The sequence below is a fragment of the Balaenoptera musculus genome, chromosome 7 (assembly GCF_009873245.2).
Source record: "Balaenoptera musculus isolate JJ_BM4_2016_0621 chromosome 7, mBalMus1.pri.v3, whole genome shotgun sequence".
Taxonomy (NCBI): Eukaryota; Metazoa; Chordata; class Mammalia; order Artiodactyla; family Balaenopteridae; genus Balaenoptera; species Balaenoptera musculus.
This window is the reverse complement of record NC_045791.1, coordinates 110,422,324-110,703,794: the sequence shown is the minus strand read 5'-3', so window position 1 is coordinate 110,703,794 and position 281,471 is coordinate 110,422,324. Positions and strand designations below refer to the sequence as shown.

At 52.3% G+C, this 281,471-nt stretch overlaps 7 protein-coding genes and 2 pseudogenes across 52 annotated transcripts; 1 reads left to right on the top strand and 8 right to left on the bottom strand.

The window, feature by feature from the left end:
• Nucleotides 1–9,684: 9,684 nt before the first annotated feature.
• Nucleotides 9,685–36,087, top strand: LOC118897935 (ILK associated serine/threonine phosphatase). 9 transcript variants are annotated; one of them, XM_036857619.1, is made up of 14 exons: nt 9,820–9,897; nt 17,084–17,172; nt 17,623–17,679; nt 18,486–18,590; nt 19,320–19,367; nt 20,372–20,491; nt 21,932–22,058; nt 23,451–23,557; nt 24,026–24,119; nt 24,405–24,492; nt 25,873–25,994; nt 32,452–32,571; nt 35,475–35,556; nt 35,815–36,087. In XM_036857619.1, exons 4-14 carry the CDS (start codon nt 18,563–18,565, stop codon nt 35,953–35,955), a joined length of 1,077 nt encoding a protein of 358 aa, XP_036713514.1. In that variant the 5' UTR covers nt 9,820–9,897; nt 17,084–17,172; nt 17,623–17,679; nt 18,486–18,562; the 3' UTR covers nt 35,956–36,087. The 9 variants fall into 9 exon arrangements, with proteins under 9 accessions (XP_036713508.1, XP_036713510.1, XP_036713507.1 ...); XM_036857612.1 differs by lacking the exon at nt 18,486–18,590 and having other exon boundaries at nt 9,720–9,897; nt 17,084–17,149; XM_036857620.1 differs by lacking the exon at nt 9,820–9,897 and having other exon boundaries at nt 17,084–17,149.
• A 3,000-nt stretch (nt 36,088–39,087) lies between these two features.
• ERFE (erythroferrone) lies at nt 39,088–49,112 on the bottom strand. The gene is made up of 9 exons (XM_036858092.1): nt 48,961–49,112; nt 46,517–46,565; nt 46,346–46,468; nt 43,327–43,429; nt 41,844–42,094; nt 41,663–41,771; nt 41,478–41,568; nt 40,646–40,724; nt 39,088–39,318 (listed from the first exon to the last, which is right to left on the bottom strand). The coding sequence occupies exons 1-9, from the start codon at nt 49,110–49,112 to the stop codon at nt 39,220–39,222; spliced, it is 1,056 nt and encodes a 351-aa protein (XP_036713987.1). The 3' UTR covers nt 39,088–39,219.
• A 7,517-nt stretch (nt 49,113–56,629) lies between these two features.
• Nucleotides 56,630–67,335, bottom strand: KLHL30 (kelch like family member 30). Its single transcript, XM_036858091.1, is given in 9 exon segments — nt 56,630–56,966; nt 58,387–58,532; nt 59,056–59,244; nt 60,403–60,558; nt 61,127–61,213; nt 63,135–63,276; nt 64,586–65,211; nt 65,214–65,398; nt 67,251–67,335. Coding segments are annotated over 8 exon segments (1,743 nt in total). The 5' UTR covers nt 65,359–65,398; nt 67,251–67,335; the 3' UTR covers nt 56,630–56,714.
• A 4,421-nt stretch (nt 67,336–71,756) lies between these two features.
• Nucleotides 71,757–97,108, bottom strand: ESPNL (espin like). Its single transcript, XM_036859103.1, has 9 exons — nt 96,728–97,108; nt 95,220–95,410; nt 93,405–93,591; nt 90,427–90,609; nt 84,286–84,417; nt 77,734–77,851; nt 76,577–76,692; nt 75,476–75,670; nt 71,757–74,613 (listed from the first exon to the last, which is right to left on the bottom strand). The coding sequence occupies exons 1-9, from the start codon at nt 97,019–97,021 to the stop codon at nt 73,006–73,008; spliced, it is 3,024 nt and encodes a 1,007-aa protein (XP_036714998.1). The 5' UTR covers nt 97,022–97,108; the 3' UTR covers nt 71,757–73,005.
• Nucleotides 97,109–98,037: 929 nt separating this feature from the next.
• On the bottom strand, nt 98,038–130,257 carry SCLY (selenocysteine lyase). Of its 32 annotated transcripts, none has more exons than XM_036857954.1 (15): nt 130,100–130,234; nt 127,730–127,915; nt 127,137–127,297; nt 125,489–125,609; nt 121,486–121,583; nt 121,091–121,191; nt 116,061–116,241; nt 112,758–112,885; nt 112,412–112,576; nt 111,283–111,389; nt 104,860–104,896; nt 102,106–102,189; nt 101,519–101,618; nt 99,956–100,031; nt 98,038–99,115 (listed from the first exon to the last, which is right to left on the bottom strand). In XM_036857954.1, exons 3-15 carry the CDS (start codon nt 127,282–127,284, stop codon nt 98,962–98,964), a joined length of 1,500 nt encoding a protein of 499 aa, XP_036713849.1. In that variant the 5' UTR covers nt 127,285–127,297; nt 127,730–127,915; nt 130,100–130,234; the 3' UTR covers nt 98,038–98,961. The 32 variants fall into 32 exon arrangements, 24 of the variants coding, with proteins under 24 accessions (XP_036713849.1, XP_036713848.1, XP_036713851.1 ...); XM_036857953.1 differs by having other exon boundaries at nt 127,137–127,294; XM_036857956.1 differs by having other exon boundaries at nt 127,182–127,294.
• An 11,884-nt stretch (nt 130,258–142,141) lies between these two features.
• UBE2F (ubiquitin conjugating enzyme E2 F (putative)) lies at nt 142,142–193,119 on the bottom strand. Of its 6 annotated transcripts, none has more exons than XM_036857431.1 (10): nt 192,363–193,103; nt 186,632–186,765; nt 177,281–177,310; nt 173,578–173,643; nt 160,228–160,295; nt 153,622–153,692; nt 149,881–149,938; nt 148,510–148,542; nt 146,205–146,267; nt 142,142–142,898 (listed from the first exon to the last, which is right to left on the bottom strand). In XM_036857431.1, exons 2-10 carry the CDS (start codon nt 186,747–186,749, stop codon nt 142,848–142,850), a joined length of 558 nt encoding a protein of 185 aa, XP_036713326.1. In that variant the 5' UTR covers nt 186,750–186,765; nt 192,363–193,103; the 3' UTR covers nt 142,142–142,847. The 6 variants fall into 6 exon arrangements, with proteins under 6 accessions (XP_036713326.1, XP_036713327.1, XP_036713328.1 ...); XM_036857432.1 differs by lacking the exon at nt 192,363–193,103 and adding an exon at nt 191,619–192,352 and having other exon boundaries at nt 142,234–142,898; XM_036857433.1 differs by lacking the exon at nt 192,363–193,103 and adding an exon at nt 191,772–192,352 and having other exon boundaries at nt 142,234–142,898.
• On the bottom strand, nt 188,171–188,732 carry LOC118897772 (annotated as a pseudogene).
• Nucleotides 193,120–210,516: 17,397 nt separating the features above from the next.
• LOC118898095 lies at nt 210,517–211,333 on the bottom strand (annotated as a pseudogene).
• A 16,638-nt stretch (nt 211,334–227,971) lies between these two features.
• On the bottom strand, nt 227,972–279,528 carry RAMP1 (receptor activity modifying protein 1). 2 transcript variants are annotated; one of them, XM_036859062.1, is made up of 3 exons: nt 279,455–279,528; nt 262,958–263,096; nt 227,972–228,406 (listed from the first exon to the last, which is right to left on the bottom strand). In XM_036859062.1, the coding sequence occupies exons 1-3, from the start codon at nt 279,504–279,506 to the stop codon at nt 228,151–228,153; spliced, it is 447 nt and encodes a 148-aa protein (XP_036714957.1). In that variant the 5' UTR covers nt 279,507–279,528; the 3' UTR covers nt 227,972–228,150. The 2 variants fall into 2 exon arrangements, with proteins under 2 accessions (XP_036714957.1, XP_036714958.1); XM_036859063.1 differs by lacking the exon at nt 279,455–279,528 and adding an exon at nt 265,128–265,252.
• Nucleotides 279,529–281,471: the final 1,943 nt, after the last annotated feature.

Sequence of the window (281,471 nt, the reverse complement as noted above, 5' to 3'; positions counted from 1 at the left end):
TGCTTAAAGTGATGAAAGAGAAAAACCTACAACCAAGATTACTCTACCCAGCAAGGATCTCATTCAGATTCAATGGAGAAATCAAAAGCTTTTCAGACAAGCAAAAGTTAAGAGAATTAAGCACCACCAAACCAGCTTTACAACAAATGCTAAAGAAACTTCTCTAGGTGGGAAACACAAGAGAAGAAAAAGACCCACAAAAACAAACCCAAAACAATTAAGAAAATGGTAATAGGAACATACATATCGATAATTACCTTAAATGTGAATGGATTAAATGCTCCAACCAAAAGACACAGACTGACTGAATGGATACAAAAACAAGACCCATATATATGCTGTCTACAAGAGACCCACTTCAGACCTAGGGACACATACAGACTGAAAGTGAAGGGATGGAAAAAGATATTCCATGCAAATGGAAATCAAAAGAAAGCTGGAGTAGCAATACTCGTATCAGACAAAATAGACTTTAAAATAAAGACTGTTACAAGAGATAAGGAGGGACACTACATAATGATCAAAGGATCAATCCAAGAAGAAGATATAACAATTATAAATGTTTACGCACCCAACATAGGAGCACTCAATACATAAGGCAAATGCTAACAACCATGAAAGGAGAAATTGACAGAAACACAATAATATTAAGGGACTTTAACACCCCACTTACATCAATGGACAGATCATCCAACCAGAAAATAAATAAGGAAACACAAGCTTTAAATGACACAATAGACCAGATAGATTTAATTGATATTTATAGACGATTCCACCAAAAAGTGGCAGGATACACTTTCTTCTCAAGTGCACACAGAACATTCTCCAGGGTAGATCACATCTTGGGTCACAAATCTAGCCATGGAAAATTTAAGAAAATTGAAATCGTTTCAAGCATGTTTTCTGACCACAATGTTATGAGATTGGAAATCAATTACAGGAAAAAAAACTGTAAAAAACACAAATACATGGAGGCTAAACAGTGCGCTACTAAATAACCAAGAGATCACTGAAGAAATCAGAGAAGAAATTTAAAAACGCACAGAAACAAATGACAGTGAAAACACGACGACCCAAAACCTATGGGATGCAGCAAAAGCAGTTCTAAGAGGGAAGTTTATAGCAATTCAATCTCACCTCAAGAAACAAGAAAAATCTCAAATAAACAATCTAACCCTACACTTAAAACAACTAGAGAAAGAAGAACAAAGAAAACCCAAAGTCAGTAGAAGGAAAGAAATCATAAAGATCAGAGCAGAAATAAATGAAATAGAAATGAAGAAAACAGTAGCAAAGATCAATAAAACTAAAAACTGGTTCTTTGAGAAGATAAACAAAATTGATAAAACCTTAGCCAGATTTATCAAGAAAAAGAGGGAGAGGACGCAAATCAATAAAATTAGAAAGGAAAAAGGAGAAATCACAACCGACATGGCAGAAATACAAAGGATTAAAAGAGACTACTACAAACAGCTATATGCCAATAAAATGGACAACCATGACGAGATGGACAAATTCTTGGAAAGGTACAATTTTCCATGACTGAACCAGGAAGAATTAGAAAATATAAACAGACCTATCACAAGCAATGAAATTGAAACTGTAATTAAAAATCTTCCAACAAACAAAAGTCCAGGACCAGAGGGCTTCACAGGCGAATTCTATCAAACATTTAGAGAAGAGCTAACACTGATGCTTCTGAAACTCTTCCAAAAAATTGCAGAGGGAGAAACACTTCCAAGTTCATTCTACGAAGCCACCATCACCCTGATACCAAAACCAGAATAAGATATCACAAAAAAAAGAACATTATAGACCAATATCACTGATGAACATAGATGCAAAAATCCTGAACAAAATACTAGCAAACAGAATCCAACAGCACATTAAAAGGATCATACACCATGATCAAGTGGGATTTATCCCAGGGATGCAAGGATTCTTCGATATAAGCAAATCAATCAATGTGATACAGAACATTAGCAAATTAAGGAATAAAAACCATATGATCATCTCAATAGATGCAGAAAAAGCTTTTGACACAATTCAACACCCATTTATGATAAAAACTCTCCAGAAAATGGGCATAGAGGGAACCTACCTGAACATCATAAAAGCCATATATGACAAACCCACAGCAAGCATCATACTCAATGGTGAAAAACTGAAAGCATTTCCACTAAGATCAGGAAAAAGACAAGGATGTCCACTCTCGCAACTCTTATTCAACATAGTTTTGGAAGTTCTAGCCACGGCAATCAGAGAAGAAAAAGAAATAAAAGGAATACAAATTGGAAGGGAAGAAGTAAAAGTGTCACTGTTTGCAGATGACATGATACTATACACAGAAAATCCTAAAGATGCCACCAGAAAACTACTAGAACTAATCAATAAATTCGGCAAGTTTGCAGGATACAAAATTAATGCACAGAAATCTCTGGCATTCCTATACACCAACAATGAAAAATCAGAAATTAAGGAAACACTCCCATTTACCACTGCAACAAAAAGCATTAAATGCCTAGGAATAAACCTGCCTAAGGAGGTGAAAGACTTGCACTCAGAAAACTATAAAACACTAATGAAAGAAATCAAAGATGACATAAACAGATGGAGAAATACACCATGTTCTTGGATTGGAAGAATCAACACTGTGAAAATGAATATACTACCCAAAGCAATCTACAGATTCAATGCAATCCCTATCAAACTACCAGTGGCATTCTTCACAGAATTAGAACAAAAAATTTTACAATTTGTTTGGAAACACAAAAGACCCCAAATAGCCAAAGCAATCTTGAGAAAGAAAAACGGAGCTGGAGGAATCAGGCTCCCTGACTTCAAACTATACCACAAAGCTACAGTAATCAAGACGGTATGGTACTGGCACAAAAACAGAAATATAGATCAGTGATACCGGATAGAAAGCCCAGAGATAAACCCATGCACATATGGGCACCTAATTTACAACAAAGGAGGCAAGAACATACAATGAAAAAAAGACATCCTCTTCAATAAGTGGTGCTGGGAAAACTGGACAGCTACATGTAAAAGAATGAAATTAGAACACTACCCTACACCATACACAAAAATAAACTCCAAATGGATTAAAGACTTAAATGTAAGACCAGGCACTATAAAACTCTTAGAGGAAAACATAGGAAAAACACCCTTTGACATAAACCACAGCAAGATCTTTTTTGACCCACCTCCTAGAGTAACGGAAATAAAAACAAAAATAAACAAAATGGGACATAATTAAACTTAAAAGCTTTTGCACAGCAAAGGAAACCATAAACAAGACAAAAAGACAACCCTCAGAATGGGAGAAAGTATTTGCAAATGAAACAACAGACAAAGGATTAATCTCCAAAATATACAAACAGCCCATGGAGCTCAATCCAAAAAAAACAAACAGGGCTTCCCTGGTGGCGCAGTGGTTAAGAATCCGCCTGTCAATGCAGGGGACACGGGTTCGAGCCCTGGTCTGGGAAGATCCGACATGCCGCGGAGGAACTAGGCCCGTGAGCCACAACTACTGAGCCTGCGCGTCTGGAGCCTGTGCTCTGCAATGGGAGAGGCCGCGACAGAGAGGCCCACGCACCGTGATGAAGAGTGGCCCCCGCTCGCCGCAACTGGAGAAAGCCCTCGCACAGAAACGAAGACCCAACACAGCCAAAAAAATAAAAAATATAAAATAAATAAATTAATTAAAAGAAACGTTAAAAACAAACAAACAAACAAACAAACAATCCAGTTAAAAAATGGGCGGAAGACCTAAATAGACATTTCACCAAGGAAGACATACAGATGGCCAAGAGGCACAGGAAAAGATGCTCAACATCACTAATTATTAGAGAAATGCAAATCAAAACTACAGTGAGGTATCACCTCACACCGGTCAGAATGGCCATTATCAAAAAATCTACAAACAATAAATGCTGGAGAGGGTGTGGTGAAAAGGGAGCCCTCCTGCACTATTAGTGGGAATGTAAATTGATACAGCCACTATGCAGAACAGTATGGAGGTTCCTTACAAAACTAAAAAGAGAACTACCATATGACCCAGCAATCCCACTACTGGGCATATACCCTGAGAAAAACCATAATTCGAAAAGAGACATGTACCACAATGTTCATTGCAGCACTATTTACAATAGCCAGGACATGGAACCAACCTAAATGGCCACCGACAGATGAATGGATAAAGAAGATGTGGCACATATATACAATGGAATATTACTCAGCCATAAAAAGAAACGAAATTGAGTTATTTGTAGTGAGGTGGATGGACCTAGAGACTGTCATACAGAGTGAAGTAAGTCAGAAAGAGAAAAACAAATACCATATGCTAACGCATATATATGGAATCTAAAAAAAATGGTACTGATGAACCTAATGTCAGGGCAGGAATAAAGAGGTAGACATAGAGAATGAACTTGAGGACACGGGGTGGGAGGGGGAAGCTGGGAGAAGTGAGAGTAGCATTGACATATATGCACTACCGAATGTAAAATAGTTAGCTAGTGGGAAGCAGCAGCATAGCACAGGGAGATCAGCTCGGTGCTTTGCGATGACCTAGAGGGGTGGGATAGGGAGGATGGGAGGGAGGCTCAAGGGGGAGGGGATATGGGGATATATGTGTGCATACAGCTGATTCACTTTGGTGTACAACAGAAACTAACAGTATTGTGGAGCAATTATACTCCAATAAAGATGTATTTAAATATATATATATAACTGAATCACTTTGCTGTAGACATGAAACTAACACAATATAGTCAATTAACTATACTTCCTTTTTTTTTTATAATCTAAGATTTTTTTTAAATTTATTTATTTATTTATGGCTGTGTTGGGTCTTCGTTTCTGTGCGAGGGCTTTCTCTAGTTGCGGCAAGTGGGGGGCACTCTTCATCGCGGTGCGCGGGCCTCTCACTGTCACAGCCTCTCTTGTTGCGGAGCACAGGCTCCAGACGCGCAGGCTCAGTAGTTGTGGCTCACGGGCCCAGTTGCCCCGCGGCATGTGGGATCTTCCCAGACCAGGGCTCGAACCCGTGTCCCCTGCATTAGCAGGCAGACTCTCAACCACTGGGCCACCAGGGAAGCCCTATACTTCCATTTTAAAAAAGAAACCTTATTTTATTTTGCTTGTGGTTTTGTGGGTCAGGCTTTCATAAAGGGCTTAGCTGGGCAGTCCTTGCTTGGGGTCTCTCATGAGGTTGTAGTCAGCTGTTGGCTGGGGCTCAGAACCCTAGTCTGAGTGTTCCCCTGGAATGGATGTCCAAGATGACTCATTCGACTTGGCTGGCAGTCACTGCTGGCTGTTGGCTGGCAGCTCAGCAGGGTTGTTGAATACAGTGCCTACGTGAGGCTTTTCTATCACGGCAGCCTCAGAGCAGTTGGACTTCTTACTTGGTGACGGACTTCCTCGAGAGCAAGCATCTCCAGAGAACCAGGCAGAAGCTGCGTGGCCTTTTATGACCTAGCCTTGGAAATCACATAATGGCACATCTTCCACTCCCTATCGGTCCAAGTAGTCACAGCTCACCCAGGTTGAAGGGGAGGAGACTCAGAACCTACCTGTTGATGGGGGGAGTGGCAAGGACCCATTTAGAAGAGCACAGGGGATGGGAGACATTGTTGCAGCAAACTTTGGAAAATACCGTCTGCCACTCAGGCAGCTGATAATGTCCTAGGACATCCAGTACCTTCCTTACCTCTAGACAGTTCAAACTCTCAAAATCAGAAATCTATGATCTTTTTCTAAGAGCACAACAGTGAACTTAGTCTGGGCAGTCCTGAGCAAGCACACAGGAGGCAGCACTCTTGGCTCCAAACTTCCTGACATTCCTGAGGTAGGAAGGCTTGTGTCATGAACTTTGAGCATCAAAAATGGACATATTCGGGCTTCCCTGGTGGCGCAGTGGTTGAGAATCCGCCTGCCAATGAAGGGGACACGGGTTCGAGCCCTGGTCTGGGAAGATCCGACATGCTGTGGAGCAACTAGGCCCGTGAGCCACAACTACTGAGCCTGTGCGTCTGGAGCCTGTGCTCCGCAACAAGAGAGGCCACGATAGTGAGAGGCCCGCGCACCGTGATGAAGAGTGGCCCCCGCTTGCCGCAACTAGAGAAAGCCCTCACACAGAAACGAAAACCCAACACAGCCATAAATAAATAAATAAATAAAACACAAAACTGACTCACACTCACAAAATTAACTTTAAAAAAAAAAGGACATATTCATCCATTCACTCATTCGTCCATTCGTTCATTCATTCATTCATCATTCATCTAGCCAGTGTATGTGAGCATCTACTGTGTGCCAGATGCAGTAATGTGCAAAACCAAACATAGTTCCTGACCTCCTACAGCTTACATTTTGATAGGAGATCCAGTCGTTAATGACATAGTCACATAAATAACTGTAAAACGGCAACTATGACAAAAGCCATAAGGGAGAGGTGTAAAGGGGGATTGTACTTAGGTCACTCAAGAATGGTTTGCCTGAGGAATCGATGACTGAAATCTGAGGAACAGATGAAATTTTCCTGGAGTGGAGGACCTAGAAGAACAGCCCAAGCCAAGGGACCCACATGAGAAAATGTGCTGGGACCAGAGAGAGAAAACCTAGTACAGGGATTGAGAAGAGGCCTCAGGGAGAAGCCCGAAAGGAGGTCATGATTCGGTGACACAGACTTGGTGGGCGCAGCGGTCAGGGGGTGGATTCAAAAGGCAGTCAGGGGATAAAACTGATAGGACTTGGTGATGGAGGGTGTATTTGTTATCTATTGCTGCATAACAAATTACCACGATTGAGCAGCTTAAAACCACATCCATCTGTTATGGCACAGTTTCCATGGGTCAGGAGTCCAGGCACAATAGAGTCGTCTGCAAGGCTGCAATCAAGGTGTGGGCCTGGACTGGAGTCTCATCTGAGGCTCGACTAGGACGGACCAGCTTCCAAGCTCACAAGCTGTTGCAGCACTCATTTCCTCGTGTGCTCCTGGATTGAAGCCCTCCGCTTCCGTCAGCTGGAAGCCACCCTCAGGTCCTCGCTGTGGCCCTCTCCATTCTGCAGCTCACAGCATGGTGTCTTGCTTCTTCAAAGTCAGCAAGAGAGAGTCTCTTAATGTTGCTGAAACTTGGCCTCTGTACACCGGCACCGGATTAAATCTTGGAGACAGAGTTTTGGGTGAAATTAAAAGAAATAGCTTTATTGCTTTGCCAGGCAAAGGGGGCCACAGCGGGCTACTGCCCTCAAGACTGTGTGTCCCCCCTGGAAGGGGTAGTGAGGAGTCTTACAGTGTTCAAGGAACAGGGGGTGATCAGCTCGTGGACATTCTTCTGATTGGTTGGTGGTGAGGTCATTGGGAATCAGCATCATCAACCTTCTGGTTCCAACTGGTTTGGGGTCTACGTGCTTGTGGGCAGCATACAGTTAATTTCTTCCACTTGGTGTGGGTTTCAGTATCTGCAAAACAGCTCAAAGGATGTGGCTCAGAATATTATCTAGAGTCCTTGAGGAAGAACTAAAGGTCCTTGACTTTGTTTAATGGCTAAAGTGTTATTATTTTGTCTTGTTTGACTGTTTTCCTTTCTGCATTTTCTCACTTCTCTGATTAAATTTATTCTTTGACTCAAGTTTTTCTACAGACAAAAGGCAGGTGGAGGACATGGGTGGGAGTCTATTCTGGGAAGGCCTCATAGGATCCTGCTGGGTCACACTAGCAGGATGGGTGTCACTAACCTGTGTGAAGGAATCACATCCACGTAATCACATACCTCCTGACACTTCTGCTGTACTCTATTGACCAGAGCAAGTCACACCAGCCACGTTCAAAAGAAGGTGACCACACAAGAGCTGAATACTAGGAGACGGGGATTGTGGAAGCCACCTTGGAGGCTATCTTCCCAAGAGGGATTCTGGGGTAGGGACACAGGGAGGTGTCAATCCTGGAAGGAGAAATCGAAGGGGATATGGTGAGCAGTCGAGAAAATGATTTTGGTTGGGACATGTTGAGTTTGAGGTACTTTTGAGACATCCAAGAGATATCACATGAGTGATATTTGAACATGTGGATCTGGAACTGGTAGGAAACATAAATTAACGAATCACGTTTAGGTGAGTGGTAATTCAAGCCAAGTGTGTACGAGATTTGCCGAAGGAGGGAGTGTGGGATGAGGAGCACCCAGGATCAAGTCTTAAAGAATTCCATCAGTTAATCGCCGGGCAGAAGGCGTGGGCCTGCAAAGCAGACAGAGAACAGGAGTCAAACCAGGAGAGCGATGTGCTCCACAAACCAAAGGGGAAGAGACACTGACCGTGTCATACTGCTGGGATTCATGTATGGTGACGACTAAAATCATCACCTCCATTTAGCCCCAGACTGGGAAATGACTGGTGAGCTTAGCAGGAGCTGTTTTGGGGAAGTGATGAGGTGAGGCCAGGTTGGGGTGGGCTGAGAAGTGGATGAGAGGTGAGGAAATGGGACTGTATTGCCACTTTAGAGCATTTCTGCAGGGACGAGGCAGTTCATCTGTTAAAGGGACAGCAGAGAGCAGTGAGGGTTTCAAATAGTGGTGAGTGAGCAGACAAGCAGATGAGAGGCATGAAGGCCCGCTGGGCCCAACAATGTCCTCAGCCAGAGATCACCAGAAACACACCTGCAGTCGTCGGAATTGGGTTATTACTCATCCCAGCCACGGAGACTGTTACCACGGGAAACCTCAGTAAACGGACGTGCAGAGGACTTACATTTGGGTCTGCGTTAGTTGATTTGAGGAAACATTTAAGGAAGCAGGGCTTTGCTCTGGATTGGATTATGCCAGGAAAAGGAGGCAATTCCTTGACTGGATGTCTTAATAAATCGTATCTCAAAGGCAGGAAGACTAGAGAAAGCCTAAACTTGTAATTGGTAAAGAAGCAGCAGTCACTCTTATTGGCCAAGACAGAAGGATGTTTGGTCACTTTTGTGGCTTGGCCAACGCTTGTCTTTTCATCTGCGTTCAGACATGAAGAGAGGGGCCTCGTTTGGGGCTTGATCCGTCATCAGAGCCTCATGTCGACGTTTTATGAACCTGTGTATATTCAACGGAACACCGATGCCCAGCTGTGTGCCAGGCCAGCTTCCTGACATCACTGCTCTCTGGAACCTGCCATGGACGCTCCCTTTCCCCTCCCCCCACGTGCCCGGATCGCGGCAGTCGAGACATGCCTCCTCTCCACCCTGCATCTTAAGGGGCCGCTCTATGAGGCTTCGGCTTCTCAATCTCAAATTGGCCAGGGATGGAGGCCCACCGTGGTGGAGTGAGGATGAAGGGACGGAACCGATGTGAAAACCCCATAAAGCCTTCCGGGCCACCAGGGCTCACTACAGCTGCCCTCGAGCTCAGACATGTCTGTCTGGAAGGGCCTTCCTGGAATCGGACGCCCGTGCCCAGGGAGAGCAGGAGGGGCCCGGGACGGGCGTCCGAGAGAAACATGGCACCGTACGCTGCGCGTCAGCCCCGCCAGCCCAGGTACCCGCCCGCGCAACCGGCGGAGAGTAGACCTGTGCGCGTGCGCGCCGCCGCCCCGCCCCCTCACCGTCCCGCCCCGCCCCGCCCGCGCGCAGGCCGCTGGGGCGGCCGGGCCACGCCGCGCGCCGATTGGTGGCGTTCCGGACCCGCCTGTGGATGATTGACGGCTCCCGGTCCGCCACCGCCCCGCCGCCGTCGCCGCTGCCGCCGCCTCCGCCTCCGCTTCAGCCGCAGGGTGTGGGGCCCGCCGCCGCTCGCGGGCTGCGCGTCTGCCGCCGCCGTCGCCGCCGCCGCCGCCGCCGCCGCCTCCCAGCCTCCGCCATGGACCTGTTCGGGGACCTGCCGGAGCCCGAGCGCTCGCCGCGCCCGGCTGCGGGTAAGCGGGTGGCCGCCCGGCCGGTGAGGAGAAGGAGGGCGGGCGGGCGGCTGGCGGCGGCCTGGAGGCCGCGGCGCCTGAGGCGGCGGCGGGGACGCGGGAGGGCGAGCGCGGCCTGCACCGGCGCGGGGAGCTCGCGGTCTCCGCCATGTTCGCTGCGCAGGAGGAGGGGACCGCGGCTCGGGGACCTTTGTGTGCGGCCCACAAGTGTGGCCGCCGCGGCCCGCGCGCCGCCACCGCCGTCCCCTTACGGGAGCCGCGCCCCGGGTCCACCGGCCTGCGTCCGAACCGCTCGCCGTGTGGGCAGCGTCGTTCCGGGCGCGCTCCCAGTTCTGCGTTTTCTTCGGCTTTGTTTTTCGTCTCTGCCCCGGAGATGGAAGTGATCGCCGACTCAGTCCTTGTGGTTGTGAGGCCCAGAAGAGAGGGTTCATGCTCTCTGCTCCTCTCGTCGGATCTCACGATTCATGGTAGTTTTTGTTCCTTTCGGGGCCCCGGGAAGTGCCCGCTCTCCCCAGAGCGGAGGGCATTAGCCCAGGCCCCCTCCCCTGCCGGCCCCCGACCTCGGCCGCCGTGCCAGGTCCTTCCTGGAGGCTGGGGTTGGAGCTGCACACGGCAGCAGCGTGGGGACCGCACGGTTGGTCGTGTGTGTCCAGCGGGTGACGGCCACGCCAGGCTGAGGTTGGCAGGACCTGTGAGTGTTTTCACGGGCGAGGTGCGCAGCTGGCTGCTGTGGTTTAGGGCTTTCTTTACGAGCGCAGCTTGGTGGCAGAAAACATGGAAAACTCTAAAAACGCATTCAGACTCCAGGCTCACCTCAGCGCCGGCTCTCGGTGTGAAAGCCTGCGGGGGGCGGCGGGCCCGCGTCTGCGGTAGGGGATCCGCGGGCGATTGGGGACGGCCCGGCGCGGGTCTCCTGGAGAGCCTGGTGCGGGAACTGCCGTTGTGGTAGGGGAAGGGGAAGGTGACCGACGCCCAGCCTTTGCTCTCCAGGAGCCTGATTCTGCAGGCAAGTGATTAAAATTGAACACGGCTAAGGTTAGTGCCTGCGGGAAACGCCGAGTGTCCAGAGGAGCGACGTTTGGAGTCCGTGGACGGAGAGTGGGGAAGGAGGTGGTGCTGGAATCTGGTCTCGGAAGATGAGTAGACTTGGGATTTGCAGAGACTCTAGCAAGGGAACGATGTGCTCTTTGGGGAACGTTTCGTTCTCTAGTTGGCCTGGGCGTGCCAGCGTGGAGGGCTGCTGTGACATGGGGCCCTAAAAAAAAGGCCCCCAGAGAAGGCGTTGTTCTGCCCTCCATGGGGCCTGGATTCTGGCTTGTCACACGTGGACCACCAGGCCGGCCAGTCTTTGTCGGGCCATTATTCCCAGTAACGGTGCCGTGACTTTTCCCTACCAAACATCCACTTTGTGGATTGTTTCTTAGATTTGTTTTCTAGATTGTTCTAGGTATGGGTGAAAACTCTGGCTTGTGTATGCACTCTTCCTTACTCTGTTGATAGAGTGTAACCTCTATCTGAATATGTTTGGGGCAGCGTTTGGATTCGCAGATGTGCCTGTGGGCCTGTCATTTTCTTGAATTGCAAAGGGACCCTTGAAGTGATACAGAACTTGACAACTCTTACAGGTTGGTGCTTGGGAGGGCGTATCCAGCCCTGGCTGAGATGACAGGGTGGCAGGGGTGCTGCGTGAAGTTTAAACGCCCCGTTCCCTGAAGCGTGGATTCGTGAACTGCTCCCTGCCTGTGGGGAGGGCACTGACGCTGTCACAGGTCCTGCTTGGCTGAGTGTATGTTTTTAAATAGCCTTAAAAACAAAGAAGGCACGCTTTCTGGATTTGTAGATGACAGAAAGCTGAGAGGGATAAGTACTAAAGTGAGTGACAGAATCGGGACCCAAAGTTATCTTGACAGGCATTTAGTTCAGACCAACGAGATGAGTCTTAACAGGTTAATAAAATCATTTGAAGGAGAACAGAATCTGACTTCACAATTTTGTGGAAATGCTTTGATTTTTGAAAACTTAATTCAAAACGTCATACTTTTTGTTTCTGAAAAATTGATCATATTGATTGACAAAATTGAACGTAGAGTGAATGGAAGGAAAATAAAGTTGGTTTCATGAAGCGGATGGAGAGATGAGGCTAAATCGCACCATCATGACCGTCACAAAGGATGTGCAGGTGCCACCAATTTCTGAGCTAATGCAGGGAACAATAAAAGACCTAGACACTTTCGCAGTCCCCAGAAGGAGTTGTTCCAGACATGTTATCAGACTGTGTGGTTTCTGATCCCAGCTCTGCTCTTGCTGTCTTCTGTGGCTGTTCCTGCATCTGGGAAACATGAGTGTTGCCTCCTCCTGTTAGCCAACAGGTTAGAGAGGGCGCTGTGTGTACGGTATTCAGCACAGGTAGAGCACGAGGTCTGCGCTTAGTAGATGCTAGTGCCTAGTAGACACTACTCTATGAGCTAACTTTCACAGCCATTCAAAAGGGGAAAAAAATGCACTCTTAAATGGATTTTGTGAAAACACTAAGTGTCCAAAGGGAGGAAGTATCACACTCCTCAGATCACATCAAGTGTATTTTATTTAGTTCTTTGATTTTTGTTGTAAACATCACATCTAATGTTCCTACCCCAAGCCTCTTAATTTTTATGGTCTGAAGAAAAATGTGGAAAGAACGCATTAAATGTTTTCAGATTTTGTGCTAAATTAGGAGTTTTCATCCCAGCCCCTAACATGTTTTGACTGCTGAGTGAAATCAAGTTTTTTATATACAGTATACATAGCTTACCTAAAAAAGGAAGTATGTTTGTTATTATCAGGTAGAAATGGAATTTCTCTGGTACATCATGCTCATAAAAGTGCTGACTTGATGTCTTTAAAGACTGATAGCTTACATTTGGCAGTCCAAACAAGTTAAAGGTGTCCTGGTTTAAAGTTGTCTGGGCAGTAACCTGGTCGCAGTTGTATAGGGGGGCTCTCTCACTGCACCGGTGCACTTTAAAGCTGATGGTCAGCTGTCAAGGACTAAACAAATATTTGCTTGGCAGACCATCTTCAAAATATTTCCTTTTAGAAAATTGGAGATCTAAATATAAAATAAAGGCTAAGATATTAGAAAAAACTTGGACTAATTGTAAAACTTCAGGGTTAATAAGAAAAAACTCAAGTCATAAAAATTAGAATGGACTTAGCTATGTAAAAATAAAAAGTTTCTGCAGGCAAGATAGCACAAAAGCAAAAGACAGACTGAGAGAAAGTAGTTGTGGTACACATTACTAAAGGTTACTATCCCTAGTAAGGGAAAGGCGCAGATAAATTAATAAGAAAAAGAAATGACCCGTTAGAAAAATGGTCAAAAGATGTATCCTGACAGTTTATAGAGGAAGAAATGCAAATGACCCATCAACCAGATGCTCAGCTTCCTCCGTCACTGGAAAGGAATAGCAAATCACCGATGTGCCGTATTTTTAACCCATCAGATTTAAAAATTGGCAAGATGGTAATGAGGATGTAGAGAAATGGACATTCTCATAAAGTGTGTTGGGGGTGAAAGTTACCACAACTTTTTTTGGAACAAATTTTGGCATTTGTCAGATTTATTTATTTACCCTTTGACCAGCAGTTAGCAGATAAAATAAGGATATAAGCCTAGGGTTGTTTATTGTGGCATTATTTGTCATGTAAAAAACCAGAATCATCCTGCATGCCCATCAGTAAGGGAACCAGACCAAGTGAGTGGCAGTGCTTCCCGTAGAGAATAGTGTGCGGCTGTTGAAACGAATCATTAGACCCAGTGTGATGGCTTACGTGAATAATGATATATATATTGTGTATAGTATACTTCTACCTTTTAAAAATTAAAATGCACATACACAAGTTCAAGAGCATAAAGGAAAGTGGAAAGTATACAATAAACTGTTACAGTGGTGGGGAGGCGGGGCCTTTTTCTAATACGTCCGTGGTATTTGGAAAACATGTACAGTAGTCCCTCAGTATCTGTGGGGGATTGGTTCCAGGATCCCCTTCGGATACCAAAATCCAAGGATGCTCAAGTCCCTTATATATCAATAAAATGGCCTAGTACAGTGGCTCTCCGTATCCACAGGTTCCACATCCTCGGATGAGGAGGTCAACTGTGTCACATTTGTAGTTGAAAAGAAAATCCAGGTGTAAGAAGCAATTTAGGCAAAATATTTAAAAGCTTGTTGTTGCTTTACTGTACGTAGCAACTTATAGCTAATCTGAATATAATCAGCCCAAGAGTATTTTTCTCAGCATAGTTTGTAACTTTCAGTAGACTTAGCTTCAGAATGTAGGTAACTTAAAAAAAAAAACCACAACAACCTAGATAAGACTTTTTAAAATTAATTAATTAATTAATTATTTTATTTTTGGCTGTGTTGGGTCTTCATTTCTGTGCGAGGGCTTTCTCTAGTTGCGGCAAGCGGGGGCCACTCTTCATTGTGGTGCACGGGCCTCTCACTATCGTGGCCTCTCTTGTTGCGGAGCACAGGCTCCAGACGCGCAGGCTCAGTAGGTGTGGCTCACGGGCCCAGTTGCTCCGCGGCATGTGGGATCTTCCCAGACCAGGGCTCGAACCCGTGTCTCCTGCATTGGCAGGCAGATTCTCAACCACTGCGCCACTAGGGAAGCCCAGATAAGATTAACTGTAGTGAAAAACTTGTTTTCTGTCTTGTTTCTTTCTTTATGAGAGTTCTTATATTTAGAACTCAGGGGCCTCTTCCAAAGTTTAGGGTCAAGGTCACGCTTGGTCCAATGATTGCAGCCCCAAATACTTTGAATTACTGTTTATCCAAAACAGAATGTAAGGTTCTGGCTAACCAGAAGTTCCCTTTATAGCATCTGTGACCTACAGATAGTTGTTAAAGAATCCAGATGCAAGCTATTCTAACTCTGATCCTTTTGATGATGCAAAAAGGTGTTCCAGAGATCTTACAGAGCCTCGGGATTCTCTTTGTGGGGTTGTGTAAGGGTTAAATGAGATGATCCTTGTGAAGTTCCTAGAACAGTGTGGGGTGGGGGCAGTGTAGCACCTCGCCAAGAGCATGGGCTGGGAAAACAGGCTGCCTGGGTTTGGATCTCCACTCCTCACGGGCTCTCTCTTGGACAGTTATTTATTTAACCTAAGTGCCTCAGTTTCCTTGTCAGTAAGTAACAGTAATAACAGTACCCACCTCATAAGGTTATTGTAAGGATTAAATCCATTAAAATATGTAGAGCACTAGAATAGTTCCTGGCAGGCAGCGAATGTTAATTATCATTTATATAAGCCATTTTCAGTTGTGGCCAACAAAAATATGAGATGATCTCATTGTGTTTAATTGGAATACCACTCACAGTATTGCAGAGTGACAGAAGAGAGGAGAGGCTCATTCTATGCAGCATGGGAACATAAGCCCTTCTCTGGGGCTGGTGGTAGGTTTGGGGAACTGACTTAGACTGAGTTGTCGCCAAAGGAGAGAGGCCAGGCTAGTGCTAAGCTGGAAACTCTATCATGAGGAATGCTTGCCAGGACCGAAAATGTATTAATACCTGGGTAAAAAAGGACTTTGCCCCACTGGACATTGGATTTGGAAAGACCTGGTTTAGATGGGTAGTTTAATTCAAAAATTAAAATCAGACCCTGCATAAGTGGAAGGGTTGGTTGTCTTCAGGTTGGCCTCCTCCCTATAATGTCCCCCTCTCCCAAGATGCCTGGTGCTCTGGCCCCGCTGAATCCAGTGTGATTGTTCTGGGTCATCCTCTTCAGTTTTGAGTCTGTTAGAATGGGCATGTTGATGCTTAGACCAATACAGTTTGAGTTTCCCTTGGAAGTGGCTTGCTAGAATATTAGCAATTCTTGTAGGAGGATTAATACAGTGAGTAAATGGTTATCCTAAATGCCTTTAGTGTCCTCCTAATGCTGTTTCTGGATACTTCCCCCAGAGTCTTTATGTCACTTGTCAGAAAAATGAAAGTATTTGTGATTACTTAATGTCTTTAGGGTAATCCTAAGGGATAAAAATGTAATTTATGGAGTAGACATTTCCCATTTGCATTAGGGGTATAAAGCAGAAGAGTTACTTTTTGTTAAATTAGGAATTACCAGGTATTTAATGTATTTCTGACCTAAAGACTCCTGAAGAAATTTCCTTTCTTGGAGTTTATAAATTTTAATAAAAATTTTTACTTTTTTAAAAAAGTAAAATTGATACCCAGCTCATTTCTAGGCAAAAAGACAATATGGATGAAACTTTTGGAGCATACACGTTGAATTGGTTTTTAAATGAGTACATTTCTGTACTTGAACTCAGAGGAAAAAGATCAGTGTGTTGAACTTCATAGGACGTGGATGTCCACACCTTCATCTTTAGCCCTCTGTTTCCCCCACGTTCCTGTGGGCCAGTTCATGTATTTCATAGCTTCAATAGAAATTTTGGGGAAAGCTGGAGAAGGAATAACGGTTAAATTTTATGTGGAAAGGGATAATTGAGTATAAAACACTTCAGATAAGTACTGTTGGTAGGTAAATCTTTAGGTTTTTAGATAGAAAGTTTCCTGGCTTTCTCCTGAGTTTATCTTGGAGTATCTGAAATTCCTCATTTTCCTCATAGATATTTATTGAATTGGGCACTGTGCTGGGGGTGCCAGGTTAAGGCAGATTGGCTTCCCTCAGGCCTCTCACCATCTCTGTGCTCCGTGTGTTTAAGATTCTTCCTGGTGGTTAATTCAGAATGGTACTGAAATAGGATTTTTTAAGACCTGTAGATCTTTGAAGAGTCCCTTTATCTCTGAAGTTCTGTATTGAGGTACCAAGATAGAATTATTGTTTTGCTCTAGAGTCAGTTTTTTCTTCCCAGGATTCACTTTTAAAGAAAGATTTTAAAATATTTGTTCGTTCAATAGTGAAATTATCAAAAAAAATACTTGTTTCCCTCAAAACACCCAATAGCCCTTAAAACACCTGTTGGGTCATCTTTCATTGCTTGTATTATATGTTGACTGTAACTTTTGGAAACAAATATCCGTATTAAATGGCTATCAAGAAAATATTTTTAAAAAATAAGCTTTGTCCAGCAGGGGGGAGAAGATTTGAATTTAATGGCAAACTTAAAGATCTTCCCCTTTGAATCCCATCTGGCCAATGACCAAATGCTCTCTAAGCAGGTGTTCCGTGTTCTAGGGAAAGAAGCTCAGAAAGGATCTCTGCTCTTTGATGATCTCCCTCCGGCCAGCAGTACTGACTCAGGTACAGTCTTCAGGCTCTCCCAGGTGTGTGTCAACATGTCATCCTGGGATTGTAGTTGTCTCAATCTTTTTCCCTTTCCCCCATTTTCAACACACAGATGTTTTAGGTGTTGGACTGTCTTAAGTTTTGAATCCATGGCATCAGGTAAGGCAGAAAAATCCGCTAGTTGCTAGCCCTGAGAAACTGCATAAAAGTGTTGAGCAGTTTTCTCTGGTTCATTTGAGTGTTTAATATACTAGCTGGAATAAGATTTAACTCTTTAAGGCAGATTTTTTTGTTTCCTTTGAAATGATAGGACTTTAAAATAAGATAGGTTCAAGACATTATTTAGCACAGTATGAGTTGCCACTGGATTGACACAAGAGTTTTGAGTTTATTTCAATGACCTGTGTAGGTGTCCTGGTGGGATGGATTCTGAAACTTAAGCCTCCTCCTGGTTTTGTGGGCTCACTCAGTGTTCTGCTGTGTTTCAGGATCGGGGGGACCTTTGCTTTTTGATGATCTCCCACCAGCCAGCAGTGGTGATTCAGGTAAGTGGTAGGGAAAAATGTCCAACGTGCTGATGGAAATAATATGTAGTATTTTACTCTTACGTAAAATTTATTTATTTATAGCTTGTAACAAACCTTAGGATGACATTAAATCATAATACAACATAAGGTTTATTAAAACTAAATAGATACCGGGAATTTCTTGGCAGTCCAGTGGTTAGGACTCAGTGCTTTCACTGCTGGGGCCAAGGTTTGATCCCTGGTTGGGGAACTAAGTTCCCACAAAAAAAACCCTAAATAGATACCATTAAGTGGGAGCAAAAAGACACTTAAATGCTACATCACTTTTTGGTGATTATTTTTTACTTCTTGGGGTTTAACCTCTTGCAACTGACTTTTAAGAAGTGAGAGTCCAGTAATTTACTTTGATCTTTGTTATTAACGTTTAAAAGAAAATCTCAGTCTGTCATTCTGGTTTTGCCTTGTTATATTCCTGACAGACCCAAATGTATCCAGCAGAAGTGTCTGAATATATGAAGTACAGTTAAAATATTTTCAGTATTCTTGATAAATAAGTCATCTGTTTTATGCCACTTACATTAAAAAGAATTCTGATTTTAAGAAAATGAAGTCAGAATGACACTGCTTTACTGACTGGTACAGACCATGTGCAGGAATTTGAATTCTTGAAATTCAAGACCTTAGTTAATTATTTTCCAGTCAGTCCTTTTATGTTCTCAAGATTCTTTTTATTGATTTGATTTCATTTTTGCCAAGCCTGTTAACATTGGCTCTACCTGTTCCTGTAAATGTTTAACTTTTCCTTTTATGTCCCAATTACACAGAAGGGGAAAATAGAGCCGATTCTTCTAGGTTGTCATATGTGACGAATGTATTATTCCACTAACTGAGAACTTCTCACATGGAATTCCCCCAAAGGGAGGGGGAAGGTAGGGCAATGGTGGGGGACAGTGGGGATGCAGGCTGTCCTTTTTCATGTGCAATTATCCTCTAGTGTAAAAAACCTTCCTTATGTTGTCAAATAGAACACTTGCTGCTTTTCAAGTATATTTTTTGTATTATTAATTCTTTACCATAAATTCATTGGAATTAGTCTAGAAAGTATGGATTAAATTAGGTACCATTCCTATATTTAGAAAAAGTATCACATTCATCTTACATAAGAAGTCTCAGGTTTTCAGGCTATGCATCCATACCAAAAAATTACAGCATTCTCATACAATTTACCCTAAAACCTTCCCAGTAAAGACAGTGCACTTAGTTGAAATGAAAGTTAACATGTGCAACTAGGGCTCTTAACAGATTTAATTTAAAAAAGGAAGATTCAGCATAGTTATGTCTTAGTTATCCACAGGGCAAGAGGCAATAAACTAGTAGCAACTTAGAAGACGTCAACAGCATTGTTAACAAGCTTGATTTTTTTTTTTTTTTGGATGTAGAATCCAATCTTGTATCCAGTATTTAGGCTTTCTTGAGAAGACATATTTTTCTTCTCAAGCAGGCAAGAGCCATTTACAAAAATTGACTGCATTCTAGGCCATAAAGTAAGTCCCAATAAAGAGTCAGCTTCATATGTAGACCACATTCTCTGATGACAATGTGATTCACTTACAAGTCAATAACAGTTTAAAAAATTTCTCTGTTTTTCAATTTAAAAGAAAGGAAGATTCTTTTACATACACATTGGGAAAACTGGAACACAAACAGTAAGTGACAGGAGGCTAATGAAGAGACCATTGGGAAATCGTGACATTGTCCCAGTTGATTTGCCTTACTGTGTGGGGTGGGATGTGTGTGTTATACTGTTGCAGAAATCTGTCCTTTGCAAGTAATTGACCCTTCTTGAGGGCAGGGACATTTCTTTCCTTTTTTTCCTCAGTACTCAGAAATGTCTGGCAAAGAATAGTTGAATGAATAATAAATGGTTGCATGCTTTTGTACCTAAATGCAGAGAATACTTAGGGCCATTTATTGGATATTTGATGGACCAGGCACTGTGATGAATGCTTTACATACCTTCTCCCCAGCAGTTTTCAAACAACCCCCTGAGAGGACAGTATTCACCCTGTTACGGGTGAAGAAACTGAGGCTGGAAGGTTAAGTAACTTGCCTTAAGGGCACACCCCTTGGAAGTGGCAGAACTGAGATTTGAAACTAGACTTCTGTTGTTCCAAAGTGCATACACACTGCAGGTGCTCTTAGCTCTGGCTTTGAATACAAGTTCGTCCCTTTGCAAGTGGGAATGGCTTCAGCAGTCCTATTTTGCCTTTCAGGATACCTACAGTTCTTAAAGCCTGATGTTTATTTTAAGCCTTTTTTGGCACTTGTTACTTTTTTGAACTGGTTCAGGACATTTCACTTTGCAGATTTTGGAAACTTATTTATAAGTAAGGGCTTGTGGATGTAAAACATCATGTATGTGCCATAGCCCCAAGATATGAATGTGTATTTTTACCATTGAGAAGCCTCTCTTGCATGTCCTCCTATGCCAGTCTGAGCAGGGCCTGGATCTTAATTTGTGGTCTCCCACTGTGGGTGCCCAGGCACTGCCCCACGTCTCAAAATCATAGCCGTGACTGCTGTGCCTCTCTCTCTGTCAGGCCTCTCTCAAATGTCTTTTGTCTCTGAGGGTTGGGAGGGAGCCTGGTCTGCTAGGGACTCTTACCATCTACAGCTGTGTTTCTGTCTGGCTTTGACTTTATATTTCCAGGTTCTCTTGACACTTCGATATCCCAGGTGGTAAAGAATGAAGGGAAAGGAGCAAAGAGAAAAACCTCTGAAGAAGAGAAGAATGGCAGTGAAGAGCTTGTGGAAAAGAAAGTTTGTAAAGGTTTTCAGACAGTTTGAAAACAAATGTATTAGACTTCATATTGTAAAACAACCCAGAGCAAAAAGCAAGCTCAGCTTTCCGACGATAATATTGGATTGGCCAAAAAGTTCGTTCAGTTTTAAGTAACAATAAAAGACATTTTTCATTTTCACCAAGAACTTCATTGAACAATGTATTCATTAACTGAATGACCTTTTTGGCCAACCCATACTTCTTTTTATGTCCGTATTTAAGAGGTGGATAGGGTTTCTTATTTGCAAACGCATTTCCAAGTTTACTTTTACTTCCCCTCTCTCTTGGCTCTCCATGTACATCTGTTACCTTTGGTCAGATAGGAAACCTGCATTTGTCCTTCAAGGGTTAAAAACCACGGGTAGTTCTTACTTAGCCTTCGGCAGTGAGTGTTTAGCTTATTGGCCCCCCAGTTTCTCTCTGGCCACCTGTCCTTGTCCCCAACCTGTTGGTTAGCACTTGGAATTCTGTGAATAGCTCAGTAGGCAGGTCCCAAGAGACAGCCTGAGGCTGGAAAAAGTAATTGAAATTTGTAGTCAGCTTTGTAACATGTCTCAGTGAGTGGGGAAGAAATGAAAAGTATCAGCTAAAGAGAAGAACTGTGGATTTTCACTTATTGCACCGGCCACTTTGTCTTATGCCATAAGTGATCTCAAGGCAGAGGCTGTAGGCTGCACGTGGAGGTATGAGAGGACCTGCTCCGCCTCTGCTGTGAAGACGTGCGCTCAGCTTGGCTTGTCACTGCCTTGAGCCTGGAGAGCACTGTGCCTGCCACCAGCCACTCTTCAGAAAGCGCTCATTCTATCACTTTTATGGCTCTAGGTGTCAGAAAAAGCTTAAACCAGCCATTAAAGAGATTTCTGAGCCTCCAGTGAATTCCTTTTTCCTTTCCTTCCTCAGTTAAAGTAAAAGCAGCTGATCTTACCATTTGTTCAAATTCTTCCAGCCTCAAGCATGGAAATATATATTTCCAGTGTATCCAACAGGGCATTAGGGATAAACTCTACTTGCTTGCATTCCTCTAAACCAGGAATTTTTCTGTCCTTATTAAATTATTGACAGACTAGATATGCACAGAATTCCTTGCCCCAGTTCAAATCCCACTTCTGTGGGATGACAGCACATTCCTTGTTCTGGTGCTTTGACTTAATGCCTTCTCAAGAGGAGCCATTCCCTACTAACTTGCTGTCATCTGCTGTCTCCTCTCCACTGCTCAGCCTTGCAGAGACCGGCCCTGTCCAACAGTGGTCTGAATCTTGTAACAGACTTGCAGCCCGGGAGATACCTTGAGGGGTATAGCTTATTTGTTTGCAGCATTAGGGCATTGCTGAGTAGTACAGCCATAGTTCCCTCTCATTTGCTCTGGGACTAGGGCTTCTGGAGAGAAGGGCACAGTTTTGTATTGGTTTTTTGTTCTCTTTTTCTTAGGCTCTTCGGTGATCTTTGGTTTGAAAGGCTATGTGGCCGAGCGGAAGGGCGAGCGGGAGGAGATGCAGGACGCCCATGTCATCCTGAATGACATCACCGAGGAGTGTAGGCCCCCCTCCTCCCTCATGTGAGTGTCTCTGCTCCAGCAGCCTGGTGGCATAAAAGTCTCTGTTCTGATGGGAACTTTGGACTGTATCCAGTTTGTATTTATTAGAAAGACGTATTTCTTGAGCTGCTTGGTTCAACATCAGTAGTTCTCAGCTGGGGTTGGTTTTGCCCCCCAGGGACATTTTTGGTTGTCACAATGGGAGATGTACTACTGGCATCTGGTGAGTGGAGGCCAGGATGTTATCCTGTAGTGCACGGGTTAGCCCTACAACAATTGTCCTGCTGATTGGGAAATGACTCTCCCTATTTTGGGTCTTGGGGTGTGCTGCTTTCCACCAGTATCTGAAGAGCTTCTGGCAGATAGTATTCGTATTCTTTGACCCAGGAGATAGAGGTAGAAGCTGCTAATTACAGAGGGGAATGGCGATCAGGGAGAGCTAGTGAATATAGTGAGGGCCCAGAAAGAGAACAAAAAAGCAGAAATGGCATCAAGAAGGAGACAGTGAAAGATTTCCTGCAGTTGTACAAACTAAAATGAAGGAAAAGGCATGGAGGAAAAGCCATTGCTCACCAAGAGCAGGAATATGCTTTGGAGTTGCTTTTAACCCCAGGAAAGGGGCTTCTGGAGAGCCCCACGGGGGCACATGTTTTCGGGATAGATTTAATTGAGGAACACTAAGCCATAACTAGCAATTACTATGCTGTAAGATTCTGAGTTATCAGCCACATGAAGTTTATTTTTTCATGGCTTGTGATGTCCCAAATTGAAAAGGAATTCCAAAAATGTTTGAAAAAAGAGCAGCTCTGCAGAATAAATGTCATTTCTCATAGGCATTTTTGTTCTATCCTTCTTGAAACAGTTTTTTAATGACATTTATTCTATTTATGTTTTTTGGCAAAACTTGAAAGGGGGATAGGAATAAGACTAGTAAGATAGGCTTTAAGAATTCTGTATCGGTCAAAGTTTGAGCAAGAATTCTGAAATTACCTATTCTCTGTCTCATAGATTTTTTTTTAATAATTTTTTTTAATATCTTTATTGGAGTATAATTGCTTTACAATATTGTGTTAGTTTCTGCTATACAATAAAGTGAATCAGCTGTAGCTCTTACAGATATTTTTGACCGTCTTAGATTAGTAACTGTTTATCTGTGTGTTAGTGTTTGAAACTAAATCTGCTCTAAATAGAAAAAAGTTCTGAATTTTAATTTAGTGAAAAATCAGAGTTAATAGATCTTGATTTTTAAAAACAAGTGTGAGTTTTTAATTCTTAATTTAAAAATGTCACGGAAGTTACTTAAATGTTTGTCTCAGGTAATGTTAATGTTCGCTGTCTAAGAGTTAACAGCTTTTATGGAGAAGAGTAGTCTTTGCCGTGAGAATCTTTCTGACTCTCAGTTCATTGTTCCAGTACCCGGGTTTCATATTTTGCTGTTTTCGATGGACATGGAGGAATTCGAGCCTCAAAATTTGCTGCACAGAATTTGCATCAGAACTTAATCAGGAAATTTCCTAAAGGTGAGACTGAGAGCTAAATCGGTTCATGTTCATCTTGGTGTTGGCTGTTTGTGCTGATCAGTGACATGTCACTGGCTTTAGCAAAGAGTCCTTGGTGACTCTGAAAGAGCAGGGCTGAGAGAGTCCTTGGTGACTCTGAAAGAGCAGGGCTGAGAGAGTCCTTGGTGACTCTGAAAGAGCAGGGCTGAGAGGAGGCGGCTCCGAGGTGAGCAGGTGCAGTGGCCGTGCAGGTGTGCCTAGCGTGGAACTTCTCGTGGCTCTGAGTGATTGGCCCCTCTCGTGGAATGTCTTTGGGTACAAGTGAGTGTCTTGCCTTTGTATTTGGGAGACTACTAAAACCAAATGCAGATGGCACTTAAAGGTGAGGAAGTACAGGTTGTTCTTGGTCGTAATACAGAAACAAAATGACAGTGGCGGGAGGATAATCTTCCCTCCTTAAGAGTTTGTTTTCTTTTGTTCCTTCTGTAGGAGATGTAATCAGTGTAGAGAAAACAGTGAAAAGATGCCTTTTGGACACTTTCAAGCATACTGATGAAGAATTCCTGAAGCAAGCTTCAAGCCAGTAAGTGTAATAACCACATGAAGACATGTGAGTGGAGTGTGCATGTTGTTTTCCTAAACGCATTCCAGGCCTTCTAATACAGTTTAATGCTAATGCTCACTGTCTGAAAAGTTCCTAGCAGCAAGTAATCTCTTACAACTTAACGAAATTGGGAACACAAAAAAGCACATATCAAAGAAACCATCGATTTTAAAAGTATAAGACACTTCCCATTCAACTCTGGAAATTAGTCTCAAAGTGCTAGCATGTTGGTGGTGACTGTATTTCTGATGTGTTTCCCCCCAGGAAGCCTGCCTGGAAAGATGGGTCCACTGCTACGTGTGTTCTGGCTGTAGACAACATTCTGTATATTGCCAACCTCGGAGATAGTCGGGTATGTGGCTCTGGAGCCACCCACTTAGATAACAGCATGTCATATGGGGGAAGAGCTGTAGAAGCACTTGCTGAATAAGATTACAGTGATGATGGCTGGGTTGGAATCTTTCTTCTTGTGGGGTTGCTGCAGGGGGTTCTGCTGCAGAGTTTAAGTTCTGGGTCAGGGATCAGCAGCTCAGCTTGAGGCCGTTTGTTCTCTGGGAAGGCTTATACCCTGTCTGTCAGATACAGAGGTGTGAGTTGGAATTTAATTGGCCTGCAGGTACCTTAAATACTCACCTTCATTTCTCTGACCTCCGACCGTAATGAATGAATTAACTCAGAAGCTGTAGCTAAAAAGTGCTAGATGATGTGACATATGTCCATTGAGCCCAGTACACATGGCTGAGGGAGAAACCCGATTATTTCCCACTGGTGACGTCCTGTGTCCCAGTCCCAGTTGTGGGGAATGACTCAGAGCTGGAGGGCGGTGCTCTGCAGGGTCTCTGCAGTCCCTCCCACCTCCCCTGCCAGGAGCGGATGTTCACCTCCGTTGCTGCTTGCTTTTCAGCCATTCTCCATGCTTGTTCAGCAGTCACTGGGCAAAGTGACCTTCCCACTCTTAATAGCATCTGCAGACGTGGAAATAGCTGCTCCCCATCCCTGTTGCTTTTAGGGTGATTTATAAATATGGAGCACTAGGAGCTGTGAGCATCACAGATGATGGCCCTGCCCTGGTGGAGTTTATATTCTGGTGATCCTTTAGTGCATCTATCTAGGGGACTGTCTCTTGTACATAGGTGTTTAGATCAAAGGACTTAAAAAAACAACATGAGTAAAATAGGCCAAGAAAAGAGAGACTTTGGAGTCAGGCCCAAGTTTGAGTCCTGGCCTTGCTCTCTGACTCTAGGCACGATGCTTATCCCCTGGCCCTCAGGCTTCCTCCTCTGTAGAATAAGAGGTTTGTCTGGAAGTTACCACACAGTAAACATGGTGGCGGGAACCCATGGAGAGGTACTTGGTCAGCCCACCAAACTGCCCTCGTCTTTGCCAGTGTAAACTCTTGGAATGGTAACGCCTAAAGGGGCCTTGGTACTTGTTAGGTCCTCCCTTTCACGTCACAGATGAGAAGATAATGGCCTACTGAGGGTGAGCAGTGAGCTGTGGTCACCCAGCAGGGTTTGCACCAGAGTTGAGACCCAAGCCCGGGGCTTCTCTCCCTGAATTTTTTTTGTGACACCACTTTGCTACTTGTACTTTTGATGCTTGATCCACTGAACTCAAGTTTGTCAGCAGGAGGCTGAATCTGAAACTCCGTTGTTAACCTTTCTCTTCAGCTGTCAACTTTAGGTGCTGGGCTCATTAAATTTCACAGCCATTGTACTCTCCATGTTCCCAGGCAATCCTGTGTCGCTACAATGAGGAGAGTCAAAAACATGCAGCCTTAAGCCTCAGCAAGGAGCATAATCCAACCCAGTATGAAGAACGAATGAGAATACAGAAGGCTGGAGGGAATGTCAGGTAACCAGGGAGTGACGGGAACTCTGGGAAGGAGGGTTCACTTATGTAAAAGCAGCCTTGAGGCCTCTGAGGGTGGAACGTTCTGTGTCGTGCAGTCTTCAGCGTAATGAGACTGACTGAGGTCTAACCTGGTGAAGTCGAAGTAGGTGACCGAGTGTTGTAGGATTTCACCTATGTCCAAGTGGGAGCAAAAAATGTATGCAAGAAACATGCTTCCCTACGTTTGCAAAAGGAGGAGACCTGTCTCAAATTCAAGTTCACCATTTGCAGCATTGTCTCTGGTCCTGGTAACTCTCATAAAAGCTGTCATTTGTCACAACCCGGTAAGCTACAGTTTTCGGCAAATTCTCCAGAGAGAAAATCTGAAGTGGTTAAGACAGTAAATGTAAGACAGTAGTGTGTGCTGATCACCTCTGGTCTTCCTGGGGGACAAGTTATCTAGCCCAGAGGGCCACTCTTACCTGGCTGCGTCCGCGGCAATTCCATTTCATCTCTCTTTACACCTCTCTTTACACCATCTCTCTTTACACCTCTTTACACATTTCATCTCTCTTTTACACCTGTGTGCCGGCTCTAGTTTACCATCTGCCATCTCTCAGGTAGTTAAAGGAGGGCTTAAGTCTTTTCTTCACTTTAGGAGAATTATACTTTAAGGACATTGCATTATGAATTTGATCAGAGATGTTTTCTGGTTCATCTTACAGTTTGACCCCATGAGGATTTTGTTTCCTGTTGGAGATGAGGGAGAAGTAATATATCAGTGTAATAGTGCATTTATTTGTCCTTGGATGTGTAGTTTCTCTTCTGTTGTTTATTTGGGGCAGTTTTTGTTATTGCTTCAGGCTCTTTCTAGCCAGGGGTGCAGGGAGGTCTCTGGAGAGCAGTTAGAATTCTTAGGATTGGTTAAAAAAACTCCTGGGTTAGAAAAAGGTGATTTGGGTCTTGGTTGTGGCTGTCTGCGTGAGCATCGACGGAACTGTAGGCTGGGTTCAGACCTTGGCCAGTGCTGTGTGCCTGCCTTCTCCCCCATGACTGCTGTGGAAGTTAACGCCCGAGAACGTGACCCCAGTGTTAGTGTCCGCATCACCTTTTCTGCCCTTTATTATAACTTTCAAATTCTGCTCTTGCCTGAACTCCTTGAAAAGATTTTGACATTGGCAGTCCTACGGCTGAAAGTAAGATTAGCTGCATTGCATTTACTTCCTGTTTCCCAGTCCCTACTTACTAAGAACAGCGTGGGCTTAGGGTGAGCCCCTCAATTTAGAGAAGCGGGCTGGGAGGCTCAGAGACAGCAGGGCCAGGCTGTGGCCCATCTCCTGCCTGAGGCCAGGGTTGGCATGCTTTTTCTTTTCCTCCACCCCCTCCCACTTTTATTATTAAAATTTTCAAACATGCAGAAAAAATTTTTAAATAGTAAACATTTCAATATCTACCACCTAGATTCAGTAGTTAACATTTTGCCATTTTGCTTTGTCTGTTTATGTGTGTGTTTGGCTGAACTATTTAAAAGTTAGTTGTAGACATAACACCTAAGAAAATAATAATTCCTTAGGTTGTATTAGGTTATCTAATATCCCGTCTGTACTCGTATTTCCCCAATTGTCCCCAGAGTGTCTCTGTTTGAAACCAGGGTCTGGTCAGTGTTTGCATCTACCTTGGACTCACATCTTTCCATGTAGAATCGTCTCCACTTGTACTAGGCTTGGATCATCACTAGTCAGCACTTGTATAGGGTCACCAGTGCTGTTTTTTCATGGTATCGTTTAAGTTGCTTGCGTGTATTTCTTGTAAACTAGAAGTTAGGTCTAAAGGCTTCTTTAAATTCAGATTAAACATTTTCAGCAAAAATATTTGATGGGGGATGCTATGTACTTTTGATAGTCCCTCACTTCAGTAGCCATGTAAGGTCACTGGTGTGATACTGATGCCATGCTGGCTACCATGGCTGCCATGTGGTGACAACATATGGCTCCAGAGTGAAAGGACGTGTTTCCGTGTAATCAGCCCATGATCCGGGGAGATACACTTCAGCACCTTGTGAACATTGTGGCCCACCAGCCTTTCAGCTGACGGTTTTAGCATCCCTTAGTGATCCTTGCGTGAATCAGTTATTTCACAGGGATGGCAAAGATGATCATCTACTTCTGCGCTTCCTTCTACATGTATTGGCAGGCATCCTATAAAGAAAGGCTTTCCTTCATCAATAGGGGATGAACCATAGTTTCTCCCTGAAAGCAGGGTAAATGTTGAATTCTTTAATCACCATTTGCAGAGTGAGAGCCACCCACAGTTGTGGAAACTAGTGTTTTCTTTCCCTTCTCTGCTTCTCTCCATCCCCTTTTCCTTGCTCCATGAGTCACTGCAGGTGGCTTTATGTATTCGAGGCGCTGGTTCTCACTGTAGAGGCAGGGTGCCCTTGGTGCTCACGTGACCTCATCTCTGGCCAGTGGGAGGGAGCTTTGGCTTGCTGCAAACACTTCTGCCTTTGTCTTAAAACTGAGCTCCATGTGCTGGGGATGCTTGTTTCAACTGCAGCGTCATCAGTTCTGCATCTGTTCTAGGACAGAGCCAGGAAACACACACACACACACACACACACACACTCTAGACTGTGAGCTTAGATTGCTATTTCTCATTCAGATTGGACACTTATAGGGCTTTCTCTTAACTTCTTTGATTCAGTAGTTTTAGTGTCTTTTATGCTGAAAATCTTGGTTCCTAACATTAGTATATTTATTTGCCAAAATAGCTTGGAAATCATAGTATCAGCAGTATCACTCACTATTAATGAATTTGAGTTCCTTGTGGTTTTCTTATCCTTAGTCTATGCTTCACTGAGGATATACAGAGTACTGTGTGTAAACATGGAATAATTATTTTCACTGCGGTGTTGTTACACTCTGGTTATTATGATCATTAGTTTCATTTTGCTTTCAACTTCAGGGCTTTTCCTGCTGGTGGGAATGTAAAATGGTGCATCTGCTGTGGAAAATAGTTTGGCAGTTCCTCACAAATTAAAAATAGATCTACCATCACAACATTGTAAATCAACTGTACTTCAATAAAAAATAAATTTAAAAATAAAAAATAAATAGATCTACCATATGATCTAGCAATTCCACTCCTGGGTATATACCCCCCAAAAATTCAGAGCAGTGGATTTGAAGAGATAGGCGTGCACCCATGTTCATAGCAGCATTTTTCATAAGAACCAAAAGGTGGAAGCAACCCAAGTGTCCATGCATGGATGAAGTGATGAACAAAGTATGGTTTCTTCATACAATGGAAATACTATTCAGCCTTAACAAGGAAGGAAGTCCTGTCGCATGGATGAACCTTGAGGACATTTTGCTAAGTGGAATAAGCTAGTCACAGAAGAGTGACTGCTGTATGGTTTCACTTATATGAGGTCCCTGAGTGGTCAGAATCGTCACCGGGACAGAAAGGAGGGTGGGAGTTGTCAGGGAGGGGGGGTGGGAGTCGGTGTTTAATGGCCGCAGAGTTCAGTTTGGGAAGATGGGAAGGTTTTTGGAGATGGATTGTGGTGATGGTTGCACAACAACGTGAATGTACTTAATGCCACGCAACTGTACGTTTAAAAGTAGTTAAGATGGTAAATTTTATGTTACATGTATTTTTACCACAATTTTAAAAATGAAAAACCCCCCACATTTACGTGGTTAATTATCTAAATTAAAGGCACAGTTAGACATGCTTTCGTCTCTGTTCCCTTCACCCTTATTTCCTGATTCTTTCCAGTGTTTCTTTTTACAAAAATAAGCAAATCCATGTGTGTGTTTTTATTTTCCTACTTGCTTACACTGAAGGTAGTATACTGTATGCAGCAGCGTGTTACACTCCTTCAGGTGACTTCCTCGGAGAAGGTGAAAACAGTTTTGTGTTTATTTTACAAGGAAGGCAACTGAACAGCTGAAGGGAAGCTTGCACATGTAGCATTAGTGTCAGATTCGCAGTACTTGTGCTGGTACAGGTCTCTGATGGCAAAAAGAAACAGTTCTGGTATCACACCTGCAGTCGTCTCTGTAGCACCCATCGTGTTAATACGCCGGATCTTGGCATCTGCAATCTTGGGAAGGTCAGAAGAAGATGGAGCTTCCACCTCCCAGCCTTAGCTTTGTGAGCCTGTCAGGACCACTGAGTCCCTGCATTTGCTCCCCTGCCAGAGTTGCTGAAGTCCGAGCAGGGTCTGGCTTGTCCTCACAGCCAGATCAGCTGTCTCAGTGCCTCCCTCTCCGATTGTGAAGGGAGAACCGGAACAGAAAATGGCAGCAAAAAGAGCTACGGTCAGGGGACTCTGTTGAACGACTTTCCCACCAATAGGACAGCAGTTCTCTGATTGCTGGACAGATGGGAAGGAGATGAGGAACAAAGCAGCATGGAGTATAAGTTGCTTGAGGGCGGGAGGCCAGGCCTGTGGACGACTGGTACCGAGGGAAGGCACATGGGTCGTGAGTGTGGACCTCAAAACCCACTCCCTCCTCAGCATGGTGGTCTTGGGGGAGAACTTTGAGGGTAGCGGGAGGAGAGTGGATTTTCAGCCGTTTGTTGAGGGAGAACCCGCTGCAGAGCATGCAGCTTCCTATTGTGCATTTAGGAAGCTGGCCGTGTATCGGGTGCGTGGAGAGGAGCTCTGCTGAGGAGGGTTGGAGCAGGCCGGGAAGCGCGAGCCCGCACATCCACGTGGCTGGTTCCGGACAGGCCTCGTCGGGTGTGGTCCTGTTCCACTTGTCACTGACCACGGAGGGCAGGTGGTGTGGCTTCGTGCTCTTGTGATGCACAGCCTTAGAGTTGGCACTGGCCTCTGGAGCTGACTGGCGTTCGCACATGCACGCCTTAGATAGCCTGTCACACTGAGTGCAGGCAGAGTGACAGCCAGCTTGCAGTGTCCGTTTTCTGAAGTGTAAGTGGCTTTTCCTGGGTCTGCGATTCTGTCCGTTGTTGCTTTCTCCTGTCACTCCAGTAGTTGAGTGAGTGTAAGATTTCCACTCTGTGCAGAACTTTGCTCAGTAAACAGGAATGGAAATGGCAGCTTCTTGTTGTGGCGCACACATTTTTCTTCATCAGACTCAGGAATTGTTCCACGTCTTCTGTACTGAGTTGTGCTGGTAGTAACTGGGGCTTTGGGACCTGCCATTGCACACAGTCTCGTTGAAACAAGCTGGGTTTATGACTTGGGGGTGGGGTTGGGTGCGCACCAGGCGTCCAGTCCCTTGGTCCTGAAGAAGCGCTTCGCCGGCTTCTCGCGGTGCTCGTACTTTGAGCTGCTTCCTCAAAGGCGCGCTCGAGGCTGAGGGGTCCCACACCCCACCCCGCTGCGCTCTCAGCTCGGCTCCCGCGCACCTCGGCCCCTCCTGCTGCTCGCGGTACTGCTGGTACTTGAGAAGACTGCGCAGCTCTTCACAGACACCGGCAGGAGGCTTTGTTGCTGGTGATTCAGCTGTGACCACTGGGAGGGTGAGGGCGACTTGGTGGGCACAGTGAAGGGCCGGGAGCCAGGCTGAGCTCTGACTCTGAGACAGCAGCCCAGACCCAGGCGAGCAGCTTCTGGCCACGTGTGTCCATCACACAGCATCTCCAGAGCTTGTTCCATCGTTTGGGGGCCCCGTGGTGGCAGTACACCTCCACGCACAGCTTTGCTGTTTGCTGAGTGCTCTGACGCACCTTGTCGAGCGTGGGTTCTGGTTTTACACATGAGGGTCTAGATGCTTGGGAGGTTGCAGCTGCCCGAGGTCACACAGCAAGTACACCGCCAGAATTGTCCTTGGGAGTGTCAGGCTAGGGACTGTTTCTCCTGCTGACAGAACTCTGTCTTACAATATGGAGTCTTTTTATAGGTCACCTTCCCATCTCCCTGTCCCTCATCTAAAAATAGAATGGGTGGAAGTATAATGCTGTGCAGAACACTACCATTTGTATTTAAGTCATAGTAAATCATACTCATACCCAGTGTAAAGAAAACTCGCTTCCAAATCTGGGAATAGTCACTTTCAGGTATTTTCCAAATCTGATTAGAGTGAAATGCAAAATATCCCTCTGTTCCAGCTATTCTTAACTCTGGTGACATAGTTGAATCACGTAAGAAGCTTTAAGATAAAAACAAAGCCAGGTCCCCATCCAATCAAGTTTGACCCTGGGCTGTGGGCAAATCAATGGATTAGGCCCAGCGCTGCCATATGCCAGCTAGAGGGGGCGCTGTCCCCATCAATGTGCTGTTGGGCTGAGGAGCCAGGGGCAGCAGGAGTGTTAAAGACCTAGAACAAAGAAGACTCAGCACAAAAATGCTCAGACATTGCTATGTATTAGAGGCTAAGCGATGTGGATTCCACAGGTTACATCTTTTACTCTATCCCATTTTCCTGCTTTTAAGATTAGATTCTGAGCACTGTGACCGTGATCTGTCAGATGGAATCTGAATTTGCTTTTCCCCTCATTTTAGGGACGGGCGTGTCCTGGGTGTGCTGGAGGTGTCCCGCTCCATTGGGGATGGGCAGTACAAGCGCTGTGGGGTCACTTCTGTGCCAGATATCAGACGCTGCCAGCTGACCCCCAACGACAGGTAAAACCTCCCAGAGGCACAGGTGTGCACACACATGGTTTTGTTTCTCTTCTGATTTCTTCCAGTTTGTGTAGTGAACCTGGGGCGGGCAGCCATGTCTCGGGCACTGTGCTAGGCCCTAGAGGTGCAGGGATAAATAAAACACCGTTCCTGCTCTCGCAGGGTCCACAGTCTGCCGGGGGAGCATCTGTGAATGGGCGGTTCCAGTCTAGTGTGTCTCAAGAGTGGGGGGTGCTCTGGGAGACTTTGGCCGTGGGGGGAGGGAGACATCCTTGCTGGAGAAAAGAGAAGGGCTTTCTGGCAGAATGGACACACACAAGGGACAGGATGAAAATGTGGCCAGGCAGATGCCATAATAGGGAGTCAGGAAAGTGATGGCAGGGTACCTGGGGACAGATTGTAAAGGCCCTGGATTCTTTGCTGAGGAGCTTGAATTTTAGCTCATAATTGGTGGAGAATTGTGGGAGGTTTTTAAGCAGAGTCAAGTTAGGTTGAGAAAGAGACCCCTTGTTTAATTGTCCAGCCCCTAATTCTGAGCTGCTTGAAGGTGAGGCACCATGCCTGGCGCCAGAAGCCCTCAGCAAGTCAGTGTTGGAGGCTGGAGTAGGACGGAGCCCAGAGGCCAGTTAGGAACTGATGCACTGGCCCTTGCTGCGGGTGGGGATGGGGGAGGTGAACTAAGGCAGCAGTGGAAGGAGACTGGGGAGGCCAGTGCTGCGAGGGAGGAGTCTTACCCCGGCCCCCCGCCTGCTGAGCGAGCGTCTTGGGACACGGTTCCACCAGCTCCTCTGGTTTTCTAGCTGATGCCTCAGGGGAGTCTCGTCTGTCCCCACATTAGACCAGGCCCCCCCTGTTGTATGTGCTGCTCGAGCTCCCTGCTCTGGATCGTGGTTGTGTGTTTGTGTGGCCAGTTTCTCAGGGTCTGTCACCGCAGTGGAAGGGGCCGGCACCTGCTTGGACCTGTGCCCTGCTAGGTCCCAAGCACGAACCATGTGCCTGGTAGATAGATTCTTGTTGAATGAATGCCCAGTCAAAAGAGGAAAACCAGCACCTGGGTATTAAAATGAGGAGAGACGGGTGTTAGATCTGTGGGGAAACTGTCCTAGGAGAACCAGAACTGTCTCGTCTCATCCATCATTGTTCAGAAAGACTTTCCTTGGGAAGTCTAGAGGGGACTTTGAAAGGGAGGTAGTCCTGTTCTCAGATGGTGAAAGTGGAAGGTGGTTCTCCCTTCACGTGGGGAGTGAGTGCTTGAGAACATTCCTTAAGTCCACAAACTGTCAGTTTATTGGGTGGGCCTAAAAGTGCCTTCGTTTTTTTAAGATAAAAGACACATTTTTCATTTTCACCAAGAACTTTATTGAAAAACGTATTCACCCTTTTGTTCCACTACCTTCTGCCATTTTTCAGGCAACTTCACAATCCCATCTTCCCAAAACTTTTTATCTTTTTGAGCAAAGAACTGTTCCAGGGGCCTTTTACAGTCCTCCAGGGAATTGACATTTTTTTCCATTGAGAGAATTTTGTAGAGACTGAAATAAATGGAAATCCGAAGGTGCAATGTCTGGTGAATACGGTGGATGAATCAGAACTTCCCAGCCAAGCTCTAACAGTTTTTGCCTGGTCATCAAAGAAACATGCAGTCTTGCGTTATCCTGATGGAAGATTATGTGTTTTCTGTTGACTAATTCTGGACACTTTTCGTCGAGTGCTGCTTTCAGTTGGTCTAATTGGGAGCAGTACTTGGAATTAATCGTTTGGTTTTCCAGAAGGAGCTCATAATAGAGGACTCCCTTCCAATCCCACCATATACACAACATCACCTTCTTTGGATGAAGACCGGCCCTTGGTGTGGTTGGTGGTGGTTCATTTCGCTTGCCCTACGATCTCTTCCGTTCCACATTATTGTCACTTTCATCACCTATCATGATTTGTTTTAAAAACGGAACGTTTTCATTACGTTTCAGTAGAGAATCGCATGCGGAAATGTGGTCAAGAAGGTTTTTTTCGCTTAACTTACGTGGAACCGAAACATCAAAGTGATGAACATAACCAAGCTGGTGCAAATGATTTTCAGCGCTTGATTCGGATATCTCGAGTATGTCGGCTCTCTCCAGCATGGTATAACGTTGATTGTTCTCAGTTAATGTCTCGATTTGATCGCTGTCTACTTCAACTGGTCTACCTGACCATGGAGCAGCGTCCAGTGAGAAATCTCCAGCACGAAACTTCGCAAACCACTTCTGACACATTCGATCAGTCACAGCACCTTCTCCATACACTGCACAAATCTTTTTTTTGCATTTCAGTTGCGTTTTTACCTTTCTTGAAATAATAAATCATAATATGCCGAAAATGTTGCTTTTTTTCCCTCCCATCTTCAGTATTAAAACGGCTACACAAAAATTCACCAATTTTGATAAGTCTTTTTTTAAATGTACGCTGATATGACAGCTGTCACATACAATCTAACAAAATTGTTTCGAATTAAGTTAAAGACAACTGAGTGCTACTAGAGCCATCTTACAGAAAAAACTGAACGAACCTTTTGGCCTACGCAGTATGTTTGGGAAATGGCTCGAGGCATGTGGTGATAGAAATTTAGCATGTATTTACCATAACACCTGGTGGATTTTATTTGGTGATTTTTCTAGAGTTTGCTTAAGAAGTGGGTTTGGGTTAATCCATAATTTTTGATGAACAGAGAGGAGCCCCAATTTTGATGTATAACATTTCACCTACAAATATTTTTAAGTAGTTTTAACCTTTGTCTCGTAGAAGTTAAATTGGTTTTAAAAAATGTTTAGCCTTTGAGTAGTTGGACAAATATTTTTACCTCCACTGCCAGGCCATTTAGTAAAGTTTGCTGCTAAAACCCACTTATATTTTTTCTCTGTGTGTAGGTTTATTTTGCTGGCCTGTGATGGCCTCTTCAAGGTCTTCACCCCAGAAGAAGCCGTGAACTTCATCTTGTCCTGCCTTGAGGTACGAAGTCTCACAAGGGAGAGGGCGCCAGTCGTTCCAGCTGCACTTGGGCTTTAGAGGAGAAGTCCCGAAGCCCCCCTCCTCCCCCGTGTTCCCCGTAGTTGGGAGTGGGAACTCCACCCCGGGGACTCGCTGGTCAGTTTGTCCTGCCCGCCCTGATGGGGACTGGGGAGCACTTCTTCCTCGTGGCAGTGGTGTCTCAGGAGAGTGATGGGGTGCAGGATCCCCACTCACCAGTGCCCCTTTCCTGTCCGGTAGGATGAGAAGATCCAGAGCCGAGAAGGGAAGCCCGCCGTGGATGCCCGCTACGAAACCGCCTGCAACAGGCTGGCCAACAAGGCGGTGCAGCGGGGCTCGGCGGACAACGTCACCGTGATGGTGGTGCGGATAGGGCACTGAGGTGCTGCGGGCCGGAGCGCGGCGTGGTGTTGACTTCCCATGTTCATTTTGTGTGTTGTGCACATTATGTGTTTCGTGTACTCCTGTGGGATTCCCATGGTTGTAAATAAAGGTTTCTTTTTTTTTTCTAGACTTTTGAGTTATCTTATTACATTTTGAGCAACTCTTGACCTTTCAGAGGTTGTGTTTGCTTTCGAATATGCTTTGGGTCTCTCCTTGTTAAAGTCATTATAGGTATCTTGGGTTGGCCAGTGATAACGGCCCATCGTAAGCTGCTCATTGTGCAGTGCTTTGTGGTTTGTGCGCACCTTTGCTGTGCTGTTTCACCCTCGTGATAACTGGTTGGGGAAGTGGCATTTTACAATGAGGAAGTCGAAGTAATGACTGGCTTGGACAGGCCACGACCAGAGCCCAGGGCTGCTGGAGCGCTCTGGCTGCGTTCGCTTTCTATACAAAAATAAGGTTACAAAGCGTTATGCGGCATGATCCCAGGCTCAGCCAGGGGGACAAGATGAGGTCGTCACTCTAGAGCAGTGTGCCCCCAACGGGCCCTCCAGAAACGCCACGGTATTCTGCTTATTTCCAGTTCTGTGATGACAGATGCAGTCTGGCTGAGGGACTCTGTGAAGGGCTGGGTTTACTGGGTCTCACGTCTGGGTCCCCTGGGTGTAAAATGCGTACTTTTCCCGGTTTGAGCAGTCAAGCTGCTGTTCCCTGTGGCCGAGTCCAGCCTCCCGTCTTAGGAATGTGCATTCAGTTGGTTCTGTGCTGGGCTGAGGTTGATCTTCACGATAACACTTCTGTCGAAGACGTTAAAAATGCATGATGAGCCTACTCAGAAAAACAAACGTTAAACTTCTGTCCAAGCCCTTATTTCTATGCAAAGCAGGCCACTGGTACTGCTGTAATTACTTAGTAAAGCAGCTGTTAGGGCTGTCTGTGTGAGTGCTGCCTCCGGATGATGTAAGATTCTGAAAATTTGCTTTTGAAGCTGTTTTGTCATGTTTGCTGGCCCTGCCCAGCCTGCGCACATGGCCTTATCACCTCGTCAGTTCTGTCAGTGGGCCCGGCCTCCTACAAGTACCTCGGGAACGTTTCCAGCACACCCTTTCCCAGCGTGTTAAGAGCCAGGTTTCATTTCTGCTGAGGACTGGGACAGCGCAGTGTGGCATCGCGGAAGGAAAGAGCCTCAGCGTCTCAGCACTGGGAAGCAGAACGATTCTTTTTATTCAATAAACATTTTCTTACAGCAAACAAGGCACCGGTCTGTGACCATGTATCCCTAATCCCCAGACCGCTTGTGTCCTAGAGCTGGGAGAGGCGTGGCGCTGGGCTTCCCTGGACGGGCTCTCCCTGCCGCCTTCTCCATGGGTCTGAGGGCCCCCGTGGGCTGGAACCATCCTTCCACCTCCCCTCCCAGAGCTCACCCCTCTGTCCTTGGTGAGCCTGGCCTAAATGACTAAGACTCTCTATATTTTAAGGTCTGTCCTTTGTTTCTGTAATTTTATATAATCACATAAAATAATTCTCAAAAGTCAGTGTTTTATATATATATATATATATATATATATAAAAATATATTCCACCTGACAATATTATACAATAAATACTTCAATAAATTGCTGTGTGACACACTCATATTGAGAAAATGAAAGAGATCTGTGGGTTTTTCAAGGGTAAAAGATAGCTTCTCTAAAATATCTGTGCCCACTGGATACAAAGTGAAATCCAGAAAAGGGCGTGGCCACCCCATGCCTTATCAAAGAGCATGGGCAGGCAGCACACCGGCCAGCTGGCACTTCCTGGTAGGGCGGGTACGAGTCCTACTGAGAACTGTGCCAGGACTGCCAAAGGGCACAGAGTGGTCGGTTTGTGTGCGTTGCGCCTGGGGTCCCCCGGCTGGGAGGGGAACGTCTGAGCCTGACTGTGGCGCCGGAAGCTTAGGGCTCCGGGGGGTCAGCCAGGCCTGGCCACAGTCACCTGCTTATCCCAAGGCCAGCTAGAAGGTTACGCTAAGAGGTGACTGCAGCCGTTGCCCCTTCTCTCCCAGGCCTGAGAAGGGGGCAGTGGCTTGCCAGACCAGCTTGGCCCCCAGGACATCTTAGGGTACCCCGTTCCTGCAGCCTGTTTTGTGTGTAGGGACAGGGGTTGGGTAACTTCCTCAGCAGGCAGCGGGGGCCCTGCGTCTTGAAAGAAATTGCAGCAACTCCCAGACCCCCATCCGTCCCCACCGCTACCCGCATCCCATCACTGCTGCAGCAGCACAGAAGGACTTGGGACCTGGTCTTCCCAAGACACCCATCTGAGCTTGGGGCCACATTCCCACCCCCGTGGGGAAGATGCTTTCAAGAGCCCCAGAGCTGGACGGACCCAGCGGGGCTAGGCTGCGGTTGGGCACCGAGAGCCTGTCAGCTTGTGGGAAGCGTCCGCTTCATCCGTGCAGATGGGCAGGCAGGGCCTGGCCGTCCCTGACCTGCAAGGGTGTTCTAGCTCTTTCATCTGGTGGGTGGATCCGAGCAGTGAGCCAGGGCCGCAAGGGGGTAGGCAAGGGGCCCTCATCCGTGAGAGGGTCTGCGACGGAGGGAGAGGGTGCAGCTCCTGTGTGGAAAGGCTGGGTGAGCGTGCAAGTGACCCTGCACATGTCACAACTGAAAACAGCTCCAGACTGCCACTGTCCCCCGTCAGCCCTTATCCAGTGTCTCTCAGGTGCCTGAGGCTGTTATGCCCAGGGGCCACAAGGAGAGGCTTGGGCCCCGTGGTCCCTGCAGGCCAAGCAGGGCCCTGAGGTCCACAGCAGGCTAAAGGCATGGCTGGGAGAGGGGCAGGTGGGGACCAGGCAGGCTGGGCGGCCTTTGCCCTCCATCCTGGCACTCCCAGCAGGCAGCCCATGAGAACACTAAGAAAGATGGAAAAGGTGGGGCTGGGCCACAGCAACGAAGCTGAGGCTGCCAGGGCCACTGGGGCCAGGAGGGGCCCAGGTCTGCAGCTGGGGAGGGACAAAGCACGTGCTCCTGGGCACGCTGAAATGTCTCCCCTTTAACTTAAGTTGGCATCCTGAAATCACTCCCAGTCGGGGACTGCCAGTTTGCGTGTCACCTCCCCGGGCTGCCTGTAGTGGCATCTCTGGGTTGAACTGCGGTGGCCAGTGTGGGCAGTTCGGCGGGCTCCCTCCTGCGTGTGGCCTCCGCCACCCCGCCACGGCCCCGAGATTGTTCGCACTCCTGCTCCGTTTGCCCGGCGAGAGGGAGGGCCCGGGGTGGCCGGTCATACACCGAGGAGGACAGCACTGAAGTGGGAGCCACCGCGCACCGTGAGGGAGGAGCTGCTGGCATTGTCCAGGAAGACGGAGGTGTACTGCCCCGCCTGCGGGAAGGTCGGAGTCAGCCTGGATGCCGCCGGCCTGCAGGTGCGCCGACCACACACCGTGCCCACCCCGCCCCGCCCGGGGACAGGAGCGAGGGCCGGCAGGCCTCGCCCTCAAACCCAGCACCCCTGACGCCTGGTCTAGTGCCTCCTCCCCAGCTCCATCAGCCCCCTGCACCAATGGGTTCCCTGTGGTGCGTGTGCAGGGGAGCAAGCCTCTGCTCAGGGCCAGAGTGGGGCTCGAGCGTCAAACAGTTCCCTCTGCTGCACTCGAAGCCTGAAAGGGTGCTAAACGCACGTGTGAGGGTTCCCCTTCCCGCACGGGCCTGGCCACTGACCCGTATGGTAGAGCCACGGTGGGACTGGTACTCCGGCCTGGCTACTCCGAATGTGGTCCAGGCATCAGCAGGGTCACATCCCCAGATGTGAACTGGGAACTCCCAGAGATGCAGAATCTGGGCATGTGCATCTTAAGACCCCAGGCACGCTGTGTGCCATCTGAGTTCACGCAGCAGTGCCAGGGACCAGACCTCTAAGCGCCTTCCAGCAACCATAGCCGCCTGCAGCCACAGCCTGGCCTCCAGTCCTGGCTTTGCTGTGCGAGCTTGGGCAAATTACTTCACGCTTCTGTGCCTTAGTTCCCTTATTTGTAAACGGGAATAATAATATTTTCTCTCTCACAGCGCTGTGAGTAATGGGTAATTTATGTTAAGTGCTCAGAACGGGCCTGGCCTAGTTAGTGCTATTTCCATGTGAGCTTTATTCCACACATCTGCACCTAAATTTTTTCTTTTTTAGGAAATCCCATCTTTTCATCAATTTCTCAAGCACTTGCCCAAATCCCCACAGTTCTAGAAAGAGACTGTCACATGGGGGTTTGTGTAGCAAATAACTGCATCTGCTTCCCGAAGTCCCGATGGGCCAGGGGGTCGTGATGTCATCCTGGGCAAAGAGCTGACCTCTGTCACTGCCCCCCGCCCCCTTGCCCACTGAGTCCCTTCCGAAGGGCCCGTTACGGCCAGAAGCACCAGTCCTCAATATGGGACGCCTGGGAGGTCAGAAAACAGGAGACTGAGGAGCGGAGTGTCTGTGGAGGACAAGAGTCTGCAGGGCAGGGCCAGGTCTGGGGAAAGGAGACCCGGCCTCGGCCTGGCTCTGCCTGGACCAGCGGGAGTGCTCCGTGCCGCCCTGACCCTCGCCCGGGCCTGGAGGCTGAGGGCACGGCACCCAGAGCTCCTCAGCATCCCACAGCACCCCTCCCCGCCCAGTCACCCCCATGGCTGTGTCCAGCTGGGGGCCCCCCCATAGCTGAGCCTGCCCCACACACCTGCAGATACAGAACGCCGTTGACCGAGATGGTGAAGAGCTCGCTGCTGCTCTCCAGCCCCATGACAGCCTCCAGGGAGCTGCGGCCAGAACAGAAAGAGGGTGGGCCTGAGACCCCTGCCCCGGAACCACCAACTTCACCCACAACATGCTCACAATCACCGCAGCGCCCGACACCCAGCAAAGTGCCATGAGCACGGCAGTCTTAGCCAGGGCTTCTGGCAGAGGTGGCATCTGAACGGGACCCCAAGAGGAGTAAGAACAGTCTCCACAGGGCTGAAGGTGTGCTGTGAGGGCAGGGCAGCAAATCCTGGCTCTGACGGGAAGCGAGACACTGGCCGGTGCACCTGGAGGTGCGGGGCTGGCAGCAGTGAGGCTGGGTTCAGGCCAATCGGTGCAGGGCTTTCCAAACCAGAGCGAGAAGATTTGAACTTCACCCATGCATGCCTTCTGCAACCGCTGTGGAGCACCTGCTCTCTGCCTGGGCTGTTCTGGGTGCTGGGGACACCGAAGGAGCAGCCCTGCCCTCCCGGACCAGCAAGCCACGGACCAGCAAGCGACGAGAAGTTGGACAAGTTCACGGAGAGGGGCTGGGAGAGCGACTGGGGAGGGTCCGCACAGACTGGTCAGGACAGGCCTGGGGACGCGACGCTGGCGCCTCGGGTCGCCGGATGGGAGTCAGTCCCCTGTGGGGGGCGGGCCGGGCCCCCACGTCCCGGGTCGGGGTTCGGGGAGCGCGCGCCGGGGCGGGAGGAACGCCTGACGGTAGCCGGGTGAAGCCCCGAGGGAGGAAGCGGGCGCCCGAGCTGCGCGCCCCGCCCGCGCCCACTCACGCGTGGTGCTGGCACCGGGACTGGATGCAGATGAGCAGACGCAGGCGGTCCCGGGGGCGCGGAGGCGCCCGTCTCGTCTGCTCGGCCAGCGCTGCGGGGGAGGCGCGGGGGCGGTCACCGGGCAGCGGGAACCGAGCGCGGCGGGGCGCCCCCCACCCAGGCCCCGCCCCAGCCCCGGGCCTCACCCACGTGCAGCGTGGCGGCGAGCGCGTAGAAGCCGGCGACAGGCGCCGTGTACTGGCCGCTGGTCAGGTTCAGGCCCGGGCCGCGGCGGAAGGCGCCCTCGGCGTCGGGCTGCGGGCGCACGGACGGTCACCCCGGGCCCGCCGCGCCCGCCCCGCCCCGGCCGCCCCGGCCAGGACTCACCACGTAGTAGACGCCGAGCTCGTGCAGCGCGCGCCGCTCCACCGACGCGTCCCGGCGCAGGCGGCAGTGGAAGGCGGCCTCGACGCGCGGCGCCCGCGGGCCCGGGGCCAGGGGCGCAGCCAGCAGCGCCAGCACGCCCGCGCCCCCCGCCGCCGCCTCCTCCTCCTCGTCCTCCGCGGGGACGGCCGGCACCAAGGCGGGGCCGCGCGGGCGGGGCTCGGGCTCCGCGCACTCGCGTGTGCGCACTGCGCCTGGCACAGAGCGAGCGGTGGCCGCGCCGGGACCGCCTCGCTCGCCTTTCCGTGTCCCGCCCGAACCCCTTCCCCAAACCCGGGCGCTGCTGAGAGCGCGGGGGACCATTTCCGGTTGCCCCGGAATCGCGCGCCGGGCGCACGCAGTCGGGCCTGGCGGGTCTTCGGAAACTGCCTCCTGATCCTGCGGCTGCACCTGTTTCCTTTCACGCTTTGGCTACCAGGAAGCTCAGGGCTGATTCACCCAGGACCCTCGTTCTCCTGCCTCACCTGCCTTTCCTACCGCTTCTCCCCCCTTCCCGCTGCTGCTGCTTCTCTGTTTACATTTTTGTTGTAGCAGGGAATGCAATAGTTTAAGCCAGACTGGTCATTTTTGAAAAGAAGCTGGGTATAAATAAATAATTATTGCAGCTCTATTGCACATAATATGGAGGTTCTTCAGCCGCTGAAGCTGGTCTATTTAAATGAACAGTACATTAAATTGAAGGGGGAAAAAGACTTAATAGCTCTTCACCATGAAATTAACTCTAGTCAGTAACGTGAGCCGCGACTCAGCAGCTGGCCACAGTGCAGGGACATCGCCCTAGGTGCTAGAGCTCCGCTCAGCTCTGCTCTCTCCCTCTGCGGCCTCCAGCTCAGCCGCCCCATCCTCCTCCTCCCTGTGCTGCCCCCAGACACCATGCTCCTTGCCCCATGAGGGCAGCCTCCTGGTGCCCTCCCATGGGGCTCTGAGGCCAGCAGCAGAGATCTGTCAGGAGAAGAGGCGGGGGCAGAGGTGATCAAGGGGTAGAAGGGGGCCTGTGTTACTGGGGTGAGCCTCCGATCTCCCTGGTGTCACCGCGGGGATCAGAGGAGCCCTTTTCAAGCTTAAGGGGCCCTGACCCCTCCCTGACAGTCCCCACTTGGGGGGCACGGGCTTAGATCTCTCAGCCCTCGCTAGGCTCACCAGACTCCCAGGCGGGGCATGGATGCTGGTCCCCAGGCACCTACTGAACACCGAGTGGCCAAGTCCACCTTCCTCTGTGAAGCCACCTCCTCACCACACTCCTCCCACCTCCCCCGCAAGCTCCTGACCCACGGCCTTGACCCAGGCCAGCACCAGAGCAGAAGCCTCCTTGGGATACTGGTCAACAGACAAAGGTCTAGCCCACCTCAGCTCCTCCAGGATGCCCTCCCCAGCCCCACTCACACCGGGGGTGGGGTGGGTGCCCTCCGGTGGGTGCCCTCCCTACCTTTCAGCAGCAGCTGGAACTCTTTCAGCAGGACCTCAGGTGGGGTGATGGGGCCCGGGGGGCCCTGGGGGCCGGGGGGCCCTGGGGGACCTGGCAGGCCAAGCTGAAAGAGAAGCTTGACGGTGAAGACATCTGAACAGGCAGGCTGGGGACCGCGGGCACCCCCGCTGCAAGCTCTTGCCACCAAGCCTGGCAAAGGGGGGCTCCTGCTTTGACCCCTGAGGTGGAGGTCAGCCTCCGGGGCCTCCGATTCCCCTGAGGAGGCAGTGAAAGCTGCAGGCACAGGGCCTCGGGGTGGTGGGGCCCCTGGGGCAGGGCTGGGGGGAGGAAAGTGCACAAGTGGGTTAGCAGAGGGTCGCAGCCCAGCCCTGGGGCTGGATTTGCTGCCGGAGGGAAAGGGAGGGAGGGACACGCCAGGCTGCTTTCCACTCTCAAGGTCAGTCACTGCACCAGTTGGCAAGTCCTCCCTGTGCCTGGCCCAGCACCAGGGCCTGGGGTCCTCAAGGAGCCCTCACTGGGCTGGGCTGGGACCCACCCAGGAGCAAGGAAGTCCGCTGCAGGGAGGAGCCTGGGGGAGCCACCAGCTCAGCGTCGGGGGTGACGGGTCAGGCCATGGTGACAGCCCAGCAGCCCAGCTGCCTCAGGCTCAGAGCCCGGCACTCGGCCACTGGGTCAGACCTGGGGCAGGGTGAGGCCCGAACTCAGCGTGGGCAGCAGAGCCGTGACCAGAGCGCCTCACCCCAGGGGACACAGCCCTCTTTGGGGCTCAAGGCAAGAGTCAGCCACCAGGACCAGGTGCCAGGCCCCTGCCCAGGCTGAATGAGAGTGGGGGCCAGCAGCTGCCTGGGCCCCCATGTCCCCCAGCCACTAGGAACCAGACTGTGTCACCCCAGCCCACCTGTAGGCCCCTCCAGCTTGGTCCCTGTCTTCCCCACCAGGCCAGCCCAGGCCTCCCGTGCCAGGATGCAGAGGGAAGAGAAAGCGAGGAGTCAATGAGGCTGCCTGGCATTCTAGGGGTGCAGGGTAAATGGTTGGAACAGGCCCCAAACTCAGGGTCACTAGGCCCCAGCTTGACACTTCTGTGCCCTCTGGCCCGAGGGTGAGGGTCTGTGCTTGTTGGAAGTGCTCAGGGTGTCCAGTGGGAGCCAGTGGTGGTAGTGGACTGGGGATTTGGGGAAAGGCCCGTGGTGGAGGCTCTCACACACACACACACACACACATACACACCCAGGACACACACACACCCAGGACACACATACACACACACCCTAGGACACATACACACACACCCTAGGACACATACACACACACACCCTAGGACACACACACACACACCCTAGGACACATACACACACATCCTAGGACACACACACACACACACACACACACCCTAGGACACACACACCCAGGACACACACACACCCAAGGATACATACACACACACCCTAGGACACACACACACACCCCAGGACACACACACACCCTAGGATACATACACACACACCCTAGGACACACACACACACACCCTAGGACACACACACACACACCCTAGGACACATACACACACACCCTAGGACACATACACACACACACCCTAGGACACACACACACACTCACCCTAGGACACATACACACACATCCTAGGACACACACACACACACACACACACCCTAGGACACACACACACTCACCCTAGGACACATACACACACATCCTAGGACACACACACACACACACACACCCTAGGACACACACACACACACACCCAGGACACACACACACACACCCCAGGACACACACACACACACCCCAGGACACACACACACACACCCTAGGACACACACACACACCCCAGGACACACACACACCCTAGGATACACACACACACCCTAGGACACACACACACACCCAGGACACGGATACACACACACCCAGGACGGACACACACACACACACTCCCAGGACACACATACACACACCCCAGGACACACACACACACACACCCCCTAGGACACACACACACCCCCCCCAGGACACACACACACACCCTAGGACACACACACACCCCCCAGGACACACACACATACACCCCAGGACACACACACACACACACACCCCAGGACACACACACACACACCCCAGGACACACACACACCCCCCCCAGGACACACACACACACATCCCAGGACACACACACACACACCCTAGGACACACACACACACACACCCCAGGACACACACACACACACACACCCCAGGACACACACACACACCCCCTAGGACACACACACACACACACCCCAGGACACACACACACCACAGGACACACACACACACACCCCAGGACACACACACACACACACACACCCCAGGACACACACACACACGCCCTAGGACACACACACACACCCCAGGACACACACACACCCTAGGATACACACACACACACCCTAGGACACACACACACACCCAGGACACGGATACACACACACCCAGGATGGACACACACACACACACACACTCCCAGGACACACATACACACACCCCAGGACACACACACACACACACTCCCTAGGACACACACACACACACCCCAGGACACACACACACACCCTAGGACACACACACACACCCCAGGACACACACACATACACCCCAGGACACACACACACACACACACACCCCAGGACACACACACACACACACCCTAGGACACACACACACCCCCCCCAGGACACACACACACACATCCCAGGACACACACACACACACCCTAGGACACACACACACCCCCCAGGACACACACACACACACCCCAGGACACACACACACACCCCCTAGGACACACACACACACACACACCCCAGGACACACACACACCACAGGACACACACACACACACCCCAGGACACACACACACACACCCCCAGGACACACACACACACCCCAGGACAACACACACACACCCCCCAGGACACACACACACACACACATGCTGGCTGGGGCTCCGGTGCTCACCTTCAGCTTCCTGGCTTTGCCTCTGCTCCCCTTCTTGCTGTTGACGCCCTTGTCGCTCTGCCTAACGAAGAGCATCCAGGCATCGCGGGAATCGATGCCGTGCACCTGCTCCACGGTGGGCTCCTGGAACACAGCGGCCGTCAGCTGGTCTGCCTCCCCTGGACGCTTTGCAGGAGGTCGCTGTGCAGGACTGGCCTCCGGCACCCTCGGGCCCCTGCCACTGCGCCCTCCAAGACAGCACAGCCCCCAGCCCCGCGGACGACGAGCCCTGGGGAACAGGCCACTCCACTGCCTGGACTTTGCGGGAGAAGAGGCCCCTGGGCATGGGGGGAGGAAGACGGGGTGCAGAGCTTCAGAGCAGGTGGGAGTCGGGCTCTGCTGGGCCACCAGGCCTGTCCCAGCCTCCGTCCCGGGAGCTGCAGTGAATGCCCCTTCCTGGGAGTCAGAGGATCAGGCCACCGGCATCCACGGGTGCTCAGGCAGGGGCCCCCGACTACCAGCAGGCCCCCCGACCAAGCCTGATGGTCCGAAGTTCCAGGGAGGCCAATTTCAGCCCTCAGGGATGTTGAGGCCTACAGTCCAGTGCTGTTAGGGGGACCGGGGTGGGGGGGTGTCCAGCACTGAGAAATCATGACTCCAGGCGCCTGCACAGCATGTGACACCACTCATCTGCCTCAGGACTTCTGAGACACATGACCTAAGCAAGGACAGTGATGGTTCCAGAAATGTCCATTCCCCTTCATAGTGCCTTCTGACTAGTCCTGACATGGAGGAGAGTTCCAGGAGGTACCTTGCAGGGAGAGGCCCTTGGCCCTCTGGGCAGTGGGCCTTGCACAGTCTGAGCTCCAGGCAGGGCTGCCAGCTGGGACAGAAACTGGCTCAAGAGGGCTTAGATGAGGTCATGGGCGCCGACTCCGGTGACGGATGGAAGGACCCTGGGATCTTGGAGCCACCAGGCCCTTTCATCAGAGGCAGACCCAGTGGTCTGGCAGCCCCTCTGCAAGGATCCGGGGCCTCCCATCCAGAGCCAGTGGGCTGTGACGGGGACGGGGCTTCTGTGATGGAGGAGCCTGGGTGGGACGGAGAGGCCTCGGAAAGGCCTCGGAGTGCCTGGGGCTTCCCCACATCTCCCCGGGTGCTGGGCCCCGCGAGGCACCCCCCGACTGGTTCCTCTCCACGGACACCAGGACCTGTGGCCCCACTTCACGGCCTCATGCTGCCCTCAGTGGAAACACGTGGCAGGAGGATTCTACATGGGCTGGACGGTGTGCCGCACGGGCCCTCCCAGCCGGACCAGTAGCCTGTACAAGCACTCAGACCCCAGTTTGGTTTGGGGAACAGAAACAGGTGGGACCACGTTGGTCTGGGGGTCTGGGAGACGGGCCTGCGGCATTGTGGCTGGGTGTCTGGCAACTGCCCTGGCTGACTGAAGTCTCCAGCCTCCAGGGGCGCTCAGAAAGGAGCCTCCGTGGACCCAAGGAGGGTCCAAGGCCAGAACCCCGCCTGGAAGCACCTGAAGCCCCCTCTGCTTCCCGGCCACCACAGCCCGACATCTGGCAACCCTGCCCCCCAGGGGTTGTGGCTGGCTGGCTGGGTAGGGTTTGCCTTCAGTCCACGGGAAGTGGCCGGAGATGATGGGAACGAGGGCTTCGGGGAGGCCCCTCCCAGGGAGCGGGCAGGGCTGGCTGCCACCTGCACCTGTCTTTAATGGGGGTGTCCTTTAGCGGGGGCATCACGGTTCCCAGAGTGATGCTGAGAGCAGAGGTGCAGGCTTGAGGTCCCAGCAAGGCTCTGCCCTTTGCACTGCCCACAGGCATCTTCAGAAAAAGGAAACTCAAAGCTCCTTCCCCAACGGCCCTCACCTCCCTGTCTGAAAGGCCCCACCCACACTGAGGGCCCCTCTGAAGGCCCCAATTCCCCAGCCTCCTGCAAGCTGACCACCCTCTTGTGTAGCAGGGGAAGGAAGGAGCAGGCAGGGCTAAGCATCACCGGCCTCGGCCAGAAAATCACACGTCACTGGGGGCCCGGCACCCCATCCCTTTCTCCCCTGCACCCTCCCCAACCGGCAGGAAGGCAGTTTTTGTTTTTCAGAGAGACTTGCACCAAACAAACAGATTGGGGGCAGGAGTGGGGTGGGGTGGTGGTCAGTAACTTGCTCACACTTTTACAAATACGTTCTTCCCAATTTCAAGAGAATGAAGTTATTTACACTTTACTCACTTCCCGACCTAGAAGCCCCCAAAGAAAAGGCATTTCCCCCGGTCTAGGAGAACTTTGCTTCAATGCCAAAGAACTACCCAAAAAGCCAAGGTCAAGGCTGGCCTCTAAGGCGCCCGTCTGTGCAGTGGGGCGGCGTCCAGACCTCCCGGGCCTCCCCCGCAAGCTAAGCGTTTTTCTGCCCACTTTACAAAGGAGGACACCCAAGCCAGCCCAGGTCCCCGCTCGCGGCGCCGCGCTCCCCACCGCCCCGGAAGCAAGCGCCCTCCGCCTCCGGGGCGCCCTGGAGCTCAGGAGGTGCGGGCTCCGGGTGGGGAAGCTGAGGCCCGGAGGTCTCTGGGGCGCTGGGGCCCGGGCGAGTAGTCGGGAGGCGTCTTACCTGCGGGCGGGCGGCCGACCCCGCGGGCAGCTCGTTCCCGGGCTGCGGCTCCTCGCGGGCGCGGCTGCCCGAGGGCGCGCCGGGCTCCGGGGAGCCGAGGCCCGCGGCGGCGGCCAGCAGGCCCGCGTACGCGAGCATCAGGGCTCCGGCAGGGCAGCAGGCGGGGGCCATACGGGCGGCTGTCGCCTCTCTCCTCCGAGCGCTGCGTCTGGGACTCGCCCTCCGGCTCCGCGCCTTATAACGCGCTTGAATCCCCCGCGTCGCCCGGAGAGCGCGCATCGCCGCCGGCGCCCCCTCCCGGCTCCCGCGCGCGCTGCAGCCGCGGGCGGGGGGAAGCGGGGGCTGCGGGGCGGGGCACGCGTTAGGAAAGGGGGCGGGGGGTCGAGGAAGGCAGTACGGGGGAGGCAGGGGGCTCGGGGAGCGCTGGCTGGCGGTGGCCTGAGCGCCCCCTCCTGTCGAGCGCGTTTCCGCCCCAACTCGGGGCTCCCGGTGCCTCCTGCGCTCTGTCCCGCGCTTCTGCTTTGCGGGGAGCCCGGACGCCCCTTCTCCCGACCCGGGGCATCCCTTCTCCCCTCCCTATCCCGCGCGTCTTCTGCGGGGACCTCGAGACGCCTCCTCCCCATTCTCCCGGCCGCGCCCTGCGTGTTAGATTGAGCACATCGGACCGCGAAGACCGTCAGGGTCCCTCCTTGGAGCCCCTTTCCCAGGCGGCGGCCCCTCCCTTCCGAGGCAGCCTTCTCCCCAAGGCTGGGGCGCCCTGACGTCAGGGATGGGCTCTTCCTCCGCAGCAGGGCGCACCTGCAGGAGCCTCCGGGGGCGGGGGCGTGGGGCACGGAGCAAATCTACAGCTGGGCACAGGCGCCCTGCACTGAAGCGGGCGCCCTGAGGCCTGGGCTGGGAGGATTGAGCCCTATCTCGACCTGGGGGCCGGGGGGCGGGGGGTGGGGCAGATCCGACCTGGGAGCAGATTACCCGCAGCCCACCAGGATCAGCGCAGGGCACGCCGCAGGCACAGGTGGACCAGACCCTGCAGGCCTGGGGTCCAGGCTCCTCCCTGAAAAGAGCCAGCCCCTTCACTCTTCCCTGGGCTGTTTGTTCTGTCACCTGCTCGTGGCCTCTCCACCCGTACCGTCCACTCCGCCCACACCCCGCCCCCACTGCCGAGGCTGGCACTCCAGGCTCTCCTGTGTCCCTCCCCGAGGTGCCTGAACCTGGTGGGTAAACAGTGCATTTTATTCAGGGGGTTCAAAGGAAGGGCACAGCTGAGGATTGCACCTTACAAGGGTCTGCCACCCTCACAAGGGATGATTTCCACCTCTTTTGAGAAGAGGGGAGACCTCCCCCCGTCCTGTTTCAGAGGGTGGCTCCACCAACTTCAGCAAGAGCAGCCAGGGCCTGGGGGAGGGGCTGGGGGTCATCCTCAGTCAGGGCCTCACCGCATCACCTGCGGTCTCCGCCACCCCTGCACTGTTTCCAGGGGACAGGAAACACTTAATGCTTTAGAAAAAGCCTGGTATTAGATGTTAATTTTTCCCTGTGATTCTGTCTCTTTTCCTGTAGCATGGGGGGATGGTGGTAGTTTTGGGGGGTTTTAAAGAGAAGAATACCCTTCCCACCCTGAGAATGTGTCCCCGCCAGGGTGTGTCCTACAGACTTACTCTATGAGACTTACTGAAAGGCAAATTAGAACTGCAAAGGAGTTCTGTCTTTATCTTTATACAATTTGGGGGGAAAATTATCAGTGGAATGAAAAAATTGAAATTCCTATAGAAATTGCAGGTCTCCAAGAAGACATTTGAGAAATACTGGCTTTTATAATACATACTCAATAAACTAGATGAACTTATTCCATTGGCAACCATTTGTTACAAATAAGGCCATTTGCTCCAAAATTTGTAGATGGTGTTGCCGGAAGTTTCTCAAAGAATTCAGGATTTCTTGAGTGGCTTCTCATTTCTGGTCCCACAAGGAACATCTGTTAGGAAGTCGGGCATTGGAACTTTGTAATGACATGTGTGTATGTGCTGGGCGTGTGCTTCAGCGTTAGGTATTAAAATTTTGTTCACTTTCATTTTGCGGGGGAGACTTCATCTGGGACCATGGGATGCCGAGTGTGGGGTGTCTTCATCGCTGAAACCCACAGTCCGCTGGCAGAGAGGGGCTTCTGTCCTCAGGAGATGCAGCTCTGTGAACGGTACCTTCATGTTTCTGAAAAAGCTTGTCCACATCCAGCACCTCATTCACTTCTCACTGGTCAGCCCAGCGAGATGAGGGCTCGCTAGGGACTCACAGCCTGGGCTCGGGGCCGGGGCCGGGCTGGGCCCTCTTGCCCCCTGGGCATGGTCACATCTTCACAGCCACATGTTTTGCCCATCAGGGTCCTGCCTATTCTTGCTGATGAACTTGAAGGTTATTGAAAATACAGCTCTGTCTTTTCCCTGAGACGGAAACCCCTTAGGTGTGGGGTTTCCTACGGGGGTCTGGCTGTGAGGGGCGCCCAGGAAAACGCGTGCGGCTGCCACTCTTGAACCAGGGGGCTCATCACGAGCTTTCCCTTCCTGGGGGGATGGAAGTCCAGGGAGGCAGCCCGATGTGGTGGGAAAGGGGCTCCACCTGGGCTCTGCCCCTCACGTGAGGGTGGCCAGCCTGTCCTCGAGCTCCTTGGAGTCTCAGCTGCCTTGGCTGAGAGCTGGGATTAATGCACGTGTCCTCAGGGCCTGCTCTAGGAGGAGCTGAGTCCATGGCGGGTCCTGTGTGGAGCCACGAGCGAGGCCTGCTTACCTTCCAGGCTGCCTGAGCAGTGAGGGTCATCACATCACATCATGGGGGGGCGGGGGGTAGGTGCCCTCAGACCTACCTGAAGACGGAGGCCCTGGGCCGTGGAGGCCATGGCAGAGCATGGTCAGAGCCCAGGTCACACCCAGCCGCGGGTCTGCTCAGCAAACCTGGTCCTCACACGGCCCTCTGAGGCTTTGGAGGAGGCACACCTCAGGGCCTTTAGGCACTCATCCCTTGGAGCCTCAGTTTGCTGCTCTGTACAGTGGGCTGTCGGCCCCGAGCCCTCGTCTGGGACCCATTCATTAGGGAGGTGTAAGGTGGCCGGGGATGATCCCCCCCAGCACGGAGGCTGGCTGCTTGGGGACTCTGCTTCTGGGTTGCTGGCCTGTATCCAGTCCACAGCAGGTGAGGAAGGCTGCTCTCAGGACCAGATACCTTTAGTCCCAACCTGCACCCTGGGAAGGTGAGGCTCAGGCTCTGTCACTTTTGGCAACATGGGGGATGTGTGGGGAGGGAGGGACCAGATTTGGGTCACGTGATCCTTAAGATAGTCTTGTGATATCATTTCCAACTCACAGTAGGGAGCCCCAGTCCTCACAAGGCCAGCATTGAGGACAAGAGCTGTTGCCATGTGAAAAACAGTTATTTTCCCAAACAGTGAACAATCCTCATGATGTCATAGGCCTGCCAGAGGGCCCAAATCAAATCGGTTCTGGTGCTGTGCAGCCTCCAGTAACCCTCTCCGGAGGTGATGACGCAGCCTGGCCGTGGGGCAGGAGAGCGCAGAGGGCTGGGGCCTTCAGGTGGGGCTCCCTGCAGGTTTCTGGGGTCGCATTCCAAAAACAGCCTCTACTCGGAGGAGGGGGGAGCTTAGCAAAGCATCACGCAGCTCGAGGACCACCACAAACAAGGCTCCGATGGCCCCGGGGGCCCCTTCCACTGCAGCAGCAGCCCGTGGGCTCAGAAGTGAGGGTGGCATCTGAGGGTGAGTTAACGGATCCCAGGGAGGAGGGACTGGATGCAGCGGCCGCAGGAGGGGGCGGGCGGGGCTCGAGGTGGCCTCCCCGACGCGCCTTCACGCCTGGCTGAAATCTAATCCTCATTCCTGGGCCCTCGTGTCACGGCCTCAGCCCTGGCTTCCCAGCGGCCTGATGCAGTCAAGCTGTTCCCACTCTTCTCTCTTCCTCCAAAGGAAGGACCTTTGCAGATGAAGTCATGGGAATCAAAGCTCCCTCTGCCCCCCAAAACAATGGGAGCCTTGTTGTGTGGCCTCCCGGTATACAGGCGGGCAACCTTTGCTGTCCGTCGGAGCCTTCCCAGCATGACATCATCTAATTCTCAAATCACGTGATTGTCCCCACTGCACAGATGAGGAAACTGAGGCTAGGTCTTGGGATTGGCCTGAGGTCACGGAGCCACCAAATGAAAACTCGTCCAGATCCGGCCCCCGCAACTTGAGGTCAGTAGCTCTGAAGCCCACAGATTCAATTCAATTCAATGAATGTTGACTCAGTTCCTGCTGCGTGCCAAGCACAGGGACAAGTGCTGGGAACCTGCATGTACTTCCTGGATGGGACCGTGGGCAACCTCAGGTCTAATGCTCAGGGGAAGCATTCCTTCTCACCTCTCACCAAGAGGGTCTCTTGGGTTATTTTCTGCTAATTGTTTCCATGTTTTCAAGAGATTCACTTTAAAATTAGGCCTTAGCCCACCTCTCAGCTTAATGCAAGATGGTAGGCTCTCCATGCCTCTGTTTGCCATTGTGGGAAGAAGCACATTCTTAAATGTGATTGTGACCAAGGTAATTCCTATAGGACAGTCCATTAGCTTTGAGGACATCACGTTGCCTCCTAGGGTGTTCGTGCCAAACAGACAATTACTTTCTCCATGAAGAGTCTCACCACAGTCCATTCCGTTCTTCAGTTAATCCGCTTCATGCCTGGCTGTCCTCCTATGTACCTGGTCCTGCACACACAGCAACGGCAGCTACGCTTCAGCCTGAGGGTCCAGCGCTGTGCTGGGCGCTGGGGATCAAAGATGAATGACACAGCCCTGGAGGAGTGGACATCCTTACGCTGTGTGTGGCTGAGACCACCCCGTTCTTCAGTCACTACCAGAATCCAGGTCAATACGCATACCTTCCACTGGGCCAAGTGGTCAACCAGCCAACTGGTGCAGTGGTCTAAATTGACTACAGTGAACTGTCATTTGACCAGTCCGTTTAATTACAAATGTCAACTGGCTGATTCCAGCAATCCCTGTCCCTGCCTGGTACAGGGAAGATCTCAATAATGAAATGGGCTTGTCTAGGAGGTACTGGAAAATCCAAATCCTGTGGAAATGGCTAGAAGCATCCCCAGACCCTGGCTCATCTGGGGACCAAAGGGAGCGTCACCCGGCTCAGCTGTGCTGGGTCTGGCTGCTGAGAGCGCTGTGGTCACTGCAGGCAGGGTCTGCTGGAAGTGTCTCAGTTTACCCAACATGGTCTGAGGGAAAGACAACATGTACCCACGCAGCACACACGAGTATTCTGGGGCGGGGCAGGTGGTTTCACCTGCCGTGGGTCTGAGAGTGGTGGGCATTTGCACATGTTCCAAGGTTACCTGTTCCCTTTTCTAGATTCTGCACTAGCCCCAAACCTTCTGATGAGCCTTGTTTTCTGGGGGCTTTGGAAAGGGGTGTGGAGGCCTGGATTCTCCATGACCATCCTTGCTTGAATTAGTGCATGAGTGTCCATTTTACATGAGAATCTCTTGTGTTTGATTTGTGTGCTGGAGATCTTGCTTGCCCATCCTGGCACCCTGTCCACCCCTCTCCACCTGCTCCCTGCCCCTGCAGGCTGGCCACTACAGACTGTGTCAGTGGCCTGTCTTTCCTCTGATTCTGGTTGGGTTTGGCCAGTGGGAGGCACTGGGGGAGTGGCAGTGGCAGTGGCAGTGGCTGCATTCCTCTAGCAAAGGCCCCAGCTCCTCGGCAGCCCTTTCCCTCTAGCTCCCTTTCTGGGGTCTGCATCTCCTCTGCTAGGCCCTGGAGGCCGAGGGGTGGTGGCAGCTCCCCACCGTTGGTAGCCCTGGGAGCTCCTCGAGCCCTTGCTGGGTCCCCCTCAGCCTGCCCACACCTCTGAAATAGCTCCTCATTAAACTATTCTCCATCACTCAACTGGAGGGGCCCAATCCCAGCTCAGCAGATCAGACGAAGGGCGGTTTGGTGCCCCAAAGTTGAGGACAAGGCCCTGGAGTGGGCTATGCTCCCCCACCCCTAGTACTGCCCCCCAGTGCCGTGAGGGTGAGTGGGGCAGAAAGCAGGCCTTCTCCTAGAACACCACCTTTTCAACTACCCATTTGTCATCAAAATAAGTCCACTTTGACACGTTGAGTCTTTGTTTTGAAGCAGCGCTTTCAATCACTGTCTGGATTGAAAATTCAGAAGATTTTCTTACGGAAAGATTCAAGGATCCCAGAAACCTTCATCCTCATTTTCACCCAGGCCCCCAGCCCACCACGTGTCCGCAGGTGCAGAGAGCAGACACTCAGCAGGTCCCGCTCTGTCTGGGCCCTGGGGCCGACTCAATTCTCCCATAGGACATGGGTGTGAGGGCTCAGGTCTGGGAGCAAAGTGGATCTGGATCCATAGAAGCTGGAGGGACCAGGGATTCCTTCCTCAGAACCAGAGATGTCAGAGGCCCCTCTGGTCCCTGATGCCTTCACAGAGGAGCCTGTGGGCTGGTCCTGGAGAGGAAACCCGGGTCCGGAGGGGGACGGGAGGTACCCGAGGCCTCAGCTGGTCGGTGCCAGGCTGGACCCAGAACTCCCCATCTGTAGTCCTGTGTCCCCTGACGGAGCCTGTGTCAAAGGGGGAGGCCCACTGAGCACCCAGTGAGATTCCTTCATCATCCCCTTGGCTACAAACTTGATGCCTTGTTCAGGATGAGTGAGAAGGAGCAGGGAGGCCGAGCCAGCCCCACGAGGGGACCCAGTCCAAGTCGGGGGGCTCTGGGCAGGCGCGAGCCACCTGAGTCACTCCAAATGCTGGTCTTCCTCGCTCAGGAGGCCGCCTGGGGGCAAGCCACCAAAGTGCCCAAGGGCCACCCCCCCGAAGTCCCTGCAGGACCCCCGCCCCTGTGGGCCCCCGTCTGGGGACCTTCATTCTGATGAAGAGCCTTTGTTTTGAAGCAAACCACCCCGAGAAACAGGGGGAATCCTGGCTCGTCCTGCTCACCTCCCTGGGAGGCCCTGCTGCCCTCTCTCCCCCCAGCCCCCAAGCAGGTGGAAGGACCCTCTCTCCTTCCCCCCACGCCCCACCCCCTTCCCTCCTGTGAGTGCTGCCCTCCTGGGGCTGACACAGAAAAAGCTGGGTCTCCTTTGTCCCCAGAGGCAGTCTTTGGAAACAGGGTGCCAACGTAAGGCTGGGGGCAGGGAGAGCAGACAGCCCACCCGAGGCAACCCCATGTGCCTGAGGCCCAGAGAGTGTCGGCTGCTGGCCGTGGTCACACAGCTGTGGGACAGGCAGAAGCAGGCCCCCCAGGGCTGGGCGCTGACCCCACCTCAGGCCCTTTGCTCTGTGCTGCCCACCCTCTGCAACAGCCTCCGCTTCCTGGGCCTCCGTGTCACCCTCACCCATGGAGGTCCTCCAAAAGCCACCAGTGGGACACACAGCCAGGAGCGGCCAGTATTCAGAGAGCACGGGAATTCGCTCAAGGCTCCCCCGGCCCTGGGCTCCTTCCTCTGAGGTCTCAGACACCCCCACGGGCAGGAGAGCCACTTCTCCCATCCATACAGGCTTCCAGAGGCCCAGCCTTTCCCGCTGGTCAGCTCAGAGTTTGGCGTGGTGGCTGCGGAGACCAAGGCTGTGTCCTCTGACGTCCCCTGGTGGCCCGAACCCAGCCCAAGCCCTGGAGGGGACGGCGACACTTTGGTTCACAAACCACAGTGAAAGGGGGCCGTCCCCCAGGGCGGGGGCTCAGCCGGGCCTGCTCCAGGTGCGCCGAGGGGCGGCTCAGGGCTCCTGGGTGGGCCCGAAGGGCTGGGTCCACTTGGAGACGTCCAGGAAGACGGCGGAGGCCCCGTGGTAGAGCCAGAGGCGGGGCAGGGCGCCGTGGCGGGTCCAGGCGTCGCGCCCGGGGTCGTAGGCCTCCATCTCCACGTGGTAGTCGCCGCCCATGCCCTGCCAGCGGCCGCCCGTCATGTACAGCGCGTCCCCCAGCGGCACCAGCGCCCCGTTCTCGTGCAGGCTGTGCAGGGACTGCACCTGCGGACGGTCCTCGGTCAGCGTCCAGCGGGCGACTGGAGGGTGGTGGCGACGGTGCCCTCGGGGTGGGACGGGGGGACATGCAGAGAGGACGGCTCGCACCCCATCCGGGGCACCAGCACACCTGCTGCCTGGGACCTCACCCCGGCTGCCCCTCCAGGGCCCCTCAGACTCTCCTTTCAGTGGAGAGACCCCACTGCTCCCCTCTCCACCCTACGTCTCCCAGGATGACGTTTCCGGCCCCCTCTTTCTCTCTTAGGCCTGAATTTGCTCACATCCGAAGCTGGGAAGTCAAAGGGGGTGGGAGATGTGGAGGCCTGACCCCAGGGCTCCCTCCCAGGGTGACGGCTGGGCTGCGCTTCTGATTCTCGGCTGTTCTCTCTCAGAGGGAACAGATGTGGCCTCAGCCCTGACAGGTGCCCCATGGGACCCATCGCTCTGCCCCTGCACCCCTTGCCTCGGCCCATAGCCTCAGGGGTGCCCTGGATGGGGGCTGCGGGGTGAGGGCTAAAGATGTGGGCCCTTCTGGAAGAGCCTGGGAGGGCAGGAGGAGAGAGGTCTCCAGGTGAAGACAGTAACGGGCGGCAAACCCCCAGGCCTGGGAAGGACCAAGTGGAGCCCCACACAGCTGGGACCCAACCCAGAACCACGCTGTGGGCTGGGACGGGCCCGGCCGACGGGACCCGGGAAGAAAGCGTCAGCCTGGCAGGGTCCTCCCTGCAGCTGTTCCGCCGCTGAGATGGGGGCCTCCGGTCAGCTGAGCGCTGACGCCAGGGGACAGCTGCAGCCAGCAGGGTCGCGGACACGGAGGCCTTGCTGTTGCCCTGCTGGCCCTCAGCTAGTGCTGAGGCCACCACGGGCTCCGGGCACTGTCCCTCCTCCTTCTCGGGAAGAAACAGGGAGGAAGGCCAGGGCTCCGTTGCCCCCAGAGGTCCACCCACCGCCCCGTCCCCTGGGCCTGATGGAGGAGGGAGGGAGTAGCGGCAATGGGGGTGGGGGGAACGGGGTGCCTAGGACTGGCTGCTCCCCGCTTCCACAGCTCAGGAATCCCCTCCCTGGCTTGACCACCCCCAGGGCCGGGAGACTCACTCCCCCTCGGGCCCGGCCGACACCAAGAAGGAAGCGCTGTCTCTGAGTCCACAGGTCCCTGAGTAACCGCCCCCCCACCCCCGGCTGAGCCCGGGTTTGCCCCCTGAGGAGGAGGACAGGCGCTGTGGGCTGGGGGCAGAGCGTCCTCCGTGACCAGCAGCCCGAGGCCCCCGGCGCACCCTTCCTCGGGGGGACTCTGGGCTCCTGTGTCTCCATTCACTGTCCCCACCTCCCCCGGCGGCGACACCCCCAGACCCCACCGTCCCCAGGCCTGCTCTCTGCAGGGTCGGGGGTCCAGGTGGGGTCGCCTTGGGAGGTGAGGCTGGCTCACCTTCTGCCACAGGTTGGCCCCGGGGTCGTACACGTAGACCTTCTTGGTATTGTCCCCCACCAGGTAGAGCGCCCCGTGCAGCGCGGCGCAGCGCGGCGAGGACAAGTACTTGGGGAGGAAGGGCGAGGCAATCACGCTCCACGCGTCTGCGGGGACACGCCCCAGCCCGGGTCACCGGGCAGCCGTGCAGCCAGGGCTCCCGAGGGGGGCCCAAAGCCTGGCACAGAGTCTAGAACCCAAGCTGGCGCCCACTGTGCCTTGGGGGTCCGGGCCACTGCTCCTCCCCAGGAGGCCAGTTCCAGGCAGATGCAGCAGCTTTCAGTCCCAGGGCTGGGCTTCCCTGTCCCCCGCCCTGGGCACTCTGCCCCCAGCCCCCTATACCTCTAGGCTGGGATGGAGCTGTGGCTCTGAGCTGGTGACCCCCTTTGTCCCCTGCCCCTTGGTCCCCTGCCTTCCTCGACTGTCCCATCCGCCGCTGATGGGGCCGTGGCGGCCCGCTCCCTGCCCCCCTCGGCCTCACCTACCCCTGGGGCCTCCACCCTCCCACTCACTGAGGTGGGATCCCACCTGTGCCCTGCCCCCGGGTCCCACCTACCCCTCAGCCACGCTGGGAGGGACTGGCGGCCCGGCCCCGGCCCCTCCCTGTGCCCCATGCCCCGTCTCCCCGACCTGTGACGGGATTGTAGCACTGCAGAGCCAGGGCGTTGTACTTGCAGGCGCTGGAGCCCACCAGGTAGAGCCGGCCCTGGCAGCCGGCCGCCGAGAAGTTGCTGACGTACTTGAGGGCTGGGCTGATGGGCGTCCAGGTGTCCGTGTAGGGGTCGTAGCTCTCCACCTCTACAACATCCAGAGTGGTGCCTGCAGGGGGAAGGGGTGGAGGCGTCAGGGCTGCAGGGGGCTAGGATGAGGGAAGGGTCCTGGAAACGTAGGGTCTGGGGCTCTGTAGAGGCCGCAGGGACCACTCTGGGTGCCCAGGAGGGGAAGGGCAAGAGAAGAAGGGCACAGCCTTGAGAGGCAGGTGGCTTATCCTCATTTTACAGAGAGCGAAGCTGGGGCTCGGAGAGGTGAGGGTGTTTGCCCAAGGCCTCACCTCCAAGAAGTGGCATGAGGTTGGCACCTGGACCCAGGACTGCCCGACTCCAGAGTGGGTAATGGGGCCTCACGGTGAAGCCCAGCCTCTCTGAACTCTTCAGAGCCCAGGGCGCTTGGCGAGGTGCCCGCGGGGCCCCCAGGAGGCCATCACCCCCCGACCCCTCACATGGTGGGGTCCTCCCGTGGGAGAGAGGAAGTCAGTGTGGAGGGAGCTTTAGGCAGCACCTCCGTCCTGGATGCGACAATGACATAGACCAGCCGTGGGTGGGAGGGCTCCCTGCTCTCCCTGGAGCCCACCTTGGGCTCTGAGAGCCTGGGGACCCTGAGCTGCCCTGGGCCCTACGCCGCGTGCCCTCTACCCTCGGGCCAGGGATACGGCAGCCACTGAGGGCAAGGGGGCCGGCCAGGACAGGTGGGGCACCTAGGATGGCCTCAGGGCCAGCTTGTCACCTCCTCCCACACGCATCTCATGTCTCAATACTCATCTAACCGTTAGCGTCTCCTTGCAGCAGCTCTGGGGTGTAAGGGGGATAAGGTGGGCCCTGGGCTCAGGCTGAGGACGTGGTGTGGGCAAAGGTGACAGCAAAAGGAGGCACGGTGGGTCCCCTCACCCCAGGGACGTCACCGATGAGGTGACCCCAAGCTGAGGGCTGAGCCCAAGTTTCTGGGATGGGAGTGGTCGTCCCTGCTGGTAGCTCGAGGCCCCAGCTCCTCATGGGTCCCTTTCGGGGACTGACTCCTTGTCCTGTTCTTGCGTCCCTGGAGAGCATTGAATCACCCTGGGGCCGGCTACCAAGGCTCGCGTCTGAGCCTCACCCCGATGCCCAGGGAGCAGGTGGCCCAGGTGTGGGGTCGAGAGGCTGCCCGGCGGCAGAGGGTGAGGAGGGCCGGAAGGAGGCAGGAGGCGGGGGGAGGGAGCCTCACCGCCAATGGCGTAGATCTCCCCGTTGAGCGCCGCGCTGGCGTGGTTCGTGCGGGCCTTCAGCATGGGCGCCACAGGCCTCCAGGCTGCCTCCCTCAGCGGGAAGCACCAGGCCTGCGTCGTGGACCAGGTGTCCGTCTTGGTGCCCCGAGAGCCCCCTGCCGGGAGAGGCTCTGTCCACTCGGGCGCCCGCCAGCCTGGGCTCTCCGGGCTGGCAGGGGCTGAGCACCAGGGTCCGGCCCCTTCCCCCCACGCCGGGCCTCCGTCCTGCTGGACACTGGGCGGGGGGTGACCGTGGTGGCGCAGTCTCACCGTGTGACTTGGACAGGTCCCTCCACACCCCAGAAACAAGCGGGACCAGATCAGTGGTTTCACACCTCCACCAGTGGAAGCTTTTTTCTCAATCAAACCTTACAAGGACCCCCCAACTTCTAAGATATAAAACAGAAGACTGACCCCGGCACCCTCCATCACACAGTTCCTTCTGGGGAGGCCCTGGCTGTAGGACAGAACACAGGACGGTTCCCTGCACCCTCGTGTGGATTTTAAATGTCCTTGTTTTCACACGATGGAAAGGTCTAGAAGAGTCTTGACTAAAGGGGCAGGGATCCCCCTGAGTGGAGGGCGAGGGTTGGTTCTCACGGGCATTACGTTCAGGGGTCAGATCTGCTCTGTGGATTAAGCTGCTGGGAGCCTGGCTCAAGGAGGGGAGCGCCGCCTGCCCACCTGTCACGTAGACATCGTTGTTCAGCGCCGCCAGAGAGAAGCCCCACTTGTGGTAGTCAGGGAAGTCTGGGAGCGCCATCCACCTCTCTGGCAAGAAGAGAGAGAGGTCAGGGTGGCTGGGCTCACTGCAGGGGCCTCTCCTCCCCGCTCTAGGGGTGCAGAGATGTCCCCTCACCGGTGGGGAGGGCCGAGGGGCGGGACTCAGCTGGAGGCAGAGGTGGGTGAGGACACCCGATGGGGTGGGGCTCGATGTGGCCCCAGGTGCTGCGTGTGCATCAGGCTTGGCTCCTGGAGACCCCTGGTGCCCCACGCCGCCCTCAGAGCCCGGCACCCAGACTGGACACCTGACTCCACCCAGGGTGTGCCGAGAAGTGGTCCAGGCTCCAGAGGCCAAGTCTCACCCTGACCCTGCAGCTGATCCCACTGACCCCCGATGGACCTTTTGGGCCTGAGTCAGGTCCCACCTCAGTCAGATGGGGGAATGGGTTAAGGGGCCTGACCACTAGCCACAGGTGGGTTATGACACAAGCATCATTCATTCACTCATTTCTCATCCGTTCATTCATCCTGAGCACCTTCCATGCCCACGGGCAGCGTGGAGGGGATCAGACGCGGCCATGTAGCAGGCAGAGCGGGTCCAAATCCCAGCTCTTCTGCACCAGCGGTGTGGCCTTGGATAAACCCCAGCCTCGGTTTCCTCATCTGTAGAATGGGGCTAATTCCCATCTCTCGGGGGTGTGGGGACTACAGGAGACTCGTCTGTCAGACGGCAGCTGCTGTTAAAAGTACGGTCCCTAATGTGAGGGATGGAGTAACGCACCCACGCTGGACCTGCCTTCACGAAGCTACATGAGGTAAACTGAAGCAAGAGGTGAGAAAGCGCTTTGAAAATACCAAAATGAGGCAATAACTGTGGGAATGGTTAAGTCCTATAATGGACACACTCTGGGTGCTTGTGGGAGGCTGTGGGAGAGACCTGGGCCTCGGGGATGTCCCTGGGAGGACTGTTTGCTGTTTACGACAGTTTTCAGGACATGTGAGACCCCAGGCTTCACTCGGTGCGTGCTCGCTGGGCAGGGACTGTGTGTCCCCCTGACTCATGTCTGTGTCACCCCAGGGTGGGGACTGCCCGGCGGTCACCAGACCTTTGCCTGCCAGTGCCCGCCTGCCCCCTGCCCTCGGGGTCTGGGGGACAGCTGCTCCCGGGCTCAGCTCCTGACGTCAGCCCCCAAATCCCTTCTCGTCAGCCCCTGACCTGGGACAGCCGGCCTCGGACTTCCTGGAGCCCGCCAGCCGCTGACGCCATGGGGGTGGTGGCCACCTGCCGAGCGGCCCCAGGACAGCGGCCAGCTCCTCAGTGCTTTCCAAGGAGCTTCCTGTGGCCAGTGTGGCCCCTCCACCGTCCTGCTGCCCTCTCAACCCTGCTTTCCTGTGGGAGGGGGAATGCAATGGGGCTCCCGGGCAGGAGAGGCCCCATCCAGACGGCAGGCCTGGCTCCTCTTCCCACTGGCTCCTTGTGACAAAGGCCATCTCACAGATGAGGAAACCGAGGCTCAAGGAGGTGGAGTGACCCGCTCAAAGGCCGGCATCAGAGCCCCACTGGGCCGACCCAGAGCCTGACCTCTCCCTCCCCAGGCTGCCTGCACCCCCGGCCCTCTGTCCGCCCCCTGGGACTTGGTTCCACTGGGCGCACAGGGCAGGGGTGCCAAGAGGAAGCAGCGGTCAGGCCGCCCTCCCACTCCGGCCAGAGGCCACCTTCCCACGCTGTGCCGTCTGGGCGGTAGGACCCTTTACCCAGGGCCCCGGGGCCCAAAGCTAGGGCTGTGGCTGGAGGGAGAGGGGGCCGCAGCGCCCCCCACGATCAGCCCCCCCCCCGCGGGGGCCCCGGTTTCCTCTGCAGCCCCATCCCACCCCCGCGAGGACGGTGGGGGCCCCGCTCTCTGGGCAGCCCGTGTCAGGGCGCGAGGACAACAGGGCCGGTGCCCTGGGCGCGGGGACGGGTACTCACTGGCCCTGGTGTCGTAGAAGGCGAAGTTCCCGGGGCGGGGGGCCAGCTCCTGGGCGCCCCCCTCCTCCTCCTCGTCCTCCAGCGCCCGCCCGCCGACCACCACCAGAACTTCCTCCAGCTCCTGCGGGAGCCCGAGCAGCGCCTGCGGGGCCGGGAGGGCGGGGTCAGAGGCACCCGGGCGCTGGCAGGCCGCCAAGGTGGCTTCTGAGGCGGCTGGTGGCCTGGGCGTTTGGGGGCAGCCGTGGGTCCTCCGCGTGGCCCCGTGCCAGGGCGGGGCGAGCTTCGGTGCGTGCATGCCCGGGCGCGTTTGTGCATGGGTGTGCACTCACATGCACACGTCCACACGCCGTGCTTGCCGCGGGCCGGCGATGGTAAGAGGTGCTCAGGACCGGGGGGGGGGGGCAGCAGGTCCTGGTGTGCCTGCGTGAGACCTGCTCCCTTCCAGTGGCCCTCACACGCCTTCAGAACCAAGGCCCATACGTTTCCCCAGCTCCCCACCGAAGCTCCCCTCCCCACCAGGAGCCCAGCCTGTGGCAGGTCGCGCTGGGATGGCCCAGCGGGAAATGCTGGGATGTTCCTGCCTGGGTGGGTAAGTAGCCACTGCCCAGACCTCCCAGATCCCGGGGTCCCACTGCCTCTCAGACCCGCCCTCCCACCACCCGCAGTCACAGGGTGACCGCCTAGTGGGCGGGGCTCCTAGCTGGCTCCAGCACGAGGCCGCCCTCCGTGCCTGGCGGGGCCCGGCGGGGCAGTGGTTAGTATTTGCCGCCACACACACCCCCACTGGCCTGAGCCACGTCTTTGTCCCCTGACGTGGCTCCTAAGAAGTCCTTCCGAGCAAGGCTGCCTGGCAGCGGACAGACTTCGGCTCCCCTGGCCCGTCGCTTCATTAGGACCTGTCCACCCACCAGGCCCACCTCCAGCACAGATAGGAAATTGCACCCGATAAACGCTTGAGCAGCTTCCTAAGGGGCAGGTGGTGGCCGGCTGCCACGCCTGTCCGTGCTCCTTGCCTGGGCACAAGCTGTGCCATCTTCCTGTACTATTTTCCCCCTTGCCAAGCTCCTATCCTCCCTCTAAAGCCCAGCTCAGATGCTGCCTCCTCCAGAGAGCTCTCCGTGACTGCCTGACCCTCTGAGGATGCCCACAGTCCAGTGCTGGCCTTTCTCATGCTGCCTTAGGTGTGTCTCCAGGTTTGTCCCCACCAAGCTGTGGGCTCCTTCAAGACAGGGGTTGGGAATGACCACTTCCGGGGTCCCTCTCCCCTCACGTCCAGGGTACGGCACACACAGGGGCGCAACCTGTACTTGGGGATGAACTGCGACCCCCTCACAGGTGACCGGCCCAAGGAAGGCAGAGTTGCAAGGTTGGGGACACCCCCGTCCTACTGTCTGTCCCCGTGCAGGTGGGGTCTCTGGAGCTCCTCTCCCCGCTCCCCACCTGTCACTCACCCCCTCGTGGCCCTGGGACAGGGCCTCCCGACAGGCCTCCGACTCCCGGATCAGCGGCTCCGTGGCCAGCAGCTGCTGCACGCGGGGCCGGGGCACGGCGTCCAGGTGCACCAGGCCGAGCAGCTCGGGCAGGTGGGTGGCCCGGGCCTGGGGGTCGTGGCGCACCCAGCGCAGCAGGGCCTCCAGCCGGCTCTGCTCCGGCTGCACCTGCAGCAGGTCGCCGGCCAGACAAGTGGCCAGCCGCTCTTGGGACAGCTGCAGAAACTCATCCTCCTGTGCCACGGCCTCGAAGTTCTCCCGCAGGAAGGCCCAGGCCTTGGCAGCCACGCCCAGCAACCCCTGCTGCTCCCCAAACTCACAGATGCCGAGGCAGTTGGTGGCGTCAAGCTGCTGCTGCAGGTAGCGGCCGCAGACCTTCTGCACGGCGGGGAAGTGGAGGCGCGCGGCCGTGCGGGTCAGCGCCTCCACGTTGCCCTGGGTGATGGTGAGCCGGCCCGTGTACACGAAGTCCACCAGCTGCGCCACCACGGCTGGCTCCAGGTCCCTCAGCTCCACGCGCGCCGAGAAGCTCTCGGCGAAGTCGCCCGCGAACATGGCGTGGAAGTAGGGGCTGCTCAGCGCCAGGAGCCCCGGTGGCAGGGCAGCTCCCGGCCGCCCACCAGCAGCGTGACGTCCGCCAGCTTGGGCTGGGAGCGCAGCCGCCGCAGGCCGTCCAGCATGTCCTGGGCGTGCGAGGGCAGGTGGAAGTCCAGGTCGTCCACGTTCCACACCATGACTGCGCGGCCACCTGCTGACGGGCGTCCCCACGGGCTCCTAGGGAGAGGAGCCAGCACGGTCAGCCACGGGCACGGTCTCGCCGGCCCGACTCACCCATCCACCCGACCGTCGGTCTGCGCGTCAACTATGTGTGAAGCGCTTCGCCCAGCCTCTCACCTAAGCCATCCCCACAGCCCTGGAGGGCAGGCAGTGTCTTTCCCAGGTTACAGTGCGGAGGCTGAGGCTCAGGGCGGGAGACCCAGCCGTGGTCAGGCGATCAGGGCAGGCCAGCAGGAGAGCCAAGCCTCAGCCCCTTCCACACCTCTGTGCTCTGCAGAACAGACCCCCTGGAGCGTGGGGGTCCCTGTGGCCCCCAAACCCCCAAGTGGCCTCCTCTGCTCCCAGATCCCACCTTGCTGGGGAGAGCATCGGCATTTGAATAGTTTCTGCCCCCTAGGTCCTCACTGGCCATGACCTTGCTGGGTGACCTTGGGTGAGCCACGCCCCTCTCTGATCCCAGCTTCCTCATCTGCCGATTAAGAGGCTGGCGGTGAAAGGGGCCGAGGGATCACGTCCCCGCAGCAGCTTGTGCTGTCATGGTGCCCCCCACGTGCCAGGCCCATCCTGAGCTTTGCACAAATACTCATCACTCAGCCCTCGCGGCAACCCCGAGAGCTGGGTGCTGTTTGAGTCCCTTTTACAAGTGGGGAAACAGAGGCAAAAAAGGCTCAAGTCGCTTGTCCAAGACCACACAGCTCAGACGTGGGGGAACCAGGCTCGGGGGCCTGGGCCCTGAACCCCCAGGTTACACGTCACTGGGCGTAGGTTGGTAAAGAAGCAGGCAAAGGAAACTTTCTGGAGGGCGGTCACCGTTCAAATTGCCTGATTCAGCAAATCCTTTTCTGGGCTTATTTAATGATGTGAATATTTCTTTATGATCTTCTGATATTTTTGCCCTGAGAAAACCGCCGCAGAGAAAGAAAAGTTCTGCACAGGTGATCTCACCCCGAGCTACCACACAGCAAAAAAGCTGTCTGTCCACCAGGGGGCAGCTTCAGACCCATCAAAGCGAAGGCCAGTGCAAAATACTGGGTCAACCAAGAGCCATCAAAATGACAAAGCCCCATAAGGAGAACCGTACACTACCGATGCCCCGGGGGCGGGTGTGCCGGTGGTGGGAGCTTGAGCAGGGAAACACCCAAGGAACCCACCTAGGGGCCCAAGGACCGGCCTGGGCTCTGCCCAGACAGGACTGGTAGGGAGCCCTGGTCAGGGTCTATCCTGCCTGACCCAGCGGTCTCTCAGGCCAGGATGAAGGCGGCCCTTCCCTCCCAGGGGAGTGCAGGAGATCAGTCAGGCGGCCACCGCCCCCCCCCCCAAGGCCTAGCATTCCCCTCATTGCTGTGTCCCTGTTCTCCGGGTATTGCAGCCCCGGGGACCAGCGGGCCGGGGTGCCCAGCACCTTCCCGAGGGGCCTCAGGTTGTCTGCTGACACCTGCTGCCCCGCAGTTCCAGCAGGGGGGCGGGCGCTTCCAGAGGGTCTCAGAGCCTCCACCCAGCGCCTGCCAGGCCAGGAGAGAGGAGGGCAGAGTGGGCAGGACACCAAAGGGCCTTAACCCAGCTCTGGCCAGGGGCTGGATGCGGTGGCCCTGGCTGCAGTCAGAGGTGTGGTCCAGCCCCCTCCGGCCCACCCTCGCCCTCTTCCCCAGCCAGGACCCGGAAGGAAGCAGGCCCGCTGAGCCCCTAGCCCCCGCTGAGGGGCCTGGCTTAGCCAGTGTGCAGGGTCTCTCCAAAGCACCCAGCGCTGTGATCTCCAAGCCCACTGAGCTGTCCCACTAGAACCCACCCTCCCCTTCTGGTCCCAGCCCTGGTCCTCACCTCCCCTTCCCATCTGCCCCCCAGACCCTACCTCTCAGTCGGCACCTGGACCTTGTCTCAGAGCTCAGGCTGGAGAGCAGGACTGCCCAGCCGGCCAAGGGGTATGGAGGGCCTGCTGGGACATGGCTGGGCTGGGCTGGGCTGGGCAGGGCGGCCACGTGGGGACGGAAGGCTATTTTTAGCCTCTGTCAGTGTCGGGAGGGAGGGAGGGAGGGAGGGTGGCCAGTGGGGGAAGGAGAGAGGTGGCAGCTCTTCCCTGGCTGTCCTCTCTGAAAGCCCACACTGGCCTGGAGCCTCCTGTGACCCCCTGAGTCAGGACAGATGGCAGGAAGCATCCCAGGGCAGGGACGAGTCTGGGCTTACCCCCTCCCAGTGGTGTTTGGCTGACGGGGGGCGGGGGGCGCGGCTCCCCCCACTTCTGTTTCTTCATCTGCAAGAGGGGGACGGTGAAGCCTGAGCTGGGGACTCAGGGGCCACACGGAGCCCCCAGTTCAGGGCTTGGGCGTCCTGAGCACCCAGCAGGTACCAGCTTCCCTGTGGTTATTGACAGGTGCCTCTTATTCTCTGTCAAGTAGGAAAAAGTTATCATCAGGAAGAAATGTGGGTTGCTCAGCAAAGACTTTCAAAACCTGGGGTCCCTGGTGGCGAGGAGTCTCGGTGGTAAAGGAGGGGCCCAGAGAGGTGCCCGCCAGGCTGGTAACAGGGTGGTGGGATCCCAAGGATCTGTCCCCTCGTATTGTGGCCTTGGCCTCCCTGCCCTGCTGTCTTCATTAGTCGTGAGCATTAAAGATGGTTAAGAAATGGGATCGTCTACAAATACAGCAGCGGCGGCTCGCAGTCTCCCCAGAGTGGGAAGTCCCTGACGTCTGGGTCTCAGTGGGGCTCTGGAGCCACAGGCCCTGACTGAGTCTGGGCTTGAGCCTGAGGAGATGAGAGGGTGTCTCTCATGCCAGCGGTCAGAGGAAAGCTTCCCGGCCCAGGGCCTGCAGGTACACAGGAGAGAAGCCTGCAGCCTGGTGAGGCCAGGTGGGGCCTCTGCCTGTCAGCCCCTCCTTCCTGTACCCACGTGGGCCTTACCAATACAACCATTTTTCTAGGCGTGCTGCGATGTGGAAGAGTCAGGCAGGGCCTAGGCTGACAGAGGTCTCCTGACACCCACTAGGGATTGGCTTGATGCTCTTATGGTGCAGAGCGGCCCCGGGGGTCCCAGGGTGACAGCCTCACTCCTGGCAAGATTTGGTAATTTCCCAAGGGTATCTGGGTGTCATGACACCTTGCGTCCGAGACAGATGGCTCTGCTTCCTGCTGGGGTGCTTGTTGTGAGCTGGGCATCACAGTCTCTGCTCGCGTGACGTGAGAACCCAGACGTTACACACATACTGCAGTGATTGCCTAGTTGATTATACGTTCACAAGGTTCTTCCATACTTTGCTCACTCACAGGTTTCCTGAATCCATGCTTCCCTCCCCAGCCCAGCTCAGCCTCGTCATATCCCAGTTCAGGCCAGTCCAGTCATAGCCCAGCCCAGCCCAAGGCCCTGCCCCCTGCCCTCAGAGAGTCCCAGGACTTTCCCCCTAGCCTCAGGCATCAGCCTCATGCCCGGGGGCCTCATGGATGGCCCCACCTCTCACTGTGTCCAGGGCCATCCTGGGGAAGGCGCTGGAGGGAGAACAGAGTTATTGGTCTCGCCTCCCAGCCCCACTGTTTGCAGGCAGAACGCGAAGGGTTAAGGCATTCCTGGCTCAGGCTGGAGGAAATGAGGACAGGGGATTCTGATGACAGGCCATTGTCACAGGCAGCCGCCTCCCCTCGTGTGCCAAGAAAGGAGGCTCTTCGGGGACCCAACGCCTCAGATGACAGGTCAGTTTGGGAAACTTGAAACCAGGGGCTCAACATGTCCTCATCATCAGATTGCTATCGAGTGGTGCAGTTTTTAAAAATACGCTGCTTGTTTCTTTTTATGATGATAAAAATAACATGTTCATTGTGGGAAATTTGGAAAACACACAAAAGTACAAAGAAGAAAACTGGTAGAAGAAAATCCCCATGAACACACTGGTGTTAGAATGACTGCAAAGTGTTGTGTGTCCTGTTTTATCACAATATTCTATCGTGAGCATTTCTGATGTGATTAGTCTTTGAAAATATGATTTTTGGGACTTCCCTGGCGGTCCAGTGGTTGAGATTTCGCCTTCCAAGGCAGGGGGTGTGGGTTCGATTCCTGGTCGGGGAGCTAAGATCCCACATGCCTCGTGGCCAAAAAAAAAAAAAAAAAAAAAAAAAAACCAAAACATAAAAGGAGAAGCGATATTGTAACAAATTCAATAAAGACTTTAAAAAATGGTCCACATCAAAAAAATAAAAAGAAAATATGATTTTTAATTTCATCATAAAGGGAACATATCACACTTTAAGAAGGTGGAAGTGACACCCGATCACTCCTATTAATGGACGTGTGAGTTGTGTGCCGTTTTGGACTATGATAACTAGTACGGTGTCACCTCTGTGATTACTGCCCCAGAACAGATTTGGAGAGTGAGATCACCAAGGTTTACAGCTCGATGTGTGGACAAGAGGGTCGTCATCTTGGGTGACGGAGGCACTTTCTCCAGCAGGAGGCAAAACTGTCCCCTACACTTGGCCCGGTGCCTTCACGCTGTGAGGTCCTGCTCAACCAGACCCATCCATCCCCTCGGTCATACATTTTTTTCCCCAAATAGTTACCAACATTCTCTGTACTGTTATTAATAATTCCTTCTTTCCCCCACGGATTTGCTGCAGTGCCTTTTTCTCAAGGGCAAAGTTTTCTGTGTGAAATATCTCAGCTTTCTCTCTTCTGGTCTGTTGATCTGAGTGACCATGTTCTGGGGTCAGAACCACCTTGTTTGATGGACTATTGCTTTATAATTATGATGTCATCATATTTGAAATGTAAGCCCCTTCGTTACTCTTCTATTTAAAATCTTCTAGTCTGTTGTATTAGTTAGCTATTGCTGCATAACAAATGACCCCAAAGTCTAGTGTCTTAAAACAACGAACATTTATTATCTCACACAGTTTCATGGTTCTGGGACCACTTTAGTGGGTGGTTCTGCCTCAGGCTCTGTCCTTAGCTGGCTCCAAGGGGCTGGCCGGACTGCAGTTGCCTGAAGGCTGGCCTTGGGTGGGGGCCCACACGGACCTCCCCACAGGGCTGCTCCGAACATGGCGGCCAGCTTTCCCTGGAGATAAGACAGCAACAAAGATGGGAGTCTTTCATAACCTACTTGGAGGTGCTGTCTGTGGCTTCTGCCGTATTCTGAGGTACAATGTGGGAGGGACTCCAGCAGACGTGCTTCCAGGAGGTGGGCTTACTGGAGGCCTTCTTGGAGGCTGGCCTCCACAGCTGGCTTTGTTCATGGTTTGCTTCAAAAGAACTTTAGAGTCATTAAAAAAGAGTTTGACTTTGCCTAAATCTATGCATTGATATGTGAACAGCTTACACTATTCCCATATTTTTCCCATACAGCTTTTTCTTCATATTTGTCCTGCACATATTTATGAGCCGGGGAGAGAGACAGGGTTCCCTTTCTCCAGTATTTTCCCGACTCTTCTGGAAGCCCCTGGTTTTGCACCTTGTTTTGTGTCTGGTCACCTCACAGCCTCCAGATCCCTAGGTAGTGGCTCCGGGGTCCTCGGTGAGCTTTTGACAACTGGATGACAGGATTATAGGGACCAAACAGGCCTTACAGCTGCACGTGTGGCCTTGCCAGGGCCAGCCCTCGCCTACTGCAGGGGACACCTGCTTCCCACAGGAGAGTTGCTAGTGGGTCAGGGGTTCCCAGGTCGCTAAGCATCAGAATCACCTGGAATATCTTTAAAAAGAAACCCAGCTTTATCAGGCCCAGCCCAGGCCAAGGGACTCAGAATCCCTGGGGCTGCTCCCAGGACACCGTGTTCTTATAAGAAGGACCCCCAGGAAGCAGAGTGTCCGCAGAGGGCATTTGGGGAGTCCCCCGTGAGTGCCAAGCAGAGAAGTCCTCTCCTCCCTTCCAGGCCTCAAGCTTGGGTCTGAGCCTCCCGTCTCAACCCTTGCCTGCCACTCACCTTGACCCCAGGCCCTCCTGGAGCCCAGGATACTGTGGGCCGCTGCCAGCTGGCCTTGGTCCAGTCCCTTAGCTGGGAAAGTGAGGGCATGGAGGGACTTGCCCAAGGCCATAGTGAGTAGGCAGGGACACCTTAAGTTGGGCGTGCTGGCCCCCCGCTCAGTGCTCTCCTGAGCACCCTGGCCAGCAGGCGACCTCTGGGACTGTGCTGTGTCTGCCGCCCACCCCACTCCAGGCCTCCTCCGAACAACAGTGTCCTACAGGCGGCACACAGGGAGAGAGACATTGGAGTGCCCAGCACCTTCTGACCCCCGGCCCCCGGGGTTAACCCCACCCCCCTTGGACCTGCACCCCGCCAGCCTGGGCAGCGCAAGCGCCCTGTGGACCAGCCCTTGTCTAGCTCCAAAGGTTGAGGTTTGGGTCTAAGCGCCAGGGCCTCATGACGGCAGCCGCGTATGGGATGCTCCCAGCTGCCTGGGGTCGGTGCCCTACTCATTAGAACCTGCTCCTTAAAATACTGACACAGGCTGGTGTCACTGTTACCCCAGGACAGAGACCCCCTCATACGGGACCTCAGTCCACCCTCACCAGGACCCTGGGAATGGGCGGTCGATGCCATACCCCCATTTTACAGATGAGGACGTGGAGGCTCTGTGGGGCCGAGCAGAGCTGAGGACTGGGGTCTCGGTGCCCGCCAGGTGGGGCCCTCTCTCCATGGGCACAGGTGCAACAAGCACAGGTGGGAAGGCCGGCCAGGAATGGATCTTTATTTAGCAAACTCACGTCCGGTGTCCGCCCTGCAGGAGGGTCTGGAGCTGGAGCCATTGCCAGCGCTGCCCCCACGCCCGGCCTGGCAGCTCCAATTGCCTGACACCCCCGACTTTATATTTTCCTGATCATCCCTCCCTGTGACAGCCTCAAGTCAGCTGGCTGGGAGGACCCTCTGTTCCATCCCACATCTTGTCTGAGCCCTCCAAGCTCTGTAGGCACGTAGGGACACCACAAGAGACCCCTACCCCAATGGTCTGTCTGCAGGGAGGCGGCAGCCCGTGGAAGATTCCTGAAACCTCTCCCCCACACACTGCCTGCTGGGGCCACGGCACGGCTGCAAGACACCTCTCCCCAAAGCACCTTGGTTTCCCTCCCTGACCCGGAGAATTCGGGAGTCTGGTCTCTTGCCCGTCGAATCCTGTTCTCTCCGACCCCCAGCTCCTCCGCCACTTCACAGGTGGGGAAAGAGGACAGAAGAGGGGAAGGGGCATGGCCCAAGGTCACCAGAAGGAACCAAGGCAGGACCCGAGGAGGGCAGACAGAGGGTCAGGACGCGACCAGAGCCACCGGCACCAGAGGAACTGAAAGAAGGGACACCCAGGCGACTCTGGAAGGAGGACCAATGGGAAACACGGGCTGGAATCACAGGTGCCTGAGGGAAGACCAGGCAGAAGGGCGTGGGGCTGAGATGGCAAATCATCCAACTTCGGGGCCGACTGGGGGACTGACTCTTGGGTCAGCAGTAAGAAAGGCTCTGAAGCTGATTCCTGCCAGGGGGTAGACCTGGAGGGTGGCAACTAGCACGCTGGGTATCCGCCGGCCTGCCCTCAAGGCTCACCCGGCCACCAGGTGGGCGAAAGGAAAAAGAGAAGAGAGGACCCAAACCACCCCGGAAACCCCTTTGGGAGGAAGGCAGGCTGCCAGCCCATCTCACTCCCCGAAGCTGAACATCTCGGCTTCTTTCTCCTTCCAGAAGGCGAAGCTCCGGTCGATGTAGCCACAGATGTCCTCGCTGTTGAAGCTGCCCCGCTGGGGGCGGGACCCCAGCCTCTGTGCTGCGGGCTCGGGGCTGCCGCTGGGGCCAGCATGGGGCGGGGGCCGGAGCGGGGTCAGGCCTGACTTGCGGCCGGGCTCTGCGCCCCAGGGGGGGCTGCGGCTGGAGCCGAAAAAGCGGGCTTTGATGTCCTCGAAGCCGTCGGTCCAGGCACGGCGGCCGGCAGCCACCTCGTCCGTCACGGCCTTGTGGAAGGCGCGCGCGGCCTCCCAGCCATGGGCGCCCAGGTGCTCGAAGACCTCGAAGCAGAGCAGGTGGCGCATCTTGCGCTCCTCGGCCGGCAGGTCGCACTCCAGGAGCTGGAAGTAGCCCAGCATGAAGAGGTCCAGCGTGAGGCTGCCGTAGGGCACGGGCGCCCCGTCCACGTGGGGCAGGAACTGCTCGGGGGACAGGGGGCCGCGGGGCCGCCGGCTCAGCCGCCGCAGCTGCCGGCCGGGCACGTGGGCCAGGATGGACTTCCAGGTGCCCAGCAGGTGGGCAATGATGCTGCGTTGCTGCCACAGGTGGCCCAGCCGCGGGCTGTCGCTGGGCGGCGGCGGGCAGGGCAGCCGAGGGCCCCCGGCCGCCCCCCGCCCCCGCGGCTCCAGGCGCCGGGCCTCCAGGGTCCTGCAGGCCGCCGTCTTCAGGGCCGGCGTGTAGGCCGACTTCTTCCAGTGGCTGAGGAAGAGCATGACGATGCGCTCCTTGCGAAGGCTGGCCGGGTCAGGGCCAGGCACCGCCCCCGCCTCCGATGGGGCCTCCTCGCAGCTGATGCCCGAGTCGCTGGTCTCCTCCGCGTCGCCCGGCCCCGGCTCCCCTGCGATCGGGCCAGCGCGGGGCTGCGAGGGGGCGGGCCAGCAGCCTCTCAGGCACGGCCCCGGCTGGGGCCCCAGCTCACAGGGGCCAGGGCTTGGGGTGCGGGGCCGGCCGGGGGCTGACTCGAAGTTGCCACGAAGTGTCCGCACCGACACCCCACACTCCTGGATCTCGCGCTGGGCCTCGCTCCTCGGAGGGCTGGCTGGGGCCTCCCTGCGGGCCTCCCTGCGGGCCTCCGGTGGGGGCCGCTCCTCGCCCTGCACCAGCCCGTTCACGCCCTTCAGCAGCAGGGACAAGCTGCGCACCAGCCGGGCGACGTGGCTGCACCAGAAGGGCAGGGGCTGCGCGCCGGGTGTGGCCTGCGAAGCCCCCATGGAGCCCTCAGGCTCGACCTCGGGGCCGGGGGCTTCCTCGCCCTCCAGCCCGGGCGCCCGGGGCAGGAAATGGCTGTTGACAGTGATGCTGACCAGGGGCGCGGGCAGCAGGGCCTGCAGCTCGGCCGCCAGCCGGCCCAGCTCGCTCTCGTACTCCTGGCAGCGGCGCCGCAGCTGCAGGTCTGCGATCTGCTTCTCCAGGTACACCAGGTCGTCCTCGGTCAGCAGCTCCCCGAAGGGGCCCAGGATGGCCTGGTGGGTCTGCGAGTACCGCCAGGCCGCCTGCTCTGTGGCGCCCGCGCTCCCGCCGTCGTCCTGGGCACAGGGAGGGCAGCTCAGCGGGGCCGCAGCCCACATGGCGAGTTCCTGCTGGACACAAGCTCCCCTGGGTGGCCTGAGCCCCTCTGACCTCACCCCTGCCCACCACGCCTCCTCACTGCGCTCCGGCAGTGCCAGCAGCAGCCTCCTCCCCCTCCTCCCTCGGGCCAGCCCATCCACGCCCCAGGACCTTTGCACTTGCTGTTCCCTCTGCTCCCAATCACTTGTCCCACAGTCCCACAGGGCTCCCCTCCCACTTCCTTCTGGCCCCTGCTCAAGGCCACTCCCCAGAGAGGCTGCCCCTGACCACCCGGACGGAACGGCCCCCTCCCCTTTTCACTGCTTCGCTTCTCTCCTGAGCACTTGGAACGACCCTCAGCACAGCTGCCCAGTCACCCCGCCTTCCCTGCTGGAATATAAGCACCAGGGGGCGGGGCTGGTGTCCTTCACTGCTGAGAACAGAGCTTGGCACACGGTGGGCACGGGATACAATCGTTAGATCAAAGAACATGTGGGTACCACATCGTTAGAGATGAAGGGTTACAGGTGAAGGGACACAGCCCTCTGATCTGGTTCAGCTTCATGGTCTGGCAGAAGAGGAAGCTGAGGCCACAGAGGGACACGCAGTGGGGTTCCGGGTCTCAGGACTCGAGGTGTGTGCTCAGGGACCCCACCTTCCACGTCCACCAGCCAGTACAAAGCCTCCTGCCCCCGCCTCCGCCCTCTACGCTCTGGTCCCACCCGGGCCCCGCCCACCTCTCACAACGCCACGCCCCTCACCCCCTCCGGTCCCGCCCTCCAAGCCGGGCCCCGCCCCCTTTCAGGCCCCGCCCCCACCCTCGTCCCCGCCGGGCCCCACCTGGGCCTCTGGCGCTGGAGCGGCGCCCAGGCGAGCCTGCAGCTTCCGCACCATCACCTGACGCTTCCACTCGGGGATGGGCCGGCCGCGCTCATCCCGCGTGGGCACCAGCCCGTCGAGGTCGCCCGAGGGCAGCCCGTCCAGCTGCAGCGCGACCAGGCTGTCCGGGGTGCCCCCCGCTGCCGTCTCCGTCCCCTGTGCGGACAGGCAGGTCGTTCAAGGCCCCTATGGGCCTCTGGTCCGGGAGGGAGCGGAGGGGAGGGCTGCCCGGGACAAGCGCAGCTGAGGGAGGAGGGGCGGTGGAGGCTGACCAGGGAGGGCAGGGGAGCTGACCACTAACGGCACCCCCAGCCTAAGTGTGAGTCTTCTGAGGGCAAGGACCCCGCTGTGCCCTGTGGGACCCCGCTGTGCCCTGTGGTACCCAGGCACGTGTTGGGAGGCTTGCTGGCTGAGAGAGGCAATCAGAGATCCCGCCCAGAGCATGCCACGTGGCTGGGCAAACTCGGCTGGGGGACAGGTGCATAGACAAGTCTGGTGGTCAGTTCTGGGCTGCAGGACTTGCCAGAGCCTTTAGTGTGCTGTGTGCACTGCAACTCTACAGGGGGCGGCACTGCGCAGCATTTCCCAAACTCAGACAAACAGCGCATCTCAGGGGCTGAGGGTTCCCGTGACCCGTTCAGGGAAAGGGTGGGCTGGATTTAAAAGGGGCTGGTGCCCAGAAGGAGGAGGAGAAGGAGGAGTGGGCCGCTGGGAGCCCCCCGAGGACGAGAGCAGTGGGCGCCAGGCCCACCCTTCCCAGGGACCGATGCTTCCCTGTACCGTGACAGCAGCATCTGTCAGGATGAGGGGCTTGGGCCACGGGGAACCCCTGGAATCAGAGAAGGGTCCCTCGTCTACTATGACAGGGAGACAGGTTGCTTCTGGCCTTGGAATCTCCATCTCCTCAGATGCCAGCCAGTCACCCCAGGGGCCTCCTGGAGGAAAGGGCCTGGCTGCCCCAGGAGTGACCTGGCTGGGGCCCACCTAGGAGAACACGGTGAGAAGCCAGCCGGGCTTTGGCTGGGGTGCCTTGGGAGACAGGGATATGGCGGGGGCTCTCACCATAGGGACGGCTATGGCACTGGTGGTGACCCTCGAGGGTGCTGTGCGGGTCGTGTGCTCCCTCGGAAGAGGCTGGTCAGGCTGGCCGGGCCAGGCTGGGCTGAGAGACGCTGCCACTGGGAGGAAGGGGCAGCTGGAGTCAGAGAGGTCGGGGGATGGGGAGCAGAAGATCCGGACCTGGGGCAGGACCGGCCTTCCTGAAGGACCACTGGACTTGGGGCCAAAGGCCCAGCCAGCTCCCTGCCAAGTGCCCTGGGACCTGGGCAAACTCGTTCATCCCTGGCATTCCAGAGGTGTCCTTGGAGCCCCCTCCAAGCCCTGCCGGTTGGGGAGCCTGCATTTTACCCACCTCATCCCATCCCACGGCCCGTCCCCCCCTCCCCAGCCCCTCCTGTAGCCTGGAAGGAGCTAGAAAGGGCATAGGGTTCCGTGGTCTGGGGATCTAATGCAGCCCCATCAGACCACAAACCTGTCCTTTCACCGCTCTTCCCTCCACTAAACACACACACACACACACACACACACACACACACACACCCCTACGTGTAACTATAGAACTACAGCCCATTCCATGAAGCATGCTAACCTTCACTGCACATGGGGCCTGCTGACATTTTTCATGCTATTCCATGCCATTTCATTTTGATAAGTGCTGTCACAATTCCCTAACGGGTGGTGACCTGCAGTTCGAGGGCCGTTCCCCTGCCCCCTGCTGGAATCTCAGGCAACAGCAGCGGACTCGGAAGGCCCCTTCAGACACAACCTTTGATTTCCCTCTGGACAAGCTGAGGCCCAGAGAAGCAAGGAGGCTGCCCGAGATCACAGCGGCAGGAGAGTCAGGCCGCGGGGGGTTCAGGGCTCACAGAGAGATGCCCGAGGGCTGGGCAGGAGGCTGTTTAATTGTGGTTATGGAACGCGTTTGTCCTCACTTTAAAAAGGCAACAGGAAAATAAGGGAATCCTGGAAGAGTTGGGGTGCCGGCTCGTGGGAAGGGGTGGTCCCAGCCCTGTCCTCAGTGTCCTGCGTGCCCAGCTGCCGAGAGTCTGCTGCTTCCCACCTCCCCCCGGCCGCTTCGAAGGACCTCAGAGGTGAGGGCAGCAAGGCCCACTCCCAGCACCCACGGCCCAGGCCAGTCCTCCCTGGAGACGTGTACTCACCGGTGGGATCCCCGAGACCTGGGCCCCCTCTTCTTCCATCCTCCAGGGAGTGCCTTGCAGCCGACAGCGGAGGAGGGGGGAACGGCGGCGGCGGCGGGGGCGCCATCAGGAGTGGCACCTGGGGGCAGACAGGCCTGGTCACTGGGAGGCCCGGGTGGGCCTCGCCTTGGGCTCCCAGGTGGGGGTGGGAGGCATCCAGCAGGCTAGCCCTGGCCCGGTCTCCCTGGGGCTGGGGCTGTGCGTCTGAACGGAGCTCGCAGAGGTAAGTTTGCGGGAGTGAGGGGCAGCGCCCCTAGAGGTTCTGTCGCCCTCTCTCCACCCCTCCACGCTGGTGAGCAGGGCTCCCCAAACACACCCACGCACGTGTCTGAGGGCTGCCACCCCTAGGTGAGCCCCTCATCTCAAGGCCCGGCTCCCTCTGGAGGCAGCTTAACTCAGCGGCTCTGGGCTGTAGGTCAGGGTCTGGTGTCCCCTTGTGCTCACTCGCCACTCCTTGGCCTTACAAGAGACACGTGCACACATGCACACGTGCACACATGCACACACACACCCTCCCTGACTGTCCCCTGACTGTGCTGAGACACACTGCCCCCTCTCTCAGCCCTGGGCACAGGGGAAACCACAACGAACTTGGAACTCTTCTCAGCCCCGTAAACAGTGCGGCCGTGACCGCGCCTCAGCACAGAGGCGCTGTGCCCAGGACCCACCATGCAGTGTCTAGGCCACTCTCCCAAGGGCCACCCGGAGACAGAGATCACCAACATTGGTCCCCGGCAGCCTGGGGTCAGGGAGATCCATCAGCCCCAGTCTGGGGCTGCAGGGGCACCCGCATTTCAACCCCATGTCTGCCCCGGGTCTGGGGCGAGGCGCAGACCTGGCCTTGACCATCTCCCCTGCCCCCAAGTGCTGGCTGGTGGGCAGCCGGAAAGAATCCTCGACCTGGAGGTGCCACCGCCCCCTGCATCCCCAGCTGAGCCCTGCAAGGTCTCAGCTTTTGCATCTGACCAATGGGAGCCAAGACTCGTGGAGCACGCAGGCTGCTGTGAGGCCACAGGTGGTGACAGAAGCGGGACTGCCCTTGGCTCCCTGCCTTGGCCTGTCCCTCCCCAGGCGGCAGAGAAGTTCTCTGAGCTGTCCTCCAAGGACCCAGAGCCGGGCTTGCTGCCTTTTGGTTTAAAGCTGAACGTCAAAAGGCTGGCTGGCCGTCTTTCAAGTGACGTGGGTCCCGGCTGTGCCAGCGTCGCCTGGATGCCTGAGAGCGCACGGCCGCCCCAGCTCGGGTCCCCAGCCGGGAGGGCCACTCACGGCGGTCTCTCCGGGCACCCACCGCTGGCCGTCAGACTGAAGCGCCTCGCCCACTCCCTCCAGTGGGTAGCTGTGGCGGAAGGTGGCCTCAGGGCTGCCAGGCCGGGCTGGAGAGAGCTCTGAGCGAGGCAGAGGAGCTGGTGCCAGGCCGCCCCCACGCGGGACGTGTGGTTTGGGGCCGGCGCCGGCGTCACGCGTGGGTGGCTCGTGCTGCAGCTCTGTTGAAGGTTCTCCAGTCTCTGTCTTGAAATTCTTAATCAGTTGTTAACAAGAAGCCCACTTTTTCATTTTGCACTGAGCCCTGCACGTGCTGTAGCTGGAGCTGCAGGGCCAAGTCCCCCGGCCACGCTGTGTCCCCTGGCTCACCTGTAGGTGGGCCCTGTCCCTCCCGCAGGCAAGGAGGCACAGGCGTTAGGTGGCCTCCCCAGCCTGGGGGGTGTCCCGTCAGAAGAATCCCCGGCTCTGCAGCCACTGCCTCGGGCCCCTCAGTCGCATTCCCGTCCAGGACCCGCGGCCCGCCGGGGCCACGAGGAGGGGAACACAGCCCGAGCCCTTATCTGCCACTGCCCTGCACCTCATACCTCACTCTCTGCAGGAATCTGTGCCGAGAGCCCAGGAGCCCTGGTCGCGGCAGGGCCGGGAGTGTCCACCAGCCCCCAGCCCGAAGGACCTTCGGAAGCAGGTGCTGGGCTGTGAGCACAGGAAGCTGTGGCCGTCCTGGGCCGTCGGGGGCTGTCCCAGCTGCCGCCCCCAGGAGCAGGAGGTGTCGCATTAATATTTGAAGGCTGAGGTGTCAGGTGGCCCGGCGGGCTTGGGCTGGGTGTGGGATCCCTTACCACTGTGCTTTAACCCTCCACAGCACAGGGGCCGGGGGAGCGGACCCTCGGGAGAGGTGGGGGAGACCTGAGATCCCTGGTCACGCAAGAAGAGACCACCCAGAGGACTCCCGCAGTACAGCCCCCCAGGCACAGATGGGGAAACCGAGACTCAGAGAGGGCAAGGGGCTTTCTCAAGGGCCCACAGCTGGGACGGGGCAGAGCTGGGACCAGAATCTTACTTGAGACCCCCCTCCTTGCTCCTTCCAGGACTGAGAGCCCCTCGAATCGCTGCTCCTTCTGTCCAGGGGCTCCAGCAGTGGAGGAAGAGGCGGGCGGGTGGGTCTCTTGCGCCCCTACCAAGGATGCAAAGCCCTGGCTCCCCTTCTCCCGGCTCTTTCTCTGGGCTGCCTTTCCGCGGGGGGGGCCCAAAAGGAAGGGCAGGCTGCTCGCCGACTGCTACAGAATACGGGCCTTCCCAGGCTCAGGGGCCCCCGGCTGTGACACAAGTGTGCGCGAGCAGCAGCCACCTGGGCCCATATGGGTCACGCTGGGACTCGGAGGGGGGAGGGGATCCGACAAAACACGATGCTTTCTCCCTGCCGTGTGTCTCCGACCTAGGAATCCCCTGTCTTCTTCCAGCGTCCGCAAGGCAGGAGCGAGTTGGCTTAGGAACTTTATGCAGGGTCGAGTCAGACCCCAGACCCCACGGCTGGCGCTGACAGTCTGATGGGCAGAACAGGGCTGAGTGCCAGGTCGGCCCCGGGCCCCTGCCCAGCCAGGACAGGGCTGTGAGCCTGCCGCGCTCTTCCCTGCTCCCTGCCCCTGCCTGCGAGCCCGCAGCCCCTCCCCGCAATTGAATCTGCTCTCGGGCTGAGGGGCAAGGGCCTCCCAGTCCCTGCAGAGCGAAGGGCTCAGCTGGGGTGGCCAGGGCCCTCTCATTCCGGGGAAGATGGAAGAGGCAGGAAGTTGGTCCAGGGCCCAGGGGGATGGACTTGGTGCCAGTACAGTACCCACAGCCTGGGAGACCTCATGCCACCTGGTCCCTGAGGCTGAATTCTGCTCCAACCCTCACCAAGGAGAAGCCTTGCGGAGTCACTCAGTGTCCCCCAGGCCTGAGTTTCTCTGCCTTTGCTGGGAAGATGAGGAGTTACTGAGAGCCCCTGGCAGGGCCTGGCACACCGAGGCACTCAGACCTCTTTGCTGTTGTTAGCACGGTGTCTTGGTGATCTCTGAATTTCAGCCGGGACGGGGGTCGGCTGTGGTGTTTCCCAGGTGACAGGAGTATCCACATCCCCGTGTCCCTCATTCAGCTCCTGGACACTAGCCGAATCTACAGGGACCCGAGGGCGTGGCAGATGTTGGGTCCCGACATTTGGGGTTCTGACAGCTGGGCGTGTGCCGCCCCCAAAGGGGGCTGTTGCCCTAAGGTCGGCGGTCATCTGGCCCTGGGCTGGTGCCCTTCCCACGGCCTGGTGTCTCCTTTTCTGTGTTTTTGATGAGACTTGAGCAGCGCCATGCCTGCCATGCATTATACATCGAGGACAGCTGTGGCGAGCCGGGTTACAGGCCTGTAATGCCACCCGGGCCAAGAAAATCATGACCCACAGATGGGCGACGGCTGAGATTCGGTTACTGGCTGCACGGCCAGGCCCCGCCCCTCCCTGGGGGAGGGGGCTGCCCAGGGGAGTCCCTTGCCCTCTCTGGGCCTCAGTTTCCCCATCTGTAAAAGGAAGGTGTCCTAGGGCTCTTCTGGACCCAGGGGAGGGAAATTGGCACCCGCTGTGTGCTGAAGGCACATGTCTACCGGCCAGCAAGGCTCCTGAGCTACGTTATACAGATGAGAACATCAAGGCTCACAGACGCTCAGAACTGGGGGTGCCGCCCGGCCGGGAAGACTCACTCCAGCTCTGTGAGCGCTGAGTACCGGGCTGGGGGCAAGCTGAAGGGGCTGGGCTCACCCTGCACGGCGGCTACGCTCACCCTCCTGGGCCGCTGGCCCTAACTGTTGCTGCCGTCCAGCGTCTCGCTCTAACCTGGCCCTGCGGCCAGGAGCCCAGCTGCCCGGCCCCCTCCTTGGGGGTCGGGATGCAGGGGGCCCCTCTAGCCGCTGCCCCATTCCGGTCAGAGAGGCCCAAGCCCTCACTGTGCAGAGGGGTACCCCAGGCCCAGGGGGTGGCAAGACTTGGTCAAGGTCGAGGTGGCGTGGTCGAGGCAGGGCCTGGCCTTCCCGAGCCTCGCGGAGGCCCCGCCATGGGCAGCGGGTGAACCCAGGCCCTGCGGACCCTCCCAGGAGGGGGGCGCCTTCCACAGGGCAGGCCTCCGCTACCCGTCCAGCCGTGCCCCCCAAGGCTGCCTCTCCTGGGACCCACGGCTCCCTGGGGGCAAAGGCAGGCGGCCGTGTGGAGACGGCTTTCACCACCTCCTCCAAGCCCGACACAGGGAGAGGCCGCCGCGCGGGCGACCTCTGGATATTGTGTTTCCATCAATACTGCATCAGGCGCACAGCCTCGCCCCCCCCCCCGCCCCGCCCCGGGCGGCCCACAGCTGACGTCCGTGGGGCCGAGACTGCCGGTGAGGCGGGGGCCGGCGGGGAGCGACTCCAGCCAGCCCCGGATGCAGCGGATCTCCGGGAGGCGGCCCAGCCTGCGCACTCTCCACCACCGCAGGCGGGGCACGTGTACGGGCTGGACACCGCGGGCCGGAAGGCCGGGAGGGGAGGCTATACAGACGGCCCAGCCTGCGCACTCTCCACCACCGCAGGCGGGGCACGTGGACGGGCTGGACACCGCGGGCCGGAAGGCCGGGAGGGGAGGCTATACAGACGGCCCAGCCCGGCCTGGGGAATCCTGAGCGGAGGGGACGCTGCCCCGTATCCTGTGGTGACACCGAGGAGACCACCAGGACCAGGCGAAACCGCAGGAAGCCTGACACGGGCTGGTCCCCAAACCCTGGGGGCTCAGGAGAGCGCCCAGAGCCTCCACCCGCTAGGAGAGCTGGGCACAGCGGCCAGGAGGGGCTGGCAGATGTGCCAGGGGATGGAGAGCAGGGGGCAGAGACCCTGCTTGGACAGAAGGCTCAGCCGTGGGCACCGCCGTGCGGGCTGGGGACAAGCAGGGGACCCCAGCCAGAGGCCAGGCGGCACCCGCTCCCTGGCAGCCGAGCAGCTGCGCACCCCACCTCCAGGCCGGCCCCAGGGCCCACACAGAGGTTGGGGGGCCCAGGCGGCCAGGGCGTCCCTGGCCGGTGGACTGCAGAGCTCTGTCCGCTACACCAGGAACCCACTGAGTTCCCCCAGCTTCCGGAACCCAAGGCAGAAAGACAACCCTTATCATACAATAGCCACTCGAAGGGTGAGTGAATAATCAGTACATCGAGTACTTCAAGCAGTGAGTATAGTCCTGTTTCTGAAACTACGACACCGGGACAAACCAGGACTCTAACTCGTGTGCCCTGAAGCACCCCTGGCCTTTGACCCAAGGCCGCCTGGGTGTGGCTTTCAGGCAGTGGAGACAAGAGGCTCTCAGTGGCGGTCGGGTGAGGACCATCCCACTGGCCCAGGGCCGGGGAGGACGGGGGCTCAGCCTCAGTTGGTCGCGGATGCGCCGGGGGACGCCCCGAGGGAAAAGGAGCACAGCAGCCGCGGGTGACACCCGGCGCAGGGGGCACATCGCCCCTCTGGGCCTCGGTGCTCTCACCTGAAGGTGGGACCGGGCGATCCCAGGGACGCCTTCCGAAGGGGCGGCCGCTACAGAAAGCTGCGGCACAATCTGTGCAGGTTGGGACGAATTGTCGGTCGCCGCCCAGGGCCTGGAGTCGGGGGTGCAGGCCGGGCGGGAGGGCACTGGCCCCAGCTTCCCCACCACACACCCGCCCGCCCACCCTCACCTGTCCACTCGCTCACCCGCCTCTCCACTCTCCACTCACTCAGCACACACGCGTGGCCCGCCACGTGCTGGGGGCTGGGACCCACGAGGTCCGTGCCCTTGCGGACGCGAGGCCCGGCGAGGTCACGTGCCCTGATGGGAAGGTGGGAAGAGACTCTCCCCTTCCGGGCTGCCCGGGGCTGGCCCGCCTCACCAGGTCACCTCACTGAGGGCCCAGGGCCCTGCTCCAACCCCCGGGGTGTCTTCAGCCCGACACGGCGTCACCCGACAGCAGCCCAGGCCGGAAGCGTGGATCCCACGTCCTAAGTGTGCTTTCTGTGGCCCGGGGGGAGGGCAGACCTCAGCCGAGGTCCAGCCACAGCCCAGCCCTGGTCCCGGCTGTCACGGCCCCTGTCACAGCCCTGGTCCCGGCAGCGGCTCAGGCGCAGCCAGGCCCTTTCTCCTGACAATGACACTGTGTACGCAGGCGGCTCTCCAGCTACCCGGCGTCAGCGCGGCAGGGGTCTGTCACCCGGCCCGGGGGGGTTGGGGACCGCAAAGCTTACCGGCCGGGTGCTGTCGCGGAGGTACTGGGCGCAGTCGCGGTGGCCGTGGTACTCCGCCAGGTCTGCGGCCGTGTAGCCGTCCTCGTCCCGCAGGGCGGGGTCCACGCGGTGGGAGAGCAGGGTCTGGCAGCACTGCGGAGAGGGCGCACCCGTGGCCGCACCGCCGGCTGCCCCCACCAGCCCCAAGCTGGGGCACCGAGGCCGTTCAGGCCGGCGCACGGCCTGAACCCGTGCCCGGACCCAGGCTGCCCTGTCCCGTGGGCCCCGGCACCCCCTGTCCCGGGTGGGAACCCCAGGCGCCCACGCTCAGGAGCTCACCAAGGGCCCAGCTGGTCAGTCAGCCACACAGCCGGATCCTAGCCAGGCAGCCCGACCCTGACTTTGCCCTTGTAACCCTTGCCTCGGGTTTAAATACGGGGCCGGTTTCCATTTTTACAGCGACCTTTGGAGGTGTGTGTCATTTTCACACGAAGAAACCGGGGTGCAGTAGGCTCAACAGCGTGGCTCCCCCCGGACTCCGGGCCTGTGCCCTCGCCCACCTCACCCTGCCCGCTCCTTGGCCTCCCGGCCAGGCCTGGCACTCGATGAGCCCCTCTTCTTGGCCCCAAGCCTAGGCGAACTCTGGGGGTTCCCACCCTCATCCTCTGCGTCTCTACCTCTGCGCACACGGCTCCACCAGCCACACGCGTGCTCCCTCCTTGGTCAAGCCGGGCCTGGGCCCCCTTGTCTCCCTCCTGACTGGTCCTCTGGGCTCGTGTGATGGGAGCTGGGAGGAGAGGAAGGCCTGGAGGCTCAGAAGCTGGGAGGAGAGGGGAGGATGGAGGAGAGCAAAGCGAGAGGAGATCCAGGTCTGTGAAGGGCCCTTTGTGAAGGAGGCTGCGGTGGGGTGGAGGGGGGGATACAGGGGGCTGCAGGAGCAGGCTTGCATCCAGAGCATGGGGGTGGGGGGGGTCACAGCAGAAGCGGAGTGGAGCAGGGGGCACCGGAGGGTCAGGCCTGGCCCCAGATGGGGCGGGGACAGCAGCCCGGGGGAGGGAGAGGGGGAGGAGAGAACTTTCCCGCAGAATGACGGCGATCACTGCTGGCAAACGACGGTGATCCATTTGTGAGCAGAGGGTGGGTGGTTACAGATGACCAAGAGTTAAGTCTGGAAATCCGTGAGGTAGCCGTGCCAGCGGCAAAAACAGGTGGGCGGACGGATCCACGTCAAGGAGTAGAGTACCAGGCAGGTCACACCAATCCACTCTCCAGAGTCAACGTAAACAATGGGCTAAATGTGAAAGGCACCTTCCTAGAGCATCAGGCAGGCAACAGGGAAGCGAGGAATTGTCGGACCAAGCTCAGGAGACAAGGAAAATCCCGAGGGATCAGCCCACCCCTCAGAACAGCTTTCGCCCTAAGAGCAGGCTGACGCGAAGAAATGGCTGTAACCAGAGCAGCTGTGTCACAGGCTCACAAGACTAGGGAGACGGGCAAAAGCTCAGGGTCCACCGCAGGCTGGGCCTCCAGCCTCAGAGCAAAGGTGAAGCAGAAGACAGCCCGGCCTCTGCTTCCCGTCACGCAGGTGCTCCAGAAATCTCAAGCCCGGATTGTGGTCTAGGATGACCCTGACTCACAGTTCCCACGTGTGCCTGGCAGGCAGAAGCAAACAAGATGTCACCCAAGGCCCTAAATAATGATGCGCAGCATAGAGTCAAACAAAACCAGGAGCGCAAGGAAATAAGATACCAGAAACGAGAACCAGAGGACCCAACACACAAAGAAACAGACCCACAAAGTCCCGAGAAATAGCAGACTGTAACACAGCTGTGCTCACTGCTTTCAAAGAAGTAAAAACCAAGCTTGAAAATTTAGGCATGGAATTGTAAAAGCGGCACAAATTTTAAACCATCAACAGAATGAAAAGACAACCTACAGAACGGGAGAAAATACTTGCAAACAATGTGACTGACAAGGGGTTAACATCCAAAATATACAAAACAGCTCATACAACTCAATATCAAAAACAACCCAATCAAAAACTGGGCAGGGGGCTTCCCTGGTGGCGCAGTGGTTGAGAATCCGCCTGCCAATGCAGGGGACACGGGTTCGAGCCCTGGTCTGGGAGGATCCCACATGCAGCGAAGCAACTAGGCCTGTGAGCCACAACTACTGAGCCTGTGCGTCTGGAGCCTGTGCTCCGCAACAAGAGAGGCCGCGACAGTGAGAGGCCCGCGCACCGCGATGAAGAGTGGCCCCCGCTTGCCACAACTAGAGAAAACCCTCGCACAGAAACGAAGACCCAACACAGCCAAAAATAAAAATTAATTAATTAATTAAAAAAAAAAAAGAATGACCGTCTTCCAATAAACTCTGTGTCAGTAACTCAAAAAGAAAAGAATGACCATCTCTATGAATTCTTTCTAGATTAGCTCAGCTAACGCTACTCACATAGATGGTTCTCAAATTTGACATATATTAGAGTCACCCGGGGAGTTTTAAGAAGTCCTGATATGTGGGCTCCCTGGGACCAATTAAATCAGAATCGCCAGGGTAGGTGGAGCTCAGGTATTAGAATATTTTAAACCTGTTCTGGAGAGTTCCAGTGTGCAGCCACGTTTGAGAACCATTACACTAGTGCTATTATCTACCACACTTAAAATCCTAAACAAAATGTTAGCAAATTAAATTCACCTATGTATAAAAGAGACCGTTTTTCATGACCAAGTTGAGTTCACTCCAAGAATGCAAGGTTGGTGTAACATTTTAAAGAGTAATCAGAGTAGAAAGCAAGGTCTTGAAGAGATAGACAGTTGCACACCCATGTTCACTGCAGCATTATTCACAGTAGCCCAAAGGTGGAACCCAAATGTCCACTGATGGATGAATGGATAAAGATAACGTGGCACAACATACCGTGGAATATTATGCAGCCTTATAAAAGAAAGAAATCCTGATACATGCCACAACATGCATGAACCTTGAGGACATTATGCTAAGTGAAATAAGCCGGTCACAAAAAGATAAATACTGTATGATTCCACTTGTATGAGGTCCCTAGAGTAATCAAACTCATAGAGACAGAAAGGAGAATGGTGGTTGTCAGGGGCTGGGGAAGTGGGGATGGGGAGTTGTTGCTTAATGGGTACAGACTTTCCATTTCCCAAGATAAAAGTTCTGGAGATGTGTTGTACAACAATGTGCATATATTTACACTTCTGCACTGTACACTTAGAAATGGTTAAGATGGTCAATTTTATGTTTATGTATTTTTTACTCAATTAAAAAACCAAGTAATCAGTGTAATTTGTGACATGAGAAAGACTGCGATATAGCAAAACAAAACACATACTAAACTATCATCATCCCCCATTGGGGTTGCTAGGGCACCAGCTCACTATTCTGAAGTTTTGTTTTTAAAGGGTGTGTGGTGGGGGGGGAACTGTCACAGCTCCGGGGAGCCTAAGGAGACAAGATGATGAAATGTCATGTGGTGTCATGCAAGGGATCCTGGAACAGGAAAAGTACATCAGGTGAAAAGTAAGGAAACCTGAATGAAGTATGGACTTTGGTCAGTAATATTGTATCAATTTTGGTACATTAATTGTGACAAACATACCATGCTAATGTAAATTGTTACTAATAGGGGGAAATGGATGTGAACTCTGTGAGAACTGTCTGTACTAGTGTCTCAATTTTTCTACAAATCTAAAACTCTTCCAAATTATTCTAAAATAGAATTTATTTTAAAACGGGGTGTGGCGTGGGGTGGGAATGAAGCATTATCCTATATTTCCTGGATGAATATATTTCTGGAATTGCTAACAGATTAAGACCCAACAGACAAATCAATAATGTGTGGACTTTGCTTCACTCCTGATTACAGCACAAGCAGGGAAATGGATAGATGGCTATTAGACAGACTGGATATTAGATGATATTAAGAAATTATTGGGGGCTTCCCTGGTGGCGCAGTGGTTAGGAATCTGCCTGCCAATGCAGGGGACACGGGTTCGAGCCCTGGCCGGGAAGATCTCACATGCCACAGAGCAACTAAGCCCGTGTGCCACAACTACTGACCCTGCGCTCTAGAGCCTGCGAGCCACAACTACTGAGCCCACATGCTGCAACTACTGAAGCCCATGTGCCTAGAGCCCGTGCTCCACAACAAGAGAAGCCACTGCAGTGAGAAGCCTGCACACCACAACGAAGAATATCCCTCACTCGCCGCAACTAGAGAAAGCCCGTGCGTAGCAACGAAGACCCAATGCAGTCCCCAAAATTTAATTAATTAATTAATTAATTTAAAAAAGTAGTCTAAAAAATAAATAAATAAATAAATAAATAAAAGAAATGATCATGAATTATTTTTAGGCGTGATAATGGTTTGAGGTTGTGATAAGAAACAAAGGGAGTCTTCGTCTCCTGGAGAAGTCCACTAAAGTATTTATGGATAAAAAGATGTGCCTTCTCTGACTTGCTCTTAAATAATAGTGGGGTGGAGGGAATGGCCAAGAAAGGCCAAAGAGCTGAGGCAGGAGGCTCGTGCTCTTGTGTGTTTAGAGTTTTCATAACAAAAAGATTGAAAAGGAAAGCAGTTCTCAGCTCTGAGGCTTGAGCTATTTTATTTTCATACTAAGGGAGGGTGAGGAGCTGGTGGTCTCTTGGCTTATCTGGTGAACTTCTTGGGCTCCTATAGACTATTTCACTTGAAAAAAAATGCTGCTGCTTAAAAATAAAGTTTTTAGAGCACGGTTCCAGCCACCCTCCCGATTAGGGAGCCGGAGGCTGGGAGACGGGCGGCTGCCTGAGCCACACTGCAATGGCTCAGGGCTCTTCAGGCCACCAACCGCCTGCGGGGACACGCCCTCCCCGCCTCCCACCCAGAGGCACCTCTGGACTCCCCATCCTGTCATCTGCTCGGCTTCTTCTTCTCTCGTGTCCAGGACAAAAGGGGTGACTGTAGGGGTAACTGCAGGCTCTTCCTCTTCTCTGAGGACTGGCCTGGCCCGCACTGAGGTTCACGCCTGCCCTTCCCCTCCCTCTAGATAGGGGCGGACTGGGGGCATTGAGCCAGGGAGGGCTGAGTGGTGGCTTGCAGGGGTGAGAGGAGGGGGGCTGGGGTGGAGGGGTGGTGGGGTGGAGAGCGGGAGGGGGCCCTCAGGAGTCCTGAGAGTCAGAGGAAGACAATTTTCAGCAGCACTGCCATGAGCTGGATTGGGTCTCTTTCTGATTCTTCAAAAGGACCATGTGCCTTCCCATGACTCTTGGTGGTTGCCCTGTGCTGCTTTTACACAACGCTGCTCAGCCTGGGCCCCAGGAACACTTTGGGTTCCAGCTGGAAACAGCTGTGCAGAACCGTAGGCCCAAAATGGGATAGTCGGTTGCACCTCAGTAAAGCCCTGCCCCTTGCCTAGCCTTTCCTGGACCAGGAGCACATTTCTCATGACTGCAGATGCAGCAGGCTGAGCCCTGGGGGCTGTGGGAATGACACGGGAAAGCCCGGGAGACGTCATGGGATGAGCTGACTGACTTCGGAGCCCTGCTGTGTGGGCCCGGGTGGGGCAGGTGCAAGAGTCAACCTCTGCATTCCCCTCAGATACAGCCTTTCCTTTACAGGAGGTCAGTGGGCAGGTGATGCCAGTGCGGGGCCAGTGGCTGATGGCCAGGTCTATTCCCAGCGTTGGACCTTAAATATTTGAACACCATCCCTGCCTACTCTGGATTTCTGGATGCTCTTTCCTGGGAACTGGGCCATAGGAGCCCCCAAGGTCTATCTGGATCATAGCGAAGGGGCTAACCTCACACCCCCGGCAGGGCTCTGCTCCCAGGCTGCTCACATCAAGGGGCCAGCAGCTAAAAGGCCCTCCGGGGAGGACCGGAAGTAAGACCACTCCCTGAGCGGGCACCCAGGGAGTCTCTGTGTGAAGGGAGGGGCTGAGAGCACGGATTTTGTTCCCAGATAGATCAGAGTCTGGATCCTGGGCAAGGGACTGGCCCTCTGAGCCTCAGTTTACCTGTCTGTAAAAGGGGACTAATAACATCTATTCTACAGGGTTGTGGTGAGGGTTAAATGACTTATTCATTGGAAGCCTTCCAGGACTGCTGGCTCTCGGAGGCCCCCCAGCCCCACCGGGCATCCTCCCCCGGCCCCTGCCTCACCTCCATTTGCCCGTTCTCCGCTGCGTCATGGAGGGGGGTCCCACCCCAGGAGTCTCTCATGATGGGGGCGCCCATCAGCAGGAGCCGGTCTAGAATGGGCGTGTGGCCGCCTCGCGCGGCAAAGTGGAGGACGGTGGCCCCCTCGTTATCCCGCGCCGTCAGGCCGATGTCCGTGAAGGTGACCTGAGGGAGGAGGAGGGGGGATGGGCCAGTTGAGGCTGGACGGGGGCGACCACTCCTACCTCGGGGCAGGAAGCCCTGGGACAGAGCTGGCTCCTCTTGGCGCGTCCCGGGCAGCATGGGAGGAAGTGAGCTCAGTGATTTTGCCGGGAGGCTCCATGGTCCCCAGATCTGCCCCAGCCCTGACCGTAAGCTGAACACCCCCAGGGGCTGGTTTCACATATCAAATAAAGAAATGCCTTTGGGCAGCACCTGAGGGACAGTAAACAGATGTTTGCTGATGAAGGGAGGGAGGGAGGGAGAGAAAGGACATCCTGGCACCAGGCCTGTTTGTACCCTGATCACGTCTCCAGCACGAAGATGCAGGGGTGCTGGGAGGTGGGTCCTGAGCAGCCTTCCTCATCCTGTGGCTTGGGCCCCGTCCCGCTGGCAGCCACTGAGTGACTTCTGGCCGGCCCTCCTCACGGGCCCTCAGCTGCCCCTCTGTGAGGGCACCAGCGGGCTCTGGTCCACGGCACCTGGCCAGGCCTGTGGGCACGCACTGGACTGCGTGCACCCGGGGCAGCCATGTGACAGTGACACGTAAGGGGCTCTTCTTCTGCCTTCCTGATAGAAGGGGCTGGTGGATGTGCTGTCACCCCCTTTTCTCCCTCTTCCTGCCTTGAACGCGGCCATCTTTCACCATGAGGGAGAGGCCGGGAGAACAGCAGAGATGTGACCCAGTGTCAACGGCCTCTACGTGGGAGGGACAACCTTTAAGTGGTTTCGTGCACTGGTCACTGCAGCCAAATGCTGGCTGACCCAACATGCAAATGTGTCTGACAGAGAAAGGACAGTGAGCCGGGAGCAAAGACCCTGCCGTCGGCCAGCTCCCCGAAGGGAGGGGGTGCCCAGCGCTGAGTGGCTGAGTCAGGCTGGACGCTGCCCCCTCCCCTCTCGGTCCATCCTGCAGGAGGCGGGGATGGGGAGTCACATCTGGAAAAGCCTTTCTGGCCCTGGGACCCCGTGGCCCCAGCTGTTTCTGCCCGGGATGAGCCCCTATGGGGCTCCATGGGACTCGGTGGACATTCTTCCCTCCCACACCATTTGCTGAGCACCTGCCACGTTTGTGGCCCTGCATCCAGAGATGACCAGGACTCAGGCTCCCGCAGGGCGAGGAGTCCAGGTCTGGGGACAGGCACATTTCTGGGAGGCCAAGATCTGAACTACAGTGAGGGGACATAAGGACAACTCCACCCAACGGCCCTGGCGGGGCCAAAGACAGGAAAGTTAGTGCAGCAGGAGCCGCAGAGCTTTCTCCTGTGAGAGGAGCTGGCCGCGCAGGAGGAGCTGCAGAAAGGGGGCCCCTGGGGGGGACACAGCCTGTAGGAAGGTGTGGCTGCCTGAGGGGCTAAGGCCGGCCTGGGAGATCCAGCAGCGAAGGGAGGCTGGAGGCAACTGCTGGCGGCCTCTGAGGCCAAGGGGAGCGGCTGAAGGCCAGATTCCTTCCCTCCTTCACTCACTCATCAAACATCTCTGGAGCCCTTACTATGTGCCAGGCACAAGGAACGCAGCAGCAGGGCTGCGCCACTGCTTCCTGGAGCTGCTGGAACTTACACCCTGGGGTGGGAATAGACAACCACCAAGATGAAGTCAAACACAACGTTTATCAATGTTGGTGCAGGAAAGACAGCAGGAGAGCAGGACGGGGCGCTGGGCCAGGTGGCTGCCATCCTAAACAGGTGGACGAGGGATGCAGTGGGGGGGAGGCACACCTGGGGAGCTGTCACCAGGCAGAGGGTGCAGCACGTGCAAAGGTCCCCGGGGCAGGGAGGCCGGCCTGCTGGAGGGAGGGCTGGAAAAGCGGGCCCCATGAGAAGAGAGGGAGGTTCTGAGTGAGGAAGGGCTCCCCCTTCTCCACCAGTGACCTGCGTGACCTTCAGAGATGCCAGCAGACCCTGGCGCTCCCAGCTCGCAGCCCTTCAGCGGCTCCCCAGGGCTCCAGGAAAGAGCCCAGGTCCTCCCGGGGCCTCGGTCTGCCTTTCCACCTCACCCCGCCCCACGGGCTCTCCCACCTGTGACTGAGCTGGGCCCCCGCTCCTCCAGGAACCTGCTTTGGGGCCCACCCCCTGCCCAGACACCTCCTGCCCAGCCTCAGTTCTGCCCCTCCCCAGAGAGACCTCCCCACTCTGAGACTTGGTCGGGTCTCTGTAATGGACCCTCAGAGCTCCCAGACACCCCACCAGGCCAGGTTTTTGGTGGCGGAGCCAGGAAGTCCTCAGCCCTGGAAGAAGTCTTGGCGGAAGGCATCCTCCCCAAGCTGGGTCACTCTGTGTTCCTTCTGGAAAGAGGCCTGGGTGACCCTTCCTTGGGTCCAGAGGGGAAGAGGGGTGGGGCCTGGCCCTGGGCTCCAAATGGCCAGGGCCAGGCACTGCCTGTGCCAGACAGAGCAGCCGGGTGCCACCGACCCTGAGAGCACCCAGGAGACCCACCAGGACTCCTAGGGGAGGGGCAGGAGAGCCCCCAGGGGGCCCTGCACACGCCCACGGTCCTGCAGGGGCTGACCTTCAGTCCGCAGCCACCTCCAGTCAAAGCTGTGGGCTCCGGGCTGCACCCCGGGGCCGAGACTGGGCCTGGCATGTGGGTGCTCTGAGCCGTGGGCTGGCACATCTGCTCCCCCAACCACCGCATGGGTCCTCGGACTTCCTGCGGGGTGCCGCGCCCACCCCAGCCGGGCGCCACTCGCTCGAAGGTGGTTCTGCAGGCGAGGTGCCAGCCTTCCCGGACCTACCCTGCCCGCGCCCCCGGCGGCCCCTTACCAGCCAGACGACGAGCGAGTAGTGGCCGCGGGCAGCGGCGGCGTGCAGGGCGCTCATGCCGTCGAGGGCGCGCAGGTGCACGTCGGCGCCGCAGTCCTTCACCAGGAACTGGGCCAGGTGCAGGTGGCCCTCCTGGCAGGCCAGGTAGAGCGCGGAGGCTCCGCTGCGCGTCCGCCGGTTCACGCCGCTACGGGGGAGGGCGGGGTTCAGAGGGCGCTCGGCCCGGGGGTCGCGGGGAGCCGCTCCAGCCAAGGGCCCGGATCGGGGAGGGCGTCCCGACACCTGGTCATGCTGTTGCGGCCACCCCGTTTCCCGGCTGAGGTGAGGGGCCCAGCCGGCCACCTGTAGCGTTGCACAGGTTGCGCACGGCGCAAGGGCACGGGGTCGGGGGTGAGGTGGGCACGGGCCGCCGGAATGCAGCTTCCCCTCCCCGACTCCGCATCAAGATGTGCGCGCCGCCAGCGGTTGGCCGGCAGGCGGCGCTTCTTAGGGGGTGACTAGCCCAGCAGGGCCTGCAGTGTGCGGGTCAGGGAACCTCCAGAGCCGGGAGCCTGCTCTGTACAGGGGGCCAGTGAGCAGGGCACTCGCCCTTCTGTGGTGCCCAGCGCTGGCATCCGAATTCCAGGCCCCCATGTGGATGGACTGGGGCACCGTCGTCAGGCTTCCTGCATCCGGCTTTGCCTCCATGGTGCTGCAGGCCCAGCAGAGTTCTTGGTCCCCAGGGCAGCCCCCTCCCCAAACCGCACCCACGCCCTGTTGACAAAGACTTCACCTCTAGGTCCTGTGGTCGGTGCCGGTGGGAATGTGGGCCCTGGGGCGGGGGACCTTCCCGTGTGCTTGTGTGTGCTTTAATGTGAAATCTTCCACTTTTCAAATGACAGAAACTGCTTCTAAAACTGCCGGTCTAAGAGACACTCTGTGGCTGGCCGGGCCCGGGGCAGCTGGTGTGGACGCTCCGGGGAAGATCCGCAGAAGCGAGTCCCGAAGGCCTTTGCCAGGGGGTCGGGATGGGAAGGCCCGGGAACGGGAACACCGCTCCACAGCCGAGCTGTCCGGCCTCGTCCGGGAACAACCGCGGGGTGGCCAGGACAGCCGGCCGGCCAGCGAGAGGCCCCGCACAAGGAGAAGGCGTGTGGTTACAGAGGCAGGCGGGTTCGGGGGACAAAGGCCAGGTCAGGTGTGGGGTGGACACAGAGTCCCACCCCCAGCCAGGGCAGTAGCCCAGCGAACAGACGGTGGGGGGCAGGCCACGTGCACCCCTAGATGGCCCGTTGTGTGCCCAGGGTATCTTTTATGGGGGGCAAGGACCACAGCGGTGCCCACGATGGGGAAGGGGAGCCCTGCTGCCCCCTGCCCCCGCCTCGCCATCCACCAACGCCAGGCGGTGGGACAGGGGTTCACAGTGTCAGCAACAGGACAGTGTGGAGGGAGAATTCCGGCCGACCTGATGGGGCGCCCAAGTCCACTGCACAGCCTCTGCTCGCTTCGGGTGACTTGAGGGGGCCACCTTCCCAGCCAGGGGAAGCCGGGCCCTGAGACGCCCCCAGGCAGGGCCCGGAGCGGCCTGAGCATGTAGAGCGCCTCCTGCGCTGAGTGCTGTAGCAGCTCCTCGCCGTTCCCACTGCCCCCTCCACGCTCCGAGCCTCACCCCAGCGCTCTCCGCGCGCGCCTTGGCTCCAGACTTGTCCCTCTCCCCTCCCCCTCCCCCAAGGCCCCCCTCCAAGGCGGCAGCCCCTCCTCCTCCGCCCCCTCGTGCGGCCGCCCCAGCACCTGCAACCCCCGGACTGCCCAACAGGCGGCGCTGCGGCTCCTCACCTGCCGTGGGCGGCCGTCAGGAGCTTCAGGCAGGTCAGGTCCCCGCTGACGGCGGCGTGGTGCAGCGGCAAGGCCCCCTCCAGCGTCTCCAGCGTGGCCGCGTGGCCCTCTCGCAGCAGCCACTCCACCAGCACCGGGTGTCCGAAGCGGGCGGCCAGGTGCAGCGGGGAGACGCCCGAGGAGTCTCGGTCCTACGGAGGCCCGGACGGGGCGGTGAGCGGGCGGCGGGCCGGACCCAGCGCTGCCGGGCAGCGCCAGTGTGGCCAGAGCCAGCCGCCCAGGACCACAGCGCCCGGGACCCCGCCGAGAGCTTCCGGCCCGCCCCGCCCCGCCCCGCCCCTCCCTCCGGCGTGCTCCATCGCTGGGCGTGCGGAGGGAGGTCTCTGGGGCTGAGCCCGGCGCCTGCTGGAGGTCGGCGGCAGGGCCAGGATCAAGTCCAGGTCTTTTGGGTCCAAGTCCCTGATCCTGAGCGTCCGAGCTCCCTCCCCTTCTCTGCTCACAGTCAGAAAGGCTTCCGCTCTCCCAGCTGCGCCCGCGCCGGGCCGGTGGCCTGCCGTGTGTCCAGGGATGCGTCTCTGGGCCTCTGCCCCACCCCCACTGAGCGCCCACCCGCCGGGCCCCGAGTCCTCTTGCCGGGGACCCTATCCACCGTGGGCCTCTGGCAGACCTGGGCGTTCTCCCAGGCACAGAAGTGGCCCCGCTCCCGCCCTCGGGGTTGTGGGGAGAGCCGCTGAGGATGAGGAGGGCGGCTCGGAGGCTGTTGGACACTCAGGCTGTGACCGCTGAGTCCTCCCCCCCGCCCCGGACCGAGCGCGTCACGGTGATGCCCACCCGGCTCCGGCCTCTGGGAGGACGTGCTTACCCCGTCAGAGCTGGCTCACCCACCTCCCGAGGTCCTTCACCCGCACACGGAGCACCCACGGGGCCGGCAGGAGAAGGGAGAGGCGGGCCGGGTAGAAACGCCCCTGACGAGACCATCACTGAGCCCTGAGACTCTTCTCTTTACATCAAGGTTCTCGTCCCACTGCCCCCCACAGCTGCGCCTGTGCTGTCACCCACCGGGGCCCCGGGTGTCCAGGCCGGTGCCCACAGCTCCCGAGCCCGAGTGCCCACCTTGCTTCTCTTCGTACGGACCCTTTTCTAGACCCTTCGGAAACAGGCCCCACGGATCAGGCCTGATAAGGGCCCCGTGAGACCGCCACTGGCAAGGCCAGGCGCTCCTGGGTGGGGCGCAGGGAGAAAGAAAAAGGGTGGCCCCTCCGTGCTGGGCGCTGGGGAACGCGATGGGGGTTAGGAGGTGCCCATTTTGGGGGGGGGGAGGGATGTGGGGCAGAGACAGACGCCCCTGACTGTGCCATGGGGTCCGCGTGGTGACTCCCCGAGAGGAACAGCCCAGGGCCGAGGTGCCCAGGGGAGGCCGAGGGCTCCGGATCCGGCTCTCGGCTCACGCCTCCCTCGATGCCCACGGACACGGGTCCCCCCGCGGCCACCGTTCCCGCTCAGCTCACCTGCAGACCGCAGCCCCCTTCGCGCACCAGCCAGCACAGCTCGGCCAGGCTGCCGGTGGCGGCGGCGTCATGCACCGGCGTGGCCCCGTTATGGGCCCGCTGGTTGCCGGGCAGCTGGGCCCGCTGCACCAGGAACTTGACGCAGGCCAGGTGGCCGGCCCGGGTGGCGTGGTGCACCAGGCCAGCCCCCAGGGCGTCGGTGACGCCTGGGCCCAGGGCGCCCACCTCCAGCAGCCGCTCCAGGGTGGCCAGGTCCCCATCCTTGGCGGCCGCGAGCGCCCGCTTCTCCTCCATCCACCCGGCCGGCTCTCCTCGACTCACGCACAGGCCGGGCTTCCTGTTTCAGGCGTGGACGCAGCTCCCAGCTCCGGTTACCTGATAAGCTGCGCAGAGGGCAGATGGGAGGCGGCAGGGGGGTGGGGGGACAGGCCTTGGGGACCGGGCCTCCGCAGCCCAGCCCGAGCCGCTCCCGCAGCGCCCGGAGCCGCGGTGGGCAGAGGGTGTGGGGGAAGGGCCCACACCGGGTTTGGGTTGGGGATGGGCGCTGGCCCGGGGGCACTGCCCTGTGCTGGCCCACGCCTCCTCCTCCCGTGGAGCGAGGGCTGGGATGGACTTCCCGCGTCGAGCGGGCGTTCACAGTGACAGTGTCCTTTCCGGAAAGCCGTAGGCTCCCGAGCGTCTGCTTCCCCAGGCTGGGGGCAGCCGCCCTGAGGGCTGTGCTGGGCCATGGGACGCCACCTGGGAGACCCTTCTCACAGGAGGGCAGACCCATCCAAGTGGAGCCCCTTCTGGGGACCTTAACTACCAAGTGTTGGAGTGTAAGTGTTTGGGACGTGCTGTCACCCACCGGGAGCTGGGGGCCTGCCTGGCCCCTGGGAATTCTATGCTGGATCCTGGCCGCAGCTGGCCTTGGAGGCTCCGTGAACCTCTGGGCAGCGGCTGCTCCTCAGGGCCGGTGACGGGCACAGGGCCCTGACCGAGAGTCTCTGGGGCTGCAGCTAAAGGTCCCGAGTGCATTTTTTCAGAGCTGCCAAGCATCTTTTTCCAGATTGTTCTCTTCCGTGGGGCTGGACACCCGTAGTTCTTTGCTGGGGGAATCGGGACACCACAGCCTCTGCCTGGCGGAAGCAGGATGCCGCATGTTAGGGACCTACTTTCTAGAGCTCCCAGAGACACAGTCGCAAGCCGAGTTCCTGAAGCTAAAGCATGATTATGCAGTGAGCAGTGGGTCTGACCCCACCCCCCAGCCGGCACAGACACACTGGTACCCCCAAGGGAAGCACCCACTAGAAGAACCACAAAATGTCCGAAACAAGCATTGGAAGCTTTTATTAGTTCATCTAATTTCTGACGGTTGTTTCCTCAGTGCCATCATGAAGTTCCTTGCACCTTTCAACCGCACATTAAAAGTGTTACTCAATTAAAAAAACCACTCCTATGTAAATGTCTCCATAGACATGACATTTGATGTGAATCAGATACCACAATGCCTCTGTGAAGATCAAAGAATCCTCCTGCAAATACAACTGAGATGGGAGCTGAGCGAGGGATGAACGATTTTCCGCCTTGGGAATGACCCAGCATCACGCAGGTACTGCCGCCCATGACTCTGACGGCTGAGCTGAAACCCTGAGTAAATGATCGAATGGAAGGGATGGGAGGGGCCTGCAGACTGGGTGAGAGGGCGCCCAGTGGTCGATGGCCCGAGTGACCAGCAAGTGATGAGGAGGATGGGCAGGCCCAGGAAGCGGGGGGACGCCAAGCAGGGAGGGGGCCTGACCGCAAGGGCGCCCTCCCTCTGGAAAGGGCTTGAGAAGGGCCATGAGGGTGAGGAGGGACCAACCTCTCAGCCAACAGGTGCACAGAGGCCAGGACAGCAGCCAAAAACCAGGTTTCCTATTTCCATGAGAGCAGCTGACAATCAATTATAAATACTAGGATTTTACCTTTCAGATAAAAATGCCACCTTCCAGGAAGGGCATGCTTGTAACAAGCTCGCCCCACTTCCGAGAGGGGAGCGTGGACGTGGCTAAAGTGTTTCTAATCCAACTGGCGCCACTGGGCAGCAGTGACAGGGACGGTCCCACGAGGGCATCTTGTCCTGGGCCCCTCAGCACCGGTGGCATCTGTGTGCCCAGCAGACCCGTTCCCTCACTGACCAAGGGACGGGAGGGAGCCCGGAGCCCACACGCTCTGGGACAAGAGGAAGACTCCTTCTGGCACCACCCTGGGCACTAGGCCTGGCCCTCCAGCCGGGCCACCGCCTGCTTCAGGTCCTGCACGACGAGGTCCACTTCGGCCCGGGTGGTGCCGCGGCCCACGCTGAGCCGGATGGCGTTCCTGGCCACGTCCAAGGGGACGCCGCAGCTCAGCAGCACCGGGGATGGCCTGTGGGGCGGGGAGACGGGCCGGCCGTCAGGACACGGCTCTCCCGGGCTGCCACGTGCCCTCGGCCAGCTCCCCACTGGCCACGCACACTCTTTGGCCCACTGTCGCCAAGGGCCGGCTCAAAGCCTCCCTGCTCTCCAGCCGGGCCTGCCCCAGCACAGACCCCGACCCCGGGAGCGCAGAGGCGGCCGCTGGCCCCTGCACCCGAGAGCCGGAGCCCGGGGTACAGTGGTAACCCCCGTCTCCAAGGAGCTAGCGGGCTCAGTTCCCGGAGGGGACGCAGAGCCACACGCGAGGCAGAGGGACGGCCTCCTGCAGACACCGGAGGCTGTGGCCCGCCCAAGTCAGTGCTGAGTTTGGTCCCGGTGCCCTGGCCTCGAACGGGGACCTGCTGCTCATCACGACCACAGCTCTGCTCTCTCCAGAGCCCAGGTGGCCACATCCAGCTCCACTCCCGCCTGCAGGCCCCCCAAGAAACCGAACCCCCTTCTCTTCCTCCAGCAGGGCTGCTCCCGATGCCCACGCCCGGGGCTCCACACCCTCCCCTCCCGCCTCCGCCCGCTCCTGGCAGGGGGCGTGATCTGAACCCACATCTGGTCACAGCTCCCGGTCTTCCTGAGGCTGAAGTGGCCCCTCCTCCCCGCTCCCTGCCTCGCGCTGAGCCCTGCTGCCCGCCTCCCGGTCCAGCCCGAGGCCCCTGTAGGCCGCAGCTCCCTCTTTCCTCCCGAGGGCCTGCGGTGTCTGGCCACTGTCTACGTCCCTGCTGGGCTGCAGAGCTGCCCGAACCTGGCGCCCGGATGCGCCCTGGATGCCGCGGCCAAGCACGTGGAGAGCACTCACCGGTCTCCGTGGTCCGAGTGGCACGCAGCCCCCATGCTGGCCAGCAGCGTCCTGCACTGGGCCAGCACCAGGCGGCCTAGGAGACAGAGCACAGGGCCCCTGAGGCGGAGTCCAGGCGGGGCCTGCCTCTCTTCCCTGCTGCAAGTTGGGAGGCTCCCTCCCTCGTACCACCTGACGGAATCCCAGGGCACAGGTCCCTCTGACGGCAGGTGAGAGAAACCACAGCAGGTCCCAGAGGAAGCGCTTCCTCTGCCCCTTGGCTGCAGAAGAGCAGACACTCTTCGGCCTCATAAGACTGGCCTTGAGAATGTGGTATCCATCAGCTGCCTGGCAGGACACGCAGAATCCTGAAGAGCTGCCTTACCGAATAACGTGTTGTCCTGGTAATAATGTCTAACTTGACGTCTCTGTTTTCTAAAGGGAGAGACATGGGGTGCTGCCTTTGTTAAGCTAGAAGGCACTTCCCTCTTCCTTCGCAGGCACAGAGATTTAAAAAAAATACAATGATGGGAATTCCCTGGCGGTCCAGTGGGTAGGACTCTGCCCTCTTACTGCCGAGAACCCGGGTTCGATCCCTGGTTGGGGAACTAAAAATCCCACAAGCCACGTGGCGCAGCCAAAAAAAACCAAAAAACAAAAACAACAAAAAACCCCCCAACACCGATGACTGCTGATTTAATTAAAACAAAGAGCCTGCCTCATTTAAATTAACACAGGTCATCACAGAATATAAAGTCTGTCCCCAGAAAAAGGGGGGAAGACACTAGAGGGAGGAACTTCCCTTCCCACAGCAGGGAGATCTGGAGAGTTTGCCATGTGCTTCCTTCCCAACGAGGATGCACTTCAGCCCTGGTGACGGCCGCCCCAGGGTTTCTTCATGGTCCAAACACGCTGCCCCTTTTCTCAGAGTGACCATGAGGCAACGACCTCTTCTTCTAAGAGGTGAAAAGTGCCCTTCAGGTCAGCTCTCCCGTGCTCTCGGGGCCACCATAATCTCCTCCCAGACAAACAGGATGCTCTACACCCCGGACTCGAGCCTCAAGGACTCTGGGCAGGCAAGTCCTACACGTGTTTGGGATACGAGGCATCCTAAGGCTAATCCTAACGCTAACCCCAAGCCTAATCCTAACCCTAACCTTAACTTTTCCAGCCAGGGGGCAGAGATCGCAGGAACTAATGAAGCCCACAGATCTGCACTTCAGCCTGACTCTGAGCCAGTTTTTAGTTGGTTGCCTCTACTTTCCTGACCCTCATAAAATGTTTCGTAAAAATCGCAGACAAAGATGGACCAACTAGCCTAAAATTCAGTTCACTTTATCTCCATCCCTCACATCTTTGGGGCGGGGCTGAGACCCTGTGAGAGCTGAGTGCCACTGTGCTGTGTCCAGAGCCTTAGCACCTGGAGCAGGTCAGCAGCTGTGCCCAGAGCCCCCCCCACCACGGGACAGTGGATGGTGGGGCGACCCCGCCCTCGGCCAGTGCCCACGCCTCCCCACAGCTCAAGCTGTGCCCAGCCCAGCCCACCCCAGCCCCCAGCCAGGGAGAGCTGGGGGCAGTCGTCACCTTGCAGCTGGGGTCCCAGGATGGAGAAGTTACAGGTGTTGGGGAGTCGCTCAGTGCCTGGAAACTGGCTGTTCAGATGGATTCTCTTACCAAATTCAGCCTGGAAAATTAACAGAATATGCAGTGACATCTTCGGAGCCCCCTCCCCCCAACTGTGTGAACTTCAGACTTTCTGGAAAACAAAACCTCACTCTCGGGAATTCCCTGGCCGTCCAGGGGTTAGGGCTCTGCACTCTCACTGCCGAGGGCCTGGGTCCAATCCCTGGTTGGGGAACTAAGATCTTGCAAGCCACACGGTGTGGCAGGAAAAAAAAAAACCTCACCCTCAACGCACAGAATGATTACCTTACTGATAAGTATCTACTGATAACAGTCAGGGAGACTATGGAGAGCAAAGTTAATTGGGAGAAAAAAATTCTGAATACATTTGGGTCGTCTTCATACAATCCTTAAATATCCCGTCTCTGGTATTTCTGTCATGTGCCTGTGAAAGTCACTTGGTCTGGAGCCCCTCGTCGGGGGTCGTGGAGCCCCTCGTCGGGGGTCGCGGCCCTGGCTGCCCCCCCAGCTCGGCGCCGGGCGCTCACCGCCAGCCTCTCCTCCAGGTAGTCGCGCACATCCCGCATGTGGGCTTCGTAGGCCTCGCAGTTCTCTGCCACCAGCTCAGCCGCCTAGGAAACAGGAGGGCCCCTCAGTCACGGTAAACCAAGGGGAGCAACACAGCTTTAAGCAGCAGAGGTGATTCTTCCCGCAGACAGACAAGCGACACGGCCTCAAACTGCTCATTTTCTGGAACCTCACAAATACACAGTATGCGCCGACCGTGTGACCGGGACCGGATAAGTGCCGAGTCCCCTTCACTTGTTAACAGGAATTTACTTTTTCATGCTTCCGGATACCCCAGGGACTGGAGAGTCCCTAGCCAGTGACCAAAGGCAATCCCAGTCCTGAAGGCACGTCCATCCCAGGGACAGACACACCAGGGAAGAGGTGACCACGGTAGACCGACGGGTGGGCGCCGTGACGGGAACTCGGGGCAGCGGGGAAGGGCATTCCAGGCAAAGGCCCCGCAGGGGGAAAGGCGAGTGCTCCTGGAACAGAGTGAGCAAGGGGGACAGCGCCCCAGAGGCCCCATGACAGGCGGGATCTGAGCCTAAATGCAAGGCAGATGCACGTGGATTTTGATGAAGGGGTGAGATGCTCTGATTTGTGTGTTAGAACTGGATGCTACGTGGAGATGGATGAGGTGGCCACACACAAGACGGGGATGATCTGGCCTGGAGTCGGTACAAGAGGCAGGTCCTGGGCACCTCCTAGATTTCTCAGCTGAGAGCCTGGGTGGCAGGAGGCACCACGGGGAGAGACGCCAACGATGGAGGAGACAGAGCAGGACACATCGTGGGCTCAGAGGAAACGTTGAGGAAGCAGGTGGGACGTGGGCCTCCCAGAAGGTCAGGACCTGCCCTGAGACGTCAAGTCCAAGACAGGAGCGCAGGCTGGCATCAGAGCCACGGGACAGGGTGAGCACGGCGAGAGGGAGAGGAGGCTGGGACGGCACCCAGGAGGCGGACGGGCGAAGAGGCAGAGAAGGAGCCTCTGGGGGGAGAAGCGGTCCCACAGCTGCAGGAGGTCACAGGGCGAAATGGGGACCTCGTCGACCAGCTTCTGGGGGCAGAGCAAGGAGCAGGTGTCGGGAGGATGGCAGGGGGCGAGAGTGCGTGCGGGGCGGAGGATACGGGAAGAGGCTGGAGCGGTGAGGACCAGGGGAGGATGGTTTTAAAGGCTGGGGGAGGAACACCCCGGCAGAGGAATGTGAGGGTGCAGGAGGGGGCGGCCGCAGGGGGGCGCCTTTCTTCAGCCGGCACACGGGGAAGGGGCGGAGAGCTGCGAAGAGACCTTTACTCGCCCCAGGGGGGTCAGGATACACCTCCCAGGGGAGAGGGGGCGGGGCGCGTCCCGAGCCAGACCACACTGAGGAGGGCCAGGCTGAGCAAGGGGAGGGGGCGACAATGGTGTGCCAGCCCCCCAGCGACAGCAGGGTCAGAGGGCCTGGGCACAGGTGCAAGCCAGCAGTGAGGAAAGGGTCACGGCTGCAGAACGGAGCGGAGGGGCCTGCGGCTGCAGCGCTGCCACCTAACCCTCATCAGGAAGATCTCCAAGAAGCTGCCCCTCTGTCCCCATCTTGGGGGGCGGGGCGGGCAGCCAGTCTCGGGGAGGTGGGGTAACTGGACCCAGGGGATGAGCAAACCTGTGGTCATGACGTCACTGCTTTTAATATTAGAAGAGACTTGAGAAAAGATACTTCCCTTTTAAAGGCTCAGCGTATGGAACCCACTCCACAGATCTTAAAAAGCACATCTCCAGGTTGATAAATAAAATTCGAGGTTTCTCTTATGTTGGTCTGTTTCTTGGGATCATGAACGTGATCCCTCCTAAAGCCAGGATACCTATTAAAGCTGCTGGGAAACTGATGTGAGATCACAGAAAATACGCGCTCTGGTCTCTGCCCTGGACCAGGCACAGAGCTCCTGAGACCCCTGGAATTTCCTAAGTGATTAGAGCCTGAGGAGCAGCCTTTATTCTAATATTTGGTCTTGGACTCTGGTTCCTGCTGCCGAGCTCCTAAATCCCTTGGCATTTCCTGGGTGATAGTGTCTTTTGCTCTAATGAGGAGACCCTGGGTGGGCTCCTGGATAGGGGCTGGTCACCGAGCCGTGATTAAAAGCTTGGAATTTCTTTAGAGGGGAGAGGGGCTGGAAATGGAGTTAATGATTGATCAAAGCCTCCATAAAAACCTCAACAGTGTGGGTTCAGAGAGCTTCCAGGTTGCTGATCACAGAGGTGCTAGGAGGGTGGTGCCTGGAGAGGGCATGGAAGCCCCTTCCCACATCCCCTGCCCTACATTCCTCTTCCTTCTGGATGCTCACCTGTATCCTTTATCATATCCTCTCATAATAAACCAGTAATCTAGTTTCTCTGAGTTCTGTGAGCTGTGCTGGCAAATACACTGAACTCAAGGAGGGGCCATGGGAACCTCTGGTTTACAGCTGGTTGGTCAGAAGTGCAGGTGACAGTCGGCATCTGAAGTTGTGGGTGCCCACAACTGAGCCCTTAGCCTGTGGGATCTGACAGCAACTCTGGGTAGACAGTGTCAGAATTGAGCTGAATTGTAGGACACCCAGCTGGTGCCACAGAATTGCTGGGTGGGGACCCCCAACCCCGCACATCTGGTGTCAGAAGTGTGGTGAGTGTGGCAGTGGTGAGAGTGAGGCGGAAACACAGGAGGAAGACATCGACGGACAACGCAACGGCTTCAGCCGTCCGAGGTCACCAAGGCTTACCTTCCCAAGGCCGGCAATCATCGGGGTGTTCTCTGTCCTGTAAGAGACAAGGGATTCAATCCTATTGCCATGCAAAGCAATTAACAAACATCCCCGGAAGGAGTCCTGTCTATCTGAAAGTCAGGTGTTCAAATAAAAACAGTCACACCAACATCTTTCCTAAACAAGGGCAGCTGCCAGCCCCCAAACCCTCGTCATCGCCCAGGGACAGTAGACATGGCTCACCGTGGGCAATATACAGTGGGTGTCCAAGTGACAATTCTACCTGGACCCGCCTCCTACCCAGGAGAAAGCCCTCCTCTGACTGCAGGCCCCAGAGCCCCCCTCTTTGGTCCCCCTGCCAAACCAGGTGAGGGTCTGAGGAACTCACTCCCCGCCCCGTTCCCTTCAGCTGACGTTTCAGCTGAAGCCTCTCAACTGTAATATGGGATGAATCTTTTGTTACTAGAGACTTGGGGCGTAGTGTGTGTGTTCGGGGGGGCTGTGCAGGAGGGGACAGGAACACCCCCGAAGACCAGGGGTTCCCATACACTGATGTTAACAAACTGAAAAACAACTCTTCACTCTATTTCAGGAAAAACAAAACAAAACACTAACTTAATTTTCTTAGTTTTACATTTTGGCTAAATAAAGTTGTCTTAAACCTTTGGAGCTGGTTACTGCTTGTTAACTAACAGAGAGCAAGATAAGTGAGCGCACAGCACAGGTATGACAGGAAACGAGATGCCACTGGTCATCTTTGAACAAGCTTATTGGTCAGGACTGTCCCCGGAGACGGGCTCTGACACCTGGGGGTGGTTTGGGAGAACGAGGCGCTCCGGGCTCTGTCCTAGGCTGGGAGATCCCGAATGTCATCCCTCTCTGGGCCTCACCCTTCTCTGTAGGACGATACGGTCAGACCAGAAGCACCTCTCAAGGCCTGTGACTTGTGACTGGCTGTAGGCATGGCCAGGGTGGCCCAGCTGGGCCCCAGTCTGGGACCTGGAGCCCACGCGCACTAGCCCAGCGCTGCGGTCAGGCCTGTCCCACCTCCACGCCCACCCGGGGCCATGCACACCCTGCTCTCACACCTGTCCACCCACGGAGCTGCCCACTATGGCTCCTGGCACAGCTGATGTTCTGCCTTTCTTCCTTTTTTAATTAAACTCTTTATTTTGACAGAATGCAGATTCACATGCAATTGTAAGAAACAGCACAGAGACATCCTGCGTACCCTTTACTCGGTTTCCCCCAAGTAACACTGTAGGACAGTATCACAACCAGGATACTGACAAGACACAGACATTCCCACCACCACAAAGACCCTTCCTGCTGGCCTTTTATAACCACACCCACTTTTATAACCCACACCCTTCAGCCCTCCTTCCCTCTTTAACCTCTGGCAACCGCTAATCTGTTCTCCACATCTGTAATTCTGTCATTTCAAGAATGTCACATAGATGGAACCACAGAGTTTAACTTTGAGGGACTGGCTTTTTTCATTCACCAAAATTCTCTGGAGATTCTTCCAGGCTGCTGTGTATCAGTGGTTCACTCCTTCTCATTACTGAGCAGGGTCCCATGGCACGGATGTGCCCCCGCTGATGTAACGCTCACTCGTTAAAGGACATCTGGGTTGTTTGCAGTTTGTGGCTATTATAAATAAAGCTGCTAAATACTTCTGTGTACGGGTTTTGCTTGTGAACGTAAGTCTTCATTTCTCTGGGATAAATGTTCAGGAATGAAATTCCTAGGTTGTATGGTAGTTGCATATTTACTTTTTAAAGAAACTGCCAAACTGTTTTCCAGAGCAGCTGTACCATTTTACATTCCCACCAGCCAAGTATGAATGAGCAAGTTTCTTTCCATCTTGGCCAGCATTTGGTGTGGTCACTATTTTTTACATTAGCCACTCTGACAAGTCTGTAGTGATGGCATCTCCTTGTGGTTTTAATTTGTATTTTGCTAGTAGCTAATGATGTTGAACATCTTTTTGTGTGCTTATTTGCTATCCTCTTTGGTGAAATGTGTTCCGTCTTTTGCCCATTTTTTGACTGAATTGTTTGGGGTCTTTTTGCCACTGAGTTTTGAGAGTTCTTTATATATTCTAGGTGCTAGTCCTTTGTCGGATCTGTCATTTGAAAACATTTTCTCCTAATGTGTAGCTTGTCTTTTCATCCTCTTAACAAAGTCTTTTTTTTTTTTAATTAATTAATTTATTTATTTTTGGCTGTGTTGGGTCTTTGTTTCTGTGCGAGGGCTTTCTCTAGTTGCGGCGAGCGGGGGCCACTCTTCATCGCGGTGTGCGGGCCTCTCACTATCACGGCCTCTCTTGTTGCGGAGCACAGGCTCCAGACGCGCAGGCTCAGTAGTTGTGGCTCACGGGCCTAGGTGCTCCGCGGCATGTGGGATCTTCCCAGACCAGGGCTCGAACCCGTGTCCCCTGCATTAGCAGGCAGATTCTCAACCACTGTGCCACCAGGGAAGCCCCCCTCTTAACAAAGTCTTTTGCAAGGCAAAAAGTTTTAAATTTTGATGAAGTTCAATTAAATTTTGATGAAGTTCCATTTATCAATTTTTGGGTGTTCTTAGGCTTGACACCACAAGCACATCCATTTTATGCTGTGGTGTCAAGTCTAAGAACTCTTTGCTTAGCCCTAGATCCTGAAGATTTTTTCCTATTTTTTTCTAAAAGTTTTATAGTTTTATGTTTTACATTTCAGTTCAGGATCTATTTTGAGTTACATTTTATAAGGTGTGAGACTTAGGCTGAGGTGTACTTTGCCTGTGGATGCCTTGAGTGCCCCAGCACCATATGCTGAAAGGCTATCTCATATTAGGTGAATTGTGTTAGCTTTTTGACGAAGTAGTCCTCTTCATCTGAGTTATCAAATTCATGTGTGTAGGGTTGTTTGTGGCACTCCTTTATTATTCTTTTGAGGTCTGTAGGGTCCGTAGTGATACCTTGTTTCATTCTTGATATTGGCAATTTGTTTCTTCTTTTTCTTTGTCAGTCTTGCTAGAGGTTTGTCAATTTTATCGATGTTTTCACAGAGCCAGCTCTTCAATTCATTGATTTTTTAAGTCATTTTTGTTTTTAATTTCATTGACTTCTATTTGCATCTTTATTATTTCCTTCCGTTTGCTTTGGGTTTATTTTGCTCTACATTTTCTAGGTTCTTCAGATGGGAGCTTAGATTATTACCTTGAGATTCTCTCTGTTGTCTAACATGTGATTTGGTGCTATAAATTTCCCTCTCAGCAGTTCTTTAACTGTGTCTCTCAAATTTTGGTAAATGTATTTTCATTTTCATTCATTTCAGTGTATTTAGTGAGACTTCTTCTTTGCCTCATGGATTATTTATAAGTATGCTGTTTGTTTCTAAGTGTCTGGAGACTTTCCTATTACCTTCCTATTATTGATTTTTAGTTTGATTCCACTGTGGTTAAAGAATACACTCTGTATGATTTCAGTAAATGTACTGAGGTTTGTTTAATGGTACAGAATATGATTTATCTTAGTGTATATTCCGTGGCACTTAAAAAGAATGTGTATTTTGCTGTTGTTGGGTGGAGTGTTCCAAACAGGTTGATTAGATCCTGTTGGTTGATGGGTGTTACTGCATTCTTCTATACCTTAGCCAATTTTTGTCTAGTTGTTCTATCCATTGTTGAGGGAAGGGTGTTGAAGCCTCCATCTATAATTGTGGATTTGTCTATTTTTCCTTTCAGTTTAGTTTGGTTTTTTTTTTCCTCACATATTTTTCAGCTCTACTGTTTAGTGCATCCACATTAGGATTGCTATGTCTTCTTGGTGGACTGATTCTTTTATCATTATATAATTCCCCCTGCCTCCCCCATGCTTGGTAATTTTCTATTTTCTTTGCTCTGGAGTCTCCTTTATCTCATGTAATATAGCCATTCCTGCTTTCCTTAGATTAATGTTAGTGTGATACACTTTTTTCCACCCTTTACTTTCAACTTGCTTCTTGCTATATTTGAAGCAAGTTTCTTATAGACAGCATATAGTTGGATCCGTTTTTTAAATTTTTATTCTGCCAATCTCTGCCTTTTAATTGGAATATTTATACCATTTACATTTAATGTAATTATTGATGTTTGGGCTTAAGTCTTCCATTTTATTTTTTCTCTGTTTTCTTTTTCCTACCTTTCTGTGGGTCACTTAAACAGTTTTCAGAAGTTCAAGTGAAGAACAGAAACCTTACCTCCTTTTACATCCCTTTACCCTCCCCCATTCATAATATAATTATCTTAAATATTTCTTCCACATACATTTTGAACCACATCAGACAGTGCTATGATTTTTGCTTAGGCCATCAAACATAATTTAGAAAACTGAAGAGAAGGAAAGTCTATTTTATTTACCCATATTTTTGTTCACCATGCTCCTTCTCCCTGATGTTCCAAGGTTCCTTCTTTTACTGTTTCCTTTCTGTGTAAAGAACTTCTTTAGTCATTTTTAGCATAGGTTTTCTGGTGACAAATTCTGTTAGTTTTCTCCTTCATCTGAGAATGTCTTGATTTCCTCTTCGTTCCTGAAGGATATTTCTGCTGTTTTTAATTTGGCTTGACAGTTCTTTTCTTTGAGCACTTGAAAATTTTTGCATACTTCCTCTGGCCTCCATGGCTTCAGATGAGTAATCTACTGTCATTCGAATTATTTTTTTCCTATAGATAAGGTGTTATTTATTCTTTCCTCTGGCTCCTTTCAAGATTTTTCTTTGTCTTTCATTTACAGAAGTTTATTTTTTATGTCTTAGGGTAGATTTCTTTTGGTTTATCCTGTTTGGGTTTTGTTCAGCTTCTTGAATCTGTGGGTTTATGTCTCTTGCCAAATTTGGGAAGTTTTCAGCCATTATTTCTTCAAGTTCTTTTTCATCCCACCCTCTTTCTCCTATCCCTCCAGGACCTCAACGAAATGAATGTTAGATCTTTTGTTATAGTCCCACAGGTCCCCAGAGGCTCTGTTCAATCTTCTTCCAGTCTACTTCCTGTCTGTTTTTTATATTGGTTACTTCTATTGTTCTTTCAGTTCACTCTTTCCTCTGTTGCCCCTATTCTGCTGGTGAGCCTGTCCACTGAGCTTTTTACTTTGGCTGTTGTAGTTTTTAGTTCTAAAATTGCTGTTTAGTTCTTCTCTACATCTTCTTCTTCTTTGCTGACACTTTCTATTTCTTCTGTTTCGAGTGTGTTCATAATTGCTCATTAAAGCATTTTTATTGTTTTTGCCTTAAAATCTCTTATCAGATAATTCTAACATCTTTGTCATCTCAGTGTTGGCATCTATTGATCGTCTTTTTTCTTTGATTTAAGATCTTTCTGGTTCTCAGTATGATGAGCGATTTTCAGTTGAAACCTGGACATCCCTATGTCGTTATGAGTCTGGATGTTTCTTAACCCTTCCGTATTAGCTGTCTTTTTTTGACCTTCCTCTGGCAGGAGGAGTGTGCCAACTGACTACTGCCAAGCGGGGGTAGACGTCCAGATTCCCTCCTTGGCCTGTGTCAACATCCAAGAGGAGAACACACCTTGTTAGTGATGGGTATGGGTGGAAGCCCAGGGTGCCCACGTGGTCTCCACTGACACCTTGGTGGGGTGCACAACTGTGGTGGGGCAAAAGTCCTGGCTCTTCACTAGGCCCTCCCTGCCTGACACAGGAAGGGCATGGGGCTCTTGTCACAGCCTGTGTGGGTGAAGTCTGGGCTCCCTATTCTCCTCTGTGGCACAGGTGGGGGTGGTGGCAGTTTACCATGGTGACTGGCTGGAGGAAAGCAGGTGTTGTCTACAAGTTCTCTGTGTTGCTGGGCCCTCCTTTCCCTGGCCCACTGGCTGGAGAGGGAGGGCTCTCTTGGGCATTTCTCACCAGCCCTTATTGGTGTTTCCGAGTTGCTGGCTTCCCCTGCTCTAATTCTGGAATAAAGGGAGCAGGAGAAACCCTAGGGAACTCACCACACGTTGTCTGTTTCTTCCTCTTGTTATCAAGTTTCTGACAACACATGTGGTGCTGGTACCACCTCATTCCCTGGTTAAAACACCCCTCAGGTCATGGGGACACAGGAGCTTTCAGGGAGGAAACCAGGTGCTTCTACGTGGCCCTGCTCACCCCACAGTCAAGAGAAGGGCAGCACATCTCAGCCGGGGGGCTCCGGTGGCACCTCTTTGGTGGGCTGGGCCAAAATAACAAAAGGAACTGGATGCTTTGAAGCAGCTGAAAAAGACTTCCTTCATCTGCTTTGAATCATCCCCAACGAGACTGCAGATCCGTGAGTCCTAAGTGTAGAACCGGCCAGGGGAGCCACGTCTGACTCAGTGGAGATGAGAGCGCTGTGCTATCACCGTGCTTCCAAGAGACGGGGGAGCCACTGCCCTACATACAGACAACACAGCCAGCGGGCCAGACACCTCGTTAAACTTCTACCTTACCCTGGCCTGAAATTCCGCTCTTGTCCACCTCCAAACAGCATAGGGTACAGAGGGGTGAGTTCACCGAGCCCTCGGATGTAAAGTGCTCCAATCCTGGGGCCATAGAACTGAAAGAAAAGTCAATCATTTATTCAACAAGAACCTTCTGGGGACCTTCTCCATATACGTATTGAGAGGCCCACAGAGATACTCTACGACATCCGGGCCCACCTCCTCTGGTCCCGCAGGTGGTCACCCAGCCCCACTGCAGACACGTGGGGGTCACAGAAGCCTTCGGGTGGGGGCAGGTGCTGGAGTCTGGTCCCCAGCTCGGGGGCAGCAGGGCACCTGCACGGCGCATGGGAGACTCTGTGAAGGAGAGGGGCTGGAGAGAGAGATGGCCAAGGGCTGTCCTGCGGATGACTCCACGCTCTCAAATCCACATTAGCTAGAAATCTTAAGGGCTGCCGTGTCAGGCCAGCACCTCACACCCTTGGGAATCAGCTGAGGGGAACTTACTAAAAATAGTCCAGCTTCTAGTCAGCTGCTGGAAAGATGAGCAAAAGCTTCAGAAGGGTCTTCACTGTTAACTATTTCCCCAGCATACCCGAGAGATGAGGGCCGTGAAAACCACACCCTCACACTCAGAGCCACACTTTGAGTCAAGTTAGAGAGGCCATCATTCTTGAACCCTGCATCTTCCCGTCCCTGGGTGGGGGGCTGAGTGGGCTGAGGAGGGGTCTGCACGCACTCTCTGGGCTGCAGAGGTCACTCACTCCCGGGCTAAACCCACCTGTGACCTCCACTCCCCCCACCCTCCCCCCGACCCCGCCTCTCCCCCTCCCACTCCCCCCTTCCCCCTCCCCCGATGGCCTTGCCTGGCCTCCCCGCTTCCTACCCCGTATGGGCTGCGCTGCCCAGCGTCCCCAGCGGGCACTCAGCCCTCGGCATCCTAGCTCTGCCGGGCTCTCCTCTGAGCTGCCGAGGCCGGGGCCGCGGTCTGCCCATCACCATGACCCAGGGCCTCGCTGGGCATGCGCGTCGGGTGCACCGGTGATGGAGGACGAGCGGGGCCGCGGGCTCTGCTCGCAGGTGAGCCTGGCGTCGAGGCGTCTCCCCGGCAGGAGGGCAGGAAGGCGGACGGACGCACCTTGTGGCCCACGATGGTCAGGAAGTCCACGCCCAGGTCCCGCACGTCCACGCGCCGCTTCCCCAAGGCCTGGGCGGCGTCCGTGTGCACGAGCACCCCCGGCAGCCCGCCCGCCGCCCGCTGCTGGTTCAGGGCTCGGACTCGCCGGCTGATCTCGGGCACCGGCTGCAGAGGGAGAAACACACGGCTGAGTGTGTTGATTTGATGAAGACGGAATGAAAGAAACGAGGAGTTGTTAATGAGGACACAGCAAAAAGTTCCCGAACTGAAGAACAGGGGAGAGAAGAGGCGGGGGCTGGGAAGCCGGAGTCCCCACTCCCTCTTCCTAAGAGGGACAGCCACTCACCATGATGACGCCTGTCTCGTTATTGGCCAGCATGATGGTCACGAGGCACGTGGCCGGGCGGACGGCCGCCAGGATGTCCTCAGCCTCCGCCTGCCCGTTTACCTTGGACACGGGGACAAAGGTGACCTCTGAGGAATAAGACACAAGTATGAGGTCAAACCCACAAAGTATCCTTTCTGGAACGTTTACTTAGACACAGTGAAAAAAGCAATTTATCATAAAGGTTCAGAAAACTCTGAAGAAGGAATATGAGCCCCCTTTATCGCCCCGCCCACAGACAACCGGCTTGAAGGCTTCGTCAATGAGCTTCAACTGGGGGGCTGTCTGGGGACACCCTGTTCCGCCTCTAAGGGACCCGCAAGCAGCTGAGACACCCTCAGTTCATGGGAGCGTCTCGAGGCGCTAAGTGCTTAACCTTCCCTCACTCGGCACTGACCCAGCCTTTGTTAAGCACCTACCGTGTGCCAGGCGCTGCTCCAGGCCCCTAGAATCCTACTACTGCAGATGGAAAATAACGAGAGGTGACCAAATCGGGGTTTGGGGTTCAAAATGGTGAAGACAAACGCACCCACTGTCCCCTCAAGGTCCCACTGAAACGAGAGAACGGATATATTTCTCGATAAGGGCGACCACCTGTGGACAAGGAATTTTGAGCAATGCCCGGAATACAGAAAGATGATGTCATTAGACTAAGAGCATCAGGGAAAACCCACCCAGGACACTGATAGGCGAAAACTAACTCCACAGAAAGTAGGAAAGGATCCAGAGGCCATCCACGTTCAGGGTGCACTTGTGGAGAGCAGGGTGGGGGCCGACTGCCGAGGCAGGCAGAGGACCAGGTCCTGACAGATAAGGACCCCCGCCTCATACCCAGCAAGTGGGTGGCAGCAGCGCTGGCCTCGACAGCAGGCGGGCTCGGGGGTGGGCGGGCGCTGCGGGGCAGCAAGGGAAGGGCGGAGCTGGTGCATCCACTACGGGACTCAAAGGGGAGCAAAGGAAGGGCCACTCTGGCCAGGACTTCTGTCTTTTTATTAAGTGTATGAGCACCTGCTCAACACCATCAACCCTCAGGGAGGCGCAGATCAAAACCCCCATGAGCTCCCACTTCACACCCGCTAGGACGGCTGTTACAGAAAACACAGACACTAACACATGGTGGCGAGGACGTGGAGAAATTGGAGCCCCCGGGCACTGCTGGTGGGAATGTAAAATGGTGCAGCTACTGCAGAATACAGAGGTTAGGGTTAAACACCGCGATACTTCAAAAGGTGAAACAGAGCTACCACATGACACAGCAGTTCCACTCCTGGGTATATACTCAAGAGAAACAAAAACATTCGTCCACACAAAAACGTCTACACAAATGCTCACAATGGCATTATTCGTAGTATCAAATGTCCATCAAATGTTCATCAACTGACGAATGGATAAAATGTGAACATTATTCACCCATAAAAAGGAATGGAATACTGACACAGGCTACAACGTGGATGAACCCTGAAAACATGATGCTAAGTGAAAGAAGCCAATTACAAAAGACCACATATCATGTGACTCCATTCATATGAAAGTCCAGAATGGGGAAATCTCCAGAGACAGAATGTATTAGTGGTTGCCCAGGGCTGAGGGAAACAGAGTTACAGTTAACAGATGCGAGGTTCTTTTGAGGGTCAGGAAATGCTCTCTAATTGACTGTGGTGGTGGTTGCACAACTCTGTGAATTCGCTAAAAACTACTGAATCGTACACTTCAAACGGGTGAAGAGTATCATACGTGAGTTCCATCTCCATAAAGCTGACATATGTATTAAAAAACAACAACAGCAACAACTGGACCGTGTGGAGGTGGAGGGGTGTGAGACAGTTGAGGTCAAGTCCCCATTTTATACCAGGGAGTCAACAAATAGATGCTTGAGTTAATAAACTAAGAAATGGAGATTATTAAGTATTAAAGTGGAAGTAATTAAAGTGATAATGCCAACCATGAGAAAAACTGAAGGCAAACTTGAGGGGCGCTGCCTCCGAGGAGCAGGACTGGGGGGTGTGGGGAAGACGGGGGGGTGGGGAAGACGGGGGGTGTGGGGAAGACGGGGGGTGTGGGGAAGACGGGGGGTGTGGGGAAGACGGGGGGTGTGGGGAAGACGGGGGGTGTGGGGAAGACGGGGGGGTGGGGAAGATGGGGGCGTGGGGAAGATGGGGGGCGTGGGGAAGATGGGGGGGGTGGGGAAGAACCTTTACTTTACAGCAATACTTGAAGCCTTTCTGTCATCTTTAGGTGCACGCCTATTCTTTGTAAAAACGTGTACAATTTTAAACAAGAGGTGAAATGTAACAGCAACTAATAACAATGTATTAAGTTGCCCTTCCCTGTACCTGAGACACAGAAAAAAAGGCACCAGGGATTAAGAGGAAGGACAGTTTAAACAAGAAGTTGGACCTGACTTTTTTTTAGTTAGAGTGGTGCATCAAGAGAAAAACCTTTCCAGTGGTCAAAGGGGAAAAGTGGTAACAAGGCTCACAGTCAAACCGAGCAGCTCTGGCACAACCCCTTTATCTTTAAGATAAACACTCTCCCCTGCCTCCCCTTCAGGTTTCCAGGCAGATTAGGTAAGAAGGCAAATGCTGCGGAGAAAACCAGTCTTATTCCAAGGAGAGGTCAACCCTGGCTGTCTTGGGACAAATGTCTCTTACGTTTTCAAAGGCTAGCATCTATACCCTGTGTCTCGAGATGTCACATCACAGGAAAAGTGAAAGGACCAGAAGTAACCAGGGCCACTGCCACTGCTGCGCAGGCCCCACCTGCCCCTCAGACTGCCTGGCCAGGTGCACCTTCCGGTGGGGCCCCAGCACCCCCCCCACCACCCGCCTCTGCTCCCCTCACCCCGGGAGGCCCTCACCTCCCCTCTGAGATAACAGGCTCCCAGCAGGGGTGCACTTATTCTTGTTTTTACCACCAGAAGTTGATGTCTATTGGATCCTTTTTGTTTCTACCAGAGGGAGTGCAAGCCAAGATTCAATCATTAAAATCAAATAATGAAAAGCACGGGTTAGCATTTCTAGGCATGCTATTAAATATACACGTATTTATCATATACAAGAGTCTGACGTATCAGGCGGTGATAAACGACCAGTTCCACGCACTGGTGATTGATTTCTCCCTCAGGGAAAATCTGGAAGGACAGGCCTTGTAACCTTCGCCCCTGGGCACAGCCAGGAGCCCAAGCGTCAGAGGGTAAATGATTCACCAGGGCGCCTGGGTCGGGCCGGGGTGGCCCCGCCGGACCTCAGCCAGCTGCCCACTCACCGGCCACTTGTTCTTCCACCAGGTGCTCCAGGGGCAGGCGGATGGAGTCGTGTTCCACGGTGCAAGTGATGATGTGAGGCAGGGCCCCCTCCACTGGGCTGGGATGCTCGGCCGTGTCCCCCACTGCGGCATGGATTTTGTGGAAATGTTTCACCACAGAATGGATTACTAAATTATTTGACTGCAGAGACAGAGCAGAAAAATCATTTATGAAAACTATCCTAAGGGGAGACTTAGAGTAACAATCTCTCTCATTTGTAGTTTCCTTTGTAGCTAACATTTAAAAAGAAAACAACCAAACAAAAAAACGGTCTCAAAGAAAATCAGCTCCTGAGCTGCATCTTCTGAAAGGCCTAACTACAAAGATTTGGGGGTTTTCAACTTTCATAAATGTCGGAATTCGTTTCCAGTGGATTACGCAGGCTTTTTGTTAAGCAACATTATGCATTTTAAAATTTTTCTAAATCTGTCAAAAAAGAATATTTTGCCCAGGCGACCATCGCTGGTGGGAATGTGAACTGGCACAAACTCTGTTAAGGGCCATCTGGCATATCTATCAAACAGGCCCTCTGACCCAGGAAGTCTAGTTCTTGGACTTGATCCTACAGCGACACTTGCACAGAAGCAAAATGATGGATGTAAAAGGTTACTGGTTAAGTGTACAATGACGTAACAGCAAAACCTTAGGAAACCCTTCACCGTCTATCAATAAGGGGACTTGTTCAGTGGACCCCAAGCAGATGTAAAAGCACAGAGGGAATGCCCCAAGGGCTGATGCCAGAGATCTCAAAGGCACTTGTTAAATGAAAAAAGGTAGCAAGCATTATATGCAGCATCATACAATTTGTATAAAAAGGGCGAGATACATACACATTTGCTTATACATCCCCAAAATCCTTGAAGAGGTAAAAAGGGAAGGGGAAAAGAATATATAAATCTACACACTTAATCTGTTTTTAAGGCAAAGGCTCTCTCTGCAGGACTCGACAGAAACTAACAATACTGGTCTCCTGTATTGGAGAGGAAGTGGATAACTGAGGGGATGGGTGGGAGATTTTTTTTTTTAAGGACCTTTTCTCTCATTGCTAAATACAACATATACACAGAAAAGTGTGTAAAATAGAAATGTAAGTTTCATGAGAAAGCATGACAGTGAAGGCCTGAGTAACCGTGACCTGGGTCAAGACGAAAACATGACCCACAGCAGGAAACACCTCCCACCCGCCCTCAATCACTGCCCCACCCCCATGCCAGCTAACCTCCACCCTGATTTGTATGGTAATCATTTCCTTGCTTTTCTTTATGCTTTTCCTTCCTATGTAAGGATCCCTAAGTGATTTTGCTTATTTTGCCTCTTTTTGACCTTCAAATGAATGGAACTGGACTGAATTAATTTTTCTCTAAACTGAAGATCCAACCTATTCGAGTATCTGAAGGCACCGCCCAGTGGGAAGGCGGTGGCTGCGCTTGTCCTGTGCTGAGGGGACCACACACTGTCACCCGGCGCTCGGAGGACTTAAAAGGCACTGAGAGTCTAACAGGCGGTCCTGATGGAGAACAAGGCGGCTGACGGCAGGGCTCACCCAGATCTGAGACACATCGAACCAGATGATGGGGAGGAGACGGTCAGGATGGAGGGCTTGGATGTGCTTCTCTGAAGGCAGATGGTTCTTTAAAGTCCCAGGTCACCCCCTCGCAGAAAACACAGCGACTCCTGGTCCAGAAAGGAGGGCCTTCGGGGGCTGCACACCTCAGGCCAAAGCTGAACCCACCCACTGTGAACGCGACAAAGGTGCCTGGGCCCCTCCCATGTGCCGCCTCCACCTGCAGGTACCAAAGGGCACAGGACTCCACGCTGAGCGCCCAGGTGGCACTGGGAGCACAGCAGCTTCTGTCGGAACCGGTCGGTCACAACTAAAAACGTACCACGTGCCCCCAGGCCACCAGGCTCCTCAGCACCTGACCCCCGGCAAGACCAGGACGGCCCACAGGGCAGCTGGGGCGGCCCCTTGCGGGGCACCAGGAGTCTGGTCCTGGGGGGCGGTCGGTGCCCAGGGCCCTGGCGGCAGCTCCCCTCCCCTCTGGTCAGCTTGGCTCGTCCCGGCCCGGCCCAGCATAGCCTCTGGCTGACGCCCTGCGCTCCACACTCACAATCCCTCCGTGCTGCTGCAGGGGACTGTGTGGTACCCTTCCACCCGGGACGGCATCGGAGGTGTGAACATCGGTCCATGCTATTGGGAGGGACATCTGGGTTGTCCCCAGTCTCTGGCTGTCATGAACGCTACCACGGACAGTCCTGCCTGCCCCTGCTGCCCACATGCCCCGTTCTTCTACGGTACGTACCTGAGGGGAGCTGCTGGCTGATAGGGTGGCGTGGCCTCCACTTCACAGGTCATGTCAACCCACCTTCCAGAACGGTTTCCAGCCTACACTCCTGCCAGCACCGTGCGTGCTCGCTGCTGTACATCCTTTGTCAATACTTCCTGTCGTTGGACTTCTTAATTGTCACCATCCTGATGGGTGGGCAGAGGCAACCCATGTTGTTTACCTTTGTATTCTGATCACTTATGAGGCTGAGTACCTTCTCCCACGTAGAAACCACATGGGTTTCTCCGTGAAGTGCATATTCACTTTTCTCGCCCCTTTTTCTACCGGGCTGTCTGCCGTTACATCCTGGACGCTAGTCGTCTCTCAGTTACGTGCTGCAACCATCTTCGCCCACTGTCAGGCCGGTCTTCTGATTTCCTTCAACGTTCTCTGATGAACTACAAATTGTTTAGTGGTGGTGGTGGTGGTAGAATTTATCGACCTTTTCTTTTATGATTAAAGTTTCCTGTATTTTATCTAAGAAATCCATCTCTTCAACATCACAAAGGCCAGGCCTTGTCACGTGACAAGGACCCATCCAGGTATGGCCCTGTTTCGGGCCTCATGTCTCTCCTTGCCCTAAGACCATCTGCCTTAATTAGTAGAACAATTCACTGTGTTCTTAATCTTGAAGAAGATTTGGCTATTCTTGGCATTGTGTATTTCCATATAAATTAGTTTGCAAGATTCCATCAAAAGAGAGTCAGAATTTTCACTGAAGTTGCTTTGACTCTACAGATCAATCTGGAAAGAGCTGACATATTTATCGTACTGAGTCTTCCCATCTGTGAACATGGTATATGCTGCATTTATTTAGAACTTCTTTGAAGGCTCTCAGTAATGTTTCTATTCCTTTCCCAACGTGTGTGTGCGGGTGTCTTACAAAAGCTTTTTTACTAGATTTATTTCCTAAGTATTTGATATTTTTTGGTGCTCTGGTAAATACCTGTTTGTTGCTGGTACATAAAAATACAATCGATTTTTTTATCTAATAACTTTGCTGAATTTACTTACTAACTCTAATAATCTAGCTGCAGATTCCCTTGGTTTTTTATGTGGATAGTCACGTCACCCGTGGATGACCTTCTTCTCCAATAAGGAAATGAGATGGCGAGAATTACTGAGTAGAGACCTTGACATCATCACACTGCCACTGAGTATCTTCTATCAATTTAAAAAGAAGTACCTTCGAAATCGGGTCAAACCTGAAACTTTTTTTTTTTTAATTGAAGTATAGTTGATTTACAATGTTGTGTTAGTTTCGGGTGTACAGCAAAGTGATTCCATTATATATATGTTCTTTTTCAGATTCTCTTCCATTACAGATTATTACCAGATACTGAATATAGTTCCCTGTGCTATACAATAGGTCCTTGTTGGTTGTCTATTTTATATAAAGTAGTGTGTATCTGTTAATCCCAAACTCCTAATTTTTCTCTCCCCCGCTTCGCCTTTGATAACCCTAAATTTGTTTTCTATGTCTGTGAGTCTATTTGTTTTATAAATAAGTTCATTTATATCATTTTTTTAAGATTCCACATACAAGTGATATCACATTATATTTGGCTTTCTCTGTCTGACTTACTTCACTCAATATGATAATCTCTAGGTCCATCCATGTTGCTGCAAATGGCATTATTTCATTCTTTTTTATGGCTGAGTAATATTCCATTGTATATATATACATCTTCTTGATCCATTCATCTGTCCATGGACATTCAGATTGTTTCCATGTCTTGGCTATTGTAAATAGTGCTGCTATCAACACTGGGGTGCATGTATCTTTTCAAATTAGAGTTTTTGTCTTTTCCAGATGTACGCCCAGGAGTGGGATTGCTGGGTCATATGGTAGTTCTATTTTTAGTTTTTTAAGGAACCTCCATACTGTTCTCCATAGTGGCTGCACCAATTTACATTCCTACCAACAATGTAGAAGGGTCCTCTTTTCTCCACACCCCCTCTCCGCATTTATTATTTGTAGATGTTTTGATGATGGCCATTCTGACCGGAAACCTCACACTCTTAATAAGGTAAGCAACTTAGTGGGATTCAAAGGAATGATTACAGGGCAAAATGAAGGGGAAACTCTCTTTATTGAAATAGCAATGCAAAGCAAATTAATTTATAAGTTATGCAACAAATATCCTATCAGCCCCCTGGAATTCACTTACAAGATAAATGTTGGCTAATTATATCAAGGGCAAAGCATTACTCTTTCTTTAAAAATCAATAATACCGGGCTTCCCTGGTGGCTCAGTGGTTAAGAATCCACCTGCCAATGCAGGGGACACAGGTTCGAGCCTGGGTCCGGCAAGATCCCACATGCCGTGGAGCAACTAAGCCCATGCGCCACAACTACTGAGGCTGTGCTCTAGAGCCCACGAGCCACAACTACTGAAGCCTGCGTGCCCAGAGCCCATGCTCCACAACAAGAGAAGCCACCGCAATGAGAAGCCTGCGCACCACAACGAAGAGTAGCCCCCCCTCGCTGCAACTAGAGAAAGCCCGCGTGCAGCAACGAAAACCCAATGCAGCCAAAAATAAATAAATAAATTAAATAAATTTTTTAAAAAAAATCAATAATACCAAGAGGCAGCCACCTTCTACTTTTTTAAAAAAATAACTTACAGCTAAAAGAACATGAGACTGTTGAGACTATTTACCTCTGTGCCCCCGGAAGTGAAGATCATGTCTTGAGGTCTCCCACCTATCATCTTGGCAAGGTTTTCCCGAGCTGCATTGATAATCTCCTTGGCCTTCCTACCTTGAGGGACCAAAGTGGAAATTCATTAACTGTGCTTCACCAAGTCCAATCAACACACGTTTAAAAGAACAACCAGACATGAAGGAGCGAGAGATCTGAGTGGGCAGTTCTAAGACAAAACGTGCTCCGCTAACGTGAGCTACAACCAGAAATCACTTGGCAAAGGGGCAGCTGTAAGATGTCAGAAAATCAGTGAAAACTGCTGAGATTTCAGTAACTTAGTAAGAGCCAGAAACAAATATGGGAGGATGCCTGGGAACCCTACAGTTCCCTGAGACACGGTTTTCTTCTTACCGGGTGCTACGGGAGAGGGGAAGCTGTGGCCATCTGCCTCGCTTCCCACCCGCCAAGACAGGAGAATGAAAGGATGGAACAATTTGCTTAAGATCACGCTGCAAAACAACAAAAATAAGCAAAAATAGAACTTGTGACTCCTCAACACAAAGCCCAACGCCATATGTCATACTGCCGGTCCCCTAGGTAACTAGAAAGGTCACCGCCTCAGGGACACATTTGCTTTCAAACAGCTGCTAGGAGCCCAGCTATTCCTAGTTTCACTGGAGAGCAGGAAAACAGGAACCAAACTTCATGTGGCAGAGAAAGAAAGGCTCTGGGATGGGAATTCTGAAAATTTTGATGACCATTTTTAGTCTGTAGACCAGTAGTCTCCAAACTTTTTTGACTATTCAGTCCTATTTATAAAAAAATTTTTTTGAGCAGGTACCACTAAAATAAACATATAAATAATAAAACATAAAGATAGAAATGTAAAAAGATGTGGTAAAAATAAATATACAAAGTAATCCACACACTCCTTAAGACTATTGCGTAGGTTTTAATTACAAGCAATGAAGGTCTGGGGTGTTTAGGAAACCCAGTCCTTTCAATTAGTGATACTTGGAAAGACTGCAGTAAATGTCAATCAGTTTGGGCAGGACCCCTGTTAGCTCCTCCTGAGTGCCGCGCAAACCCCGTCCACCAGCTCACGGCCCACTCCTCCTCCAGGATTCTGCTGAGAAGCCCCCTCTGAGGAGCTGCTGGGCTGATCCCACAGCAGCAGGTCCCCTGCCCATGCCCCACTGCCCTTCCCAGGACAATCGGGTGGCCCATGTGGCGTGTGGCCCCCGGAGCCTGTTTCAATGCGCCTGTAGACCTTCATATAAGCATTTCACAGGGTTTTCTTTTTCCTTCTCAAAATTGGGTTTCATAATTTACATACTGGTTTGCAAAAACTTCCCTTTCCACTTATCGACAAGTCTTGGAGACCCTTCTACATAAGAATTCGTGGGGCTACCTCACCACTGTGATGTACCTATTAGAACGGCTAAAATGAAAAGATTGGCCAGTCCAAGCGGTCAGGAGGATGTGGAGAAAACGCAACTCTCATTCACATCAGTGGGAACAGAAACTGGTACAAGCATTTTGGAGAGAGCACAGCAGTTCCTTAGGAAGTCAAACTTACACCTCCCATCTGACCCCGCCATTCTGCTCTGTGTGTTTATGGTAAATAGTGTTTACCCAAGAAAAAAGAAGGTGATGTCCACAACTTGTACATCAACATACGCCCAAAATTCCAACCCAGACCTTGTTCTGGACGTCGCTCACCCCACCTGGATGTCCAACAGGCATCTGAAACTACACACATTCAAAGCTGAATGTCCAGGGACTTCCCTGGTGGTGCAGTGGTTAAGAATCCGCCTGCCAAGGCAGGGGACACGGGTTCGATCCCTGGTCCGGGAAGATCCCACACGCTTCAGAGCAACTAAGCCCGTGCACCACAACTACTGAGCCTGCGCTCTAGAGCCCGCGTGCCACAACTACTGAGCCCACATGCCCGCATGCCACAACTACTGAGCCCACATGCCCGCGTGCCTAGAGCCCGTGCTCCGCAACAAGAGAAGCCGCTGCAATGAGAAGCCCGCGCACCGCAATGAAGAGTAGCCCCCGCTCGCCGCAACTAGAGAAAGCCCGTACGCAGCAATGAAGACCCAACACAGCCAAAAATAAATAAATAAATAATAAATTTAAAAACAAAAACAAACAAACAAACAAAAAAAGCTGAATGCCTGCCTCCGTCCCCCCAAACTGGTTCCTTTCTCTAAGGCTCCCAGCCTTTCCTTTCTCAGTAAGTAAATGGCAACTCAATCCTTCCAGGGGACCAGGGTGAAAGCTCCTGTCCTTCTCCTACCCCATCACCCAACCCATTAGCAAATCCTGTAGGATCTGCCGTCAAAAATATCCAGAATCCAACCCCACCTCCCCCTGCCCCAGCCACCAGCTGAGTCAAGGCCACTGCTGGGATATTCCCCTGGCATGACCCCAACTCCATGGACCCCACTGTGGTCTATTCTCCACAAAGCGGCCAAAGCAATGCCTTGAAAACCCAGACGTTCTTTGTGCTCTGTGCTTTTCCCTCACCGGGAACAATGCTCGGCACACAGTAGGTACTCAACCAATACTGGTTAAATCACTTGTGTTCAAAGTGTGGTCTGGGGAACTCTGGGGGTCCACAAAGTCAAAACTATTTTCATAATAATACTGAGACATCATTTGCCTTTTTTACACTCATTTTCTCGCAGGTATATTAGGAAGCCCTCCAGAGGCTACGTGATGTGAACATTGCAATGGACTGGATACAGAGCCAGGTATGGGACCCAAACGTCTTCTAATTATCCAGACCTTGAAGATTTTCAAACATGTACAACAGTGCCATTCTTCTGACTAAATTTGTTCTGTTTTGGATAAGATAGTTTCTTGATAGTTTCTTTTTCATTAAAAAAAAAGTTAACATGTAATGGATTTATTACTGTTACTTTTAATGAATAGATACGTATCTATTTAAAGTATTTTAGCGTTAAGTCCTGATATGGCAAATATCTACACACAAAGCATGTGTAAGTAGAGGCTCTTTGGGGTCCTTAAGACGTTTTCAGAGTGTGGGGCCTCGTGAGTGACCTCAGTTATGTCACCCTCTGCTCAGGCCCTCCAGACACACTCCACCCCGGGCCCACGAGAGCCGGCCCTCACCTCACAGTGGCCTCCACAGCCCAGCGTGGCACTGCCCCCAAACCCCTTGGACCCCCGAGCCCCCTGCTGTCACCCGCAACCCTCTGCCTGCAGTGCCTCCCCAGGTGTCCCCTCCTCATGTCTGCAAACGTATGTCATCCGAGATTAGGATCACCCTCCGCAAAGCGGGACCCCTCCCGCAGAACTGTCTGCCCTCTATCCGGCTGTACTGCTCCCCACAGGGCTTTGTCCACCTCGCACACTTGTATCTGTTAACTGCCCGCTGCCCCCTCACAAGAGCAGGACCTTTGTCTTTTGGCTGCTCCACCCACCAGGCACAGAGTAAGCGCCCTCCAGGCAAGCTGAGTGGACGGCTCACAGGGGAGGACTGGAGCCCTCGAAGGTGAGCCCCAGACCCTCCCTCCTGAGGGAGGGCTGCCCTTGAGTGCGTCAGAAGACACCCGGGGAAAAGGCCCTAGGGAATCCCTGACTGCAGCAGGAGGGTGATGGTGGGAAAACCCCAGAACCCAGGGCTAGGAGAGCTGGGTTCCAGCTGGGGACCAGCCCGAGATGCTGCAGGCCGCTGGCCCACTCTGAGAGCGGACGCCCTCGGCTGCGAACCTGAGTCCTGATGCCCACCCACCATGCAGGTCCTCACTAATGACAGAAGTGGGTGCGTGCCAGAGCACCGTCAACCTAACTCACTGTGCCCACAGCGGCACCCTCCCCGCATTTCCACAGCCAGAGGCACCCACAGGCGCTGGGGGGTGAGCCGGGGAACGTCATAGCACAGCGTGCGTACTGCCGTGTCAGCTAAGAAACAGAGTTTTGAAGAGACAAAAGCTTGGCTTTAGTAAAGTTTTCTTCTCATTACACTAGGCATGCTGATTGTAGAAGAATTAAATACCACGACACAAAAAGAAAATACTCAAAACCTCCTGCAATCCCGCTACTCCAAGATACCTGTGGCGGGAGCATCCGGTGGGCGTCCCGTCTGTGCTGGGGCTGCCCTTGTTGCCACTCTCCCTCCCTACCACGGAGACATGTTCAGCTGGAACACATCTTAATTAAGGCCACGTTTAAATGAAGAAATTCTTAGATGAATTAAGAATTTAGACCTCATTTCCCAACTTCCACTGCAACTGAAATGCCAACGCGTGGCCATGGGACCAACCTCTGGCAATGGGTTACGGGCCAGAGTGGTACTTGCAACTTCCAGAAATGTCTTTGAAGGACTCAGGCAGCCCTTTCTCGTCCTCCTTCTCTCTGTCCCACAGGCCGGACTGCTTACGTGATGGCTTGAACTGCAGGAGCCATCTTGACCACAAGGGGCAGGTGCATGTTGAAGATGGAAAAAGCTTTAAGATAGAAGGAGCTGGGTCTCTGGTAGTGGCTGAGCAGCCACATGGGCCCTGGACGGTGAGAGAAATAAATTTCAAGCTGTTTAATCTACAGTTATTTGGGGGTTTCTGTCTCTCACAGCAAAACTATACATTTTCCATACTTGCTCTACATAATTTTTTCTTGGGTAGTGGGCAGGGGAAATCAATCACACTGCACATTTATAACGTGCATTTTCCACTTGGGCCAAATGCTGCAACTCTCCTCCTAGGTCATCAATACAGTCCACACCATTGCTTTAAGGGGGACCAGAACTCTCGCCAGGGCTTCTGCATACTTTATGTGGTCCATCCTCGACTGATGGACACGGAGGTTATAAGCGAGGTAGTAAAAAACATCTTGGGTTTCTAAACTCTTCCCATACCTCCTTAATATTTGCCTTAAAACAGATTACCCTCCAAGGAATTATTATCATTATTAAATCATAATATTGTGAAAATAATTAAACCATTCTATCATACAGGTGATTTTTTCTTTCTTTCCTTTTTTTTTTTTCTTTTCCATTTCTACCTGAGTGTCAACAGAGAATTATTGCAATGCATTTTTAGTTATGGTTCTTAATTTGTGGAAACAAAGGCTGTCAAGGCAACATGCAATCCACAGACAGGCTTCATCAGGTCTAGAAGGGTTATTTCTCCCTGAGGGTTATTCCTAAATTTCTTCATGATAAATGCTTTTTATTAGCACTTAACTGTTTCTGGATTCTCCAGTTTTATGCGTCAGAAACTTCAGTTTCACTAGAGGAATGATTAGCTACAAGGCAATGTCCAGAAGATTAGCCAGAATACATGTATAATATAAACCAACAAACAAAGTTAATGAATGACTAGTATCCGATTTTGCAAAAGCTTTTAGTTATCCAGCTGTGAAGCTTTTAATAAGCAAACCAACATGAGAACCCACAAAAGCCTATAAATTTGTACACAGGTATTGCTAAATCCTAGGGCGTGGCAGTAGTCTGAAAGTTATTTTAGTTCATCGTGATCCACAGTTAAGATAGTTTATCTTCATTATCCCTGATAAAGCATTAAATAAGAAGACACAGCTTCAGCTCACTGTCTGAAAGACACAACGTGACTCTGCCATGTAACTCCTGATCTGAAGCAAATTCTTTTCCAAGACCTCCAATTTAATGCTCTACATTAAAACAAGAATAAACGAGAAACATATAAGAATATTTATAACTAAAGAATTTGAAAGTAATTTTTATTTCTAAAAAAAGGAGACCAGGATTCTATGTGATCCTGATGTGGTAAAAGATCTATTTTGCAAATTTTGTAACGGTCGACCGAGACAGACACGTGACAGGGTTTTAATAGGTACTGTCACTACAAACAACTCTTAATAAGACAGCTTTTTCATCTGGGAAAGGAGGACAGGAGAGTATGTTAAAGATGAAAGATTATGGTATCAACAAGGCTCAAATTTGGACTTCTCAGGAAAAAACTACCCAAAATTACAGCTAAAGATTTGCAATTAACAGAAAATCCATTGAAAACCGAGTCATCCCATGTGGTATACAATTTCTCTAAGAGTACCTCTGCCCCCCACATCTCTGATCTGTGTGTGTCTCCTAGAATCACCTGCCGGGTAAGGGCTGCTGGGATTCCCCCAGGCTTCCTGCATGGCTTCAGTCATGGCCTGGATGGCCTCTGGCTCCAGGGGGGTGGTTGCATTATAGTCCATATACACTTTCCTGCTGGAGAGAAAATAAAGACGTGCCTATTAGGGAAAAGAAGGTGAAATCTGGAAACACAGCTGCACCCTGTCTATCCTATCAACAGGAGCAAATAATGTCAAGGTCGGGGTGCTTCTCTGCATTTACATGTACCAGATTCTACAAGCTGCGCTCAGAAGTCTCCACATCTTCATTACTTATGGAAAAGGTACACGTGTTTTCCAACCATCTATTAATAGTATTTGCTAGTTTCCTTTATCACTGTTAGGAAATTGTCCCTTTGGACTTTCAAAACTTTCAAAGCTTCTTTCCACCGCTTGGTAGGAGGGGTGGTCCGCTGGGCCTGGGCTACCTACCCGACTCCCGCCTTCCTCCTGAGGGAAGCAGGGGAACCTTGCAGTGCCAGGGAGCCGCACATTCCCCAGGGCTTTCTCCCTGGTTTTTCAACCTCACCACTTCACCAGTAGTTTTCCTCTGTTTCCCTGCAGTGTCTGCGGTGGCCGTGAGGCTCGGGTGACCTAGGTGCCCACTGCTCCCCTCTCCCCGCTGCTTCCCCTGAGCTGCACGCAGTCTCCTCCGCGGGCTGGGGGGCATGTGCAGGCTTGCTTCTGCTCCCTTTGCACTCTCCGTTTTCTTCGCCTAGAATGACCACACCGACACCCCTACCTTACTTTTTAGGTCTTTGCTCCAACTTGACCTTCTTGTGAGCCAACCTGGGCTCTAAATAAAATTGCAGCCACCCATGCCCTCCTCCCCAGGGCTGTGCTCCCTGGCACCCCGTTTCTCCAAGGCACCCCATCATCTAATACGCTAGACTTGCTCCTTGTTTATTCTCTATCTCAACAGAAAGTAACAGAACAGCAGCTCCACAAGCTCCCGTTTTCCTCCCAGCTCTGTCGCCAACACTGAGGACAATGGCTGGCACAGAGTAGGGGCTTGATTTATATGGTGACAAATGTCACAGAAAGTGCACAGCCCCTGAAAGATCCCTAAGTGAAATTTATCCGTATATCTTTTTACCAGTATCAAAAACTTTCAGAAACTTTCGTGAATATGTAATAGTAGGCAATCCTGCCAGATACCATTAATTATTTTACCTGACTTTAAAATCAGCAATAGCGTTTAAACCAATCCACATGAAAATTCAAACACAATTACCAATGGTGGCTGTTAAAACACAGGTTCTTTAACCCATGGAGTGTTTTTTTTTTTGGCCGCACCTTGCAGCATGTGGGATCTTAGTTCCCCGACCAGGGATCAAACCCGTGGCCCCTGCAATGGAAGTGAGGACTCTTAACCACTGGACCACCAGGGAAGTCCCCCCATGGAGTGTTTTAATGCAGCATCTTGTCTCTAAGATGCCCAAGCACAAGGCTTTGGGGCTTGGGAAGTCTGAGCAGCCATCCTTGGCCACCCGGGTATTAGGAATCCCTGGTCCTGTTGAGTCTTAAACCTGCATGTGCCTCTGACTCTGCTCTCACTTCCAATGATAAGTATTCCAAAATTCCTCAAACTACTAGTGACCACAGCTCTTCAATCTCCTGCTTGGCTGAGCTAATTCAAAGCTTGAATTTCAGAACACTTCAAAGACTACTCTGCCCCATTATTTGTTACTTCTTTAAAGTGCTATCAATATTGCACGGGAAAGCTAAACTTTATTAGGTTCATAACCAAAAAGAAAAAGGCATCATGAATCTCTTCTCCACTCAGTACATTTTCCCAGCTCCCTTTTCTCAGCTCCAAGCAAATGAAACCTAATGAAAGACATGGCAGATTGAGGCCTGGACCCAAATTTTAAAGACACACACCCGTTCCTCATACTCAGGTAGAGAGGATTACCCCTCCTACCCAGGAAGTATTTAACAAATTCCTGGATTGAGGGCGAAGACTCACAAACAAACAAACAAAGATGCATTTCCCCCGCCCAGGGGAAGGTCCCAGCAGGCTGGAACAGCTCTTTGGGCTGGAGTGCCCCCCTCTCTTCACCCCCACTCTGCCAGGTGCTCAGGCCAGCAGCCTCGGGGCATCCTTCTTAACCTCACCTCTCCTCTACTCCGAGGACGCATCAGCAAGTGCCGGGTTTATTCTCAGTACAAACCCTTCTCCCGCCACCCCTGCCACCACTGCGGTCCACACCGCCTCTCCTTCCTCGATTATGACAAAAGATTCCCAACTGGCTTCCCTGCTTTCTGCAACCCCTACTCCCTACAAAGCAGCCAGAAGGATTCCTTTAAAATATAAAGTAGTAATTTGTAATATAATTAAATGACGTCACTCCCCTCTCAAACCTCCAGGACGCCCCAAGTCCTTCCTGGGCTCTGCGGCTCTGCTCGCGGACAGCTACCCCAAGCCCCTCCGCTCCGCAGTCCTCGCTGCCCTGGACCCCGCGGGCTCATTCCTGCCCTCGGGGCCTTTGCTACGGTTTCCTCTTCCCCGCGCGCTCGCTCCCAGAACTTGTGCGGCTCACTCCTGGATGTCACTCAGGTTTTAGCCCAAGCGTCACCTCCCCGGAGCCCTTCGCAGGCCACGCCTCGCATCCGCTCGTCCTCCCAGCGCTCATCCCTGCTTTAGGCCTCCCGCGCGGACAAGCCGGGCGGCGCTGCATCCCCGCGCGGACCCTCATGCCCGCCAGAGACCGGCCAGCTGGCTGCCCCTCTCCGGGAAGGACCCCTCCCCTGGAGAGTGACCACCAGCTGGCCGCCCCCTCCCTCGGGGAGTGACCACCGGCCGGCCGCCACCCTCAGACCTCGCCACGCGGCGCCTGGAGGGCTTCCCGGAGGAGGACGCCGACGGCTTCCCCTGCCTTCCGCTCAAGGAGCGCACCTCTCCGGCGGGCTCTTCTCTGCTCGGCTGCCAGGCTGACTCGCCGCTCGCCCCCGCGCGTCCCTGCTCCGCGGCCCGGCCGCCTCCATCCCGACCCCGCCGCGGCCGGGTTCCAGCCCGCCTGCCCGGAGCGCGGCCCCAACCGGCAAAGCATGTCACTGTCGGGAGCGCCACCGGGAGGAGGCGGGGCCGCGAGGACCGGAGCGAATCCGGATTGGCTGAGGTGCGCACTCCCAGCCAATCCTCGCGCTTCAGTGGCGCTCCGCCGGGAGGCGGGGCCCCGGCTGCGCACGGTCAGGTGACGGGCTGGGGGCGGGGCTGCAGGCGCGTCAAAGGGGGCGTGGTCCCGGCGGCGGAGGGCGGGCCAAGGACGGTGAGCGGCTAGGCGGCACCGGGAGCGAGGACGGCGTGGGACTGGGGGGCGGCCGGGGAGCGAGGGGTCCGCGTGCTTCCGCCCGGCTGGAGCGGGAGACCCGGTCCTCCGAGGCCGGCGGGCCATGCCCTGCGTCACCGCTGTCCCGGGGGGCTCCACCATGATCCGACCCTCTGCTTGGGTGACTTTGGGTGAAATTAGGGCTCATTTCCTGCGGGTGGATCTGAGGGGTCTGGAGTGGAGGCTCTTACAGGAGCCAAGGCAAGACACGAGGAACACCAAGCCCGGGCGCAAAACGCAGGAAAGATGGATCCCGGACAGATTTAGGGAACGGGGTCTGCTGAATGCGGGGCACGCGGGAGGGTGAGGGAGGAGGATGTTAGTCCCTCTACCCGGACAGGAAGGAGCCCCGGGGCGGGGAAGGTGATGGGCTGAGTTTCCGACCTGTTGCTTTGTCTGAGAGGCAGTCAAATGGACATGTCTAGCATTCGTGTACCCTGCCAACCGTAACACAAGTCAGTTGCGAGAGCGGTGAGATAGGGCAAAGATCCAGATGCTTGAATTCTAATGAAGCCACCCACTGTCTCTTGCCCTTTTGGCAAAATAACAATTTCTAAGTTTAATTGAGCCCTGAGCATGTGTCAGGCACTGTTCCAAGTGCCTTTCGTGTATTCACTAGTTTCCTCTTGATAACACCCTTATCAAGTGGGTGCCTTTATCCCCACTTTATATATGAGGAAAGTCAGGTACAGGAAAGGTCAGCATCTGCCCAAGTTTACACGGGGAGTAATGGAGCCAGAATTTGAATGCAGGAATGCTTTGTCAAGAAATTGAATTTTAATTGGATGTTTGTAGACTTGCTCAATTTGATCTCCTGTTGGGGTCCAGAAGAAGTTGTTTTTTTCCAGCTCTGCAAGTCTCCACATTTCTGGACTCCTTATTTCCTTTCATTCTTGCTTGCAAACCGAGCTCATTTCTTGCCAAATGCGGCCAGGAGCAAAGGACACACCAACATTTAAGAAGCAAACAGAGGGCTTCCCTGGTGGCCCAATGGTTAAGAATCCGCTTGCCAATGCAGGGGACACGGGTTCGAGCCCTGGTGCAGGAAGATCCCACATGCCACGGAGCAACTAAGCCCATGCGCCACAACTACTGAGCCTGCGTTCTAGAGCCCGCGAGCCACAACTCCTGAAGCCCGGGCGCCTAGAGCCCGTGCTCTGCAACAACAGAGGCCACCACAATGAGAAGCCCTCGCACTGCAAGGAAGAGTAGCTCCTGCTCGCTGCAGCTAGAGAAAACCCACGTGCAGCAACGAAGACCCAGCGCAGCCAAAATAAATAAATTAATTTAAAAAAATACCCTTTCGAATTAAAAAAATAATAATAATAAAAAAGAAGCAAATAGATACACAGAAGCTCAAGGCCAGTCAAAAGAGGAGGAAAGGAAAGGGAATGAAGGAAGAGTGTCAAAATACAGAAGGTAGTGTAAGTGCAGCTGAGAGGAAATCTGAAGTGTCTACTGATACTCAGTAGACAATCAGGAGACACTGATGGTTTTAGCGAGAGGAATTTCAGTAAAGCAGTGGTGGGGGAGGGATGATGCAGAGCTGAGGAAAGAACAGGACAAGAAAGGGTGGAGAAGGCAGTCAGCTCTTCAAAAGGTGGAGGAAGGAGGTAAAAGGGGTACAAGATGAAGGGGAAATGTTTTAGAGACTGAGCATGTTTATAGCTGACGGGAGGTAGCTAACAAGGAAGCTGAAGATAAAAGAAACAAGAGGTAAAGTCCTGGAGGCAGTGAGCGGGCACGAGGTTAAGAGCAAAGGTGGGGGGCATGTTTCATTCTCTAAGTCTATATGGAAGGCCGTAAGGATGGGAGCTGGAGGGGCCCAGGGACCACTGACAAGGGGATTGATTCATCTCCAGCCCCCCTTGGACCAGTTAGGCAGCGGTTAGAGGGTTTGTGTTTCCAGGTGGATATAGTGAGTGTCGTGGTGAAGTCAGAGACAAGACAGCGCCCCACGTGGCTGGTAATACCCACACACAGAGGACCAGCGGCCTCGTCGCCACTCTTCCTAAAAGCGGTAGCAGCCACCACGATTCCAAGCGGGCTGGTCAAACAGATGCAACAGGTGCCCTAACAGGGTGTCTTAATTACGAAATCAGTGCCCAATAAAGACCAAACATTTGAGGAATGCCATCTCCATGGAAATGAGGTAGTAAATGCACCAAACAGAACTCACACCTAAGGGAAAAAAGTCATACAGCACTCAGAGTGTCTTCAATACAGGAAAGGTCTACAAGGAGATAAGGGGGTATATCTTATTTTTTTAAAAAGGCAGTCATAAAACAAGAACAAACAACAGTAAAAAAACATATCGGGACTTCCCTGGCAGCCCAGTGGTTAAGACTCTGCGCTTCCACTGCAGGGGGCGCAGGTTCAACCCGGGTTGGGGAACTAAGATCCCGCATGCTGAGTGGTGAGGCAAAAAAAAAAAAAAACAACCCATATCGGACAGAAACTATAATAATTGAGGTTTAGGGCTTCCTTGGTGGCTCAGTGGTTAAGAATCCTGCCAATGCAGGGGACACGGGCCCGAGCCCTGGTCTGGGAAGATCCCACATGCCGTGGATCAACTAAGCCCGAGCACCACAACTACTGAGCCTGCGCTCTAGAGCCCGCAAGCCACAACTACTGAGCCCACGTGCCACAACTACTGAAGCCCACGCACCTAGAGCCCGTGCTCCACAACAAGAGAAGCCACCACAATGAGAAGCCCGTGCACCGCAACTAGAGGAAGCCCAGGCACAGCAACGAAGACCCAACACAGCCAAAAATAAATAAGTAAATAAATAAAAATAAAGCTTATTTTTAAAAAAGCTGAAATAACTCTGGGGTTTAAGAAAAACAAACCATATCAGACAGAAACTATAATAATCGAGGTTTAGGGCTTCCCTGGTGGTGCAGTGGTTAAGAATCCGCCTGCCAATGCAGGGGACACGGGTTCGAGCCCTGGTCTGGGAAGATCCCACACGCCACGGAGCAACTAAGCCCGTGCGCCACAACTACTAAGCCTGTGCTCTAGAGCCCACGAGCCACAACTACTCAGCCCGCGTGCCTAGAGCCTGTGCTCCTCAACAAGAGAAGCCACCGTAATGAGAAGCCCGTGCACCGCAACAAAGAGTAGCCCCCGCTCACCGCAACTAGAGAAAGCCCACATGCAGCAACAAAGACCCAACACAGGCAAAAATAAATAAATTAAATAAATAAGTAAATAAAATATAATTGAGGTTTAAAAACAGTAGAGTTGCCAGGGATTGGGGGGAAGGGAAGGATGGAGAGGTAGAGCATAGTGGATTTTTAGGGCAGTGAAACCATTTTGAATGATACTATAAAAGATGTAATTATACAGTTGTGAAAACTCATGTACAACACCAAGAGTGAACCCCAGTGTAGCATGTGGGTGACAATGATGTGTCCATGTAGGTTCATTCGTTGTAACAAATGTTAACCTTTGTGTGATGTCGGTAGTAGACGAGGTTAGACATATAGGGACAGGGTTATACGGGAACTCTGTTCTGCTCAGTTTTCCTGGGAACCTAAAACCACTCTGAAAAATAAAGTCTGTTTTTAAAAAATTAACAGAGGGACTTCCCTGGTGGTCCAGTGGTAAAGAATCCACCTTCCAATTCAGGGGACGCGGGTTCAACCCCTGGTCAGGGAACTAAGATCCCACGTGCCGCGGGGCAACTTAGCCTATGCGCCACAACTACTGAGCCCACGTGCCTCAACGAGAGAGCCCACGTGCCACAAACTACAGAGTCCACACGCTCTGGAGCCTGCACACCACAACTAGAGAAGAGAAAACCCACACGCCACAACTAGAGAGAAGCCCACACGTCGCAACGGAGCATCCCACATGCCTCAATGAAGACCCAACACAGCCAAATACATAAATAAATATTTTTTAAAAATCAATAGATGGGCTGAATAGAATAGGCATAAAAAGTGAATTAATGCACTAAATGCCTGAGCATAGGAATTCTCTCAGATTATTGCTCAAAAGCATAAAGAGATGAAAACTATGAAAGAAAAGAAACATCCATCTAATAGTGATTCTCAACTGGGAGTGACTTTCCCACCAGGGGACATTTGACAATGTATAGAGACAATGTTAGCTGTTGTAACTGAGGGTTGGTGCTTCTGGGATCTAGCGAGTAGAGGCCATATATGCCGCTAACCACCCTACAATGCACTGGATAGCCCAATTTGGGGCCAAATCTGGCCCCAAACGTCAATTGTGCTGTGGTTGACAAACCCTGATGTGGTTCCATATTTCCACTTGGTATCATTTCCTTCTGCCTGAGGACTTTGTTCAAAGTTTCTAGCAGTGCTAGTCTGCTGGTATGACTTTCAGCTTTTGTACATATGAGAAAAATCTTTATTTTGCCTTCATCTTTGATATCTTCCCTAGATATAGAATTCTAGCTTTTTTTTCTAGAGTTTTTTCTTTCAATAAAGATTTTTCTCCACTGTTTTCCTGCTCGCATTGTTTCCAACAAGAAATGTGTGATCACCCTTTATAAATTATGTGTCTTTATTTCTTGACTGCTTTTAATATTTTTGCTCTGTCACTGATTTTAAGCAACTTAGAATGTGATTTGATGTAATTTTCTTCATATTATTGTGCTTTGAAGCTGGTATCCGTGGGTTTGTAGTGTTTATCAAGTTGGAAATTTGTCAGTAATTATATCTTCAAATAATTTTCTCTCTCCCCTGATCCTTTGGGAAACTCTAATTACAAGTTGATTGGGCTGTATGAAGTTCCCCCAGAGCTCACTGAAGTTCTGAGGGTTGTTTTTTTCCTAGATCCCACCCGCTGTTTTTCATTTTGTTTTTAATTGCTATATCTTCAAGTTCATGAATCTTTTCTTCATCAATATGTAATCTGTTGTTAAACCCATCCATCCAGTGTACTTTTCATCACACATTTGTGTTTTTCTTCAGGAAGCTTATTTTGTGTCTTATATTTTCCATCTCTTTACTTAACATGAATAATCTTTTCTCTACCTTATGGAACTGTTTTAATGCTCTGGTCTCTAACATATTTGTCATTTCTGGGTCTGTTCCGACTTTTTTCCCCTCTAGCCGTGGCTCTTGTTTTCTTGCCTCTTTGCATACACTGAAATTTTGTATTGATTACTAGGTATTGTCAATTTTATCAATACCTTCTAGGGTGCTGGGTATATAGTTTAATTTAAAATTTTATTGAGATCCTTGTAGGTTTAATGCAGTTTTAAGAATTATACAGAGTCCCTTACCCAGTTTTCCACAATGGTAACACCTCTCCACACTATAGTAATCCACTCTGTAAGTCTTCGTCTTTGGGTGTATTAGACCATTTACATATCATTATTAAATGGTAATAAATCTTAAATCTACCATTTTATGATTTGCTTTCTATCTGTTTCATCTGGTTCTCAACTCTGTTTCTTTTTGCTTGCCTTCCTGTGGGTAACTGAACATTTTTTAGTTTTCCATCTTAACTTCTCAATAATGTTTAAAAACAGATATAATTCACATACCATAAATTTCACCCTTTTAAAGTGTAAAACTTAGTATTCACAAGGTTATGCACCTATCACCGTCTAATTCCACAACATTTTCATCACCCAAAAAAGAAACACCGTATTCATTAGCATTCAGTCCCCTCTTCCTCCTCACCACAACCCCTATCAACAAGCCACTTTGTATCTCTATAGATTTGCCTTTTCTGGGTGCTTCATACAAACGGAATCATACAGCATGTGGCCTTTGTGTCTAGCTTCTTTCAGTTAGGAAAATGTTTTCAAGGCTTCAGTCCAGGTTGTAGCATGTATCAGTAACTCCTTTTTGCTGACGATTACTATTCCTTTGCCTGGCTATACCACATTCCGCTTTTCCATTCATCACTTGATGGGCATTTGGATTGTCTCCAGTTTGTGACTATTATAAAGGGCGCCGCTCTGAGCATTCATGTACAAGTTTTCACATGGAGATGTATTTTCAGGTCTCTTGCTTATATAATTAGGAGTGGAATTGCCGGGTAATATGGTAACTTTGTATTTAACCTGAGGATTCCAATTTCTCAGCATCCTCAGCAACATTTGATGCCTGGTTGTTTTGTTTTAATTAAAAAACATTTAAAAAAAAAATTTTAGCCATCTTTGTGGGTGTGAAGTGGTCTTGATTTGCATTTCGCGAATGACTAATCGTGACATTGCAATTTACAGTATGCCTAGTTCATCTTTGTCCCTGTTCCTGGTACACAGAGGAGATTAAGCCAGTCCTGTGGCTGCATCTCAGCCGCAAGCACGAGTCCCCTCTGTCCTGTTGTCCTCTGTCTGCAGATGGCTTTTGTCTCTGTTGTCCTCGTCTGCATTCTGGGAGAATTAATCAAGTTTGTCTCCATGTCGTTGCTCTGTTTTCCCAGCATCGGTCCTGCCCTGTACTGTTGTGCATTTATTATTATGGTTATAGTTTCATTCTGTTGCCATTTCATCTTAGCCTGTAGTCTCCTTATGAATTTTTGATTCCGGGTCAAAGGTGCTGTTTACTGCATTTTCCTAAACATGTGGACTTCTTTTCCCCTGAAAAAGTTTCTTTAAATCCTACACTTCATTCCCAGCGTCATGTTTATCCTGAGTCTGCTGGATACTGTTCCTTCTTTTTCTGCAGGATTTTCCACGGAGCCATTTACTCAAGCTAAGCAAGCAGTTCAGACATGGCGTCTGTCAGCTGAAGGGCAGGTGGCCTGCCAGCCCGTGTGGCCTGGGCCTGCCGGCCCGTGTGGCCTGGGCCTGCCGGCGTGCCCCGTCTCGGGCAGGGGCCTGTCCCGAGCAGGCTTGCCTCTGGTGGACTCGTGCTCTTAAGCTCCTGCTACATCTACTCAATGTTAAGTCATCACATTGTAAGAACATGCTCAGTTATTGCCAGATGACTAAGGTGAGGCCCTGTGCCCCAGATGCTGACCAACGCCCGGGACAGGCAGAAATACATATGCGAGCAAGCGTGGACCACTTCCTTGGTGCTTCTGGAAGCCTGGGCGAGATGAGGACACTCCAGGAACTGCCCATCCGCCTGTGAGACAGGCTTCACGGGGGGCACCACCTGAACTGAATCCTGAAAGGAGCCCTAGGAGGGAAGCTCAGAGTCTGGGGAGAGCGGGCCTCACCACAAGGTGGGCAAGCACTGCTCTGAGGCCAGGGTCCCGGGCACAGCGGCTGGCAGGGTGGACAGGCCCAGCCACAGGGGGCTCCGTGTGCCAGGCCCAGGTGCTTCTGGATGCGTGGGAAGACGTGACACAGGACGGGCTGCTGTAGGAAGCCCTCTGGCAGCACGTGAGGCGGCCGCCCACGTTTGCTTTGGTCTCAGCCGGCTGTGGCCGGGCCTTCCTGCGCTGCTGCCCTTCTGCAGAGACTGTGGTCCGTGTCACACCCCGGTCACCAGCCTGGCGAGACACCAGCGACCACACCGGCTCCACCCAGCCACCGTGCTCGCCTGGGACACAGGCTTTCTCTGCTCAGACTCGAACTTGAGGCTGAAACCGCTTCGGAATAGGCTGCATCAAGGCTCTTTCTCCCTAGCGCTGCCCCCAGCTACGGCTCCCAACCTCATCCTGGTTGGGGGAAGAGAAGACGCAGGTGAACAGGGGTACTGAGGTTGGAACAAATTTCTAAAAAGAGCTGTTTGGTAACGACTGGCTTAGGAGACAAAACAATCTTTGGCCATCAAGCACCACGCATCTCCTGGGAATGATGCGTCGTGCGGAAGGTGAGGGCTGACACCGAGGCGATGAGGATCCAGCGCCAAAAAATACAACGCAGACGAGTGAGTCCTGCCAGGCGGAGAGGAGACCCAACAGGCCTCACTCGGGCACCAGAGCAGGGGGAGCGTCCCTGGATGTGCCCTGTGGGGGCCACACGAGGTGCCGGCCCACGCGCAGCCAGTGCTAACCCTCTCTGCGGGCCCCTGGCCCCGGACCAGCATTCGTCCTGGACTGCAGTGCACGGGGCCTGTCCGCAGTCTCCCCTCCAGCACCGGGAGCTCTTGGGACATGGATTATTTCTTCCAACTGGCCATAAGTTAAAAACCAAACCAAACCAAAAGGAACAGTGAATTTACCAGAAGAACTCTGGCCCAGTGCATTTGGCAATGAAAGTGAGTGAGCCCTAAGATGGATATTTAAAAAGAGATTATAATTCAGTTTATACAGCTTGACGTGAATAAACAGACATTCTTAACAATGCAAGGTCCCCAAAGGCCTCTGTCACAGAGTTTTTTGAAGAACTTTTTTCAAACTACAATTCTTTCAATAAATCAATTTTGGTAACCCATGGAACCCCAGGGCGTGAGCGGTAACCTCAGCAGGTGATATGGGCCCCTCTGCACTGGCCCCTCCAACCTGCTGGACTTGCTTGAGGCCGGGCCACGGGAGCGTCGGGAAGAAGGGTGTGACAGGTTTTCTCATTTTCCGAGTTCCTCCTTGGCAAAGGAAAATATTATTCTCCTAAAACTATGTATTAGCATCTTACTAGACACTTTATTTTATGAAGAATAATGAACTTGTAGCAAACCTGACTTTCCAAGATTAAACATTTTTAAGTGGATGGAATTGAAACGACTCCGGAACAGATTGCACCACCTGGGAAAGGGTCTCGTTAAAGCTGCCATTGGTGGTTAACGTCTCTCTCTTTTTTTTTAATTAATTAATTAATTTATTTATTTATTTATTGTTGGCTGTGTTGGGTCTTCGTTGCCGTGTGCGGGCTTCCTCTAGCTGCAGTGCGCGGGCTTCTCTTGTTGCGGACACGGGCTCTAGGCTCGCGGGCTCTAGAGCGCAGGCTCAGGAGTTGTGGCACACGGGCTTAGTTGCTCCGCAGCGTGTGGGATCTTCCTGGACCAGGTCTCGAACCCATGTCCCCTGTGGTGGCTAACATCTTGTTGGACTTTTTATATGAAAAAATTCTGCTTGATCTGATAATCAAATCAGCAAAAAGTCCGATGGTAACAGGAATGTGGTTTTTTTCACAGTTCTTTAAAGAAAGAAGGGTGGAGCTAATGGAGCAACCCAGGGAACACTGGGATTTGTCCCCTGAAGACACGTAACACATTGTGGTGATCACCACTGCCTGGGAGTTTGCCCTCCGAGATTATTTTGCTAAGCTGCAGCAGGCGGCAGAAGGACTGCTGAATCCGCTTCTGCTGCCCTAAGACAAAGACATGCTGCCTCTGCCCCCAGATGTCCTGAGCGCGGCCTGGCTGCGGCCAAGCCACGGGGAAGGGCACTGTCGCCTCCCGAAGTTGTGAAGTCTTCCTAGACGAGTGTGCAAGCCCCGGGAGTGTAACGAAGGGCAGAGGAAGACATGCACGGACACTTTGGAGCACTGAAACCGGCAAACACGAAGGGACATGTTCCTCTCAAAGACTACATTCAAAATAGTTTAGCTACTGCAAATGGTCTGAATAGGGCAACGTTTTAACATGAAGTTTGTACTGCAGACTTCTCCAGCCATGTGCAAAGCCCGACTTATCTGAGGTCGGCCGATCAGACAAGCAGGCCTCTGAGGCTTTCAGCGCTTGGAGATGAGGGCAGGTAAAGCAGGGCGTCTTGTGAAGCTACCCACAACCCACGACACTGCTCCCTGGGGCCGGCGTTCTGCAACAACGCACAGTGGCTGAAAGGAACACACAGGAGGTGCGAAGACCAGGGCTGCAGGGAAAGAGGAGACACAAGGCCGGGAGGTCAGTGCTCGACCCCCGAGTTACGCTCGGCCCAGCTCCTTAGAAAGACTGCAAAGGAGGCAGCCTGGAGGGGGTGTGTTTGAGGGAAGGTGAGAGGCGAGATGCGAGCCTTCTCCTGAGAGGGCTACCCTGGGGAGCTGTTTCCTTCTAAGTGTGCCTGAAAAACACGCAGCTGACATACCCCATTTTAAACAGCAGAGTCGTGGGGCTCCAACTGACCTTCAGAGTCAGAGCTGTGCCACAGCTTCATGCCCCAGGCCTGCCCCACCCCATCCGGCCCCAGGGCTGGTCTGGCTGGCCAGAGGCTTGGCATCCCACCCCCCGGCAAATCAGAAATCATCAACTGTCTCTGGGCTGGTGGGGCACATGGACCGCAGCCAGAAATGTTACTTTGGCCTAAGAGTGGGAAAAAGACCCCAGGAAACCAAAAGTCCCGGAGGGCAGTGTCCTGCAGCCACCAAAAGGTGCCACGGGCCCCGCTGGCCAAGCACCCAGCACAGTACCACTGGCCCACGGAGATGGGCCAAGCTGGGCGGGCTCCTTAACAAGATGGGAGGGGGCAGGGAGGTAAAACGCCTCTGAGATCGCCACTGGACAGAAAGGGATGATCCAGTTACGTGGAAATGTCATTTTTGAAGAACTGCTTGACCCCTGATAAGCCAAGTATTTTTCTACATTGTGTGAGGTCAGAATTAACAAGGGCTCCTCTCCCTTTCAGTCTGGTCCAGAGGGCACAGTTTTCACCTGCATCACACACGTTTCCATTTCACTACGGGCGCTGCCATTTCTTCCACTTCTGTCCGCACCACCAGGGGAGGGTGCTGCCGGGAGAACTGGAGGATGTGAAATGACTCGGGCTAGAGCTGGCAGAGAGCGGTGCGCCCTGGGTCACAGGGGCACCAATCAGGCGTGTGGACGCCCAGCTGCTGCCCTGCTGACCCACCTAGCAGAGGATGGCTCTGAGGCCAGTTGGTGAGTTGAAGTATGTGAACTGGAGCGCCCCCCCCCCCCAGGGTGACTGTGCCTGACAGGCTCTGGGCCCCCGAGACGCCGCCATGCCCTTAACCAGCCCCATCCTTCCTGCTCTGCGCACCTGACGGAGTGGCCCATCAGCCAGGGTCACCCTCCAGTCTAATGGGCATGATTCCTGGCTACAAATGGGAAGCATGGCCCGAATTCCTCCCCCGCTGATCTCCAGAACAGACTGATCTCATAATCTGGGATTACGTTATAAATTAAGAAAAACAAGCCAGACTGGGTAGCTGGTAGACGGGGGAATCCAGAGGCCTAAGGAGGCCGTCAGGTAAACTGGAGCGTGTTAGGTGAGCAGCAGACAAAACCATACGGATACTTATTTTGCATATGATTCCAAGGGTTCAGATGCTGAACGCTGTAATAAAGCCACTCACCTCTCCTCGGTGTTCTGACTCTGAAGTGCACTGACCAGACCCGGGAATGGCTAAGTGGTGCCACTGATTCCTGGCCCTCCAAGGCCTGGGAGACTCACCCCCGAGATGGGGCCCAGAACCAGAGCAACTCGGAAGGCCACAGGGGCAGTCTCAGTGGCATCAGACATTGTTTGGGCTGATTCCCGAGGTATCTCTCCCGTCCCCAGAGCACGAGGGTCTGGCTCTCTTGCACAGTGGCTCACAGACACATGACCACGGCAGAAACACCACGCCCGTGGCTGGGCTGCGCTCCAGCCAGTTTCCTCTGGGCAGCACGTGAGAACGGGCTCCCTGCTATTATTATTACTATTTTTTAATTCATCCAGATCTAGCTTCAAAGGGTCCCGAAACTTCTTTGCCCCACCTGGACCTGAAAACAGGAGCTGATTTTCAAAAGCCAAATTCTCGTTGCATTTGGACAGAACGAATACTGTGCCTTTTATATTTTCTTTGTATTTCTCTTCAATAGTTGCTTGACCCAACATCTTTCTGTCTGCTCTATACAATGAAAATACAAACTAAATGAGAATAGAAAAAAATAATTAAAGCATTAAATTGTACAAATTACAAATCTGTTCCAAAATATACTTACATTAAATAAAATACGCATTTCAGTAAGAGATCTACAGTGAATGACTATGCATTCTGGGAAGCTTCACGACATCTAGGCAGGGCCAACATTCGTGGAAGGAGCTAAGAGAATTCGCATCCAGTCACAGTTTGCAGCGGGTTTCTGATCGCCGCTCTGCGAGCTGCACTGAGCACATCATTAGCGTCACCTGTGCGGGGACTGACGGCGGGGGGGGGAAGGGGAGAAGCAAGCTCTAGCCTCAATGCTGAGTTCATCACAACTTCTCGAGACTCTCATTAACAGCCTATACAGTACAGTTTCAAAAAAGTAAACATGTTAAGGTAAGCAGACAACTCTTTAGAACCCCAAGCACATTTTCTGGCTGTATTTATGTGGAACTCTCTGTCTACAACGGGCGGTCGTGAAGAGGTTCTTCCTCAGGACAGCATGGTCGCAGGACTGGGACGGCCCAGCGGGACTGAGCGGAGCCGAGGACGGGGCGGAGCCTCCCTTCTCGCTTCAGCTGGAGACAAACTGCTAACGCGCAGTCCACGGCCCCGCAGCCCTCTCCTCCTGTCATCTGGCGTAACGCTTAATGTAGTCTTCAACTTTATTCCGGAAGTCCTCCTGTGGGGCAAGAGGCACCAGGCAGAGAGGAGGAAGAGGGGGAGTGAGTCAGCGCAGGGAGCGACACTTCAGGAACAAGTGGCATTCCCCCGAGCCAAGGACCCCTGCCAGCTCTTGGTGGCGTGTGCAGGGTCCAGCCTCCAATCCTCCAGTCGCCAAGGTGGCAGGAGACTCAGAGACCCACGGGGCTGAGTGCCATCTCCCTGCCACTCTGGGTGCCGGGAGGGGACACAAACAAGCTCTGGGCGGAAGGGAACCGAAGGCCCTTTGTTGTGCGGACGGGGAGAGTGAGATTCACCAGTGTGGTCAAGGTCACGATGTGGGTCACGCCGGGACTCTGGACCACAAATGGGCATGAGCCTTGGCTGCTGCTCTCAGGAAGACCCCTGTGTCCTGATCTGTCTCCCCAGGACCCTGCTACCTATGGCCCAAGTGCAGCCCGCCATCAGGGTGACCACCCTGCCCGAGAGGAGAGGTGGGCTTGCTACAGAGGGCCCTCCCTGGGCATCAAGCAGAGGCCACCTGGGGGCCTGGGCTGATCCCTCAGGTGTAAAAACGCTGTATGGATGCAGGTATCTCCCAGGCCAGCGTGGGCGGGAAAGCCACCTCAGATCCGAGCCAACACCCCAAGTGTGTCCCCAGGTCTTCTCTCTCTAAGGTCAGGAGCAAAATTCCCTGGCCTTGCAGGACTGGGAAGGTCCCCTGGGACTGTCTGAGCCACGACTGACTTGGAGCTTGTCCACCTCAGAACACCCGCCTGCATTTGTGACCTGAAGGCGGGCTCTCGACCCTCTCACTCCCACCCACAGCTGCACACAGGGTCCCAGGCTTCAGTCCCATCCAGCAAGAGGCACGGCCCCGGGCCTGACGCGCACCCTCTGGTGGCGGCCCCGAGCCCTGCCCGCTGCAGGGGCCGCCCTGGGAGGCGCGGGCAGAACGGGCCTGCTCTCCTCGGCCACGCTCAAGTCACTCTCCCAGGGTGGGGCGGGTTCAGGAAAGGGGAGAAGGGGACACCTGTGGTCGCCACCAGGTGGCCCAGGACTCTGCTCAGAGGCTCCCTCACAGCCGCCTGCCCGCAGCCAACACGGGCTGCACAGAAGCCCTGGCTGCCTTTAGCAAAACTCTCGCAAGGTCGCCTCCACAGTACCCAGCAGCCGACACACCATCGGCTCCCAGGGAGCCGCGGCCAAAGCTCCCGGGATGTGGAGTGACGATCCCACAGACACCCCCAACCCCTCAACGTCTGACCCAGGACCACAGGTGCCTCAGCTCAGCCTTAATCCCCTTTGCTCTCGTCAGTGAGAAGACCACGAACTCTGGGGCCAAACCACCTGGGTTCAAATCTTGGGCTCCGCCCCTTCCTGGCAAGTCTTTCTCTTCTTGGTGGCCCTGCTCCCTCAGCAGCAAATCAGGGGCAAGAGTCCCTCCCTCGTGGGTTGTCGGGAAAACAAATGTGCCTGGGAGCAGGTAGGACACTGCCTGGCACCTGGAGGGCCACGCAGGGCTGCTGCTACTACCATGTCACCAGCGCCCTCCTGCTGCCCTGCCCCAGTCACACGGGGCCCCTGTAGCATCCCTGAGCACCAGGAGCGCAGTCCTGCCTCAGGGCCTTTGCGCCGCTGCTGAGGCCTCTGCAACACTCCTCCCTGAGGTCCACCTGGTTCACAACCGGCCTCTACTCACATCTTACCAGAAAGGCTTTCCCTGAGAGCCCTACATAAAGCAGCAACACCCATATCTGCGAAGCACAATAAAATGAAGCCTGCCTGTAAGCTGCAAGTCTCTTCCTATTTCATACAAAGAGCAGGAAACACCCTTCCGAGAACAATAAAAAGTAAACAATCGTAACATGCTTCTCCTCCTGGCTCTATAAGGGTGTTCCCTCCCCGACAAGGTTTAGTCCACAGGGGCTACAACAGTCAGTTAGTGCTGAGTGGGGACATCCTTGTCGGGGACGATGACAATGACAGGTGGAGCCAGACCGTGAACAGAGCCTCCTGGGGGCCTGCCTGCGAGGCTTGTCAGCGTAGCGGACGAACAAAGGCTCCTCCCTGCCAGGGCCGCCCCGAGGGTGCAGATAGCTGACTGCCGAAGGCCGGCCACCTCCCGGCCTGCTCAGCAGGACGTGGCCTCCTCTGCCCGCCCGCTGACCCTCCGGGGCCACCGCCTGGCTCTCTGCTCCCCGCGTGCCGGGACACGTGCTGGGGGGCCCTCCTGCCTGCCCTCAGGGCCCTGCTAAGGCAGGCTGTGGTGAACACCACACGTGGCACATTTGAAAGGCCCACGCGCTCTGGCACACAGTAGGTCTTACATGAACAGAAGCAGCTGCCCTCAACATTAAGCACAGTATTTAGAACCAACTTGATGGCCTTTAGAACGTCCTGCGTTCAGAGCCATGTCAGCCGATCCAGCAGCGTCAGGTGGCTGACTCCTGGGCGGGGCAAGGATTCGCAGGGAATGTGGCTCGGAGAACAAAACGGGAGGTCCTGTGCCTAAACGGAGTCAGCGCCGCAGCGCTGTCTGCTGAGGCCCGACCAGCCCCCAACAACCTCCAGCAGCCTCGCCTCAGCCACGCTCGGCCGCCTCCCGGGCTCCTGCCCCACACCCTGTGCCTTGTGCCCGCACGCTGTAAGGACGTGTGTACGAGGACATTTACTGCAGTGCTGTCTGTAGCTGGAAAATAATCCCGTGGAAAAACCTGAGTGCCCAGCCATAAGAGGATGGTTGAGAAAAGTACGGTAGAGCCACACCACAGGATATTATTCAACAGCTCCTAAAATGAACGAGTGATAGTTTATGCATTGACCTGGAGGGAAAAAGTGAAAATACACGAACAACGACAACAAAACAAACACGACCCCATCGCTGTGGGCTCGCGTGCGCCTGCGCTCCGGGAAGGTGTGGAGGGCGGTCAGCCCGCTGGGTGGCCGCGGAAGTGGGGGGGGGGGCTTGGGGGGCGGTAACACCCTTCGTTCTCCCTTCTGTGTTCCTATACCGTCATGCGGTAAAGCGACAGCCGCCTGTTGTAGATCACTCATACTGAACTCTACCAGGAAACCACACCTAAAAACACTTCTGTCTGACCTTTTGTCTGACCTTGGGTCAAACACTTTTCCGAGACCACTCACATTTATTATAATAAATCATTCATAAATTGCTTTAAATTCTAGTCCCATTTAATTCAATGGGATTTAATTCTAGTCAAATTCTAGTCACCATTCTCAATTTCATACTTATTTAATCAAGGGGCAGTAATTATCTTTTCACCAAATACATCAACCTAGAATATTCCTGTTACTAGCTTACCTTGTCCCGCAAATGATGTTCTGCAGCTTCAATATTCAGTGGGTCATCAAAATTCAAAAGATCCTTAAAAAGAGAGAAACTCAAAGTAAACAACGGAAAGAATCTGTTTTTCTGCTGTTGCAAGTCTTCATTTTATGAAGCAGGCAACAGAAATCTAATCAGCAAATGACAAAACGACCTAGAGAGTTGAAAAAACTCCTCAGAACTAAAGTTCCTTTTGATGTAGGAGCACTGAACGTGAGATACTTTTTTCAGAATCATGATTAACGGTCCACTGAAAGAAGGCAGGGATGTGTTTACTCACGATTATCCAACGTTTGGTGAGGAAAGAGAGGTCACACTAATTTCTAATGCTAGTTTTGATACTTGGGGAATGACAAACCACTCTTATTATGAGCATTTCTAAAAAAAAAATCCTATTAATTTTTCCTTAAAAATTCATTTTCTCCTTTATTTTGTGATTAACAACTCTGCCTTCTATGTTTCTATTCTGACCTTGCCTAGACTCTCCCTTCACCTTTAACTCACCTCCACAAGCATGGCACTCACAATCCAGTAGGAAGGACGTCTGCAACCCGACCTAACAACGTAGGATGGTGCCATTGGGGCCAGTGCTCCCTGGCCCCAGGGAACCAGCACCAGACCCTTTCCACCTTAGAAGAGCCCTGGAATGCTACTCCCCCCACAACCCCACCACAAGAATAACGACGGATTTTAGATCGGAGACCATGTCTTTTCTTTATACTACCTATTCCTCTTCTTAAAGATCAGGGTAGAAACGTTTGTTATGATGAGTCACTGCTTTCCAAAGCCATTGACAGATCATTGTAAAGACAACGGTATTTCTCCTCAGGAGAAATGTTTAATCTGGGGATTGTATTCCTGATTTGGAAATAAATATGGGTGTGACCAATATGTCACAAATACAGCCAGGAAAAATTATAAATCTCTATGATCATTAACAGCTGGGAAATTAGTTCCAAGTCCCAGAAATAGGCAAAAATATAAAGCACATATTATATGAGAATCCCGGTGCATATAAAGACTACACCAGACATACAGAATTCTTCATCTTCTTTACCATTTATTTTACCTAAAATGAATATGTGAGTTGGAATAACCATTATAGACTTCATTAGCAAGTTTGATGGGCTCTTTAGAATTTGGCAGGTTTGGAGTGCTTGGAGAGATGGGGACCCACCAGATGTCCTTCAAAAGAAAAGCAGCACAACTGCCAGGCAGGTTTTAAATCATGCTCCAGCCTCTGCATCTCCAGAAGTAAAACTTCACTTCACTTCAATGGAAAAGCCAAAACCGATCACAACAAAACGGCTGAGACCAGCAGAAAACTGTCCAGATGGCCCGGTACCCCTTGGGTATTGCCTGCTGGAGATTACGGCAGGACCTGAAATCAGGAGGTGTTACCGGACCACGTGGTGACATCAGCCAAGAAGGCGGGGGGGCAGGCACTTAGGGGTCTCCTCTGAGGCTCTGCTCTGCTGGTTTTTACTGGCTGAGGACGACAGCGGAGGGGGCAGTCCCGCCGTCCTGCGGGCTGTCCAGGATGGGCTCGTTTTCATGGGGGGACTTAGGTTTTACCAAAAGTAGCAGAGATTTTTTTTTTTTTTTTTTTTTTGCCCAGAGACAGATCCCTGAAGCTTATTTCTTTCAAAGCTTCTTTATGATCAAAAAGCCAAAACTCAAAGGAACAAATAATACTACATAAAAATCCAAATACCAGCTTTCCCCCTTTCCCCTTCTCCTATGCCTCTTCCCGCCCCCCAGCCCTGCCTGCGAGGTGCTGTTCTCTGAGGACAGCAGACTTCACTGATTAAGAGAATAATTCTAAGGCTCTAGGTCTGTGAAAAGCCTAAGGGTTGGTGACTACACACTCCTTCTCCCAAACCGGGCCCCTGGGAGCGAAGGAAGCTGCGGACTGGCTGCCGCTGAGAGCGGACGGTCTGGGGTGGGCCAGGCGCTCCCAGAGGGGCCTGCGTGGAGGAGACCACCACGAGCGGAACCGGCCCACGCAGGCCCCCGGGAGCGAGGCAGCCACGACAGCAGGGGGAAGTGGGGACGCTCTGCTCCCACCCCTCCCGGCCCCAGGAGCTCCCAGAGTGTTGCTCCAAAGCCCCCTCCGGTCTTGTCTCACTGTTCTTCTGATTCACCAAAGTGCCAAAGAAAAGAGGGGTTCAGTAAGCCCACACTGCTGTTTTTCATTCCCTCATGGTATCCTTAACGTGATCTTTAAAACCAGGAGACAGAGGAATCAAGAAAAACTTGGGATTCTGGTCAACATACTTACAGTAAACAAAGAGTTTAATCCCCAAACAACATCCTGAAATGAGAAAGAAAGACGAAAACAAGTTTCAGGTGGGGATGGTGTCTAAGAGATGAACCAGTTAAGTCAGCATATAGTGGAGGAGGTTAGTTTTCTGCAGGAGTTATGTTAAAAGGTAGGGCCTAGAAAGTCAATCTCAGGCTCCCCCTGGCAACCTGGGGGCAGCACCCAGCGCAGCAGCTCCGCTACCAGCCATTGCTCGCCTTCTGTGCACTTGGCACAGCCTTAGACCTACGAGCGGTTTTCGCTGGGACAGCGTTTATAATCCATGCCTGACTGAGCCAAAGTGGACACGTGTGGAAAACCGTCACGAGAGAGAGAGGCAGGGAGACGGCACGTGTGATACGCCACGCAGCTCTCAGAGCTTCACGAACAGGCTGACTGGACGCCCACGGCCCTTTCAGGTTGAGAGGTGGGACCGTCAGTGTCAGAGCAGCAGGACGGTCACCAGGGAAGACGGGCCTGGCTCAGAAGACCACGCCTTTGTGCTGAAGTGCAGCCTGGGGACCCCCAAACCCAGTCCCAGGCGACCGCTCCTCTGGGCAGGATCGATCCCACGGCAGACAGGCAGCGGCTACGACCGTGTGGAACCGCTTCACTACTCAGTCAAAGAAGATGGCAAAAGTCAGGTAGCTGCTTACTACTAGGTGAACACTGGCCCAAAGTCCTGACTCCTCTGATAAAAGGTCAGGCATGGGAAGAAACTGCAGGTGCCTATGGACAGCACCATGGAAAAGCCCTGAGGCGAAGCACAGCCGGCGGCCTCGCGTGGGTACCCACGACACGCACCCCTGAAACCCACTCAGGCCATGTTGGAGAAGCAACTGGGGCCACTTATTTAGTCCCTGCGGCTCCCCTTTCCACCCCCTGCCCCGGGAGAGGGGCCCCCGTGCAGCACCCCTGGTTGCACCCTGCCACCCCTCCTCTGTCCAGTGTAACTCAGAGCAGACGTAGCACAGCCAGACTTTCCTTCCTCCGTCTCTACCCATGCCTGGCGAGTCTCCACTGCTTAAAGGGGGAGACAACTTTCAAAGACTGGGGTGAATAGCAAGACAAGGGTAGAAACAGTAAACCACCGAAGCACAGATGGTAAAGGGCAGAGCGGAGAGGAGATGACCCGACACCCTAATCCCCGCCCCCAACCGAAGAGCAGTGGGGACAGAGGAGCTGAGCAGGGCCAGCGCTTGGCCAGCAGCCCCGGGCGGGCGGTGGCGGGTGAGCAGCGTGGGCCCGGCCACCCACGCGGATGGGACAGCGTGGACATCGCTGTCCTTACAGGAGGCTGGTTGCCGACGGAGGGGCCTCCGGGGAGGCTGCGGGCAAAGGACACTCTACCTTCAGTGTCCTCGTGGGGGCCCAGCCGGTGCCGTCAATCGAATGTTCTCTCAGTAAACTGAAACAGACACAGAAAGGCACAGCGGTCAGCCAGGAGCAGGCCCCAGTCCCGCGAGCTGCTCGGCGTGACTTCTGTCGGAACGGAGGTGCACGTCTCACGCTGCCCGTCTCTCCTCTGTGGCTCCGCAGTTTCCTGTGTCGCTACAGAAGGCCTTCCCTGCCTCACACCTGTACGGATCCTTCAGTCTAATCGCGAGTGTTATTTTTATGTATTGTACACTCAGCAGGGGAAAAGCACGCTTAAATCAGAACATACAGAGCGCATCTGTCAATTTAACATTCGGAAAAGGACGGTGACAACAATGACAGCAGAGCTTCCTGTTTGTGTGTCAGCAGGACCCAACACTCCCCCAGTGCCCCAGAGAGGGAGGGGTTCCATGCTACAGAGGAGAAACCAAGGCACAGGGCGGCACGCGCCCCCAAATGGGCTGTGGACTCACACCCACGTGAGCACCCAGCACAGGACTTCAACAGCTGTTTAAAAAATAAAAGATTAACACAAAATTCTGGAAGGTGCTCACCCGTGGGCGGGAGGACCATGCTCAGGGAAGGCCACGTGGGCTCCAGGGTTATGTGACATGAGCTGCCCTAAGAGTCATTTTCATGACTGTTCTATCAACTGCAAATGCACAGCATATACTCTCATATAAATAACCATTCCATACTCTGAAAAATTACCACTTACTGCCTAGTCTCCTTCTGGTGAAAAAAGGAGCTTGGCATTGTTGAATTATATCACCTAACAGCTCCTAAGCTAACACGTCAACATGAGGCTTTCCAGGTCATACTTGCTACTGTTAAGAAAATTTTTGAATCAGAACACGTTCAAATTCACAAAAATCAATGACGATCAGGAAAAAATATAAATATGCAGAATCTGAATCAATGCCATAATCTTAATTGCCCATGAAGATCAGTTAGAATAAATAAAACTAACCTACAGCTTACTTCGAGCACTAAAAAGAAAACTCACATCATGTACCCTACTCCCATCTACCCGGCGGACGTCTTTCCACCCTGCAGAGGTATCAGTGAGTTGTTGAGATAAAATCTCTACAACTTTTGAATAACTTTTTGCGAACCAACTGCCCAACCCTGGTGGTTTATATGATCCAACGAGAGACTTCTTTACTAAGACAGGGGAAAGAATTATTTCTGATCTAGCTTATCCTTTTCATTTATAGACCTTATTGCAATTTTAGCTATACCCTTGCTTATTTACTTGTTTAATGCCTGTCTCCCCACCGGCTGGCAAACCCCATAAAGCAGAGAATGCAAACTGCTCCCCACTGTGTCTGGGCTCAGCCAACATTAGCCGATGGAAGGCAGGCGGGCAGACTGGCCGACCAGTCAGCGCCCTCTGAGCTTCCCTGTCAACAAGCACAGACAGAGCAGGAGGCCTCTGCCCCTGGAGGCCAGGTGTGCCCATGTCTGGGGGCCGCAGATCCGGGCAGGGTGACGCCGTGGAGGTTCGGGCCCAGCCTGAGCAGATGGCAGTCCCGAGGGAGTTCAGGTGACAGCCATGTGGCCATCAGAGAGGGTACAGGCAAGGGGACAGAGGATGCCCCAGGGACTACACTGGAAACTCGGGTTCTAGGAGAAAAAAAATCTGAAGTGCAACCGCTGGGTTCATGGCCCTGGTCCCTCCAATCCCACAGATACAGCACTGCTGGCCCTGAGCCAAGAGCAGGGTGTGGGCCCTTGGTGGGAGCAGGGCGAGTCTCACTACGAGAAGCAAGCACCCCTGTGACTAGACCAGGCCCCACGGAGCGCCAGGCACGTCATTTCCTTTATTCAGGAGATGCCACGGGTCGGCTGTGCCCAAAACCATCGCTGGACACTGTCTAGCTTTTCACAAAGAGGTAGTCTTTGTACGTAAACCTGGCACGTGACTTCCCTCAGTTAAATTCCCAGAGGTGCAGCTGACAGGTCCGAGGTACATACAAGTTAAGTGTAGGCCTTATGGCTGAAGGACCAATGAAAGGTGTACAGATGCATGCACCCTCCAGTGGAACGAGGGAGCCTGTTCTCACACGCACTTTGCTTCCGTACCTGCCACTCTGAGAAGTGGTGAGCGGCATCCCCTCGCTTCCATGTGTCCTCTGATCACCAAGGAGACTGAGCATCAAGCAGGTGCTCACCACCCACTGCATTTCTCCTTCTATGAATCACCTACTCGCAGGCAATGCTCATTTTCCCAGTGGGTATGTCCCATCTTGTTCATATTGACTGAAAGGACTGTTTACATACAAAGGATGTAATCCTGCTGATCTTTTCTCTTTCCATTTTGTGTTTTTGTATTTTTAATTTTAATGTGGCTAAACCTATCAATGATTTTCCTTTAAAGTTTCTGGCTTTTGTAGCAGGCTACCATCTGTTAAATTCCTATTATACTTTGCTAATAATCTGACTTCTCAGAAGACTGCAGAAGTGAGTAGAGAAATGCCCTCTCTGGACCTAATTCTGACTGGAGAAGGGGACGTGACAGGAAGTGGAGTGTGGGGAGTCCCCAGGAGAGTGGGCGCAGCTGGAAAGCCTGGGGAGACAAGGCCGGACCAGAAACCACTTACAATCTGGACCTGAAGATCATAGATTTTTAAAGTTTCAATACTTAAAGGACAGATACTTAAAAGGGAAGATGACTGACTTATAAAGTGTATTTTTAACTATCTTTTTTTTTTTGGTGGGATCGTGGTTCCCCAACCAGGGACTGAACCTGGGTCCTTAGCAGTGAGAGCATGGAGACCTAACCACTGGACCACCAGGCAATTCCCGTCAACTATCTATTAAAAAATGAAGCTGATATGAAAGAAAAGGGGGCTCCACATACAAAATAAAATGGGGAAATGAGTCCTAATCATCGTCCTCGCAGGGAGGAGCGGTCACAGTGCACGTGCGGGGAGAAGAGGGTAAAAGGACAGGATACAGAGGCAGGGCCTGAGGAGGGACTAGATCACAGCAAGAAAGCAAAGGACGCGCCGGAGAAACCCCGTCTGCCTGCTCTCCAGGTTCCCGCAGTCCCGAAGCTGGCAGCGGTGGGGCTGGGGCTTGGCCCGGGGGTCCAGCACCAGAGCCCCTGCAAGTTAACCTCACTGCCCTACCAGAGAAAGCGCAAGACGCAGAAAAATAAAGCCCACAAGCTAAATTTACCTAAAAACGACAACCACCAACACCCTCCACAACTCCTCCAGTTCTCTACGTTAGTGACCAGCAAGCTCAAGAGGCAGGAAGTCACTGAGCCCTGACCATCTGCCACTGGAAGGGCGGGGACCCAGGCACAACTGGGAAAGCTTATCCTGCTCCGAAAGTGCTCCTATGCGCATCAAGACTATTTTGGGAAAGAGAAGACATTTAAATACAAGTGCTTGGGTCTTTTGAAGCTGCCCATCCACATTTCCCCCCACCCTGGATTCCATTACTCATATTTTCCCCTCTTAGCTAAAATCAGCCATATGGAGGGAAAAGGGTAAGGGCCCTCAGAGGGGGGCACCTGGGTGGACTGCAGAGGCCGGGCTGGGATGGGGGAGCTGGGAGGCCACTCCAGTTACTTGAGTGCAGCCAGAAGCCTCCCTAACCTTGGCCCAGCCTCAGAATCTCCTCTCGGGGGAGATACCACGTAGAAAGCCCATCACTCACGCACGGTGCTCACAACACAGAAGACGGGAACGGAGAGAAACTCACCTGAGACATATCTCGCCTGTCTCTGTGATATTGGGGTGCCAGATCCTGGTCAAGCATTTCACTTTAGGAGGCTGCAACACAGAAGGAAGAGATCACAGGCTCTCCAGAGCCTTCCATGTACCCCGCCTAGTGCCTTGTCTCACCGCTCACTTGGCTCATCAGGCACTACAAACCTGCTAAATCAACGTTGTCTTCATTCGCATCCATATGAAATATTTCCCCAGGATGAAGGCCAGGAAGGGGAGGGGCTGGCCAGAGAGCAGGCTGCGGATTCAGCGGCAAGTGCCCTTGCCTCCAGAAAGGCCGCGAGCCCACCCCACCTGCAGCGGGTGGGCCTCTTCCCCAGGCCCAGTTCCACTGCGAGGTGGCCTTGCTTTGAGGAGCTTGACAGTCTTCCCACAGAATCTCACCAGACAGGTCATCTCACAGATACAAAATCTTCGTCATCAAATTTTTATCTTTGATACCAATATAGAAAATATTTCACCATCCAGATCTTTTCCTGTACTATTTCTAGTACTCTAATAGTTTCAGCTTCTTATTTGTATAAAACAAACATATTTTTCAGTACCCTCATAAGTTTTCTTCCTGATTTCAAAACACCATGACACCAGAATGTCAAATGTCATGTCACCTAGACTCCCCAAAATGATTAATCCAACCATGCAGATGTTGGTGTCTGAGGACTACAGAATTCAGGTTCAGAGTGAGTTGAAATCAACTGAATATGCTATTTGCTTTTCTGCAAGTAAACAGGAATGCATCCGACAGAAGGAATGCTAGCACGGCCTGCACTTTCAGCAAGGCCTTCAGGCTGAAGAGGGAAGGTCAGCGTCACTGGCGCTGTATATACTGGTAAATCTCTCTAATGAACACACTGAACACAGGTAACCTACTGGGTAGACCGCATCACCGACTCAGTACCTGAAGGGACTGAAGGCTCGCCCCCTCCCTCCTCTGAGGCCCCGACACACGGTCGCCCCGCCCAGTGTCCACTGCAGCTCCAAGGGTCCGACTGCACTTGCCCCTCTCCTCCTTGTCCCTTCACACCGTCCACAGTTAGATGTCGGTGCAGCCGCCTCCCTGGCCAATGGCCCTCGTAACAGCGGTCCCCCACAAAGAGAGCAAACCTCTGCACCGGGACTGTGGTCCTGGATTCTGACACACACTTTCCAAACTGAACCATTCTTGTAGACCCTTACCACGCCCAAAGCAAGACCAAGAAATACCAGCTCCACCTCCTACCTCAGTGGTGGCATGACGAGCCATCCCATCACACAGCTAAGGGTTTAGTATATGACAAAGACTGCAGTGCAAATCAATGGGGAAACAGGGACTCTTCAGTGGACAACTGGCCAACCATTCGGAAAGTACAGCTAGATGCTCACGTAGAGCTTTATTCCACAAAAATGACACGGAGCTCTGAGAGGACTAGAAGAAACCATGGACGGGCTATCTCGGGGTCTGAAGACCTGTTGTAAGCATTTCACAGCATGAGAAATTCAAGAAGGAAAAGCAGATTTGACTACAGTGGTGAAACAAAAAAACACAAACTTTTATAGAAAAACAAAAAAAAGGAAAAACAGGAAAATGTTTACAGCACAGCTAAGTAAACTAAGAAAAAAGTTTCATATAATTTCTATATAAGAACTCTTATAATAAAAAAAAAATACCTCAACAGAAAAAAAGGGCTAAGCACATAATAACAGCTCATAAAAGACATAAAGAGCTAATAAGTAGGAAAAAAATTTAGCATCCTACTTATTTAAGAAATGAAAATTCAAATGCCATTTAGATGCCATTTATTTCCTCCCAAAATAGCAAAAAGAAAAAAAATAATGAAAATATCCCATGTTGGTAAGGGTTTAGGAAAAAGGGAATTTTCAAACACTGATGGTGGGGATGTCAACTGGAAAAACTCTCTGGAGGGTAACTGGATCGTACTGATGAAAAGCCTTAAAATTAGCATCAGTTACGCAGTGCCTGTAATTCCACTTCTGGGAATTTATCCAAAGACAGCGGCAGGCATGCACAAGCCGTTGTCTAGCGCAGGTATCACAGCACTGCTCGTTCCAGGGGTCAGTAAACTACAGCCCATGGACCAAATAAGGCCAGGCATGTTTTCACGTGGTCTATGATCTAAGCATGGCCTTTACGGTTTTAAAAGGTTGTTTTAAAAAAAGAATATATGACAGAGACCATATATGGTCCACAAGGCCTAAAATATTTACTATTTTGCCCCTTACATAAAGTTTGGTTCATATAATCAAAATATTGGTCAGCCAGTGATCAACTATAAAGGATTGGTTTAAAACCATGATACATCATACAATTAAGTGTTCTTACTAATGATGATGTAATTATATATTAACTGACATGAGAACATATGGTCTCACGATATGATGACATATTGTCCTATACTATAATGTTAAAAAAAACCCAAGTTACCAAGCTATGTGTAGCGTGATCCCACTCGTATGTATGATTATATATTGTGCATAACACACATCAGAAAGTTAACGGTGATCATCTCTGGATGGAGAGATAACAGGTGATTAATATTCTATTTTTGCATAGTGGTATTTTCTCAATTTTCCACAGAGTATAATAAATTACATAAAAAGAAGAGGGGTGACTGGGTATTCAAGTGTTACTTGTGGTACCTCCGGTTCTCCTCCTTCTGGAAACGTGGCAGGGCAGCCCTTCCTGACCCCTTTCAGGGCTGGTCACGGTCACATTACTCGATTTGGTTGCATCACATAACCTCACTTCCAGGGGGAGAGAAAAGCCGCATTCCTTTCTCCTGCTTCAGCACACGGTTTCCTCTGACCACTCACAGCAAAATGCCACGGGAGCATCGTGAGGCCTGGGACTGTGTCACATCACAGCCAAGCCGCCATCTGCACTCAGGCCTCCTCCTCCTCTGGGCATCCCCATCACCTTGGTTCATCACTGTTTCTGTGTCTGTGTCCAGAGACTGAGCTTCTTCAAAGGCCGCTTGACTCTCACCTCCAGCCTACAATGTCTGACACAGAGCCCAGCGCATTTTAGGAGCTCATTAAACGTCAGTCAATCATTGCAGGCTATTTCTAGGACTGAGAGAGATTACGAGGCAGCTGGAGACTGTGAGATAAAGTTCAGGGAAAAAAGGACAAAGATCCAGAGGAAATATCTGCCTTTTAGCTGCTCGGGCAGAGGGGTGTGAGGGGTGAGGGGGATACCAAATAGGTGTATTCTTTCTTTTCTAAAAAAGTTTATTCTAAAATAATGATCTACTTTACTGCTTAAAAGGTTTTCATTCACAATCTTAATAACTGACCTTAATTATAGGAACTATAAGTGTTAGGGGTTAAAAAAAATTCCTTCTGAAGTACAGAAATCATGTAAATTATGACATCAGAGCAAATGAATTCTGAGAAAGCTCCACAAAGTCCTTCCAGGCTGACTTGCTAAAAACTGGCTGTATCTCCTCATCCAAATGAAACATGAATTCCTTAAAGCCTGCTCTCATAATCTCTACCCCATTTGCCTGTAACCTATGTATTTTCATATGCTGGTTTAATTTGCAACACCATCAACTTGTTGGGGGGCAGAGAGCACGCCAAGCACTGGACAAATGCGCGCTGCAGGCCTGGTGTGGGAGCCCTCGCCCAGCGCTGTAAATACAGTGAGATTAAGACACCCCCAGACTCTTCCTTCAGGGAGCAGACGGTCCAGTGAAGAAAGACGCTAAGGGGAATTCTACAGATAAAGCTTAACCACAGAAAAGGTGAACACAACTGCCTCTGTATCAGTGAAGAAAGACGCTAAGGAGAATTCTACAGATAAAGCTTAACCACAGAAAAGGTGAACACAACTGCCTCTGTACCAGTGAAGAAAGATGCTAAGGAGAATTCTACAGATAAAGCTTAACCACAGAAAAGGTGAACACAACTGCCTCTGTACCAGTGAAGCACTTCACCTCACGCTCCCTGGGGGCAGGGCTGGCCTGTGCGCCCTGCGTGAGCTTGTGACCCTCGCTGGCCTGCTGGTAAGGCAGCTGCGCCACCTCTGCCTGGATGAGAGGCAGAGAGGCCCTCACGGCAGCAGGGTGGCGTCTGGATACAGCCCCGAGGGCCTGGCCTCTCAGTGCTTCCTGGCTGGAGAACATGGGTCTCCTTCCTGATGAAACAGGACTAGCCCATCATTTAGAAATTTTCCAAAGGAGACAGAAACTAAAACATAAAAATGTAAGGTCTTTATACGCCACCAATTAATACAGGAAAAGTGTCTTTGAGGCCCAGTGGCTTTCTATCCTCTGTTTATTTCATCTCCTACTTCTCTGCTTCTTAAACGGGGCAGCATGACAAACATTTTCTCACTACAAAGTGGCCACCAGGTGCGGTGGGAAGGGCACACATTAGGAAGCCGGGCAGCTCTGGACGAGAATCAGCTTTGGCAGTTGAGCCACCTAGACCGGCAAAGCCAACAAGTTCTTAACTTTACCTTCCTGAGCCCTAACTTCCTGATGGGTAAAGATATGAACATTAATGTCACCGAGAGAACTACTGGAGAGTGACATAAGGTAAAACTGAGTGGAAGCGCCTGACACACAGAAGCCCTCAACAAAACTCTGTTCCTTCCTTGACGTTGCGGTTTTGCTTTCTCCTCACACTGGGAAAAAGACACTCTGCCACTGAATGATGCCGATGCACCCGAACTACTACGGTTCTCAGCTTCCTCGAGGCTTGTTTGGAAAGTTCATCAACTTACGCTAAACTCCTCTGTGAGCCATCCTCCCCCCGCCCCAACCAAATTCACTGCTTTTTTGAAAACTGTCACAAACTCACCGCCCTTTAATTTTAACATTCTTTAGATGAGTAATCCACAGATACGGCATATGTCCAGAAGGTTAGAGAGTCTAGAGTTTTAAGTACCGCATGTCGGGTTGTTTCCAGAAACCATCAAAACAGCCCCAAATTCTTAATATGTGCACTTAAACCAAGTTCTCAAACCGCTCTCACCTGAGGGAGTGCAGTGCCCTGTCAGGCCAGGTTCCCCTGCTGGGGATCAGGGAAATAGGGGAAGTCTCAGCGGGTCGCTGGCTGGCTGGATTGACAAAGACCTGAAATGCATATTTTCCTGTCTTCACTTAAAAATTAAATTTATTTTTTGTTTTTCTTGGATTGCTAACTCTTCCATCCTCATAAATTACGTTTCCGAAACAACTTTTAATACAGTAGCCCAGTAAAGATCAATTTCCATAGATAAAAGTTTGGCTTTAAACAAACAGGTGTTACAGCCACTGAACTAGGCCTGGGCGGTGGAGGGGGGGGCGAGGTCGCGGGGAGCAGGTGATTCCCACTGTCAGAAAGGAGGGAGCAGTTACTGCAGGGAAAGCAGCAGGACCCACGCTGTGCCCGATTCCCAAAGCCTCAGGTTAACAGGAGACTGAACTTTACCATCCGGTTGTTCTTTCCTAGTCGACAGGCCAGAGAAGGCTGCGGAACATCAGGGGGGAAAAGACGTATATAACATCGGCAGAGCTGGCCACGTGCCAAGCTCAGCAGCTCAGGGATGGAGAGGGCCCGCGTACCACGTCCACTCCAGCGCCCGACTGAGGGGGGTGCGGTGCTGTTTCGAACCTTCAACGATTTCTCACAGCCACAGTGGAAACACTCCAAAACCCCCAAATCTGAGTTTTCTCACCTCTCCACTATTCCCCGACCCTGATTCTTCATTCAAGTAGACCTGGTCAACTTGACCTGTACACAGGTTGCCAGTTCTTATTTCCATACCCGCTGACACAGCTGCAGAGATGTCCTCGTCACCTAGAACACCCGCCCTAGTTGTGCATGAGCCACCTGAGGCAGGACGACTCCGATTCTCGCTCTCCTCAGAAGCTTAACTGGCCTCGACCACTTTCCAAAAGTGACCCTCTCTCTTCCTTCTCTGAATTCCTCTAAAGCATTTGCCTATTATTAACCAATATCACGGTCTGCTGCTTACCACTTTTATCATTTTATGACAACTTTCTACACTTTCTCTCACCTTCCTACTGGGTCAGCACGTTCCTTAAAAGCAAAGACAGATGTGACAGCACTTGGCACGGTTATTACTGGGAGGGTCCTGGAGGGATCAACATGTAGCTAGGGGTGTAAATCACTTCCTAGTTTGAAACTACAGGTCATTATTCTTTTCCAAAGTTCTAAAATGCACATTTTATACACTTCTGGAATTTTGGTGTTATACCATAAACAAAACTACAGTTTTAAATAAAATGCTCTTTTCTCCAGTGCCAGAATCTAACAAGATTTGCATGAAATGCCCAAGCCGCCCCCTGTAAAGGTGCCAGCCTCGGGGCGGTAATTCCAGCCTCGGCAGAGCTGCACCCCAGCACACACTGGCACACAGTACTCGCAAACACTTGTTGAGAAAAGGAACCTCTCCACTAAAACTCTCAATACTGCTGATGAGGGGCATTAACCACACAAATATCAGCCATTTCGTGCTCAGTCCCAGGACCAGGTGGGCTGCACTCGGACACAACGCGGGGGGACTGCCGCGCCCTGTGACGGCCACCCGCCACGCGAAGGGGGAACAACGGCTCAAGCGCGGGCTACTCACCACCATGTTGTACGCATCAGGAACTTCAGTTTCAAACTGAAATTTTCCACCCTGGTAGTAACCCTCATCTATCAAAAAACACAAAACAAAACAAAAAAATCCTTTAAATTAAAAAAAAAAAAAAAGGAAACAAAAGGCAAACACTATGTTAGCATATGGCAAATACAGAGAATTAAGAGTTGAAAAAGAGGACTGCAGGGCTCCTTTGGCACTTCACTAGCCTCGCCCCTGGCCTGATGGTTACAAGTCAGCCCACACTGACTGGCGCCTGCAGTGCTCTCCTCCTCACTGGTCGCGCGCCCTTGGGAAAGGGGAGGCCTCCCCTGGGAGACGGCCCCCTCCCTCCGCTCAGCCCGAGCCCGGCCCGCAGCACCCCGTGCCTCCCCTCAAGCACAGCTCATGACAGGTAACCACCTTGCTTCAGCGCTTGGTCACCTGTTTGCCGCTGGTCTCCCCGTGAGAAGTCAGTTCCACGGGGGAGGCGGGCTTGTGTTGACTGCTTTTGTCCCGGTGCCTGGCACGTGGCTTCCAGTCACTCGGTAAACACTGACTGAGCATGGACCCTCTGCCAGGCCCTGCTCCAGACCCTGGCCGGGGACACAGCAGTGAGCCAGACAGACAGAATCACCGTCTCAGCGACTGTGCCCGGTCAGCAGTCGTGGGCTGGCTGGCCGAGCGCTTGGTACAGCCTTCAGAACAGAGCAGGCCCTCTGGAAAGGGGCTGGAGGGTACGCAGAAGAATGTCCAGGGTCAGAGCGGCACCGCCGTGCCCCCGCCCTCCCAGGTCTGCAGACCCCACAGCTCAGTCCCAACTCCCTCGCTGCGCCGCCCACCTCTCCGCCTCTCCTGGAGCTGGCGGTGGGCTCGGTGGGCTCTGCTGAGTTGCAAGCGCTGCTGGTGCGGCTGCCAACAGAGGGCGCTCCAGCACGAATGCCCCCACAGGAGTTAAATTACTCTGAACTTCACAATTTGATAAAATTACCACCATCTTTAAAACGAATGTTCAACTTCCTCTAAGATATTATCACCGTGAACAAATCAGCAATATTACATTTTATCACTTCCCTCAGCTCTTTATATAAAACGAACATTTAATAGGAAATTGTTGGTCTCAAACCAGCCACCACTAAAAAACCATTTTTCTTCTTTAAGGGTGTTGAGATCGTGTCAACATTCATGTCTGTCCCGCAGTTAGAACCCGCCTTATCTCGCTGTGTTACACAGGGAGCCCTCTGTGCCCTGGAGCCTACTCCCTCCTTCCTGCCAGGAACCATACGCCAGTGTCTTCCAGCCAGGGTAGGGGTACTGCGGGGAGGACACACTGCCCACGGGGTATGTGGGCACTGACAGCTTTGAGAGAATCCACTTCTACATGGCCAGTGTCCACGAGTGCCCTATCGTGAAATGAATCTGCCCAACAGTGCTTGTGAGGTCAAGGAGTCATGCCAGCTGTCCCTCCCCACCTCCCCTTTCACTGTCTTTCTCCCACTTGTAAAAGAAGGCCCACTGCTCATCTAGTCTCTTCCTATGATGCACTGCACCAAGGTGTGATGCACTGGCCACAGTAAAGCTCCTTGAATAGAGGCACTATTGCAGGGTTGTGCCTTTCCCTATCTTACACCCACTTCTGTAAAGGGCAAAGCATGGCATTAAAGATAAGATGGCCCAGTTCAAGCTGGAATGTCTTGAAGTTAGACACACTGTGGAGCCTGATGGCAGGGATGATCAGATGTCATTTAGTAACGTCAATCACGGGACTACTGGAAAAGAATGTCTCACCCCCGTGAGAAGCAAGCAAAGACGGTGCCAAGAAGCAAGAGGCCCGTGCCTTCCCCCGCGTGGTGCCAGCCCCACACCTCACCTCTCCACTAGGGGTTAAACTTGGAAGTAAGGTAGCTGTTGGAGACACATCTTAATTTAGAGGCTTCACCAAAGAGGGAGTCTTGGCAGTTAGAACTGGTCCTGCCTATTGATGCACATGGCAGAAATTTCTGATACACTGAATGAGCTAAGTCTGCAGCCACGAGTTTTTGTAAAGCCTAAGTTTTTAATATTATATTGGTAGGGGTATGATGAAATTAATATCACAATTTTCTCAATGCTTTCTGAATATTTCAGGTAACATGAGAGGCTGTCAAGTGAAGAATGACGGGTATGATTAGCGGTCGGTTGGCAGGTCTTAGGAAAGTGGTTTTGGTGCATACCTCGGAGAATTCGACACAAAGGGATTCTAATGACTGCGTTTGTAAAGCCATTTCCAACCAGGTGGTTCCCAATTCTTTGCTTTCAACAAAATAGAAGAAGGAACCTAACCTAGTAATCAGCTGAAAGACCACAGTAAAATACCTTGTATGATTTTTGGCCCCTAACTTTGAAGTCCAGGGACACAATGACGTAGTGACAACAAACACCTTCTGTGCCTGCCTACTTATTTATATGAACAAGCAGTTCTCAGTGTCTACACCTACAAAGACAAAAGGAAGGAATAAAACTTATATTGACCCCTTCTTTCTGGCATTAAGTAACATCGTTCACAAGCACATCAACTAAGTCAGAGAAAAATGCTAAGAGTAGCCACTCATTCTCAGATACATTTCCGATGAAATGCTATTTTGTTTAGTAACCATCATTATTAATCCAACAAACATGTGATGAATGCTACTATGTGTCAGGCACTGTTCTAGGCACCACCAGCAAGAGACCTTCCTGCCCTCATGAAGCTTACATTCTAGTGGGAAGAAACAAAGTAAGTAAGTTAATAATATAACAGAAAGTAAAAAAGAGCTGAGGGGCTAGGAGGTGGGAGGAGCTGCAATTTTAAATAGGGAGGTCTGAGAGTGAAGGCTTGAAAACGGAGGGTATCCGGGAGAAGAATACTCCAGGCATGGAAGCGTGGTGAGAGACCCGTGAGAGGGCCTGATGCATTCAGGGAACATGCAGAGGCCAGAAGGTGAGGCAAGGGAAGGGGAAGCTGCAGCTGCAGAGGTAGCAGGCCACTGCAAGTGCGCTGGCTTTTATTCAGCAAGGCAGGGAGCCACCAGAGGGGCCTGAGCAGAGGAGGGGCAGGACCACAGAAACATTATGCTGGTTAGGAGCAGGGTAGGAGCAGCTGGAGTAGAGATACTGTGACGGTAGCAACACCAGGATTTGCTGGCAGATTAGGGGTGGGGTGTGGAAGAAAGGAGCCGAAGCGCTGCGCTGTTTGACCCTGCCATGGAGAAGGGCAGAGTCGTCACCTCGAAGATAAAAAGACTGCAGAGGGCACAGGTGCGCCAAGTCCAACGTCGGATTTGAGATTAATTTGAGATTTCATGTCAACAACCAAGTGGAGACACTGATCGGCAGCCGACAGATCTTTCTGGATAGACCTTTCTGGAGTGTAGGGGAGAGGTCAGGGCTGCATGAGAGGTTTGGGAGCTGTGTACAGGGGCATCCAGGTTTCATGAGCTGGCGAGGTCCCCAAGGACCTGACTATGGAGGTCCAAGGACCGTGCAAGGCCTTGCGGCATCCCCGACTTGGGTCAGGAGACGGGGCAGGAGGGGCAGTGGCAGCAACAGAAGGAAACCAGGAGCCAGGAGCCGGTACAAACAACAACTGTAACAATCGTTCAAAAGAAAATGCTCAACACCCAGGAGTCTCACAGTGACAGGAACTTCTTAAATAATTAAATATAAATATATAGTTACACAACAGTATGACAGGGTGAAAAAATTCTTATAGGCAGAGGAATGTTTATATTAGGATAAAATTCTATGAGACAAGTGAAATAAAAATATATGAGTGCAAGGAGAAAAAGCAGCAACGAACGTTTTCCAACCATTAAAGTGGAGCTTGTTCATATATATACATAGTTTTCTAATGCATGATGGTGGGTGTAGCCATGGTATTTAGACTCTACTGGAAACATTTTAAAGAGTAAAATAATACTTTCCCCTTTAAATGTCAATATTTACAGCACACTGGAAATTACACTCTATGCAAATTTTAAACTTAAGGGCAGGAAAAACACAATCCCTGCCAAGATAACCTTGTAGATCGGGGATCGGCAAACTCTCTCTGAAAAGGGCCAGGCGCTACATACTTAGGGCTTTGGGCTACAGGTCTCTGTCACGTACCGTTTTATTTTTTATTTTTTTAAATAGCCCTTTAAGAATGTAGAAACCATTCTCAGCTCGAGGGCTGCACAACAACTGGCCCGGGGTGGGCTTTGGCTCACAGGCCTGGTTTGCCCACACTCAGGTGAAAATACAGCAAAACAAACCTACGGCGCCAAGCTGAGTGACCCTGAGCTCCCGTGCAGTGGGCTCACTTAAGAGGGAGAGCCAGTCAGGGGAGCCTGCGGGGCGGGCGTTACAGAAGACCCGGAAACAAGCACCAGCAGCAGCACAGCAACAAGCACGCTGACACGTGGAGCGTGGACCACGTGCAGGACCACGTGCAGTCGCCGGGGCTCTGCTCACGCGCCCACTCCGCCACACTGCTGCTGCTGTAAAGGAGCCACTGAGGCACACAGGCTGAGTTCCAGCTGCTCCACAGCTGGCGGGCCGCTTCACATCAGGCGGTGTCACAGGGGCCTGGGGAGAGCGGGGCAGGGGAAAGGAGACAGAGTGGCGGGCGGGCGGGGGGCGAGGGAGCGTAGACAGGAAGGCCGCTGGGAGCAGAGGAGGAGCCAGGCCGGGCGGAGCTGCAGACAGACACCGAGTCAGCTGCGAGACGGGTGCTGAGAGTCAGAGGAAACCACGAACATGAGGAAAGACATGGAGAAGACTTTTTAGATGTAGTAAACAGAATATCAAGAGCTAAAACACAAAATATCTGAAACGAACACTTCACTGGATGAGACTCAGAGTCAATCAAATGCTGCAGGGACTTCCCTGGCGTCCCGTGGTTAGGACTCGGAGCTCTCACTGCCAAGGGCGCAGGTTCAATCCCTGGTCAGGGAACTAAGATTCCACAAGCCGTGCAGTGTGGCCAAAAACAAAACAAACAAACAAAACTCAGCAGAAATAGAAACGATCCACACTGAGGCACAGAGAGAAAAGTGAACAAAACCTTGTGACCCCAGTGGAGGTCTAGTTTGTATGTACAGGGAATATATAGGTAAGAGATATATCTTTTTTAAAGTTTTACTTGGGGATATGCACACTTTTTAAATATTTATTTTATTTATTTATTATCTTTATTTTTATTTCTTTGGTTGTGTCGGGTGTTAGTTGCACGTGGGCTCTTCATTGTGGCGCTCGGGCTTCTCTCTAGTTGCGGCGTGCGGGTTTTCTCTTCTCCAGCTGCGACACACGGGCTCCAGAGCGCGTGGGCTCTGTAGTTTGTGGCACACAGGCTCTCTAGTTGAAGTGCTTGAGCTCAGTAGCTGTGGCACGGGGGCTTAGTTGCCCCACAGCATGTGGGATCTTAGTTCCCCGACCAGGGATCGAACCTGCTTCCCTGCATTGGAAGGCGGATTCTTTACCACTGGACCACCAGGGAAGTCCCTAGGTAAGAGATATTAACATTCGTATATCTAACTGGAGTCCCATAAAGGGGTTATAGATAAAATATTGAAAGAAATGTTGGTCAGTTATTTCTAAGTTTGATGAAAACTGTAACTCACAGATCCAAAAAGGTCAATAAACCCCAAGCGAGATAAACAGAAAGAAAACCACATCAAAGCATTATCATAATAAAACTGCTAAAAACTGTGACAAAGAGAGAACATTAAAAACAGCCAGAGAATAAAATGCACATCACATAAAATGAAACAAAGAATCACCACTAACTTCTTATAAGAAAAAAAAAGTCAGAAGGCAGTAGAATGATATCCTTAAATTGCTGAAACTGTCAACTTAAGAATTCAATATTCAGCAAAGCTGGCAGAATTCATCATTCAGCAAATCTGCGCTACAAAAAGAAAATCCAAGGATGTTCTTCAGGCAGAAGAAAAATAACAGATGGGAACTCAGATCTACAAAAAGGAATGAAGGTTGTTAAGTGGTTAAATATGTTGATAAATATATGAAGAAAATACAATTATCTAAAACAAAAATAATAACAATGTATTCTGGGTTATAACAAATGTAAAGTAAATGAGACTATAAGATAAAGGTTTGGATGGGGAAATGGAAGTATAGCAATATTAGTCTAAGCTTCCACCTTAAGAACTAAAGAAAGAAGAACAAATTAAACTGAAAACAAGCAAATATGAGCAGAAAACAAAAAAAATATTAGAGGAAAATCAATGAAACCAAAAACTGGTTCCTTGCAGAGACCAATAAAATTGACAACCTCTAGCCAACTTGATCAAGAATATAGAAAACAGAAATTTTCAATGGCAGGAATTAAAAAGGGGACATCAACACAGACTCTACAGAACTTAAAAGGGTCAGAAGATATTAAGAGCAACCTTATACCAATAAATTTGAAAATGTAGATGGTATGAACAAATTCTTTGAAAGATACAAATCACCAAAGCTCACTCAAAAATAAGAAGTCCAAGTAACCCATATCTATCTAAGAAATTTTATTCATACAGTACTTAAACTCTTACCACAAAACAACAAAATACTAGACCTAGGTGGCTTTACTGGCGAATTCTACCGTTTAATAAGGAATTAATAGTAATTCTACATAAAACTCTTCCAGGAAACAGAAGGGAACACTTCCCCATTCATTCCAGGAAGAGTAAGGAGGGGAGGGGAGGGAAAGAAACTAGAGCCTTATCTTGCACCATATGCAAAAATTAACTCAAAATGGCTCACAGACCTAACTTTAAAACCTAAAGCTATAAAACTACTTAAAAAAAAAAAAAAAAAAGGAGATCTTTGCATTTCTTAGACAAAGATTTCTTAGGACACAAAAGCACTGTATTAGTTTTGTATTGGTTGCTGTGATAATTACCACAAACGTAGCAGCTTAAACAATAAAAACTTACTATCTTTTGTAGGTCATTTGTCCAAAACGAATCTCACTGGGCTGACATAAGAGTTGGCAGGGCTGCATTTCTTTCTGGTGGCTCTAGAAAAACTCCATTTCCTTCACTTTCCAGCTTTAAGCAGCCACCGGTACTCCTTGGCTCACAGCCCCTTCCTCCACCTTCAAAGTCACTGATGGCCAGTGGAAATAGTAACACACGCAACAGCATGCATGACTCTCAAACGCACTGTGCTCAGTGAAAGAAGCCACGGACAAAATGCTACATACTGGTTGGGGCCGTTTATATGACATTCTGGAAAAGGCACAACAACAGGGCAGAAATCAGATCAATGATTGCCAGGGGCTGGGGGTGGGGAGAGGAAACTGACTACCAAGGGGCCCAACTTGTGAGCTGATGGAAACATTTTATGTGTATCTTGATTGTGTTGGTGTTTACACAACTGTATGTGTCTGTCAAAATGCAGAGAAGGTACACCTAAGAACAGTGACTCCACTGTCTGTAAATTATACCTCACTAAACATGATTTTTAAAAAAGATAAAGGTAAAGCCTGCTACATAAAAGGCACCATCAGGTGGTCCAGGAAAATGAAGGAGCGCTGGCAATTTTTACAATGCCAAAAAGCTCAACATTTAAACAGCGTGTAATTTTTTAATATTTTATATACATTATACACGTTTTTACTGGTGACCATCAGAATATATATTTAACCATGGTAATGAATGGCTTTTAAAACAGTACGTCAGACATTTAATTTCACACCCACTCCTAGAAACCTGAGCATCCCAAGAGAGAATTTGCCTCACTTTTACGTGCGAGGCAGAGGGCAGAAATCAGTGCAAGAACAGTATATATCGGACAACATGTCACCTACTCAGCAGTAAGCAGAGACATATTGCATCAACACAGTTCTTGCAAGCAGCAAGGAAAAGAGCAGTGAATGTTTCCCTAACAAAAGTTAGCTGATGTGAAGGGAGATAACTGTCTCAAGAGCAATCACCACATATCTATTATATATGAAAGGAGAATTGCCACCTGCATTTCCAGGATTATTTGGAAGAAAAGACTCCATCAGGAAGAAGTCTGTCCCTCATAATGGGTATCCATATAAAGCTAAAAATCAACCTAGAAAGAACCAGGTATGAGAGTACACGTTCTGTGTCTGAAACCATGACATATTAACAGTAAACTACACACAAACTACTATGAGACTGGGGTGGTGGTCAAGCCAAAGGCCTGCTTCAGTGCTCTGACTCATTTCCGTATCTTTTAACATGTCCATGATTATTTAAACGTTGTTCTAAAATGTTCATGTGTGGAACCAAACCTGTGTTTCAGGCTTACTAACCATATTTCTTTGCTCAGAAACTGGGAATCTTACTTTATTTCACACTAAGAAATTTTTCCTTCTATAACTCCAAAGCTCTGAAACAGAGCTTAGAATAACTAAGAACCAAACATAATGGGGATAACAGATAAAACAATTTAAATTTCATGACTCAGTGTAAGGTGCACTTTTAGTATCATGCTCATCAGGGAGTTTTTTTTTTTTTTTTAATTAATCAATTTCTTTATTTATTTATTTTTGGCTGCATTGGGTCTTCATTGCTGCACGCGGGCTTTCTCTAGTTGCAGCGAGCGGGGGCTACTCTTCGTTGCGGTGCGCGGGCTTCTCATTGCAGTGGCTTCTCTTGTTGCGGAGCACGGGCTCTAGGCACGCGGGCTTCAGTAGTTGTGGCATGTGGGCTCAGTAGTTGTGGCTCACGGGCTCTAGAGCGCAGGCTCAGTAGTTGTGGTGCACGGGCTTAGTTGCTCCGAGGCATGTGGGATCTTCCCGGACCAGGGCTCGAACCCGTGTCCCCTGCATTGGCAGGCAGATTCTTAACCACTGCACCATCAGGGAAGCCCAGTTAGGGAGTTTTTATAAATTAAATGTTAAAATTAAGAAAACATGACAAATCTAATAATCAACACATTTAAAAACATACTTACGTGAATATACACATAAATATACAAGATTTACAACGTAGCTATAGAATTCCCTAATCAGGATTTTTAATATATGTAACAATAATAAAAAGGATGTTATTAACCATTAAAAAAACCTCCCACAGGGACTTCCCTGGTGGCACAGTGGTTAAGAATCCGCCTGCCAATGCAGGGGACACAGGTTTGATCCCTGGTCTGGGAAGATCCCACATGCCACAGAGCAACTAAGCCCGTGTGCCACAACTACTGAGCCCGCACGCCTAGAGCCTATGCTCCGCAACAAGAGAAGCCACCGCAATGAGAAGCCCGCGCACCACACTGAAGAGTAGCCTGTGCTCACCGCAACTAGAGAAAGCCCGCACACAGCAACAAAGACCCAACGCAGACAAAAATAAATAAAAGTAAAAAACAAAACAACAAAAAAACAACCTCCCACATATCTAATAAAGAACTTATATCAGGTATATAAAACTTACAACTCAATAATGAGACAATCAATACAATTTTTAAATGGGTAAAATATTTGAATAGACACTTGAACAAAGGAGATATACAGAGAGTAAACCAGCTTGGGAAATGATGCGCAACATCTTTAGTCACTAGGGAAATGCAAATTAAAGTCACAATGAGACACATACCTAACAGAATGGCTAAAACTGAAAGGACTGATAATACTAGCTATTGGCAAGAATGTAGGGTAACTGGAATTCTCATTCATTGCTAGCAGGAATGCAAAATAGTACTTTCATTTTGGAAAACAGCATGGCAGTGTTTTATGCAGTTAAACTTACTCTTATCACATGACCTAGTAATTGCACTGCCAGGAGAAATAAAAAACATTGGCAAACGAATACCTGCCCACAAAGATTTACAGCAGCTTTATTCACAATGGCCCAAAAGTGGAAATAACACAAAGGTTCATCAATAACCTGTTATAAATAAACTGGAATACACCCATACAATAGAATACAGCCCATCAATAAAAAGATACAAAATACCACATAGATGAAACTCAAAAGCATTATGCTGACTAAAATAATGTAACTTATACCTCAATCAACATTGCTTAACAAATTTTTTTTAAATCAATCTAAGTTTCCACCTTAGGAAGGTAGAAAAAGAAAAGCAAATTAAACCCAAGGTATAAGGAAGGAAATAATAAAGAAAAGAGCAGAAACCAATAAAATGGATAAACAACTGAGAAAAACAAAAGCTTGCTCTTTGTAAAAGATCAACTGGATAAACCTCAAGCTAACATGATCAAGGAAAAAAAGAGAAGATCCAAATAAACCAACATCAGGAATAAAAACAGGGACATCAGTACAGATCCCACAGACATCAGTAGACTAATAAGAAAATACTCCAAACAACTTTGGATGGTATGAGAATGCTAAGAGCAGTCTTACTCATCATCACCAAAAGCTGGAAAGAATTCAAATGCCCGTCAATAGGAAAATAAATAATTACGTCATATTCATACAACAAATACTGCTACCCAAAACAATACATATGAATTTAAAAACATGTTACATGAAAGAAGCCAGAGAATAAGAATACACAATATGATTCCACTTATATGAAATTCAAGAACTGACAAAACTAATTTATGGTAAGAGAAATCAGAAAGCAATTTTGGGTGGGTAGCAGGGAGCGAGGAATTGACTGCAAAGAGGAAGGGAACTTTGGGAATGCTGGAAATATGTTTACTGGGATTGTGGTTACACAGGGATGTGTATCCATTTTGCAAAACTTAGTAAGCTCTACAGTTCAAGTTAGTACATTTTATTGTTTGTAATTTTATACCTCAGCAAAATTTATTTAAAAAGTAAAAACTAAAATTAAAAAAAAAAGGTCCATGGTCCCCTCTGCCTACAAGCCACCATGTCACAGTGTGGGCAGGCTGAGGGGACCTTCACAGGTCAACTGGGCAACTCTGACCTGGCCCAGGTTTTCAAACCATCCCTCTAACTTCACAGAAGACTCTGGTGGTATTTCAGCCAGTCTTTAGATTTTTGCTTTGTTTTGTTTCATTTTACTTTCTAGTATTGTTTCTTGTTTTGTGAGTTGATGTGGAGATTTTTTTCTTCTAAGTTCATTTCTTTTCTTTTCCTCTATCACCAAATTACATTGCCATCTTTTCTCTGAAGAGTACATTTATTCCCAAGCATGAGGGACATTCCAAAAACAAACAGAACTATAAAAATGTTACCAAGTAGGAACAGGAACTATCTTGCCAGGAGCCAGATAAAGAAGAGCTTTGAGCTTCAAGTGCAGATGCAGTTCTTCCACCCTGACCACCTAAATATCTAGATCTTCTATATTATTGAGTTTTCAGACTCAGCCCCAGTATTACTGGCTGCAAATGAGCCAGTTTCAATACCATCTGCTCTATATACTGTTAAAACTTTACTACTTAGACCTATCTCTATAGTTTTTCTTTAATAACTAAGAAGAGCATGACTCCAAAAAGTTTTTTTAAAAAACCAGGATATTGAGCAAGTTTTTAGGGTTGGCAGATCTCTGCCATGCTTCACTTAATAACAAAGGACAAGAGCCACAGCAGCTTTCTGAGTCACTGACACCACAAAATACGGGCGCACACACAGCACCGGAAGAGCACGTCACACAGAGCTCCATGTGTGCACCTCCACAAATATAGATGCTCAAGTACTAAGCAGTTACAGGCACCAGAGCACAAATTCCTGTTTTACCTGATGCAATAGTGAACACAAAAACTGTAACAAACAATCGTGCTGCGGTTTCAAGAATAATAAGAACATCAAAGATGGTGTCATAGACACAATCTCAATAAGAACAACATCCATGTAATTTAGTAAAAAAAATTCAGTTAAAAAAAAAAAAAAAAGAAAGACTTATCCAGAGGTTGGCTGGACTCGACACAAACTCATTCATGTAAGACAGTAATAAGCCTGGCAAAAGCAAACAAGGTCTCTGAATAGCTGAGAATCACAAAGCTCTCACAAATGCCCTAAAAAGGCAGAGAGAAGAAAATATTTTTACTACAAACACACAAGTGTGAGACTACTTAGTAAACAGAGAACCGATCTTAATCACCACAATTTCTGAAAATACCTTGCATTGCTTAACAGCAATAGTAACTGACGTTCATAATGGTGACCTTTGGTCACCTGGAAACAGAGTGTGCTCAGTATCCCTCACTAAAAAGGGCAGAACTTGCAATGTGTCTATGAAGGTGGCCAAAGAATGGTTACAACCTCCATCACTTCACAAAGTCCTGAGCTTCAGTCCTCTCTCGAGGTCAGGCGTGTGGAACGCCCGTTTCTGACAACGGTGTTCTGATGTTAGTATCTCTACCCTAGTGTTCACTCATCTTAGAAATGGAAATGGTACCAGACTGAATTTATGGATACGCCCCAGAGTCGTTTGTAGAACCACCACACAGACTAAATGAATTTAGTTTTCAAGCACATTTTGAAAATGGTATTTCTCCTGTTATAATACAACATCTTCCATGGAAAAAAACCATCCTACCTGCAGGGAGACAATGCCAGGGCTTATTTGTGGGTTCATTATCACCTACTGAAATTCTGCATTCTTTCACTTTTTAATTAAATTAGCTAGTGACTCATTATTCTCAGTTTCTCACTCCCTTTCCCTCCCCCAAATAAAATAACACCCTCCACCTCCTCCACAACACTGCTTCCCCTCTTGTTAATTCCCTCTGTCCTGCTTTCTTCCTTCACCACCCAGCCCACAGCAGCTCCACTGGCCATGGCACCCACCGTCAACGTAAACGCCAGAGGGCTGCACTGTTGGAACGTGCAACTCCCGGAGCTGCACTGTAACGAGGAAAAACCCAAGCCCTCCCTCTAGCTGCGCAGGGCGACCAAGGACAAATATCCACCAGCTCGGAGCACTTGGAGCTTGGACATTTACCAGTGCTAACAAGGACAGCTGGTAATCTGCCTGCTTCCTGGTGCCTGTAACAGCCCGGGCTGAAGTGCTTCACACCCATTATCTATTTAATCCTTGCAACGGGTCCCATGAGATAGGTTCTATTTGATCCCCACTTCGCAGCTGGGTAGGCTGCAGCTGAGAGGTTATGATGCAATTTAACCATGGCCACACTGCTGCTAAATGGCAGAGCAGGATCCGAATCCAGTTATGACCTCAGAGCTCATACTCTCCACCCCACACCAGCAGCCTTCGTCGTCATTCGCCGGGGGCGTTAACGTCTGCACCCAGTTACTGGGTACACGCCACATGCCTCAGAGCACTTCCCTATGCTTTACTGGACTACAGCATGTATCTCGTCTTCATATGGAATGGTCATTACCGTCATAACTTTCAAAAAGTTGGAGGACAAATCAAACCAAATATTATAGATTTCGAAAGCCTTTGGAATTTGCTGTTTGAAAATCACTTTAATACTTACACATGTAAGAATATTACCTGGGGTGACAGTTAGCTGAAAGCAATGAAGCTTGTTTGGATCAGGAAAATACACTTTGCACGTACCTGCAAAAGAAACAGGCCGTCACGAAGGTCTGACAGTTAGCAGCAGTCCTTACGTTGAGGCTAACTTTGAAACACGTGGGAAAGTTTAACGGTGCTGAGGAGTCTACAGACTAAACCGGTATATTTCCCCTGTTTGTTTGATAATCATTATGCCAATGTGCTAAAGTTGCAAACCAGTGATATTTGTTATGCGTTTTCCTCCTTACAGTTTTTTATTAGTTAATTCCAAATTGGGATGCTATCTTTCACCCTTTAAATGGTCCCTAAAAATAGAGATCTTTCCATTAATTTCAAGAATGACGCTACTTTACTTTGAAAAGAAGAAACCATACCTCAAGGAGATTAATGTATGTGGGTAAAGGCTAACTAAACACAGAAAAACCAGAAAAAGAGCCCAGGCCAAACTTCGGGTCTGTTCACCCAGCACCACAGTCATCTGTACCCACCACAGAAAAGAGAAGTTGAAAGCAACTGTGCCAGCTAAGGTAGCTCACACCCAGACCACGGCTTTTCTGTTTTCTTTTTTTTTAAATGTCTTCACAACCCGACCGATAATTCACCTCGGTTTGCTGGTGACCGGATGCTCTGCTGCGGCGGAGCATGACGGCAACACGCTGAGCGCATGCGCACTGCACCAGAACGGTCTGCATCAGGAGACCCGAGCAGTTCCCACTGGAGAAGAGCTACTGCAGAGGTGCAGACAGCGCAAGACATCCTACATCTGCCTCCTTCAGACAAGCGATGCAGAAGAGGGGTAAATACCCGAGGGATAAATACTGAAGGAATGTGGAGGGAATATACGTAGAAATTGTCTGTATTTTATAAACCTGGAAAATATTATGCTAGATTCCTTGGGTCGTCTGCTATTTCTTACAAGTCCTGCTGAAAATATTTGCCTAGTTTTACATGGTATGAATTTTCATCAAAAATAGGACAATTCAAATTTAGCCTTGGAAACAGCCTTAGAGACCATCTAATCCAACATCATCAATTGTGAGAGATGACATGGAGGTCCACAGAGGTTCAGTGACCAGCCCAAGACCACACAGGTTATCAACAGAAGGAAGTTTAGTTCCCAAATTAAAAACTAGTTCATGCCTCATTTCATTACTTCATGAACATGCCAGAGATGACACATAAAAACAATGCAGAACTGTTAGTGGGGTTTCGTTTTTTGACTAATCCCTCAGAAAAATCGTTGCAGAGTGAAAGGTAACTCCATCTAGAAGAACAGGAAAGGGTCTCAGAGATTACACTGTCATTTTCCTTGTTTTCAAAATAAAGAAACCAGGGGCCAAAGAGTTCAAGGCTTTCACCCAAACCACACATTTGAACTGTGGAATAATTTAAATGGCATTCCTTTTTCCTAATCTTAACTTGGAAAGATAAACACCATTTTTCTAGTGGGATATATGTAACAAAAACATATGACAAGGGGTTAGGAAATGTTTCATTGGTTAGTTAAAGTTGGCAGCATTCATTTGTTTTTAATGTCTAGTATTCTCCTTTGTTTTAATAAAAGTACAGATGTAGAAATCAATCCCTCTAATATAGACTGGCCCACCAAGAATAAAGAAATTATCGAGATGGATTAAAAATAACAATAAAACTTCTAAAAAGAACCAAACATCTCAAAGCTAAAAAGAAGTCTTAAGTTCTAACAATGACAACAAAAGGTTAAAAGTCAGCTTCTTGTTCCAGTTCAATGCAGCAGCTTTATTAAAACTTCAGAACTAAGCTTTTCCTCTCTGCAAGCACAGGCTAAGGCTCTCACAGTATCTCTGTCCATCTGAAAGAGATGTCTTCTACTTTTTGCGAACAGAGAAACCTCTACAAACTTGCATGAACAGAGCTCCAAACTAGTTCTGAATCATTACTAAGCAGCACTGCTATATGGCAAGTTATTTTGTTTGCCTTAATATTTTAGAAAGATTAATCAGATAGTAAAGATCTATTCTTTGGTGGTTTCTTGTTTCCCCTTTAGTGAGTTGCATACTTTTGGAAAGCCTGGCTTACTTGTATAAACTGATTTATATGTCCCCCCACTTTGAGAGAATAGGCAGGGAGAAGAAGAGAAAGGAAGCATATAGCATGTAGTTTTTAAAATCTGACATCTTAGCTATAAGGGCAAGGAAGATGAGGCATGCCTTTTTCAAACCTAAGGTTTTTAGTTAAAGTCCTGGTTTGAAAGCCAATTATAGTTTTATTGTTTTTAAACCAAACATTTAGATAAAGCTAAACTATACTGGTTACAAACCAACAATCTCTGTAAGATTCACATACAAGGACAAAATAAACTGGGTGTAAGTTGGAAGTTTTTTATGGTCTTTGATTAAATGTCTGCATGTGTATATATATTCAAGATGGAGGGCCAGTGGGAAGATATGATGGGGGTGGAAAATAGAAGGATCACTTCATTTTCCTTTTTAATTGGATTTTATTAGATTACTTTATAATCTGAAAAGAATAGAAAAAAAGAGGGAGAACAGTATAATGACCCCATCACCCAGCTTCAGTACTTTACCAATCTTGCTTTGTCTGTGCTACCCACACACAGTTATTTGTTTGTTTTCCTGGAACGTTTTAAAGCAAATCATTTGTAAATACTTCAGTAGGTGGAAAGATAACCTTTTAATAGAAATCCAAGATATTTCCTTCTAGTTCTGACTAGAAGAAAACTTTGAAGTCAAGCAATCCAGTGACTTTTAAGACATTTTTGACTTACACTAAAATATATTTTACAGCACAACCCACTATCCTCATATATAAATACTATGTATTAAAAATAATTTTTCAAGGAACAATATGAACTTACCGTTACACACTGATTACACAACCACTTAAGGGTTGCACCCCACAATTATCTTTCCAACTTTAGGTGGAGGTTGGGATGGGCCCTCTCTCACCCTGTGTCAGATGGCCTCCGTATCAAACTCTCTCGAGCATTCGCCCAGACTAGGAGACCCACGTATAAAATAGTTCACTCATATTGATAAATATATTCAGCCTTAACCAAGTATAATGATAAAAAGTTCTAATTTCAAAAAATACTAAAATGGTCGAAGCTTTCAGACTTTGATGGTCTTAAAAAATATAATGGCTTGGGAAGGCATCAATGATAGGGGAAAAAAGAAACACTGACACGTATCACAGGAGTTAACTGGCTGGTAAGCGAGCCTGCTCACGAGTGAGGCCCGCAGTCAGTCCCTGTGTGCTGGGGCGAGAAGGACCTAGCAAGGTGAGGCGACCTGGAGACATCAAGGCAGCACAGCTGTCCTACCTTGGGCACAATGATAAATTACAAATAAGCACTTTTTGGGCCAAAAACATGGTACTGTCACTAACAAAAATAGGACTGTCCATCATTGATTTATACGCCTTTTTACTAAAAGAGGACGTGGGACAGAATGCTGTGTAAGAGGAACAAACCCTAACCAAACGCACCTCTGCAACAGTAAGGAGAGGAAGTACTGCCGTGCTACATTCTCCTTCTTATCAGAGCCTCGAAAAAAAATCCTGTTTATTCCTAACATGTATATAAAACGGGCTTTTTGCTATGCAAAGTTATCAAAACATAAAACAAGCTTCTCCATGCAATTATTTTACAGCATTTAATGTTTGGGGATGCTATACTTACAAGGTAAATTAGCTTCAAGTTCTGCAACCTCTGTAGAAACAAAGACATTATTGTTAACATTAGTCAATTGCTCCACATAAAATCACCAGCTCTAAACTGGCAATTCCCTCCAGAACAATGAAGAAAACAAAAAAACAAAAAAAAAAAATACTGAATTAACAGAAATCTACACTTGGTCTGAAGTTTAGACTTTAAGCCATGAAGTTGCTTTCAAATACACAAAGTGACTTGCAGGATGCCAACAAGTGCAGTCAAGGGCCCTTGAAATTTTACTTCAGCATGAATGAAAATTACTCAAAATGAACACAGAAATGATCTACAGGTAAACAGTCACTAAAGCGTTTTTGAAAATCTTGTTCCCCCACGTAGTGGAACTACTGCCCTCAAAATCTGATTTATATTTATATCTCTGCCTCTTCCAGTTTCTCCGGATTTGTCTTCCCGTGAGGGCTTGCCCAGTTTGCGCCAGAACTTCTCCAGTGAGAGAGAACGCTCTCCCTCCTGCTGGGCCCGCGTGTTGCCCTTCCGTCCGTGGGCAAGCTGATACCCAGGGGAGCCTCCTCCTTACAGCTACATTCCTGAGCCCTAGTGCTCTCCTCTGGGACCCCTTCTATCAGTCACTCACTCAGCATTCAAGCCCAGCACCCCTCTGCCAGGACAAAGCTGCCAAGCTCCCACCAATCCTGCTATGAACGAGCCGCGGTCTGGGGAGCACCCAGAAGAAACCGGGCAGGCAAGTCGTCACTGCCTCTGACATAACATAACGTGCTCTGGAGACTCTCCAGCTGCAGAGACTAAAGGAAGGAGGAGGTTTATCAAGCTGGGCTTTAAAGAACCAGTAGAATTCAGTCCCACAGAGGTGGGGAAAAGGGTATTTCAAGGAGATAAGTCAGCAATGTGCAAAAGCATAGAACGCAGACAAGCACAGAAACCAGACGGTATGCAGTGCGGCCAGCGCAATGGGAAACAAGGTGGAAAACCAGGGCCAGGATGGTGGAGGGCCCAGAATTCTCAACTTTATTCTGCAGCAACAGGGAGCCAAGGGAGATTTCTGAACAAAAGTTCCTAAGCTTTGCCTCAAGAGGACACCTTTAGAAAGGGCAAAGTGGAGGCCAGGTGACCCAAGAGGTGGGTGCTCTGAGAGGCAGCGAGGACTCAGCAGAGGTGGGGAGAGCCAGCGTGCCTGACAGCAAAGAGGACGGAAGGCTCTGCCAACTGTGTGTGTGTGTGTGCGCGTGCATGTGTGTGTGTGTGTGTGTGCCCATCAGAGACGGCACCGAGGCTTGAGGGCTGGGGAAGCTGAGCGGGGCGGGTGGGGGAGTTGAAGTCTGGGTGCACGACCAGGGCCGGGGCTGGGGAGCCCCTGCAGAGTGATGCCACCTGACGTCATGAGACCAACAAAGGGGAGAGACTGGTGAGAAGAAAGAACTTTGGCAGAAAGCAGAGGACAGGAGCAGGGAGAGTCACCGATGAGAGACAGGAGGAAAAGCAGGAATCATTCAGTAGAGAGGACAGACTGGTCCGAGGGGAATGAGGCCTGAGGCAAGGCCATGGGATGTGGATCATTCAAAACAACAGGAAGGTAAGTAGAAAGAAGAAACCAGTCTACAAAACATTAAGAAGCAAATGACTCCTTCAAGTGCAGAGCGGGGGTGGGGAGGGGAGAATGGGTGGGAAGGGAGAGGCCACAATGTTTGCAAAGCTGAGTGCGTTAGTGGGGAGACCGGCAGATGGCTATTTTGAGGCTAAGGGTTTAGGAAAGGCACAGGCCTCTGACATCAGCTAGTTGAGAATCTGGGTAGAGACGGGTGGCGCACTAAATGTATTAGCTCTGGGTTCCAGGCCTTTGGGATGGGCATCCAGAAAAGTGAGGTGAGGCAGAGGAGGGAGGAGATAAGGACTGCAGTCTTGGCAGTCTTGTGCTATGGTATATACTAGAATATATGCACTTAAAACAAATGATGAAGGCCCTATGAAAGGTTCACTAGCATCATAACGACCGTGGTGACCTTTAGTTTCGCCTTTCACTCTAGCAGGGCACGGGGTAAAGAAACACTCTGAGGCCACCCACCCCGGCCCTCTGACCAGGAAGCGGTCCGAGCCAGGCTCTGCTCCAACAGCCCACACAGGGCACTCATTTTATCAAAAAAGCACACCTTTTATCAAATGAGTCATGCATATTAATCACTTTTAAATAAATGTTATCCATATAATTAAATCTAGATGGTTTTAAGGCAAAAACTATTTATGTATTTATTATACTATTACTTAACTTTTTGTTGATAAGAATTCACAAGAAACTCTTCTTGAGGCCCCTTCTTTTGAGAGACTGACGCTGGCCACTGGACCCCGGTTTTCTCTGGCGTGCCTATCCTGACTCCTGTCGTGAGAACTCTGGTCATTCAGTTTTACAAAAACCCAGTGAAATAGAAAACATGCCCAGAGGATTTGAAATGGGGCCACATGACAGAAATGAAAAATTTGAGAAGACAGTCTACTGCCAAGGAACAGGCAAGAGATGAGGCCCGGACACAGGAGGGCAGGGATGCACTGACCAGGGCGTCGTGATGACCGAGCAACAGAACCGGATCCTGCATTACAGGGACCTAGTGTGGGGATGAGAGGCTCGAGGCCAGAGGACGCCTCACTGTAGGACAGGGATTCTCCGCCCTGGCTGCACACAATCATCTGGGGAATTTTTTTGGGGTTTTTTTTTGCTTTTTTTAACAGCTTTGGTGAGGTACAATTTACATAGTATAAAGTAGACCAACTTTAAGTGTATAATTCAATGATTTTTAGTAAACTTTGGAGCTGCGTATCCATCCCCACAACCTAGCACCTGCTGAGCAAACCCTGCCACCCCACCCTATCCAGACCAATTACACCAAAAGTCCTAGCTGGGGCCTAGGCCTCTGAATGTTCTATTCCTCCAGGTACAGGAACTGCTGTAGGCTACTTTGCCAAGCTAAACTATTTACACACAGCTAATTTACACAGACGGATTTAATAATTTCACATTGTGGTCTAGAATTAAACTCCAAAGAGGAGAGCCCTCAGACCTAGTCCAGTGATGACCCCCACCACAGTCAGGGCCTCTGCAGACTTCTGGTCCAAGAACCAGTGTGGGCAAGGAATATGACCTTGGAGGCAGAAGGATTTCATTAAAGATGCCTGGCATTTTAGTCCAGCCCAGTATAGAAGATAAACGAACTACAACGCAGCGTTCCTCTCAAGGAGCTGTCACAAATGACAAGTAGTTTGATGGAAATAATAATTCAAATGATGGGAAATAATAATTCATTAACATCGATAGTAATAACCTCAGAATCCACCTACAAGTAGACTACGACCAAAGAAACCAGTGATTTGCTTCACATGCTCAAGAGGCCTCTTGGCAAAGCAGCAGTCCTTCCCTGTATAACCTCACTGCCCAAAGGACACTACCCCCACCTGGAAGGTAACAAGAAGTTCAGATATTTTTAAACTGCTAAAGTCTCGCCTGTTCCAAAGATGCTAGCATCTCTCCGGCTCACCGGCCCAGCCTCTGGGGAGGCACCTGGCACCTTGCACAATTAAGTGGCTGCACAACTTCCTTCTGAGAAATTAGACGCTTTTCCTTTCTAACTACAGATCAAACCACAGAGCCCACTTGAAGCATGACTGCACAGAAATATCAGATTACTAAATCCACCCCACTACCACAATGGCCCCCACACAGCACGTACTCACCCGCTTCTGCTGTAGATTGCCCACAACACAGTGCTCTAGTTGTTTCTGCACCGCCTGCCACTTGAACCTGTGCCTTTTTCGTGGCGGGGGCTGTAGATTCTGACCCAGCCCTGGGACCCCAGTGCCTGGGCCTGAGCTTGGCACACCTGGAGTGCTCAGGAAACGCTCGACAAACAAGCACACTTGCCAGCAGGGTGGCAGTACTCTCAGTGTGAAAATCCTGAGACAAGAGGAGCCTTTCTCCTCAGACAGTTGGGGACTGAGGCATTCCAAAGGTGCTGTGGACTGAACAGTGTCTCCCGCCCAAGTTCCAATGCTGAAGCCCTAAACCCCCACCCTCCATGTGATGGTATGAGGTGGGGCCTTTGGGAGGTAATTAGGGTCAAATGAGGTCAGGAGGGTGGGGCCCTCGTGACGAGATTCGTGCCCTTATGGGAAAAGACACCAGGTGCTTACAAGCCAGGAAGAGGGCCCTCACCAGGAACTGAATCTGCCAATGCCTTGATCTTGGACTTCCCAGCCTCCAGAACCATGAGAAATAAATGTGTATTGGCTAAGTCCCCCAGTCTGTGGTATTTTATTATGGTAGCCTGAGTTGACTAAGACAAAGGCCAATCATAGAAGCAGATGGTTCTTAGCAAGAGCCAGCTCCGAGCCCCATCAAGTAACACCAGGCAGGGCAGCTGTGCCCTTTGACCCAGGTAGAGCTGGCAGCTATGTCCCCTGAGACTTGATTACCTCTTTCCACCTGAACCACTACCTCTTCAATTTCTTGAACTAGAACTTTATCTCTTAGCCTCCTGTCTGTCTTTATGCCTTGAGCACCTCTTCTGCACCGCCAGCATCCATGCACAGTGCCCTTATGGGGGAGACACTTGTCCCCACGGCATCATCCTATCCCCAGAGATGGCATGGCTACTGCCCAAGAACCCCACCAAGCCCCACATCAGCCCTTCCACTCAGTCCAAGGGCCTTCTAGCAGCACACTGCAGAGTGCAGGCCCAGAGTACTCACAGCCCCCTCCATCCACACTCTGGGGGAGCTAAGATGTAACCCCGAAAACCAGCACAGCCCCCGTAGCAGTCTCTGGGAATGGAGCCCCAAGGCCTCGTATCACCCACTTTCAACATGAGCAGACAAAGCTGACTTGAGCCCTCATCTGTCTTCTACAGATCCTCCCAGCCAACCCCCATTCCTGGGCTATCCGGCACACCTCAGGGGCGCCAAATTCCCTGGGCAGTTTCACTGGTGTTTAACCCTGCAGCAAAGCATTTAAAGGTTAGCCTTGGGCCAGCTGCCTTACTCCACGTTAGCAGGACTCCTCCTCTTTGGGCCACTGCCCTCGTTTTTAAAACACATATTGTAACACACAGCCACAGCTTCAAACGCTGCTAAATGCTCTGAATACCCTGCCAACATGACAAGCCAACCCTGAGCCCACCTCCAGAGTCCTGGGCAGGGCCTGGCATGGAGAGAGCAGCTCTGGAGAACAATAAATGGTTCTCTTTTGCCCACTCTTCCAGGAAGCGCCCTGAACCGGAGCCGTTCCTATACCACATGACCAGACCGCTCATGTGGACACAGAAGCGCTCACCCAAAGGAGGCCCCATGTGGCACTCGTGGAGACACCTGCACCTTGGATGCTGGGAAGCCCATGCAGGTGGGCAGCCAGGCCTCTCTGCTCTGCAGAGTAGGCTCAGAGTGTGGAGAGCCGCCACAGCCGCAGAAACAAGGGAACACCAGGAGCCACATGGAGCACAGGGGTTGATGGGACAATGGCTGTAGATTCATTCCCTACTCCAGACCTGGCCCTGAACTCAGTCAGCTCAATTCCAAATCTCCACATTTAGCAAAAGCTTCCTGCCAGCCTGCCTGGAGCCCCTTGAGGTATTCAGGGGCCACTAACAGGAGGCTGGCACACACCAGGCACTAAAATCTTTGTCACGTGAACAAGTCAAAGGACAGGGAGACACACAATCATGCTCCCATTATATGAAAAGTGCCAAGCTTCAGACAGACAAGAAAGCAGGTCATTCTGCCCAGAGGCTTTCTTGGAAGGTGGGGCGCATCATCAGACTCAGAAATTGATGGACTCGGCGGAACCACAAGGTCCACCAGAAAAGCAGTGCCACCTGCCCTGTGGCTGCAAGCACTGGTGATGGCTCCCAGAGAGGCCCAGACCTGAGCTGGGGTCAAAAGGAAATGCGCAGACCTGAAACTCTCTCTCCCCAGTGTCCCCAACTCCCGGGATTCAGGGCAGACAGCAGCCCTCCGTCCTCGCCCAGAAACACCTGATTGTTCTACACCCTCCAGGGACTGCTGCTGCAAGCATCTCTCCAGTTCCAGCCTGGAGGATGTCCTTGAGAATGACCCCAGGGGTGCAAATGAAAAGCTGGTAGGGCCAAGGTGCCAGTGTGGTAGCGCCTCACACTGGCCAGCTGCTCCGAGGCAGGCCACAGTATTCCAGGGACAGCTGACTCCACCTATCACCTGCAGAACTGGGCCCACTATCCCAAGAAAAAGAACAGGAGCTTCAGCTTTGCAGCTACCACTGGCCCTCACCACTAGGGACAAGTGTCCCTGTCAACCTCCGATCTCCCACGTTAACCTTACAGCCATCCGCACCAAGCCAGATCTCCACCATGTATGGTCAATCAAGCATGGCAGTGGACCAGCTAAAAACATATTTTTGCCTCTAAGTGTCTGTGGTCTTTCCTCTGGGCGATGGACGCATGGCCCAGATGCCCTCTCAGCGAGGGCTCGCAGCAGATGGCCTTCAGCTCTCAACCCTTCCAGGGACTGTGTGGGCTGCCCAGAGCCCCACCTCAGGCCAGACCCACCTGACGACTGGTCGAGCAGAGCAGGCAGGCCTGACCATCTCACCTGACTGGGGACAGCTCTGAAGGGCCACGCTTGCTCTGGAGCAAGGGCTGTCATGGGGCCTTCGTCAGAGCTCCCCCTCTCCCTCTGCCTGCTCCTGCTTCCTTCACCACCCTCCACAGCTATCAGTCCCCAGGATACCCTTTAATAACTACACCGCACGCCAAATTCCCCACTCCCGGGAACCCAGCCCGTGGCACTGAGTCCCCAAGACACGTTAATACACTGTTCTACTACTGACTGATCCTCATGAGTAACATTCTCGCATGAGCCAAAGCCAAAGCCACAGCCCCAGATGACAGTCCTGGCTGTAGCAATCTCGCTGAACTCGGACAACTGACTTTTCTCAAAGTCCCCAAGGGGAGTTTCAGCTAGAAGGGACTCTCACAAGTGCCTCCCAGGCCCACGACAGCCACGGACTCCGCCTGGCTCCACCTGACCACCAGAAATCCCCAGAATGAAGGCTGCTGCCACATGCTGAAGGAGCGCTCTAGGTGCGGATCAAACAATCACCAGCCATCAGAGCGTTCCTTATTACACTATTACACTCTTGTTACAGCTTCCCCTCTCAGGTCAGGCCCACCCTTCCTCTCCACCTACCCTCCACCGTGAGCCCAAACTACTCACCACTCCGTCAGCCCGGCCCACACTGGCCTGGCCACCCCCGAGGCAGATGGAGAGAGCAGGCCACGTGAGGGGCGTGTTACACTGAGCCTTGCTGCACAAACCCCCGTCAACTGCGAGTGCTCTGGGCCCGGAAACCTAATAATCCCCAGTGTCTCTGAGAGAATGCAAACAGGTGGCCTCTCGAGGAGGTTTTGCACCTCTCCTTGATAAGCCTCACAAAATCAAAGGACCTCAGCTGGGTCCTGTAAACCCAGCCAAAGACATCTCCTGTCCTAGGAGCTGGGGCAGAGTCCAGCTTTATGGGCCTCAGTGGGCTCCCCGGGGCCGCGTCAGGGCCTCGAGTCACTTGAGAGCTCTCAGGGGATCCTTGAGCAGGAGGAGGTGTGGTGGAGCCCCTGTGCCTCCCTGAATTCTCCTTTCTGTGGACTCACACTTCTGTTCTGCTCCCTCGGTTTCTGCTTGCTGGGTCTGTTCCCCAAGTGCCTGCCCTTCCCCAAAATGTGGGTCTGGCTGTCTTGCTGCAATAAAGCTGCGACCTGGGCAAGTTTTTGAACCTCTGAGTCTCAGTTCTTGAGCTGTAAAATGAACCACCCACCTGGCAAGGCTTAGCAAAAGTCAAACAAGAATTGTCCCTATAAAGTACCCAACAGAGGGCCTGGCCCCAAGTGCTCAGCAGACAAGTGCTGCTGTCAACCGTGACGAGGAGACGGGAAAGAAGATGCCACCGTCTATTTGCCGGCTTCCCACCTGCCCTTCCTCACCGCAACTCCCTGGCATTAGAACACCCTCCCCTCGAAGGATCTGACTCACGCATCAAACCCCTTCCCTGGCTTGCCTGGCTCCTGGCTTCCTCGGCAGATGGAACCCTTGAGCCAGCATCCAGGAAAGAGACTCAAGTCCTATCAGGCCACCCAAGTGAGGGGCTGCAGCCCAGGCCACAGCCCCAGACCTCACAGAGTAAACCTTCCTGTGTTGTAACAAACTAAATACAGTCTAACGCTCTCCCTGACACAGAAGGTATTTTGCCAAAATGTCAAAAATGATTCTGACTCCATCTTTAACCATTCACCCATCAGGCTGGGAAAGCCACAGCTCAGCCACGATCCAGGGGCAGAGGGAGAACAGGGAAGAGTACACCACTGACGTCTCCCTGAACCCGGCACCTCCTGGTCCCACCCCTTCCCAAACTCAGCCGTGCTTTGCTCCTGAGAAGGCCCAACACGGGGCGTTCATAAACGCTAGGTCTCCCACCATCAGATCTGTTCCCGGACATGCAGATGCCAGCCACCCCCACCGTGTCCACCTAACACAACGTGAAAACAGACAGTTCTAACAAATCACTTAACCCTCTGTGCTCCCTAGCTCCTTATACTTAAAAAATGTAAACACGTGTCATAAAGTAAAGAGGGCTCCTTCAAGGCAGAAACTGTTTGATCTTTCGTAGTCCTCATGACCCTAGGACACTGCCTTTGCACTCAATAGCTGTAAATCTGTTCACTGAATACATGCAAAAGTTCCACACAAACACTCGCAATCACACACACACATCACGTAACCCTTCTCCAAAGACTACCGCTCTAGGTAGGACACCCTGTTATTAGTTCTGGGACAAGAACCAATTTTGCACAAGGCTGTCCTCAGGCTGTGAATAAATAAAAGAGAGAAGGATCCTAAGACATTACCGAACTCCACTCTCTCCCTTTACAGGTCAGACACTCTGGTGCTGAGGAGTCCAGAATGGAAGAACCTCCCCAACTCCCCACCCACCTCACACACACACACACCAGCCGGATAATGACAGCACTGAGACCAGAGTGGTCAGTCTGCTGGTTCCTAGTACCTTACTCCTTCTCCTAGCGTTCTGGCAGCCCCTACACAGAATATCCCAAGTGTATAAGACACACGAGTTTTAATACCGTTTTCTTGCCATCAGCATTCCCATAGTGTGTGCACAGTACAAAGTTCTTCGGTTGTATATGACAGCAATTATATTTCAAAATATTTTCAAACAGGTACTTCTATTCAGCAACAGGCTGCTCCATATCCCGGAAGAGCCTCCAGCCAGACTTCATTTTGTTATGGGATAGAAAAACAGCTCACATGGAGGGTCATTACCTTTGACAAGCAGCCTGTCTCTCACAGAAACCCGCCGAGTGGAGTCGGAGGCTGCGGCTGGCGCCCGGGACCCTCTGAGACCGTCATCCCGCTTCAGTTTGCTTGCCAGCGTCAGCATCCCTGCTACCTTTATCCTGAAAGGCCAACAGCAGGTTAAGACAGTGACTGGACGCTGAAGACAATGATGTAAGGTGGTTTTTAATATTTTCCCCATAATTTAGTTATAGAAAAGTTTAGCATGTAAGATACATTAATAACACTGCATTCCTTCATAACGAATTTGGATAATCTCTATGCCTCTCTAAATCTAATGTTTTAAAGTATGAATGAAAATTTAACAAGGGAGAGCGAAGCATTTAACACTCACTGGGCGCCAGGCCCCGGGATGTAGCAGTGGCAATGCTCCTGGGCGCTCATGGTCTAGGGCAACCTCCGCTGACGGGCCTCACATAGGCCCACCACTGCCCACTGGTAAGTCTGCCCATCCCTGCTGTGTGGACCATGCACCTGAGGGTGTGGACCCAGAGCCTGGCCCATCACAGACTTAAGAGAGTGTCCATCCACCTCTGATGAGGAGGGAGCACCGCAATGCTTTCTTTCCTCCTTCCTTTAATAAAGGTGTGGTTAGAACCTTAATAAGCATCTTCACATTTATGTTGTATTGTATTTACATTGTTAGGCAACAGCAACATAATTTAGTTATAATTAATGCCCCAAACTAGATTCTTTTCACCTGGCTACTTCCAACCCACCTATGTTTCAGGTTCCCTCACTGACAGCTCACTGGGAAGGATAATAAAGACCAAAAATAGGTGATGCACCTGACTGCTTCGGAGAAAGGACTAAAGATGTCAGCAACGTTTACAAACAGAACTGTCCTCTAGAATCTGCCTTCTGTTTCTAATATAAACCGCCATTCATCTGACAGGCCTCCTAACTCTTCTTGCTTGCTTTACCAGTTGGAGAGAAATTCTGGAACTTTTTTTTTTCTTTAATTTTTAAATTTTATTTATTTTTATTTTTGGCTGTTGGGTCTTCATTGCTGCACGTGGGCTTTCTCCAGTTGCGGCGAGCGGGGGCTATTCTTCATTGTGGTGCACGGGCTTCTCATCGTGGTGGCTTCTCTTGTTCTGGAGCATGGGCTCTAGGTGCACGGGCTTCAGTAGTTGTGGCTCGCGGGCTCTAGAGCGCAGGCTCAGTAGTTGTGGCGCACGGGCTTAGGTGCTCCGTGGCATGTGGGATCTTCCCGGACCAGGGCTCGAACCCATGTCCCCTGTATTGGCAGGAGGATTCTTAACCACTGCGCCACCAGGGAAGCCCTGGAACTTCTTTTGATTGAGGACAAAAATTGGTCACCAGCTCAATATTTTCATAATTTCCTTTGTTGCTTTAATGTGATTTCCTTTCAATACCACTCTGATCATTTTCAAAAGAAAATGATCTAAAACTTCCAGATGAAAAACATGACCTAAGCACAGAACTTTTAGTTTGAAGCCAAGATCTTGTTTTTTTGCTTGTTTTTTTTGTTTTTACGAATGAGGCAATTTATTAACCCAGCATCATTTGTTCTGATGCTTCTTCTTGGCAGCTGCCACCTGTCCAGCGATTCTGCCCAGATCTCTCTGTCCCTGAGGTGTTAGTTTGCAGCCCCCATGTTGGTCCTTTTCCACCATTTTCAGCCCCTCCAGGGCTTGGAAGACCCGATGGGTCACGCTCTTGGAGCCTCTGCTGAAGTGGCTGGGCATGACACCATTTCTCTGACGCCCCCCATAAATCCTGGTCATGGAACCAACCCCAGCGCCGCCCCGGAGGTACAGGTGCCATGCTGTGGAAGCAGCTCGTGTGTAGAACCAGTTCTCATCGTACGGAGCGAGCTCTTTATGCTTGGCCAGCTTGACGGTGTCCACCCATTCAGGGACTTTCAGCTTCCGGACTTTCTGAGGAAGGCTGCCAGAGCGCTGACGAACTCCCGCTGGTTCACGTCTTTTACAGTAAACTCCAGGCATCGTGCAGCCTCCGCACTGCCAGCCAGGGGCTGAAGCCAAGATCTTGAAAGCCAAACTATAAGAATAACTCTCCCCCCATCAGTATTTTTAACCATTTTAACCCAGGTCCCTCACATAGCTTTTCACACCATCTTCTGTGTATTCCCCCACCCCACAAAGACTGTAAGATTTAATTTTCTATTATTTGTACCATGAAAACAACATATTGAATATGATCTTCTGAACTGTACCTACGCACAAACACACACACACCTAATCCCTTTAAGAGTCACTGGTCTAGGGACTTCCCTGGTGGCCCAGTGGTTAAGAATCCACCTGCCAATGCAGGGGACACGGGTTCGAGCCCTGGTCCGGGAAGATCCCACATGCCGCGGAGCAACTAAGCCCATGCGCTACAAATACTGAACCTGCGCTCTAGAGCCCATGAGCCACAACTACCGAGCCCGCGTGCCACAACTACTGAAGCCCGCGCGCCTAGAGCCCGTGCTCTGCAACAAGAAGCCACCGCAATGAGAAGCCCACGCACCACAGTGAAGAGTAGCCCCCGCTCGCCGCAACTAGAGAAATCCATCCCACGCACAGCAATGAAGACCCAATGCAGCCTAAATAAATAAACAAACAAATAAAAAAATAAAAATTTTTTAAAAAGAGTCACTGGTCTAAATGCTCCAAGAGATAGTTCTATTACACATAAGCGCTCACAAGCTCCTAGAATTTCAAATCTGGGATGGACTTCTCCCCTGACTCCCACTCTATTTTACGGATGTGGACTCTGGGACAACCAGGGCCCAGGAACTGGGTTGTCTGAGGCCACTCAGCTGCTAGAAGAGGTCACCACGGAACACTAGTTTTCCTCGTGTAGATGATGGGAATGTTTTTATCTTGAATGTGGTGATGGTTTCAGGGGTATATACGTACATCAAGACTGATCAAATTGCATACTTTAAGTATGTACAGTTTAGTGTACTTCAGTTATACCTCGATAAAATTGAAAAAAAAAGTGAAACCAAACCATCGCTAGTTTCTTTATTCCCACCCTACCATGCTGTCTCCTCAGGTGGACCTACGGGGAGGACCATCACCGAGGGACACACATCTTCCCAGCTTCACCCAGGGCGGGGGACTAACGGCTCAGTTTATGAAGTCCCCTCACAAGGGAGGGCGGGGGGCGGGTGGGGTGGAGTCGGGAGCTCCTGTGGAGGCTCCAGCCCACAAGCTGCCAGACACAGCAGCACCACCTAGAGCCAGCCCCCCCTGCTCAGTGGCCCCCGAACGATCCTGCCAGTAATCCCTCAAGCAGATCTGGATCCCAAAGCAGTGTCTGCCCCCCCAGCAAGCCCACTGCCAGGCACCCACACCTGAACACATCAGTCTCACCACATCGACGGGGTCGCCTGATGGTGGGCCAAGACACGCGTCTATCATGAAGTCCACTTGGCTTCTATCCTCTAGCTGACCGTGGTAATACAAGCACGTCAAGCAATAAAAGCACAGCGTGTGTAAAGAGAGCTCTGTAGGCGGTACCCTAGGAAAGTCATAATACAGAGCCCAACAGAAAGGGGAGCCCTAGGGCGCATGACTGGTCCGCACCCGGCTCCCTGCAGACCTGCCCTGAAGGGGCTGCTCAGAGGCTCCTGGCAAGACTCACGCATACGAAGAAAGGCTCACACCAAGACACTCTTCCGCGTGGCTGCAGTCTAAGGACTGCTCAATTCTCTCACACCCCTACCCCACACCGAAGTCCTCTCTGTGGGCAGAGTACGCCCCATACTCCGTTCCACTTAGATCAGATTCCTGGTTTTCAATCTTCAACAAGTCTGTGGCCCTTAATAAAATACACTGGACACTGACTCCGCAAGACATAAAAGAAAACACTGGTGCTCTGTTCTCCGTAGAAGACAAAACTTAGTTTCCTAACGTTCTAAGAAATCTAAGTATATAATGACCATCTATTTCTCCATCATCTGTATCACGTTCACGCACCACTTTAGGGATAAACCAAAGGCCTAATTGGGGAATGCTTCATAGCTGTTAATTTAACTCTATACAAAGAGATCTGAACGAAAATAATTATTCAAGCTGTCAGGTTAGCTGAACACCTGCAGTTTGCTTCAGAATTCTCTTTTCTTTCTTCAGTATGCTTCACCCCTTGAAGACCAGATTTAAAACTAAACTTCCCCTTTACTGCAAATTACACTTTGACTACGGCAGCATTTTTGGTAACAGCACCCTCAGTCTCTAAATTCCACAAGTTGTAATTGGCCCATTTAAGTGCTTCCTCTGGGTGGGACTTGCTTGCAGGCTGTTCAAAGAAGATTCTGATGTGCCATATTTACTAGGCTCGTCATCGAGCAATACTGACTCAGTGTTCCTGCCTGTAGTGGCAAAATCAGGCCCCGTCACCCGTGCAGGGGCCAGTCAGCTCACGGGGTGAGGAACTCCTCATTTACAATTCTTCCTGCCCTGGACAAGTCCCAATCTAAATGTAAAAGATGGAACTGCAGGTCACTAGGGGACAACCAACTTCTCCAGCCAAAGAGGCCCAGATCAGGACACAGAAGAGTCCACACCCCACCCTTCTCCTTTAGAATGCCAGGGCCCAAGGAACCTCCCACCTGGCTCCATGGCTGGCTGATGACCTTTGGAGCCCAACCCTTTTATTTGAGCAGTAAACCTGCCTCCTCCTGCACCGCCTACTACCTGAGCAGCAGGTATGTCCAGTCCTGCACCACTCAGCCTGGTGATGATTTCTGTCTTTGAACATCTCCCCCACCCGTGCCCTCCCCCTGCCTTCATCCCCTTACGCAGCCAGGAATCCTCTGCACAAGGTAGGTGGGCCTCCTCCTTGTTCCTCAACAACACCCCGCTCATTTCTGGAAGCTTCTGCTCACTCTGACATCCAGGTCTGGAATGCCCTCCCTCCCTTCACCACCTAATCCTGCTGCTTCCTTAGGATAACAGATGACTATCCAGATTCCTACCGCTCCTCCAAGAAGCCTTCTCCGGCCACTCCAGTCCATCCTGACCCCACTCCGGCGCTGGAGGGAAGGCAGAGGGGCGGACCCGATCCCCTCGTGGGACGGATGAGGGAACTGAGACCCGGGGAGGGGAGGGCCACACCCAAGATTACACACCAGACTTGGCCGTACGGATCGGTCCAAGATGTCCTCCCCGCTCCTCTGCCCCGGGAAGACCCTCCAAACCAGCCGTGGTCGTCCCCAGTTGTGGGGAAGCCGCAGGCAAGTTGGCGAGGCGGCAGCCGGGATTCTCCGCACCCTCAGCGGCCCCCTGGCCTAGCCCGATTCCCAGACGATCAGGAGTCCGGCTGCCTGAGTCCGAGTCCCGCTGCCTCCGGCCACGTCGGGCCGGTGACCTTGGGCCCACTCGGCGCTGCGTTTCCTCCCGGACAATGCGGCTCGCAGCTCCCCCGCGACGGCGGGCGCGAGCGAGACCGTGTGTGTGCCCGGCACAGGTCCGGGCTCGGGGCGCGCTGCCCCTGGAGCCCGGCCGCGGCCAGCGCCCCGGACCCAGCCCCGCGTCCCCCGGCCCACGCCCCGCAGCGTCCGCCCGCCTTCCGGCCCCCGACGCCCAGCCGTGAGGACCCGCACGGCCTGTAGCGGCCCCGGCGCCGCCCGCCCTCCGGCCCGCCCGCCGGGTGCAGCGGCGCCGCGGGAGCCGAGCCACCCTCCAGCCCCTCGCCCGCCGCAGGGCCCCGCGCTCCTCACCTGGGCACCCCGAGACAGGCGAGGCGGGCCCGGCGCCCAACACCATGCCCGGCCGGCCGGCGGCGGCGAAACGCAGCCCCTCACAGCCGCACCGGCTCCGGGCAGCGAGACCGGAAGTGGCGGGGCGGGGACTCGGCCTCTCTCGCCCGCTGCGGCCGAGACTGCAGAGGGCGCTTTAAAAAAAAAATTCAAAGCCCCGAAGAACTTTATTTGGAGCCTGACAGGCGAACAGCAGAGTGCGCCAGCCGGGGCTGGGCTCGGCGGCCGGCCTCTCGGGCCTCTCTCATTGGCTGCGGGCGTGGCCTGGGGCGGGCACGGATCTAGCGGCCTGCGCTGATTGGCCAGCGGCGACCGGGGGCGAGGTCTCCCAGTCAGTTTCCGAGCCTGCGCGCCGAAGGGCCGGGGGCTTTGCGCGGTGTCCCTGCCTCCGTTCGTTTGGCCGTGTGCTAAGTCTGGGCCTGCGGCTGAGAGGATCCTCGCGCAGCGTGGCCTGCAGGGGCTGCTAGGCCGGTACTGACTGCCTCGGTGGATGGGGCGCCCGCTGTGTGCCCATCACAGTGCTCAGGATGCAGAGGAGCGGCCGCCCCACAGCCCCCAGTGTCGGGAGTGAGCGGGGCCGTGCAGCCACCAACCCCCGGGGTGCTCCGGGGAGACTGCAGTGGAATGGATGGGCGCTTTCCTGTCTTACGGTTTTCATGCCTTGTTTTAGCTCTTACGCTTTTGCAAAGTACTTACTTTAAAAAATCTGTTTCAAATTGTTCTAATTTCTAGCTCGTTGAATACAAATTATTCTCACGTCCATTCGTGTCCTGGTGTGGTTGGTAATAGGCGCTCTGGCAGGGTCAGGCAGGGCTCCTGGAGGAGTGAGCCATCTGAGAGAGGAGGTTCACCTCGTGGAGAGGGAAAAAAGAGCCAAGGAGTTAGAATTTTATTTCCAGAAGCCCCACTGATAGGTTTTAAACGGTGGAGTGACAATATCAAGTTTCCTTTCTGAAAGAGGCTTCTGGCTCTGAGAGAGCTGGTGGGAAGGGCGCCAGGCAGAGAGGAGATCCGAGTAAGGAAGACCAGTCATGGACAAACTTCACGGTATTCCTTCTGTCTGGGAACAGTTTCCTCCTTGTACACCTGGCTAACTCCTAAATTTTCCTAAGCTTAGACACCACTTGCTCAGAGAGGGCCCAAAGTCTGGGAGGGGCAGGTGCCCCTCTGTGACTTTGCTGAGGCCCAGTGCTTCCTCATTCCTGGTGCTCAAGACACTGTCAACGCCTGTTTCCCTAAGCTCAGCTCCTCAGGTCCTCCTCTTCTGTGCTTCCCATCCTTCTAACACTCCTCCCCGATCCTAGCAACAGGTGGTCAAAACACATCTGCCGGATAAGTTTTGCATGAGCTTGTAGCAGCAGTCCTGGCGAGAGAAGGTAAGGCCTGAAGCAAGGCAGCAAGTTAAGGTACAGTGCGTTGGCTTGAGTATTTGTCTTGCTAAGGAACACTGTCTATAGGACAGCCGGGGCGTACATGGGCCCGTGGTGGCCCAAATCTCACCATTGTGGATAAATGAAGCTCCATTTCATGAGGCTGCCTCATGCTTTCACCTGAGCCTTATTTAGGGTTTACTAGGTTATTGATTCATGTAATCCTCACAACAACCTCATGAAACAGGTGTTTTATTATCCCCATTTTACAGATGAGGAAACCGAGGCACAGACGTTAAATAGTCTGCCTGATAAGGCAGAGCTGGGATTTGCCCTCAACCAATGCTCCATGTCCATTAGGTGGCAGGAGAGGGGCAAAACTGGCCCTCCTGCTTCCTGGAGAAGCAATTTGTGTTCATCTGAGGCTCCTTCAGAACCGAACTTTCACTAGCTTAAGCACAAAAGATTTAGAAGACAAGATATGCTCATAGGATCTAAGGAGGCAGCTGGGAGCCTGGCCTCTAGCTCTCAGTGGCTCCATCTGAGTCCTGGCCTCTGCGGGCTGGCCTTGTCCTCCCAGATGCCTCAGTGGAGCTGGGGCCTGGCCTCAGACACATCTTTACAATCCAGGCCACAGAGGGAGCTGTCCCTTCCCTCCCAATTTCACATTCTCCAGGAGAGAATGGCTGGGCTCAGATCATGTGCCCACCGTGTGTGTGTGTGTGTGTGTGTGTGTGCGTGTGTATGTGTGTGCACACCCGAACATATGAGAGGAAGGGGTAGAGGACCAATCGTGAGCCTCTAATAGGGAGGGACCTTTGTATTTTATTACAAGTTCATCACTACAGGGATGTTGCCTAGAAGCTTGAATGATATATGATGGCCCATCGCTGGGAACCCTGCCTCCCAGGTAATGAGCATTAAGCTACAATGCGTATGTTTAGCTCACAGGAAACATCCTGACCAGGCCCACCTGTGAATGGCTGCAGGAAGGAAGAAATGAACACATCCCTTCGGGAGGCCGACCAGAACCGGGACTTTACCCCCCTCCCCTTCTAGTATAAAAGAACCTGAATTCTAACTTGGGTGAGATGGTTCTTCGGGACACTGGTCCACCACCTTCTCGGTTTGCTGGCTTTCTGAATAAAGTCACTATTCCTTTCCCCAACAACGTGTCTCTTGATGTATTGGCCTGTCGTGCAGTGAGCAGCATGAGCTTGGACTCGGCAACAAGCCTCCGGGAATAGTACTGGTGCCGGGGAAGAGCAGGTGGGCACAGCTCATTAGGTGTCCCTCCCACCTCCTTCACTCCTACCCTGAGCAGCTCAACCCAGGGCTTCTGGCTGGAACAGGTAACAAACCTCCGGGAATAGTACTGGTGCCGAGGAAGAGCAGGTGGGCACAGCTCATTAGGTGTCCCTCCCACCTCCTTCACCCCTACCCTGAGCAGCTCAACCCAGGGCTTCTGGCTGGAACAGGGAAGGGAGATGTCCCCTGACTTTTCAGCCATTCCTGTCTCTGGACACAGCTGCACAGGCTGTCCCGGCCTGGTCTGGGACTCACTCACCTGGGTGACATGGTACCACCAAGCCAGGCCTCTGGGCACTCTTCAGCCTGGGGCAGCCTGCCAGCTGGTTAACATCGTCTGGTGCAAGGGCCTGGGTGCCTGCTGGCTTAGGGCAGGGCTTCCTAGGCAGGAAAAGCCTAGGGAAGCCCTAAGGGGCATGCCTTCCTTAGCCATTCACTCCACTCTTCCCTCTTGCACACACTGTGGACGGAGCAGAGCTCTCCCACACCAGTGGCACCCGATCGGGGTAGACATTCCTGGCTCCGTGCTTCAGTGGAAGACTGCTCTGCCCCACGCCGTCCTGTGGACTCGAAGCCTTTGCCAGGGCAAGACCTCAGCGATGTTCCAAACGCAGCCCCTTGCGTGGATTGGGAAACTGCACTGGCAATACTAGGTGTGGAGTAGACATGGATGGAAGGGTCCAACTCAACCCTCGGCTGGTACCTGCTCCAACCTGTTCTGTGTTGTTCCAGGTTATTGCAGGGCATGCATCCTGCCCTCCAACCAGGCCCTATTCTCCTAGGGAGTAAGGCCCAGGGCACTGAAGAGCAGGCCTGGACACACACAGGCCCATGTCCCTACAGGTTCTTCTGAAATATATGTCAGTAAGTCAAGAACTGTATGATGAGCATCTACCAAGTGCTGAGTGCTGGAAGGGGACAGAATGTATAAAGCGCACACCCTGGGCTTCCCTGGTGGCGCAGTGATTGAGAATCTGCCTGCCAATGCAGGGGACATGGGTTCAAGCCCTGGTCTGGGAAGATCCCACATGCCGCAGAGCAACTGGGCCCGTGAGCCACAATTACTGAGCGTGCACGTCTGGAGCCTGTGCTCCGCAACAAGAGAGGCTGCGATAGTGAGAGGCCCGCGCACCGCGATGAAGAGTGGCCCCCGCTTGCCACAACTAGAGAAAGCCCTCGCACAGAAACGAAGACCCAGCACAGCCATAAATAAATAAATAAATTTAAAGCGCACACCCTGCCCTCCAAAACCACGAGCTCCTTGGAGAACTAGTACTGGTAAATCACGATAGAATGAGGGATACAACTGGGACTCAAGCTTTGCTCTGCACACAACAGATCAGCGACTCCGCAGGCCCACTTGAGTTTAGAGACTGTTGGTGGAAGGAGGGAGGGAGGACAGCTATGCCTTAGAGTCCAACTGGGGAGGCTGAATGTACAAGACCCAAGGTCCTCCTGGTGCTTTCTGTTGCTAAAAGTGGAGAGATGGTACGTTATTGTTAGGAAAAGCTTTATTGGGCCTTTTATGGTGAAAGGCAGTGCCCTGGGTCTAATTTGGAGAGGAGAGGATGAAGCAAAGATGAGACTAGACAAACAGGGGCTGGCAGTGGTTGTGGGGTACCGGGGGAGGTTGTCAACCAAGACGCATCAGCATCCTTGGTCAACCAGTTCTGGGATCCTTTGTAACATGAGGGCGGGGCAAGCCCCTTATAGTTGGGCCAGATCGGGGCTTGAATGATGGTGATGATGATGATGATGGTGGAAGCGGCTATCATCCAGGCAGCAGACAAATGGATTCTAAGTAGTATGACTCTAATTACACATCTAGTATAATTAAATTTTGACTGCTCCATAACTGGCCTCCAGGGAAAGCATCATGTTTCCTTTAATTCCTTTAAAAAATAATAAATGGGCTGTGACAGCTTTCCTGAAAAGGGACTGAATCAAAGCAGTGTTTTAAATATTACAGGACTGAGATTTTCTCACTCACCCTAAAGCCACACTGGGCACATTTTAACAAGGGCTGTGCGTTGTAACTGGAATGGAGACATCGTACAATCAGCTCCCCGTGGTCCCTGCTGCCCCTTCCTGCAGACTGCACTTCTGTGATTCTTCCCCCTTCAGGTCACTCCATCAGATCAGGACCCCACGTGGAAAAGCCCTGGGAACATTACACAAGAGAGAAGCTGCCTTCCTCTGAGACTTTTGCTTTTACTTTCTCAGGAAAATATATTAAAATCATCTGCCTTTGTCACACTCTCTCCTGTTTTGCATTGCATATTCTTTTGTATTAGTCACTGACAGAAGTCTGTTCATGTTTTCAGGTATTTTTATGCTGCTGATGAAAAGTTTTTATAGTTTAGTTCTGGTAGGGGACATAAATAGTAGGGATGTGTGTGTGTATGTGTGTGTGACCATACATGCTAAGCTGAATAATAGCCCCCTGAAGGCGTCCTTGAACTAATTACTAGAACCTGTGAATATGTTACTTTACATGGTAAAATGGACTTTGCAGTTATGATTAAGTTAAGGATTTTGAGATGGGGAGTGTTACATATGGAATGTTTATGTCCCCCTCAAATTCATATGTTGAAATCCTAGCCCCCAAGGTGATGATATTAGGAGGTGAGGACTTTGGGAGGTGATTAGGTCATGAGGGTGGAGCCCTCATGAATGGGATTAGTGACCTTATAAAAAAAAGTCAGAGAGTTCCCTTGTCCCTTCTGCCATGTGGGGACACAGAGAGAAGGCGGCCATCTATGAATCAGAAAGTGGAACCTCCCCCGTTACCATATCTGCCAACACCTTGATCTTGGACTTCCAGCCTCCAGAACCATGAGAAGTAAATTTCTGTTGTTTATAACCACCCAGTTTGTGGTATTTTGTTATAGTAGCCTAAATGGACTAAAATGGGGATTATCCAGGTGGGCCCAGCATAACCAAAAGGTCCTTACAGGAGAGAGTCAGGACATCAGAGTCACTAGTAGAGGATGTGACAATGGAAGCAGAGGTGGGGGTGATTGGAGGAAGAGGCCTGAGCCAAGGAGTACAAGTGGCCTCTAGAAGCTGAAAAGGGCAAGAACATGTCTCCTCTGAATCCTCTGGAAGGAACAGGGCCCTGTAGACCCCCTGATTTTGGATTTCTGAGTTACAGGACCGCAAGAGAATAAATACGTGTTTTAAACCACTGTTGGTTACGGTACCCATAGGAAGCTCATGCACAGTATCTCCAGGAATCGTGCCAAGAATGGTGGTTGGTGGCTTCAAGGGCAGCCTGGGATCTGGGTATTAAGGAGACTCCCTGGAGGACCAGGCAGGAGCCATCAGCCCAGGGCTCATCATGACACATTCATAGGGATTCAGGATGCTCAGACCACTCTTGCAGTGAGGTGCTGCTGCCTGGGTTTTATATTTTGTGTAATACCTATAGTTTTTGTTGCTCTAATTATCTGACATTGTCCGTTTCGGGTGAGTGCTATGGGAAGAATGCCACAAAACCTGTTTTCCCTTAAAAAAAAAAACAACCCTATGGTTGAAAATGTATATCCACGAGAGTTTATGTAAACACTCGAGGGAAGAAGGCAGGAACAGGATCAAGAGCAACCATCCCATGTTCTGAGCATCGGTAACAGTCCAAGATGACATCCATTGGTCTGCATCTTGGGCTGCAACCCCTGGGACCACACTGGGGTCATCCAAGGCAGTCACCTGGCACATCAAGGCAGTCTCACCTCCAGGGAGAGCCCCTCCCCCTGCAGCCACAGCTCCATCTCACTGGAGACGGGGGTGAAGAACCAACATTCCAGGAACTCCTTTCTAAACCCTCATGACTGACGTCTGACTCCAGAACTCTGGTGATGGCCACGCTGTGGCTCCTGTTTGTGAAGATGAGGAGCCACCGTTCAGAGTGGACCTGGGCTACTGCTTGCTCTGCTGGTATCAGGTGACCCAGCACAAACCTTTAAGAGGGCAATAAAAGTCCTAAAAGCCTTCAGATCTTTTGACCCAGTAATTCTATTGTAGGGATTGGCCTAACGGAGTAATCCAAAAGCAGAAAAAGCCCTGGCACAAAAATATCCATTGTTATAGAACTTGGAAGCAACCTCAAGCTCAGTATTAGGGGAAGGTTAACTAAATTACCATTCATTTACTTACAAGAATATTACACAGTGATTAAACTTGATTGTTATGCAGATTATGTAGAAGCATGAACATACTTACTAAACTAAATGAAACAATCAACATTCAAATTGTATAAATTCAATGACCGCAATTCTGGAAAACAAATATATGGTCAGAGACTAGAAGTAAATTAACAAAAATGAATATAATTTTTGTGTCAGAATGGTAGCATTTTGAGTGAATTTTCCTCATTTTTTCTTCAAACTTTTTTTTATTTTGTCTTCATAACAATACAAAGGTCTCTTTTAACATGACTGACCCTTACCTTGGAGCACAGGTCTTGCGTCAAATAAGTGATTTTAATGCTGCTACTCACTAGAGAAATAAATACGGAGCAGCATACGGCTTCCTTGAACACACTGTTTAAAAAACAGGCAATCCAAACCAGGCTTCCAAAGCCTTTCTAAATTTCAAGAAGACAGATAAAATTGTTTTGAAATAAATGGTGACTATCCACGTGGCAGTAGAAATGCCCCTCCACGTGCTATATGTACAGTACATGCAAGTCCAACGAAATTCTAAACATACTTTTTCTACAAGAAAATACAGTCTGCCTCATGGCAGTCCCCAAACACGTGCTGCAGGAAAAAGGGGACACTACCTCCATCTGAGAGGCCAGGAGAAAGACCCAGAGAGCACTGGGGCAAGTTACAACAAAGAGAGATGATGGAAAGGGCACAGTCAATAGGATGAAGAAAGACTCAAAGATATCCACCCTCACCATCATTATTACCTAATATTATTCTGGAAGTTCTGGCTACCTCTATAAGGCATGTGCCAGAAACAGAAGATAGTTAATAGAAAGGACTAGGCAATGTGACCATTACATAATGAGACAATGTGATTGGCTCCCTAAAATATCCAAGAGGCAACTGAAAACTAAAAAACTTTTAGTTTAGTAAAAAACTAAAACTGAACAAAGTGACTCGAATTAAAACAAAAATCAGGGGCTTCCCTAGTGGCGCAGTGGTTGAGAATCTGCCTGACAATGCAGGGGACACGGGTTCGAGCCCTGGACCAGGAAGATCCCACATGCCGCGGAGCAACTGGGCCCGTGAGCCACAACTACTGAGCCTGCGCGTCTGGAGCCTGTGCTCCGCAACAAGAGAGGCCGCGATAGTGAGAGGCCCGCGCACCGCGATGAAGAGTGGCCCCCACTTGCCACAACTAGAGAAAGCCCTCGCACAGAAACAAAGACCCAACACAGCCATAAATAAATAAATAAATAAAAATTAAAAAAAAAAAATCAATAGGTAAATTTTATGTACCAACATCAGCCGATTAGAAGTTATCAAGAAACCCTTTTCACAATGGGGGGAGGGGAAAGAAAGACATGTAAAATATTTAAATAAGCTTGATGGCAAAGAGGCATGACCTGGGTAAAGAAAATTACAAACTTTACATCTCTCAGAATGTACATGTCTGGATCAGGGAAGAGTTTGAAGACATCGTCTGCATGGAAAAGCCCACATCACGTGAAGGAACCATTGAGAACCAGCTAGCAGGGGAGAGTGGGACCTGAGCCCGGCCAGAGGCCGCATGTGATGTCAGGTGCAGAACAGGTTACTCTCACCCCATCACTGCTGTACTGTTCTCAGCAGCATCAGCCTGGAAGCCACCTAAGACTCTACCCACAGGTCCTTGAGGAAATGAGGCACTTCCGGGGGTGAGCTTGGGTAGCTACTCACAGAAGCAGCAGACGGGCACCTCCTGGCATGGAAATGTGTCCACTGTCTATCAAAAAATGGAAAAATTAGTGGCATAATTGCATGAATAGTATAATGACATTGTGTAAAAATAGTCTGTTTAGAGATAAGTTTACAAACTATTAGAAAATATTTAGAAGCATATTTTATTAGTTTGCTAGAGCTGATGAAACAAAGTACTATAAGTGGAGTGGCTTAAACAAAAGAAATTGTCTCTCAGATCTGGAGCCTGGAAGCCCGAGACTAAGGTGTCGGTGGGGCTGGTTCCCTCCAATGTCGCGAGGGGGAATCTGTTCAGGCCTCTCTCCTTGGCTTGTGTCTTCTCCCTCTGTCCTCACATCATCTTCCCTCTGTGCGTGCCTGTGCACAAATGTCCCCTTCTTACAAGGACACCAATCATATTGGATTGGGCCCCACCCCAATGACCTCATTTTATTTTAATTAAATCTGTAAAGGCCCAATCTCTAAATAAAGTCACATTGTGAGGGTCCAAGGGTTAGGGCTCCAACATAAATTTGGAGGGGCCACAATTCCACTCGTAACCCTTATACACCAACTGCTGACAGTTGCTCTGGGCTATGGGATGGGGTGGAGGTGGAAACCTGGCTTTTCACTTCTTAGAACCCTGCGCTGTAAATAAATAAAAAAAAAAAAAAAAAAAAGACTAGCAACAAGTCAGGAAGCACTGATCAAAAGGAGCAGGTAAATCTCAGCAAGAACAGTTAGAACTTGTGGGTGTCAACTTACTCTGGTCCCATCCCCGGCTCCCCAGCCCAGCAGTAGCCGAAAAATGAGAGATACTGAAATATAAACAGACAATGGTCAGCCCGTGTATAAAAGTAGAACTCTGGCCCATAGCCTGCAGCAGCGGCCCAGGTCACTAACCCCTTCTCGACAGTACACAGTGCAGGAAGCCGGCTTGCTGTAAGTCACACTTGCAGGGAATGGGATTGTTGTCTCTAGTAACAATCCAGGAAGCTAAACAATTATTTCTGTAACAATCTGCCCCAAATGGCCAGGACTGGATTAATAACTGACAGCTTCCCTAATTTTTGTCCTCATGTCCAGCTTAGGACCAACCAGAGAAAGCCAAAAATACTAATCACACGGGCCACCGCAGGCCCATGGCCCCATCAGGCACCCTGGAGCCTTCCCCGTCTCCCACTGGGAAGCTCTCCCGCTCCTCTGCCTGTCTTTGAGTCTCTGTCAAACACAAGTGATGGTGGATGACCCTCTTACTACAGCCGGCTCTGAATAGATAAGCTTTTTTTTTTTTTAAAGAGATGTTTAAAATATAAAAACTTGCATTTATTAATAATTACACAACCTGTTCCTAAATATAACTGAGTATAATTAATACTATGAAAGGGGCATATATGTATGTGTGGGTGTTATTATCTGTCTATCCTACTACATACTATCTATTTATTTTACACTTTAATGGTTATGAATAGATAGGCTTTGCTCTTCTCATTTGGTTGGTCTTTGTTGATTTCCACAAAAATAACAGCCCACATTCCCGGCAGGGGGAAGAACAGACCTTCACAAAGAATTGTCATTATTTGACCTGCCTGGTAACTAACTCCCTGAAAGACCAGCTCAAAAGACTTATCCTCGTTTTTCCTGACTTGGAACTCGGCCCGGGGCTTAAGCCATCCTGTACGGGGTGTTTGTCAAAAATATTCACAGGTGGGTTGCTGCTGCCAGAGGTGATGGTTAACAGGTGGGGCAAATGACAGACTAACCCAAAAGCTCGCTTGCTTTTCTTGGAGAATGGTGTTAGAGACCAATGTCTGGGGCTTCCCTGGTGGCGCAGTGGTTAAGACTCCGCCTGCCAAGGCAGGGGACACGGGTTTGAGCCCTGGTCCGGGAAGATCCCACATGCCGCGAAGTAACTAAGCCCGTGCGCCGCAACCACTGAGCCTGCACTCTAGAGCCCTCAAGCCACAACTACTGAGCCTGTGCACCACAACTACTGAGCCTGCGCCCTAGAGTCCGTGACCCACAACTACTGAGCCTACATCCTAGAGCCCACGCGCCACAACTACTGAAGCCCGTGCGCCTAGAGCCCGTCCTCCGTGACAAGAGAAGCCATCACAATGAGAAGCCCACGCACTGCAAGGAAGAGTAGCCCCCGGTCGCCACAACTAGAGAAAGCCCACGCGCAGCAACGAAGGCCCAACGCAGCCAAAAAAAAAAAAAAAAAAGAAGAAACCAATGTCTGGGTGCTTGGCATGCCCATTGCTACTGGGGTTTGGACCTGGTTGGAGAAGCTGTAGGCAAAGCCCACTGGATACCGGAGAGGTTTGCTGGTTTATCCTGGTCAGAACTGGTCTGCAGTCACGGGGCTAGCGGGAAGCTATCCTCCAGAGTTCCGGCTGAGAACAGGCCATCAGCTACCAATGCCCAGGCAGGCACACAGGCACACAGAGGCAGTGGGGGCTAGTGTTAATCCTCCGGGTGCAAGGGGATGCAGGTAAGACATAGTCAGGGGCCAGGTGTGTGGGTGAGCTGAAGGAATCGGGGCACTGGTGTGGCAGGAGACCTGGAGCTCGTGGTGTATCAGGGGGACCGTAGGAAAGTTGTCACCAGGTCAGGCTGCAAGGCTCTTAAGGGTCCATGTGTTCTCAGTACATGCTGGGGACAGAGCACCAGCCCACTGACCCATCATACAGCAGCTGCAGGCAGGTGAACCTTTCTTCTTGATGTATCCCTACAGCGCCCTCTGCTGGGGAGCTTAACACTGTGAGGGGAAAGGCTTAAAGGAATTACTCCATCACTGCAGGGCAGGTACTGAAGGGTGAATTTGGAGCTGAGAGGCGATATATTGATCACTGGCATCAATTAGGATAACTGTCTACAGATTCCCATCTACTAATTCTAACACCTGCATCAACTCTCCATCAGTTTCAATTGATTGGTTTTGTCCACATCATGGGTCATATTTTCCTGTTTCTTTGCATACCTGGTAATATTTGCTTGGATGCCCGATATTGTGAATTTCACATTGTCAAGTGGTGGATATTGACAACTCCTAGAAATATCCTTGAGCTTTGTTCTGGGATGCAGTTAAGTTGCTTGGAAACCGTTTGATTCTCCTGGGTCTTGCTTTTAAGACTTGTTAGACGGGACCAGAGCAGTGCTCAGATTAGGCTAATTATTCCCACTACTGAGCTAACCCCTCTGTGTACTCTACCCAGGGTCCCAGGAGTCATAATGTCTTCCAGTTTGGCTGGTGGGAACTGGCGCTATTCCCAGGTTGATGTGAGCTCCAGGCACCATTCCCTCTACTCCCTTTGGCTGTTTCAGCTTCGGGTAGTTTCCTCACACACATGTGCTGATCAGTGCTGAATGCTCTCTCTGTGCTCTCCCCTCTCCAGTGCTCTGTCCTGAGAACTCCAGCCACCTTGGTCTCCCTGGACTCTCAGCTCCATCTCCTCAACTCCAGGTCTACCAGGCTCTGCTTCAGTCCTCTTTCCTGTGCTGCAGCCTGGGAACTCCCCGGCCAGAGAGCTGGGGCCATCGTGGGGCTCCCCTTGTTTGTTACCCGTCTCTCAGAGATCAATGTCCACGTTGTCTGGCATGCAGTGTCTTGAAAATTATTCTTTCGTATATTTTGTCCGTTTTTATTTGGTGGTGTTCCAGGCGGCTGCATAAATCTGGTCCCTGTGACAACACCTTGGCCAGAGTCTGAGTCTCCTGAGATGTCCAGCAAACATCCAGATGGAAATATTGAGACCATAGTTAGATGTGTGTACTTGGAGTTGAAGGAAGAAGTCTGGGATGGCAGAATAAATTTAGGAGTCTTCTAGAAATATAATAGATGGTATTTAAATCCATGAGAACAACCATGGAGTGAGTGCGGATCCAGAAAAGGACAAGCCCTGGGACACTTCGAAGTTTAGAAGGTGGCGAGATTGGCGGGGGGACGGGGGGATGTCCAGTAAAGGAAGTTGAGAGGCAGTGTCCAGTGAAACAGGAGGAGAAACAAGAGGCTTTGGTGCCTTGAAGGCCAAATGAGGAACATACTTCAAGGAGGTGAGAAAACTGCATTGAAAGTCTCTGATTGCTCAAGTCAGGGGGCGTGAGAATTGGCCACAGCGAAGTCATTGGTGTCCCTGCAGGAGCTACTTCGGAGGAGTGGCGGGGATGCAAGCCTGCCTTGTGTCACTTCAAGGGAAAACAGGAGGAAAGGAGTTGGAGATGGCAGGGTTAGAAAATGCTTCAAAGGAATTTTCTATAAGGGATAGTGGAGAAATGGGGTAACCGGAGGGAGATGTGGGCGTGTCCAAGGAGGGTTCATTAAGGGTGGGAGGTTTTGTAGTTTATTTGTAGCCTATCAGTAGGAATCATCCCATTAAAGAGGGAAACATTGAGGATGCCAGAGAGAGGTAGAGGCATTGCTTACAGGATGTCCTTGACAGGAGAGGGTGGGGCTTTAAGCAGGAAGCCACAGTGCCAGGGAAGGCAGGGCATGTGGACGGTCCCTGCTGTGTGTCAGTCACTAGGAAGCCAGGCCATCAGCTGAGAGTGAGGGGGGGGGGGAAAGTGGGGAGCGTGGGGAGGAGCAGGGCTGAAGAATTCAAGGGCACCCGAGAGAGGGCTGGCCCCTCCTCCGTAGCCCTGCGAGGCACAAAGGGCCCTTCTTGGGGTCACGGGTTTGTAGGACTAGACATGTGCTGAGACAGACATTTTTGAGCACAAAATTCATTTCTTTTCTAAGGCTGGGGCCCAAGGAATGGAGTCTCCTGGCCCTTCACCTTCCTGAAATGAACCCCAGCGGCAGGGGCCGGGCTTCCCAATAGCCCCCCTGCCCGGCCTCTGCCAGGTGCCCTGAAAGCAGGGAGGTTCTTGATCTTTGCCACTCCCAAGTTTTCTAGGGGAGTCCCCCCGTTTCTTCCTCAGAAGTAGAGGCAAGAGTGGTTGGAGGCCTAGGGTTGGGTGGGCCTGCAGACCCAGGAGGGGGCACAGTGCCCAAGCCTGGGGGAAGGAACCTGTGGGGGAGGGACACAGTAGGGGCAGTGCCCTTGGCCAGCAGCTCCCCTGTCCCGGGTCAAAGGTGAACACACGAAAGCTACGGAAGGGGACTTCCCTGGGGGTCCAGTGGTTAAGACCCTGCACTTCCAGTGCAGGGGGCACAGGTTTGACCCCTGGTTGGAGAACTAAGATCCCGCATGGTGCAGCCAAAAAAAAAGCTATGGAAGAGCAGGACTCCAGGTGAGCAAAGTCAAAATGGAAATTTTGCTTGGGAAACTGAGGGCCAGGTTTGGGTCGCTTTTTTTGGGGGGGGGGTCGCTTTTTTACTGAGCCTGTTTTCATTTGGCATCACATATGTTAAAAAAAAAAAAAGTTAAAGCTGGCAGAAATCATTGCACCAGGGAGTGCGAAGCAGGCGCTATTAATCCATGAAAACTAAAGGTGTCCCGCCTGGTTTTCCACCCATTAGCGGTGGGCTGTGTGTAGTTCCGGCGGCTGACGTTCATGCAGGGTGGAGAGATGCATGTCAGCGTTAACCAGTCACCGCAGGATGGGGGCAAGCCCGGGGCGCTGCCCACACAGGTCCAGGTGAGGGGTTTGCACTCATAACGCACAGGTATCAGTGTCCCGCAGGTGGAACCAGGCTCTGTGCCAGACAGACCTGGCCGTCCCAGCTCAGCCTTCCCTTGACAAGGGTCTAAGCCTCTTCAAGCCACAGTTTTTCATCTTTCCATCTGTAAATTGGTATTTATAATTGTACCTGTCTTAGAAGACCATTGGGAGAAATATGTAAAACATGGTAAGTGCTCAATAAATGTGTGGCATTGTCGTGAATTATAAGAATTAAGGATGACACAAGAAAAAGGACTGCTGTCCTGAAATTCTGCACCTTGTACGTTTATTGTTAATTGAAAAGCAGTCTTGGGCGGTGCCAAATGTCTGGGAATAATTTAACAACCTGAGGTTTTATATCATAATATCAATGTCATAGCATGTAATTGTGACATTGCAACTGAGATGTATTGTGGCAGTGGGCCGTCCCCACCCGTGTGACAGCTGTGACAATCATTGCTCTGGAAGGATCAGGATTTTCACTGGAGACACCAACTCACTTTGATGCTCCATTTCTAGAGACCCACCCAGCAGTGGGAGAAAATAAACAAACACCCAGGAGCTGTGAGTTTTGGACTGCCTTGGGTAAAAACAGTCAAAAATTCCAGAGAAAATATTTCAAGCTTTCTGGATGTGTTTGAGGAATAGAAAAGTCAAGGACTAGCTAGGAAAGAGGGTGTAGTGTAAAGTAAACTCAGCTGCACAGACATATGGTCCATTGGTGGAACTGGAGTCAGACCAGATATTACTCCTCAGCGAGGTAAGGCTCTGAAAAAGCCTCTCATCCACAGGTGTGATTCCGGGCTGCCAGGGAAAGTTGTGCAGGTGTGCACTGCACAACTCAGGGCCACCATTAATATCACGCATAATCTTACTTGGCAAAAGTTTTGGCTAGGGTGCAGCCTTTTGATCTTACTGTGCTAAATGCCTTTCTCGGCAAGCCACTGTGAACCTGAGAGACTGCCAGGGCACAAACACTGCAAGGCTCCCCTGACCCTGGCAGTGTGGCACCCCAGAACTCTTCCCCAAGGGCCCTCCCAGAGGCAGCTCCAAAATCTCCTCGTGGGGAGTGTGGCAGACAGACCCTAGGGTGGCCCCAAGTTCATGCCTTGTAATGCATAATCCCCTCCCCTTGAGGGTGGGTGGAACTGGTGACTTGCTTATAACCCATAGAATATGGGGAAGGTGATGGTGTGTCACCCGTATGACTATGTTACGATGTAGCTGTGTAAGACTGTCTTACTAGCACACACTAGACAGTCTCCTTGCTGGCTTGATAAAGTAAGGAGACATATTCTGGAAGTTCACTTAGCAAGGAACCTAGCAAGGACCTGACGGGGGCGGGGGACCTCCAGTCGACAGCCAGCAAAATGCAGCACCCTCCGTCACTCAGCCAAAAGAAGATGAATTCTGCCAACAACCTGAATGAGCTTGGAAGCAGGTCCTTCCCCAGTTAGGCCTCCAGATGAGAATGCAGCCCGGCCAACACCTGTATTACAGGCCTGTGAGATGCTGCAGTCTCAGAGGACCCAGGGAGGCCATGCCTGGACTACGGCCAGTAAGAAACATCTGTTGTTCGCACGGCTGAGTGTGTGGTGCTTTGTTACACAGCAATAGGTAGCTGATGCAGAGGGTCTTGGGAATACAGTTCAACTGGAAGCAGAAAACAGGTGAAAGACATAGGGAAGAAATTTGTCTTCAGGTGGTAAACATGCTGTTTTGTGTTCAATTATGTGTTCATTTGGGGTGACATGGGAGTGCAGATGGAATTAGGGTAGGTAAAGTCCCTATGGGCCACCCCGGGACTCAGAACTGGGCCCAGGAACCTGCAGGAAGGGGAGGCAGGGCTGGAACCTGGCTTGTTGAAAGGATATATGCTTGGAGCATTCTTGTACCATTAACTGGTATGAAAAGGGTTGCTGGTATCATTTTTAACTTTTGGACTCCATTTGGTTTGGTTAGATTTTAAAAGTTATAATGTTACACCTGAAATATTATGTAATACATGAACATATAATATTCTAACAGTTTAAGAGGGCACACAAGTTCCCTTCCTAACCCAGTCCCCAGTAACTGTCCCCCAGAGGCAACCACTGTTAAGTTTCCAGTTTGACCTTCCAGGCATTTTCAGTGCACAAATGGGATCATACTGTTATGCTCTTTTCCCTTATCTGTATTCACGCATCTGCCCTGTTCCTTTCAGTGGCTACGTGGTTGTCCGTTGTATGGGTGGATGTGTGTTTACTGTGTCGCCCCTCCCTGGCAAAACACTCAAGATCCTCCAGAACAAGCCACAGTTCAAGGTCAAGGTGATCTCAATTCATACACAAAGTCATCTACTCTCGCCTGAGGAAGGGGAGACAGAAACCTCAGCCACAGCTCCGGCTCGGCCAACCCCGAGTCCACCCCACTCCAGAACCTGTGAGGCTCCTGCGGCCAGGCTGCCCCCGAGAAGAGTTTTGGGAGCAGCTTTGAGGGTTTGTAACCAAAGGCTGATGCTAGTGGTTTTCTCAAAGCACAGAAAGAGGTGGCGCCAGAGCTAATTCTCTCCATCCTAAGGAGAGATCTGCTTGCTACTTGCAAACAATGGACTGCCCTATCCTTCCCGCCCATCTCCCCCCCCCCCCCGCACCCCCGCCAAACACACACACATACGTCCAGCCCCTTCCCTGCTCCAGGTGTGGAGTGCACCTGTAACCACAGAGGCCCCCTGCGGCCCACCCCAGGAGAGCAAGAGAAGGCCTTGATAGCATCCGCCGTGAAGTCTGTGTTCTTCAAGTGGCAGCTGTATATTTAGAGCCCGTAGCCGTGCGGGTTTGGGGCCCTGGTGTCCCTCGTCATCCCTCCTAAGCAGAGCCCGGGTGGATTCAAGTGATCCAGGCTGCCAGGCCATCATGGGCTGAGCTCCAAGTGCAGCTCCAGGAACCGGGACCCATCGTTTCCCTGGGGCTGGTGCCACCTGCAGATTCTCAGAACAAAGACTCCATCAAGCATTGGCTGGGGTCTCAGCAGCCATGAGGTTGGCCAGCGTGATGTGACGTCCTGTCCAGCATGCTTGACTTGCCCAAGAAAGAGGGGCAGGTTTGCAAAACTGCTCCCTCAGCTTTCTCAGCGCCTCTCTAAGACCTTTGATATTTAAGTCATTCTCTTGACCCGCCTCCACTGTCATTTTTGCATCACATTAATTAATTAATTAATTAATTAATTTTAAATTTTTGGCCGTGTTGGGTCTTCCTTGTTGCATGCGGGCGTTCTCTAGTTGTGGCGAGCGGGGGTTGCTCTTCATTGCGGTGCGCGGGCCTCTCATCGTGGTGGCTTCTCTTGTTGCGGAGCACGGGCTCTAGGCGTGCAGGCTTCAGTAGTTGTGGCACGTGGGCTCAGTAGTTGTGGCTCACGGGCTCTAGAGTGCAGGCTCAGTAGTTGTGGCTCATGGGCTTAGTTGCTCCGCGGCATGTGGGATCTTCCTGGACCAGGGCTCGAACCCGTGTCCCCTGCATTGGCAGGCGGATTCTTTTTTTTTTTTTTTTTTTGTAAGAGAAAAATCTTGCAACAGGTTTATTCAATTCTCTTAAAAAATGGTGGCATTCCTTTACTTTCTGCCTTTTGGCAGCAGCAGTTACATATGTGGAATAGCAGATTAAGTCTAAAAACGTGGGCCCTAGTCAACTTTAGTTTTCGGCATTATGATCATGATAAAGGATCACGACATCCTTCACATTTCCAAGGAAAACCCAATTTAAAGTTTGTCCTTGCCAAACTCCATAAAACAGCCACTCTAGAGTAAACCAGCAGAGCATTGCATCACCCCAATAAAGCTGTAGGTTTCATCACATGCACCAACAAATCTACATGGCTAGTTTCTGCGCTCTTCTTTTACAGAATTTTACACCTACTGTTACCAGACAGCATTTTAAACACGGACATATCAACTGCCTAAAAAAGCAAAAACAAAGGCATTTCCTCACTTAAAATCTTCAAACATTATTGCACTTTCACTTTCAGAATTTGACAATGCATTCAGTGAAGCAATCTGCAGACAACTAGTTTTAACAGACAGATTAAAAAACACTTTTAAGCAGACGTGGATGTCCTAAACTGTTTATTAGGTAAGAATTTTACAAACATTACTTATATTGGCGGTAGCGGTGGAGCTGGAGAGTATTGCGCCTTCTCCAGGCTGCGCGGCGAGAACCACTGATCGTGTGGTGGAACTTGTGGCCCTTGCCGAGGCCTCGGCTCTTCCTGCCTGCAGACGTCAGCCCCCGCATCTCCCTGTGCTTGTGGACTGGTTTGGTGATCCACTGGGTGTCAGGGTTTCTTCTGATAGCTTTATGGAAGGGATCGATGAGGATAACCTCAAAAAACTTGTACGTAGAATCTTCACCCACCCAGTAAGAATTCAGGACCCTCAGGGCCCCACAGTGGCGTCCCGCTAGCTCCTCGGCAACAGATTACAGGCTCCGGCAAACTTGAGCTGGTTGACGCCATGGTGGACGGGCTTGCCGTAGGTGGCGCCCTTCGGGACCGGGCGTTTGCGGCCACCGCGGCGCACGCGAACCCGGTATATCATATAACCTTGCTTGGCCTTGTAGCCCAGCCTGCGCGCCTTGTCGGGCCGGGTGGGGCGCGGGGCCCGGTGCAGCGCCGAGAGCTGGCCGTACTGCCAGCAGCGCACCCTGAGCAGAAAGCGCATCACGTCCGACTGCTTCTTCCTCCGCAGCTCCTGGATGTACTTGTAAGCGCCCATCTAGGCTCACCTGATGGCTGCCGCCAAACGGAAAGGTGGCAGGCGGATTCTTAACCACTGCACCACCAGGGGAGTCCCGCTGCATCATTTTTAAACTGCAGTGTTGGATATTTGCATTTGACAATCTACAGGGACACTGACTCACAAAGGCTGGTGGCAGAGGGACAGCCACTGTTCTTGTCTTTTTTAAAATAAATGTTTTTATTTCAGGATAGATTTAGATTTACAGAACAGCTGCAGAGAGTGCAGAGTTCCCACGCAGCCCACACCATCAGTCCTGTTACTAACATCTTACATTAGCAATGGTACATTTGCAACAATCAATGAGCCAGTATGGACACACATCATTATTAACTAAAGTTTATACTTTATTCAGATTTCCTTGGTTTTCCCCTAAGGTCCTTTTTACATTCAAGATCCCACCTAGGACACCACATGACATGTTGTTGTCATGTCCCCTAAGGCTCTTTTTGGCTGTAACAGTTTTTTCAGTTTTTGATGATCTAGACAGGTTTGGTCACATAGTCCCTCAGTTTGAATTTGTTTGATGTTTCTTTTCATGATTAGACAGAGCTTATCATTTTGGGGGGGAAAACCACGGAGGTGAAGCACATTCTCAGCACATTATATTAAGAATACATATGATCGGGCTTCCCTGGTGGCGCAGTGGTTGAGAGTCCGCCTGCCGGTGCGGGGGACGCGGGTTCGAGCCCTGGTCTGGAAGGATCCCACATGCCGCGGAGCAACTAAGCTCGTGTGCCACAACTACTGAGCCTGCGCGTCTGGAGCCTGTGCTCCGCAAGGGGAGAGGCCGCGACAGTGAGAGGCCCGCGCACTGTGATGAAGAGTGGCCCCCACTCGCCACAACTGGAGAAAGCCCTCGCACAGAAACGAAGACCCAACACAGCCAAAAATAAATAATAAATAAATTAATTAATTAAAAAAAAAAAGAATACATATGATCAACATGAGTCACCGCTGAAGACGTGAACTGTCACCATCCAGCTGAGCGTGTGCCTGCCAGGTTTCTCTACTGTAAGGTTACTTTTATTTTACCATTAGTTGTTTTTTTTGGGCAATTAAAAAAATTGAGATATAATTCACTTAACATAAAACTCACCATTTTAGGACTTCCCTGGTGGCGCAGTGGTTAAGAATCTGCCTGCCAATGCAGGGGACACAGGTTCGAACCCTGACCCGGGAAGATCCCACATGCCGCGGGACAACTAAGCCCGTGCGCCACAACTACTGACCCTGAGCTCTAGAGCCCATGAGCCACAACTACTGAGCCCACGTGCCACAACTACTGAAGCCCGTGTGCCTAGAGCCCGTGCTTCACAACAAGAGAAGCCACCGCAATGAGAAGCCCGCGCACCGCAACAAAGAGTAGCTCCCGCTCGCCGCAACTGGAAAAAGTCAGTGCACACCAACGAAGACCCAACACAGCCAAAAATAAATAAATAAATTTTAAAAAGAAACAAAAACTCACCATTTTAAAGTATCCAATTCAGTTGCTTTTAAGATATTACCAGTTTTGTGCAGACATCACCACTGTCTAATTCTAGAACATTTTCATTATTACCAAAAGAAACCCGTACCTATTAGCAGTCACTCCCCATTCCCCTCTAGCCAGCCCCTGGCAACCACTAATCCACTTTCTGTCTCTATGGATTTGCCTTTTCTGAACATTTCATATAAATTGAATCATACAATATGAGGCCATTTATGTCTGGCTTCTTTCACTTGGTATGTTTTCAAGATTCAGCTGTGTTGTAGCATGTGTCAATTCTTCATTCCTTTTATGGACGAATATATTCCATTGTATGGATAGACCACATTTGTTTATCCATTTATACTTGATGAACATTTGTGTTGTTTTCACTTTTTGCCTGTTACAAATAATGCTGCTATGAACATTCACGTACAAGTTTTTTTTTTCAATTATTGAATCTTTTTTAACGAAGTATAGTTGATTTACATCATGTTAATTTCAGGTGTACAGCACAGTGATTCAGATATATATATGTGTATACTCAATATTTTGTAATATAGCTTATTACAAAATATTGAGTATAGTTCCTTGTGCTATACAGTAGGTCCTTGTTGTTTATCTATTTTATATATAGTAGTGTGTATATATTCATTACAAACTCCTAATTTATCCCTCCCCGCCTTCCCCTTTGGTAACCATAAGTTTGTTTTCTATGTTTGTGGGTCTATTTCTGCTTTGTTAATAAGTTCATTTGTATCTTTTTTTTTCGATTCCACATATAAGCAATATCATATGATATTTGTCTTTCTCTTTCTGACTTACTTCACTTAGTATGACAATCTCTAGGTCCATCCATGTTGCTGCAAATGGCATTACTTCATTCTTCTTTATGGCTGAGTAATATTCCATTGTATATAGGATATATGTTTTCAATTCTCTTAAAGATGTACCTCAAAGTGGAATTGCTGAATTAAATGGTGAACTGTCATATTGGATATTAGGACACTTAAAATTTTGCCAACATGATGTACAAAAACTAGTAGCATTATTGTTTGAATAATGCATTCCCTGATCCCCTTGAGGAATTATTGTTTGAATTTGCATTTCCCTGATCCCCTTGAGGAAGGGCATCTTTTCATATACTCATCATACATTTGTCACATACCTTTTCATACATTTACTTATATATTTCCATTTTCTTTCTCTGCATTCCTCATGCTCTGTAAACCATTCCAGGGCACGGAATAACATGGTAACACAAATCTGATCACAAAACACAAAATCATGACAAAAGGATTCCCCAGAGAAAAACTACAGACCCACTTATGAATATATATGCAAGAATGCTAAAGAAAACAGAGGCATTTTGTGCATTAAATATGTTCCTGAAAATGTGTATATAGTCAAATTGTGCAAGCAGAGTGCTATTGTGGAGTGAAATCATCTGGAAATGGGTAAAGGACCTAGGAGGTAATTTGCTCCAGAAGACTCCCGTGGGCAGTATCCAAGAAGAGGCTTGCCTCGAGGTAACCAGATACGCACAACACAAAAAGCAGTATATGTGAGTAGAGACTCAGGTACTGGTGAGTGGGTGATGCAAACGTTCAAAATGGATCTAGCAATATTCACAGAAAGCTTGAATCCCCTTGCTTCCCAAATTCTATTTCTAAACACTTGTTTTAAGGAATAGAATAAGGACATGCACATCAGAGTATATTTTTACACAGCAATAAGCAAAACAGACAAACCCCACCTTTAGAAATTTATAAAGACTGTGTAGTCATTTTGTTAAATGACATTTTAAAAATTGAAAACGTCATTTACAAAACTGTATGGGCCCATTTTTTTTTTTTTTTGGTTTATCTATCATCCATGTACTACCTAAGTACAAATTAAAGTTTGGAAGACCGTATGCCAAAACGTATGTTAGAATTACCTGAATGGTAAGAATGAAGGCTTTTTATTTGCTTATTTTATTTTGTTTCTACAATGTACAGGTTACTTCTATTGATATAATAAAAGTTAATTATTATTGGCAAGACAATAAGAAATAGAGGGAAACTGCTAATACGTTAAACGCCTGACAATACAGGATTGGCTCACGAGGTTGCAATTCACTGTTATTACCGATAATTACAGTGAGTTAATTCAATAAGTACTTTTTGAGTGCCAACCGTGTGCGGGGTACTGGGAAGTTCTTTAGCTGTTCCGCGCTGTACATGTGACAGCCCTTAGTGAAAAAGATAAGGGACTGGAGTAAGAGAGAGAAGTAAAGACGGGTCCTGGGCTGGGCAGGTGGCAGGCGCTGCTGCTCAGCTGACAGGTCGCCTCCTGCCTTGGGTCGCCCCCGCCCCGCCCCGCCCCGCCCCGCCCCGCCCCGCCCCGCCCCGCCCCGCCCCATTCCAGCCGCGGCCTCCGACTCGCGAGCGCCCCTAGCGGAGGGCCGAACACCTGGTGCAGGGTTTCTTACCTTGTCCGCTAAGCCAGGCAACGCCAGACAGGCACTGTCTCAACTGCACCCCAGTTTTCTTCCCAGAGTCCCCCGCCCTCCACGGAGCCAAGTCAGGACCCAGCCAGTGGCAGCCAGGTGTCCCCCAGGCCGATAAACGGGCAGAAAAGGCACCCGGGCACAGGCCGCAGCTGAGTGGGTGCCCGTCCAGCCTGTTCCCTGATCCGTAAAATCATTTCCAGCTGTGCATGACCTTCTACAGGGCCAGGACTTGAAAACTAGAAAGCAGTTATCTTTCTAAAATCACAAGGAAGGAAACTATGAACTAAGAAAGTTCCTCATCCAAACCCATCAACAGAAAATCACTGTTCTATTGGTACCAGTTTTGGAAAAAAAATTTTTTTTAATTGAAAATTGGGGATTGGGGGCTTCCCTGGTGGCGCAGTGGTTGAGAATCTGCCTGCCGGTGCGGGGGACACGGGTTCGAGCCCTGGTCTGGGGGGATCCCACGTGCCGCGGAGCGACTGGGCCCGTGAGCCACAATTGCTGAGCCTGCGCGTCTGGAGCCTGTGCTCCGCAGCAAGAGAGGCCGCGATGGTGAGAGGCCCGCGCACCGCGATGAAGAGTGGTCCCCGCTTGCCGCAGCTGGGGAGAGCCCTCGCGCAGAGACGAAGACTCAACGCAGTCATAAATAAATAAATAAATAAATAAATAAAAGAACGTGAATTTCTTTAAAAAAAAAAAAAAGAAAATTGGGGATTGAGAAGAAAGAACGGTGATGGAAAGGAATGTTCCCATTGGCAACCTTGGGTTTGGGTTGGGGGCCTATTAGGATGTGGAGGCTGAGCAAGGCAGCAGGGGGCCCGGGGGGGTGTCTGTGGTGCTCTGCTTGGCCCCTTACTCCTGGGACAGGGGACTGAGCCCTACTCCTGGGCTACACAAACATTCCTCCCTCAGACACGCCACCTTATGTCCCCAAAGTTTAAGCACAGCTTGTTCTGATTGGGGGTCAAGCTGTCATCCTTCCTGGGGGCACAGGAGGCTGAGAGGCAGGAAGACTTACTAACACCACTCTCCTTTCCATAAGCTCTGGGGAGAGGTGGGGTGGAAGGACCAAGAGGCCTCCCAGTTTCTTCCCCCAGGCAAGACGTAGAGCCTTCCTCCAACCTGACTGGCCGTGGAGAACCAGAGCACCTTGTGGGGCTGCAGGGGATGGATGGGGGCTCCCCAAGTTGGTCTCCATCCCATGGTTTCCCAAAGGATCAGTCGTGAGGCTGCTGTGTGGGGACAGAGGAGGGCCAGGAGGGCTTGGGGAGGAAGGAGCATGAGTCCTGCAGAGGGGGGCCCACTTGTACTCGCGCCACCTGGAGTTGCAAACACCCAGTTGTGACCCACCTCTCCCTGTCGCCCTCTTGGAACCCTCAGTTCCTGACTGTTCTCCACTCTCCTGAACCAAGGGAGGTGGCACAGGTGAGAGAACCGGGGTTCTGGGGGCCAGAGGGCTCCGGCTTCAAACCTTGGCTCCAGCACCCACGGTCAGGGACAGCTGGGCATGTGTTGTCGCCTCTCTGTGCCTCAGTTTCCTTATCTGCAAAATGGGCCTAACTTCCCAGTCTGATGAAGGCTGGGAGAGCAGAGGTAAGTCAAGAGCATCCTTCACTGCGGTGGTTCTCCCTGGCCTGGCCTGCTGTAGGTGGCTGGCCGGCATCTCTCACCCTCACCCTCGGGAAGCAGGCTCAGGCTGCCCTCGCCCGCCCTCCTTCCCCGCAGCTCACAGCAGGCTGATTCTGCAGGCATCTCTTTAACATTCTCTAACAGTCTTCCTCTTTTCCCTGCTCTCCTGATTGTTGACCTGGTTAACTCAAGAAAAATCATCTGTACTTTTTCTTCCTCTCTCCTTAGCCCTTCATTTCTTTGTTCCATTTCTGGGCCCAAAAAAGAAGAAAAATTATTGTGCAGGAACACCAGCATCAGGCAAGAGAAGAACTGTCCATTTTTCAAAAACTGAGACAAGATGAAAAGTCTATGTTGCCAAACTGCCAATGCCCTCGAATGCACCAGCTCTGGGAACCTCTTAGGAATCACCACCGAGACCTTCCCCTGCCCCTGCAGCCTTGCTCTCTCCCAGCAAGAATGTGTAATGCATCTTAAAGCAGGTTTTTTATTTGATCTTGTGATGTTTCTACAGCAATCACCTTGCTACAATGCTGTTTTCTGCTAATTTCCATGGTGAATTACAGCCCTTTAGTTCTGTTGCAGCTTAAATTGGCTGCAGCAGGCCAAATGGAAAAGCTGACCGCCACCTGAGTGGCAGTTCCATGGCTGGGGAAGGTGGGCCCTTGTTAGGGCTGAGTTGTGTCCCCCTCACCCCCAGTTCATGTGTTGAAGTCCTAACTCCCAGTTTTTCAGAATGTGACTATATTTGGAGATAGGGTCTTTATTTATTTATTTATTATTTATTTGTTTGGTTGTGCCGGGTCTTAGTTGCAGCAGGCGGGCTCCTTAGTTGTGGCATGTGAACTCTTAGTTGTGGCATGTGGGATCTAGTTCCCTGACCAGGGATCGAACCCGGGCCCCCTGCATTGGGAGCGCAGAGTCTTAACTACTGCGCCACCAGGGAAGTCCCGGAGATAGGATCTTTTTTCTTTTTTAATAAATTTATTTATTTTTGGCTGCATTGGGTCTTCGTTGCTGCATGCGGGCTTTCTCTAGTTGCAATGAGCGGGGGCTACTCTTCATTGCGGTGCGTGGGCTTCTCATTGCGGTGGCTTCTCTTGTTGCGGAGCACCGGCTCTAGGCGCACGGGCTTCAGTAGTTGCGGCACACAGTCTCAGTAGTTGTGGCTCATGGGCTCTAGAGCGCAGGCTCAGTAGTTGTGGCGCACAGGCTTAGTTTCTCCGCGGCATGTGGGATCTCCCCAGACCAGGGCTCGAACCTGTGACCCCTGCATTGGCAGGCGGATTCTTAACCACTGCACCATCAGGGAAGTCCCCGGAGATGGGGTCTTTAAAGAGGTAATAAGGTGAAAAGAGGTCACTGGGGTAGGCCCTAATCCCATATCCCATATGACTGGTGTCCTCATAAGAAGAGGAGATTAGGACACAGACACGCACAGAGGGATGACCATGTGAAGATACAGGGGCAAGATGGCCGTCTACAAGCCAAGGAGGGAGGCCTCACAAGAAACCAACCCCGATGACACCTTGATCTTGGATTTGCAGCCTCCAGAACTGTGAGAAAATAAATTTCTGTTGTTTAAGCAGCCCCATCTGTGGTACTTCGCTACAGCAGCCCGAGCTGACTAACACAGCTCTGCCTGCACCGAATGGGATGGACCCCAGGAGTGGCAGAGAATCCCCAAATGTCGCCACTTGAATTATCATGATTCTTGTCCCTTTACACACCTCCCGCCCTCTGTGCAGTGGGGCTGGGACCGCACTGAGACAGAAATGGATACCCAGGCACGTGCATTCACGCACACCCGCAGCCATCAGGCCCCAGATCCTTCGTGAAAATGCATCACCACGGCCAAGTTAAAGAGGGTTTATGCTGTGCTGGGCACAGTGCCAAGGGCTTTCTACAGCGACTCCCCGAAGTACCCATGGTCATCCCTTTACAGGTGAGGAAACTGAGGCCCGTTTTTACTGTGCAGAGCTGGGATTCAATTCGATCGCAGGCAGTTTGGTGCCGTCGCCTCTATGCTACCAGTTTTTTCTTTCTTCACGTGGACAGTTTCTCGTAAGGAGAAGGTGCTAGGGTGAGAGGCTGAGTAGCCTCCTGGTGTGACCTTGGGCAGCCTGGGCAGGCGCTGGGATGTAGGTGCCATCATGATGATGGGTTGGCACTGACCTGCAGGCACCCCTGTCTCCGCTCCCACTCAGAAAACAGTCAGGGGGCGATCTGCCCGGCCTCCTGTGAGCGTGTCTGTTGGGAAGACGGCCCATTTGAGGGAAGGAGCACCTCAGTAGCCATCCACAGCCCAGGGATTGTGGCTGGGGGGCGTTAGCCAGGAGGGATGCTTTCGAGGGCCATACACAAACTATTCTTCAAGCTGCCATCAGTCTGGTGTCCTCTCTCCCTGTAGCACATTTATGAAACCGAGTAAAGATGGGCAATGTCACGGCCCATCTCAGCATGTTCCCATGGAGAAGAAACCAAGTCAGATCCATGTTCAACTCCAAAAATAGCCTTGAGAAATACTGCAGATCCTTCCTAAATTTGTCTTACAAGGAACCAAAGGGCAGTTACGCTCATAAAAGAGAGAAAAGCGTCTGAAAACCTCTTTCCTCGCACTCTCCCAAAGCCCCCAGCCTCCTGCTTGCTCTCCACACCCCACCTCCACCCCTGCCCCCAAACATTCGGATCCTCTGGCCAGCAGCATGCTCTTTGGTGCTTAAACGCCGTCCTTGGGATGGGGCTGATGACGGAGGACAGGCCATCTCTTCCAAGCACATAAACTCATCAGAGGGATGAAGGAGCTGCTCAAAGCCACACAGGTGGACAGCGGTCCAGCCAGATCCCAGCGAGCCTGAGTCTAGCCCTGGGACCCCTGACCACGGCTCGAAATGGACTTCCATCCCAGCAACTACAACACGGCAGCTAGATCCAAACTGTAGTGTGTCGTTACCATTTCTGTGAGTCATATTATACCGTCTTTTCCTGGTTAGATATGGCCTGGGGACACACACTCTCTCACACACACACACAATCATACACGTACCCCAAATTGAGATCATCTCGTTTCCTTGTTTTGTAATCTGCCCTTTCCAATTAACTCTATACTGTGAGAAAAATTTCCCATGTACTTAATTTTTAAAGTTTTTCACCATCATCTGGGTTTCATCTACTTGAACAGCCATCTAGTGCGGGCACTCAGGACGTTTCCACTCACTCTCATATAAATAACCCTGGGGGCAGGTCATTCCACACAAGTCCTTTAGCACATTTCTAATTATGACCTTGGAATACGTTCCTAGGAAGGAAATTACTGGGAACAAACATTTCAAGACTTTTGGTACATATATCTAATTTGTCCTCCACGAAGGCTGTACTGATTTTCATATTTGATGCACAAGAGGGAATTTCATCTCCAGGAGACTCAGGGTTTTTCTCTGGAGGGAATGCCACGTGTCCAGCCTGAGGCTCACGACACATTCTGCTGGCTTTTAATTCTCTTGGCTCCAGGCTGTTGCACCCTCCCGAGCTGCCATCTCCACCAGGGATGCCCTTTCTGTGAAGATGATCTCAGTTCAGAGCTGCTTCTTGGCTTGCAGGAAGCCCTGTCTCCAGAGCAACTGTATCCCAGGGAGCTCATTAATGTGAGCAATTTGGGAACAATACATACCTGGCCAAGTCCACTTCCCAAATCCTTTCCCTTTGTTTTTTTGGGATCTTTGACTTCCAACCAATTATTTTCTGGGGATTTCCATGACAAAGCTCTGGAGAAGGGGCCATTTACCTAGCTTGGGACACAAATAAAGCTAGTTCATCTTTTTCTTCAAATTAAAACTGTCCTCAGCTTCCCTGACCAGCGTAGCGGGAATCCCTGTTGGCCTGTCAGGGAAGCCAAAGAAGGTTAGCTGCTTCCATGCAGCCCTCCAGGGGCCCACCTGCTCGGCTGGGCGCTCCTGGTGGGAAAACAGGAGCGTGATCGTTTGTGATGGTGTGTAATCCACCACTGTCCCTCTTTGACTTTCCAGGCAGCCCCAGGGAAAGACTCATGAGAAGAGTGCAGAACACAGGTGGGCAGAGGGAGAGCGGTGCCCGGCGTGGTGATGTCACGTGTGCACGTCACCCCTTGCCTCCCCGGCTCACCCTGGGCCTGAGCAGTGCCCCTCGGTGGGGAGGGCCCACAGCTCCCGCTTTCTTCCCCAACCCCACCCCACGGCGGACCCCTGAGCAGGGGGGCCCTGAGGAGCTCCACAGCTCCTGCCTGAGGTGGCCCTGGGGAGTCTGGCATCATCCCATGTGACCCTGGCAGGTGCTCGTTCTGCAACAGTGGCTGCCAAGGTCAGACGCCTCGCGCGGCTCTTGCTCCCTGCCCGCACCTCTTCAGGCATGGGTGACTCAGAATAGCGATTCCAGGAACACTTCTCAAGGCGTCTTAGAAACTCGTTTCCTGGAAAAGTCAACCATCTACTCAGTGACCCTCCAGGAGATAACGTGGGAGGGGCCCTCCCAGCCCGGGGTGTGGGACGGAAGTGGTTGAGAGCAGCTGCTGCCCCGAGGACTAGGGCTGGGGGCCAGGGCAGAGCTGCCAGAGGCCTCTGCTTACCACACCCATGTGTGCACACACCAGACATATGCACTGCACGGACACACACACACACACGCAAAGACACCCAGACATACGCACATGCACGGACACACATGCAAAGACACACACCAGGGCTTCCCTGGTGGCGCAGTGGTTGAGAATCCGCCTGCCAATGCAGCGGACACGGGTTCGAGCCCTGGTCTGGGAAGATCCCACATGCCGCGGAGCAACTAGGCCCGTGAGCCACAATTGCTGAGCCTGCGCCTCTGGAGCCTGTGCTCCGCAACAAGAGATGCCGCGATAGTGAGAGGCCCGCGCACCGCGATGAAGAGTGGCCCCCGCTTGCCACAACTAGAGGAAGCCCTCGCACAGAAACGAAGACCCAACACAGCCATAAATAAATAAATAAATAAATATTTAAAAAAAAAAAAAAAAAAAAAGACACACACCAGACATATGCACTGCACGGAAACACACACACATGCAAAGACACACACCCAGACATACGCACATGCACGGACACACACACGCACATGCACGGACACACACCCAGACATACGCACATGCACACACACACACATGCAAAGACACACACCCAGACATACGCACATGCACACACACACACACACGCAAAGACACACACCCAGACATACGCACATGCACACACACACACATGCAAAGACACACACCCAGACATATGCACATGCACGGACACACACACACACATGCAAAGACACACATCTAGACATACACACATGCACACACACATGCATGCACACACACACACATGCAAAGACACACACACATATGCGCATGTGCAGACACAGACACAATGCAAAGACACACACCCAGACATACACACATGCACAGACACACGCATGCACGTGCACACACACACACATGCAGAGTGGTCCCTGGCTCTCAAAGGCAAACCTGAAGCAGCTGTTAGAGTGGTCTGTCTGTGGGAACAACGGCCTGCACCCTAGCCTTGGGGACAAGGCATTTTTCTCAGGAGTTCCTGGGACACCTGGTCTCGTTCTATCACCCGATTGGCTGGGCTTTGGAAACAGCCTCTGCAGCAGGTTATTAGATGTTGTCCCCTCTCATGGCCCGGACAAAGGGGAGGACCGAGGTGGCACCAGCTCTTGAGTGTGCTGGACTGAACAGTGCCCCCCCCAAATTCATGCTCATGTGGAAACTCAGCATGTGACCTTCCTTGGAAATAGGGTCTCTGCAGATGTAATTAGTTAAGTTAAAATGAGGTCATGCTGGATTAGGGTGGGCCCAACCCAATGTGACTGGTGACTTTATAAGAAAAGAAGACACAAAGACACACAGACAGAAGGTGGCAAGACTTGTGGGACGCAGCTCGGAGACAGGGAACACCGAGGAATGCCGACATGAGCAGAGGCTGGAAGAGGCGGGAAGGACCCTCCCTTGGAGCCCGCAGAGAGAGCGTGGCCCTGACAGGACCTCGACCTCGGGACGTCTAGCCTCCAGAAAACTGTGAGGGAAAACGCATTCTGTCGTTTTTTAATTAATTAATTTATTTATGGCTGTGTTGGGTCTTCGTTTCTGTGCGAGGGCTTTCTCTAGTTGCGGCGAGCGGGGGCCACTCTTCATCGCGGTGCGCGGGCCTCTCACTATCGCGGCCTCTCCCGTTGCGGAGCACAGGCTCCAGACGCGCAGGCTCAGTAGTTGTGGCTCACGGGCCTAGCTGCTCCACGGCATGTGGGATCTTCCTGGTCCGGGGCACAAACCCGTGTCGCCTGCATTGGCAGGCGGATTCCTAACCACTGCGCCACCAGGGAAGCCCCATTCTGACGTTTTTTGTTTTTTTTGTTTTTGTTTTTTTTTCATTCTGACGTTTTTAAGCCACCTGGCTTGCGATAATTTGTTAAAGGCAGGCCTAGGAAACTACAATTGTTCCTTGGTATCCTCAGGGGACGGGGTCCAGGACCCCCATACATACCAAAATCTGCAGAGGCTCAAGTCCCTTGCAACTGGCCCTCTATCTGAGGATGCAGAAGGGCTGAGTGTAATAAGAAAGTCATTTGTGTTTGTTTATATGTTTATTTATAATAAAATCTCAAACAAACTAATAATACAAAAATTCTGCTTTGGTTTATGAATTCTCATTAAGCACCTTATTCACTGGTGTTGGGTTCTTTGCCCTCAGCCCTGTGATGTGCAGACACTTGACCGCAAACCCGGACTGAACAGAAAGCCCCCGGCGAGCAGAACCTGGCCTCCATGCCAGCCAAGACTGCTGACCTGACGAGGAAGAGGGAAACCTGAATGCTCCCTGGGTCCTCCTAAACCTTTACAGCAGAACTATTTCACTTGAAGGAAAGTTCCAGATCAGGTGCACATATACTCAAATGTACTTACAAACACACATTCCAAAGTCCAACCTAAACGTTTAAAAATTATCCACAATAGCCAAGCTGTGCAAACAACCTCTATGTCCATCGAGAGATGAAGGGATAAACAAAGTGTGGTCTATCCATACAGCGGAATATTACTCGGCCTTAAAAAGGAGGGAAATCTTGTCATATGTGACAACATGGATGAAACTTGAAGACATTATGCTAAATGAGCCAGTCACAGAAAGACAAATACTGCAGAATTCTATTTACAAGAGGTACCTAAAATAGTCAAATTCATAGAATCAAAGAGTGGAATGGTGGTTGCCAAGGGCTGGGGGGAGGTGGAAATGGGGAGCTGCTAATCAAGGGGCACAGAATTTCAGCGAAGCAACATGAATCAGTTCTGGAGACCTGGTGCACGGCATCGTGCTGACAGTGAACAAGACGCCACTGAACGCCTGAAACTGTGCTGAGAGGGTAGAGACCGCACGCCATGTGTGCATACAATGCAAGATCTAGCGAAACTCTATCTAGCAAAAAAGATTCTGTCTCACACAGGTGGCCAACGGGCACATGAAAAGAAGCTCAACGTCGTTAATCATTAGAGAAATGCAAATCAAAACTACCTTGAGGTATCACCTCACACCTGTCAGAATGGCCATCATCAAAAAATCTACAGACAACAAATGCTGGAGAGGGTGTGGAGAAAAGGGAACCCTCCTGCACTGTTGGTGGGAATGTAAATTGATACAGCCACTATGGAGAACAGTATGGAGGTTCCTTAAAAAACTAAAAATAGAGTTTCCGTATGATCCAGCAATCCCACTCCTGGGCATATATCCGGAGAAGACGATAATTCGAAAAGACACATGCACCCTAATGTTCACAGCAGCACTATTTACAATAGCCAGGACATGGAAGCAACCTCAATGTCCACTGACAGATGAATGGATAAAAAAGATGTGGTACATATATACCATGGAATATTACTCAGCCACAAGAATGAAATAATGCCATTTGCAGCAACATGGAGGGACCTAGATATTAGCATACTAATAAGTCATATAGACAAAGACAAATATCATGATAGCACTTATATGTGGAATCTAAAAAAAATGATACAAATGAACTTATTTGCAAGACGGAAACAGACTCACAGACATGGAAAACAAACTTATGGTTACCAAAGGGGAAGGGGGGGTATAAATTAAAATTCTGGGATTAGCAGATACAAACTACTATGTATAAAATAGGTAAACAACAAGGTCCTACCGTATAGCACCGAGAACTGTATTCAGTATCTTGTAATAACCTATAATGGAAAACAATGTGAAAAAGAATATATATACATATTTATAACTGAATCACTTTGCTGTACACCAGAAACGCAACATTGTAAATCAACTATACTTCAATTAAAAAAAAAAATGTCTCTAAAGACAAGACCCAATTTTTGTGTACTTTAAAACATATTTAATAAACCTGAAAAATACTTTAAAATGATCAATCACTGTTCTCTTCCGTTAGCTTGGATAATTTTAAAATAATGATATTGTTCAGCGTTAGTGACACTGGCTGTAAAACGTCTTAATACTAACAGCTACCACTGAGCGCGCAGCGTGTGCCTGCGCTCTGCGCTTGCGGGTGGTTCCTGAGGACGAGCCCGGCAGGCCCTCCATCACCGGGAGCGGGGCTGCCCCATGGCCCCCTGCCAGCCCTGCGACCCAGCGGGCCTTTATCTGCAGCCCACACTCCGCGGGGCCCTTCGCCAGAGCGCGGGGCGGGCGGGTCAAGGCAGGCCTGCTCGCCGGGGCTCCGGGCCGCGGGCTTTGGCGCAGGGACCCCCATGGCTTCGCCGACCCTCCTGAGATCACATGGCATCGAGAACCTTCCCCGGCTCATAGGTGCCGTGCCAACAACCGCCTCACCAGAATCCCATGCGGGCGGAAACCTGGGGCTAAGACATTTTACTTAATTAACGCATCCCCCTTCGAGGGAGACCCCATTCCCTCCCCCACTTTATGGACGAGGAGGTGCGGGCACAGAGCCCTCGGGGGGGACAGTAGGAAGGCTGGCGCGTGGCTGAGCTTGGCCTTTTCTGTCGGGTGTAACACGATTAGTCTTCATAGGCTATGATGGCAGGAAATACACTTCCAAAGGTTTAAAAACAGGTACCCAATCGTTTTTCTGGAACACGCGACATTCTGACTTCATGAAATTAGGTGACAGCTTTCAGAGCAGACCTTTCAGACGAGCGCGCTCGGAAAACACATTCTTCCGATAAAACCGTCCTCTGCCTCGTAGGCACCAGTTCCCCTCAGTCCGTTGTCTTTTAAGTGAAAACGGTCATACGGGGCTACATATTGAAATGTGAGGAACAAGTGGCCTGCTGTCCAGCAGGAAGTTACTTTCCTTGGTGAAAACTGGAAAATCTCATTAAGCTGCCGTCAGTGGTGCAGAAGTGAGCGGCCACTTCGGAAAACCTGAGGCAGGAGATGCCTTTCCACCAAGGGCGACCCCGTCCCCACCCCACGCACCTCCGGCCGGCAAAGCACGTGGGGAGGGACGGCCCGGTCCCTGAAGACGCCACAGTTGGAAAACTGACTCTGGAAGGACCCCTTGCTCAGCGCTGGGCCTTGGGCCGTGCGGCCTGGGGGCGAGGGCCTGCGGGGGTCAGGGCTCGGGGGTCAGGGGTCGGGCGCGCCCTGCGGCGCGGAAGGGGAGGAGTTCCCGCGAATCACCGCGAGCGGCCGGACCGGCAGGAGGGGAGCAGGGGCCGCGGTTCCCAAGCGCCGCCTCCGGCAAACGCACGTGTCACAGGTCACGGGGTGATTCCGCCGAGGCCGGCGGGGCTGTCCTTCCGCGTGCGCGCCGCCGCCCTGCTCTCCCGGGACGAGGCTCGTCGGGACCCGCCCCGCCCCCGGCCCCGCCCCGACCGCGGCGCCTGCTCCCGGCCCCGCCTGCTCCCGGCCGCACCTCTGTCAGCCCCTTTCCGGGAGGAGGAGGTACGCCCTCTGAGGCGTCCGCGTCCTCGGGGGCAGCTGCTCTGGCGCCGAGTCGGCGCCGTGGGGAGGCCGAGGAGCCGGGCCAGCCAGCCCCGGGGTCCGGAGTATGGACGCGGGATGCCCCGAGGGATGGCCCGTCGTCCCCGCACGGGGCTGTCCAGGGGGACAGTTGGGGCTCTCGGGCCGGCAAGGCCCAGCTCCGGGCCTGTCGCCACTGGGACGCCCTTGCGGGGGTCCGGCCCGTTCAGCCCCAGCGCGGGTTCAGCTAATGTTGAAGAGCTCGGGGGCCGTGGCCTTCGCCCCGTGTCTGGGTGGCTGTCCAGCTGGGAGGAGGGGAGGCCGACGCAGGGCAGTGGGCCTGAGAAGGGGCAGGTCGTGGGCCGGAGGCGCTGCAGCCGGTTGGGGGCTGTAGGGACCTCAGAGGAGGGGTCTGAGCTCAGGAGCCATCTGGGAGGGACAGTGCAGGGAGCTCCCTTTGGAGATCCAGAACCTTCTGGAAGCTGGAGCTTGGGAAGCAGGGGGAATGGGGCGCAGCAGCAGCCTGGATGGGTGCAGAGGAAATAGCCGCTCAAACCCTGGGGGACAGAATGGAGGTGGGTGCCTGGACGGGGGGCTGGCGAGGCATCTTTGGGGAGGGTCCTCAGTAAAAACTGAGCAGACCTGGCCTCCTCCTGTCTGCCAGTCGCAGCCCATTGAGCCAGTGGTTCTAGACAGAGTGGCGGGGATGCGGCGGGGGCCTCAGAATCCCGGGGAGCAGCTTCAGCACATGCACAGCGGTCAGCCCCCATGGGGCCTCAACCATCATCGTCCTCCATAAAGGTACCTGCGAGGGCGCCTCCTGTCAGAGAAAGACAAAATCCAAAGGGGCTAGAGTTTCTCCCATCCTTCTACTCCCGAGGGTCCACATCCAGAAAGAATGACGCTTCCCAAATTCAAGGACATCCTTTAATCACAAACTACTTATCCATAATCGAGCCAGGGGGTGGTTCATAAACACCTTGGGAGACAGCTCAGAACCCTCCCCAGAAACGCTGACAGCTACGCCCCGCTCCCTCCCAGCACCTGGGCTGCCCTTCCTAGGGTGGCTTCTAGGTCAATGCCTGTGCCGTGACCACTCCAAAATCCTGCTGTGAGCTCTTCTTGGGTAGAAGAAGAGGGGACCGGGGGTCTGCTCTGCCGCTGGAGTACCAGAAGCCTTGGCCGGGCTCGGCCCCCGCGCCCACCCTCTGGCCTGCCTGGCAGCCTCCGTGATCGGGCAGCCCTCCCCGCTCCCAGCCTACATGATGCCCTCCGGGCGCCTGCTCCTCCAGACCACCAGTGCCGTCACGAGCAGGGTCACCAGGATGGGCACCACGATGAAGGGGCAGAGGACACTGCTGGGCGGGTCCTGCAAGGCCCTGCCTGAGACGGGGCAGCTTCTGAAGTAGTGCCGGTGGACGGAGAGGAAGAACGTGTCCACCGCCGCGTTTGGCCAGAAGCAGTCCAGCTTTTGTGCCACGTGCCTGGTGCAGTCCGAGAGCTCTTCGTAGCTCCTGCAGATGGAGAAGCAGGTCGTCAGTCCCTGGTGGGCAGGGAATCAAGGTGGGACTCCAGCCAGGGGCTCCCCACCCCACTCCCCACTGGGGCGAGCTCCCCCAAAGTCCAGGCCCTGAGGCGGTGGCCCTGGCTTTAGAGACACAGGTCCTGGATGGGTCCTGTGCGGGCTCCCTAGATGTCCTGCACATGCTCAAAGCCCAGAAGGCAAGCTGGGGCTAAGGGATTCCGGGAGCTGGGATGCCACACCAAGGGCAAATGGGAAGGTGGACCAGCCAGGCGTCTTCAGAAGGCAGCCTGGGACAGCGAGCCCTCAGGAGTGGGCAGATCTGCAGCCTCTTGAGCCCCTTGCTGTCTGCATCACCCCGAGCAGACCACCCCCCCCCGAGCCTGAAAGCCCCCCAGGTGTTCACAGGACTCACTGTGAGGCCTCCCATGCCTAACTTGACCTCCCACCCCTCATCTTCCCACGCTTGCTGAGGAGTTTCCCACAGACAGCGCTGTCACCCTTCACTGTAGCGGGTTACAGATTTATTTTGCTTATTGAGTGTAAACACCATGAGGTCAGGGATTTTGTCTATTTTGTTCACCTCTGTAATCCCAGTACCTAGAAGAGTACCTGGCACATGGCAAGAACCAGTAAATTTTTTATTAAAAAATTGTGGTAAAATATAAAGAACATAAAATTTACCATTTCAATCATTTTTACCTGTACAGTCCAGTGGCATTAAGTACCTTTCCGTTGTCGTGCAACCATCACCACCATCCATCTCCAGAACTATTTCATTCCCAAACAGAAACTCTGTCCCCCTTGAACACTCACCCACATTTCTCCCTCCAGCCCCTGGCAACTCCCATCTGCCTTTTGTCTCTGTGAAATCTGACTGCTCCAGGCACCTCATATAAGTTGGCTCTACAATATTTGTCCTTTTGTGATTGGCTTATTTCACTGAGCAGAATGTCCTCCAGGTTCATCCATGTTGTAGCCTGGGTCAGAATTTCCTTCCTTTTTAAGGCTGAATAATATTCCGTTGCTCGTACATACTTCATTTTGTTTATCCATTCATTGACGGACATTCAGGTTGCTTCCATGTTTTAGCTATTGTGACAAATGCTGCTGCTATGAACATGGGTGTGCAATTATCTACTCGAGTCTCGGCTTTCAATTCTTTTGGCTGTATATCCAGAAGTGGAATTGCTGGATCATATCATACGTCTTTGTTTAATTTTTTGAGTAAATTGTTTTTTAATTTAATTTAATTTATTTATTTTTTAAAAACTATTTATTTTTGGCTGCATTGGGTCTTCATTGCTGCGTGCGGGCTTTCTCTAGTTGCGGCGAGCGGGGGCTACTCTTTTTTGCGGTGCGCGGGCATCTCATTGCGGTGGCTTCTCTTGTTGCAGAACATGGGCTCTAGGCGCACGGGCTTTAGTAGTTGTGGCATGTGGGCTCAGTAGTTGTGGCTTGCGGGCTCTAGGTGCGCAGGCTCAGTAGTTGTGGCGCACGGGCTTAGTAGTTGTGGCACGTGGGCTCAGTAGTTGTGGCGCACGGGCTTAGTGCTCCACGGCCATGTGGGATCTTCCCGGACCAGGGCTCAAACCCGTGTCCCCGGCATTGACAGGCGGATTCTTAACCACTGCGCCACCAAGGAAGCCCCTGTTTTTTAAGAAATGAAGATTCAGTGTTGGGGGAAATTAAAATGTATTCAGTAGTTTCCAGAAAGTGTCACTTCTGCTTAGGATGGAGAAAGCAACACAGAGTGTTGATCCCATATGAACAGCAAAAAAAAGCTGAAGAAACTACAAAATCATACATTTTCTTGAGTGCATCAGAGAGCTGAGACTGCAAGGCAGCAAAGTAACCTGAGTTTCAAGGAGGAGAAAGATGCAGCTGCTGTACCAGCTACATAATAGCTGAACTGCCCAGGGTTTAGTGTGGGCTGGAGAGTCATTCTGGAATTTCTGGGGCCCCAGATGCGGTGAGCGGGGTTCCATGACTCTCTGCTCTTTCCCATGAGGCTCCAGGGGGTGCTCGTGAGAAAGGTTAGGGGCAGGCAGGGGATCGGCTGCTGTTTGGGGCCAGGCACAAACACCACACGTTTCCCAAACCCTTCTCACAGAAGCAGCAACAGGCTTGGGCCCCTGGAGGATGAGCAGCTGATCTCGATGATCAGTGGCTTCAGCCGAACAGGCCTGAAGCGCTTCCAGACCCTTCTGTCCAGGAACCAAAGCCTTGAGTTGAGGGAGGGACGGCACAGCCTGTTAGCTCCAGGGCACAAGAAGGCACACTGTGCCTGGGAGAAGGATGGGTAAAAGACTCTTTTCCCTTGGGAGAGCAGCAGGAAACCATCCTGGACCTAGGAGCCTGCAAGATACCAAAGTGAGGTCTCCTACCACCGGGGGAGTGGCAGGAATCTCCCACCAAGACCCCACGGATACAGGGCAGAGTCTGGCTGCCACAGGGAGGAGGAATCCTGAGGTTGAGGGCACGGTGGCTTTCTAAGCTGAAGCTGGACCAGGAGAGAGGGAACCCCTCCCTCTCTCCCAGTACAAACCCGGTATAGACAAGCAACAGCAATCTGCCACGGGGAGGTGGAGAGAGACCCACTCTGTGGCACGGGCATGCAGGGTGGGACACACCACATGAAGGAAAATTCTCTAGCCCCACCCTGAGCACAAGGCAGTGGTAACCCACTGCCAGAGGTATCTGAGGCCTGTGGTGCCCTGAAGGAAACCACAGCAACAACAAATCCCAAACCCAGCTCAACTCCTCCCAAGATTGACTTAGATCCCACACTAACAGCCTGACACGAGAGGCTTACTCATTTCCAGATGTAAATACTATTTATCTCAATCTCTTCTGTTCTACACATGCAAGTTCAACATTCAATAAAACATTAGGGGCTTCCCTGGTGGCGCAGTTTTTAAGAATCCGCCTGCCGGTGCAGGGGACACGGGTTCGAGCCCTAGTCCGGGAAGATCCCACATGCCATGGAGCAACTGGGCCCATGTACTACAGCTACTGAGCCTGCACTCTGGAGCCTGCAAACCACAACTACTGAGCCTGTGTGCCACAACTACTGAAGCCTGCACGCCTAGAGCCCGTGCTCCGCAACAAGAGAAGTCACCGCAGTGAGAAGCCTGCGCACCGCAACGAGGAGTAGCCCCCGCTCACCGCAACTAGAGCAGCAACGAAGACCCAACGCAGCCAAAAATAAATAAATTAAATAAATAAAAAAAAAAACATTGGGACCCATTGTCAAAAGATAAAGTAATCAACAGAAGCAGACTCAGAGATGACCCAGATATGGTAACTATTGTACAGGGACTTAAAAAATATTAATATGATAAAGAGACTAGTTGAGAAGGTAGAAAATATGCATGAATAGATAGAGAATTTCAGCAGAGAGATGGAAACTGTAAGAAGGTCAAAGAGAAATGCTGTGGGGGTGGGGGGAACCCCACAGTATCAGAGAGTCCATCTTTGATGAGCTCGTCATCAGACTTGACATCTGAGGAAAGAATTAGCGAACGTGAAGGTGGTCAGCAGAATTACCCAAACTTAAACAAAAAGAAAAACATAGAGCATCCAAGAGCTGTGGTAAATTAACAGCACTGTCAATGATGTCAACTCCAGCTTGTAATTTGAGTTCCAAAAGGAGAAGGAATTGGGCAGAAGAAATATTTAAGAGATAATAGCTGAGAATTTTCCAAAAATAATGAGATGAAAAATCACAAATCCAAGAAGGCCAGAGAAGCCACCCCCTGCAAAAAAAAAAAATACAGGATAAAAAACCAAAGCAACAGCAACAACAAACAAACAGCCACCTAGACATTAAAGTCAAACTGCTGAAAAATGAAGATGATGAAAAAAATCCAAGAAAAAAAGTCTTGGAGTCATTCAAGAAGAAAGACACCTACAGAGGAATGGGTGATGTGAACTACAGCAGACTTCTTACTGAGACTATGCAAGCTGGAAGACAACGTGTGGCATTTTTCAAGTACTAGGGGGTGGGGCCCCAAACCCCTGTCTGCCCAGAATCCTCTACTCAGCAAAGACATCTTTCAAATATGAGCTTGTAATAAAGACCTTTCCAGAAAAAATGCTTATAGAATTCATTGCCACCAGACCTGTGCTTCATGAAATGTTAAAGTTCTTCAGTCAAAGGAATATAACAGAAGGAATTTTGGACCCATACAAAGAAATGAAGAGCTCCCTAAACAGTAAAAATGAAGATATATAAAATATACTTTTCCTTATTTTATCCAGGAAGTTAACATTGAAGAGATGCTCAGAGAGGTATTGAAAGGCTGTTGAATGGAAGAGTTTGGGGCCTCTCCAGCACCCAAGCACCCCTCTACTCCAGCACCTATCATACGGTCTCTCAATCGCTAGGTCACTGTTTTTTCTGCCCTGGCTGCCCTCTGGGTCATGACCCCAAGTGCACAGGGCACACAGGGCCTCCCTCAGTCCACGTGAGCAGCTAAGTGGATGGGGCACAAGGGGGGAGAGAGTGGGCAGAGGCCGTGGAGGGTGTGCAGGACCCGTGCCCACAGGGGTGCATGGTTTTTCTAAGTGAACGAGGACTCATGTTTCAAGTAGAAAACAGAAGTGGAAAAAGCCACAGGAAGTCAGGACAGACTGGGTCCCATTGTGAAAAAAATGAATTAGCACACGTCAAGGGCCTGGCACAAGGTAAGTGCAAGTGTGTCAAGTATTATTAAAAACCAAAGTCCATGGGGCTTCCCTGGTGGCGCAGTGGTTGAGAATCTGCCTGCTAATGCAGGGGACATGGGTTCGCGCCCTGGTCTGGGAAGATCCCACATGCCGCGGACCAGCTAGGCCCGTGAGCCACAATTGCTGAGCCTGCGCGTCTGGAGCCTGTGCTCCGCAACGGGAGGGGCCGCGACAGTGAGAGGCCCGCGCACCGCGATGAAGAGTGGCCCCCGCTTGCCGCAACTACAGAAAGCCCTAGCACAGAAACGAAGACCCAACATAGCAATCAATCAATCAATCAATCAATAAATCTTAAAAACCAAAGTCCAGACTTTTGAGCTGGTCATCCATCAACCACAGGGCTGCATGTTACAAACACTAGCTTGAATGGTCGTCTTTTTCCCCACCTCAGACCCACTGAATCAACGTGTAGTTTTAGGTGTTCTGCAGACGCAGTGACACACAGTCAGTCCTAAATGTTGTTCCCTACGCTCTGCCTGAAGAGTGAAGCTGGGATGTCCCTAGAAGGAGGTGTTGCCACCTCTGGGCTGGCCAGCCAGGATGGGAAGGACCCCTGACCCAGGGACCTGTGACAGAAGGGACCCCACGCTGAGGCCACGCTGAGGCTGAGCTGGTGGTGGGCTATTCTGGGACGAGGCACTCTCTCCTTGAAATATCCTTCCAGTCTGCAAAGCCATCCCCGTCTAAAAATATCCCTAATGTGCAGTCGGCTGCCCACTTCATCCTGTTTATTTATACTGAAGTAACAGCTGAAACTTTCAATAAATATTGTGAGCCCTGTCAGCAAGGACGTGATAAAAGAATTTCTTCCAGAGTACAGACATTCTTCTGTTCAAAAGAACATTGTACTGACTGAAGGGGCCAAAATAATCATGAAAAAGTATGCTTGCTTTCACCCTCTATTTTCAGTTCTCATGTAATGGAATGATTATCCTTTTTTTTGGCCAGGATTTTCTATTCTGGGCCCCTAAGTGAACTTTGCTTGGAATGTTCCTGAACACTGTGGTGGAAGTAGTTTCCAATATATCTGGGTCCCAAGTCAAGGCTTCTGGTACCACGCTTCATGGGTGTTTTACTTGTTCGACAAGAAGGTGCTCACTGATGCCCACAGGGGAGTCGTCTGCTCTGGGGACACCAGCTAGCCCTGTCTGGCCCTGACGTGGAGTGTGTGTGAGTCTGGGCCCTGGTGCCCCCCAGAACTGGGTCCAAATCCAGCTCCACCTCTTATGCTGAGGGATCCCAAGAGCCGCATCTCACCCATCCAAACCTTGGTCTCTTTATATTCAATGAAGAGACAGGTACCCCACCTGACAGGGTTACTGGGCAGATCAAGTTAAACAAGGTCAAGGGCCTGATGTATAACAGGTGCCCAGTAAGTGGACAGCTTCCTGACAACTGGTGTGTGGCCCCTTAAGGGTCCATTTCTTATTCCATAAACTCGAGTAAACGTTGACCAGGCAATGTATGTCTAAGCCCTCAGAATATCTGAGGAGGAACCACTATTTTGGTTCACTTTCTCTGGACCAGTATTTGCTTCCATCAACCCAGGACAATTCACAACCTGGTGGCTTCCAGCAGCTTTAAATACCTGCTGGGAGGAGGGGAGGTGGCACCCCCGGCACCCTGGCAGCCGGGGAAGGTGAAGGTGAACAGGGCCCATTTGAAGCCGGCCTGGGGAGCCTGAATAATAAGCAGCTGAAAAAAATGTCGAACCTCACTTTTAAGGAAAAAAGAAGCAAACATCCAAATAGAATCCATTTTCAAATGGAGAATACTCAGGACTTCCCTGGTGGTCCATTGGGTAAGACTCTGCACTCCCAATGCAGGGGGCCCAGGTTCCATCCCTGGTCCAGGAAATAGATGCTGCATGCATGCCACAACTAAGAGTGCGCATGTCACAACTAAGACCTGGCATAGCCAAAATAAATAAATAAATATTAAAATAATAATAAAAGAACAAGGTAATTTAAAAAATGAGAATACTCAGTGCTGGTGAAGGTATAGTGAAATGAGGCAGGTGCTTGCATCATTGCTAATAGAAGATAAACTGGTAAAATTTTTCCGAAAAGCAGTTTGGCAATTATGTATCGAACTTCAAAATCACGGACAGCCTTTGAGCCAGTAATTCTATTTCTGGGAATTATCCTAAGTTAATAACATGAAATGTAGTCAAAAATAATGTAAGAAAATGAACATTACAGATTTATAATTATGAAAATGAGCAAAACAATAGGACAGTGATAAAAAAATTGCTTATAAGAGCCTCGGCTATGTAGCTATTAAAATGATATTTAGGAGGAAAATATTTACGTTACAACGTTGAACGAAAGAAAAAGCAGTTGAGACCAAATTATACAAACAATGTGGTTTCAGCATAAAATGGTCCAGGTAGGAGCGGAAGACCTCAGAATGTTAGGAGGACTTGTCACCACTAGAGGGTAGTGAGATGAAGGGCTTTTATTCTCCTATCTCCGCTTTGGGGGCATTTTCCAAGTTTTCCGCAGTGAGCATACATTATTTTTATAGTTTTAAACAGCTCACTGAGGAAAAGCCCTGCAGAAAACTGGACACTGAGGTCCCTGAGTCTGCAGCCGTGGGGCGCACATTTCCTCATTTCTGGGGCAGCGGGGGCCTTCGGCGCAGGGGACTCGTGTGCTGCTCGAACTCCCCAGCAGCTGGGAGGACCGGGTGGGAGGCGGGCCGAGACGGGCTTGCTGGGGGCCCGCAGCCCCGGCTGCCTGGGGGGTTGCACCTCGCTGGAGGCGCGGCTCCTCCACGTCTGGCGCCGCCCAGGGCTCAGAGGGCTGCGCTGGCCCCTGCCCGCCTCCCCGGCCTGGGGAACCCAGTCCTGCAGACCCCGGCCCTGCGGAGCCGGCAGCCAGTGCGCGGCCTTCCTTCCCTCCGCCCACCTACCTCTGCTCGAGCTGCGTGGGGTAAACCCCGTCCCGGGCAGGGCAGCGTCCCCACCACGGGGACACCCTCTCTCGCAGCCTCTGCTTCCAGCACGAGGGGTTCTCCCCCGGCCACTCCAGTGGAAGGAGCTCTGGGACCCCCCTCCTAGGGGGCACCTCCTAGGGGGCACCGGGCTGGCAGCCCTGCTCCAGGCGGCAGTGCTGGGGGCTGGGCCCCTCCAAGCGACATAATGCGGCAGTTCGGTGGCTCACCCGCCAGCGGGCCCTCGCACACCTTCAAGGCGGCAGAACTCCGGATGTCCGCTCACTCCCCGAATGTCCCCAGGGCCTGGGCGGGCCGGCGGCTTCCCTCCATCGCTCGCCTCCTCCCGGGTCTGGGTGGCCTCCGGGGCGGAACGGACCTCCCTGCCGTCCCCGCACGGATGCTGCGGGGATTAGACGCCCGGTCCCGAGGGGCGTCCGGACCTGGGGGCAGGGAGGGCCCTGAGGGTAGGTGGGGGGCTCCGAGGGCAGGACCCCCTTTCGCACCCATCCCCGCCGGCTCCCCGCCCCAGGCGCCCAAGGACACTCGGCTCCCAGGAGCGGCCCCCGGCCTCCTTGCAGGAAGGGCGAGGCTACCAGATGACGCCCCCTTCCCGGGGACCTCCGCTCCTTGGTTCCTCGTCCCCTGATCCCTTTCCTAGGGACCCTCCCTCCTCCGCCTCACCTCGCCCCTCGCCGTCAGCACCCCGCTCCCTCCCTCCCCCCGGGCTCTCGAGCCTTCTCCCTCTTCAGCAGCCCGGCGCATCTGCCCCCGCCCTTCCAGCCAGGTGAGGGGCATTGGCGCTCTGCAGCCCTCGCTCCTTCCCTCCTCCGCCGGCGCCCAGAGACTGCAACGTCCGACACCCGTGACATCCCCACCCCCATCTGAAGCCTTGGTCCTGTGCACAACGGGCGTCCACACCTGACTCTCGGGATGCCCCCGACCCCAGCCCCATCTCTCATGCCTGGGAAGCCTTGCCCCCTCTGAGTTGCCACAGATTCCCCCCATTTCCGGGGGTCCCCTCCCCTCCTCCAGCCCTGTCACTGTGACCAGGAGTAGGCAGAGTGACTAGCCTTGGTGGGTTATTACAACCACATTTCTAATACCAGCTTCCACTTCTCTGCACTGAGCATGGGCCGGGGCCTGGGCATCTCTGCACCCCTTCTCCTCCCCCAGTCCAGCTTAGTCAGGGCAGCCATCAACCCCCTCCCCTGCTTTCCTCTTCTCTGAAGCCCTGGGCTCCATCCACCATTGGCTCTTGGGGCCACAGCCCTGGCCTCTGCCTTCCGCCTCCCCAAGCCCACTATCCACACAGACTCACCCTTGCTTCAGGCCTTCAGTGCTCCCTGCTGCACCTGTGCTGGATTCAAAAGCCCTCATGTGGCCCCCACCTCTCCACTCTCAACTGTACCCCCTCCCTCTCACTGGCCACCCTGGCTGATACTTCTGCCTCAGGACCTTTGCACAAGCTGCACTTTCTACTTGTAAGGCTCTTAACCCCATCTTTACAAGGCCGACATCTGTGTATCCCTCAAATGTCACCTCCTCAAACAGGTGTTTTTTTATGCTTCAACCTCATTTGGATCCCCCGGCAAGGTGGGGTTTTCCATCATAGTTGTGTCTTACTTTGTACCTGTACTTTAACTCTTGATTATTCACTCACTGTTGGTCTCAACAACTTGCCTGCAAACACCATGAGGGCAGGGACAGTGTAGGAAAAAAAGCCCCACTCATCCTGTTCACAGCAGTCATCTCAAAGGCAAGAGAAACAAAGGCAGAAGGGACAGAATGAGACAGATCTGCCTGGAGATGTGAGTAGGACAGCAGGAGTGGTGGTCTTAGCAAACACAGCACATTCCAGCGCAAAAGACAGTAAACCGGAAGAGGGGGAGTTTCACACTGGGAAGAGTGTTATCGTAGCTTCATAGGACGCAGACAGCCTACCGCTGTGAGTAATCGCGACGGACTCAACAAAATCTTCAGGTTAGGTGAATAGAAACTAGTATAAAAATGAAAAATAAAGTTAATAAGCCTGACTCAGTGACTATGTGATGAAGTTTCTATCCTACAGAGAATCAACAATCTTTTCAAAAGTCCCTGGATCCTATTTAGGCTCAAAGAAAAACTTGACAAATTCTCAAAGTGGAGATTTTAAGTCAGTATTCTTTGCCTATAATATTAGAAACTAGAAATTAGTGAGAAAAGGATAAATTAAAAAAAGATGGGATCCCTAGAAATGGAAGATCACTCATATAATTTTAGGGTCAAGCAAAGATTTAAAAATTCAACGATAGGCTGTTAAGAAAAAATAATGGCGATACTGAACGTGAAAATCAGTGAAATATAGGCAAAACTGAATTCTGAGAAAAATCTGCAGCTGTAAATTATCTTATTACTAACCAAAAATAAATGAAAATAAATGAAGTAAGAATCCAAATCAAGACATTTAAAAGAAGAACCACAAAATAAATCTCTCCAAAGGGCAAATAATTTACATGCATTAATAATTATTAAAAAATAATATGTATTGATATTTTAAAAAACATAAAAATGAAAAAGTAAATTCAACAGTTGATTCTTTAGAAAAATAGCTACAATGAAATAGTCACATCTCTGGATAGTCTAAGCCAGAAAAAAAGCAGAGAAAACACCACCGCACAAAACCTCAGATAAAAGATTAGAAAAAGTATGAGATTAACATGCAAAACATGTATGTTAAAAATTGGAAAATCCTTGATGAATTGGGATGCTTTTTGGGGAAACAATAGATTATCAAATCTTGATTTAAAAAGTAGAAAATCTGAGAAGAAAAAACAGAAAAAGTTGTTAAAGAATTACTTTCACAAGAGGTGCTAGGCCCAGGTAGTTCTTTCAAATTCTTCAGATCACACCTAGGGGCAGGACAGGAATAAAGACCCAGATGTAGAGAATGGACTTGAGGACACAGGGAGGGGGAAGTGTAAGCTGGGACGAAGTGAGAGAGTGGCAAGGACGCATACACACTACCAAATGTTAAATAGCTGGCTAGTGGGAAGCAGCCGCATAGCACAGGGAGATCAGCTCGGTGCTTTGTGACCACCTAGAGGGGTGGGATAGGGAGGATGGGAGGGAGACGCAAGAGGGAGGAGATATGGGGACATATGTATATGTATAGCTGATTCACTTTGTTATAAAGCAGAAACTAACACACCATTGTAAAGCAATTATACTCCAATGAAGATGTTAAAAAAAAAATTGTTAAGATCACAGAAAAAGATGTCAAGCTTCCCAGTTCTTTGAAAAAGTTAACAAAACCCTGATCCCAAACCTCTTAATATGGCCTGCCCATGTGCCTCAGAACACTCAGGAACAAGCAACAGATGTTCACTTTCACTTATAAATAGACATAGAAGTCCTATTTAAACTGCTAGCAATTTTAAGCTTGCCATATACAATAGAATAAAGTAGGTTTATTTCAGGAATGCTTTAATGCCATTACAATAAAATCACACTTCGACTTGTCAAAGGAAAATAACATATAATCATTTCAATACATGTTGAGAAGGCATTTGATAAAACTGAACATTCGTTTCTGATTTTAAAAAACCCCAACCTTGTAAAGCACAAAGAAGTTCTTCTTAATGTGATAAAAAAAAAATCTCTCTCAAGCCAATAGCAAACACCACATTTGCTACTGAGGCATTTTCATCACAGTCAGGAATCCACTTATTTAATTTTTAGGTGGCCAGGTCTGTCTTCTCCCTTGTGGTTTCCACCTTTGGTATCAGGGCTCCCACCCAAGGCTTCATAAATAGTCACCGCAGAGCCCTTCCAAAGCGGGGAGGGGCTGCCCGCGCATCGGGCTACTTCCTCTGGGGACAGAAAGCCACAGAGTGGCCTGGCCTATGTCAGGCTCGGAGCGAGCCTGCCCCGCCAGCTCATCTCTGCAAAGGGCCTCTGACCACAGACAGGAGGGCCGAGTGGGCTTCAGGGTGGGTAACCAAGCCCACGTGGGGTACTTTTCCCACAACCCATGGTGGGCACATGGGAGCTGCCCGGAGGCAGTGCAGGACAGGGCATCTTTTGTTTTTCTTGACGCTGCGGGGAGCATATAAGGAAGTCCTGTTAATCGTTTGATTCAAAACATTTCACTTCCAACCCCGGTGTCGTCTGGGAACGCGTGCTGGGCCAGCAGGACCCAAGCCAGCAGTGCACCTGGAGCTCACCCGCACCTCCGGGACTTGCAGTGGGGGTCTGTACCATGAAGCCCTTCCTAAACCAGGCAGATCAGAGAGGTCCCATCAAGCTGGGAGGACCAACGAGACCAAGTGACAGGAGTCGTCATGCATTTCTGCCGGCCCAGGGCTGACCTACAGGACACCTCGCCAGGAACGTTTTGAAATCAGTGTGACCACAGTGTGCAAACTCACACTTGCAGAGGAATGTTTCCAAGGTTCTGACTATGTCGTAGAACAGGGACTCCTGGCATCTGGGCCACCCCGTTTTCCCTGGGAGCACTGGGAATTGCCAGCGCCACCCCTGTCCAGGAACGACAGCATTGGTGACCCCACGCAAGGAGGTGTCCACTAAGACTCTCGGATCAGTAAATAAACAAAACAACACTACAGGCTTCATACAAAGCCTGCTGAATGGCGGAGGTAAATCCCATCTCCCATCTTCGTGACTAGCTCCCTGGCTAAACTGTACCACCCCGACTGCGGGCACTTGCTGAGCGAGGTGGACGGACGCCATCCTCTCGGAAAACGAATGATACGAATAAAGCAGAGAAAAGAGAACCTTGGAGGGGGATTTCCAAGACAAGAAGAGGAAGACAAATGGAAATGGGCTGGTTTTTTCTCCGCTGGGTAGGAGACAACAATCCCTCCGGAAACACTCCCAGCCCATCTGGAGGTACCATCAGCTGAACAATGGTGGAAGCAAGGTGGTCGGGGAAGATGGTGGGACCCCACCGTTGGACAAGCTCTCTTTGGCCCCATCCTCGCCATGTCCCCTCCCACCCCGGGCCTTTGGCTTCATCCCTTCTCTCTTTCGCTCTTTCAGTCTCTCTTCTCCTGGCCTGGAGCCAGCCTGGCTGGCCCACCCCTGAAATGTTCCATCAAGGAAAATGCGTCAGTGGAGTTCGGGACATGCTGCACAGAGGGGGTTCCCCCTCACACAGTACAGACAGGCCCCGAGGGGCTTCGGGAACCCAGGGCTCCCAAAGGCACTTCACCCCAGTCCTCGTTTCCCTTAGAACCGATTCCTTCTCCACCTGCCCCCCCAGGACCCCCCCACACTGCAGACACGGAGGAGTCCGAGCCTGTCTCCTCTCACATGGTCCTGTTTCCGGCTGCTTCTCAGGGCCCGCGTAGGAATGACCTGCTCCCTGACCCTCAGGCCGAACGGATTTCACACGCCTCCTCTTCCGGAGGGGTGTGGTTCTCCCAGCCCTGCTTCTACAGCCGGGAGGCGGGAGAGTCCTCTCTGCCTGCTGCCCCCAGTCCTCCCACCCCCCGCCTGCAGACATCCCCTTTCTCCAACCTCCAACCCAGTACTCTGGGGATACGCCTCCTGAATGCCACCTCTGCGCCCCGCGGCTCCCCCACCCCGTATCTCGCCCATCCCTCTGCACGTGCTGCAGCTGCCCATTTGCTGCCCGTCCTCCCCGGACTGTGACCTCAGGGAGGGCAGAGCTCAGTTCCCTGCTGTACTCCGGGCCCCGGGACAGGCGCACCGTAAGGCTCAGTGCACGATGGTCAACGGATGCTGTGTCTGCAGCTCCAGGAGCCGCTCGGAGCCCTTGCTCCCCGAGCCTGGGCTGGGAGGGAGGGGGTGTTGGGGGTCACCATCCCTTCCAGCCTGGGCTGCCCTGGGGCCCCAATGTGGGCGGAGGAGCCCTGGGGGCATCTGGGGTTCCTGCCTGGATAGCGGGTCTGCCGTGGGGAGTCCAAGGCCCCCAGAACACACACCTCTCAGAAGCACAGGCTGCAGCCCCTACATTCAGAGCAGTCAGCGTTCCCACGGCAGCCACACAACCCACCCTCGGACGCCGCCGTAAGCTGGAGGCGCATTTTGGGGAAGCAGCGGGGGAATGCCCTGAGCAGATTCTTCAGCTGGGCATCCAGACCGGTAGGTCGGGGCCACCTGGAAGCAGTGAGGGCAGTCACATGGGGCTGGGCTGTGGGAGGGGCCATGTGGGGCCCTGTGGGGAGTGGGAAGGGTGCCCCCTCCTCCAGGCAGGGCGCGTGGCTTGGGCAGAGGAGCACAGGCTGGATTTCAGCTTCTACCTTGGCTCGCTGCCCTGTGAAGCTGCTGTGTGTCCTTGGGCAAGAGACTCAGGGTCTCTGAGCTGTGGTATCGCCATCTGGGCAGACAGCCCAGGGCTGAGATGGAGGCCAGGGAACCCATGCATGTGGGAGTGGTCCCCGCTCCCCGACCCCCGTAGGGAGAAGCGCCCAACCAAGGCAACTGCTATCAACTGAGGACGCCAGTGTTTTCCTATGTTTCTGGAAGATTTCAGCAGAGTTTGGTGGATAACCCAGAGCTTTGCCACCGCACGGGGCAGCTCATGACCCAGCCCTGGTGTCCTGAGCTTGGCCCTGGTCAGGCCACGGCACCTGCTCCCTCTCCAGGGTCTTCAGACAGAGCACCAGCTCCTTGCTGGCCCCCAGGCTTCCTCAGCCGGGCCCAGCCCGCGAGACTCACCCACGGGGGAGGAGCAGGAAGGCCTAGAGGGCGCGAAGGGGCTGCCGGGCACCGGGCTGGGAGATCGGGTTCTAGGGACCCAAGGCTGCAGACACCGAGCGAGGCAGGTACCCGGACGGGGCGGGTGGAGCTCACCCTTCCGTGTCTCCAGACGCCCCACTGCAGTTGTGGGGCTGGTCGGACATCCACAAGGGGTTCTGGGCTCCTGCTGGGAGCACGTGCACGCTGGGCCCTGGGACAGGCCAGGCCCAGTTCTCACCCCCCTGGGCGATGGACACCCCGTAAATAAGAAGGAGCTGTGGGCATGCAGAACGGGGACCCACTCAGGCTGGGGTACGCAGCCCACATACCCCCCGCAGCCGGCTGTGACCCCTGATGGCAACACGCCGCACCCCCGTGACAGTGAAAGGCCTGGCCCTCTGCTGTCCAGAGGACAGGACATACTACGGCTATTTACGTGGCGACTCCTCACAACTGCTCCCCTCCTTACAGACCAGGGAGCTGGGGAGGTGACCGAGTGACTGGCCCCAGGTGGCAGCGAGGTGGTGGCCCAGGGGTCTGACTCGGCTCTGCTTGGCTCCTCCACGCAGGCCGCTGTCCCCTGCTCCCCACTGAAGCCCTCTTGAGGAGGGGGCGTCCTGGCCACCCCGCCCCCTCCCGAGGCCTGGCCTCCTTGGCCTCCTCCATTGCGCCTGTTCTGTGGGCCCCGCTCCGGGCAGGAAGGAATCTGGGCGCCTCTGCTCAGGCTGGCAGGAAGCGAGAGGTTTCTAAATCCATCCCTGGCTTCGCATGCAGCTCGCTCTGGCACCAGGCACAGCCTGGGAGCTGCCAAGCCAGGCTCTCCACCGGCGGCGGGGCACAATGCCTCCTCGGAGAACAGGCCGCCGCAGGAACCAGACTCCAGGCTCATGGAGACGAAGCCACAGTTTTGAAATTCAGTGGGTGTCCTCCGAGGCCTGGCAGGTGGGGCGAGACTGAGCCCGCAGTGATCCTGCCCTGGGCTCTGAGTGATCCTGCCTGGGCTCTGCATAGCCTGGGGGCTATGCCCACTGTGGGCCCGGCCACACGTGACCCCCTCTGACCCGCTGCAACCCTGGGATCTCCTGAGACCCCTAGGCAGACACCCGGGTCTAGCAAGGTGAAGTCACCGGCCGGCCGCACCCGGGCCTGCCAGGGCCTCAGGGCTCCCGCCCTCACCAGGACAGGGGTGAACACACGTGTCCGGGTGCCATCATTAGGCAGGACAGCCGGGCGCTATATTTGGATACTAACCCCCGGGGACATTATCCTTGTGAAGCAACGCTGGCGGCTGGAGGGTAGGGCTTTCTCCTCCATCCCCCCTCGGCCCTGCCACCAGGGCTGTGCGGAGAAGTGCTCTCTGCCCGCCCTGCCCAAGAGGCGCTTTGTCTCCCTGAGGCACTGGATTCTCCTGGGACCCCCGAGAGCTTCCCAAAGCCTTGAAGGACCTACCCACATATCCCACTAGCTTGCTGCCTCTGTCCAGGTGGCCCCCTTCCCTCTGTGCCCCTCCTGCCGCACCCCCATTGTTCGGAGCTCAGGGCAACACTGAGTGTCGGGGAAGGGCCGTGGAACATTCTACACCACGGAACATCGACCAGTGGTGGAGTTTGAGTACTGAGCCTCGGTGCTTCCACCTTTAAAACGGATACAGTGGTCCCGGGCTCACAGCAAGGGGGAGTGAGTCCCCCCTCCCCCGCCCAGTAGGAGGCAGTCATGAGGCCAAGAAGCCCCCACTGAGGTGCCCACCACGCCCCGCACACGGGTAGCTGGCCATCCCTGACCCACAGCTGCGGAGGAGCCTCTGCCTCTGAAGGAAAGCCCCCCGAGGGCCAGCACCATTTGTCTCCCAGCCCGGCCCCGAGTGGGCACGGAGGCGGGAAGGAAGGGAGCGTGGTCTCTCCTAACTCGATGCAGCCACTGAGACCTGCCAGCAGGTGGGACATTCACGTGGAACTCCGCGTGGGCCTGGCATGGGACACGCTGTCAGGAAACGTGAAACGGCCCGCCTGTCTGGTCAGGTGTGCAGACGCCAGGCTGGCGGGAGGGGAACACAAAGAAATGCCCTACCCTGGGCTGCTTCCAGGAAAGCACGGAAGCATCAGTGGTCACGCTGGCACGGCACGGCAGCCTGAATCCCCCAGGGTCCCATGAAGATGACCTCCGGGCAGGGTGGCACTATCCCAGGCCAGGTCACTGTGCCACCAGGACAGGGGACAGTGGCTGTGGCTTCTCTGTACCCGGACAGCTTCTTGTCCTATCCTCGCCCTGGGCAGAAGGCCATGCCGGCTGGCAAGGTGACCTCTCACCAGGTCCCTGCAGGGCGGCCTTGACACCCAGTGGGGGGTTGGAGCTGGGGGCCATCCCTTCCTACTGCTGGGGTTCACCCCGAGGGAGCGTGAGGGGCTCCCCAGCAGCCAGGGGGCTGGGAGGAGGTGTGTCCAGGTCCCGAAGCCTAAACCCACAGGGCTGTGGCTCCAGGAAAGGGAGCCTGCCCCCCGAGTCCCCAGCCCCTGCTCAGTCCTCAGCCAACAGCTGCAGAGCCGAATTAAATATCTGGTTCTGAACCCCTTCACGGCACCAAGGTGCTCTCACCTGACTTTTTAAAGGAGAAGAACCATAACCAAGTAGGGTAGGAGCAGGCCACCCCTGGCCCCTGGCCTGGCGACACTCTGTCCCACCTCCCTGGGAACACGTGCCCGTGCATGAGGGCAAGCCACTGTCACCCCCAGCAAGGGCAAAGCTCCCAGTCGTCCTCAGGGGCTTCTTCGTGACCCCAGATCGCCCTGGGACACAAGCTTGGACCATGAGCAGCCCCAGAGCACCAGGAGGATGAAGACACATGGAAATAAGTGTCACAGGGACCCTGTAGACCCCCCTGGCTTCTGGGAGGAGGTCTCAAAACTCCCCCACCTGCTCTGGGACCAACTAGAGAGGGGGTGTCAGGCACTGGTGCTGCCCATCGACTCACGGCCCCAGTGGTCCTGGATGCCAGGGTATGAGGACATGTGTCTTGAGAGCTGCCCCCAGGCAGCCCTGACACAGTCACGGGGGCTCCAGGCACACGTCCTGCATGCCTGCCCTATGCCTTTGCCATCTCTTCCTGGTCCCATAGTTCTAGCAACCCATGAGCAATCACACCTGAAAAAAGGAGTTCATATTTAAAAGACAAACCAAAATCTCTTCTGCCTTCTCTGATAACATAATGAAAACCCAGAGACAATGGGACAACAGCTACGTGAACTTCAGAAAACAAGGCTGTTCATCGTAGGTTTATTATCCTGTCAAGCTGTCACTCGAGTACAAAGCCAGCGAAAAGCTCCTTGGAAATTTCTGAGGTCTGAGAATGTACTAATTACATGGCTTATTTCTAGGGTCTACTTCAAATAGTTGCCAGAATTGAAAAGAGGCATATGAAAGGGAATGATGATGTTAAAATAATAAGCCATGTTTGAGTTAACAGTCTATTTGCACAGATAAGGAACCAAGAGCCCTGCCAGATCAACAGTTATTGCTGATAAAAGTCAGAACAACAAAGAGTACAAAAAAAACTGAAATTGAGGGCAGAGAGAAAGAAGTAGGTTTTAGAACATTAGCTGAAATCAATGAGGAGAGGCAGAGAGGAAGAGATAGGTAGATAGACAGATAGATGGACTGAAGGATGGATAGATAGACAGGTAGGTAGGTAGACAGAGGTAGATAGATAGATAGATAGGATAGATAGGTAAATGGATACAGATAAGTAGATAGAGGGATAGATGGATAGAGGGATAGATGGATAGAGGGGTAGATAGATAAGTAGATAGATGGATAGATAGGTAGATAGATAGATAGGTAGATAGATGATAGATAGATAGATAGATAGATAGATAGATAGATAGATATAGATAGATAGATAGATAGAATAGGTAGGTAGGTAGGTAGATGGATACAGATAAGTAGATAGAAGGATAGATGGATAGATGGATAGAGGGATAGATGGATAGGGGGGTAGATAGATAAGTAGATAGAGGGATAGATAGGTAGATAGGTAGATAGATAGATAGACAGATAGATAGACAGAATAGGTAGGTACGTAGGTAGATGGATACAGCTAAGTAGATAGAGGGATAGATGGATAGAGGGGTAGATAGGTAAGTAGATAGATGGATAGATAGACAGATATGGAGGAAGCCAAAACCCCAGAGACTCCTGCTCTTTCGTCAAGTAGAAGCCAAAGTATGTTGTTTGATAATGTAAGAAAATCAATACAGGAATAAGAACATCTGTGTTTCACATTTCATGGCTGGTTGAGTGAAAAATAGCTTGCCAATATTTCCACCTCATTTAAAAGGTAAAAGAAAATACATCATGTTTCAACAATAGGGAGAAGAGGAAAGAAATCAGCAACAAAAAATGGAGTGCCTGAAAATAGAACAAAAAGGACAAATATGATGTAATTTTCTTTGCTTCAAGCCTTGTCGCTCTCCAGATGGAAAAAATAAAAGCCAGCAATAAGCTGTCTGCAAGCGAGATAATAAAAACAGAATTAGACTGGAAGCCTGAGAAGAGCTACTGGTAAACTTCAAGCAGTTGGAATACTAGGGTTTTGATGTTAATATGAAGCCAAAGATCATTAAAGCAAAAACTATTAAGTATGATGAGGAGACAGATAATGATATTTCATGGTTGATAACGGGCGCATAATAACATGGAATCTCAATGTTATAAAAACAAAGTGAAATATAGACATAAGACCTGTTAGAAAAATAAAATAGAAACAATAACAATATGATTAGAATGGAAGAATCGAATACTCCATCATCAAGCACATAAAAAATTCAGAAACACACAAAGGGCTGGATAACACAACGACACAGAATTAATGATTGTTTTGGTGGGAATTAAACAGAATGAACAGAACATGCTTCATTTTTGAGTATTCATGGTATGTTCACAGAAGGTCATCATATACCAGATCTCAAAGAAAATCTCAATAAAAATACAAGAGCAGAAATGATTTGAGCTATGTTCTCTCACTACATCAAGAAGAGATTAAGAACCAAATAGAAATAAAACATATGAGAATTAAAATACACTTGCTTAGAAATAGAGACACAGATGCAGAGAACAAACGTATGGACACCAAGGGGGGAAAGTGGTGGTGGGGTGGTGGTGGGATGAATTGGGAGATTGGGATTGACATGTATACACTAATATGTGTAAAATAGATGACTAATAAGAACCTGCTGTATAAAAAATAAATAAAATAAAATTCAAAAAAAAAGAAAGAAAATACACTTGCCTAAAGAAAAAGCTGTAAACAAAACAAAAAGACAACCCTCAAAATGGGAGAAAATATTTCCAAACGAAGGGACCAACAAAGGTTTAATCTCCAAAGTATACAAACAGCTCATTCAGCTCAATATCAAAAAAAACCAAACAACCCAATCAAAAAATGGGCAGAAGATCTAAACAGACATTTCTCCAAAGAAGACACACAGATGGCCAAAAAAGCACATGAAAAGATGCTCAACATCACTAATTATTAGAGAAATGCAAATCAAAACTGCAATGAGGTATCACATCACACAGGTCAGAATGGCCATCATCAAAAAATCTACAAACAATAAATGCTGGAGAGGGTGTGGAGAAAAGGGAACCCTCCTACACTGTTGGCAGGAATGTAAATTGATACAACCATTATGAAGAACAGTATGGAGGTTCCTTAAAAAACTAAATATAGAATTACCATGTAGTCCAGTAATCCCACTCCTGGGCTTATATCTGGAAAAACTATAATTCGAAAAGATACATGCACCCCAGTGTTCATTGCAGCACTTTATACAATAGCCAAGACATGGAAGCAACCTAAATGTCCATTGACAGAAGAGTGGATAAAGAAGATGTGGTATATATATGCAATGCAACATTACTCAGCCATAGAAAACAATGAAATGATGCCATTTGCAGCAACATGGATGGACATAGAGATTGTCACACTGAGTGAAGTAAGTCAGACAGACAAATATCATATGCTATTGCTTATATGTGGAATCTAAAAAAATGACACAAATGAACTTATTTACAAAACAGAAATACAGTCACAGATGTAGAAAACAAACTTATGGTTACCAGGAGGGAAAGAGGGGGGAGGGATAAATTGGGAGATTGGGATTGACACTTACATACTACTATATATAAAATGGATAATTAATAAGGACCTACTGTACAGCACAGGGAACTCTACTCAGTACTCTGTAATGACCTATATGGGAAAAGAATCTAAAAAGGAGTGGATATATGTATATGTATAACTGATTCACTTTGCTGTACACCTGAAACTAACACAACATTGTAAATCAGCTATAATCCAATAAAAATTTTTTATAAAAAGAAAAAAAAGGAAAAAGCTGTCTGAAGAAGAATGTTAAGAAGATAATGCCTGTCTATTAAGAAAAAAGGATGGAAAAACGGACATATCAAAATCTACAGAAAGTGATGAAGGAGGTCCTTAGGAAGAAACATCACAGGTTTAAATGCTCTTATTATGTTAAAAAAAGTGAGAAAAAATGATGAACTAAGCATCTAAATGATATCTTAGGAAAGAAGTATATATTTTTTAAAAGAGGCGAGAATGAATGCTGAGTTAATGCCAAAAATTTAAAAAAGACATTGTTACGTAAAACCTAGCCTATTCTCTAAAGACTATAAAAATGGGCACAATTAATGAGAAAGTGGGTCTCCTGATTTCCCTTTGATGAGTGAGGTGGCATCTACCCAAAGGAAAAACGGGGGAGAGAAACATGAAGATAAAACAAAACTTGGATATAGAGGATAGTAAACATTTAAGGGGATACTAAGCATCATTGTGTTTTAGTGAGAAATCTGGAGGATATGGCCCAAATAAATATAGCTGAAATACAAAGAGGAAATAAGAAACAGCCAAAATTAATCCATAGTGGAGGAAGAAACTGGAGAAAGGAACTCCCCAAACCACCCAGAGCTGATGGCTTCGATGATGAATTCATCCAACCTTCCGAGGAACAAATAGTTCTCGGGGCACATCAATTATTTCCTACCCTTGACCCCAGTCGTCAGCTAAACACATATATTCCATTAGGCAAATAGGAGTCTAATCCTAAAACCCGATTAAGGAAACTCGAACAGAGGGAAATCAGGAACTGTCAATCAAGAAAATGCTATTATGGGACTTCCCTGGAGGTCCAGTGGTTAGGACCCCACGCTTCCATTGCAGGGGGCGCCGGTTCCATCCCTGGTAGGGGAACTGAGATCCCGTGTGCCGCGCGGCGCAGCCACAAAAATAAAGAAAAAGAAAATGCTATTATACTGTTTTCACTGGGGAGAAAACAGAGGCCCACAGAGAGTTTAAGCAGTGACAGAATCAGCAGGATTCATGCCCAGGTGGGTCCTATCAGAGCTCCACACTTTTTTTCCCCCACGCTTGCTTTTTGTACTAATTGCTAAAAGACAGCACCCAAAGGTAACAAGTGGTCAATCCAACTAGGCCAGCTGCCAATCCTCAGGACGTTTGGGGGCCTGCGGGGCTCCCCATGGGAAGGACTCTTGCAAACAGGTGATGCTTCCTGAGTTGACTGATTGATACTGGCTGTCTCAATTAGGATCTCAATAGGACTTTTTATGGAATTTGGCAAAATGGTTCTCCAGTTCTTTCAGAAAAATAGGTGGAAAATATATCAAAGAGAGCACAACACAATGTGAAATATAACAAAAATGAACACACTAGTTTCGGAGGAGCTCTTCTAAATTGTAGAAAATATCATAAAGCCATGATAATTTAAGTGGTGGAATATGGCCCCAAAACATAGGTAAAAATTAACTGAAATAGACTCTAGTGTGTACAATAAGGTATTAAATGTGTTAAACTAAGAAGAACCGAACCATTGAGGTAGGAAAAACTATTTAACAAATTATGTTAGGATAATCGAGATAGGAAGGATATAAATTTTAATTCATGCCTTAATGTAACTGTGTTAAGAAGATAAACATTATTTCAAAATACAGAACAACTAAATAGAAACAGAACATAATGTTGTGGCCACGTGACTCAACTGAATTTGTGGAACAGATAGGACCCTGCCAAAATCACAGAGCTCTGAGGAGAGAGTAGGGGCACACATGTTAACCGAATAACTAACTAAAACATAGAAAATAAACATCACCAGGATAAACACAAATGAAACAGGAAGAGAAGATATTTAGAACAAAATGACAGAGAGCTAATCTCTACCATAGTCAAGAGTTTGTAAAAGCAAATTAAAAATACCCCCAATGACTCAAGTATAAATAGCAAAGGCTAAGGTCAGATAATCTGCGTTTGAGAAAAAGCAAATTGCAAACAACTGAGGGAGAATAGCTCAATCCTCCTAAGAGCCAAAGATGGGCAAATTGAAACCAAAAAGGAAATTTCATTTAAACCTGCAAAGATAGTCTCTACAAACTCAATACTCAGGAACCTATGAGGAAATACATATTTTCCCATACGTTGCTGGTAATGTAAATTAGTGAAATTCTTTAAAAGGGCAACCGGGCCAAACCTATCAAGAACCACAGAATGTTCATGTCATGTGTTGTAGCAAGCCCACGTGCAAGAATTCTTGAAGAAATTAGTCAAAAAAGAAAGTAAGGCTCCGCGTACAAAAGTTCTTATAGCAGCATCATTTATAATATCAAAACCCTGGAAATGGCTCAACACAAGTAGGATTGGAAATATCAGGACATGTTAATTTGGCCTTCCTGCCATTGACCTAGGCTGCCTCCCCTGCCCTGGCAGTGAGGGTCAACTCACCTTCTCTGCTACCCCAAAGGAGCGTGTTTTTAACAAAGTGGGGTCTCCATTTCTAAGACATGGAGCTGCAGAAGAGGGCTCTCAGACCTAAGGCCTGTCCCGAGCGTGTCCTGCAGGGCACCCTGCGCGTACGTGTCCAGGGCTTAAGTCCTGTACGACGCCTGGGGAGAAAGGTGACCTCCAAAGATGCCTGGGGCGTGGGCTGCTGTGCTGTGCCTCGGCTCCTGGACCCCTCCCACAGAGGACGCGGAGTGTGCTTGGGAGAGGACCACCACCTGGATGACTGATGAGTGGATGGGTCCTGGGAGACCCTGTCACCGGGCTTGGGGTGGGGGCTCTGGTGCGCAGGGTGAGCGCTGGGGTAAAGACAGCATTACGAAGGGACACCTGCTAGGATCCCCCCACCCAGCCTCCCCTGCCCACCAGCACACACCCCGGCCTCATCTCCCATCATGAGCCCGCCCTGCCCCCTTCCGCGTGTGCGCAGCTCCCCGGACAGAGAAGTCACATCTGCCTGGACGGTTCTGGGTTTCCCAGGCTGTGGGGAAGGGCGTGCAGCAGTGTATCCTGTGGGAGGCGGGGATGAAGGTGCAGAGTGGGGAGGTCCCGTCACCGGATGAGTTCCGTCTGCCTGTCCTTCCGCTCAGGCCGGGATCTGCTGAGTGTCATCTGCTTCTGACCTTATATGTTCTGACACTGGCCTGATTTGATACCCCAGCTGTGGAGATTGTGAAACAGGGCGGTTAATGGTTTGACGGAAAAAGACGTCATGGCAGGCCGGGTGCCAGGGCCCAGCAGTCGGTTAGCCCTGCACCTGGGGACGTGCGTTCGTCCTCTCCCAGGGGAGCAGTGGAGAGGAAGGGAAGCTGAGGTCGACGCGGCGGCCCTGGGCGTGAACGGTGAGGGCCAGGGCCCTCCTCCCCAGCTTCGGGCTCCTCGGTTGTGGGCCTGCAGGCGCACCGTCTGGGAGCTTTCTGAGACCCTCCCGCCCCTCACCCTCACCTCCAGGAGCCCAGCTCGGGTGCACGAAGCCCCAGACGGCGCCTGCTTGCCTTCTCCAGCGTGCCTCGCCCCCGACATCGGTCCCGTCGCCCCAGCCCTGGATCTGTCCCCCAGGCCAGCTGCGGCTGAGCTCCCCGGCCCGGGCGGAGGGGCCTGGCAGGCCTCCTGAGAGCCCCCGGCCCGCCAGCAACAGGCCCGTGCTGGCGCTGCAGGGTCTCGGGGCGCACGGCGCACTCCTCCCCCGAGAGCTGGCATTCCCGAAGGCTCTGTCGTGATGCCATCTGGGTGCGGGCTTCAGGAAGCCGCCTTGGAGAGCGTGGGGCAAAGGGCGCCCCTTTCTTCTGCCCGCCCAGCAATCCTGAGCACGTGCTGCCTCCTTGTCACAGCTGGGGCCTGACGCACGCGGGGTGGCTGCGGGGAGCCCGGGGTCTCCTGCCCCACGGCCCACAGGCAGCAGCAAGTAGCGGCGTCACCTTCCCACTTCCACGCACCCGAAGAGCCAGCGGGAGGTGAAATGAAGAAGCAAAGAGTCCGGGAAGGGCTGGGGAGGCCCGCGGCCCCGTCCTCGGCCCGCCTTCTGGAAAGCCGTGCCTCCACCTCTTCCCCGAGGGCAGGAGCCCCAGCTGAGGCCGGGCCAGGGGACGGACGGAGGCCTGAGCAGAGCTGGCTTGGCTTCCCAGAGCGATTTGGGGGGTGCTCCTGGCACGGTCCCTCCCCAAAGGCCCCCAGAGGTCCAAGATCGGCCGCCAGCTGTCCTCACTCCTGGGCTTGAGGGGGCAGCTGTGCTGTGGGACACCTGGAGGGTGTCCATGCAGGTGGGTAGAGGGTGTGGGAGGGGCGTCTGTGCCAGGTCGTCCCGACGAGCATGTGGCCCGAGCACGGGCGAGTATCAGGGCAGATCCTTGACAGACAACCCACGAGGACCCCGGGCCCAGCTCCGAAAGCTCCCCGGCTGTGAGGGGGTGCGCAGGTGGGCCGGCCTCCAGGCCAGGCGTCCTGCAGGGCTCCGGTGAGAGGCTTGCCCAGCACCCTGGGCGTGGGCCCCCCTGAGCCCCGGGCGGGATGGGCCGAGCACAGTAGGAACCCCAGGAGGGTGACGGCCGCTGCCCCAGAGAGACCTCCGTGGTTAAGCAAGATGCCTGCTCTCAGTTCCCGTTGGGATCAAAACCAAAGCAGCTGTTCCAATGCTGCTGCTGAGCTGGGAAGAATTTCCTGACTTGACTCTTTTCACGGGACACACAAAGAAGGTCCTTTGTTCCAACAGCAGGCCGGGATCACGGCAGGCCCAGGAAAGACCCCGCGGTGGGTCAGCGCACCAGGCCTAAACCAACAGGCACCTGGAACCGGAGGGCTAGGCTTGGAGCCCACGGCTGCAGGAGCAGCTCCGCAAGCCCTCTGCACCCTGCTTCTGGGTCCTTCACTTAACTCACTGGGCAGCTCCTCCGCTCGCAGGCCAGAGACCCAGCCTCATAGCTGGGCCGCGGCTCAGGCCAGGCGGGAGGGCTCTCACGGCCCAGCACGGGGCCAGCGTGGCAGGGAGGGGTTCCCGGGAGCAGGCCACGGGGACCCGGGTCCCTTGGACCCCGAAGCCGCCGTGCGCCGAGGCGGACACGGTCAGGGTTTACAAACCTGGAGGCTTTGGGGCAGAGAGCCTGGGATGAAGGTGAAGTTGGGTTCTCTGATGACCAGCTCGGAAGGCGGTGCCCCGTGCCCCTGGGCCACCTCTGACCACCTTTGATACCTTCCCCGGCCCAGGTGACACCTTAGAGCCTGAAGCTGTGCTGGAAGTGGGGGAGCAGGGCTGTCCCCTGGTCTCCTAAGTCCACCCGGCATTTCTTGTCTGGGGGAGAAGATCGACATGCAGTCACTTTAAAACCAGCCCTTTTCTGGCTGAGTTCTGCACGTTCCAGATTCCTCTCCCTCCCCAAACAACACCAACAGGAAGGTCTCTGGGAATGAGAGTTTCTGATGACACATTTCCCCACATCCTCTATAGCTTCCCCAATTAGATTAGGTTCCCAGTTAATATGTTAAATCATGTTACATTTCCATTAGTGAACCAGGGCTGCACTTTAACGAGCTGACCTCTGGGCCACGGTGGACTTGGTCTGGCGCACAGGGGGAGCCTGCCCTGCTGGGCTCACTGGCCCTGCGGGGACCCGGAGCGGGGACGGCTCAGACACCTGCGGAATCTGAGGCCCCCCAAAGCATCCTCAAACACGGGAGGACTCAGGAGTAACCCCCGGGCCATTCTCACGACGGAGGAGGCAGGGGTCCCGGTCCAGGGCTGCTGGAGAGAGATGCCTGCATTGGCTCAAACACAGAATCTCGCTGCGTAGCTATGGTCCCAGGGTGAGCTCTAACTGTTACAAACCTTGAAATGCAAACACGGAGCAGGCCCACATGCCAGGGCAGGTCACTCAAGAATGTCCACTGTCCTCCTGTTAGAACAAGTCATCAGCCCTTTGTTTTCCCTCGAGAAATTCCTATCCGTGAGCAGCGGTGCACAGCGCTGCTGAGAGCTGGCCAGCAGGGGCAGGCCCCAACGTGCCCATGGGGGACTTTATCCCCAAGTGTTCTGGGGTGTGCGTCCTATGGAAGACTGTCTGGCTCGCGTGTGTCTGTGTTACTTAGTGCGAAGGTGATCTCCTCTGACCTGCAGCTGTTTTGAACTGGAGTCTTTTCTGATTTCGGGAGAGCCCAGAAGGTTCCCTCTGCCAGATCAGAGCCGCCCTGACCTCAGGCGGCAGGCACCAGGTGGCTCTGGCCCTAGGTGCGCCTGCTTTAGGGGCTTCCCACCCTCAGCTGCAGCCTGGCCCTGAACCCCAGACCCCAACAACTGCCCGGTGCTGCTTGCGGGGCTGTGGCCTTTGCCTCACCCACAGGCCTTAGCTGCACTTGGCTTGGACAGGGGTCCTTCCCAACACCCGTGCCCTTTGCCAGACGCCCACCTGGCTTGTAGTCCTCCAGCTCCAGGAGGACTCCCTGAGCCAGCCCGCTGTCTGGCTCTCTGCCTGCTGGTCCCCCACCTTGGGTCCCTGCTCTCCCGCTGGACACTGTGCTCTGGTCATGGTGATGGCCCTCCTGCTTACACCCTCACTATGCCTAGCCTTCTCTCTGGGTCCCTCTTCTTTTCTCCTTCCACCCAATCCTTTGGACAAGTTTGTCCACCCCCAAAACCCCCCAGACCTCCACTGTTCCAGGAGACCCTGGAAAGTCTGCCCTTGGCTCGAGCACCAGGCTTGGTATTGAAACTGAGCAGGACCCTGTGGGGCTCCGGGGCACGGAAGCCTTTCTGTGTCCCCTGTTTCTTGTTTGTAGGGAATAGACTCCAGCCCCCATGACCTTCTCTGAGTTCCAGAGGGCAGATTCGAACAGTTGCTAATCAGGGAAGGGAGGGGATGCAGAGACAAGGCAGGAGCAGCCAAGAAACAATAGGGCAGCCTTGGGGCAGGGGCCTGGTTCCTCCTCAAGGGATACACATAACAATATCTTTGAGCTCTTCCACAGAACTAAAACCCAACAAATGGAAGATGTTGGCATTCTTCATTCCAGAGAAGACCAACTGAGGCCAGATTAAAGGAACCAGAGAAGCTCATCAAGAGATTACCATGAGGGCTTCCCTGGTGGCGCAGTGGTTGAGAATCTGCCTGCCAATGCAGGGGACACGGGTTCGAGCCCTGGTCTGGGAGGATCCCACATGCCGCGGAGCGACTAGGCCCGTGAGCCACAACTACTGAGCCTGCGTGTCTGGAGCCTGTGCTCTGCAACAAGAGAGGCCGCGACAGTGAGAGGCCTGCGCACCGCGATGAAGAGTGGCCCCCGCTCGCCGCAACTAGAGAAAGCCCTCGCACAGAAACGAAGACCCAACACAGCCAAGAATAAACAACAAATAAATAATAATAAATAAAAAATTAAAAAAAAAAATCTTAACCATGTTTTAAAAAAAAAAAAAAAAAAAAAGAGATTACCATGAGACCAGAATAAAGGCACGCAGGCCCTGTGCACACCCTAATCTTACCAGCAACCCCACCCTTGAACTATTGCTATAAAACTCCTCACCAAATCCTCCCGGGTTGGGACACACAGTGTTTAAGGGCAGGAGCCTGCTGTGTCCCCCTCTGCCTGGCAAAGCAATAAAGCTATTCTCTTCTACTTCACCCAAAACTCTTGTCTCCGAGATTCTATTTGGCACCTGTGCACAGAGGCCAAGCTTTCGGCATCATTATCCAATGCAAGGGAACTTCACCAGGCCCACTGGATGCTGGCGGGGGCAGAGGTGGCCACTGAAGGCCAGCATCCACCTCCCGGGGGCCACACTTACACAAAGAGCATCCCCACACTGCCCCTGAGATTCAGGAAGCGGCCACCTCGTGCCCTTGGGGAGTGTCGAGAGCTGGGACTTTAACTCAAAGAGACCTTCCTTACCAGCTGCGACCCCGGGCAGCCACAGTGGGAACTACAACAGTTCTGCCTCTTCCTGAGTCGCTGCCTACTTAAATGAGATAGTGAACGTTCAGGGCTCAGCACGATGCCCGGCTCATAGTAAGTGCTCAGTAAATGTGAGCTATCATAAGAAACTCTTTTCTTGGACTGCGGGAAGTGACAACTAAGTAAGCATTCAGTAGGCAGTGAGCACCCACTGATGGTTCTGGAGGAGAAATTAATGTTGTAGATGCAATATTAATGAAATTAATGTTGTAGATGTATATGGGGAAGGCTTGAAAAGGGACCATTTCTAAAAGTATGAGCAAAATGCACAGGGAAACTTAGTAAAGGACAAAGTGGCATCTCAAATCACTGGGGGCAAAGATGGGTTCATTAATAAACAGGACAACTGGGCAGCTCATCTGGAAGAAGACAAAATTTGCTTCATAATTCACACCACAAACCACAATTAACTCCAGGTAGACCAGGGGTTTAGACGTTGCCACTGAAACCATATATGAGCTCGAGAAGAAAACATGGGTGGATTCCTCTTGAATCTCGGTATAGGGAAAGGCTTTCCAACTATGACTCAGATCCAGAGGTGATAAAAGATCAACTCTCATGTGACTACTTTAAAAAAATATTACGCGGCACCAAAAATGCTGAAAACAAGTCAAAAGACAACTAACAAACTAGGAGAAAATATCTAACATGTATCACACACAAAGGGCTACTCTCTGTTCTGACTTATAAAGAACTCTTTAAAAGGACCAGAAATGGTCTTGATAGAAGATGGGAAAAGACATGAACAAACAACTCACAAAAAAGATTTGAGGATGGCCCTTGAACGTAGGAAAGATGTTCAGATTCACTTGTAACTGGACACTGCAAATTAACACTCCACTGAGACACCAGTTCTCATTCATCCAACGGGGAATATTCAACATCTGATGACAGTCTGCTGGCGAGGCTTGGGGAAATGGGCCCTCCACTGCTGGCGGGGTGCAAACTGGTGCACCCTCAGGAGAGCAATGGGCAGTACTTAATAAAACCACGTGTGCTCTTACCGTTGACTCTGAAGATACAGCTCCAACAATATGAAAATGCATCTGCACAAGGTCATTCACTTCAACACTATCTGAAATTGGAAACTACTGAGAAAACCTAAATACCTCTTCATAGGAAAGCGAAGGAAACACTATGCATGGTGGAGTATTATCCAGCTGTAAAAATGAATGGGAACATTCTCTGTGCACTGATAAGGACTGATTTCCAGGATATACTGCTCAGTGAAAAAAGAAAACCCCAAGTGCAAAAAGAATATCTATAGTGTAGTATAAGAATATCTATAGTATTGTATGAGTATCTATAGTATAGTATACTATATTTATAGTATAGTATGAGAATATCTATAGTATATTATCGTACAGTATGGTATAAAGATATCTATAGTATAGTATAAGAATATCTATATTATGGTATAGTACAGCATAAGAGTATTGATAGCATAGTGTAGTAGAAGAATATCTATAGTAAAAGACTACCTACAGTATAGTACAGTGCAGTACAGTATAAGACAATCTATGGAATAGTATAGTATAGGAATATCTGTAGTACTGTATAGTATATTAGGTTGGCCAAAAGGTTCTTTTGGTTTTTTTCTGTAAGATGGCTCTAGTAGCACTTAGCTGTCTTTAACATCATTGGAAACAATTTTGTTAGATTGTATGTGACAGCTGTCATATCAGTGTGCATTTAAAAAAAGATGTCAAAATTGGTGAATTTTTGTGTAGCCATTTTAATATTGAAGATGGAAGAAAAAAGCAACATTTTCGGCTTATTATGCTTTATTATTTCAAGAAAGGTAAAAATGCAACTGAAACGCACAAAAAGATTTGTGCAGTTTATGGAGAAGGTGCTGTGACTGATCGAACGTGCCAAAAGTGGTTTGCGAAGTTTCATGCTGGTGATTTCTCGCCGGTCGATGCTTCACGGTCGGGTAGACCAACTGAAGCTGATAGCGATCAAATTGAAACATTAATTGAGAACAATCAACGTTATGCCACGCAGGAGTTAGCTGACATACTCGAAATATCCAAATCATGCGTTGAAAATCATTTGCACCAGCTTGGTTATGTTCATCGCTTTGATGTTTGGGTTCCACATAATTTAAGTGAAAAAAACCTTCTTGACCATATTTCCGCATGCGAGTCTCTGCTTAAATGTAATGAAAACGTTGTTTTTAAAACAAATTGAGACGGGCGATGAAAAGTGGATACTGTATAATAATATGGAACGGAAGAGATCGTGGGGCAAGCGAAATGAACCACCACCCACCACACCAAAGGCCGGTCTTCATCCAAGGAAGGTGATGCTGTGTATATGGTGGGATTGGAAGGGAGTCCTCTATTATGAGCTTCTTCTGGAAAACCAAACGATTAATTCCAACAAGTACTGCTCCCAATTAGACCAACTAGAAGCAGCACTCAACGAAAAGCATCCAGAGTTAGTCAACAGAAAATGCATAATCTTCCATCAGGATAAGGCAAGATCTCATGTTTATTTGATGACCAGGCAAAAACTGTTACAGTTTGGCTGGGAAGTTCTAATTCATCCGGCATATTTACCAGACATTGCACCTTCAGATTTCCATTTATTTAGGTCTTTACAAAATTCTCTTAATGGAAAAAATGTCAATTCCCTGGAAGACTGTAAAAGACACCTGGAACAGTTCTTTGCTCAAAAAGATAAAAAGTTTTGGGAAGATAGAATTATGAAGTTGCCTGAAAAATGGCAGAAGGTAGTGGAACAAAAGGGTGAATACGTTGTTCAATAAAGTTCTTGGTGAAAATGAAAAATGTGTCTTTTATTTTTACTTAAAAACCGAAGGCACTTTTTGGCCAACCCAATACTTCATGTAAGAAAGAAGAGGATATGGGCTTCCCTGGTGGCGCAGTGGTTGAGAGTCTGCCTGCCGGTGCAGGGAACACGGGTTCAAGCCCTGGTCTGGGAAGATCCCACATGCCGTGGAGCAACTGGGCCCATGAGCCACAATTACTGAGCCTGCACATCTGGAGCCTGTGCTCCACAACGGGAGAGGCCGTGATAGTGAGAGGCCCGCGGACCGCGATGAAGAGTGGCCCCCGCTTGCCACAACTGGAGAGAGCCCTCGCACAGAAGCGAAGACCCAACACAGCCATAAATAAATAAAAATTAAAAAATAAAATAAATTAAAAAAAAAAGAAAGAAGAGGATATAAGAAAAAATATACGTCCACCTGCCCATTTGTACAAAGGAATACAAGAAGGAAAAACCGGAAGCTAATGAGACTGGTACCCACAGGGAGTGGGTGGGAATGGGGTAAAAAGGATGGAGAAATGCAGTGTGGGGAAATGACACTTCTCAGAAGCTACCTTTGAGGACAGCTCTGACTCAGAGCCCCAGCGTGATGGGCAGCTCTCTGCATCAACCTGCCCAGGCTTTAGTTCCCGGTTACTCAACCAAACACCAACCTAGGTGTTGCTGGGGCAGTTCTGAGATGTGGTTCACCTCTACAACTAGTTGGCTTTAAGTAGAGAGATCCTCCCCGATCATGTGGGTGGGCTTCAGCCTCCAGTTGAAAGGCCTTAAGAGCAAGTTAAGAAATTCTGCCTCAAGGCTGCAGCCTTGGCTCCGCCCAAGAGTCTCCAGCCTCCGCCTGCTCTACAGATTTGAATTTGTCACACCCATGATTGCAAGCCAGTTCCTTGAAATAAATATCGTTATATATAGCCTTTCCCTACACCAAGGTTAAAGGGGGGTTCTCCCGTGTTATTTTTCTTCTTGTGTTTGGGTGGTCTCATTGGTCACATCTAAATCCCTGGTAGGAATACATGTGTATGTTTATCTTGGTTTCTGAGCATCATTCTTTAATCAAAGGAACCGGGGCTCCTTGGAAAAATGGCTGATTCCAGGGCTGGGGCAGAAAATGCACAAAATAAGCCTGGAGAATCTCATGGTGCCAGAAAGTAAGGAACTGTCCCCAAAAGGATGCAGGGTGAGGGGGGGATGTCAAAAGAACACAAAAGCCAATTTGAAGGTGCCGTAACTGCCAAAGCTGGGACAATTTAAGGACCCTTGTGATGGTGTTGGACCCACCCAGATGACCCACATAATCCCCCCATCTCAGGGTCACCTGGTCAGCAACCTCAGTTCCATGTGCAATTTACCTCCCCTTCACCATGTAATGTAACATATTCCCAGGTTCCAGGATTAGGATTAGGTTCCCAGGATGAGGATGTGGTCATCTCTAGGGGCTGTTATTCTGCTGACCACAGACCCCGGGGCTGGCTGGCCCCAGCTGATTTGCTGAGGTGCTCTTATGATGAGGACTTCTGCTTCTTCCTCCCACAATTATCTTGATTTTCTTTTTAAATAAAGAAATTTCCTAGCAACCTCACCTCCACCCCCGGCTTCTATTTTCAGCTGTATCACCACACTTGGCTCAGCTCCGATGATGGCAAACTCTGGGGCCCGGGTGATAATTACTCCTGTTTGCACTCTAAGCAGAGTTGGAAACCGTCTGTGGTGGCTTCGTTTCTAGCAACATGTCACCACTGCTTCGTTCAGAACGTCACTTGCCAATTGCGTTACCTCTTCTGCGAGGCCACCTGTTTGGAATCTGTCTACACAAATCACTTGCACAGAGCTGGTGTCGGGGTCGGGGGGCGGGGGAGCGGAGTGTTGTTCCCCAGGGACCCTCGTGTGTCTTCTCTGCATCATAATAATGTGCACTCTTTAATTTAAACACAAATCACTCAGCAGAGGCAGAAAGCCAATTAGCCTAAAGAACAGGCTCTGCTGATTTTTAACATCCTGCCCCCCCCCCCCGCCCCCCTTTGATTTCTAACTCATGATTGATTTCTCAGCTCAGAAGAGGAGACCCTGAAGTCTGGGAAGAGGCAGCGGAGAAGGAGGAGGGTGAGGAGACCCCACCTGGCCCGGCTCCCACTCAGCCTCTGCTCAGACCCTGGAGGGCCGCGCCGGCTCCGTGTTAATTGCCGGGGCAGGAAGCAAGCATCCCCGCCCCCAGCTCCTGCGTGTCCTGCGCTGTGCTGTAAACCGAGGTGCAGGTCTTTGTACGGAGGACGTCGGAGCCCGGGCTGGAAACCCGCAGACACGCTGCGGGCCCTGCTTGCCTGGCAGGGTCGGCCGCCCACCTGTGATCTCGGCATCTGGCGGGTATTTCTCTTTGCCTTTACTCGCCCACTGGAGCCCTCAGATGCCCCCGGGCCCTGAACGCTGAAGCAGAAACACAACCTGGGATAGCGACTGCAGACATGCCAAGTTCTGATCTTTGCTCCATTAGACGGAAGGGACCGGGCCTGGGCGGGGAGAGACGCCGACCCCGCTGAGGGGCCGAGAGGCCAGGGATGAGCCCTGTGGGGCAGGAAGAAGGACGTCTTGGCAGAAGGACTGAGTCAGGAAGGCGAAGGGGCTCAGCTCGAGCTGGGCCGCCCACGGTTCCAGGAAGCGCCGAGCCCCGAGCAGGCAGGAAGGACAGCCCCGGCCAGACCATGGGGATGGAGGGAAGCTGCGGGTACAGCCCTGCCCTCGGGGGCTCCTGTCACAGGGACTCGGCCCGGCCGCTAGAACTTGCTCCCGGCTACAGGCCTCCCAGACCGGACAAGGTCCAAACGGAACCCCCCGCCGCCTGCCAGGCTGGCGCCCGCCACCCACCGTGACCCCAGGTCGCCGCGCTCAGGCCTCCTCCACGCCACCGTCCACGCTCACGTGGCAGGGGCGCCCTTCTTCGCCCTCACCCTGGACCCGGCCCATGGCGCATCCACACCCTGGACTTCGGTGAAGCACCGCAACCGTGGCCTTGAGGGAAACCCTCTCACGGGGCCCGCGGCCCCGCCCCCCGACACGCCCCACACGCCGGAGACGCGGACTCACCCGATGGTCTTGCCCCAGTCGCACCACAGCGGCCTCCCGACGGCCTCCATGTCCACCTGGAACTGGGCGAGGCAGAGCTCGTGGAGGAGGGTGCTGAAGGTGGCGTCCTGGCAGGCGGTGGTCATGAAGAGGTGGCTCGCTGCAACGACAGCCCCCAGACGACGGTCACCCTCCGGCCTCGCCGGGCCCGCCTGCCCCCGCTGCGGGTCAGGGACTCTTCTGTCCACAGCCCACATCCCTCGGGGCTCCCAGCCCAGGGCCCGCCGGGGAGCCCCGTCTGACTCTGAGGCCACCAGGATGCCCTGGGGTCCCCGTGATCCCCAGAGGGGGCGTCTAGGCTCCAACTGGATCATTTCTTCATCAGTTGTTTCGGGGCCCAGCAAAGGCCCTGCCTGCTAACAGCGGGTCTGATGACGATGTCTCCCTGGGCGACAGAGACAGAATGGGGTCCGCACTGCCCCTTGTCCCGGGCACAGGGTCTGACTCTCACACCATTCCCGACATGGTTCCCAAGGCCTGCACTTCACAGACATGGAAACTGCGGCCGCGAGAACAGCTTGCTGGGACCGGACCCTGGTTCATCACCCGCGAGGCCACGAGGCCTCTGCCCGGGAGTGAGGAGGAGGAATCCGCCCGCCCCAGGGAGGGCCAGCGGCACAGGGTCCTGGAGACCGCCGCCCGCCCCTCTTCCTCCGGCTCGTGTGGGCTGGGCCGCAGCACCCAGCACCCAGCTCACATCCTCTGTGTGTGGATGTTCAGCAGTTAGAAACCACCCAGCAAACAAACGGTCACGTGAAATGTTTCCACCCTCCCGCCTTGATGAAGGTACAGTCAGAAATTACAAATGGTCGAGCAGTGCCCTGCCCAAAGCAAGATTCACTCATTTCCCCCAAGCCTGGCTCCCGTGCATGCCAGGCAGGTGAGGAAGCTTCTCCCCTGGGTCCTCCCCCCGCCAGGCCTCCTCCCTCTGCCCTCTTCAGGCTGAACGTCCACTGTCCACCTTCTTGCCCCTCTTAGGGGTGGGGTCGGGGTCCTTGCATTCCCTGCTTGGGCTCTGCCTGCAGGCACCCAACCGTCCCCCAGGCCCTGCTGCTTCCTCTGCCTGCAGGGTACCCACCCGCCCAGCCCCACCGGCAGGCCCTTCCAATCCCTGGGAGGAAGGGCTGCGCTGGGAATTCTTGGACTCGGGGACATGGGTGGACGGCGAGCTGCCACTTGAGGCGCTCAGGCCTGGTAGGGGTGTGCGCTCAGGTGGGGGCCCCTGACCCCTCGGACTCCTCCCCCTCGGCCTCTGTCTTCCCAGAGTGAAATGCAGAGGAGCTGGTACTCCAGTCCCTAGAATATTCGGGCGCTGCTCAAAGCTCTTTACAACTACCCTGGGGTGGGGTCCTATGGTGATCACAGACTTACAGGTGGGAACTGGGGATTCGGGGCTCAGAAACAGGCCCAAGGTCCGAGCATTGGAAGCCTTGTAGACTAGACTGAACTAGCCTTGCCTCCTTCGGGGCCTGCACTCAGCCAACTCCCAGGCCGCGAGGCTCGGGACCAGGCCGGAAGCAGGAAGTGGGGCAGAAGGCCTGACCTGTCCTCTGCTGCAGATCTCGGGGCGGGGGTAGGTGAGGAAGGTGGGGGGTGGTCAGAGAGGTGGTGACGGCAGGGGTGGGAAGAGCCATTCTAGTGTGCGACTCTGGGGGCTCAAGAGTTAGTGCATGGGGGGACGAAGTGGGGGGATGGGTAGGTAGGTGGATGGATGGATGGGTAAATGGGTGGGTGGGTGGATGGCTGAGCGGCTGGGCAGGTGGACACTAGGGTAGATGAAGGAGTTCACACACCACAGACGGGGCTCTGACCGGCCCACGGTGGGCAGAACGGAGAGCCAAACGGGAAGCTGAAGGCCCGGCCGGGGCGGAGGGGCGGACGGGCTCTCAGAGGAAGCCTGTGGACTTGGGGAGGAGCAGGTGGACACTGGTGCTGGTGACAGGTAACAGAGCCGAGGGGCTGCCTTAATCAGAAGCGAAGGGCAGGCTGCCCTGGGGGCCGGGAAGGCAGGCCGGGCACAGGGGCCCCTCACAGGCAGGAGGACGGTGCTCTGTCCCCGCCCCGCCAAGAGCCTGAGGCGGGGTGGGGGGGGGCGCTGGCGGGGGCCCCGGGGCCTCTGCAGGGCACTCACCTCCTGCCAGAGCCTGTGCCCCTGGACGCCGGGCCAGAGTGCGCAAGAGCCGTCCCCTCCCAGCACCGCTGGTTCTCAGCACGGCGGGGACTGGTGGCCAGTGACAAGCACGCCGGGTCCGGGCAGGGTCGGAGGCTTGGGGTCGGGGAGGGCTGCGGTCGGAGGGAGCCACGACGAGGCCTCTCTGCTGTCCCGGGGGACGCGATGGCGGGGGCTCCACGCACCTCTCCAGGATCCCCGTGACGACCCCGCGCCCCTGGATTCCACGTCCGTCCCCCGACACGTGACGGGGTGGGAGGCTAACGAGCCCATTTACCTAATTTCGGTGACAGACTCCAGGCTGGACACATCTCGGCAGGGGGCCAAGCTAACAAAGTGACATTTCATAGCAGTAAAAGTACAACTCTGTGATTAGTTACAAATAAAATCCCGAACGCAGGGAACCCACGGCACACGGAAGTGGAGGTGAGGCCAGCGGCCCAAGCTGGAAGCAGCCTCGGGCTGCACCTGCCTGCGCGCTGAGGTGCCTCCTCCCGCACCCGCTGCCTGGAGGGTCCCACCGTCCCCCAGGCCTGGACAGGCAGGCTGGGTGCCTGGAAGCCGGTCAGATGGGGAGGACCCCCGGGGTTTGTAGCTCGAGAAGCCGGGAGTAACGGGAGCGGGGGGGGGGGGGGGAACGGGGAAGATGAAAGGCTGGCAAGAGGGAAAGCCCTTCGGAGGAGCCCCCAGGGGAGGACCCGCCCTCGACACCCTGGGAAGGGGCGCCCGGCTGGGGGTGAAGGAGTGAGGCTCCCGGGGCGCTCAGGGGGCCGGGGAGGGAGACGCAGGAGCCTCTGAAAGCCCTTGAGTTCACGCCGCTTCCCAACAGCCCGGGTGTGGCCCCCTCAGGGTCCACACGGCACGGCACGTGCACCCGAGGGCCAGCCGCGGGGAAGGGGCTGCTCCCCACCCCTGCCCTCTCAAGACCCCCCCGAGGAAGCCCACCTGCGGGGAGAGGAAGCGCCAGGGGCCGCAGGTAGCTCGGGGAGGCTTAGACACAGACGCACGGGGGAGCTGCAGCCTCACTCTGAAGGCCGGTCGCCCCCCCGTGTTCCCCCCCCTTCACTGCTCCTGGCATCCGCTCTGCGCTCCCCACCTGGACCACCCTTTCTGGCAAAGCTCAGGCTCAAATGTCGCCCGTCCTCCTCCCTAAGGTCCCAGCACCCCCCCCCCCCCCCCTCTGCATCTAGTGCCTTGTTTAGGGCTGGCGGAACCACTTTGCTGTCCTCTCCTCGCCCACTCTTTATGACTCACGTGGATGTCCTCCCTGGTACCCAGCGGCTCTGCACGTTAATATTTGTCAGGTGAACCAGATGGTGGCGCCCAGTGTACCAGTGGACATTCTGCGTGGGAGTGAAGCATGGTGCCTCGGACCGTCCCAAGGAGGGTCAGGAAGCGCGGCGGGCTCCCCTCCTGCTCTGGAAGGGCTGGTTTACAGCGAACGAAGATGAACGCGCATCTCAGGGCGCTGGGTGCTCGCGACAGAAAGCCATGGGCTGACGTGGGCACTGGAGAGATCTGATCTAAGGGAGCCGGGTGGCTCCCGAGTCCCTGGAAGGTCAGGGAAGCAGGGGCCCACCGGCCCCAGAGTTAGTGCGCGGGGTGGGTGGAGGGCCAGAGGCCGAGGGCCTGGTTGGAATGGGCTCCGAGGGACGTGTCCTCAGGCCACAGTCCCCCCGTGAGGGGGTCCCTCCCTGACACTAGGGTCGGCCTCCTGCTGCTGCCCCCTCCTCTGGGCTGCACACGTCCGGCAGCCACGTGCCCCCGCCCGGCCGGCTCAGGCCCTGAGCGGCCACCCTGCCCTTCGGCCTCAGGGGTCACACTCTAGCCCGCACGGGCTGTGCGCCGCCCTGCCCTGGGCTGGCTGCAGGGCCTGCCCTGTGGCCTTGACCCGGCCTGGCTCTGGGCTGGTCCCTGGGCGGCAGCTCCCACCTCTCTGTGAGCCACTGTCTGCCTCCCGAGGGCGGGACCTCTGCTCCTCGGAAACAGACACCCACACCCCGCTGCCCTTGTTCTCCTGCCCTGGGGGAGCCCAGAGCCTGGCTGCTCTCTTTGCGGTCGTTCCTGCAACTGGGACGAGGCTGGGCAAGCTGTCTGCGTGAATCTGGAAACCAGTTTCATTTCTAAGTAGAGGAGAATGACACTTAGATTTTTTTTTTAAAAAAGAGCCTGATGTGGTTTCTTTCATTGGAAAGAGAGGAAACGTTATGGTTTTAACACTGAATAAAGTTGCCCAAAGTTTTAAAACCAGCTGTTTGGGGCCAGATGGGTTCCAATCCTGTGTGACTGCAAACTTAATCATTCATAACTCATGTCTTGAAAAGGCCGAGTGCAAGGCTGCCAGGCAGACAGCAGCGAGTCGAGGCAGGACTTTCCCTGGCGTCGGCATCGTTCAGTTCAGCGAGCCTGGGGGCGCCTAGAGAAACAGCTGGAAAATGTCCCTGACGGGAGGAGAAATGGCAGTGAGATCCCTACGGCCATGTGCCCGGGGCCAGAAAGATGGGGCGGCAGGCTCCCCACGGGGGACCTCGGGGCTCTGGGGCATTTGGGTTTTCTAACGAGAGATGAGGGCCCAGAAGTGAGGACCTGATAGGTCTCATTTCATGCCTGTGCCCTTGGCCTGTGGCTGCACGTCTGCGGGACGGGCCCATCCTGCTGCCACGCATCCCACCCCACGTTTGCAGAGATGGAGCCGCAGACTCACACGGTCCTCCCAGAGCTGGGGTGACCGGTGGGAGGTGAGCCGAGGGAAGGGCACCTGCTGGGGGGCCTGCTCGTCAGAGTGACCGGCTGGGGGCTGAATTCAGAGCCCGTGAGCCTCCAGGGCCCCCAGCACACTGCCCACCCCCACCCCCAGGCCAGGCCCAGAGGAGGCCTCGCCACCTCTCGGCCACAGTTTCTTTCTCTGTGAAATGGGAACATCCCACACCAGGTGGGCAAACAGGGCTGGCTTCCAGAAGACGTGTTCACAGAATCAACCCCACCTCAAGACGAGTGGCCCTCCCTGTGGATTTGCAAACTGAGGGGCCCTTAGCGACTCACAGGAAGTGCCAGCCTGACCCCAGGGCCCAGCAGGGGTGATGGGAGGGGGCAGGAGGGGGAGGGGACAAAGGCATGGGACACTTCTGGAGGTGACGGATATACATGCTCACGGTCTTGAGTCCACGGGGGTGTATACCTATGCCAGAACCTTCCAAATGATACACTTTAAACATATTCAGTTTATTCTATGTCAATTAAACCTCAATAAAAACAATAAATCTGAAGGGAGTGTCAACAGTGGGTTATCTCTGAGTGGTGTAATTACAGATGATCTTTATTTTCTGCTTTATGCTTTTCTACATTTTCCACAGGTTAAAAGTATAATTTCTAAAATATTCTCTCTGTATTCTGTCCAGACCTTTTCCTAATAGCTATCAGAAAAATCCTTGCTTGTCATGTTCTTGCTGAATCACTTTTTGCTCACCCAGCTAGGGCCAGCAGGGTGAAAACCACCCACTTCCAGGACTCTCCTGGGTACAGCCACTTGGGAGCCAAATGCCCAGGCAGCTACATGCCTGGCCTGTCAGTGAATGCCCCAGAGGATGATGTAAACAGAACTTGGTTTGAACATGTTACCTTCAGCCTTTCTCAGTCTACTCTGGAAAAAGAAAACAAAAACCCAAACGACAAAATGAAAAAACAAGAACTCTGTGTGTCCAGTAAAATCTCCTACTCAACCCTCAAGGCCCAGCGAACCATCACCTCCTCTGCCCTGCTCAGCGCAGAGCCGTCTCTGACCGTGCATCGCGCCGTCTCCTAACCCTTGGTTAGCCACCGCGGCGCCTCGGAGACTGCGTCTCCTGCACACCCAGCGCCGGCCCTCAGCAGGCTTCTGGCTGACGGCACACTCACTGAAGGAGCAGATGTGCTGCGGCACACCGCACTCCTGGCCAGGGACAGCTCTCTTAACTTTCCAGGTCTGTTCTGGCTTCTAGAAAGCGCAGAGTGGTTTGGGCCTCAACCTGTCCTCAGCCAGCATCTTGTGAGATGCTTCTCTCTCCTCCCTGCTTAAATACTCTGTTGATTTCATCCCCTTCTGGAGGGTTTTGGGGACTGCGTAATGTGATACCAGGTCATATTTTGGTGCCTTAAGGTGCCTGTGTGTCTACCAAGAGCCACTGTCTGTATTCTCTTTGGAAGCAAGTTGGTATAAATGGATAGAATGCAGATCAGGCTCTAGATCGGTTACACATCAATTGCAAAAGGCCTGCTACTTCCCCTCCCACTGTCACATGCTGGGAAAGCCCCATCGAGGGTGGTGACAACTGCAGCTCACGTGGCCAGCTCCTGTCCTAAGCCCTCTACGGGCATTAGCTTATTTAATCCTTGCAAGTAATCAACAGGGCAGGTATTATTCTCCCATTTTACACATGGGGACAGAGGGGCCCTGAGAGGTTAGGTAACCTGCTCAGAGTCACACAGCCCAGGAGTGGTGGAGCTGGGGTGCAACCCCTGGCATGCTCATCTCAGACCACGTGGGAGAGATGGTGAGGGTGGCCACCTCAGTGCCAGAGACCCTGAAAGCAGCCCCAAAGGCTATAGATAATCGATGTCCGCTGAGGCTTTGAGAGCCTCGAACCAAGTCACCTCTGCAGGCTGGCTTCCCCAGGGCCACCTCCCCATGAGCGGCCTGGAGGGGTCTCACTGGAGAGGTGGGAGTCCCACGAGATGGATGCCTGGCCGTGTGTAGGTGCCCCGAAGAACACGAGGTCAAGCCAAGAGCCAACGGCCGAGCTGCCTCTCCTCCCGGCACCGGGGCCTCCTAGTCCCAGGGGACCAGCACTTTCTATCTGAGCAGGTACAGCCGACTCAAGCCCATTGCTCCCACTAAAATCACTGGTGTCCTTAAGGAGCACGTGGTGCCCTCAGAGAAAAGCAAAAGGATTTTCATGATTTTAGAAACTAACTTCAACATCTCACTTGTTAAGGGAGTCTACCTTTGCATGATTTTCTGACACGCAGATGAATCGCCGCACAGCGACTGGAGAAGCACGTCCCAGCGACCTTACCGACAGGGGCTGGGCCACGAGAGCCTGGAGACGACCTCTCCAGAGGATGGAGAGCCTGGGGCCCAAGCGAGGAGCTCCCCAGCCCATCCGAGTGCCCATTCCTGCCGCCCGCGAGTCGGGTTCTCCTGAACCGGCTCCATCGGTCACCACGCTCCATCGTTGGTGGGCCGGAGGGCCCCTGTGCCAGCCCCTGAGTGGGTGCCGTGGTCCCTCCAGCATTCCCCACGTGGCCCCTGGGCGTCTCCCCACTGCCAGGCTCCGTCACACTGAACTTCCTCTAGAGCGAAAGCCCTTCAGCTTCCCCTGAGCTCTTCCTCTCCCGTCTCTGTTCCACCTAACGCCCTCTCTCTGCAGGAGGTCAGCTGGTCCAGCTCGCCCCCTGTCCCAGGATGCTCTCCATGCCTGGCAAGGGTAATTCCCGCCCTTGCCACCCTCTGAGCAGCCAGTCAAGGGCTGAGAGAGAGGAGGACCAGGGGCCCTTCCATTTCCCCCTCAAGCAGCAACTTGCTCCAACGAAGCTCTCACCTAGAAGATTCTCCTGACTGTCACCTGATTTTGATCCTTGTGGTCAGCCTGCAGACCCACCGGCCCCTTGCTCTGGCCCAGGGATGCTGCTTCTCCTCCTCCCTCCCCTCCTTGAAGTGCCTGCTCTGTGCTGGATGTGGGAGGACCTGTCAATGTGTCCCCTGAATCCACGAGAAAATAGGATGCTAAATCAGATCAAACACCTAAGCGATGCAGAATAACATCCAAAAGGTGGGCAGTGGAGTCACACAAATGTAAGACCAAAAAATAATAAAGCACAGTATCATCCCTGACAAAGTTGAATTCCACCTGGAAAGAAATAAAGGGCATCCCACACCCATCAGGACAGCTACCATCAAAAAACCAGGAAAGAACAAGTGCTGGTGAGGATGTGGAGAATCAGAACCCTTGTGCACCGTTGGTGGGACTGTAAAATGGCAGTTACTGTGGAAAACAGTATAGCAGTTCCTCAAAATAGTAAATATAGAACTACCATATGATCCAGCAATTCCACTTCTGGGTATTTACTAAAGAAAATTGAAAACAGGGTCTCTAAGAGATACTTGCACACCTGTGTTCATAGCAGCGTTATTCACAATAGCCAGAAGGTGGACGCAATCCAGGTGTCATCGATAGATGAATGGATAAACAAAATGTGGTATATACACAGGAGGGAACATTATTCAGCCTTAAAAAAGAAGGAAATTGTGACACATGCCATAGCATGAATGAACCTTGAAGACACTATGCTAAGTGAAAGAAGCCAGTCACAAAAAGACAAATACTATATGATTCCAATTCACGTGAGGTACTTACAGGAGTCAGAATCAGAGAGACAGAAAGTAGAAAGGTGGTTGCCAGGGGCTGGGGGAAGGGGATGGGGAGTTAGTGCTTCATGGGCAGAGTAACGTTTTGGGAAGATGTAAAAGTTCTGGAGGTGGATGGTGCCAATGACTGCAGGACAATGTGAATAGCCTCAATGCCACAGAACTGTAACTTAAAATGGTTAAGATGGTCAATTTTATATGTATTCTACCACAATTAAAAGTAAAAAAATAAAATTAAAAAAACAATAAAGAGGACACAGAAGGTTATGCTATAAGAACCCCTCACGTGGACGTGCCTGGCAGGGATTAGGTGTGTGAATTCCGCACTGTCCCAGTGGCACAGAGCGTGCGGGAACTCAGCGGCAGAAAACTGAGTCAGAGAAGCAGCGTGGGGCTGAAGCACAGCGCTCACAGCCCTGACACAGCTGGGAGGCTACGATGAGGAAGGATACGCACGTAATATAGTTTAAGATGATGGCTAGAATCAACACATAAAAACTCCACACTCGGGAGTTCCCTGGCGGTCCAGGGGTTAGGACTCGGTGCTTGCGCTGCTGAGGGCCCGCGGTTTGATCCCTGGTCGGGGAACTAGGATCCTGCAAGCTGCTCAGCACGGCCAAAAGACAAACAAACAAACAAAACTCCACACTCTTCTTGTGGGTTTAGGGGCCTTTTACAAAAGGGAAATTCTGCAAGGCCCAGAAGGATTCCTTCACGCACGCTAAGCCGTGGTGGTGGTGGTCTACAACTGCTGCCTGACCACAGTGTCGGGGGAGAAACCAAAAGGCTGAGTCACTGGGGTTGTTAAAAACTTGCTTCCAAATAAGTCATATTTTAAGAGGATATAAAACCCACAAAGACAGAAAATCAAGAAAATATTAACAACGGGCACAAGACAGAAAGAAACTCAGGGGATGCAGCCATGATGCCCAAGAACAAGTTTCATTCCTGAAAAAGGGAGAACAAAAACAAATGGATTTGGCATTCAAGGGAAATGAACTGCTTCTTCTGGGGGTAGGGGAGGGGTCTAATAACAGAGATAAATCACTGTCTCTTCTGATCGAGAGATGACAGGAAAATGCCAATTCACAACACTGGACCAGAAATGGCAAACATATGTCCACAGATACAGTGGGAAATAGAAAAATAAGATACGTACCTATATTAATGATATATTGGATAAAATGGACAAGTTCACAGGAAAATGTGAAACATTATCACCATAAGAAATAGGAAACCCAAGAGGACCAAGACCCACGAAAGACACTGAAAACGTTCTCAGTTATCTTCCCTGCCAAACAGGGCCCCACTCGATGGTTCTGCAAGTGAAAATGAAGATCCTTCAGGTCCTGGAGGACCTCTTTTGGGAAGAAACCCCAGTGCTGTTAATAAAACCCACCAAAGAAAGTGCAGAGCACTCTCACTTAGGAATAGCAAAGCATAAGTCAGAATAAGCAGTGGGCAACAGACTCCCAAGTCTGCTGAAAGGCAGCACAAGGACCCAAGGAACACTCCATTCATCCCAGAAATGCAGGAAGATTCACACTGGCGAACCCCCTCTCCACCTGGGGCCCCATTTCCCCAGTGCCAGCAGCCCGCCCCTCAAGGAGGGAATTCAGAGCTCTGCATGCTGCCAAGGACGAAATGATTCTTCCTTAACATCATAAAAGAGTATTTCACACATGGAAAGAAGACTCATTCTCTATCCCTTCCCCTCCCCGTCCCTAGCAAAGATAAAATAAAATTAAAAAAGCATCTTGCCCAAAGGAGAAAGACTGAAGGTTTGAGGCCCTGTTGCCCTCAGCCAGGAATGAAGGGAGGCAGCTGCGGCCACACCCCCTACTCAGCAGAGAGTCACCCTCCAACCCAGCTGGAGCAGGGAACCAAGAGGGTCAACATGGGGAGGAGGTGATCACCCGTCCTTACAGATGATCTAATGATCTATCTGAAAAAGCCAAGGGGGAGAAGAACGAAAACAAAACAAGAAGCTGGCACTGTTAGAAACCACCACGCGCACCAAGACGGCCAAGCGTAAAACAAATGCACAAAAAAGGAGCTTATGTTCCAGCAACGACCAGATAGAAGATAAATTGGGGGAGATATCCCAGTCATAGTAGCAGCCAAAAAACACAAGATTTCTAGAAATTGAACAAGTAATCTGCAGGAGAAAAGGAATCCTGTGGGTGGGGTGGAGGACAGACTGCTGTTTCCTGAACAGGTGGTCTTGTTAAAATCCTCCCAGATCAATCAACAAATCAGGGCAATCACCATTTAAATCCCAACAGCCATTTAGCTAGAAAATCAGCAGACATTCCAGATGAATCAAAGACCTGCATGTCTAAAACCCTGGCATGCCGGAGGAAACCCTCAGTAGGCACGCACTCTGGTTGAGCCCTCTCTGCATCTTCTCAGAGGACCTGACCTTCTCCAGGTTGCACTAGCTGTCACCTCTTCCACACTCGCCCCCGCCAACTGCCCTCCCCAGACTCTGTCTCAGCCTCTCCTCGGCCTCGGCCTCCCCTCCCCGGCCTCCCTCGGGAGCCTGTGCCCCACCTGCATCCACACCCCCGGGGCCATCCCTTCTATCCGAGGCTCTCACACCATCTTGACACGGATGCCGCCCCAGACGTCTCTCCCAGCCACACTTCTTCTGTGCCCTGCAGACACCTGCCTACTTGCCACCATCCCTGAGTGTCCAAGGGGACGTGTCACCCAACGTGGCTGCTGTGGATAGGGTCGCCAGCTTTAGCAAATAAAACTACAGGACGCCCAGTTAAACTTGAATGGCAGATAAACGAGTTCTTTTTAGTATAAGTATGTCCCAAATATTGCTTGAGACACTCTTATACTAAAACGCTTTGTCGCTTCACTGACACGGAATTTAACCGGGGGCCCTGTGACTTCCTGGAAGCCTCGGCCGTGATGCTGGAGCTGTCCGGCCTCTGCCCGCTAGGTGCCCAGCTGTTCTGCATTCCTCGCTGCTGCCTCCCTTCCCACGCCCGAGCCCTCTGTCCACCTGTGGAACCCTCTGGAGCCTCTCCACTCCTTCCAGCTCAGCCCCACCTTCCCTCGCCCTGTCTCCCACGCCCAGCCCCCGCCCAGCCCCCGCTGGGCTCTGGCACAGCAACCCAGGGCTCTTTAAACCATGTGTTCCATCTCGTCACCGCGTTTAATATCCTCCAGGTCTGCCTGTTGCCCTTGCAATGAAATCTGAACTGCTCCCCTTGGCCCAGAGGATCGGGTCCTCCTGCAGCTTGGCTCAAAGCCCTCTTCCCCTCATGCTTCCATCACAAAGGCTTCTGGAAAGTTCCAAGAACCAAGGCCTTTGCATAACTGTTCTTGTGCTCTGGAGAGCTCTTCCCGACCCCCTGGGGCTTGAGATCAGGGACCCCGCCGCCCGCGGCTTACTTCTTTCTGCAGATGGCACCCTTCGCGTTCGTGGCTCAACGGGAGCACGGCTTCTCAGCCTTGGCACCATGGGCGTTTTGTGCTGGACCCTTCTTCGTGTGGGGCTGCAGCGGGCAGCCCCCAGCACTAGGCTGTGTAGTGGCACCCCTGGCTTCTACCTACTAGAAGCCCCTTCCAGGCCTGACACCCTGGGGCCCACTTGTGCTCTGCACCAGGTAGAAGTTACCAGGAGAAACTAGTGCCTCCCCGATGCTCCCTTATCTGCTCCTCCGCCCAGCCCGCAGCCATCCTTCCTCTCGCAAATGGACCCTGGAATCTTCTGGAGGCAATAAAGGCACATGCAGAGAGGACCAACCTGGGTGTCAGTGTCACCAAGTTTCTGTTACCTGACTACGCCTTTCAGGCCTCTTCCCCCGTAACACGGGTTTGCTATGTGATACGTGAACTGCTTTCATTCCAGCCGACAATTGGCCTGAGTCTGTGACAGTAAGGCAGGCGTTATCATTCAGTCATTTGCTGGGTAAATTGCTGCCTTTGGGCCTCCCAGGTGAGGTCTGGCTCAGGAGAACCCTTCCTGGTGAGCCTGTCGGGTGTCGGGGTGCAGAGCCCAGGGGAGCAGGGTGGGCGCCGCCCAGCTTGGCCGCGGAGGGCAGAGGGATGCGGGCCAGGTCTCTGGTCCCACAGAATCGACCGTGGGAACTGCACCCGGGAGGGAGGGCGCAATCGTGGAGGGAAATAAAGGAGACACTGTGAGGCCTAATGAGGAATAAATAAGAACGGATTGGCTGTGATGCAACGCTCGGGCCCACGGGGTCCCCTGCTCCCCTGCCGAGACTTGGCAGTGGATCCTGCTCCAGTGAAGCTGCTTAGAGTCTGTGTTTTGAACGATGACTGAAGTGATGTCTTTCGATGTCAAAGAAAATACTAAAATAAAACAATCTTAGGGAAAAAACTTTTTTCTCCACCGACAACAATACCGTCATTATGTTACAAAGAATAAGTTCTTGTTTAGGTTGGGAGCCTCCTCTTGCCGCTGTGTTGACATAACCCTCCTCGCTAAGAACAAACACGTTCTCTAGAAATGTTACCCAGACCCAAGGTCATCCATCCTGGAGCAGGGAGGGCTGGTGCCAAGGACATCCCTGTAGGGGCTCCGTGTGTGTTGTGTGTGTGTGTGTGTGTGTGGAGGGCTGGTGGCTGGGGCCTGGGGACAGGACCGAGCCCCATCAGCATCGTGTTTTTCTCCATTTGCCAGGAAGAAAGTGCAGAGCAGGGGCGGGTGGGCACAGGGCCAGGGTAGGTGCTAAGGCCACAGCAGCCGCCCCATCTCCCCTTCACCCCTCCTAAGGCTGCAGCATCTCCTCCTCGGGTCTTCCCGGAGTCCCCAGCAGAGCAAGAGGCTCTTGGGCAGGGATCCCACAGCCCTCAGGCGTGTGCCCTTTTCAGAGCCCCGTGAGCCTCTGCCACATATCAGGCACTGTTCTGCAAGGGACACGCCTGGCTCAGATGTGATGGGGTTACAGGATTGAGAAGTTCACCTCTCGGGGCTCAATCTAGGCTCAGTCAGGCTCAATCAGGAGAGGTCTTGTCTGCCTCTGTCGGCTTGGACAGGTGCCCCACTCCCAGTCCCCCGAGGTTCCTGGGATGGGATCTGTCTGGCACCCGGCACTCACATCCAGCCGAGAGGAGAGAGTCAGAAGGCTCCAGGAGAAGACGGATTGTTCAGCCTGGGTCCCGTGCTCCTCCCTGAGATGATCCTGGGGGGCGGGCTGGGGCCAGGGCCCACTGAGTGGGGAGCCCTCCGTGCCAGGTGGACCTCGGGAGAGACGGGCTCTGTGCCCGAAGGAGTGGGATGCTGGTGGCCAAACCCGCGGGGCTGCAGGGTCGGCAGCTCAGCATCTTCACTGGAATTCACACCACATGGGGCGCCCACATCGCACACTCTGCCAGACAGCACTTCTGAGTAGAAGCTGTGAAACTGCTTCATTCTGGGAGAAAAAAATCAGGAGGAACAGACTTTCCGAACTAGCTATTTGCCTTAAGTAAGGATTCCACCTACAACATTTCCTTGACGTGTTGCTCCCGCCACTTCCAATGAGGGCACAAACATCTCTCAACAGCCCTGGCCCGGGACTGATACTACGCACGCCGACTGGCACGCGCCTGTGGAAGGAAGACAAAACCCAGAAACTTCTCCCTGCACCTGAACAGAACAGAGAGGGTAAGAAACAAACACACCAGGTCGATTAGCAAAAAGAATCCTTCCGACTTGGACTCCAGGATTAGAACCGCCTCCAGACGTAAAACAGCACGGTAATCTGCAGTAGTCACGTCGACTGCATTTCCTGTGATGCCCCGGTTGGTTCCAAACAGTTATACTTCCATTTATACAGACTCACATATTTCAATAAATATAGCAGCCTTGCAAGAAAACCCCCAACCGCCCCCAGCATGCCAGGGAAGGTGCGTGTTTCCCAGGACAGATGACAGATGAGTTCGTAGAGGACAGTGTCAGCCAGCCCTCCTGAGTAAAGGTGGACTCATAAAAACAGCTTACAATGAAGTCATCATAGACTAACTCTGGGTCCTCTGGAAATGCCCTTCTTTTCTGATTGATGAAAAATAAGAAATGCCACCTTGTTTTTCTGGGTAGCAAAATCTACATCACCAAGGAGATCTAGCTCACGTCACCACTTGGGAAGAAAACTGTGTGCTCCTGTAATTCTTCTAATTACCGCTGGGCTCCAATGACACTAATTAACGGATAACCTCATAAAGTTGTGTTTCTTTTTCCAAGATATAACATTAGCCAGACCTTTCAGAATAATGTTAAGATTCTAGGATTTTGAACTTCCACCAGAACATGTATTATTTTCTTGGTAAACAAGGAAGGTCTTTATATGTGACCGTGAAATAGTGTTTTATTTATACAAGCTTTAGAGGGTGCAGTTTCTGGACAGCAGTAAAGAACATTTATTTGTTTATTTACGTTTAAGAAATGAGCCAACCTGGCTCTCTAACTTGCTAAAACAGAAATGTTCATTTCTTAGGAAACTAAAACAGTAAGTTCCACGTCAAGCCCATAGATCCTAATGCAAAAGAAGAGAATAATATTATTATAAGACTGGACCGGGCTTCCCTGGTGGCACAGTGGTTGAGAATACGCCTGCCAATGCAGGGGACACGGGTTCGAGCCCTGGTCCGGGAAGATCCCACATGCTGCGGAGCAACTAAGCCTGTGCACCACAACTACTGAGCCTGAGCTCTAGAGCCTGTGAGCCACAACTACTGAGGCTGCGTGCTGCAACTACTGAAGCCCGCGCGCCTAGATCCTGTGCTCCACAACAAAAAGCCACAGCAATGAGAAGCCCGCGCACCGCAACGAAGAGTAGCCCCCGCTCGCCACAACTAGAGAAAGACCGCGCGCAGCAACGAAGACCCAACACGGCCAAAAATAAATAAAATAAATAAATTTATTAAAAAAAAAAAAAAAAAGACTGGGCTTTTCACATAGCTTCAGCCGAAACACTTATGTGGCAAGATCAGCTTTCAGATTACACCCTACTGAAGCAGATACTAAGGGTTTTAGGCAGATCCAACACTCCTTGGCGAATAGGGAGATTGGAATTGCAGCCCCTCTCGTCCCAGACAAGCCCCATGGCCCCAAGCTGCTTCTCCAGCAGCTACAAAGCAGTGTGGTGTCACCCCTTCACGGAGGGGCACCTCGCGGCAGGTGCTTCAAACCGGCATCATCTGTTCGGCAGCCAGGACTCAGGTTTCCCAGGGCTACTGGATTCTTTCACTCTAAAAGACCTATTTAGTTTTTATTAAAAGGTAACTAACTAAATACACGAAATGAGTCCAGCAGTTAAAGCAGTTTAGGAAGGTTGCTTAGCATTTTGTGAAAACATTGTGGACAGGGAAGTGAAGATGACAATTTCTCGTGAAATTTTGCTAAGGCTGGTGCAGGTTCCTGTCACCACGGGGTTTCCATCTACAGTCTCTCAAAACAGAAAGCCGAGCGTGTCCCGCCACCTCACCAAGGGTCCCTCTTTGAACTTCTATTAGCCAGAAGTGACAAGTCAACAACAAACAACAACAAGCGGTGGAGATGTCCCCGAAGAGGACAAAGAACATCTGCAAAGGAGGCTTATTGGCACATCAGCAACTGCTGGCCGTGACAGTCAGATTTTCAGTTTTAACTAATTTTCTAGGTAAACGGCCCGTGGTCTGATTCCGAAACCCTGAAACGGTCGCACCCGCAGCGCAGAGCCGGGAGCAGAGGTGCGGGAAGGGGGCCGCGCGGCCGCCGTTTCCTCCTGAGCCGAGCGCTCCCGTGGGGCCGGGGTGGGGGGGAAGCGCCCGCCGCTCCAGAGCCCGCGACGCCTCCGAAGCCGCCCGTTCCCCCGAGGGAGGCGCCGCCCGCGGCCCCGTCCCGAGCCGGAGCCGGGGTGGCCGGGACGCCCGCCCTACTCACCCAGGAGCAGCCAGAGGCCGCGCCGCGGGAGGCCGCGCAGGCCCCGGGCCATGTCCGCAGCCGAGTCCGCCCGCCGCGCGCCCCGCCGAGGACTGAGCCCGCCGGGCGGCGCGCCGGGGGCGGGGGCGGGAGCGGAGCGGAGCGGGCGGAGGCGGCGGCAGTGCGGCCCGCCGGGGATGGGGGGCGCCGGGACCCAAAGGGACGGCCGACAGCGGGGGAGCCGGGCTCGCCAGCACCTGCCGGCCGGGGCGCCGGGGCGGAGGCTGAACCTGCGAGGCGACCCGGCCCTCGGCGAGTAGCCCTGAGAGCGCGGAGCGAGCGCGGGGCCGGGACCCTTCCCGGGCGAGCGCACACCCGGGCTCCGGGGGACGCTCCTGCAGTGTTTGACAAACAAGACACTTGATTAACTAGGGCGGCTCTTCTAGACAGGGCATCTCCATGTCAACCCGGGCACCATCCCTCCTCCTCTCCCTGGGTTACAACCGCCCACTCCTACCTCGGGGGTCTGCTTTGCAAAAGGCCAAGGCCACCCTTGCCCATCCACCTCTCCCAAGGTGCAGGCACTGGGGATCCAGAGAGGACAAAACCAGTCCCAGGGCCTGGGGAGACTCAGAGTAACCAAAAAAGGACCCACAGGTCCAATGAGGAACTGGAAAGACAAGATGAGGAAGAGGGTGCGGGCGCAGGGGAGGCGGTGCACGGAGGCCGAGGCTGGAGGGAAGAGGGCTCTTGGGGGCACAGAAAGGTGGCCCTGGTGGACTTGCTGCCTAGAATGGGTGGTGAGAGGCAGAGGAGGCTGGGAAGGCCTCGTTCTGACTCTGAACTTGTGTAAAAAGAGAAGGGCTCCCTAGGGTGACACATGAGAGCCCCGGGAAGCCTGAGGAAGCGCAGATTTCCCCAGCTTGCTTGCTCAGACCTGACCTGGGAGGCATCAGCCCAGCATAGCTGAGCTGACCTGGGCTCTCCAAGCTCTTCTGCTGGCTGGATTCACCTTGCAGTGGTTGCTTCTTGTGACAAACTATTCCAAGAACTCTGAGCAATTGAGTAAACTTATGCTCATGCTAAGGAATCAGCCACTGCCCTAGGGAGGAGGAAGAATCACTAGCCCGAGAGCAACTCACATCTTTGCGGCTGAAGCTTCATACAGGTAGCAGAGTGCCTAGTGCAGGACTCTGTGGTCAGCCCGTGTGGGCGGACTCAGCACTTCCCTCTGCTGAGTGAAAGGCAACAGGGCCACCTGCTGTCAGCTCAGAGAACAGGCGGCAGCGGACAGCCAGGTGGTTGGGAGGGCACTCAGGGCCAGCATGCCTACAGCCTGGGGGTCCCAAGTGTCCTGACAGGGTCTGTGTCAGATGGTGGCGGAGGCCACGTGCGCTCTTGACTTGAGTAGCCCCTCTTCCCAGACCTTAGGAGGATACACCCCAGTGGGTGGCCTGGCCTCTCTCACTTCATTCATTTAAGAAACATCTGAGTCCCAACTGTGTGCAAGACTGTGCTGCATAAACAAGGCAGGTCCTGCGCTTCAGTTGGATCTAGTGAGGAACATCCAGAAAATCTAAGTAACATGAATGCTGTGATACAGGAACCACACGTATGGGGCCTGGTGTGCCTGGCTCAGCTGCAGTGTTAAGAAGCCTTGAGGGCTGGGTGGAGGAGTGTGTAAGGGGCTGCAGGCCAAAGTAAAGAGCCAGTGACCGGGGACCAGGCCAGGTGGGAAAGGCATGGTTACGGGACATGAGTGGGGCCCAGCCCAACCCTGTGAACCCTATACTGGGGACAGCCAGTCACTGGTTAGGGAGAAGAGCGGGCATCTCTGCTGCTCTCAGACTCGCCCTCCACTCACCCTTTTGAGTCACCCTTTCCACCCTTGGTCTGTGGGCCTCTCTGCATCTTCTTATGGTCAGCTCCTTCTTCATTACCCCAGGTACCTTCATTAACCTGGGACCCCATTGGGGTCAGCAGGAGCCATTCTTTGCAACATGTTCTTTGAGGCTCAACTGCAACAGGAGGCATGGTC

What these genes read in the sequence shown, in the direction of transcription:
- UBE2F (XM_036857431.1), bottom strand. Translation starts at nt 186,749, where the DNA reads ATGCTGACGCTGGCAAGCAAACTGAAGCGGGATGACGGTCTCAGAGGG. An exon ending in AGACAGGCTGCTTGTCAAAG is followed by an intron (nt 177,311 to 186,631) that starts GTAATGACCCTC and finishes TTGTTTCTACAG; the next exon opens with AGGTTGCAGAACTTGAAGCT. An exon ending in ACAGGCGAGATATGTCTCAG is followed by an intron (nt 149,939 to 153,621) that starts GTGAGTTTCTCT and finishes TGTCTGTTTCAG; the next exon opens with TTTACTGAGAGAACATTCGA.
- RAMP1 (XM_036859062.1), bottom strand. Translation starts at nt 279,506, where the DNA reads ATGGCCCGGGGCCTGCGCGGCCTCCCGCGGCGCGGCCTCTGGCTGCTC. An exon ending in CGGCCTCTGGCTGCTCCTGG is followed by an intron (nt 263,097 to 279,454) that starts GTGAGTAGGGCG and finishes CTGTCGTTGCAG; the next exon opens with CGAGCCACCTCTTCATGACC. An exon ending in GACTGGGGCAAGACCATCGG is followed by an intron (nt 228,407 to 262,957) that starts GTGAGTCCGCGT and finishes CTCCATCTGCAG; the next exon opens with GAGCTACGAAGAGCTCTCGG.
- ERFE (XM_036858092.1), bottom strand. Translation starts at nt 49,112, where the DNA reads ATGGCCCCCGCCTGCTGCCCTGCCGGAGCCCTGATGCTCGCGTACGCG. An exon ending in GGGAACGAGCTGCCCGCGGG is followed by an intron (nt 46,566 to 48,960) that starts GTCGGCCGCCCG and finishes TGGAGGGCGCAG; the next exon opens with TGGCAGGGGCCCGAGGGTGC. An exon ending in GTCCTGCACAGCGACCTCCT is followed by an intron (nt 46,469 to 46,516) that starts GCAAAGCGTCCA and finishes GCTGTGTTCCAG; the next exon opens with GAGCCCACCGTGGAGCAGGT.
- SCLY (XM_036857945.1), bottom strand. Translation starts at nt 130,188, where the DNA reads ATGGAGGCGGCCGGGCCGCGGAGCAGGGACGCGCGGGGGCGAGCGGCG. An exon ending in CCCCTCTCCCGTAGCACCCG is followed by an intron (nt 121,192 to 121,485) that starts GTAAGAAGAAAA and finishes TGGTCCCTCAAG; the next exon opens with GTAGGAAGGCCAAGGAGATT. An exon ending in ACCTGGAGGAGAGGCTGGCG is followed by an intron (nt 101,619 to 102,105) that starts GTGAGCGCCCGG and finishes TTAATTTTCCAG; the next exon opens with GCTGAATTTGGTAAGAGAAT.
- LOC118897935 (XM_036857612.1), top strand. Translation starts at nt 9,843, where the DNA reads ATGGACCTGTTCGGGGACCTGCCGGAGCCCGAGCGCTCGCCGCGCCCG. An exon ending in GGAAAAGAAAGTTTGTAAAG is followed by an intron (nt 20,492 to 21,931) that starts GTTTTCAGACAG and finishes TCTTTTTCTTAG; the next exon opens with GCTCTTCGGTGATCTTTGGT. An exon ending in CAGCTGACCCCCAACGACAG is followed by an intron (nt 32,572 to 35,474) that starts GTAAAACCTCCC and finishes CTCTGTGTGTAG; the next exon opens with GTTTATTTTGCTGGCCTGTG.
- ESPNL (XM_036859103.1), bottom strand. Translation starts at nt 97,021, where the DNA reads ATGGAGGAGAAGCGGGCGCTCGCGGCCGCCAAGGATGGGGACCTGGCC. An exon ending in AGGTCTCGGGGATCCCACCG is followed by an intron (nt 76,693 to 77,733) that starts GTGAGTACACGT and finishes CCTTCCTCCCAG; the next exon opens with TGGCAGCGTCTCTCAGCCCA. An exon ending in GTGCCATAGCCGTCCCTATG is followed by an intron (nt 75,671 to 76,576) that starts GTGAGAGCCCCC and finishes CTGTCCGCACAG; the next exon opens with GGGACGGAGACGGCAGCGGG.